The sequence below is a fragment of the Lipophrys pholis genome, assembly GCF_963383615.2.
Source record: "Lipophrys pholis genome assembly, chromosome: 18".
Lineage (NCBI taxonomy): Eukaryota > Metazoa > Chordata > Actinopteri > Blenniiformes > Blenniidae > Lipophrys > Lipophrys pholis.
In genome coordinates, this window is record NC_137646.1 from 17,993,131 (window position 1) to 18,252,634 (window position 259,504).

Below are 259,504 nucleotides of genomic sequence, written 5' to 3' on the forward strand. Positions count from 1 at the left end.
TGGTCACTTCTTTAAAGTATGGCCATCACTTGAATGGCTCTCAGGACTCAGGGCTACCTGCATATGCTGAGATTAAACACTTATAATGTCATGAAGTAATTCGGTGTGATATTGCAGACTGAATTATTTCATTCCTCCCAAAGCCAATAACTGTTATCCCATCCAGGGTCATTTGTCTTGAGTCTATAAAGATAATTATGATTCGTTCCATAGACTCACTCAGCCAAGCTGTTGCTCACATGTATTTTTCAAAACACAAGCCATATGCCTGAATAATACTTTCTTTGCTGATTTTCATTTATGGATTAGTGATTGAGATCTCCTCTCACAATGCTTATTTGTGTATAGGTTCACTTCAGCTATTCAAAATAGATTGTCACGCTTTACAGCTGGAAACTGGCAAGACGTAAATGATTGTACAACCTCGTAAAGTGATCTCAACAGGTGAGCTTCCTGATAACAGGCATTTTCTCTGCGTCTGAGAAAGGTTGGAAAGGATTCAATATGCAGATGTTCTTATCGCTCTCAAACACTTTAGGCAGTAGGCTGAGTGGAGGGGGAAAAAAACCCACACGCACAAAAAATTGCTATGTTTCCTCAATAAAGGCAGCATGAAGGAGAAAATGAACTATACAGTGTCCGGATGCAGCCAACAGCCTCATTTCCATACCCGCAGATGACTGGCAAGTGGCAGTCCTATAATTATGTGTCTATAAGTAAAGGAGCATTCTCGCAGCAGCTAAGGCTTTACAGGTGTTAATCATGTATTCATGGAACAGGCAGAACAGAGAGGATTTTGACTTTTAAAGCAGTTACTGGAAGACATAAGAGTTTTAGATTAGGTGGACAGATAGCAGCAAGAAAATATGATTCATGGAGTACCGTTTGGATTCTACGAGCTACAAGTTAGCAGCTGTTTAATTCTAAGTCAATTGCTTGGCAGAATAAATATATGTACATAAATGTCTTTTTCTGTAATTTTATCTCATCAATTGCATGAGTCATAAATAGAATAGTAGCTGTCAGGTTAAATTATTACACCCTGACGCTCCCCACATTTGTAGGAAAATTTTTCATGGAATTTCTCATCATTTTTATTCTGTTTGACCAAAAGAATGGCCTTATAAACAACATTTTATATCCACTACTTACTATGCCTGGATGTCTCTGTTTCAGTCTGAATGTCTTTGGTTTAAAAACACCCCTCATTTTAATTCAGGTGGTAACCAAAGTGGTGCAATAAAGATATTAGTCAACAGAATCTCAGCAAATGCAAGGGCTATATCTTTTAAATTCGAGTTCTATAAAGCTGTCAGGGTGAGTTTTGTTGAGAACGGCAAACATATTTAGTACTTACAAGTGCAACTCTGCAAGAGAGCAGTCAGACCAAAGGCCATCACTGTGTTTTCAGGAGTTTCAACCTCTGTTAAGCCACGTTGCACACATTTGAACTCGTGGAATATTTCAAGGTTGGGTTGAATATTGTTCATTTATGTATTTATTGCCAATGTGGTTTGTGTTAAGGCTCCTGTTTGTGTGACTCATTGTAACAGTATGAATTGATTCGAACGTTTTTTGACAGGATGAGCTTGCAGCCTTTTCCGTGCAGCTTTTGCATGTTCTCTCTCTGCGTGTACTGTATACCTTGTCTGCTCAGATCGGCTCCCTAAATAGAATAAAAAACACACGCCATAAATAGATTCTGGTGAGGTGATTATAATCTGGAATGTCCAGTCATCATCATTGGGATTTATTTCGAATGCATTTTCTTCTCAAAAAATTATACATGGAGAAGACATTCCTCTGACCTCCGGATGTTTCCTACTGCTACGCCATTTGAGTACCAACAAGGAAACCTTGGCTCACACTTCAGAAATCAGTGCTGTCAGTGCTTGAATAAGATGAGCAATTATGTTTTATTAACATCAGTCCACCAATATATGGGTCTTTTTTCTGAATCCTGGCCTGGAGACATCCGATGGCCTGCCACCTAATGCATCACTGTCAATTGTATTACTATGCAAAACTGCACATGTCGTAATGAATGCAGCCTACACTACCAAAAGCAGCAAGGTAATTCCTGCACCCTTGATAATTTAGCAATAAAACTAAGATGTCTTAAGCTTTTCTCTGTTTGGACGCTGAGAGTCATGCAATCCAGGCTGAAGAGACCATTTGGATGCTGCCCATACCGAGTCAGCCGCTCCCCGTATAGAGTCATGCGCTCTCCATTACTGACTCAAGCTATCCCTGCGCGTCAGCCAGTTAACCACGGCACCCCACGAGGCCTAAAGCTTGTGCAAGGCAAGTGACAGAAGCAGGGGCAGCTCGTCAAAGCTGGCTCTCGGTGACATGCAAGGAGCCAGTGGGCAGCGTGTTAGCTAGTAAAAGGCTTTCTTTGTGATTACTCGCATACTCCATGCTTCAAATATGCTACTTCTTTTTGCAGAGCAAAATCTCTTTCTTTGCCGTGTGACTCATGCCCAGTCAAACATATTGGACACTGGAAAGTACCATTGCATGACATAGAAGTAAATAATCTTTTGTTTTTCTAAACATTTTCTGAAAAACACAAGTAATCAGGCTCTCGTGACAGAGCGGTGGTTTGCGGCATTTGCAGAAGAGTGGGGTTTGGCAGTAGTTAACAATAAATTGCCAGGATTTTGTTAAGATGCGTGTTACAGCATCTTCTTATGTATGCACTACTCCCACAAGAGCTGTTTCAGCCAGGATGGACGTGGACCGCCAAGTTGTCCTTCCAATGGACGAGGATGTCTTATGTGGCGTTGAGACTTCCCTTGAAAATAGGAGAGAAGCTTGGCCTCCACAGTGTCATCTTCCATGCTGAGCAACACAGAGACCCTGGTTTGTTGGAGTACATTGCAGAATGTTGTCTAGACAGCAGCAGAGACGTAGGACTTTGTTGTAGTATTGGATTCTGTCACTGAAGCAATGGTGTGAAGATTGATTTTAAGATTACATAAAACCAGTTTGTTCTTGTTTTATCCTCAGTCGAACCACAAGAGACATTTTTTGACTGTGGATTAACAATAGGCACATGTTACATTTCAAAGTCTGCTGTATATGATTTGGATTTTAAAATACATGGAATACAAAACTTTACCCACAAAAATTGTGTACTATGTGAAAATTTGAAGGCAGCATGATTATGTCATTGTATTTGGGAATTCTTGCACATTGTGGTTTGGCTTGGATTACACAGTATTTAAACATTTTCTGACAAGTCCTATGAGCAGTCTCATCTCATTAAGCCTCTGTTAACAACGCTTGGTCAACTGTGACTTTTGAATGTGCAAATGAACAAGAAATGAACTCGGATGGATAAAGCTTTGTGCTTGTCGGTCCATTGTCAACTGTGAGCTCATATATACGGGGCAACACATCCTCCTAAAGAGCATCAAGTAGCCCTTAATGAGTCAGAGAGACAGAAGGAGAACCGGCAGTGGGAAATACCCCCACAATGTGACAGAAGTCCTTACGTTGGTTATCTAATTGGTGTAGCTATGTGTAGAACCTCCAGCAAAACCTTTGTTTCATTTGCTGTTGAACTGACAGTCTTTCGAATGTCAATATCACTGGGTTCATCATGACTCTTATGCCGGCTGCGAGAACACTGACTGCAGGACAGTGTAAAGGAAAAACGTTTGTCACAGACGCATTACATTGTATACGATGACTGGCTTTAAAATACCAGTCCAATTAGAATCAATCACAGTCCCAAGCCATGCCTTTCGGACCTTTTTGCGTTGGTCTCCTATTACGCTGAGAACCTCCCAGGCTCGACAAGAAATTGATGGCAGAGTCTATAATAGACTCCTCCAATCTCTCTTAAATCACTTCAAATTGAACTTCATTTACCTAAACAAGGCCAAGCTGTCTTGTAAATAGATATCCTAATATTTCGCAGAGAGGCCACTTGACATGAAAAATACTCCTCACTCCAGGATGACGTACCTGATACAGCAGAGAATGGATTGAAGACACAGACTGATTATCGGAGCTGTAACTGCACTGGGTGGTTGTCTTGAAGGCGGTTCAGCAGTGGCGAGCGCACCACGAAGCAGATGTTCAAGCTCAGGGACTCGGCCTTTTGAATGATTTTGTCATTCTGTTCTCCATCTCTTCCAGCGTGAACCTCCAGAGACGTGATCTCTGGTGACGTGAGGAAATTCAGTCTGCTTTAATTGTTTGTGACAGGCGGGTTCGTGCTGGTGCTCGCCCCGCAAACTGAGCTGTCAGCGTAACAATTTTTATTGTTGGAATCAGCACGTTTGTGTAATCAGAGGACAACAAAGAGGGATTTGTGCTGTTGCTGTTGCCTTCAGTACAACCAAATGATCTCAGTTTCTCCAGTCACTCTTTCTTCAGGCAAGGCCAGCATAAGGTTAGCTGTCTAATCTGAAGAGAGCTAATGATAGCATCAGAGTAGTTGCACACTCCCCCTCCTGTTCTTTCCTCAAGTCTCTCAGCTGTACTTCCATCTCATATAGTTGTACCTTACATGAACAAATATCAGAGTTCAGAATAAAATTGAGGCCGACTTCACAGAGGAAGGTAGCACGGTGCAAACAGCCAAATAAATTTTTATTACAAGAAAAATATGCAAATCTGCTTCGTCCTGTAATCCAGCAGTGATCACAAGAGGTACTAAAGAGCAGCATAGTCACGGAACTGCACCTTTTGATACGGGTATGAGCAAGAGAACGCTCCAAATAATTCCGGTCTCCTGGAATAATGCAATGAGTCATAAATATCACCTTCCTCCTGTGAACCAAAGTGAATATCAGATACAAAGCACTGAGCCCAGCTTCACCCACTCAACTTTTATTTATATTGCATACTTGGCAGAATTCCGGCGATATATTTCTTTTGCTCAATCTAATACCGAGTCAAAGCACAACTCCAGCAGAGGAATCCCATTTGTTCATCCTCTGTAGGTTGCTTTAGTGCTTCAGAACTGTGCCTTCAGGGTTTCTTTGTCTATGGTTGTGCGTCTGGTCAAAATGCACAGCATGTTTGGCGCAATAAAGTAGAATGTTTGAAATGTCTCGATACATCAAAAACCCTTATGCCAAAGTATTTGCCGATAAAGACATTTTGAATAGCTTAAGCGAACTGAAGACATTTGCACATTATAAATAAGAGAGCTTTAAATTCAGTGGATGCAAAACCTTTTAGTTTCTTTCTCCTTTGATTCATCCTCTGTGACGCTCACAGCCTGAAGAGCAAACATGTTTCAACGGTCAATCTACAGGTGACACCAGAACTCTCGGGGAAGCTCAGGTAATGAAATGTTCGCAAGTCACGACCCAAACCCAAAAGGTCAAGAGCACTGTTGTAATGCAGCTGTCCCGCATCGAGTGCACAGCCTCGGATGATGGATACAAAGGTTACATTATCTCCTTTTAGCTAAAGGACAACCGAGCGCAGTGACAAGTGATGCCTGCAAATCTCCCAGAATGCCATTTATTGAGAGAACTTTTGCAAAATGTTTCTTAACTGAAACAAACAAACAGAAAAGATAATCCACATTCTGGTATTTAAAGACATGCATTAAGGTAACTAACGTCAATCTGCTTTGTCTGTCACTTGTTTACCATTGGCATCAATAAAGCGGCTTTTGCATGCGCATAAAGGAAACGTGCATATCTATGTACAGAACTAAATGTGGAACAACACTTGATCCGAAGCACATCGACTCCAGACGGAATGATTTTACTGCAGAGCAGTCTGTGTGAGTAAGATGAGGCAAGACAGAGACATAATGTAGTAATACTAAAGTCATTTCAAAGGTGAAAGTCATATGTAACGGTTAGGTTTAAATGGCATTTTTTTGTTGTTGTAGGCACGGCGGCTTTCCAACTCCCAGGAAGCCGACAGCCTGAGAATGGAGTCAAACTGAGTTGTAGACCCAAAGGTAACCTTTAACAAGTCTGAAATCATTCTGTTTACGAAGACAAACAACTGTACGGTCAGTGGTTATGAATACCTCCAAGCATCGGAGAATGACCCTGCATTGAATGAGTTTTACCATATTCATGCATACAGGGCACACCGCCAAGTCACTCAAGGCTACAAAAGCCTTCAAATACCTCATCAGCTTCAGACGTGCAGATCTCAAAGATCACACTGAAAGATTTCATTTTCCACCTCCAAACAAATTGTGGCTAAGTCGGTTAAATATGCCAAATGTTCATTTTAACACCTCCAGAAACTACAAACTTCATGACAGACGGGAAGTGTGTGAGATTGCAAACTTTTCGAAAGCGTTGGGTGTAATGTACCATCAATCAAAGGAGAGACGGAGTGGCGAGGGGGCTGCTGACCCCGCACACCTCAGCCGCGCTCTTGTCACCAAACTGCCACCTCGAAGTCATCGCAGGTCATTTTCCACCTGGACTACATGAAATCCATGCAGCTACTTTCCCGAGCGCGTCCACTTCCATCAGTCTACCGCACAAAAATAAACTCAACAAACTTCACCTCAGAAAAAATAAAGTACGTTACTCCTTGCTTATTGTTGGTTTGCAAACTCATAGGGTTAAAATGACCCGTTTGATGAGCTTTGTTAAGAATGAAAACTTTTGTTACTGTTATTTGGGCTGTAAATAATGTGGGTCCTATGTTAAATTCAGAACAAACCAAGTCACTACAATGCCAGTCCATCTTTTGCCTGTTTTTTTTAAAGTCTTGTCAGAACTCTTTGTTCTGGTGGTATCATCAAAAACTAATCGTCAGACAGATGGTTTCATCACCTGCACTCAAGCTTTGGAAAATCAAAGGATTTAAATACCTCTGCAGCGAGGACCCTCATAATATACAATTTATCATCAGTGCACCCAACACATGAAAAGACTGCACATTTTGTTTTGTGATGGGAAAAACAGCACTCGTAGAGCTTCCACTTTGCTGTCACTTGCCATCTTTAACAATTCTCAATTATAACAGGACACTTGATCAGCTTTAAATTACACTCCACATGTGGAGTCCTAGTCAGGATGACGTTTCACTGCAGGAGAATTCCAAACCAACCTGCAGACTAGTCTGAAAATAATCTTACATTTTGACTGAGGTCCAAACAGCAGCCCATCAGCAGCGTTGTGACTTGGCAGGCTGCAGGATAAGGCGTTGATGGAGAAGCCATGGCTGGTTGTATAAAATTGAACATATAATTATGTACTTTGCAGAAGAGAATCCCACCTGGAATACCAAGCTTTTGCCACTCACCTTCACTTGTTACTGTCACGCCATCGGTTGAGTTTATCTCTTTTATCCCAAACACCATCGGTCTGCTCAATAACTGTAAATAGATGTGTGTGTATTGTATGAATCATATTTTCGTTTATGTATGTTTTACTGCTGCCTGTACACCACAAATTGCCCCTCGGGAATCATAAAGTTTACCTTGACCTCGACCCTTTGGTTCTACAGCGCTTTCCCATCATAGTCCAACACAACGAGAAAGAAAACACATGGATATGTGCTCGACAGTCCACAGTTTCTCTACTCAGAGAAACTGGTTAAATGTGGAGCAAAAAATCATTTCATCTTGCATTTATCAGTCTCCTTTTTGCTCAACTATTCAGAATATACCAAATGTTTTTCATGTTCGAATGGTTTATCTTCCTCAGTCTGTTTTTCTCTATTAAGACATTTGAATTTATATTCCGCCTCCATATTATTTTATGAATTTAACACACTTTGCAATTTTATGTCTACCCTGGCCGAACCTATCAACACTGAACATGCATTCATGCATTTTGAGGATCAGACCTTCCGCTGTCTGCTAAAAGTTGGAGTCAAACTAATGTCCTCTGTGAGTAAAGTCTAAGTCAGCCTGGAATCACAGATATTATTGGATTCCATCACTGACCCAGTTTTTCAAGGCAAAAACGTATCAACACCACTTTCAAAAAACTCCTGCAGCATAATACACCAAACAGAGTCAACGCACAACATAGACATAAGATTAAAATGACCTGAGGTCAGACAGGGCTTCTTTCCACAGATAACATTATGAACAGTTGGAAAAGTATCGCTAACAAGCTTTAACAACGGACAGTACGACAGTGAACAAGTAAACCAGGAGGGTGAAATTGTAAATGAGTCCACTTCAATTTGAAGACATATTTTTCCAATTTTTAAAAAAAGTATTTTGATCATCATTGTTTAAACCAATTTCTACAAAAGCCACTTCGATATTTTTATTCAAAAATATATGAAATATTCAAATATATCTTGACTTTGTTTTCTATACAGTTACTTAAAAGAGGCTACTCATTTTGACGTGTTGATTTAAAAGAAAAAAAAAAAGAGCTAAACACTCATGTTAAACTTGGAAGTTTAAAGACTTGGTTATTCAACAAACATATATTCACTCATTTATCAACATAGTATCTGCATATTCCACAATTTTAAGTCGGTACCGTTTTCATTGCCTTGATACCATTTGCATTTCACACATCTCAGAAATGCCAGACCTTGAACGAAAGTCTCTGACTATCAGTCAGAGTTGAAGTTATTTTGCTTATTTATTGATGTGAATTTATGATTTGGTTTGACACCGATATGACAGAATGAACTCGACTTCACTGTGTGTGAAGTGAACTCGATGTGCTCTAAGGTGCCCTAATACATGTGATGGTCCTGATTGCACGCTTTTTCAAGCAATTTAAATTTAGTTATTAACATACAGAAAGTACTTTGCATGTTGTTTGGGAACATTACATTGATAAGAAACATCAACACTACTTATATGAGGGCAGGCTTCGATCATCTCGTTGCTATCACAACATTGTTGAAATTATTGGTTTCGTACAAACTATACACTTGTAGGACATATCAACACGTAAATATTAACATTTATTTCATGACATGTTTTTGTCATCCTTATGAAGTGTTACTGATGTTTGGTACACAAAGAATGACAGGCATATGGTCATATAGGCATAAAGCAACACCCCTTTATGTAGAACAGTAAATAAAAGTGTGACATTATCATTTTGAGCTTTTCCTTCAGAGTAAAGTAAAATGACCAAAAGTCTTCCAAAATGTACAGTGAAACCTGGTGGAGGACAAATCAAAATTTAATCTTTTGTACTTTAGTCAGTGTAGAGATGCTATAGAAAGACTCAGTTGTGAGTAAAAGTCAATGATCCCAAACGCAGGGTATGTCGTATGTATGTTTCCACCGTCAAATATACATACTTCTGATTAAGAAACAAATAAATAAAAAAATGTTTGTGTGTGTTAGTATTAGAACATTTTAGTCAGTGTTTATTATGAATAAAGTAATAGTATTACCAGCATATGAGAGACAGACAGACTGTGATAGTTTCACTATGCTATCCTCTATTTGTGTTAGTAAATATACAGGATGAATTGAAATTCTTTACCAATAAAGTACTTTATTTTGAGCTTAAAACGGCAGCATGTCGTTTAACGCAAGTGACAAGATATAAAGTGTAAGTATAAGGTAGCCTGAAGCAACAAACAGTCACGTAATAAATACAGTAATTACAATATATACAATTGGTCACAGTTCAGTCTGATTACAGCAGCCTCCGGGCTAATTGATGGGACACCATTTATCCCAGTCGTGGCCCAACATTTCAAGTGAAGCCAAAGAGGAGTAATAATAAGGGGACCACACAACTGCAGTGAAGGCTCATGTGATGGTTGAACGTGAGAAAACAGTTTGTTTTCAGCATGAAGCTGCTCATTAAAGTGGGAAATGTCCCAGTCAGCTGTTCTTCTTGCTGGCCATCAAGCGGCCGGACGTTGAAGTGCAGCTCTTCATCGAAGCATCCTCACCTCCCTCCCTCCCTCCCTCCCTGCCTCTCTCTCTCTCTCTCCCCGTCCGTGCGCGTGTGCGTGCGAGCGCGCGGTGCTGGGATCTGACAGCACGCTGGGGCTGCGTTTCCTGAGAAAAGCTGCGCTCTCTCTGTTTTCTGCCCGTCTTATTGCAGCTCTCATTGTCTTTGTCGACAGTGATAAAGAGAGCAGGTACCATCTGTCCGTTCCGCCAATTTATTACGAGTTGCCTTCTTCTTCTTCTTCTTTTTGTTGTTGTTTTGTTTGCTGATCTTCACAGATGTTATGTCGACACTTTTTTTTGGGTGGTGTGGTGGTGTGGAGGGAGGGAGGGAGGGTAGGGGGGGACGACCAGTTCTAATGGAATTTGTTGTGTCTCTTGGTCTCTTCTCTGTTTCAGTTCAGACAGGGGCCTGTTTTTGGAATAAGAAAAAAAAAAAGCATTGCTGTTTTCTGACTTTGAGAGAAGAAAGAAGAGACTCCTCTGGAATTTCCTAAGGAATTTACTCGGACAGCCCCGGGTGAGTGAATAAAATGAAGCTTGTGGATGCAAACTGCATGCAGCGGTGACCATGCCGAGTTGATTTTTGGTTCATTTTTCCCTCCATTTTTCTATTTTAATTACAGTTACCGGGGCTTTGCATTCCGCGCCTGGGTTTATAGTAAGTAGTACTTTTTTTTTTTTTCTTTTTTTTTTTTTTCTGCTGCACCTTCCGATTCCGTGAACTCGTCATGTTGTCCATGTCTGGATTTAAGTGTGCATTCTGTGTATTGTGTCTTAAGTTGTGTGTCGTGCCGCGATGTGAATAGGTGCATATTTTTGCATATCTCGGAGCGCCGTTGTGGATAACGTCGCGCACAATGTGTGCCGGTCTGCTGCTCGCCGTTTCACTCCAGATGGTGGACAGACATTTACAGATTTTTATTTTATTTTTTTAATTTATTTTTGTTTCGATCGTCACCGTTGATAACAGATACTGTGCGAAAAGAAACCGAGCCATCTTTGCCCCGAACGATGCTCCTCTGCACCGCTTGCATGCGCACGGAGCGCGCACGGTCGCGCGTGGACTGTGCCATGATTTCCTGTGTTGTGTCGGTTTGCGGGACGTGTGGAGAAAGTTTGGTCAAATGTTTGCTCCTTGGGTGACTTGTGAGGAGCGTTTAGGATGGTTTAGCTCTGAATGCACGCGTGCGCATTCATGCGTGCGTGAATGCGTGTGTGCGCGAGGGCTCTTGGCTCAGGTGATGCAGTCGGTGGGTGGGCTGTGAGTCACCCAGTTTACCCATTTTGCTGCTGTTATCTGACAGGCTTTGATGCCAGATTTGACTGGTGATTGACAGCAGCTCATGCGCAATACTGTGTCAGCACATGGTCATGTTTTTCTCCTTCCATCACTGCCTGCTATATTTGGAGGTTCCATAATTTATACAGCCCCTTCCCTGTGTTAAAGACTGTTTGTCAGGGTACTACTGACAAGTGATTCATATATAGCCAATTACCCGTGATTTGCAGTCATACTTTACTGCTTGGGGGGGGGGGGGTGGTGGTGGTGGGGTACTGGGAAGCCTCTAAAAGGCAAGATAATGAAGTGAAAAGTTTGCGTGGCTCAGTATTTTGTAGCAAGCCGAGGCAGGGAGAAGCAATCGCAAATGAGGGCAAGGACAGCTCACACAGCCAGAGAGATGTGTCTTCCCTGGCTCGCGTGGAGTGACAGAAGGCTAAGCGAGCATGACCATCGAGGAGAGGTAATAGCATTACGGTCTGCCAGTCATGAGGCGGTGCAAGAGATAGGCTACTGTTGCATTTCAAAAGGAACTAAATGGGGTAAGCGTCATACAGGACAGGAAGCGGTAACACGACAGCTCTTGGAATTTAACGCTTAGAAGACCCCCATGTAGCCTAGTAACATACTTTGGAGAGTTTTTAAACACACAACTGATTTTGTGGCACAGTCAATTTGTTTTGTGGCTTGTGTTTTGCTGTCGTTGGCCTGCACATTGGGCTTGGACTCGCTAGGATTCACAGACTTTGCTGTAAAACACTTCACTGATGATAAAATACTTTTGAAATACGCTGTTTGTGCTGATGTCTACATGGAATAAGCTCTGGTTAACAATCAATACATTAATCTAATACGGCCAAATTAAACAAGACATCCCAACAAAACTACTACAAACTGGTGGTTTTTTTCGTTTTCACTAATGAAAAGTGTGTTGGCGATTGGCGCTCAGCAGAGTAGATTTAAATCGTTTTTCCTTCACACAGTGAATTTGCTGCAAAGCTTCTGAGGATTAGTCCCAGGTAAGAATCCCTGGCCCAGCAGCATTGCTTCTCATTTCATACACACTGGCCACATACTGCAATGTTCCCTCATCCTCCCTTTGAGTGATACCCTCCCAAACCTGCTGGCTGTAGGCCCACATCAATCACTGTTGGATGGGATTTGAGCTGCATCTGGAAGTGGTAAGCCAGGAGGACAGGTCTGCCTGCTCGCTGCTGCACATGGTCCTCCGCTGTGACCCCGAGGGCCACAGCCTGCAGTTGGCAGTTAGAGAGTTGCGTTCTTACAAATCCGTTTTCTTTCCTCATTAATTATGCCCCAGCGTTCGGCTGCTCCGGTGTGACCGTGTTGACAACACACCCACTTTTCTTCTGCCTGCTGCACCTCCCCGGAGAGATTCAGCAGTAAGCTGTAATTATGGTTTATAAACTTCATCCAGGTGACATAATCGGGGCATGGCTGAGATGGCAAGGGGCTGTCATAACAGCCGCTAATAAATTTGTACCTTCTTTTTCCCCATTGCATTGCAGTTTTCCCAAACTGCCTCGCCGTATAGACACAAGTTTGTGGGATGTTGCACGTTGTGTCCGATTGAAACTACAATCGCCGCATGGACATATATTGTTTTGCAAAGGGAACAGCTGAATGCAAAGTTAAGGGAGTGAAAATACTGCCAAGTTCGGAGCGAAAAAAAAAAAAGAAGGGGCAAACACAGTAGATGTATTGAAAAGTAGTACTTATATTATTCATGTGTTTATTCTGTGGTAACACCTTGATTGCGGTCCAAGGCTCAGCAAGCTGAGTAGCCGGCTCCCAGGGGCCGTTTTATAATGAGGATGCGCTGTCGGATAATTAGATACACCTGGCGCAGGCGTTTTCAGGAAATTTTGATTCATCCAAAAATAAAATGTCTCTGCCTGCCAACATGAAAGCAGGAAGGAAAGAAAAAAAAATAAAGAAAAAAATCCCGCTGTCACATTGCGACTCCGCTCATGGTGGCAATGTGTTATTTATTTATCCACATCTTAATGCTCTGGGATGAGGCGGGCTTCGTTTTGTGCTAGCTGGTGCATTAGCTGCCAATGCGTCTCATGTCTTCGCAGACTGAGCCGCTCACTCAGGAGGTAGTCTCTGTCCCTCGGTGGACGTGGTCTCAACGAAACTGGATGTCCCGATACCGCCAAATTTAACGACTCCCTTGGCTGCACGACACATCTCATTCTGATCCTCAGACAGAGCCTCAACAAAACAAACCCGTCCCGAGTGTGTTTTAAAAACTCACGTCACATAACCTTAAATGTTCTTAGTCATGTGTCTGCAAAAAAAAGAAAAGGAAAAGGGCAGCACAGGTGTGTATCGGAGACGAGCATTTATCTCCTGGCATTGTCTGGTATTGTCCTTTTTGTGCTTCTATGATGATGTTTCAATCCGCAAATGAAATGTTGGAGACATTTAAATTTGACACAGGCAGATGCAACTAATCAGCCATTTCACACGCACATGGCATACAGCAAGCCGTGAATGATGAATTGAATTCACTCCAGCGGCCACACATACGTTTTTACTCGCACGCACAAGCGCACGCAGCTTTAAATATAATGCCTTTCGTTGATTAGAAAACGCTCTGCGAGATGAAACCCTCTCACCTGTGCTGTTTATTTATCAGGCACATGGCTCCACTCATAAATCAGACACTCATTAAACTGTTAAACAACAACTTTTGCCTTCTGCAGGAGACGTCAGTGCTATTAGGCCTGATATATGTGATACAGTAGGAAGGTGAGCCCTATTAAGAGAGGTTTATTGCTCTAGTTTTCACTCTGGACACATTTCAATTAAAAACCCCTTCGTGGACACTGAAGTGAACTTAAAGTAATTATAAAAATATACAAGTTTTGAGAATGTACTGTTGACAGATGACACCAATGACACTGCTAAAATGTTCCTGCCTTTTGAGAGGGAAATATCAGCACGTCATGTCCAATTCAAGCACAATTAGTATTCACTTACACTGGGGTTTGTATTTCATCATTTTGAAGGGGAAAAAAAAAAAAAGCACAGGTGCCAAAGCAAAATGTTCTCAAATAACGAAGTAAGTGCCACTCATGTTTTTTTATGCTCATCGATTTCTCCCATCCCTGTGACATTTGGTTGTTTAATGTGCTGACTTAAGTGTGTTTCTTGCACAGGTGTCTTTTTGTTTTTGACCCAAAAAAATGTGATTAGGCTGCAACATATCTGAAACGTACACTCCGTTGCTACTCTACACAAGTGATATCAGTGGGTTTGCTATAAGTTGGCGCCCCACAAGTGGCAGTGCTTGAGTACGCCTTGGCTTTAAAACAGTATGGTGGGAATTCGGACATAGAGCAAAACAAAGCAAAACAAAATGGCATTTGATCACTCCTCTGGAGCAAAGAAACTACACTTTACGGAAGTGTTTTGATTTCAATCTTGCTCGGGCGATGGATTAGCAGTGCCAGTCTCACCTAGCACAGTTTGACATTGTTTTACCTTGAGACTTTTTATTTACCCTGAATGCAAAGTGGTTGTATTTTGATGGTTTTGGTTTCTTACTTGGTGACAAGTCCTAAGTCCAAATTTTCGCTGAGTTGACAGAGAAGACAGTCACTGGCAAAATCTGATGTGACTTTTGTGCAAATGTACCTGTTCATAAATGTACGGTGGCCTGGAGGTGCAAAACACTACAGAATTCAGAAAACACTTCCAAATCCAAAAAACACTTTCCAATAGAGAAAACACTGGGAAAGGTTTTTTCTATTGGAAAGTGTTTTTTGGATTTGGAAGTGTTTTCTGAAGTTTGCGGTGTTTTGCACTTCCAGGCCACCGTACAAGGGATCTGTTCTAGATTTTTATAGTGTTATTTGTTTGGCTCAAGAAAATAAGATTTTCCTGAATTTCCCAATCAAAACTAGGCCTTGATAAATTCCTATTTTGCAAGTTTATATTGTAATAGGTCTACAATTCTGTCTCCGATGCAGTTGAATTATATTACAAGGTCTGAAAATGTAACACATTTTTTTTGTGTTTCTTTTATTCCCACTAAAATAACATCTTAGATGAAAGTTTTTGAAGGTGTATCTTGATCTATGCATTCCTTGGCCATGCAAGATACAGGAATCAATTCCTCAAAATATAAAGCGTGACTATACGATGTTGGATTTTCTCAAACTTAAACACCAACTTCAATGCAAATATAGCATGGCATGATGTCAAGGTCAGGGAGGTCCTCATCCTATCACATTTTGATTTATTTATTTAATACTTTACACAATTTCACACTTACAATCAGTGATTATGACTTGTGCATGAATATGAGAATACTGTGGAAAAATTGTCAGCCAAAAAAGCTTCAAGCTTATCGTGCAGGGGTCTAATAGTTGATAAATATATTGGAACTGGTGTTCAAACACACTTGCTGAAAATATTAAAGTTAGAGTATGTAATAGGAACATTATGCACCATTATACAGGTGTGATTGCAGCCCAGTTCATATAAAGCTAAAGCGCCATCTTCTCATATCAAAAGGTTACAAAATTCTGCAGTGAACTAGGCCATTAATTTCCTGACAATGCCTCCAAATTCTCAGCCTCAGCTAAACTCCAGTTTGCTGTATTATAGTACAGCAACTAGGAGGTCTGTGACATAAAGGCAAAATGTGTTTCATATCTAATAATATTAAGACGCAATCCAGAAAGCAATGGTGTTATGGCAGTAGAAAAACAGAAACAAACAAAAAATAAATAAACGCAGCTATACTTCACTTCTAGAAAATAATCAGATTAAACAAGGTGCAGGATCCATATTCTATTTCTGACCGATATAAATAAATAAATAAATAAAAAAAAAACTGCCATATTTAGATATCATGAAACTTGAGTGTGTAATATAATGCTGGTGTACTATGCAGAAGTGGTTTGTTGAGTGTTTGGTAGAAAAGCAAAAGGTTGAGCCACTGTTTTTCTGTTCTTTTATTACTACTGAACTTTCATGTGACCTTGGTTTATCAGAAAAGTGCTCTTCACTAATAGTACAATTTTATTGGCTATTACCTAATTTCGCCGGCAGCACTTCGAAGCCACACTTAACGACGCACGCTCTGAATTTCATCTCAGCATTGAAAACTTTGCCCGATTCCTCCTTTCCTCTGCTCAACCGTCGGCTGCATTGTTATTGCCTGAAGAAAATCTGTGTCCCTATTGTGCAGTTGAACTTGAAGAGTTGGCCGTGGTGGTGAGGGGAAGTTGCTTCCTGTCTGCTCTGACATGACATGAACTCACCAAACTGATGCGTACTGACAAAAGACGAAGACAAGAAGAGAATGTTGTAGAAGTGATGCCCTGAGACAAAGTCCCTGCTTGAACTAACCACAAGGTTCACCATCAAGAAAATATGGACAAAACAGTGCAATCCACTCCAACAACGGTGTTAACTCTGGATTAAGTTTTTACAATTAGGTCTTTATTAGCTACAGAAGGGTGGCAGTATTTAGGGCTGCAGAACCGCTACATAGGAGCAGGCCTTATGGGCACCCGTAGTGTATCTTCACCTCTTGTACTTCATATATCACTGTTGGGTCTTTCGATGTGATAGGTGCTAGCCCATATAATGACATGGTGTGCTTTCACAAGAACAAATGTCAGCATAATTTTACATCCTGACCTTTTGTGAGCCACGTGTACAGCAGTGGATGTGGCATCTCCATACGTGGAGCTACTTTGGCATTCTTCAGCTTTCTGGCACCTCGTGAGATTGCAGAGGGCACTGGTAATGTTGAGTATTGGCATTATCGTCTACCGGGATATTGAGGCAAAAGAGAAAGCAGAAAGGAATAATGCAGGCGAGCTGGAGCCAGAGTACTCTGCACAGTTCGATGCTGCTGCCTCTAACCGACATGAACAAGAGAAATCAATTAGACCTACTCGGTTGCCATCCAAGGGACTTCCACCATGGGAAAGGGTAGAGAGAATCAAAGCATTTGGAAATGGAAAAGAAAAAAAAAAAAAAGCAAAGGAAAGGAGCAGAAGAGGAAAGTGAACTCCAGTGGCAGTTTGTTGTATCCTTTGTCAGATCAGCCGCCTCTGACCTCAAGATAACATTCATTTTCTCTGTGTTCATCCCAGGCATGCTTATAATTCCAGACACTATCCCATCTCCTTTTTAACTGTGATGCAAAGCCTTTTCCCTCACTGTCCTTTCAGGTCAGTAATGAGAAAAAAAGAAGGCTGGCAGGAAGGCTCCTTACAGTGGATAACAATAATGAAGCCTCCTTTAGTTTTACCTGCAGACGCACAAGTCTCAGGTGTCTCGGCAGCCTTAGATTCCCTCTATTAGGTGTTTATATGCCTACCTTAAAGCCATTCCTGTCCCGGTCGCTTGGAGGTCACGGTGAACATTTCCTTTCCTCCACACCAAAGTGTTGTTTAGCTGAGACGAAATAAGCAAACAAGTTGAACTGTTAGGGTATAATATAGCTTTGAACACTGCTTTTCAAAAGAGTCTCAATTTGGTTTTCATATAAAGACTCTCTGAGGTCCTTTAAGATAATAACATTTTTTTTATTAAATTAAAAAATAATCAATGTAAATACTCAGTGTTGGGTTTACATCAGTAAGGCTTGTATCCACTTGTGGATACAAGCAGTAGTTTACCAACGTGGTAAACTACTGTCTCTGTGAAATGTTTAATTGTATGCAGTGCCATAGTAAATACAGAGATCCAATGAATTTTGCTTCCAGACTTGATTGAAAAAAGACCTTTAATGTCTATATGAGGATTTCCCAAAGATGATGAGATGATAATTTCACATTGCCGGTGGAGATGATCGGAAGAGATAAGGCAATTGATGCTTTATGCATATTTTATTGAATGAAGCTTCGCCCTGTACTGTAAATACAGAGGTTGAGAGTGCACAGCATGGATTTCACAAGACCCAGAGGCCTCATTGTCTTTGATCAGACTGAAAGAGGACACTTTTTGATCAAGCTCTACCTTGGACATTTAAATCAAACCCGACAGGCTCAGCAGCGCTAAAGCTGCCGAGTGTAATCTCTACACATAGTAGGATATGGAGAACCCTGAACGTGTGCTTGAGTCTATTATATCATACATTTTGAAACCCCCAACCAACTTCACCTTGATGAATATCTGGCACTTGGCGATATTGTAGTTATTCTACAGAGTCGAAATTCAATTTGACAAAGAAGGCCTGTCTCATGGAGTCTTTGAAATGATGATGATCGCATAACGTCGGCAACGTAACAGAGTTGGAAGGATTAATGAATGAGAAACCAGTACAGTCTTTTTTCTTGTATGTGCAGCTGTGAATTAATTTGAGATGGAGGAAGCTTACATGGCCTGAACAAGAGCTCAACGGCATTCATTTCTAAAACTGAAAACGGGAAAATGAACGTGCGCTGACCAAACAATGGACAATTAAACAGGAGCAGCTTGAAAAGTTGTGTTCCATCAATAATCCTGTGTGTACAGTTAGCTTGGTCCCCCGACAGAGCACACATGTAAACACACCACCCCCAACTCCCACTCAGCCCTGCTGTAGGTTTGGCTGTGGGTTTTCGGCAGATCCCTCAACATCATGAGAGAATAACAATGAGGGTTTTGGGAGGGATCAGTTCCCCAGCACAGAGCCATACTGGGTAGGGTTTGTGTAAGACCCTGGCTTCCTGAGCTTGCTGCCAGTTTAAGATGACAAACAAATGGTACCGAAGACGATGGACTTTCTGGGGGGGGGGGGGGGTCATTGAGTATCTTTGCCGCCCTCATTGCTTCATCCTCCCCTCACACCCAAACACACTGGCTTTGGTTCTGTGCGCTATGGCTTGTGATATCAGCTCTCATGTGTTTCCGTGTTGTTCGACATGTGCATTCACTGCCATTTGTTGGCCCCGCAGCACCACATCCCACTTTGAAACCACACCTTCCCTTATGCTTCTCTTCCTCCGCCCTTTGTTTTCCTCTTCACATGTTCCAATAAAAGAAGGCTGAGATCTGTCAAAAGCTATCCTTTCTTCTGTCTGGCTTGTCAACCTTTTTTTTTTTTTTTTTTTTGAGGTGGGCTGCCACGGAAATTCACTCAGCCCCGACACTAGTGGTTCTTAAAATGTCAAAACAGGTTGATGTTGAAGTGTTGTCTTTTTGCATGATACAGCTGATGTGTTTTCATCAGCATTTTCTGTTTCCATGTTTCCGCACCATGATGCAGCATTTCTAAAGACGTGAAAAGCGTCATGGCTCGACTGCAACTTCTTGAGTGTCTTGATTATCCGCCATTAATTATTTAAGTCTTATAAATAGACCTAGAAGTACTTAAACCCATTTTGAATTATTAAAGCAATATAAATAGATCCAAATATTCTTAACCCATTTCAAGTATCTATAGCCATAGCTTTTTTGTGTTTATTTCCACAGACGTGTGCAGTATGCATTAGAGGAAATCATAGCTATCAGATTGATCAGACGTGGGCAGTGCATGGCCCTTGCTTTGTCTTTGATCAATGGAATATTATTTTTTGTCTGGAAACAAGACACATTTGTGTACATAATTTGTCTTGTTTCCAGACAAACAAGACAACAGAGAAACCTGACTTATGAGGAGCAGGAACAGTAGAGTATCAAAACATGTCTGTTCAGTTTTGTTCAATGTGGCACTGATAAGGAATTAACTGCTCACACAAAGTGGGCCTATAGTATTGAATTTTTGTTTACAAAGAAACTTGATTTTTAACCTGGACGACCCTTAAAGGTGCCTGCCTGCTTCAGGTTTAGGTTTGTTGCCAGCTAACTGGAACCAGCTCCAGATAAGATGAAACACAATCCCTGTGGTGCCAGGTGTATTTTTAGCAAAAGTGTCTGGCTCCCTGCATGTGTGCTGTCTAAATCAAACAATCACAGTTTTAATCAGCTTCATCAAGAAAAAAGAAAGTGAATATCTGCGTCAGTAAACTTTTTTCTTCTGGTTAACAGATTGAGACCTGAGACAAGATCCATTTATATCATCAGTGCTTGACCCAGTGTGTTGTAAGTTTACCCACACATCTGTAAATGTCAAAGTGAAGCATTGCATTTAATGTCATTTAAGGTACAAAAGTTAAAGTATCACATGTCAACTTGGCAACCAAAAACTGACAGATTAACTGAAATCAACAGACTCTCAAAAGTGGATTCTGTGAAGTTCTCAGATGTGATATAAAGACGAACACAAAGAAAAAGGACAGTTTTCTCAATCACCTCAATCCCCAGAGATTAAAAGGGAAGATGTATTGCATACGGCATCGTCTGACATGCAGCAGTCAAGAGCAAAGTCAACCTTTAATCCTGCGCCGCATAGAAATACACCACAGATAACATTAGGATCCATTGGGTCGGGACTAAGGGGAAAATCGATGGCAGGTGAAAATTAAATTTGGCCCGAAGAGCCTTTAGGCAAAGTGCAATTTGAAAACACATCTTTTATTTTCCCCTGGGTGTCTGACAGGGGGCTGGCAGGAGATGGACAATGAGTGAAACCACTGCTGAAAAAAGGCAGAGGTATGCTGTGAGCATAAGGGAAACACCCTGATCGCGCTCCTAATGTGCCTTCCCCTCCTTTGATTGTCTAACTCGGTTAGGGATACGCGTCCCTTATCGGATCATATCAAAGGTCAGAGGCGTCCTGTAGACAAATCAATCTCCTCGTCTGAGGAGGCGCGGAGGAGGCACAGATTGAGGGAGAGCTGATCCATCTAGTGGGTCTAAGAATGAAGGTGGGTGAGGAGAAAGAAAAGTGGGGGCAAGAAAAATTATGGCATCTGCTGCTTGGAGAGAAGTGGGCGAGGATGGCGAGATTGAACTGTTGACTTGGGGAATACGAAATGCTCCAAGAGAAAAAGTGCTTACATTATTGCTTGTGAGATAAGTGCAATTATTCGAGAATATCTGGCACATTATGGCTTACCTGATCTAGGAGGGAAGCGATTGATAATGTTTTAACGAGGCCAAACCGAATGTGGGATTTCATTCCAAAACCAATATAGTTTGAGTGCAGGACTTGGAGGGCATTGAAACTTTCTTCGATCTGATGTTTTCATTCATCACCATTGCCTCCTCCGCTATTCCCTTCATCTTCAAATCAGTGTCATGGTAGTCCAGTATATCTTTATGCAGTTTAGTGTGACTGTGATTTAAATGTGTGGATTGATCAGCCGACTGCTACAACAAGTTGGGAATTTGGATCGTTACCAGTCAGGTTGGTGCCATTTGCCAGTTTACATTATGCATATGGCAATAACAAACAGGCAACATGGCTGCGTCCAATAGTGTCGCATTTTTGCTGCTGTCAGAATACAGAAAAGAGATGAATTTGTCATCATTCGGCAAATGAGAGGTGTGAAGCTCAGGAGGTACCATTTATCTTCACATTACATTTATGCGCTTTTGCTCTATAGCCGCTTCTTTGGTTTTTGCATAAATTTCCTGACAATTACAGTGTAGTACATCACAGTTGCTAAGACAGATATGCTCGCAAAAGTTGTTTTGGGGGAAAAAGAAAAAAAAAGGTTTTTGATTCCACAATATTTAATGTCAGAGTTTGAACAAAAGTAGATTGAAAATCACGTACTTCTTAATCTTTATATAACCACAGCCATATTGGGTGACATTAGACCCATTTGTAATCGCCTACAATGAATATGTTCAAATGCATTTTTTCCCTCCTCCCCATTTATTTCTGAGTCGCTCAGGGTTTGCAAAATTGCCTCTTCAGATCAAGGTCTCAACTTGTGCTGATTGGATTTTGGTAATTGACTGCTAAATAATCATTAGGTGAAGCGCCGATTGGTCAGACAGTCAGTAATAAAGTTCTTATTGGGGGCCTAATGACATGTTTTCATGAAAAACATTGCCACAGTTAAACTACTATTTATTATTCTTTTCACTCCTCATGACCCTGAGTATTTTTAACCAACACAGAAGACCTCTCAGTATGCCCATTAACAAATGGTCATAATTAAGCCAACGATGCATAAACACACTAGCGGTTGGCAGCACAAAGTTTATAGGTAAGTATAAATCATCCACAGTTTAATGCAGGCAAGATGTTTCATTTGGTCCCTTTGAGTGTGTAATTAGTTCAATTAGCCCAGATCGTGCACAGAGAGGCACATGCAGAATGGACCCTGGCTGCCCCCTGGTCTCTCTGCATTAAATGGCAACGCTGTTATTTCCTCCTCCTGTAAGATTTAAACTGATGATGTAATAACTCAGCGCAGCCTCCCCTCCAGACACCGTTGCTGCGGTTCAGTGTGAGATAATGTTTGCTCAAGCAACTCTCAATGAGATTCAGCACTCCGGTGACACCATTACTCTAAGCTCATTGCCTAGTCAGGTTAGGTGGGTCTGCCCAGCCACGGAAAGTCGAAGCGCAGAGGCGCCAAGAAGAGAGAGCACCTCTCGAGACAGATTACATGTCTGTGGACAAGCGAATCGGCTTGCTCTTCACCCCTGCCTGAGACAAGCGGGTTATTATCTTTTGGTAGTTTTTTTTTTTTTTTTTTTTTTTCCTCATGCTCTTGCCAGTCATGTAATGCATCTAGGACAAGATGCTTGCCTGGCAGACCAAGCAGGTTGCCGACAAGGCGGCTTACACATTTTTGCTAATAGCAGGCAGTCAGTGAGACGTATCTGAAATGAAGATGATGGCACAAGCCCGCAGAGGAAGTCAAAGCAGCCTAGGCCTGAGCCAAAGTGTTTTAAATGGATTACACCAGTGTGTCATTGCGATTACATGCTCCTCGCAGGGACCGCGACAAGATGAATTGTATTTTATGGCTTTACAGCAGATCTTTTTTCTTCCCTTTCTCCTCCAACTTGAATACATTTCTCCCCTCTACCGTGTACCGTGGTCTGAATGTGGGATTGTTTCTGCCTTTGAACTGCCTCACCAACTGTTCATCCGCTACTTTTGCTTGTGGGGACATTTTCTGTTTATCTTAGTCTTGAGCAGCTGGCTGAGAAGCATGTATATAAATACACTCTCGTGCTTCGCAAATTATAGTTGAGACTTATTTTGACTTGTTTTATTTAAGGCTAAAACACCAGAACTCATTCTCATTGTGCATTTAATGCAAAATACACTCATAGAATTCCAAAACATACTCTTGGCAGCAAAGCTCAAGGAGCTGAAGAAAATGATACATTTGTTTTTCTTCAGTTTTAGAGTGTGGGTTCGATTATTTGGTCTCTGTTTAATGATTATGTCTTATCGCTCCTCTCTGTCAGTATGACACATGACTGCAGCCAAGCCATTTACATGGCAACGCATGTACAGCATAAAAACCTCCTGCCCAGTTTCATCCTTCAATACATGATGGATAGCATGAAGAGGTTCACTGATAATAAGAAAAACTCATTTACCAACAGTGCTTGAGGAGTGTCCTCCAACCTAAAGTTTTTTTATTGCTCAAAATCAGCAGATCTGAAAAAAGTGAGCGAGCAGGAAGGCTTGCAAAACGTTCAGAGTCAGAGAGAGACGGCATAAGAGAGGAAATACCTCCAGGGAGTCCATTAGGAAGGGAAAGGGCCGGGGGTTAAATGCTAAAGAAGTCCAATGTGACCCAGAGGAGCACATGTTCAAACGCAGTCATACACAGATGCACACTAATTTCCTTTTAAAGGCAAGTCACTTATCCACATTACAGGATGAAGACGCTACCTTCTTCAGAAACTGCAAAATATCACAGTGTTTCTACTTGCTCCCACTTTGTGATGCGCACTGTGAGTGAGACTTGTTGAGCTGCACTGCTTTCAGTCAGTGTGATGTGTGGGCGTGTTACATCTGGTGGCCATAACCTCTTGTACAAGCCCAAGCAGAGTCTGCGAGACTATTGTTTCTAGTCAGGAACGTGTTCCTGAGGTGTGAATTTGTACTACATAACCTACATATGGTATTAGGCATCTATTTATTGTATTCAATATTTCCCCTTCATTCATAAGGAGAACCTCAGACACAAGCTCAGAAAATGACAGAAGTCAAGATTATTTAGATTATTATAATGTGATTTGAACTACGATTAGAGGTCTACATAAAGATTTGGAACGTTTGCTTTCACACAATCCACCACAACATTAATCATCGTTCCTAAAAGGTTTTTCGTCCACACGGCCTCGGTGCAGGAAATATCTGCGTCCACATTACACCATGAAAACAAGTCAAAACGATGCGGTTACATGAAACAGCGTTGTCGTGAGGACGCGGTCTGAGACCCAAGCTGAGATATCGGTGATAATGGCATGAAAGCACATGGCTTTGAGACTAATGCAAATCTTCTAGCAATGTCTCTCAGTGTAAGTTTGTGAAAACATGCATAATGCAACATCTATAGGAGTTTTTTGTTTTTTTTTGGGGACATTTCACTGCATTTTTGCACCATAAGATGTAATTAGAATGTGATTTCTGTTGAAATTGTTGAAATTTTCAGTAGTTTTTGTAAAATCATAGACATTTTTACCATGTACACTCTGCACCACAAAAAATCTTTAAAGTTTCAATTTAAAAGGTTATTATACCACTATTTTACCGGTCTGGCCCACTCAAGATGATACTGGGCTGTATGTGGCCCCTGAACAAAATGTGTTTGACACCCCTAGTCTAAAGGCTTGAAAAGATTGAAATTCCATAAGTCCCTTTGAAGGCAGCAACAGAAAAATTATACGAGTACAAACAGTGTCGCAACCCTCCTCTTGGCCATCCACAGGTGTATTTCATCCCCTGTGCCCTCAGCACTGAAACGACCCCTCAGTCTTTCTTTCTCAAGAGCCTACAAGCCTTCGTGCTCCAGCCCGGTTCAGAGAGAATACACTCGCTCCTCAAGGTAATCATAGCACCAGCGCATATGAAATTTGAGCAGTCTTAACAATGACCACTTCACTCTTCTATTGAGAACCATACAAATTAGCCTCTGTGCCGGTGGCCAGTGGGACAATGTATTCTGCAAGCGTTATCACATCTTGCCCCGGCCTACTATTAATCTTGTGGACTGTATGGGATGAATTAATACACCGAGGGATTTGCAAGGCTATGGATATGGATTACATTGTCTAACAGTATATTTGAATTGGTCTCTGAATGTAATTCTGGTGCACCGAGATAAAATTCAGCTGATATGAGCCGGTTGTAACAAACCACACCATTATTGCCCCCGTCAGTCTATTCTGCATGCCAAAACGAAGCCATGCTCTCGTAAGCCTGTTCATCACTGAGAGGTCTGTAGCTCTGATTGAGAAAAGTAGAGCAGTTGCTGGGGATTTGCCCGAAAGTCATTTCCATTGTTGCTTATTATGTCTTGCTCCCTCTCACCTTCTAGCACTGTTTTGCTCTTGGGTTTGATCCAAACTCTGTGCCCTCAGACATTTTTCAGCTGATGTTTGACCATAAACTGTCCAAATGCACTTTTAGTAGCATCGGCTGCTCAGTCTGACCATGAAGAATATAGGAACTAAAGGAAGTTTCCCCTTGAACAGTCAAATAGACTACCCACAGGGGTGTCTAGACCATGGCTGCTCCCTCCGCCCTCTCAGTTTTTCCGTCGCATTACATCAGATTACTGTAATTTCTCTTAATACTCCCTGCACTATAATATCATCACTGCAGTCTTTTTTATCTAATCCTGACCTAAAGTGATTTTTTTTCCCCCCTTCCTTCTCCTTGTAATTGAAAATTATGATCTTAAATGACTCGTTAAAGAGTTGCACATTTTCTCCCACGCTCTGAAAGCATCTTCTTCTGCTTTTTCTGACAGTCACATTGAGTGAAGTTAATGTGTCGTGTTCATTCCAGGCATCTGCACTCAGTGGAGGCAATTTCAAAACAGTCACAGGCTGGAAAAATCTTCACCCTTGGTTGTGCCTCGCAAGCAATGCTCAGACGTCGGCAATAATTTGGTGTCCCTTTTGTTTTTTTCCCCTTTCTAAACGCTGGGATTATTCGCGTTTACCTCACTCACCCACGATGGCACAGCAAGGACAACTGCTCATAGCTCTTTGTGGTTTTTGGCAGGCCAGCATGCGCTACCAGCTATTACGAATTTTGAGCCGGGGAAGATGAGAAAATAAATTTACATTCCGCTCCAGGCTGTGCCACAATCGTGGTGGAGCATCTCCGCAGAGAAACACTAGCAGTCGCATTTAAACTCGCATATTAATAAAGTGTAGTAATGATTCACCAGCGACACTTCCTCCTTCCCTTGTGCTCCATCTGAGGCAACTTGTTTGCTTGAACATGGGACATATGGGTGGTATTGAGCAATGACGGTGGGGGTGGGGGGGTGGGGGGGGGTTCAACATTAAACTCGCTGCTTGCCCCCCAGAGCTAATGAATTTTTTATAAACTATCCCCGGAGGTTCATAAACATTCAGTGAGAGAGTGAGTGAGAAAGATGTGAAGGCGGAGTGGATGTTCGAGGGGGGTCCCGTTTCGGGGTCTTTGCAAGATGTACCATTAAGCATGCACAGACACCTGCTTCGGCTGAACTTACAGAAGGGGTGGCAGCATTTGCAGCTGTCAACAAGTCTGCGTCACTCAGTGTTTTTGTGCGCTCGGCGCTGACCCTGCCTTCCATTTGCCCCCTGCTTTATGATTACCATAAATGCCTGGATTGCCTGCATAAAATTGTGGAGTGGAGACGAGGGCCTCCGCTTCCATTAGTGGCCTCTTTTTACTGGAAGGGCCAAGTATGTCCCCTGGGTAAGGCCAAAACTCTCACTGTCCTCTACAGTCTGTCAAATAGACTCTGTAATCAAGGACTGGGCTAAGTGGATAGCTGTGCTGATGGTGATGTTCATAAAACGATTATTCATAGGGAATACAGTGAGTGTGTGTTAGAGAGGTAATAGGTTTAGGAGTGTCTCTGCACAATAGGATCATCTTAGAAAAATTAAAGCTCCATCAGCGGCAATAATTTCTATTTTGCTAAATGCATGAACGTAATCCATTGTTTAGTTGCCGGGTGCTGGTATGAAATTGATTTCTGGAAGTAATTAAGTGTTTTATGTGGATATCTTGATACACGAAAGAGAAGAAAGTGCTAGCATTTATATTTTGAATTATGGTTTAAACCCTGGGGAATTAATGAATGCAATAACATCAAAGCAAAGGATCTGTCCACTACAGGCACACGGTCCATTGTAATCCATGCCTCATAGATTTTTTAGGTCATTTAATCATTTGGGAGTATGAGTCCAACTCAGTTTTAATATCAGCAATTCCACAGAAATGTCTGGGCGGTGCATTGGGTTGTAAGGACTTGGTGAGACAGTGTGTTCTAATCAAATATACAACTGCTTTGTCTTATTCTGGGATTTGAAATTCAATTTCATCTCATCATGTTTGTTTGGGAAGGGAGAGAGCAAATTTCTCAAGTTAAATCTCAGTAAGGCAGCACTATATTGAAATCTTTACAATAATTCAAAGGTTTCCAACCAAACTGAAAATACATGCAAACAAGCAGTGCAAGCGGCTGTTGTGACTGGCACTGACTATGCGAAAACAGTGCATTTGCTTTTCCTTAAAGTCGAGAGATTAAATTGTGAAAGCAACTCTCATAGGAACACTGAGGAAAAACAGCACAATAATACATGCGGGGAGGGGGGAGGAATCTATTATGAGCATGATGACAAGAGATCAATGTTGTCTCTTATTCCCAGTGACAGTCTGAAACTAATATACTCATTAGCATTAATGCCACCGTGATATAAATTGAACAGGCTTTATTTCTAATAGCCCTGCTGCTGTCTATATGAGGTAAATAGTGACATTCTATGAGTCAAATTTGTCATGTGTCCTTAGGCACTTGTCGCCATCAGTGTGGTATATTGGATTGCTGTTGTAAAAATTACACAGGGATTCAGCACCTTAAAGGTACTTGCATTTGCAGCCGCTCGGACACGTTGTAGAGGGACTGCAAAGTATAAGTGGAGCATTTTACCAAGTACCTCATCTGCTGTGCTCTGGCCGTTTTAACTCTGCCATACTGCATGTAAACACAGAATCAGCAGTTAGGCTTCGCTTCATCACCATATGTGCAGATTATTTCAGTATTTCTTTCTTTTTTTTTTGCACAGCTCAGTCATTAAGCCATTTTATTATTTTATTTTCTTTAAACGGTCAGTGGGCTCATTTGGGGCCAAATAAGTCTCTTGCATTGCAGTATGCTTACTGTGAGGTTTAGTTCAGAGAGATTGGTCTCTTTAAGGAAAGTGCAGTTACTGTATCTATCCCAGCAACTATCAAGCATACAGTAAGCTCAGGAGCTGTGAAGCACATATAGAACATTTAGATTAATTTGAAGCCATTGCACAAACCTACACAACCTGACTTTTGATCAATATCGTTTAGCTGCCTTCCAAGAGATTATAAATAAATAATCTCGACAACACATCTGTTGTTTTCAAAGGATTACTTTCAGAACGATATGATCGCAACTTTTTTTTTTTTTTTTGCACCGTATCACGTGTGCACGTGCAAACAGTTGTTTACTCCGAAATTATCAATCGTGTAATACAGAAAATCAGTCCAGAGGAGGATGAAAACAGCTGGAAGGAGAGACGGCTAAGCTGCTGTGGCTGCAAAGTTGTTGTTTTTCCCCACAGCTGCTGCTGGCTAGCAGCAACAACAAAACCCGAAGCTGGGATTTAGGAAAGTTGGTGGCATGTAGAGCTGACTTCTAATAAATGAATGCAATTTCCTGGCTGTCTTAGATGGGTTTTTGTAATATCATGGTGAGATGTTTGCAACTTGGGGGGGGGGGGTCAATTAGGATACACATCATTAGTAACTTATATATGATACTCTCTTCTTTTCCTCTATAATTCTAGGGATCAGCTCAATCTTTATGTAAATGATATTAATGATATCTAAAGAGATTTTAACTAATACGTCAGACTACATCAACAGAAATAAACAAGTTACAGCTCAATAATGAAACTGCAAATACAGTAAGAATTTTGTAAATCGGGAATCTATTGAGTATTTTTGTTTGATCTCATCGGGTCATTATATATATGAAAACACAACTTGTGTTTAAGCTACCTCAAACCACATGCATTGTACTAAAATATACACTTGATTGTTTAGCATGGTTTATGAAAGAAAGATTTAGCAAAAAAAATAAAAAATAGAATCCCAGCCACAAAAAGACTGTGATTTTGTGATTGAATGTATATAGCACTATATTGAGAATCGCCTCTGACAGAGCAAAAGCAAACAATTGCCCGAACCCGTAACCCTGCAGCTTTGTGTTTTGCCGACCCAAGACAAATAGTCTATAGTCACACCTTCCGACAGAGAAAAAGCATGTCACTGGATTCCACTGCTGGTTCGGTTACACAGCCCGGCTTACAGATCAATACCAACCTGCCAATGACAATGTCTGTGTTAATGCCTCAGGCCGCTGCTGCATTCTCCACCACATTGCCATTTTGGCAAGTCCTCCCCCTGATTACATATGCATTCTTTGTTTTTCGGTCTATGCTCTCTCTGAAACAAGCCTATATATAACAAGGCTGAAATCCTTTCATTTCCTCATTCCAATCAGTGCCTGTGAATCGACAAAATATTCATTCAGTCACGCTGCAAATGCCAAATCTGAGTTTTGAGTGTGACGAGTGCTAACACTGAAATGATGGGGGTTGCGTAATTGTGTGCTTCCTGCTGCATCATAATCATGTGCTCGTGTCTGACTAATCGCAGTTGTGTCCAAGTCAGCCACTTCGTACCTGAGCGTGCGCACATGGACGTGACGAGAGGGTGTGGGGAGGTAGGGAAATTAACAACAAAAGAAAGATGGAAGATGGACGAGGAGCAAAGAACACGGAACAAAGGAGAGACAAGAAAGAGGAAGGAATATATTTATGTGGTTATGAATTATTCAGGTGGCTCGAGAAAGGAGTATGCAACTACATTATTGTTGCTGTTTTCTCTTGGTTCTTCAATGTTGACTTTTTTTTAACTCATAAAATGAGTTTTTATGAACTGGTTTGTTTTGCAGAGCCTGCAGAAGGGCAGATACTTTAACATTTCTGTCAAAGTATGTGTGGACATGAGCCGACGCCATAAAAACATGTGTTGATATATCAAAATGGGGGTTTCCATGAATTACAGCCCTATTTCTTACGTCTGATGTTTGATCGCTTTTGAAAAAATAAAATAAAAATGTCAGCTGGTCTTGTAAAGTGACTGGCAGTTGGAGTCCTTTCACTTTGCCCTTTGATCAGCAGGACAAGGTGCAATACACTCTGGACATCACAGTATAATTGCTGTGCAACAAATGCAAGCGGCTCATGTGTCTGTCTCCTACTGTGTTGGCTACTTTCGATGCAATGTTTTACACATACCCACTGGAAATGCATATAATCATAATTAATCATACAAATGATCTTAGACTTTGTTTTGGGCCTCAGCATTGTATAGGGAGAGACCTTTGCTATTAGGAAAGGATGAACTGGCAGTCAGGTGGATAGATTTTCCAGCAATATTACTTCCGTTTGATTGAGAAGAATGTGTAGATTAGAGTTTCTTCAAAACTCACATTCTTAGAAGTTAGTTTATTCTAAGTTAAAAAGAGACAAATACAAGTACAAAACCATACAACAGGTATGATAGTTGCAGAAAATTTATAAAGACTTACAAACTAACAAGCACAGGGACAAATACTTAATGTTTCTTGGTTAACTCTGGATCTCAACAGTGGTTGAAAATGATATCTGGGTGGTTGTGATCAAATAATCACTGTAGGGGGGCTCGTACAATCACACTGTAAAAACGACGGGCATACGTTGTTCTGCAACGTACAATGGACATTAAAAAGTAAATGACAGCTGGGATTATAGCTGTGTACATCCGAGTGAATATATGTAATGGTAGTAGGTGGTGTGTACTCTCAGCAGATGGGGCTGAGTGGAGGCTTTAATAATGGCCAATCACTTCAGCTCTTGTCGTCAGTGTTAAAAGCAGGAGACAGTTTCCTAATGGGCTGAGAGAGTCCGGGCTGATCTTATCACCAGGCGCGGTGCAAGTACGGGATAGGTGGGCCGAAAGAAGGGAAGGCTTTATCAATTACTGCATCGACATGGACTTAACTGGCAACTATTCCCATGAATTATTAATCAAGTTCTTTGGCAAAAACACAAGAATAACAGGCCTCCGAGCTTTTCACATGTGAGTGACAGCAAGCTGAGTGTCTTTGGGTTTTGGGTTGTTTGTTGGACAAAACTGGCACTGTGACGATGCAACTCTGATCTCTGGAGAACTGCAGCTGCCATTTTCTCTGTTTTCTGACATTATAAATATCAGATAATTAATCAAGTGAGACAATAATGAATAATCAGACTGAAAGGGGGGAAAAAATAACTGCAGGAAAAATGCAAGCCTGCAACACAGCATCATGGATTTGATTTTATATTAGGAGTATTTTGTTTCGCTCTTGACGCGATTCAAGAAATTTCCATCGCTATGTGTATAAAGTTGTAGGTCAGGCTCAGTGTTTGAACAAAATGAATGTTTCGGGTGTGTTGGTTACCTGTAGTAACATCAAATCGTATTCATTGCATATTGATCTGCTCTAGGCAACATTATCTTTTCTATTAAAAATACATATATTCCAACCATCCCAAGGTTCATTTATTTGATGTTTTTTTTTTCCTGTTGGTAAAGGAGCTGTAATCACTAAGCAGGGGAGATGAATTTAATCGTCTTTGCTATAAAAATAATGCAGCAGGAGTTGTGATATGTGGACCAAAAATATTTATATCCTCCATTACAACCTGAAAATCACACCATGTAAAAAAAGAAAAGAAAAAGACGACGAGATAGAAAACTGCAGAACAAAATACAACTGCTCGGTGCATTATGACATGATAAGGTTTAGTTCGGTTAAAAAGAAAAGCACATCAAATGTAAATTTAGGTTTAATCCCAAAGTAAGGAAGTATTTGAGTCCCTTGACCTGAATTATTTCTTTTGATGGATTCATCAATTTGTATCATCAAACCATTTCTAGATAATTTACATGAGTGACGTGCAAATCCTGGATCTTGATCAAGTTTAGTGCCAAACAAAATTTGCATTCAATGTATTTTGGCACCTTTCTTGGAGGAAACATTTAATCCATTAAAATTCTTCATTCATTTATAGGTTGATGTCTGTTTTTCCTCTGACTGCATCCAAGTGTAAATACACTGGCAATGCCATTTTCAGTCAGTCTTTACATGTGAATTAATCCAGGGATGCTGCCGTGACTGCAGCTATAAATAACTGAAGGATAGGTTTATGTCTCTTGCCTGCCACATGCATAATGGCTTATAGGTGTTAGGCTCGTGGAATCTGTATGGACTTCATTAGCGACACAAGGAGCTTTTATCTGGAGAGCTTCTAGTGCTGAGGTCGAAAGAGCGCAGAAATAGCTGATTTCTTACAATCGTTTGGCAAAGCAGAAAGAGTGTGCTGGTGGTTGTAAAAAGACAAGTCGGGAGAAAGACGATAGAAAAAAGGTGCTCTGACACACACACACACAGACACACACACACACACACACACACTGTAGATTTGAATATTGACTACACAAGGCTGAATTAATTTTACAGTTGGACGGCACGTACCTGTACTTCAACATTAATGATTATGTTATGGTGGAGTTTTAGAGACCCCTTAAGATTAAAGACTCTCTTTGTAGCTTTGCAGAATTTGTGTACCACCTGCTGGCAGTCTCTCTGCAAGTTCATTTTTCGGGAGCTTCTCATTAAATTTATGAATGCTTGAAGGAAGCCGGATTTTCTATTCTCTCCATCTGTATTTTGGACCATATGGGACAAAGTGCTGGATAAGTTCTTTTCTCTTGTCTCTCTGTTATTTCTCCTGACGTCACGCCGCTTTTCTGCTTCTCCTCACGCCAGCAGAGTTTGCTGAGGAAGCCCGGTTGTGCGTACGTCAGCTATCTTATCCCGCTCGCATCTAAATTCATCAAAGCAATGACTCACTGTACCAGCCGACCTCGGTGCCAGCTGAAGAGGTGTGAAGCTCAAATTGCTCTTAAACCCCTCCTTTACTCCCTGTCCTCATGCTGCCACCACAGAGTGAGAGCGGAGTTGGAAACATATAAGTCAAGGGTGGCAGGGGGTTGCTGAAAAGGTCAATGGCACACCATTAGCTATGGTGAATGTGGGAGGGAGTGATAAATAAAGAAACAGATAAATAAAAATAGGCCCAGGTAGTTAGCGGCGTATTGAGACAGCTGCACCCATCAGCAATCGATGAGCTCCAGAGACAGTAATCACTACAGCTTCCTTAACAATGTTTTTAATTGGATGTCAGTCATTTACACTGCTGCAACAACCTTCTGAGGCTGGCTCGACGGGCTTGTGCTTGCATGATGAAGACAAAATGATCTTAGTGTGTAAGTGTGTGAATCGGTGCCCATAACTACAGGGGAAGGGGTATAATTACATAATGTGCCCTTTGCATTTGTATATACAAGCATGTGCACTCAGGTGTGTATCAGTGTGTGTGTGTGTGTGTGTGTGCGTGTGTGGCAGCACTCACCAGTCATTAGCATTGATTTTTCCAGGAGGGGCCTCCCCCCCCCCCAATCTCCACCACCACCTCCTCCCATTACTCTGTTGCGTGCAAATAGCTATAATTTTGTTCTCACGGTCTTGGTCACTGTGGGCCTTGCCCTCCTGCGGTGTAAAAGATGGCAGTCATCGATCGGGGCATCCGGACGCCTGCCCTGCCCCCCCCCGGCTGAAGGATCCCTCTGTCGATGGGAATCTCAGGTAAGTTACGAGCACTCCAGCATGGCTTCCAATTAACAGAGCCAGTGCCAGCCAGCCACCACCTGCCTTCCTCCCACCGCATTTGTCAGCAGTTAGCATCGAACTGCACTGGCCTTTTACTTGGCTATCTGGAGCAGATTGGAGTGTTTTCAAGCGTTAAAGCTGCAAGAAGAGAGGGTGGTGGATTTTTTTTTATTTTTTTGTATGTATGTCACAAGTGGAGTGTTTTAAAGTGAGAAGACGCTGCTCAGTGACAGGCTTGAGTTTCCATTTCTCAAAAAAAACCCACCTGTTTCACCTTGAATAGCGATTATCATTCATATCCACCATGACGGTCTAATCATAAAAAAAAAAGAATTATTGTCTGGCCTTTTTTTTGTGGAACACCCACCCGATCATGAATGCACAGGCTATTGCTGTAGACCTGATTGCTCAGGAGTAAACGCTCTCATAACCAGTCTCACCTAGGCAGGGTACCATTTCCTGCAAAGTCACCGGGTAGAAGGAATAATACTAAATGTGATTGTCCCTGCCGAGTACAAATCCCACTTGCTGTTTCTGTGCTTTGTGACAAAGTCATTATTAGATGACTGTGTTGATTAAATATTGAGTGATATAAGAGATGCTGAAATGAATCATGTTCATTGTGTAAGTCACCACCACCGTCTTTGTGCCAGCCAGTGTTTACCGGCCCAAATATGCTACGTACATGCTCTTTATCGTTAACATAGAACTTGCAGGAACAGGTTAATTTTCTCCTGGTTTCCTCCAGCAGTCCTGTTGGTGCGAAGCAGAACGTCTGTGTTTTGCCAGGTGATGTGTTAGCAACCAATCCAAGATGTGCTCTGACTGTCAGCAACAGTCAGCTGGGCTTGGTTGTCACTCCGCTGTGATTCGAATTTGCCCAAAGCAGTTTGAAAGGAGACAGTGGATTGCAGATTATGACTTCTGATTGGAGAAAACGTACAGGAATCATTGTCACAAGCATTTCTACCCAACTTCACTAGTAAGGGGATGGCAATGACAATGGGAATTTGGCACAGTATTCATCGTTGTGCTTGGACATTGCTTGTGGTGTCCCCCAGGGGTCAGTATTGGGCTTAATATGTTGCTTGATATATATTAAAAATGACGTTTACAAAAAATTTTAAGTACTAGAAATAGTTCTCTTTACAAATGGCACAAATATTTATTTTTTTTGTTCAGGGGTGATTTACAAAGCTCCTGGGAATTATCAGTTGTGAAATGTGCAAGCTGAAAAAGTGGTTTAACGTAAATAAATGATCATTAAACTTAAGTAAAACAAATCCATGTTATTTGGCAATGGTGAAAGGGATGCATATGCACAAATACAGGCAGATGGTATGGAAATATAGTGACTTCACGAAAGTAAGTTTCTTGGTGTTATAATTGATAAAATAAACTGGAAATCTCACATAAAATGCGTTCAAAACAAAATACCAAGAAGCATTTCAGTGCTCAATAAAGTAAAACTCATTGACCACAAATCACTCCAAGTTTTATACTGTTCACTGGTTTAACCACATCTAAATTGATGTGCAGAGGTTTGCGGCTATACATATAAACGTTCATTACAGTCACCAACACGACAAAAAGAGCAATAAGGATAATTCATCAAACTGGTTATAGAGATCATACAAATCCACTCTTCTTAAAATAAAACTAAATTCCCTGACCTAGTTAATTTTCAAAGAGCACACATGATGTACAAATCAATAAACAACCAGATTCCTGGAAATATTCTGAACTTGTTTTTGTTTTTTTTAACAGAGATGGGGAATAAATTGAAGGGGGGGGGGCGATTTCAAAGTAAAGCATGGCAGATTTTTCACAACACTGAGGTCATTTCTTATTCCTTTATCTGGAGTGAGGGTATGGCGCAGATTGGAGGTGGGGCTCAGGCAGTGTCCCAGCACAACCCAAATTTAAAAATCTGGACCAAAAGATGGTTTTCACAAAGTACAAGGAAGAGGACAGGCTTTGACACGGACTACATCAGTTAAATTTCAATATTTGTTCATTTATATTATTTATTTACAATTTTCTTTGTAAATATATCTTTTTTTGTAAATATGCATATAACTAACTGTGGGGCAGGGGTACTGAGTGGCTGATTCATTCATTCTTTGCTTGTGTTTATCAGAATGAAACTGGTTGAAGTGGTTTGATGTATAAAGCACAGGACTGCAGACTTTTTTGTATTTCACTTGTGGGTTATTTTTTTCCAAAGTAGTTCAGAGGATGCTGTTCAATGAAATATACAATATATCTACAATGATTTCACGCACATAGGGCCTGGTCTACTAAAAGTATGACTGCATGAATATTCAATTTTGGGCATGTCTTTCAAATGACACAGAATACAAGACGTTTATGCTCTGGGTGTGTCTGTTTTTACCGTGTATGAATAGGTGGTAAAAAATCCGCAGAGATGCTGCTGTTATTCTGATGAGAAACAATTCCTCTGTTGACTCGCCACAACTTTTGTTTACGAACTTGATAACTAAATATCAGCTCAGCGCTGCATTCAATCTGTCCTCGGTGACTCGAAGCAAATCACCACGGAAGTGATTCTATTTCCAGCTGAACTGTGTAAAAGAGCTAAAAGTATGCAAAAAAACCCAACAAATTTAAGTCCAAGTGTTTCCCGCTTTATGCAGGACCTCAGTGAATCAGGCCGATTCAACATGACATCTTTCAAAACAAAAGAACACCATTGTTTATCAATTCAAACCGCATGTCAAGCTCTGTTACTTTAACCAATAATGTCTGATAGGGCTGTGATTACAAACACATCCGTGTTTATCCGCAACACATTTTTTTTTGCGCATCATCGGAAATAGAAATATTTTGCTATATTGATAGAAGCACATGTTGAAAATATTTGTAATGATGCTTATTATCGCTAATAAAACTGAACTGCCTCGTTAGAAATAATGCAGTAGTGAGAAGAACAGAATTAATCGGGCAGCGACAACAAACAGCCGAGCAAGGAAATGGAGAAGAAAAATAATAAAAAGCTTCACAGCTGTGTGCCCACAAAACTGAAAACCCTGGCCGCTCAAGCTGCAATTAATATTCCAAGACCATGGCTCAACTGCCACAGATTATTTCAAGTGCCATTGTTTTTTTTCCCACCACTGAAGAGGCTTAATCATCTTAATGTTTTAGTGAGAAGTAGTGAGAAGCCTGACATTTTCTTCTTTTTATTTTGTTCATTGTAATAGGGCCAGAAATGTTTGCAAGCCCCAGCACATTAGGACCTGATTATTCCAATTTTCTTCCGTCTCCATACCCAATCCTGCTTCCCCCTCCTTCTCTCCCCCCCGCCCCCCCCAAAAATAAACCCGGAGAATCCATCATTTTGCCAGGCAGTTGTTTTTTTTTTGGCGGGTTTTCTTGCTTCATCCTCATTCCTCTGACTTCCACCCCTCCTCGTCTTCCTCTCTCCGGCTGTAAGCCCACTGGGCCCAGTGGGGAAGATCTAGCAATCCGCGTAATGTGAGCATAATAACACCAACAAAACATCTCATTCCACGTCTAATTCGGTGTAGCGGCTGGGCCGCCATGTGTGGGATAGAAGACAATCCTTTCTGCCTTCTCTCGCCACTACATCCTGTGACTGGCTTTTCTTAATAGGTTTTTATGGCAAGAAAATTGGATAGCGGCATGCAGCTACGACTTGGCATTCAAACAAGGTAAACCACACAGTGGTTTTTAATTTTGAATGCCACCCTAATAGTACCGTTTGAGTTTTGTGACCCTTCGTGCAGACATGGTGCCATGAATATAAAATCTACCTGATTTCAGTGGCATTTTAGGTTATTGCATTATGAGAAAAGCCAGTGGCATTGTAATCAAAGGCTTTTATGCCTTCTCTTTCTGAATTCCAGCCCATGGGGTCCCGATTTCATCAGCTATATTACAGCTCTCATTACTTCAGGAAGAAAAAACGAGTGTCCCACATTTTAAGTCACTGGTCTCTTTATGAGCTTCTTTTGCCCTGAGCATTGATATCATCAATTTTTTTTTCTTTTTTTTCTTTCTTTTTTTTATTGCATCTCTATTGTCCATTTCCCTTCCAGTCAGAGTATTTGAATGAAGGATTTTGATTTGGCTGTTTTCGGCTCACAAATGCATGCTTACGACAAACTACTGTACCAATAAAGAGTCTAATGCATTAATGTTTTATTACAGAAAATTAATAATGTATTTTTTTCAGAAAATAAAAATGAATGATTAAATAAAAAATAAAAAAAACCAATATGGCTGATTCCCATGGCCATCGTTAAATGTTATAATTGGCGGTACACTAAATACTACCAATAATATTGCCACTGCTTTAAAGGGTTGCAACTAAATAACATGGTTCATTTGCAAAATCACAATTCTGCATATCTCATTTGATTGCAATTCAAACAAAATCATAAAACAAGATATACTGTGAATGAAATTGTGACCTGAACATTGAATGCTACCCTTTTCTCCAACAAAGTTGAATTTAAGTAAATGAGTTAAAACTTCACATTGTTATTCACTTGTATGATCAAATAAACAAAAAGCTTGTATCTTTGAAGGGGTTAATGCTTTTAAAAAGATTTGTGGTTGTTTGCATCATCACACCCAGAAAGGGAACTGCAGTTTAACAAAGAGTAGCCACCTGCCTGCAGCCAGCATGTCAATCACTCCCACTTATCAGCACAAACTTTGTTGCTGGTGTCACCCGAAGAGCACAAACTTCCAAGGCCCTAATTAAACCTCAATCCAAAATGCTAATTATGCAGAAAAAAAAAAATGTATAACCTTCTCTCAGCTCCCAGCAGGAAACAATCAAATCCCTAAATACACACAAGCAAACGCACAGAAACACAACAGTCCTCCACCACCCGCTTCCCAGGACATCAGGGTGCCCCGGCAAATCATAAGGTGACTGGAGGAGGCATGAGCGCGGCGTGCTCTCTCGGCAGTCAACCGAAAACAAAGCCACTTAACATTATCAGCACAGGTGACAACCGCATGAAAAGATCAGCCACTTAGGGAAGCACCCAGGGGTGGGAAGGAGCTCGGTATAACAGCGCTGCACATTTTGTTGTCACACAGCACTTAGCCAGTGTGGCCCTCCTGCAGAGTTTTGCGATATCCAATATACAAATGTCAAACTGCGATGGCCAAGCTTTTTTAACTCTACAAAGCAAGGATCACAATGCTTTTTTATTTTTATTTTTTTTTTGACTTTGGCCTTTGGCGAAAACTAGGAAACATTAAGACAACAGTTTCAAGTGAAAACGCAAAACTTTCACTGAGTTTGTGGTCAGAGTCAACTAAATAGCAACTTTTTGAAAACGGCTCCCAAGGTGGAAAAACGATACCTGAAAACGATCCCACTCCGTCTCCGTGTTGACGGCAGAATCGCCGCAAATTGTTCTTCTGCACATGCGCGAGTGGATGGACAATAACAATGTCTGCCTCCAGAGTGTGACGACTTCCAGCCCACATCCTCCTGCGACTTGGCAGTTTTATAGTTGAGTCACCGTCATAGTAATCCAAGTTTGTGATCTGTCTGTCCATACGAATATCCACGTACTCGTCATTGTTAATGTTTATAGTGTATTTCTCTGTTTTCACGTGTGCAGTTTCATTCTACAAAGAAACAAACAGCACCCGCTAGTGGCCTAACATGAAAATATTTTTTTCTGTGTTATTGCCATTTTCACATAAATGGGCATTGTTTTCCAATTGTCGCCATGTAAACGCAGAACTTTTCTGACATTAAAATGCAAAAACGATGCGTTTTCACTTGAAATATAGTCATAAATAGAGTCTAACAATTAATATTCGTTCACTTTCACCCCATGTCTGACTTTACATTCATGAGCGCCTGCCTATATTTATTGATCAACAACTCCTTTTTCACTATAATGCCACCTTCAGTTATGACATATTTATTTGACATTGCAAACATTGATTAATAAACCAAAGAATATCTTTTTTTATCATTCCATCATGGTTGTTGCTGCTGTCAATAAGTTTAAAAATGGGAGTCCGCGGCAGAAACGTGAATCAGGTTGACAGGTTGCGGATAATCTGCGTCTCTGCAAAAATCTTATATAGGATGAAGCATGCAGTAATCTTTATTAAATTACTTTCTTTTTTTTTCTTCTTTGGACAAATTCAAGCAAGCTCACTCCAGATTTCACAAGGATAGAAGGATAATTTATTCATCCCACCACATGCTCATGTTCCACATGAATGCAGGAATGAGATGAAATTTCACTCTAAGGTCCAGTTCAAGCCAAGGAATAGAAAAAAGACTTTGTGATTCAATAAATCAATAAATCATGAAAACATGTAACATAAGTGGTCAATGTTTGTAACAACCGATCATCTAAGAATCATCAGTTATGCAATTCCTGCCTGTAATATGATAATCTTGGCCATTTTAAATGTAATAATAATCATCATCATAATAATAATCAATGTTTGAGCTAGTGTTATCAAATTATGCAAATATATTATTGAAGTAGCATTAAAAAAAAACTGTTGAAAATGTAACAACGGAACAAATAATGTAATCAAAACATTCTATCATTGTATCAGTTGGTTAATGGACTATCTTTCTTTGCAGTTTTTGGGCAGTTCGCCCATGAAAAATAAAATGGCAAAAGGTAATGAATAGTGAAATCATCATATTAATTAATTGTCGATACATACGGCAGCATTTTCGTGTGTGTGTGTGTGTGTGTGTGTGTGTGTGTCTGTGTGTGTGTGTGTCTGTGTGTGTGTGTGTGATTTATTTCAAGTTCCTAATAGAGACAAAGGCCGAAACGTACAAAAATAGTTAACTTATGTAAACACGTTTTTCTTACACAATATAATTGATTATGTATTAACAAAAAGAGAGTTCATCGGAGTAAATTAACCCTCTACAATATACCATTAAGGACTAAGCTAAAAACAACCCCCTGTCCTAATAGATAACAGCAGTTGTTCAGCTATTTGTGCCACTTTGGAATATTAATGCTCACATTCATGTATAGTTAATTAGACATTGCCCGTATTTTCTTTTTTTTTTTACTATATGCATGCATATTAGTATGCTTGAGTCTCAGTTTCTGGCAAAATTAACAGCTCGCTACTGTGTTGTGGCATGGGGCACCTGGAAGGAAGTGAGTCCTCAAGAGAAAGGCTTAAAGGGCCCTCTTCAATCGCTGCATACTAATGCACAGTTTTTCCCCTGATTTCTCCACATCTTCCACCTCCTCACATCATGCCTCCTTTTGTTAGCACTCCTTATTCCACACTTATATTTTTGTCTAATTTACTGCTCCCAATGTTTATTTGTTATTTTTAGCCTCTGTCGCATTTTACGATTTGACATGCAGTTGTTGCTCAGTGTGATTCGGTCCTCCTCACGCTGCTATTTCTCCTGATACAATACGCAGCAATCGGAGCCATTCAGAGCAGCTTGAAGCAGTCTCACGGAACGGTAACAATGGCGCTAATGCGGCTGCCGATTTTTATTTTCATAGTTGACCAGTGCACGTTTCATTCAAAACTAATGTTCTCCTTCAGTGGATGCACGCGGTGCAAGCCAACCAAAATGTACCCTGTGCACTGAAAAAGCATCCAACGGCAAACTGGGTCATCTTAATAATTGGCTTAGTGTTGTTATAGTCTACTGTACAATGCTGAATATTCAAGTGACCAAGCAGCCCTTAGGAGGAGAAGTCATCTGATAAAAATGAGACTAAATTAATTATTGCTGATTGCAATGTCTGATTTCTTTCACGTTTGAGAATTTGTGCTGTCCAAGGTCCTGAATTACCCCTCAGTGTGCCCCTGGGCACAGCTTGCCTGAATACACACCGTTTTTTTTGTGGTGGGGGGGGGGTTGCATTTCATTCTCTTTATTCCATCTCTCCTCCATCCTCGTATGACCCAGGAATTGATCTGGGCTATCATCCGACAATTCAATTCACTAATGTGGGCCAAGAGGGCGAGAAGACGTCCCCTAGGAGGACTCGGTGATTGTATTCAGTGTGGGAACTTCCATCTGACTCATGCACCGGTGCAACAGAAATTTATGCAGCTGATGTAATGACAATGATCCTGCTTTACAACTGTCTCCAAAATGGTAATGTTCTGAAAGAATCGGTGTAGATATTCCACGTTGAGAGGTTATTAAAAAGAAATGTCTCTTATCAGAGACTCCAGACACAGTTGTCGTTGTCATTTTGACATTTCTGTTTAGTAAAAGAATCAAATACATTTCAGATATTTTAAACATTATTGCAGAATGGTAGTCACTTATTTGCAGTAAACAAACATAAAATATAACCAGAAGTAAATTTAATAGGCTATTTTTGTAAACCTGCAAAACATAGTCTCCAATAACACTGCTGGTCATCAACAGTCTGTACGAGAGATACAGCCTGATGACACTTTTTCTTCATTTTTATTTTATTTTGAATGCTTATTTTTTAAATGTCATAAAGCTATTTACAGACTGTCAGTTGTCTTCAGTAGTTAAATGGACCAAACCATGATAAAGCAGATGAGGGGGCAGCCTTTGCAGTGGTGAGTACTCGTTACATCAGTCCAGTGTCCTCAAGTTGGAGAGAGTAGCATGGAGGATGGATGGCACTTTATTTTTGTGGATCGTGATTGCAGAATGAATTAGATAGCGTTAACTTTGGTATCTCGATGAGATAATGGAATAATCACTTCCAGTAAATGCATCATTTCTATCACTCTGTTCTAACTGAGGCCATTAACTTAACCTCTACTGTAAAATCGGGTCACTTTATTTGTTCTATAAATGTATTTTTTATTTATTGACGTCGAGACGATCAAACGGCGTCCTTCCGAGTGCAATGCTGTCTGCTTTCAAAGGCGACTGTTTGTTTTTTAATTAATCACTTGTTTTTCTTCCCAATAAAGGTGGCAAAACAATTTTTACATGTTATAAACATTCCCCTTCTTCCTCTAGATTATTAAATTATTAATTTAAAAGTTAAATCAAAAATAGATGAATGCAAATGTAAATTACTTCAAGGGACATGCTTTGCTGTCGCAACAAATTGCCAGAGGCTAAATGCATTTCATCTCCTTTAATTCGCACAGCCCTAAAGCGCTCCATAAAATGCCAACAATATGAAACCTCACAAGGCTGGATAAGCGCTTACAGAGAAAAATGAATTGCCTAAAAAAAAAAATGTATTTGTGTATTTTTACATTTTTCCAAGTATCACTGCTGCCGTCTCTCCTCTCTCACAGACAAAGGTCGCTCTCAAAAAGGATATTTACACAAGCTGGGTAATCATTTCCCCATCTATGAAAGACCGACATAAACCTGAATGGCCACAACAAATATATTTTATCACCAGTACAAACACACCCACTAACCACAACACAGCAGTTTCAAGTGACTTGCAGTAGATAGCGTGCCACTGTGAAGAACCCTCCCGCTCTGTGAGAAGTCGGCGTGAGAGGCCAAGTTGAGGGAGAGCATTCTAAATGCGTCGCTATCCAAGGTGCTGAATCCACAACCTGCTTCCGCCAGACACTGTGATATGATGAGCGCCATCAACAAGCACAAAACACCAGTTTAATGAATTTAAAGTAACAACATGAGCAGCATTTCCAAGTTCTCACATTAACATAATTATAACCAGAGGTAACAGAGGTACTCACATTCTTTACGTAAGTAGCAGACACTATAATACACTTCTGGATAAAAAAATAACAAAAAAAATAAAAAGGTAGACACACTACTTTAACCCCTTTAAACAGGCTTTGAAGTGCAAATTACCCCCCCCCCCCCCCCCCCAACCCCACCCCCGAGACCTGCCTGTACTATTTATTATTTACTATTTAAAACGTCATATAATAATATAGTAATGAGGACAAGTTAATAGTTAGGAAACACACTGTAAATTTGTATTTGTTGTTACATTGAGGGATTATAGCAGAAGTTAGAACAAGTAACGGCACAGTTTTAGACTAGAAAGTGCAGATTCTGTGTGCAAATCTCGGGGGGTTAAAAATAAAAAGTGAAAGTATTCAGCTGGAATACAAAAACCTGAAAAGAAATCTACTTTCATATGCGTAACTCTACACTGAAATAGGATTGAAAATTTTCTTTCACCGTGGTTGTAATATTCTTTAGATTCTGGAAAATACGATGATTTGAGGAGCTTCCTACTCCTACTGGACAAACCTTCAAATTGCAGATTTTCTGTGTCCTCTTGCATGTTTCGGATCAACTCTGAAATGAAAACCCAGTGCACAGCCAGCACACTGCTGAGGTCATAGGTTGTCTCTCATTTTCCGAGTGGACTCCTTCCCCCACCCCGCCCCCACACACCCACGAGATTCCTTTTCCCAGCTCTGACATGTGGACTCGTCCTCAAAGGAGCCCTGTCTCCACCGTTTGACCTCCCTTTCATTACGCCCTGACTCCCAAATGTCTCCCTGTAAGGAGTGCAGGCGTTGGGGCCGGAGATCCACACTCCTGACACGTGACCTCTTCACCCCTTCACTCTGGCTTCGTTAGGGGGTGAGGGGACGACCACTGGAAGTCCGTTATTAGTGCTGTAATATAGCGAACCTACACTCATTAAACTGGATTGAATGGAGCCCATTGTTCGGAGGCATCATCAATCGTACTCTGTTGTGCTGTTGAGGTCTCCAGAGTTTTAACTCGCAGAGATGTGCTGAATGGGCACTGAGCCTAACCCTATAATCCTCTCACACTGCCGCGCACACCGCTTTCTACATTCCTCCATCCCCGCTCATGTATAATATCAAACAGCGCTTTATTTGTGTTGCTGCGTAAGGTGCACCAACAGTCACACACTGCCACAATTCACATTACCCAGCCTACTTATGAGAGGAGAAATATCCACCTTCATTATGCATGGGACTCTTGACAATCCCCTCCTAGGATTAGGAGCGTGTGTGACAGGGTGCAAGCAGGCAGGCACGGCTAAGACGAAAATGGGGAAAGGAGGAAGATATGCAAGGTTAGATATATTCTTTTCCTGCTCTGTTTGTGCTTTCTATAGTAGTGCATCACACATTAAATTGTAAGTAAGAACAGAGCTTAAGTATAGTCCAGTCAGCGATAATAAGAAAGCCAGAGGGATCATTGAAGATCTGCATCACAACTCCACAATGCATTTTATCTCTTGTTTTTTGTTTTTTTTAATCCTTCTTATAACTAATTGTTGTCAAGAATGATTTGATGGAAAACCACAGAACAACAAAACTACATTTGTTCAGATTTTTTGTGTCTTGTGTTTTTGAAAAGAAAAAAAAAAAAGAGCAACACAACCTCACCAGCTGCTTTGAGACCTGAATGCTAAAGGCTGATCCACGCAAGGACATTGCTGTAAAACCAAATTAAGTCAATATGCTAACCTGTGAGCTTAATTTAGCTGAAGTGTTGTAAGAATACACTCGAAAACTGGGAACTTGGATCACATATTTCTTTTTTTTCCTCCATAGATTGAGCAAAATTTCAAGTGAATTATATTTTGAGAGCAACTTAACAAGCCACACAGAAATCTGCCGATCTTTAATTAATTAGGTTCGCGCATTTAAAAAAAAAAAAAATTTCCCTTCGGGAAACGCACATTTCTGACACTCGTTAGATCAGTCTCAGTGAGAGAAAGCAGACCCCTGTAATGGATTTACTTAGCAAAAAGCTGTAGGAACCTTTCATGAAAATGAAGATCATGTATTTTAACACCTTGTGGAGATTTTGCCTATAGATTCACATTTTCTCTCTCATTATCACTGTATAGATGCTGCCTCTCTATCTGTCTTCACAGCTCCGAGCGTGAGAGATTTCATTAAAGTGGCGGCTTAATTATGTAGGTGTTGAAATTTAATTAATGAAAGGGGAGAGCAACTCTATTACTCTGACACATTTTTTGACGTTGGTAGAGACAAAGAAAGAGATATGGCCTCAGTGTCCCTGGGACATATCTGTCTTTCACCGACCTGTAGTAGCGAGCCGATGGAACCCGTCTTTTCAGCCGAAAAGCTCACACCTCGCCATCGATCATCCCGAGTAGTGTCAGAGGAGTTGACAGCAAGATCCTCCTATCCTCGAGCTTTGCCGTCTCCCTCTGCACAGGGAGAAAAAAAAGTCCAGTGACAGATAGAAGAAATCCTTATTTCTGCTAATCTGCACTTCCATATAATGTGTCCCTGGAGATCATTCCCCCTGCTTTTTAATGAGATAAACATTTACCATGGAGGCCAACCTTTCTGTTAAGGTTGCAAATACTTGTTCCTTCTGTCCAGCGCCTGGCTTCACATGCTTTTCACACATTAAATCAGTCCCAACTAGTGGAAAAATGTCAAGTAAAATGTGGTATCTCAGCTCAATTACATTTTCTTTAAAAAAAAAAAAAAAAGACCCAATATATGTCCATCTCCAGAGTCTTTAGTAGTTAGGATTCAGACACATTGGGAGAAGTCATTCCCATCAATGGCAGTAGGTTCGAAAAAAACTTTCATTACGTCACCATTTTGGATCATTCCAGTCTATCTAAAGTGCCAATCTATGCAGCAACCGATCAAACTAGAATGGCAGCTCTGGACCACTGATATTATTCTTTTCAATGCATATCCAAAATCTTCTTCAATTTTTGAAGTAATCCAATTTGCTAATGGTGGGGATATGACATTTTTTAATACTGGCATGCTTTTATTGTTATTCAGTATTTCCTCAGAATGGCAAATACTACAAAAAATGTATTTTCCTCTAAATAAAGGTGGATGTATTGGATTACTGAAAGCGAGACTGGAAATTGTGCAGCAGCCCAGAGGCAAGGAGTTTAAAGGGAATGTCAAAGAGCAAAGTCAAAAATGTTAATAGCATATTTACAATATTTATCCCAAGCCACAGAAGTTGCATGACTATGTATGTTTGTACATTTTTTATAAAACACACATTATTGAAATATTTATTATTTATATGTAATGCAATCTAAATGGCGGATGTTTTGTGCATGCAAAATATGAACCATCTAACTACTGCTGTCAGAAAACCTTTCACGTGTCATTTCCTTGTCATATTTCAGACATTTTCAATCAGTGTGATTTCTTGCTGGGAAACAATTTTGCTCACAGGAATATTCTACAATAATAAAAAAAAACCCATCCACACACACATTCACACAAACCAGAGTCCAACCCCAGGTGCGCTCTCATCTTCCCAGCAGGTGTCTGACTGGCCGAGTGCCCCGGCGCCTGCCCCAGAGAAACACTGTGTCCCTCTCAGTGTACGCAGTGACCTCCCCTTCTTAAGCTCCAAGCGTAGAACAATGTGAGCCACATAGTGACAGAACTTTGACATCATTTTCAAAGGAGAAGTACAACTTCTTCAAAGTTTCCTTCCAAAGAAATGCACGTTTCTCGTACAACACACTCACACACACTTACTTTATATCTAGATCCAGGATTACACAGGTGACTAATTCTCGTGAAAGGGAGAGCCTGGTCATCTCGATAGGCATGTTGAGCCACAAACTCTTTCACACGCAGGCCCTCTAAAGAGTAGATCAGAGAGAGGTGCGGGGAAACGTTGCGGCGCTAGGCTTTGCCTTCATGCCCGTCCCTCAGACGTTAAGGCCGGCAACACCAGCGAGTGGCTCTCACACAATCTGTGGCACCGTGGATCTTTGAGAAATGCAAAACCGAGGCAAAGGGAGCAGATGCACCCTGGTTGTTTGGAGAGCCGGCGCACCGGATGGAAGATGATGAGATGAAACTGAAAGGAACAAAGTTGGTGGCTTTCCAGTTTCACTGTGGGATGTTCTTACAGTATCAGACCGTAGATGGCCATAAGTGCAGCCGCTCCAGCCGGCCGGCCGGCTCAGCTGAAGCCATGTCACAGACTCCCTTTGATGTTGGGTGGGCGGGGACGGGGAGAGGGGATGAAGAGGGAGAGGGTTGGATAGACTGCAGCTGTTTTAGCCTCTTCACTGCCACAGCTGACACAGTGAGAGCTCACAATAATTCTTCTCTGCAGTTCTGCACTACATCCCTCCCTCATCACCCCCCTCCTCACGCGCCCCACCTTCCCCCAACCTACCTCCCCGTCCCTGCAGCGATGGCCGCCTGCCTGCGCGTCTGGAAATTGAATGCACGCACACACATAAATACACAAGCAAGTGAACCACAAGGAGACAAACAGTAGCTGAAAAGGACTGGCTATCTGATTGCAACGCTGCTCTGACTCGGTCTCATACAACTACATACGCTGGCCATGTGCAAATGCAATCACTGAAACGCATTGAAGGAATACAGAGGAAAAACTAGGGGTTAGCTGCACTCCCTCATTCAATTCTATGTAAAGTATTGAATGATTTGTGAGTGCTTAGCCCTGGGAAGGCACTTAGACATTCAGCAACAGCTCTGAAGCGTCCTTGTTAACCGCATGTTGCATCACCTGCAGCTGACATAGCAATGGACTTCACAAGCCAGTTCATCCTTCTAATACCTGTTCCCCAACAGAACACTTGTTGCCAGAGGAAATAATGCTGGAAGTGCCAGCTGATGCCTGCCACTTTCCTCACAATATTTGGTGGCGATTTCTATTCGGTGGCCAGGACTGTGTGAAAAGCCGGTTACTTTAGTCAAGTGACACAAAATCTATATGTTGCCTTGTCCTTGATCCCGAGTTTGAACATATCTTTCTATTGTGAGCGTTGTAGGGAGAGTTATCCAAATTAGTTCTGTGCTGATTACCTGAACTGAAAGCAAATCAATGTTTCTTCCACATTGAAATAAACTGGCTTCACTTAATGGCTGACATAATTGACATGCCGTTCTTTAATAATTTGTACAGTGAGATGATTTCCACAAAGTACCAATTATACACAGATGACCTCAGTTAGCCTCATTTAGCCTTTGGCTTGCCCCGACACGTGAGAGCTTGAAATCAGTCAGTTGTAGTGTCTGATGTTACTCATTGGATGATTCTGAAAGGTCGAGTCTGTAGGTTTCTCTGTTGATCTACTTCTATAGTCATGTTGGTAATAAAGCTTCTGCCCGGAGATGAACTCAGCCACCTCTCGGTGTCAGGACTGGGGTCTTGTGGCTGATGGAATCTGTATGTTGGGATGTGCATGTGACATTGAACTATACAAACAGCTATATAGAGATTTCTGAGCTGTGATTTGGGGAGACATTCATTTTGGCTGCAAAGCATAGTGCCTGAATGATACTTTTGTATATATTTGTTTTTAATTGTAACCAAGACGCCGTTTCAGTCATCATCTGAACATCATCCATATCTGGCAAATTCAACTGTCACGGAATAAAATAGGAAAATGCAACTTGGGATGTTGAACTGATGGTAACCACTAGCCATTTCTACAAATGGTGTTTATCCATCTGGTTGGTTCTTCAGGGGTCATTGGACTTACACTGCAGACTTTGCTGCATTTTACACAGCATGCTGGATGGTACAAGTGGATTTCCCCAAATCGCTGAGTCATTTCTGTTTTAGGACTCATTCCTGCAGAACCCTTCAGTCTAGTCAGAGATGAATACATGCAACTTTAATGGTTTTCTCCATATGCTGAGGCAGTGTGAATGCAGTTATATTGACAGCAACACCTGAGGACAAACACCTGGTTCACTTAAAAAAAAAAAAAAAAAACTCTCTCTCTCTCTATATAAATATCTTATTTAAAGTTTAGTCAGACGATGAAGTATCTACTTTATCTTTTCAGCAGTGATTAACTGTAGGGCGATGTGATCCATTTCTAGAACTCTCCATTACCTGTCTGCAGGAGAACTCTCCAGTTCCAGTGACTCACATGAACCTCACACTATCAGAACACTACACATTTTTTTCTCTCTTTTTGCTAACTGGGTGTCTGATTCATGCCGCTCTGTGTGATTTTCCTTTAATTTAAAGTATATCTTTAAAAACAGGTCATCCTCTTTCAAGTTCATTTTTAGTTGCCCCACGGATTAGTCTCGGTGCTCAGTGGAATAGGTTAAACATGTCCAGATGTGCTGTGAAGAAACTAAATGAACTGGAGACAATTTTCATTGTGATCCATAGATAATTTTCAACTTTTTAATGATGCCCCTTGGCTCCTCTGGCACATGATACACCTACAGGCGGTAGTACACTCACAGCAGAGAGGGGGACGTCATCTTTGTAATAGTGAGTGCTCATTTCCCATGTTGTTCAGCGGTGCCTTTTTTAAAAACAGTATTGAGTTTGGGGTTTTTAGGTCGTCCTGTGTGACTGAGCGTAACCAAAACAATGACAACAGATTTGGAAAAAAAAAAAAAAAAAACATCTTCATACATTCTCAGGAGACCCTTAAATTGTTCCTCATTGTACAGGTTTATGGGACACCTCCACTGTGTTTACATGAGTTTTTTGAAACTTGCATTCACATTTTTAACCCTTCCATGTAGAAGGAAATATAAGCAACTAGCACAATGTTTTTTTTTGGTTTTGGCTTATACGGAATGTCAGTTTGAGGTATTAAAACTGACGGTATTTCACAGAGAAATGCATGCAAGTCAATTTATAGAAATTGTGTTTGTGAATGAGACATCTACTGAACCTGAAGTTGGCCTGCGCACGTCACCTGGTAAAAGAGTCGGCAACAGACAAAAAAAAAACTGTCCTTGAAATACAGTGTTGTGAATACCGTAGCATAAAATACCATGCTACTTTAATGCCATTACTGCTGCCAGGAGAAGGTCACTGATGGATTGCTATAATAAAATTAGCAACAAAGTTACAAATTCCAAAGCTCGAGTGAGCTCATTACACATAGCTTTTCTCATAAATGAAAAAGGGAGCGGCAGACCTGCTGTCTCCCACCTATGCTATAAAACATATTTGGATTTATTTAAAAAAAAATTAACAATAGGCAGGTGGCTTTCAAATTATCCAAAGTTGTGGTTTCTCTATAAATAATTAGCTAGTAACCAGCCAGTTTCTCATCTTAAGATGCACAACATTGTTGATTATGAAGTGGCACATATAGGTAATAATGTGCTGTTGGTGGAAGCTCACCAAAAAAATAAAAAAATAAATCATAAATATGTCATTGAATATGAAAAGACAGTCCACTAATTACCACATATGCCGATTTATACAACTGATTGCAGTGGTGCTGATCAGAGATGACTATGGTTGCAGGCAGCAGACACCCTGGACACACAGAAACACTGGGAGGCACACAATCACACACTTAAATGCACCCCTATAGGCAATTTCATGCAGAACCGAGACACCTTTAACGTGGACTCCAACCAAGAGTATTCTCATTTTGAGGAACTATTGCTAACCACTAAACCAATATGCAGGCCCATTGCATGACGGAAAGTGTAATATTCAATCAATCCTTTAGTGAAGTGAGGAATTATGTCCATTCTTTTCTCCAGTGGTTTAAACCACATTATGAAAAGAAACCCTTAAAGTGCAAATGAAGCTGAACACAATTTTCAGTCTCCCAGGCTTCCTCGGGATAAGGGCGGTTTTGTAACATTTTCAACACTGGGCATGTGCGGCTTTGGTCGCCTCAGCAAACAGCTGTGCAGCATCCGTCAGTGGATTACCTTTAGGTCGATTCTGTCGTCTTTTTAAGGTGATGAGACTCCATCTGAACGGTTCTCTATACAGTGGGTGAGACTGCAATGCTGTGTTGGTATTCCAGCCAAGCATCTCTTTGCCTTTCTGGGAGGAAGTTCATGCATAATGGATTAATTGTTGCTCAAATCCACATGTAAAGGGCCCACAGGTTAGTATTCCTGCAGTCTCACGCCACTCAATAGGTCACCAAAATATCCATGCCCAGCCATATCACCGTAAATCTGTGGAAATAGTTCAATTAAGTCCAAAGCTGCTCTGCAGACTACAGCGGGTGCCTGCTTAAGCAGCTGTAATGGGGAGCTTCTTGAGTGCTCCCCACCCCTGATATGTTCAAAATTGACACGATCACGCTGCGTCTTTCACACAAACACATGCACACACTTCAAGGCCCGGGTCCCAGCGGAGAATGACTTTGTGAATGTCAATGCGATTCAGTGGTGACAGCAAGCCATGTCAGCAGTGAAATGGGCCCGATGTTGAGCGGAATGTAATGACTCACAAGACAATTGGAGCCGAATATGGAATGGCTTCCACTTTGTTGTGACGCGCTGAAGACGGGTGACAGGCCGACTCGCAAGCTGGCGAGCCAAAGCCTTTCAAGGGGGCGCCCTCTCTTCTCCTCTCCACTCGTGTGCGTGCGCGCGCGTGCAGGAATATATATTTCCTCTGCGGCATTTTTATTTATGCCAGCTCCCCTGAGTTGAATGCTCAGGGATATTGGTTCTGTCTGAACCTGAGCGAGAGGTCCAGCTTGGCTTTTCTTGTTGTACCTGTGTTCTGAGCATCTGGCATTTATCTGCGGAAGACTCCGGGCCTCCAAGACAAAGCACCACCTTGTTGTATCTCCAAAGGATGATAGCAGGGTAAAAGCCATGTTCAAACACTGGCGAATCTTTCACATCCAGACAGGCCTGAGGAATTGTTGGAAACTTTTTTTCTTTTTCCTTTTTTTTCCCACAATGATGGAAACTTTTGTTTTTTTGTTTTATTTTTCATACCATCTACTTCAACTACCACTGGCAGCGCAGAGGCATCACTATTTTATGAAATGCAGTTTTGGGATGGAAAACAAAAGAAGTGAAATGAAATATTACTAACGGCTGTGCATCATGTCCCTTTTTTTGACATTTGTAGAAGCAATATTTACCAAGAATGCTATACTGATCAGTTGACACCAAAACAACTTGTTTACATCATGTTGTAGACACACACACCCACACACACATACATATATATATATATATATATATGGGTTCACTTGAATCAAACTGCCATCATACAGCACAGCAGCACAGTATATGACTGTGAATGAGGAAATCACAGTGGTACAATAATCGTTTCCACACAACAGACACTGTTACTCACTGTGTAAATATTTTGCCAAAATACAGCCGACTCATGAATGAATAGGAACACATTGAATACCCCTTCCAAAGCTCCCTCTGAACAGCACGATTAGATGTTGAGCAGTGCGAGTCCTATACAGAGAAACCTCGTCATTTCTCTTTGATCACTTTTGTTGACAAGAGCAACAATTCAGCCTCGGCATTCAAAATAATGAGCAATTATTTATGGGTGTAATGCATCACAGTGACAAAAAAACAAACGCACATTGAGATACGCAACACAGAAGAGAGCGTGCACTGCATTCAGTGCACTAAGTGTTGTAAAGTCTTCTATCGTGAAAAGAGAATGCCAAAGTTCTCGCCGGTTTTCTGATAATGACTGAAACAGTGTCAGGAAATGGCCGGATGGAGAGAAGCGGCAGCCATTTTGTGCCCTAATGAACTAATGATAAACAGCGGCAGGCACATGCGGCCAAGCGGGCCAGCTTGCTGGGAGTCCGGTGGAAAAAGGATGCAATGTGAGAGAAAAAAGAAAAAAGAAAGGAGTGTAAGGGGGGGTAGCCGCAGAGCACAGAGATGAATCACGCAGCCAAATGTTGGAAAAACACAGGGCTACAGAATTAACAAGCTACTTCCAGTCGTTCCACCAAGAGAGCAGCGTGCGGAGATCAAAGATGGTCATTGTTGCTGTCAAGGACATCTTATCACAGCTATCTGTTTTTTGGATCTTTTAATTGCAGAAGTTTTCATGGGAGTGCTGAAACAACAAAAAGTTAACAGGCACAATTAGGGAAATACAAAGGCTGCATCATTTTTTTGTCATTTGCTAACTTTGAAAACTTTGTCCAGTTCACGACTTTTGTTTTAATGTCATGTTTTTTCCCCCACTATTTTAATCTCGTTAGTATTTTGTCAGAAAGGCACAGATTTAAAGCACGAGTAACCATGAGAATAGCAGATTATACACAGTGACCATTGCTACTGCACAAAGGCACCACATACGGTACATGTGAATGCATTTTTAACGAGAGTTGCAAAATAATCTTCAATGGACGTCGGTTCATCATAAACATGTTGACTTGAAGACAGTGAGCCATTTAGCATTAAATAGAAATAAATTGACTGAACCTCTATTTTACCACTTTACATGATCTGTCTGATTTGTCCATTTATGCCACCATTGGGAGCACGTTGGGGTTCGGTGTCCTGTTTAAGGACACTTCGGGCAAGATGAGAGACTGAACCCACAACCTTGTCATCAGAAGCCAACCCCTCCTGCGGCTGAGCCACAGCCGCCCCAAACACTCTGCTGAAATTTTGTCAATTTGCTCCTCCCCACTATTGACTGGCACTTGCAGCTTCACCAGTTGCACCAATGGCAGCTTCAGCTTCAGATAGGGACTTGAACTCTCTTGGATGTGTAACACATAGTTATTTACTGAAAACAGTAAATAAAGCTTCAAATCCATCCATCAAGATGCGATTCATCAGGTCACGACTTACAAGATGTTAGTGGTTTTATAATTAACATCACCTGCACTTGTCTAAAACACCCTGATCGTATTATTATAGTCATCACCGCTTATTGGTTCTGGTGGCGGGTGCTGCTGGAATGTAGTTCAAGAAAATTCTAGATATCATGAACAATTTGGGAGTTGTGGTTGTAAGATGTGTGCATTAAAAAGAAAAATGGCAGTATCAAGGTCAAATCCAATGAAAGTGTAACCACATCATTAAGAGGTAGTAGTTAAACTTTAAGGAAGATTGTTTTGGTATTCTCATTTTGATGTTCCGCTACAAAGAAACAGTAAAAACTTGAGGTTCTTTGAAAAATAAGGCCAAACAAGCAGTAGATTTTCTGATATTTTGCTTTACTTCTAGGACGTTATCGTACTAATATATATTTATAAAGCTTAAAAATAGATCAATGAGTAATTCCTTTTTCTGAAGTTGAAGGCTCAGAAAATGAGGTTAAAGTACAGCGTGGAGAAGAACCTGTTTTAAAATGGAGCATTTTAAAACATGAGTCATTAGTGCCATGCTTATCTTCAAGAGTGTTCATTCATCACACATGCAAACTCAAAGGCAACCCACTGCCAGCAATTCCCTCACCCCTGAAGAGTTACGAATAGAAATGTCTTTTAAGTAGTCAACCCCAGTCAATTACGGTTGACTTACAGTGGAAGACAAATCAATTCCCTCTCTTTCGCTGTGTGTTGTTGACTCCTGCTGAGCCAACACAATAGCTTTTTTTAGGGGCACAAAACAGTTTAAGCGCTCAACTTTTCTTATTTTCAGCGCGGACAATTTACGGCGGCGGAGCAGTCTCAGAATATCAACCGTGTGGGCCAAAACACTGGCTGCATACATCATAAGCGCCGAACTCGGGGAGCCATCTGAAGCTGTATTTGCCTGCCGTTTGAGTGACACCACCGATGGATTTAGCTTTTAGGCTGTCATGTGGCACCTTCGCCTGAGAATGTGACGCCACCGAAGATGTTATATTTTCTTGTCACTGCGGGTATTAGAGAAAGTAAGTCATGATATTGAACTGATAGAGGCGAGACGTCTGCAAATTACACACTGCTCACTTGCCACTGACGGATCTTGTGACGCGCTTCCGCGCGACACATCCATTTCAGTCTATCTCCATAACCGTTCTCTCGCAGAACAATATCTGGATGAAGATGCGGCAAATCACAGAGGTTTAAAATGACATAAATCGCTCTGTGGAATGAATTTGGTGACTTTTTGTATAGAAGATAAATCGCCTGGCTCTAGGTTCATCATTTCTCTTAACGGGTCGTTGAAGAGTATTGGTGACAACATGAAATCTGTGATCATAGTCTGTTCCAGGAGTGACCTGTTTTGGCGTGGCAGTGGGGAGGTCATTTAATAGCTCATACCGTGGTGTGCAGGGAGAGCCACAGGGAGCGACTTGTGCTGGTCAGTGTCACTGGAGCACTTCCTTTGTCTCGCAGATGAGGTGAATATTTCATAAGTTCAGAATACAGAAGGTGGTATTGCACTCTGGGCAACTGACCTGTCAGCTCGCGCTCCCATAATTCTTCTTTCTCAGACCCCTCGTTTCTGCCTTATACCTCAACCTAATAAATTATTGTGCTCGCATATCTACAGATGAGCCACTTGCTGATGCATTAAGACACTCTGATCATACCAGATAAAGATCTATGTGCATTATCTAGAGCAATCAATTGCTTCTATTGTGAATCACCGTTCCCTTGATTTGATATTGTAAACAGCTTAATAATCCGGGAGGGAGGATGTTATAAAAGACATCAGTCGCATTTACTTACAGAGTTATTGATGCACTGGTTATTGGCAAAGTGCTGCTTTGATGGCCTTATCAAACATCCCACTTATCAAGCCTGAGAACAAATTCAGCTTCAGAAGAATAGTTGTGCGTGTGCATTCTTGTTAAGAGTTGGATGGAAATATTGTAGCTGGAGTTATGAGGCAGTTAGCATGGCACCGATTCAAGACTGAAAGAGAGTGGAAACTGTCCAAAGGTAACAAATCCAGTGCAGAATCAATGAGCTATCGCTCCTCACAAATCTACTTCAATACATAAAAGGAGACATTATTAAAAATCATGCAGTGAAAGTTTCTCCTGAAGAAAACAGGCCGGTGGGGGTTTGGTTGCAAGGCAAGTGGTGAATCAATCAATACATCACATCTGCTGAATCATTTTTCTTTTTTTCACACGAGAGGCAGGACTAACCTCTCCCAGTGACGAAAGCTATACGACAACAGTAAACCAGACCTGACAGATTAAGTATTTGTACTTTGAAAGTAAAGCAGTGCTGCCACCCTCCCATGCATTGAGAGTCACGTAAAAGTAGAAGTCTGACATGTCAGTATATACTGTTGGCCTGTTTGAAAACAAATTTAAATTTAAAAAAATTTGCTATTTTAATCACATTGAGATTGAGTTCAATTTCATAAATGTTTGAATAAAACCCCCAATATATATTAGTTTTGAATTTCATTTAGTCCTTTTATTATATGACTTCCTGTTGATCATACCTCCCAAAAGCTGCCTGTAAGCTCGACCGGAATGTTTGTGTCAGCATAGATGGATGATCTACGAAGGACTGTGCACATATATGAAACCATAAAAAAGAATTATTGATAACACTTCATTCATTGGTGGATCCTCGACAGGTCACAATGCTTTCATTTTGTTTCACTGAAAGCATCGAAAATCCACAGAGGACTGAAACATCATCAATAAATCTGATTGTGGCTTTGTGTGTGTGCGTGCGCTTGTCTTTGCGAAAGTTTGATGATTATTTCAGTTAGACTTTCACCTACATGATGTGCACATCGACCCGTATCGATCTGTCAGTGCCCACAGACACGTATATCCATAGACACCCACCATCCACAGGGAGCAACAATGTACACATGCTGGTCAGATCGAGAACGGCCACTAGAGTCAGATGAACAGCAAATCAATATTTGTGACAAAATCAATCAATCACTCAATTTATGATCAATCAAAATCAAAAAAGTGGGGAAAAAGGCAATCATCAAAAAGAATGGAGACCAAAAACTGAAATATAAATAACAACAACTGCAGAAAACAGATATAATTGTGTGTGTGCATACTGTATCTTTTATAATTACAATAACAGTAAAAACTTTTTTTAGATGATTCTAAAAAAAATTAGGACTCTTGTCTTGCAAATGGATACAGGGCCTCATTTTCTGCAGTGTGCCTTATAACAGCAAAACCTGAAAAAAAAAAAAGGAGGCTTCCAACTCCCACTCAACGCTCCCTTCACAGATAAATCCCCCTCCTTCCAGCTAACTGGCAGCATGCTCTCGCTGAATACACAGGAGGCAGCGGGGTGAAGCATCCATACATAGACAGAGACGTTTATTCCTTTGCTTTCTCGCGTGCAATGCACCTTGGGTGTCCCCGGAGCCAATCACGCTGGGGCATCAAGCAAATATAACAAGATCGACACGGTGTTTAATAGGAGGTGGCATTAGGTTGAACAGCGCATTGTGTGTCCGTGTCAGCGCATGACAGTGTACTTGTAACTGTGTTAGCGGAGAACGATCATCCGATGCAGCCCACATCATTTCAGAAGTGAAATTAGAGGAGATGCACATCCAAATTCTCATTAAAATTTAACCTCTGGACTGCTGACAGCACCCAGTAGATACAATACGACTATTTATTGCAGTCATCACGATGGTAGTGGAAAGGGTTTGGAGAGGAATCCAAGTGGGTGTATGAGCATCTGAACCACAAGAGTCTATGGTTTGGATTGTTGTTATTTTTATTTTTTTTTTGTTGACTCAAATTTGAGTAGGATGCTCTTGTGTTGATGTGAAGTCATATTGGCTGGCTTCCCCAACAGGGAACCAGCTCAGTTTCACATGGAAGCACACTTTAAAAGCAGTTGAACTCAAAGTGGCCCTCTCAAACACGATTTACCACAGACACGTTCTCAGTTATTTTACCAGATCACTTGAAAATAGAGTACGGGCACAGCTTTCTAGAACTCTTTTGCGTCACCTACGTCAGTCTATCCATCTTTTCTATTCCTGCTCCACAAAAGGTGGGCTTGAACGCGAACCCCACTTAGAGAAAGAAGGCTGATGAAGTCAAAAGTTCTTCACGGGGCCAACACAGCAAGACAGAAAACCATGAACACATTCACATTTTGGGACAATTTTGTCCCGACGTTTCATTTTTTTGGCCTGTTGAATGCAACATGTAACATGCAAACTCCACACAAAATAGCTCTGGAATCATATTGCTGTAAGACAACAGTGATGACTAAAACACCACAGTAGAGTGCTGCCTGCTATATTGATTAGTTACTGGGTATTAACTTTAACATAATTAACTATTAATTCAGTGCTTTAACTTCAATTCCCCGCATATTTATTTTATTGTTTGTGGTTTGTTTCTTTTATTGTGTTATGACTGATTTGTAAATTAAATGTGTGTGTGTGTTTTTCATTTTTGAAATTAATCTGAGTTTGCTGACATTTACATTTTTTGTCGGCTACATTAGAACATTTTTCAGTCTTTGCATATTTGCTGTTTTGTTGCTGCTCAGATACCTGCGGTGAAAAACAAATGAGATGAATCCATTTGGTATGATCAGCAGTATCATATGCGCACAGATCACTCAGGGAATATTGTTGGATGGATATACAACAACCTCATCGGGTGAATCTGAATGTCTGAAGGACCGCAAAATAAATATTTTCTTTTCAACTACATGTCTGTGTTACTGAGTGCCATTTTAATTCGTAGCTAAACAAAATAATCACAATAGATTGGTAATAATTGTAATTACAACTATCAACCTAAATAAAGACATGAGCAGATTTTAAATGAGTCTCTGTGCAATGCCATCAAAGCCAAGAATCTTCTTTTTTTTTTTTACATAATACCATCACTTTCTGTACTATAAGCTTATATACGAGCGACCCTTCAAGAGTAGTACATGATGTAGCTTTTAGCACCACATTGAAATATTTACTGTGATCCAGATCTGTTTTCCAACAGAGCCAATGAGTGATAATTAGTATAATTCCACACAAAGTAGTTTGATCAGGCACACCGTGTCACTGATAGCGTTAAGGCTCTGAGGTTTGATCGCTCAGATAAAGGACTAATGTGTCGGGAGAAGCAGAGCTGTGAGAAGGGGAGGAAAGAAAAAAAAAAAAAAAAGAAACCCTGTAAAAATTGCAACAGTGCAGCCCTTATTTTCTTCCCGATTGATACTAATTGGCAGCAGAATGCCTTCCTGACAAGTCTCTCGCCCTTAGCACCTCCCGCATGTGAGTGTGATCAAGTGCCAACTCCGGAAATAATCCCAAGTTTAGCTGTGAAGGATCATCGGGGCCTTTAAAAATCTACTGGGACCCTTTTCCTTTCTTGGCATTTTCTCGGGCCTGGCTTTTTTCCTCTGCAGCAAGCGCCATGTGAAAGCTGCTTATTAGCTCTAAACTCAATTACGAGGCAGGGGAAGAAGGCCCCTTTTCCACGAGCAAACAAGCTCGTCCTCGTTTTAACATTCTGTGGAAATATATTAAAGATGTTTGTTTTAATTAGTAAGCGAATTTCAGAGTTTATTATAAAGTGTAAAATAAAAAGCATCTCTCCAGGACTGTGAGAAAAAAAAAAAAAAACAGCCACCCACTGCTCACAGGTAACAGCTCCCAATATTTATTTATCACTGCTTGATCTCTGAAGCTGTTATTTTCTGTGGCTTCACACACTCTATACCAAATATCCCAGAATGCAGAGCTGGAGAATTCTAATTATTCGCCACCACTTATTTGGACATTTGTCATTTTTTCACATGGTTAAAGAAAAAAAATGATTTCGTAGTGAAACATTATTTAAGTCTGTAGAGCTTAGAGGGATCTTTTTTTTTTTTTTCGCTTTTTCACTGGTGTGTGATTTGACACTTGACAAACTGTGGTGGGTTTCCTGGATTATTGAGCGTATCCATCTGGCCTTTGATTTATCCATGTGGTCCAGTGTGCTGGATTTCTCTCACACGAACACCTTTGTCTCCCACAGTCAATACAATGTTGGGCGTTTCATTCGATAAGTGGTCAGAGCTCCAAGGCGTGCAAAAAAAAAATCCCCACCCCGAAAAAAAACCAAAAGAAAATTAATCTGCGAAGATGAAATTTTTAACAAACTATAGATCAATGAGAATATACGAAGATGTGTTTTTGGATTTTGTTTGTGAGAGAGGAGAGCAGTGGAAAAAAACATTTTTATGCCTTTGGATGCACTTGGGAAGGGTCATTAATCGAAGGAGCGCCGTGGCTCGTTCTAGCAGAGGGCAGGATAATGCGCTGATGATAAATTGAGTTTATGCTGAACTGCTAAATTCCATCTCTGGTGGTAAATCTTTCCCTCTTCCTTGCTAACTTCTCTCATCACAGACAGTTCAAGCCGGGGCACCTTTGTGGCCGTGTTGACATTTGAAACAAATCAGCGTTGACAGGTCAGGATCCCTCCAGAATCACGGCCCCCACAGAGAGGTCAATCATGGGATGAATGATTTATGTTTGGGAGAATAAAGTATTTCTTTTCACTTGAAACGAGATTGGCACGGAAAAAGTTTTCTATTGAGTTACATCATCCGCACTGCGAAACATCCACAACAAAGTGGTGCGCGCAGTGCGCACTACGATTATTCAGAAGGTTGTTGTGTTGCAGGCCCTCACTATAAGGTCGCTTTTCTTCCACACTTCACTGACTTTGAACATGAATCCCCACCACTGTGGGTGCAGAGGTCCACCTGAGCACAGATTTAAACCCATGTTGTCTGGAGTTTTGCGGTTCTCCCAGAAGCTCCACAGAGTACACCAGGGGGTTTTAAAGTGTGGGAGGCAGAGGCCTCACACAGCTTGAACCACATCACATGCCCTCAGCAACCTCAAACCTCCATGTTTCAAATGCTTCATCTCATGCCAAGTTGTAATATTTGGTAGACTGCCGGACTTCCTAATATTATTCATATTCTGAAAAAGTATTGTCAACAGCTGCTGGAATCCAAAGCAATAAAAAGCTGAACCCTCCTCCTACTTGTTAGATGTGTTTGGTAACACTCTCTACGATGGTCTATTGTGTGATGCATTATAATGAATTTGGAAAGGTTTATAAAACATACTACAAATGTTCATTATAATTCATGGCAATTTAGAAAGGATTTTAATTGGTAGCTATAATGCACTATCAGTAAATATGAGTAAATAAACCTCGATGGCAAAGAAATAGCAGTCTGATAGGGAGAAATCTGTGTTCTGAAGTTGTGAGTTATTTATCATGCACGGCAATGGTTGTTTGATTTGTGCAATGTGATTACACATACAGTGTCATTTTATTTTATTTCCATGTCAAGCAATTCCTCCCTTTTACAATATGCTACAGCAGTTAAGATTGTTTTTAAAACTGCTTGTTGAAACATGAAATACAGCTTCAGATTCCTTGCAGTAGTTTTAATCTTGGTGGTGGCGGTGTAGTGGTTAGCCCTCTCATTTCATAGCAGTAGTGTTGTGGGTTTGAGTCTGGGCCTTTCTGTGTGGCGTTTGCATGTTCTCCCTGTGTTTCCATCGGTTTTCACTGGAGAATGTGGGTTTTCTTTTCCTGTCCAGGTCACGAGTCAATTTGGGTCAGCTCCAGCACGCCGCCATCCTCACCCGGATAGAATCTTGTAGAATACGGATGGATGACGTCTTTCATAGGAATAATTGTAAAGAAAATCATGCTGAGACATGGCTCCCCGTGATCTACAGATTTCTTCCCGCTGCTTTCCCCACCTGAACCTCTCCGTATCGCCATGGAGAGGCTCACCCCATGCCTTAACAACCAGTAAAGTAAACTCTGCTCCCAAGGCCTCCACAATGTGTCAAACTGCTCTCTGCCTAGAGGAGATAAACTATGTGGCTTTATTCAGCTAATGATGTAAGTCGTCACTTAAGAGCAGTGTATGCAGCTGGATTGGTTGTGACCTGCTCCAGCACTCTATACATCAACAGGTATACTGCAGAGCTATTTAGCAGAGTGTGTGTGTGTGTGTGTGTGTGTGTGTGTGTGTGTGTGTGTGTGTGTGTGTGTGTGTGTGTGTGTGTGTGTGTGTGTGTGTGTGTGTGTGTGTGTGTGTGTGTGTGTGTGTGTGTGTGTGTGTGTGTGTGTGTGTGTGTGTGTGTGTGTGTGTGTGTGTGTGTGTGTGTGTGTGTGTGTGTCAGTCCAATAATATGCTTTTTTTTTTTTTTTAGTTAATTAAGTGATGTTTATTCCTCCGCTGGCTGCAGAATTCTCTCCCGTGCGAGATGATCTCTTCTGCAGTCAGACCAGCCTCGGCATTCTGCTATTATTGAGGTCATGTCCTATTACCATCTGTCTTTAGCTGCATCAGGAGTAATCCTTGAGTCCGCTCCCTTAACCCTATTAGAGAGATCAAGAGCAGCAAGCAACCACTGCAATTTTCATCCGCTTGGACCAACTGCTAATTTTATCATATTGAGGAGTGACATAATAGTAAATCTCACTTTCCAGTCCATCTGCAGTTATAATGGAGTCTTACTTTAATGGGATAAAGCAATCTAATGTCACTGGAATCTCATTAACGTATAGCCACGTGTAAACACATTATCAAAAGAAAGAGAAGCCATTTTTAAGCGCATTTTTCGGGAAAAGCTTAGGTTGGCCATGACTGAATGTGAATCTTCACATTGACATGTGCTGCCCACAAGGTTTTGAAAGGCCAAGGGGTCTCAGCAAAACACAGCGGTGCTGGCCAGTGTCTGTCAGAAACGACGGGGTCAGTAACCTGTTTTCTCATGAAGCTTGGACTTGTGCTATTCCCACTGGTCCAAAATGTGGATAATATTCTGTGCTGACAAACACTGAAATCGGCACAGTTTTCCTCCGGTCAATTGGCCGTCGGTTCAATAATTTCCTTGTGAGTACCATAAACTTTGTGGATCTAATGTGGCCCGATAGGCAGAAAAAACAAGTCTGTGCTCTATTGAATGAAGATCCTTGGACATCCTTGAACTTACTGGATGTGGACCTGACGATCATTATACATTTAGATTTAATTAAAACCAGAAGGCATGATCTGACCTGAAGCAAAGGCTTCCTCTTGTTGGATCTCTGTACAATCTGTATCAGGGGTATTAATCTACCTGTCTGCAGTCAGATATCAAATGTGATGGATGACGGCCAGCCACTGCCAAAGTCAGCTATTTCTCAGAAGCTATCTGGTTCAGACTCAGTCAGGCACAAATCTGAATGTCACAGTTCCGCTCACATCAAAGCGCCTCCTTTGGATTCATTAATTCACAGAGATGGTCCTTCCTATCAATTACAGCCATGATTAAAATGTTTGGGAGTTGCCTTTGTCGGACTTGGAATATTTTCACTTCAGTCAGAGCTTTACATGTGCGACGCTATTCTTCTGAGAAACTCAATCTTCGAGATCTCTTTCTCCTTCTTTGATTTTGGAAATCGACTGGCAAAGATAGACTTTGGCCAGAAATGTAGTGTTGCATACATTTTTAAATAAAAAGAAGATAGTGCAAATAAGCAACCTTCTCACTTGTATTTGAAATCAATTCAGCTGGACTAGACTTTTTAAAGAACGGTTCATTATCGCAAAACATTCAAGAAGAAGCTTGTGATGGTATCACACAAGCGTCATTAGGAGTTAAAGTGGTATTATTTTTGTCCAACATTTTTTTTGGGGGGGAGAAAAAACACATTGTTATCAGCATCAAAGTTGAGATTAAAAGATAGAACGGGCCTGTTTGGCCCTGGAAACAGCAGTTGGTGGGGAAACTCAATATCTGATCTTCATTAGTTTAGAGCAGTGTGGCAAGAATGTTTTACCAACCACTGTTTTCAATGTCAAGAATGAGCTCTGAATATGAAAAGTACTTCAAAAAACTCCAATTGGGATTCCAGATAAAAATGTAGTTGGAAGCGAGTTTCATGTAAGAGAGAAGAAACACGAGTCATTAGCCATTCCTTTGTAAACAGTGAGAGAGTGTGAGGGGATGGAACAGTTTGCAGCTCGACGCGAACACACAAACACAAACACACGCACACGCACCCCCCCCCCCCCCCCCCCCCCCCCCCCCCACACACACACACACACCAAAATGAAACCGCAAATACTTTGCAAATGTAAATAGTGTTTTAGTGCCACTTGTTTAAAGAACTCCCTCCTCTTGTCCTCCCCAGTCGGACTAATTTTCCTCATCTATCCATTTGGCTTGAAAGAGCCTTTGAAGAATCTCTTTGGAGCTGCTTTGTGATGTTTATTTCCGCAGTGCACTGGCTCTGCCTTCACACTTTATTCACTGGGAGTGAAAATGAAATTGATTGATGACAAATTTGGCCGGATTTTGTTGAAGGAGCTGCGATGGTGTTGATTGGTGTTTCTGATTTATTTATTTTTTCATCCTCTTTTATTTCTTCATCGCCGACATAACTGCCTCCATCATCACTTCCAACCGCAACTCAGTAGAGCCATGTGATATAGCTACTGTACGCATAATACTCTTTTTATTCACGTGCGCTGAAAGCCAGGTGTGGGTCCGTTTTCGAAGCACCGCGGTTCTGCTGAGTTCTTTATTTTGTGTGTGTTGTTTAGCATCCGAACCAATTCCAACTAACCTAAATCCAATATCAGGAAGAGCAATTAGCGGTTGCTGCACGCAGGTCTGCAACACACAGCAGTTTCTATCCCAGCAAATGTCAGTTTACCTCCAGAGCCTGAGAGGTGATGCTTGACAAACTGCATCCCTAAAAAAAAAAACAAAAAAAAAAAACAACACACTAAAGTGCATCTGTGCACCGCCGCTGTGCTGCTTTGTTTGTGTTTTTCTTCTTATAGTCCCTGAATCTTGAAACACAAAATGCTTATCCATGGGAATCAGCGATCTGAACGATAACATGGTTTGCCGAGCCAGACAGCGCACGATTGCTCAGTGTTTCACTGGATAGGTAGGCATCCCTCTGACCGTGACGCTCACACACACACTGGGCCTGATTTCATCAAAATGTCTGCATCCCAGGGCGAGACAAAACAACATTTGTTCTGAAGTGCACAGCTTCATGTTCAGAGCCACTGTGAAATAGCATGAGTGCGGACAGTGAGGATGCCATCTTTTATTCTCAACTACAGAGCACTTTCTTTTTTTTCCATACTTGCGGTGTGTGGAATGTCACACTGTACCCAAACTGTCAAAAGACATAGATTGAAGTCTTTTGTTTTCAGAGCACGAGACACCTCAAACCTTATTTTTTGTCAGAGTGCGGCACTGTCTTACTCGTAGTACAATCGCTCTGCACGACGAGGGCAAGACATTCGTTTCATTTGCATATATTTCCAACATTGAGGACTTGTTGTTTTTTTTTTTTCCCTAAGTTCAAATTACATCATCTTGTACATACTGAAATTTCAATTGCAAAAAGAAGAAAAGAGAGTGGGCTGAGCCTTTACTCTCACACACTTTAGTGCCCTTGTGGTTCAGGCAAACCTCAGATTAACATTCCCTCAACCCCAATAACAGGACAGGAGCCATTTCCTCATCCGCCCCGTTCTTCTTTCATGTCCTTACACCAGAAGTGTTCCTGAAGGCGAGCAATCAATACAGCTCTCATGCTGAAAGGCTGTAAACCTGAAATAGTACCCGTGACAAGCCCTTGCAGGTAATAGGTCAGATGTATTGATTGATCTGTTCATAAACACACATTTTAGGACGGCGCCCCGTAAAATGTTATGCCCATGTATAAAGCAAGAAGCTGAAAATTTATGTGATTTATCCATGTGCTGGTAAAGGTTTTTAATGTCTCTCAGGTGCTTATTTTACAGGAAATGTAGCTCTGAGAGGTTTGTTGGCTGAGAGGACATGTGATATAAATCATTTGTGGCAACTTCAAGTTTCTGAAATTATAAAGTGCCCCCTCAGCCAAACTACAGTGCCAGCATTGTGATTCATACATCAGACCACATACTATTGTCTCACCTCTGCTGTCACACTGGAAGCCGGTTTTTTTTTTCTGGGGGGGGGGGGCGCCATCATGAGAGCTGTTAAGGCAACAGTGCAAACTGACATTTACTGCTCACTTAGTTGTGTCATTTCTTTTTGAATGTGGGACATCTGTGCACTCTGGAGAAGCAGACTTTGCACAATAAATAGTATTATAGCCATCTTCCAAAATGGTATCTTAACTACTTCCGGAATGTGCTGCTTATTCATTTCCTTTAAGTATCATCCAAGAACAAAAGGCGGCTAAATTAATTATTTGACTTTCACTTGTGTTTTTGATGATGTATTTGTTCTGCGTTATTCTTTGCACTAATTGTACCTTACTCCAAAGCTGGCTTCTGTTCCCTGGTTGGCCATTCGAATTTACCATTTATTGACAATAACTCCATCTTTTACCTAAAAATATCAAGACAACTTTTCCTAAAAGATCATCAGAAATGGGCTCCGCCAGGCTTACGTTAAGCATAACAAAAGATGACTCGCACCCCATTTACACCTGCTGCTAGGATGTGACGTGCATCTGGACACGCCATCTGTCCGCATGAGAAAAGAACACAACACATGAATGCCAGGTGTAAATGGATGTCGCCCACTGTGACACTGATCACCCGGACTACGTTTTGAGGTGGTTAGGTTCACGTGGCGATGGGATCTCGACCAGGTGCCTCGCCACACCACGGGGACTGGAAAGGTCATCAAACCACCCTCTCTGCTAACTTAAGCACAATGAAATCAGTGAGACAAACAGCCTTCAAACTAATAGTCTTAATACAACACTGGCTTCACAGAGGAGAGGGTTTCGTCTTCTTGATGGTATGTGGGATACCAGATTGAAATCTTGCCGAAAAGTGTCTCATTGAAAAATGTGGAAAGTACACACATTCCTCGCTGTAGTTGAGATGCAGGAAAATAACTGTAAAGGTACATTTATAACTGTAAATATTTTTGTGAATTTTACATTTTACAGGTACAGGAGTGGTGTCACTTTTAGTTTTGGTTAAAGTAGTGAGTCAATGCTGCTTTGAGTTTCAGCAGTTAGTTGTCCATAATAATATGTGCCTTACTCACATTAGGATCCACTGTTAGATGAATTGTGTTCATTTTGTCATTCTAAATACGTGTATTATAAACAGTTTTTTAGCAACAGGTAAAAAAGAGTTGCGCAGAGCTGAGAGAGGCTACAAATGCAGCCGAAACATGTCGGCAGCAAGGTCAAATCTTTCCTGCCGTTAAAAAATAGTTTATAATATAGGATCGACTGTTGTTGCTTCTATTTCATGTTATATTGAGACTCACCTCACCACCTTCTGCTACAACAGGGTATTGCAATACTGATCAAGTTGGAGCTAGCCAGTTAATTTGATAACGTTTGCAAATTTCTTAGCTGTATTGATAAAAATTTGAGTTAGTTTTAATAAGACCATGGAGGGAGGATGTGATGCTGCTCTGAATCTGCTTTGCTATCCATTATCAGTTGTTTTTTTTCCCCCAGTCATAAAGCAATATGATTTTCAGTAGACTTTTATAGTGGTTAGGTTCTTTCTCTCTTTATTACACCTTCTGTGCGATTTGTGTCTGTTTTCACATCTGTCAGACATGGGCATGGCCGATGGTGATGCAAAGTGTTTGCCTTATCAATATGGTTTTGGTGCGGCGGGTGTTATTTACATTTTGTGATATGGTGATATTTTGAATAGAAAAGTATTTTAAAATAAAAAAAGAGGGATAAACAGGGAGGCAATTTTGTACAGTATGTTGCTGGGGAATCCTGAAAGGAGAATCATGATAGGCCCGATTTCCTGATAACTTTCAGTGCATATTATTTTCCTGTTGTATGTTTTGTTGGAAAGCTTTTCTAAGGCTGGATCTGTATGCTCACAGAAAATAATACACCAATGTTACAATCACTTCAATTACAGAGATGATTCCTCGGGCTTGGTGTCACAACAAAAATGCACGCACAGCCTATCTGTAGTCGCGTCGCATTTTCACTGCATGCTTCCCAAGTCTTAAGCGGGCAGACGTGACATAGATTTCTACTCATCCTGAGGAGACACTGTGTCCTTCATCAGACCGAAATTGAGACGATGTGCTCTCCCCTCCCTCCCCTCTCACTCCTTCTCTGTCTTCCCCTTCACTAATAAGCAGCGCTCTCTTCTTCATGCATGAGGGACGAGTTGGCTCCCCTCCCTCCGTCAGAGAGATAGCGGGGGAGATGGATGTGTCAGTCAGTCAGCGTTGTCTCATCTCAGTCAGGTGCCCTGTGTACTTCAGGTTATTTGGAGGGCCGCTGGCTGGTAAACTGCACATGGTTCATTTTTGAAAAGTCTGAAATTTGTCTAGGGAAAGCTGAGCCGAGCTCATTTTGCTTGGTTGTTTTCCAGTAGTTCACAGAGCTCCTCTCGCACTGGCGCTTCTCAGATGTTGGCCTGAATGTAAGTTTCCAATTCAGCACTCAGAAAATAAATAAATTAGGAAAGTGACTTAGATATAAGTGTTGCTCTCGGCATTTTTGGTGGTTGTTTTCTTCGGGACCCTTTCGCGAAGACGTCTCCACCCGCACCAGAAAGAAACTGGAACAGTCAGTTCAGTACATCTCTCCATCTGCCTCTCTGCAGTGTCATGTCAATGAATAACAAGCACCCGGCCACAATCTCCAATTATGCAAATCGCTGCCAGGATCCAGATATAGGGTTGTTTGTGGCAGATCTAAATGCAGATGCACTGATGGCTAAGGGTTCTATCACATTACAGTCAGGGATGAAGGACTTGTCTAAGACCCTCTGCTCAAACACATCTGTAAAATGACAGTACGTATTCAGCACTACAATGATGCTATTCAAGTGCAAAGGACTGAGAGGCTTTTTTTTTTCTGCCTGCAAACCCTATTAATTTCCTCATACATGAGCAATGACAACGTGATACAAATATATCCCCCAAAAGATGGAAGTTGGCACATTTTGCAATTATTCCCTTTCGCACCTAGAAAGTCCTTTTTCAGAGTTAAATCTTTTTAGAGAACCCATCCAATCAGGTTCCCTTTGTTTTGAGTGGTCCCTTGTTGTGTCTTTCTGTCATCTAATGATCAGTAAGTGCTGGTTTAAGAGATTTGACTCATCTGTAGTAGCACTAAGAGCTACGGGCTCATTCTTCAGACTGTATCAGGCTTAAAAGACAGTTATCACTTCAAACTCTTACATTTTATTCAGTGAGACTTGCTTTTCAATGATAATAACATGCAGATAAAGCAGGATATGGAGCATGTGGGGGGAAAAACGCGCGCACACACAACTGGATTCTATTTAATTTGAGGTGCTGACCCGTGATTTGTATGAATTTTTAAAACTTCAGCGATCAAGTTGGTTAAAGATGCAAAACCAAAAGATGAGCAGTTTTCTTTTTTTTTCTTTATCTCAGAATAACCACAGACAACAACAACAACAACAACAAAAATCTCCCCTGAAAACTCCCCCAAAAAACCCTGCAATTTAAAAGCACAAGTTGCCTGGTACCAAGATTTTCTCTGCTTTTCTTTTCTGTCCTGAGGGCCGAATCATTCAAGGACATTCTTGCCAACATTTTCTTAACTCAACCTATGAATCTTTTTTTTTTTTTTTTTTACTTCTGGGACCACAATGGGTTAGTCATCACTTGTGACCTTTCACCCCATCTTCTTAATGCCATCTATTGAAATGAGTCTGCACAGGTATGTTCAACATTTCATCAGGCCCAGTCTCTGTCCTTATGTCGACTCATGGACATCATGGTGAAACACGTTGTTTCATATTTTTCTCAACAAAGAACTTGTCACGCATTGAGATTGAGGTCAGAGGTCTGTTGAGTGATGGCCTGATTTCACTTAATGCAGGCTCGCTTCAGGTGCACCGTGGATCTACTGTACAAAGGATATATGAGTTAGAGCTGCGGTGAACTTGTGGGAAAAATGCGGCATCCACTCCCTAAAAGACCTCCACAATAACATCTGCAGCTCTTTTTTTTTCCTCCTTTATGCATCTGGGTCTCAGTGATGCCATTATCTGTTTTCTTTGTTGTTTAATTGGCTTGTGTTGCATCTCTAAGTGGAATTTTACTCATTATGTAGTTGGCATCTGCTCAAATTACAGCACCCATATTGTGGCACTTCACGTCAGAATCAGGAGAGCGCTTGCCAAAAATCATTTAAACTTGAAATCTTGGTGTTTAAATCGGTTTCGGTAAAGAAAATAAATAAATATAAAAAAACATCCTGGCATATTGAGGTTGATTGCTGATGACCAAATACATAGTGCTATCATAATATAAAAGAGAAACTAGCTTTCCGACTGTGGCAAAAACAGCCTGGTATCGCAGGGTGTACTTTTAATGTGAAAATATATTTCATCATCTCTCAATTTCTATTCTCTGGCCACTTTTTAAGAGAACTCTTCCATCGCCTTCCCCACAGAGGCCTCTCATTTAAACATGCAAACCGCTGGGAGGCCAGCCACAAATGCCTAATTGAAACCCTTTTGAGTTTATGAATAAGAGAACACCCATGTGCCCCGGATGACAGAATGTCTTTAACGGCCTTGCATCATTGCAGATGCAGGGCATGTAGAGCGGCCCTCCGACTGGCCCGTTACATAACCCGCCACTGCAGGTGCAACTCATAGAGAGCGGATATGAATGGCAGGCGGCAGCTTGTAAGTGACCATCAGCCGGTGAGTGGGGGCATTTGGGGGGAAGGGTGCTTCAGAGGAATGACAAGTGAGGAGGGTTCAGGCATTGCAGAGCAGGCAGAATCTAAACGGGACGGAGGAAAAGAATTGTTCAACTACTGTTGCAAAGGTTAGTTTGGGTTTGTCTCAGCGGAATTCAGCTTGGTAAGGAATGAAGTGTTAAAAAAAACCCTTGTAAAAATAAAAATAATGTATAGGTTGACGTAGTAAATCCGTAAATTAATATTGAAGATTTTATCACGCAAAAAATAAATCTTCTGTGCAAAACATATAAAACAAAATTATTAAAAAAAAACAACAACTAATAAATCTAAAACAATGTGTGATCTGTGGTGATTTAATATGATGTCAAAAAAATATCAATACTAATTTGTCTTAGAATTCTCTACAATCTACCAACAGGTTTCAGTTTGGAGGATGTTTGCATCCAAAAAGGCATTTTTCATCCTTCTCTAAATGTTGAATGAGAGTGATGAAGGTAAAACAACGCACTTCTGTTAAAGTAAAACGCCGCATTAAACACGGCGAGCAGATCTTGGTGCCGCTGGATTAGAGGCTGTAAAAGATGGATGTGGTGAGGGTGTGAGCTGCTACACATCCTTGGAGTTGCGAGCAGCTGTTCAGGGTAGGGACTTGGCAGGTACAGATCGCGAGGGAGCTCGCTACCAACTCTCTCCTCCCCTCCTCCTCCCTCAGCTCACGATGGCCTCATTTATCTGTCACCACCCCTCCTACTCCCCCAATCCCCCCCCCTTCCACTCCAGACATCTTTGTCTAACACGCCTTCGCCGTCGAGCCCAAACAACTCCCGTCACTTTTGTTTTTATTCCATCAATTACTTTCTGATCGTCCACTCTGAAAAAGCGGCCTGCTGCCCCGACGGCTTCACATCTCGGCTGCCGCTGGAGTCCTGTCAGTTAATGACTCACCAATAGACGCAACAGAAAAAACGGCATTATTCATATTCCTGTGCGATCCTGTAACATGGCGGCAAAAATACCTGTGGGCTCCCCAAGCATATATTCTTGTTCTCCTCTGAAATATGCCTTCAATTAGAATGTCATCGCGCCGTGCCTCAGTCATGTTCTGCCATTGCAACAAATGATGAGAGCGAACCGGGCATTAGTTCCCCATCTGATGGATGCACACTGTCAGAAACCCTCATTAGTCAAATCCATTTCTCTTCCAACTCACATTGTTGACCACGCATCCTTTGACGTTAACCCACACCCCTCAAATTTAAAGCCCAATTAATTACTATAGAAAGTAGTGGCATAAATATTTTGTGGCAGCAGATGCCAATATTTCATATGGAGCATTTGATCTACAGTCGGCACAATCACAAGCGTGAGCCTGTCTTCCTTTTTATAGCATGTGTTTGTGTGTTTTTTTTTTAATTTTTCAATGGGAGACAGTGATTTAAAAGAAAAATAATTAGCTTGCTGTGATAATTAATTTTAATTTATACACATATGTACAGTGTTGGTTCATACGAGATAGACCGATTAATACTTCAATTATCCCAGAGAAAATTATAATTTTCACCCATCCTTGCAAAACAAACAAAAACCAATAGGTGGGGAACACAGATCTATTAAAAAAATAATCATTACACAGCTAAAAAGTAATACGTGACTACCTGAAATTATTACATTTTAAGACCAACATTGGAGTAATTTGTACAAGAGGAAACCAGTGAATTCTGGTTTCAGAGGAGTGTAAACTTTCTCGAACTCACGTTTAGAACTGATGTTTCTTTAAACACATGTCAGAAGTGAAAATGACACAAATACGATGAAGACAAATTCCGATTACAAAGCGTGAGCTTGTTCTCACTCTTGCTTTTGATCTGTTTGTCCTTACAGTTGTCCCCTCTTTGTATCCTCCCCGTAAATTGCACTCTGAACATATTTGAGAATACATACACACATTACCTCACGCTTTCCCAGATCAACTGAGATTTGTGCATTTGCAGTTGTAACTGTACATATTCAGGAAATGTCTGTTGGACAAAATGTCAAACTGACAACATGAAATGTCCATCCACTCAAAACCTTCTCAGACTGACCTCAATTACCGACTCCGCCTGCTAAATATTACTTGCTGATGAAAAGCAGAGTGCGCCACCATTTGGACAGCCCACACCAATAATGGCGCTTCCATTCTGACAATCGGGCCAAGCAGGTGTTTGGCGTTGTGTCGAGGGAACCGAGCAGCTCAACAGCACATTGGAGGATCAGAGGAGGCTTCGGATGCACCTGGTCACGTGCCAGGGCCTCCCTCCCCACACAATCTGGCCTGTTCTGTTCCTGCTCAGTGGCAGACGCACCTCCGCTGGCAGCTCTGATGGACGCTAAACTCTTCTGGTGACAAATGCAGAGATCATTCGCTCCTACCCACGCAAGCGTTTAATCATGATGCACTGCGACTGCTGCTCACACTCCAGATATTTGATCGCGTGAAGTCTTGTTCCACTCGCATTCTGGGAACCAAAAGGGTTTTCAATGTATAAAAGTCACTGGTGGTTGTCTCATGCTGGGTTTTACCTTGTTAGTTGTGTTCCTGCCTAGGGTTTTTCTTGGCAGCAATCATGTAAAAAAAATAATAATAAAGGTTTATGTTGAGTCCCATTTAAGGGAAAGCGCTGTCTTAGCAAGCTTAAAATTCACGACACGTTTTCGACAATGTGTACGTGTCCTCCACTGCGTATCTAAGAAATGGGAACAGAAATCTCCTGTTAATATGTGAATAATTCTGTGTTGTATATGCAGCCCTTTAGCTGGCAGTCTCCATCCGAATTTCACTCAATAAATGGACTGTTCATAGTTTCAGACTAATATGCTGCAGCATGGTATGTTTATGCATTAAACTGGGGCGGGACAATTTATCTTAACGTTGAATCGCATTTATTTATTCTGTGAGAAATGTGTTTTTCATCGTGCCTCTTCATTACATGCATCTGGGTGAGTGTCTGGCACTTATTAGTGCATTTCTGCTTTCATAATGTTTTTTGTAGCTGCAGTTTTGAAATCTCCCACTGTTTGCCCATAGTACAAATTTATCTCTGGACCCGTGTGCAGGGGAGCCATCAACAATATCAAAGGTAACCTTAGTGATGGGAATGAGAGCGTCCCAGAGGGTCTGCAAGCTGAAATAAGACAGATACAGCTCAGTGAGCCTTGATGGGGGAAAAAAATATATAGAAGGAAACAGGTCAAAGAGATGGGCCTTGGACCCTCGGGAGGCCTGAAGATGAGAGTGAACATGCAGTCTTGTTCACCAAAGCCACGGGTGCTGAGACTGACAATATAGAGAAGGAAGAGACTTTTTAATCAGTTGGATGTCCAAATACAAGTTTTGCACTGAGCCTGTACATTTGTATATCATTTGTAAGTGAAGGACAAATTTACGTGATTTCTTTTGGACGACATTTTGACCTCAATGATGAACCTCACTGCTTTACTGGCAAACAAATAAATTGAACAAGAGTTTCAGATGCAGGCCTATACAACAATATACATACAACATAGTGTAACTTTTTTGCTGTCGAACAGCAACATTGGGGGCACTAGTGGCAATCACACAAGAAAAGGCCTTTTTTAAAAACAAGCTTACGTTCACAATAGAGTATGTTAATGTCTACAGGAAAGCACAAAGTCCAAAAAGACTGGCCATTTACAACCAGAACCCAGTCTGGGCTAATATTGCATCATGTGTGCGTTTATCAAGGTAAAACGGGACCATAGATTCAAAAATAGCAAACATTGTGGAAAGAAAGAAATAATTACTTGGCAGTTATTGGCATTTTTCAGCATTTTGTGCAATACGTTGGCAAGGACTTCAGGCTTTAAATTAATTCATTCATTTTTATTGGACGATCCAATACTATACTTTTAAAACATTTTCATATGTCCAATGTTTGCTTCCAAAACCACACTTAAGTTCCCATTCTGAAATATTCCATACCCCTAAATTGTATCAACAGCTTGTCATGATGAAGGAAAGAACAAATGCTCATGATTTTGTTCGTAGACCTCATTTTACCTTGAGAGGAGCCATGAGGGATATGCTCTTGTGATAGGATGATTTCATGAATATCTCAGTGAATCACAAACTAATTGCTGTTTTATGCTCCTCTAAATGAACTGAGCAATTTGATGTTGCAACACGTTTGCTCAAATGTGCTCCTCCAGCAAGTACATCATTATAATGTTATTCAGTTCTTGATCGGATCACACTCTAATCTTTCTGGTATTACTCTCAGAAGTGAAACTGTGAAGTCTTTCTTTCTTTTCTCATCCATCGGGGATCTTTCTTTTTCTCCCACAACTGCATCCTTTGTGCCCTCTTCACTGTCTTACATAATGTCCAGCCGAGTCCTTGCTGAGTTGATAAAGCTGTGGGACATCAAGGACCATCAAGGTGATACCTGGTTCCTAAAGCCTGGTGTTTCTACAGGGCACAAACCATCACTCATAACAGCACATTGATGGAGGAGGCACTGATTTATGAGAGCTGTAATTATTTCCAGGTTACTGAAGAAAGTCCGAGCCAAAAAAACTGTGGGAATTTACAGAAGGGGTGGCTATTGCATCAGCCACGTTCTCTTTGTGTTCATATTTAGAGCTCTACTTAGTTTTTGTTTTTTTTGCCGCTTTGGCAGTCATTCAATACATTCCACATCCAAGTTTTTTCCTCGAAATCTATTTATGTGCTACTTTTTGGTATTGTTTCCTAAGTTAAAAGTAGATTAAACGGCATGTTTTGTGAACAGCATCCATTGGTGTGTTTTAATGTAGATCGTTTGAAGTTAAACCAGTTTGAGCACCACAAGTCCTCAAACACAAAGTGTTGTATGGGAGCATGAAGCGGCCAGGCTCTTATTAACTTCAAGCCATTGGGGTGTGGGCAATGGCATTGCAGTTCTTGTATCCAACAAATTTAGGTAACTGGTCTGATGTAACATGAAAATAAACATGAATAAACTTACAACTTTATCCACATTGGTAAAGTTTCTGCCTTATTGAATCAGGGTTGACAACTTCTACAGTATACTTTAGTATCCTGTACTTCATCCACATCAGTAATTGATGTAATTAGAGTATAAACAGTTAGCTAACCAAGAAATAAACAGTTGTTGCATTTATGTGCAGAGGAAATAAGTCAACAGGGTTCCACATGATGGGGTGGTGGTTAGTCCTACTATCCAAAAACATGCATTTGAGACAAATGTAGCTTGGTGAAATTGTTTATTTGCCCTGTGGTGTCCTTGTGACTTGCCCAGATGTACCCTGCCTTTGTCTACAGTCAGCTCTCATCAGCTCCAGTGTCCCGCAACACTGAACGTGTGGTTTAAAAGATTGGTGGCTGGATGCAGACAAAAAGTGAACGTTGTGACTCTCAAAGAGTTGCATCAAATACTGTACATCTTTTCTGCTGCATATCTTTTGGGTCTTAATAGCTGTAGCAGTGTCTAGAGGTGGCGGCTATGAATTCTCTGACACCGTCAGAAGATTATCTCAGGTTGTCTGGGGTCACACAACTTCGACAACAAACTCTGTACAAGATAAGGCCACAGATTCTAACCCACGATCAAAGTTATCACTGTGATCACCAGTCATTCATCTGATACAGCCAGTGTATAGATGCCTTAAGGTTATTTAAAAGAAAAATACACAGAGAAAGGCAAACCTCTTTATACAGATCGAGTCCGTTTTGGCAGTTTCGCAAAGTACTGCCATGTAAAATATCTCACCTTTGTCAGAGGGAAGATTCGCTGGAGTTCTGAGGACACGCCGACCAAACTCCGCAGATTTGATTATCATTCTCACAGTGATCTGAACCACAGAGCAATTACTCGTCAGGAACTGTAATCACTCACAGTCTAAGCATGCATTTAATTACAGGAGTATTAACAAAAAATAATCACTCTTGAACACCAGTCACACAGAATGAGATTTGGCGTGGGGACTCCGAGATGATTACTGCCTGTAAATCTCGCCATAAAATTGGGGGCTATTTTGTGTCGTGCTCAAATGCCTTGTTCAACACAACTCTAATCACGCGCATAATTTTACACAGTTCATTACAATAGTTCATTAAGATACCAAAGGTTTTCAGAAGGAAGCCTGGCCTTATATACAAAGGCATAATGTATTCAAATCTTTTTGCCAGCTCAAAATGTTAAAACAATGGAAATTACACAATCAGCGGCATTGCTTAATGATCCTGCTGTAATCATAGTGGACTGGTTCAATAGCAAATTACCGGTTCTATTTTTTGGATGACTCTGCATGTGAATGGCACCCTGACGCCATATGTTGTTGTTAACTTGAACAACCCTGTAAACATCAATTAAAACCATTACATAATTTATGCATCGCCCTCTGCACGTGATGGTTACGACTCCCTTTGTTTGAGCTCCCCCTCCACCCCCTCTGTTGTAGCCGGCTTCACCTTCTCTTAGCAATGATAACACATGACAACGCAGCGCAGGGGAGCGGCACGGCAGGTGGCCGCTGGAAACCTTGCTGTCTCTCAAGCGGCTGGCCTCTGGGTGCCGTTGACCTCATATTAGACGCCCCTACATACTAACCACCCAGTGTGTCAGCCTCGGCAGCGGAGCGACCTGGGGAGCTTGTCCGACATGCTGAGTCGACAACAAGGCGAGCTCAAGTGGCAGGGAGGACAGCAGCCTCGGGGGCCCGTTGCCGGTGCACCTACGTCACTGGACATGCCACATGGTGTTGACACGCCGCACAGATAAAAACACAGAGGGTAGTTCAAACGCACCAGGTATGCTCAGAAGCAAAAACTGCTTAGTAACACTAAATAGACATGCAGGGAAGTGAGGATTGTGTTGTTTGTGAAACTGAGGTCACTGAGGTGTTCAAATGAGTTGAAACACCTTTTCTCGTTGTATTTTGCTATTGACATTGCATATATGGATGGCGTTTAGCAAAATGGTTTAACAATAAAACTGTCTTAACTTAAACCAATAGTATTTGTCTCAGGATACCACTGTCTGATGTGCTGAATCAGGACTCCGCTGAGCATGTTCCGAATGGAACAAGTGAGCAAACTTGTTCCACGAACTAATGAATGGGGAAATTGGAAATGGTTCAAGTGACCCATGTTAGAAAATCCCCCTTGTGTCAAATACTTACATGGCTGCAGGGCCACTTGGTAAGATTTGGCTATTTACATTGCATCCACGTTAAAACAATTCACATTGAATGTCTTGCTCAATTTTCTGAGAGAGATCTCAAACGAGCTCGTGAGTGTGCTCTGACTATAAATACCAGCCACGCAGAAGGAGGAAAAACAAAGGCAAAGCTTCTTCCAGCTACACGAATCAACAATGATAAGTCCACCAGCAGTCGTTTTTCTTCTGTCAAAATCGGTGTTGAAGCCTCCCTCCCGTTCTTATCACACTTGGCAGTTTGTGTTCTGTTTGTATGCAGTTATACAGTGAGTGCCCTTCTCCTTGACAGCTGGGCGGCTCCTAGAGGATGAGGCATATATTTCAAGAAAGGGTGCCCTTCTGTGGCATCACGTGGCTGATGTCACGGGGATGTACGCACTGTAGTAGCTTTTCCTCGGAGATTACCTGAGCTTGGACATGACTGGAATATGGCTGACTATGTGAAAGAAAACCTACACAAAAAGATGGCTCGAGGGGTGCTGGGGTTTCCTCTTTTACATTTTGCATTATTTCTACTGAAAAAAATGCACCCGGATAGCATGCACAAACTAAATGATAAGCTAGAATAAACAAAACAGCTTGGTGCTAGATTTCCTGGGCATATTTGGCTGCACAGTATCCCGTTTATGCTTTAATTTCTCCTACAAGATTGAGACTCCAACAGGTTTTATGCAAATTATGATTGAGCTACACTCACTGCGTTCTCTATTTTTCATTTTTGACAGGACCCTGAAATTTATTCATAAACAAAGTTGATGACAAAGTTGAGCAGAAACAAAGTGACACACAATTCCTAAATGCCTCATATTGCACAATGCCTCTCGACTAAAGCCTGTTTTATAATTCCACTGCACTTCACAACAAATTTAAAACCATGGAACGTCATCAAACCGGGGAACCATTTATGTTTTTGTAAAACTTGGAAGTATGCCTCAATTGTCCTGTCTTTTTGTCACATTCCAGATTGAATTACTCGTTGAAATCGCTCACTTTTCAAGTGGCATACAGCAATCACCATCACTGGGAATTCATGCAAGTGCACAACAAGAAGCCTCGGCACTGTGCAGGACAACACGAACCCAAACAATAGTTCTCATAATTCAAGAATTGCATTTACTTTTCCCATAGCCCACAGCTAACAATGGCTATTATGTGCAATCACTTGTTCATTAAGTAGCGATTGCACTTTGCACAGTGATTACAGGGGTAAAAGCACAATTCGCTCATCTTTTCAGTCATTTCCTGTTCTTAAAAGGCGTTTGCGGGAGTCGGCTGCCCCGAGCACAAGAGCGCAGACACAAGAGGGAGCAGATTGCAATGTAGCCTCCCCCCGTTCCAAAACAGGTTAAATCAATACTTTCTCACCTTCCCTTTGTAGAACAGCACTTTACACAAGCTTCACTTGAGTTCCAAACAATGCACAATAATTAACATTTTACATAAATCAGCAAAAGCTTGAAAAAAACAGGTTCAAAACTCAATAGCCCATCAGTTAGTGCACAATGCTTGTGGTTTCGTCTCCACAGGTCAAGGCAGGGTGGACTCAAAGCGTAGGATAGTATGATTATCTGGTAAAACCTAAAGAATTTTGTAAATTGTGACGAAAGAGAAAAAGAAAAATACATTTCAGGATTTTTTTGACTCAGTGTTTTATGAGAGTGGATGAAGACACACTGCTGTGAGATATCATGGATCTAAGTGTTTGGAGCAAGTGTGTTGATGTTTATTTTGGCTTGGCTTGGTGTCTTTGTTAATCCTTCAGCCTTGGCTTGATCATTTCCAAAGAATCGTCATGCTTTCACACGGTTTTTTTAAAATTTATTTTTATTCCTGTTCCTCTCCCTAAACCACCAATCTGTGAGTGCAGAGCGCCAGGCACCAGCTCGTGAGTATGTTTTTAGGGACCTGCAGGGCTGTTTCCATTCATCTTTTTTGTTCTGTCAGATTTAGTGCTGTTAAATGATACAGCCAGCTCTCGTATAGAAAATCTGAAACATAATGAGGTATAATTAGCTGGTTTGTTTCCCTTGACAATTCAGACCTCACTTGTATTGACAGTGCAGACTTATGAAGTGCGCACGAACTGTAAAACACTGAAGATTTTAAGTGTAATGCAACCCGATAAGTGACCGTAAACAACGGAATCAAAAGATGTGAATAAATACAGACTGCAGTATCGTTTAATGTCTCCTAATTTAGTTGCATTTCAAATACTATCCTCAGTCCTCATGACAGCAGTCACCTTTTTAAAAGAAACACCTACAGTATATCGGCACCACATGCAGAGACGCAGTACAGTGGGCGAGAGGGACGATAATACCCGAGGTGTGATCATACCGTGTTTGTGCCAAGTAAAACTGACAGGAAGAGACAGTAATCCCTGCTCGTCCTGTCGCAGATTTCCACTGTAATCTCAGATTAATGTCCAGGAAATGTCCTTACGAGGTGATTGCACACTGGGGCAGATGTTGCTGCGTGTTAAGTCATGCTTTGCTCTGGCACGAGCACAAAGACGAATGAGCATTCACGTTTCACAGTTTTTTCTCAGTGTGGTCACCTGAGGGAACAGGGTCCTGTCAAGGATGGAAGGCTTTTTCTACTTTCACTAATGACTAACATATTTATTTTTCAAAATCTAATTCCAAAAATCTCTTCAAAGGCAAAAACATCAAGAATCTAGATTCTTATTGTGATCTATGTGGATACCCTCATTTGAGATTTCACTTCCTCCCAAAGCCACGCCTGAACTTTAAGTAGCAGATGTGAGAACGAGTTTTCCCATTTTCTTGAGGTAGATTACTGAAATTTTCTGACAGGAGTCTTAGAGCCAGCCGGTTTATCTTTGGCTTAGCGCCAGGGAAAGCTGGGCTGATTTTCAAGCTTCATAAAAAGAAATATATATATATATATATATATATATACAGGTTAAAATATTATTGTACAACAAAAATACAAGTAACAATATCATATCTTGAAATACAGGGACTATCGCCATCGATCCTTTGAGGACAACAGAAGCCTAATCCTCACTACTGCCACACCAAATTGAAACCAAACAATTTCACCACAAGATTATATAAGAAACATATATAGTCTAATAGCTCTTGGAAAGAGGAGCACCCCTTTAAAACAGAGAGACGGAAACTATCGTGGCAAATCATTGCAACTTCCACCATAGATTTTACAACTGTTTACCCAAGACCTGCACACTGAGTCAAGATTTACTCAATGCAAACTGGTTCCAAGAGAAGAGACCAGGTTATATGCGAATTATGAGTAGAAATGTATACCTCTAAATTATGTTCATCAATTCAATATGAATGAATTCGATTTTTTTCATCTTTATTACATTTAATGAGGAATACTTACAGAGTAGTTGATAACTTGTTCAAAGTTGGATTTTTAGGATCATCTTCGATTATGAAGTCAGTAACGGTCTTCGTCCTACCTATTTATCCAATTTGCTTTTATCTCGCAAACCCTTTCAGGCCCTTAGGTGTTATGGTAGTGGCTTTTTAATCATATCCAAACTTAAGGAAAAAAAAAAAAAAAAAAAAAACCACAGTGAGGAGTAGTTTTACAGCTTCGACCCACATGTGGTATAGCTTTTCCAAAAACCTTAGGGCTGCACAGAGTGTTGATATTATTTAAAGAAAACCTTTTCAGGCTGGCTTTTAATTGAATACCCAGCCTCGGCTGTGAAATGAAGTTTATGGTTTTATGATTTTCTTCCTCATTAATAGTGTGTAGTTATCTATATATCTATACCAATCCACCTTTTTTATTTGATTAATCCAACTTAGGATCATGGGCTACTTGATCTGATCCCAGCTACCAGTGGGTGAAAGCTCAGTACACTGTGGACAAGTTACCATGATGGGGCAAACACAGAGAGAGACAGTAACACACACACACACACACACACACTCACACACACACTCACATCAATATGGATTTTAGAGACCCCAGTTAAACTCAAATGCAAGTTTTAGTACTGTGAAAGAAAACTGGGATTCCTAGAGAAAAACCAATGTGTCCATTGTCTCCCTCCCTCATGCAAACACCACTGAAAGGCGACCAAGAATCAAAAACATGATTTTCTCCCTATGAGGCAAAGAGAAGGCATATTTTTCATTTATCAGCTTGTCTAGATGACATTTTGTTCCCCTTCTACCAATTTATTGCTTTATTTAAATGTGATATTTCCCTATTTTTATTTATTTATTTTTTTTCTTAAATCCCTCGAGTTTCATTGCTTATGAGTGCTTTTATTATTTGAGTTTACAGTTTACAGTGACGGCTGTGGCTCAGTTGACAGAGCAGGTTGTTCAATGTTGTGGGTTTGAACCTCGATCTCCTCCTGTCCGTGTGCCTGTCATGTTCTGAATGTGAGGTGAGAGCGCAAACCACTACGCAACCACTCGTCCATTTCAGCCGTACTATCAACGTGTTCTAATATATGCAAAAGTGCTCACTTTAGATTGCAAGCCAATATTTTTTCACGCGTTTCACATTTCATTGAATAATAGAAATTTGTTTCATAACTACTGAAAAGATAATTCCAGTGTGTTCACATCATGAGAAAACCTTCAGTAAGTGAACTTCTTGTTTCCTGAGAAAGTGGTGAAAGAGTTAAACGCATAGAGCTGGACCGGACAGGAGCAGAGCCTTGAACAGTGACTTAATGCACTCCACTGAGGCTGCTTCACATCCCTCTAATGGATCATTTTTCAACTGGCACCTCAGCTCTCTTAAGATCAACTGAGAGGGATCAGCTCTATCGACCTCTTTCCTCTACACCAATCCGGATCAATACGGATTCCTGCATTAGAAACCCCTGGCCTCATTTCCAGTGCTGCCGCACCTTGTCATGACCTCACTCTTGTCATTTGAAGTCACGTAATGAAATATGTTGATACAACTGCTTTCCTAAATTGATAGTTGTGGAAGGCAGCTGCGCGTCAAAGTGAATTCTCAGCGAAGCCACAGCTTTGAGATGATTTTCTTCCCTTGTTTTCTAATTAAAGAGAAGACTGACTGTAAGAGCCGTGTGATGTCCATCTTTAGCCTCAGCTCCAGCACTTTAAATGACAATTGCTCTTGCGAGTTGTCTTCATCAATGCCCGGATCTATTCCCTGGGTACATATTCTGGCAGATGATTCATTGGCATGTTGGAAAAGCAGTTGGAAGTCGGCGAGATTGTTAAAACCATGCGCTCCATCAGTATGCAATACATCAAAGATGCCTCAATGATGCGCTCACTGGCATGATCAAAACAGCACACTTAAAATGCAAAATCTCACTCTGCAACGGCTGAGATGGAAAGGGAGCACTAATACAAACAGCAATCTTGGGAAGAAAAAAAAACAAAAAAAAAAAACAAAGGAACTAGCTAAACAGTCTGGAGTGGGAAACCTTCAAAGAAAATATGAATATGCCTGAGTGTCATTGTGATAACGACCCCATAGCCTGGATTCCACCTTCAGATATGCACTTACAAACGGAGAAGAAGAAAAAAGACAATCTGTTTCTAGTTTGGCCGGATATCACAACTATAAGATGAAAAAGTAAGCAATTATTTATACAGCTCATTGACACATGCATCAGATACTTGGAGAAGGTGTTTTGGTGTCAGAGCTCTCCAGGTAATGTGGTGGTGTAGGGAGGGGGATATATTCTCTGTTTTACCCGCGGCATTTTCAGTCCTTCATTATGCAGGGCTGTGCTGGGTTAACGGCACAGGGAGGCCTGTACGCCTGCGAGGATTATTGGCAATTCGCTCCCACAAAACAGCTGCGGAAGGCAAATAATTGTCTTAAGGTGAATAACAATACCATGTTATCCTGGCGAACATGGGGGGGTGGGAGGATGGGGAGGATGGGGAGGTGAGGTTAATGCAAACCAAATAGAGTTTATTTCTACAACCTATGTTTCATTTATGAGATGCTCATATGAAGCCTGTTACTCTTGGTTTATATTCATGGCTCATGCGCAGAAATGCAAGGCAGGAAAGGGATTTTCGCTGGAATGCAATAAGAATTGAGCGGGGATGGGGGGGGTTGCGGGGCCATGCCAGCATGCTCGTAACACAGTCGTACAAGCACTCTCCCAGGAGTGAGTTTGGATTTTGTGAATGAAGCCCCTCCTTATCTATTCTGCTTGGGCTGCCGATCAGTAAACGCTGCCCGGGGGCAAAGCCCTCTGCAGCAACGCAAAGACTCAAACACATTTGCAAATGAGCCTGTTTCTCCGGTCTAAATAAGGCGGGATGTGGGGAACCAGAGGTGAAGCATATTAGTATGGCCTCACTTGGTCATTACTTGGTTGGGAGCGTGCGGTATTGCCGTGGGTTAGTGACTGAGCGCTGAGCTGTGACATGGAAACAAAATGCTCAGTTTCGTACCACACCAGGTCATGTTGGGGCTTGTTTGTGAGACATTAAAAGATGCACTGTGCACCCCGGCAATAAGACTGTCGGGGAGGTTGGCTTTGCAAATCTCTGCACGCGGTCAGTCGGGCTTGATTTTGCTGCTTGTGTTGTTACAATTATCTGCGACGATGGTGGTTACACACGAGGTCCCCCGCTACAAAACCAGGTAGTCAGAGGTTCCACTCTGGACCACATGATGAATGATGACTTTACAAAGTCTGAAAAATGACAAAAAAGACATTTACTTTAAATTTGAAATGTGAGTAACTGCTTTTTCTCACTTATTTATTGATTTCATTAAGAGTAGCCAATGTAACGCAACACTGAAACTTGATCCTAGAAATCAGTGATTCACCCATGAAAGCTTGCGTCCTTTTTAGTGAATTAACATCAAATCCTTAGTATTTTATTAACTTGTCCTTGTGAAAGCCTGAAAAACAATCCTTCTGCTGCTATTATCCTCAAGAAAAAACACAGTGCAGGACTGGATTTCTGATATTTTTGTAGATTTCGACAAATTAAGCAACAGTTTTCATTTGTCTTATTTTGTGAATAGAGATTTATTTTAATGTGGCCTTTTTCACTAAAACAACACTTGCAGGTTAACTTACAGGTTATTTTAGTTACTGCTCCCGGTCATGAGGGATCATGTTGTAATGTGTGTGACCCCTGCACTAAAATGAATTTGATTCCCCACATTTGTATGTTTTACTCCAACCAACACTTCTATTCAGAGTCATTGCAGTTTCAGTTTATTATTATGCTTGGTTTTTCTGTGATAAATGTTTTGTTGGCGCCAACAACCCTGCCTTTATCTATAAGTTCTATAGGTATACATATTTTTAAACAATCTGACCTTATATTCAGTTTCATATATTTTACAGGTCTCTTCGGGACTTCACCTCACAGTTTAAGTATGTTTGTGTAAATCCCCTCTCGTTATCAGCCCAGCTCCACATTCAGGTGGATGTGCTATTATTAGCAGCTGAAGAAGATGATATGATTAGTGATTGCACAAATTAGTGGAGCTCTGAATCTGAAATCATGGTTTATACATGATGTTGTTAATCAGGAAATGCTCTTTTATATTTACAGCACTACAAATGGAGATTACCAAGGGGGGAATCGATAGTTCATCTATGAGTCAGGTGCTTTATTGTACCACTTGTTATTATCCAATTAAAAATGACTTTTAAAGGCAAAAGAATAACACACTTTTTTTATTTATTCATTTTTACAAACTTTTTTATTCTAATACGCTTTTTTGTATTTTACTGAATCCTAAATCAGATACTTTTCTTTTAATTCCAGTTTTAAACTGAATTGCTGGGACATTTCAGAAAATTGTCTTAATTTGACTTTAGACAATGTAGCTTGAAGTTAAGAAAAAAGGTTGATGTGCTACTTTCCACTCATATGTGCATACAGTATTCAAAACAAACAATAACTGTTTCTTGTTATAACAAGTGAATGAAAGTAGATTTTTTTCAATTAATTGTTATAACAGATGAAGAAGCAAGTTTGTTTATCAGCGTTCATTTGGTGCATTGACACCTAATCCTGTTTACACATTGAAGAATCACTCCTCCGACAGTTTGATGCTTCCAGTCACATGCTGTAGTTCTGACACCCATCTGCCCAGTGTTTCCCGTTCCCTTTTGCAAAAGCAAAAAAGGGGGTCAATTGCAGAAAATGAAGAAAATTGCAATTTAAATATTCATAAGGCTCTTTGTCTTTTCCCTTCCCATCGGTGTCAGAGTGAGATCATGCTATTCCGCTGTGGATTTTGGCAATTACCTCTCATTGTAACCTCGCCGTGTCCAAAGTCACCCCAGTGCTCTTGAGAGGCAAGAGCAACCTTAACATAATTGTGAGGTTAGAAGAGGATGCCAGCAGATTGGATAGAGCTCAAGCTGACATCATTTCACTGTTGCTGAATAGAGACCCACCCTTGCATTGTCTACTGCGAATTAATCCTAATGCCATGGCTGTGTGGTCTGAAAAAAAGATTACATTGTATAATTGCATGTCTCGGCCTGGCATAATGAGGCACTGTGAATGCCAAACTTAGGGACTAAATGTGTGGACAGAGAGAAAAAAGAAAGTTATCTTTCACCTCACCCCGGTTTACCCCTGATTCTGTTGTCACATGTGTCCTGCTCTCCTACAAAAATGAGCAATTTAATCCTTCAAAAATCCCATGTACCTAACTGCATGTTGTGACAGCAGTGCAAATCAGGGTCCGCACAGCTTAGACAGGATGTTGGCAAAAGGCTTGAGCTAAAGGCCAACTTGCTGCCAGCTCTGTCACACTATCATTTCAGTGTGGGCCGCGGGGAGCCCTCTCCCCAGTGTCTCTGTTCTCCAAGTGCCAATTATGCCAGCCAATTGAATTATGCCCTTGAGTGGTGTTATTAGCAGTTATTGAGGGATCCAAACATTTGTATTCATTAAGGCTTGTTCAGAGGAATGATTGAATGATCACCCCAGTCTAATCACCCTGTGAATAAATACAATGGATAGCTAATGTAGATGTCTATAAGCTCCTTGCATTGTTAGAAATGCCTATTTTGAATCATTTCACTCATTTTTTTCTAAAGAGACTAATCTTAATATCATTGCCTGCTGCACCATTCCTTCTGTCCCCCAAAAAATCTCTCAAGTACCAACCAGGACTCAGCTGGATGCTCGTCCGCACTGAAGAGAATGCAGCTTAATGAGGCTGTAAATCAAAGGGCCACCATCTTCTGGTAAACTGGTGCTGCAGCTAATACCCAGCATTCCCAGTTGTGCATGCTACTGATTCCGAAAATATTCGGGAAATCTGCCCACCGAATGTCACCAAATGTTCAGCGAATGTGTCCACCACAGGCACAGATTGGTTCTGACTTTTGATGTGATTATCACTGATTGCATTGGTGGATTGTCCTGCAACTATGGTCAGTTCCAGTTTACATAAACACTTTGCATGGCATTGGAAATAAACAAACATAAAACACAAAACGTTTTTCCCCCGAACCCATCAATCGAAATTACACTATTGTCCAAGATAGACTGTTATAGCCTTTCAGCTGACCACAGCATTGAAGACATAAATTAATATAAATGACTCCAGAAAAGCTGACGATGTGTACAAATAAAAACATTTGCAAGCGTACCGTTTCCTATGCCCTCATGCAACAGTATAGAAGAGGTCATGGTGAATTTTTTTTTTTTTATAGTGCTATTAAAAACAACTTAAAAACACTGCATGCTGCCATATTGTAACATATTTTAACTGTCAATCTGTGAAAGTTCTCAATGTGTTCAAACTTGGAATTCGGACTTTACGGGGGCAGGTCTACTCAGAAATCCAAGTTCAACTGGAATATACCATTACTGGATTCAGACTAGTTAGCCAACATTCTAGTCAACATTCATCAGACAAAACATAACTGCTGGCCATTACCAAGTTTTAGAGACTTTACTTTTCCTCTTCCTTAATCATAATATTCCACTTTCTGGGTACTTTTTTTTGCTTCCCCCAGCCTCCCATTGTGGCACAGCTGATTGGGCTCCTTGTGTCAGAAAGCCCTCTCAGTGGGAGCGAGAAGCCAGCTGGCAGTCCTTCTTTTTAGTGAAATGCTTTGGGTGCACACCCTGGTTGTTCACCTCTTCTTTCATCCCACTTTCTCCCCGACAGTCACATTTAGAGTACATGTCTATTGCGGGTGTGTCAGACCAGACGCGGACACGATGTGGGCCGTAGCCAGTAGAGCAGCGTGCACCTTTTTTATGTGTGAAGTCAACCCCGCTAGGAAGTTATGCTCTTTTCCGCTCTCGTTCTCTTTGGCAATATTTGCTCTCGGTTTAAAGCCACCAGGGGCTGCAAAGTCAATGCCTTCCTCGTTCCACAAGCGTTCCAGCAACGTCAACCTAAACTGCACACTATTAGGTAAAACTCTCCGAGGGCACATTCACATTAGGTATGATTAATCTGTACCATGCTGGAGTACAACTGTCCTCAAAAGTCCCTCACCAACCATCATTCACATTACTTTAATGTTTCATACTCCAGTATTTTGCAACTCGGGTAGTCTGCAAAAAGTAAAAAAAAAAAAAAAAAAAAGCCACAAGTGCCAGCTAATTCTGCTTTCCTTTTGGGTGTGCAAAGGAAAACCCTTCACACTCTCACCTGGATTATTGCAGCGTGATCAATGATGCAAGCTATATGATGCATGTGAGTGTCTACACGGATTCCTCAAGAGACAGGTATTGCACATAAAACACTAGCTGACATGGTATGCGTCAAGATATCATTTTTGCAGCATTAATACCATGCCAGCGAGATCCATGCCACCTCGGCATAACAGATCTGGGCACTGGTCCTCATACTGTACCCGATGGTCCAGATCATTCACACATACCAACAGTACTGGACTTTGGACTCAAACACATTCAAGTATGTTATGAAATACAGAGTGTGAAAGCACCCCAGATCTTGGCCGACTGCTCGTGTGGTTTTCTTTCTTTTCACATGGACCAGCAGATATTTTACCCTCCTTGCCAAATATGAGAGCTATTTTTGTCCTCATCTTTTGATGTAGAGCACTCTGATCTGATCAGAACGTCACCAAAGTCATTATATATTGTCATACATTGAAACACTCTTCTACATTTAAAACAATATTTTTTTGTCAGACACTAAAAATCTAGGGGAGATAGTTGCAAGAGGAGATCAATCAAGAGCTCCTCTTGTTCCCCTCTCATATTCAACTTAGCACAACTGCTACTTATCCATTTTTAATCCCGAGCCTTATTCCTTCATAACAGTTCTCCTCTTTGCACACACATAATAGCCTATGGTGTCTTATGTCTCAAAAATTGAGTTTAGCAGGCCAATTCAGCTTAATAGCTATACAGATTGAAAAGACATTCTGCTGAGCATTTTGATGCAATTTATTTGATACAACATTACTCATTTTCTTTTCATGAAAAAAAATAATAAAATCCTCCACTGGATTACAGAGTGAATTGTCTATTTCAAAGGCTTCAGCAAAACAGCCAAGATGGTAACCTCGCCTAGATCCAAGTTTACGTTCCACTCGTTCTTGGCTCGGAATTGAATTTACACAAATGTAATCCAGCGTGGGAATTGCAGGTAGCACACAGAGGTTTGATTAAAAATTTAACAATACCATGACAGGGAAATCGAATTAAGAACATGGCTGCCTGAGTCAATCAAGTGCTAGGCTGTGGAAACTCATCACTGTCTTTCTGAGGCTGTTTCAGTTTGGATGTGCTGGTGCGTGCATGTGTACACACATGTACATGACCCTGCCATCTCAGTACACTGGATAATCCACATCCTGGACAAGCACAAACGGCAGTCTTCCAGAACACTGCAGAAGGTAATTACAAATTAGGCCAGCCCTTGGATCATGAGACGGGCGGCATTCTCCAGTGCCTCCTATCACCCTTCCTCTCCCCGGCCAAAACAGGCTTAGGCCAAGTGAACAATGACTCAGACCTCCCCACTGTGACAAAACACAAGCAGGCGTCCTGCACTAAGCCCGCTGGGGACTGTTGTCCTTGGTGAACAGCTTTCTGGTGAATTAGCACCAGAGGTCACCGGGTGGACCGAGGAAAATTCAAAGGAGGTGTCTATTTAAAGTGATGCATAAAACTTTCAAGCCAATCAGTTTGTGCTTAAGAAGGAAACATTCAGTGTAGATATCTGTCGTGTGTGGTTCGTTGCAGTATTCCTCTCAGCACTTTCGAGCATGGGAATAAATGTCTGTCTCCATCCAAAGAGGTTTCTCTCAACACAAGCAGTGGCAGCCTAGTTTTCCCAACACATAGGTAGACATCTCTGACTGTTCCGATGATGATCATCAAGCTTCACACTTGCGTCTCGTCCCCTGACAGAATGTACACGCATGTGTGAGCGGCAAAGAGCTTGTGGCAACTTAGACAGTGAAGCCTGTGATCGCTCTTTTGTGAGGCAGAAAGGGTGTGGGAATGAGAGTGTTTGAGCGAGCGCGGCAAGCTCGATTATTATTTTGAGCGTGCCGGTGGGTGGGTGCACGCGCGCATGCATATGCCGTCCGTCTTCACGGTCGTTGGGGCTGATGATGTGTTCAAGGTGGCACGAGAGCTCGGGAACGGCACATTGAGTGAATGCTAAAGGGAATACCAGCCATCGAGACGTTCCAGTTCATGAAGTGTGCAAATCAGGTGACAGGGGAGGGGGGGGTAGGGACAGAGATTAGAAGGGAATGAAATAGCCAGGCCAGGGCCAGACCACCTCATCTGGGAGGAGAAGGAGGGATGAGGGGATTAGAGGGATAGGGAGGACAAAGAGGCAGTAAGAGACAGGATAAAGTGTGGATATAGAAAAATTCCACAATACTTGAGGAGTGAAAGAATGCAAATTTCGATGGTGAGTTGATCACAGTAAGTACCTCCTCGTATAGTCGCTCTTCATTGGAGCAGACTTTGAGTAAACAGCTCAGCTTTAACCAGCTTCCTCCAAGAGGATCTTATAGAGAACTAGCTACAGTGTGACTTAACAGCCGCACAGTGCAAACACGATACATTATACATTCAGCCTCTCGTTGGATGTGATAAATAAGCGTTTTTCCTCAACTCATCATGCATGTCATTTTGGCCTCGGGGCATCGGAAACTGAGAGAAAATGGCAGTTAAACCATAGAAAGTTTTCCAACGTTAAATAAGATCTTTGTATGTTGACTTCTCCCCATTGCCCTTTTCTTTGTTGCCATGGCAACTGGAGTTTGAGGATTTGGTTGAGGGGGAAAAAAAAAAAAAAAACACCTTTTTAATTGTTGCCAACATTCTCAGACAACTTCTTGGATCCCTTTACACCTGCACTTCCCCGACTCGTCTTTCAACCCTCTTCAAGTTTTTTCCAGCTGTTTCTTGGTGATTCTCAAATAACCAGATTAGTGTGAAGAGCAGCAGGCTATTGAAGCAGCGATGCCACGAGCAGCGCCAACAATAGTACCTGGCAATTTCACTTCTCTGGAAGCTACAAGACATCGGAGCACATTTTAATCTGCTCGTCTGATTCGACTTCCACTCCTCTGTGTGAGCTATAGCAGCTTCACATATGCAAGAGGTTTTTTCAGAGGTTATATCCCACCGGTGTCAAATCATGTACATTTACAACATCAATATAAGATAAAGTAACCACATTCTGTGGTGACATATATGATAATATATCACCAGCTACAAGTTGGTTATGTAACTTGCTATAAATCAATATACTGAGGTGGATTTTTTATGACATGTTATTCATCCTTACAATCTCAAGGCTTGACTGATGCTGTTCATATTTGTGAGTGATGACTGAGTTACTGCTCTTTATTTTGTTAATACGAAAGTGGAAATAAATGGGCATATCAGCTGTATGATTTAGTCAGAGCCAGGGAGCACTGGGCGCATGAGAAAGTGTGTGTGTGTGTGGGGGGGGGTTTGTTGCAATGGCGGTTCTCACTATTAGATCCCATGATGTAATCCATCTTCTAGTAATTAGCAATGAGGGGCTGGAAGAGAGGAGGTAGAGGAGCCGGCGTACATGGTTACAGATGAAGGCTCTGTGTCGTTACTGTGATGGAGAGTGTGTTTAATAGGTGTGTGACATGTTCATGCCTCAAAGCAAATTCAGTGCCCTCCAAAGTATGTGAATACGCTCACATAATGTCTGAACAGATGGGTTTGCCTATCCCCCCCCCCCAAAAAAAATAAATGAATAAATAAAATAAAAAAGTGAAACACCTCCAGACTTCTTGAGAATCCAAGGACAACTGGAAGTGCTTTTAAAACTCTGAAAAAAAGACTGAAAAAAATATTGTTCTGGCTTTTGACGAAACATGCTTAAATCAACAGACTTTTTGCTTTTATAGTGGCAACTGTTCAAAGAATATAGTTATTTGTTTGTCTTTTATGCATTTTTTTTTTTTTTATGTTTGCCTCCCTTTTTACATCATCAATACAAAGTTGACAGGTACATTTGCTTCACTTGAGCTTTGTGCCTCAATCACAAGATGTGCTTTTCTGGTTTAACGAGTAAATAGACTTTAAGTGGGCTTAACTTATATAACACATTTTACAGGTCTATCAGTCACAATGAGATTGAACCCCCAACCTTGAATTAGTGAATTTGGTGACTGACTGACGGCCATCTCATAGGGTGCTTTTAGATACGTTTTGATTGTATATGTGGTTGTGTGCCTCAATCTGATAGAGAGGCAACATATCCAGGGAGAACCTTGTTCTTCTTCCAATGTATTTCACGAGTATCATAAGCTCCCTGTTAACTTGTATAATGTAGGTATTGACAATAGATTTTACTGTATTCCTGCATCCCTCATTTACAGTATTTTATATTCTGCTGAACAAAGGATGTGAAAACAATATTCCAGTAACTGATTATGATACGATGGAAGTTATATTTACTGAGGGCTATCAGGTTCTTATTTGGTTCTGGTTGTCCTGCCCAAGTCCTGAGTCACATGTCATACATTTGTTGTTCTTTCCTAATGTTTTTTATGGAAAATTCAAAGTATTTTTAAGTTCCATATGGTTGGAAACCTAACATACTTAAGAACAAGTGTCCTTCCATGAAGAAACTCCTTAACTTGAATTAACTTCCCCGTCTCTGTCCACATGACAAACATCTTTTCTATTTCAACACACATATCTTGCAAGTGTAAAACACCTTGTAAGATCACATCAATTCTGATAATGGCTTATATGAGGCAGGAAACGTATGCTAGTCACGCAGAGTATGATGGGGACAGTGGTGGTGATATACTGTAGCTTTATACATAGATGCACAAACATTCGGCAGAATAAAGACACAGTAGAGTAATGGTTTAGAATCCATTATACAAAGTGTGGTATAATAAGTTAAGGTAAGGATGAGGTAATGTAACATTTAAGGCGTCTCTGGAGACTTTAGGGATACCATCAAGACTGGAAGTGGACTGAATGTCAATGCAACCCCAGCAGCGCAATTACAGCTTCCCCATTCCATCGTGGGTCCCTTGATTGCTCTACAGGGAGCGCTCTCTCTTCCTGAATCGCAGATTACCTCATGCTCGCTGTGCACCCAAACTGCAAGTACACAGCATCAGCATGGAGGAATCAGATTTATTACGGCAGCCTCAGATTAGATAACAGCACACAGAAATGGTGCTGACCAACGACAAAATAAGACTGCACGGGGGATATGGAGCACGGTGCTTGTTTCACTTTCCCACAAATGCCTCACAACAGGTGCACTTCAGGTCATTTATATTTCATTTGAGCAGCCATCGACGGATGATGAATGTAAACTAGAGTGCCTGTGTCGTCGTCTCCCCCATCAGCATTGGCCAATAAAGTTTGCCTGCCTTCAATTAGGGCTGGGGCCTGGTTCCTTCTTCGAAGCCAGCTCATTAACTTCAACTGCATGACTGCATCTGTGTGTTGTTCAAAATGCTACATGCATGCTTTTGTGTGTCTGCATGCTTTTGTCAGGGTATGCACTTTACGCTCACTCTGGCGAGATGCTCGTCAGGACTCATGGGAAGGGTCAGAGGGAGAGGTCATTAATCAAGACAGGCAGGAGGTGTACACCCTTGCATCCCCGGAATGACGGTGTTGCCGAGAGCCACGAGTCCCACAACCCAGATTCCTCTCTGATCACAGCACCAATTAAGAAGCGTGCTGCTCCACTCCTCAGCAGAGGCAGGGAAGACAAACCTTTTGTTCCCCGGCCTTACATCACGCCGTACGAGATGAGAGCCCAGGAGCATTCTTGTCGAGCTCAGTTTGAAACGGTGCAAAAAAAAGTACACATGTGGTACAGGGCTCATGGTTTGCCTTTTTTGTGAATTGCATCATGATGATTTATGACTTGACAGATTTTGGCTTGATGGAGGAAAAGCAGAGATATCCAAATCAACACAGAAAAATCCAATTACAATTAATATTTTAGAGCAAAGACAGTTTTTGCTGCATTTTTTGAAGGAGGAAGCACTTAAATAGAACCAGAAAAGGCAGTAATTAGATGTCACAGGCAAAAACTAGCAAAGTGTCATCACTGACAATAGAAAGCATCTCTCAGGATCATTCCATACTACCATGCTACTCGTCAAATTGCAGGGCCGCTATTCATCCTTTTTTTTTTTTAATCCCTCAGACAACGTTAATGATCAATTCCATCCCTTTGCATATTTATGCATGAGTGTATTACACCTGGTTCGTCTTTGTTGCCAGTGCATTTCCTCAGGTATTATGTGACGCCTTTCCTCCCACGCTTTTGGTTGAGTTCTCTCCTTATCTTCTCCGCCAAACTTTGTTGAATGTCACACACACACACACACACAATTTCATGTGCATATAGACGGGCATGCAGACTCAGGTTTCTCATCGGATCTGTACTCTTTCATTTATTCCTCAGCTTTACCCCTCATATAATGAGTCGAATTATTTCGAGGGAGAGTGTGAGCTTTTTTGTGTGCCTCTCTTTGCGCGTACACTCTATTGTCTTCTTCTGTGTGTGTATAGCATGGATGAACCTATAAGTATGTGCATGAGCAATTTCTTTGTGAAGAGTTGGAGTAAAACCAGAAATAATGAGGTGCGATCAAGGTACTGAGTGCAAATAATTTCATGTCAAGAAATGTTTAAACCAACGGAACCACTTCACTGACTCACATGGATTTTGTTACAGACTTAACTTAGGTATTTATTCTCTGGACTTTTTAATGCAGTTTATATAATACCCCCTGCCTTCTTGACTATGCATCACTTCTTTATGGAATGAAATGTCATACAAACATATATATATATATATATATATATATATATATATATATATATATATCGGTTGAATGATTTGGGAGAGAGGATGACATGCTTGTGGCCCTAACAAAGACCCCTGTTACCAAGCATTGATGATGTAGGAAATAATTTAATCCCCATGCTTATCCATTATGATGAATGTGTTGATAAAGGTGTATTAAAAGTGGTAATTTTTCCTAATTTCTGCCTAAATATATAGTTTCAGCATATTCTGTAAATATGTTTCTTTGTCTGCGCTGTCTTGTATGCAAATTGACCAGGAGATTAATGAAGTTTTTAGTTGAATTACTCTTTAATTAATTGTTGTTATTTCAGAGAGGTTCCAGAACTGCTTCCTCGTTGAGTGCACAAGTGGCCATTATGAGACATTGAGTTTTCGACAAACATTGCACTCTGTTATGATCACTCATCTGTGCTATCTGCTGGACTGTGTAGTCTGTATCTCATCTCGGAGTCTGTGTGTCCGTGTTTGCTTGACTGTGTGCATGTAAACACTACTGCTGTGTTTGTCTGCCCAATTCATGTATTCTCAAATGCTTCAGCTTGAGTTTTTCTTCGTCTCCCCGACTCCCTCTACCTCCTTGTCTTATCCTTTATTTCTTTCTCACATTTTTTCTTTGCTAGACTGATGCGATGCACCATTTTAGGTCGAGCTCAGTGGTTTGAGTTTCCTCCCTCTGATATGATTAGGTATCATTAGCCAGCTCAGCCTTTCAGGCCAGACCAAGCACTGAGCCAGTATGGGAGGTTCATGGTGTTCCTTGCCCCTCTTCGAATCAAATTGAACCATCCAACTAAGGCTTATGCTGGTCAGTTCAGCTTGAAATGTTAGGGAAGTGGAGCTATATGTTACTATATGCATAAAGGTATTTATCTCTGTGTCCATTCCCACCTATCTCCTTGTCTTTTACCTTGGATGTCCTGCAGCTGTCTCCTCTCTCAGCTGTGTGGTCGCTGAAGAATATGAAGTTTTAGCTGTGGCTGTCTCGCTGGGGAAATATAAGTTGACTCTCTATTGCATTACTGTTTCTAAGCCCCACATCAGGAGGTGATCAGATTCCCTGAGGTAGAAGGAACCGGGGAAATGGAGAAAGGAATGATAGTTGTGTGCCAGTTTGTCTTTCGATATGTGTGCACATTAGTGCTATTACTTTTCACTAAATCACATTTGAACAAGCTCCTGTGTTTGTGTATGTGTTTGTGTCAGGAAGGGATCCGGTTTACTGTTCATACAGAGCAAAACCTCAGCTTTTTATTAGCTGAGCGCTTGTTAACACAAACGCACAGCTCGTCATGTCAGTAAATCGAGTACATGAATACAAATGATAAACAAATATGGGGTGGCTGTGGGTCAGCCAGTAAAAGAAGGTCAGTTGGCAATCATAATGTTGATGATGTGATGTGACTGTGCAATAACACAGTAACACTTTATGAACTGTTTTTTTCTATATAAGGTGAGAAAATACCTTGCGGATGACAATGAAAGGGAAAACACAACGAGACACATGATGTATATGAAAACTATAGATAGACAACACCACTGTCTCTCATTGTCCAAGCTTCTGACAGTTTCTGATGGTTTTTCCCACGTTTACTACAGAGCTAAAATGAAAGACTGGTAAAGCATGCTCTAAATACAAATGAAATGTTGCTACTCATCCAAGGATTTATTCCACATTGTGTCAAAGGAAGTGCATACTGTATTACCAAGATGGTGCAAGTAATATTTCCTTGGCACATATATAGCCCTTCAAAACAAATTGAGGATCGCTGTAAAGCCACAGTGTTCAAGCATTGTTTGCTGACATGCAGCAACCTTTCATGGTCACACACTGTGCTGCCAGCACTATAATGCACACTGTGACAAAGCACTCATCTGAAAATTGTTCTTTGGACAGGGACAAGGCATTGACTTTGGCTAATGCCAGATTTGACAGTTCCCAAACCTCCTAACTTCAGTGGGCATTCTGTAATCCTGAATATGCAGCAGCTACATGACTTTACCAAACTGAAAGAAAGTGAACCTCAGAAGTAAACTGGGCAAATTCTTTAACTGGTCGAAAGACACAGCCTGGAATAAATAAATGATTACTTAATAATCCCTTTGTAATTGAACATATATATCACGAACAATCACCAGTGACATCCTCAACTATTTAGACTCACTAAATCAGGGTAAGCACTTTATCCGGTGGCCTGTAACAGCAAGGGCCGGCGATATTGCCAGTGCCCAGAGCACTGCTTAGATGCTGAGTAGCAGCTTAACAGGCTTATAACGGAGCAGGGGAGCAAGTCAATCAGCTGCTATTGAGTCACTCTGTAATGGCCAGCCTGACCATCACACTCCCCAGAGAGACAGTTTTGTTTTCCATTAAGACTGTCATTACACAGAGAGCCGCGACACAGCCGCCAAGGAAGAGCGCTTTGCCAAACAAAGAAAAAAAAAAAGACAGTTTTTACTTGCAATTATGATTGCCCAAATGGTAATAGTGTTCTTATAGTTCCCTGAATAGCAATACATAGAATGCAAAGAAATCCAACAGTCCTTCAGTTTTCTTGCCTGCCTGTCTAGTCATGTTGATTTCCACCATGCTACAAATGAAAGTAATCTAAATTGACATCTTACGTTCAGAAAGTAAGAAAATCATTGACCCTACTAGAAACTTTCAAACAATAAATACATCTCCAGGATTTTTTCTTCAATTCACAGTGTCCCATACCAGCTTTAGTCCTGATGCTATCACTGTCAGATGGCCCACCAGCCAAAAAGGGAGAGCCATTAGTTTTAATCAAGGCTCACTCTAATTGAGAGGCCTCCCATCTTCATAAAGATAATTACAAGAAATGTCAAAGTCTGTGTCCTGCCCCCTCCCATAGACCCGACCCAAGGGAATAAACCACAGGCACACTGGACATGTGTCTTTATAAGGGGGCAGTGTAATGGCTTCTACTTGACTTGGAACAATTAGTTAACATTAGCCGCAGATGGCCTCCCTAACAGAATCAAATGTTGGTGAGTGATTTCACATCCTCTCTTTTATACCTTTAAAGACCAATCTGTTATGTCACTGAGTAACAGAAGGACACAGAAGACTGAGAAAAATGGCTTCCATATTTTCATTATTGCAAAAAAACTTTCTTTTTTTTCTTATCCCATCAGCAGAAAATCAACATGTTGAATATGCTTCTGTAAAACTTTGAATCAGGCTTCTGTTCAGAATATTATTGTATCAAATATTCTTGCTTGATCTATATCTGTATGCAAAGTGAGTACATGGAGCACGGCCAAGCTTTTATGTGATGGAACCGGGGGGTAATCTGGGTGGGATGTCTTTAGATAGAGAAGACATTAAAATTAATTAGAATATATATTGGTAACGGTAATGGCCAGACAGCATGGCGTGGGTCAGGTGTTATGCAGTCTTTGATATCAGGCATTTTATATTAAATTATGACAAATTTGGCTTCATGCTATTGACGTTAAAATGGCATTCACAAGCATATTTCCTCAAGTACAAAAAATAAAAGGAGAGAGAAAAAGGATATGAACTGAAAGTAAGCCTAAAGTACAGAGTTACCCAAAAGAAATGCAGCTTAAAGTCACAAAAAGATTGGCATGAGGTGTAAGATGTCAATCAAAACTGACTTGCAAAGTTCATAACGCCTGATTTTATTCTGAATAGAACATAGGCAACATGTCTGTTGAAAAAGAAAATGCATTTTTTTCTTGTGGTGGAAAATATTTCCCTGGTTTGCTATTTTTGTGACTATAGTGTATGTGTCAAAAGACTACAGAAATCGATTATTTTCTGGAGCTATGAAAGAACATTGTTGTTCCATTCTTTTCTGATAGAGGACCCGAGCCACTGGACAGTCCCTACGTCTTATTAGCTGGAGCCTTGTCATTATAATGTACCTGATTTTGTGATTGGGAAAGGGTTGGGACTGTAGGCAGGCCAGACCAGAACTCTACCCTGAAGCCACGCTGTTGTGAAGGTTGCAGTCTGGGGTTTTGCTATGAAACGCTGAAATCAGTGCAAGGCCTTTCCTGAAAGAGAGGTTGTCTGGATGGAAGCATTCACATCACCTGCATTCGTGGATTGTGCACCTGCATGTGACGAGGAATTGTTCAACATTGTATATATTGCAGATGAGCAAACGTCCAACAATCTTAACTGCTGTGTGTCCACCACTCTAAAATGCTCTTTAATTACCCAGCTATGGTACTAATGTGTTGCCTTTTTAAGAAATTGGTTGCAAAAGGTTCCTCAGATGTTTTACTTTTGCAGCCTTTTGTTGTGCCTTTGCTTTTTTAAGATGTACTGGCATCAAATATTTTAGCATAAAGGGCATCGTGTTCTTAGTTCAAGAGAACACTATTTACATTCAAAACATTGTCTGCATCATTTTTGGAATTGGGGCTGTATATAGATATATAGAATATGCACACAGACAATATATGGTCAGGGACAGCACATCTAGGTTGTAGCTGCACACAACAGTATCTCAGGATTGAAAAGTCTCATCAGCTCTTTGATGTAACGCCCTGTCTCCTGAACTTTGACTGATGGCTCTCTCTGGGCCGCAGCGCAGTGTCAACAGAATGGATGAGGATGCAGAGAGTGACTGACAGTGAACAGGCAGTAGCTGTTCTCCACCCTGCAGCCCGGTTTTATCTGTAAAAGCCGGCAGTAATTGAATTATAAGTACACTTTAAAATGCAGACATCAGTTTTGTGAAACCTCTCTTATGTACCTTATTTGTCATTTTTTACTCTGCTTTTGCAAGGAAAGCAAATTGTAACTCTTCATTTGAGCTTTTTGTAAAAGTTCGAAGTACACCTCACACCATGCTATGGTCAAGTCATGCATGTTTCTGAACGATATTGTAGACTCGTGTCAGTCATCTGGTCCCAAATTGGTTAAATACTTGACTTTTCCTTGTCTTATACAATCTTACAGCATATCAGCCATATGGCAACAAACAGAAGTGAATTGTTATGGATCTATCATATTCCCCGGTACAAGCGTTAATTTGGACCGACCCACGCACAGGATATCAAGAAATCAATATTGCTTTCCCATGTCTGTGGCGGCGCTAGGTGGGCCTAATTGAAATGTATGAGGGAGCCTGCTAAATGATCTGTGCAGGCAAGGGAGCCAGAGTGATTGCAAACATATGGAACGGTTCCTTAGACAAGAGAAACATTTGTACGACGCTTTCGGAGAAACCGACAGAGGTGCACATGAGCAAGAGAAAGAGCAAAAAAAATAAAAAAGGACTTGTTTATCTAACTTGCTAGGTAGTTTTGAAATGTTCGCGGACCCAGACACAGAGCAGATTTTTCATGGGAGTTTGACAGCTTCTCAGCTGAGCACCCAAGTTAGGTAGTGAGAAACAAAGCTCCCAAGCAGTAGACTGTGAGCTCATTAATAACCTATTACAAACAAATGATGCATGCACGTAGCTATTAGCAGCTATTCTTGTCATATGTGTGCTGGAATGCCAAGAATTACCACGTGACGGTGTCTTGATAATTTCCGAGGGAGACCTTTTATATTCAGGTTTTTATTACTAATGACTCATTCTCACCACCTTTCCTCTCTCCTCATCTTGCTCCCTGCCTCCTCCATCCATCTCGCTTACCATGTCTATCTCTCTCTAATACGCTATTGACATTTTGCTTAGTAATGACTGCAAGACTAATGGGTCTTGTATCGTCCAGAATGAGCAATGAGTAGAAGTGGCATTTTCTAACCAACACAACAGGTAGACGACCCGGTTCACTCAATTCCAATTGGTCAGTGTAATTTGGCTATCTCTTCTGGATCAAGGGAACCATCCCCTGTGCACGGTGTTGGCATTCCACCACTTCACCGCTCCGTGACGCGTCGATTAGTCGGGACAATGTTGCTCTAATGCGTCTAACGTAAGTGAGTCACTTCCATCAGCATCAATGTGTGGAGTATGAGCTGCACAGTAAAACATGTAAAGACGTCAGCGTGGTTCACAATTACAGAAGGACATAATAATGAATTCAATCAAGCCACAAAGCTTCATATCATTAATCTATGAAGCAAGAAGAGAGACTCCTTGGTGGACTGCTTGTTTTATGGATTATAATTCAAACAGCAGTGATGGTGATGGATGATAGATTTTGAGGTGATGCAGTCAAACAGCAGGTCTCACTTCAGCTGTGAACATGGGGAGGTCATCAATAGAAAACATCTATTCACCCCACCCCCAGGTGCCCCCCCCCCCCCCCCCCTCTTGAATGTCCGGCTGCTCAGAGTTCAAACCATTTCACATGAAGCCAGGGAGAGCTCATATTTTTTTTCTGACAGCCAACCGGCAATAATGTGTCCTCACAAACATCGCTTGGGGCCACAAGCAAAGCTCGAGACACGTGCCCACGGCCTAAGTGAGGCTCACGACCAAAGTGTCAAGTGAGTTGAAAAACACTTTGAAAATAAATTTGGATCTACAAGTGCATGTGGTCCATGTTAAACCAGCGAGCTCACACGGACATATTTTCCTCTCTGCATTGTTGTGACAGGCAGGGAGGATTTTGTCCTTTGCGTGATTGAAATTGCTTTCACACAAGCAGAGACCAACACACACTCACAAAAAGAGAAAGTGTTGAGGTCAACTTTCTCTTCTGAAGAACATTTTCCAACTTTCAGTTGCATGTGAGCACCTTGAGCTGAAAAGACGCCTTGACACAAGGATACGACAAAAAGAGCATCTATTATTCATTTAGTCAATGTATTGACATGGACAGCTCTGGTAAGCATCGGGGTAGGGTCAGGATAAAAAGCCTCCAGAAATGAAATCTGGGAACAGCGCAGCCACAGATAACTATGAAAGGTTTGAAGATGAAACATTTCAGGGAACTTCTGCAACTTGGTGGAAATGCATGTTCTGATTTATATGCTTCAGATTTTCTGACCTTCAGTGCAGAAACTGAAAAGCAGGAAATTACATGTCGGGTGAAGTACAAAGTACAAGCAGGCGAAGGAGCTGAGCCACAGTTACAATGAATTATACGGGCACAGGTCTGCTTTATCTCATATGTCCTAATGCACCAGTGTTGTTTCCCAGAATTCCGCCAGTATTTTTCCTCTCATTCACCCTGCCACGACAGACTGGAAGAGTTTTGGAGCAAGCATGATCCAGCTGAGTGTGTACACATGTGGTAATCCATTTGTTTAAACACATCTGACATGTTCATTAAGCTGCTAAGCCACACACCCTCACATTTCCCCCCCTTTCTCTCTCAATCCTCCTACCAAAAGCTGCTTTTTCTTACCGCATTGAGACGGTAATTACCATGCAGTCAAATGAGAGGATGGTAAGCAGAAACACAGCGCTTGTCTGTGGCTGCCTGCCAGCCGAGCGACTTACATTGTGGCGCTCACAGTGCTCCGGCGCTACAGGCCAGAGTCGGGCTGCACAGAACACTGGCTTTGTGAGCTAATAAAGATTATAAACACTGGCTGAATACTTTGAGGGAACATGATATAACACGTTGACAGTCTTTGACAGAAGATGCAGCGAAGATGTAAGTCACGAAAACAATAGAATCCAAATCAAACACAACGGCCATCGAATCGCGCTAAGCAAAATCATGCAACACTTATTTGAGCCCAGACAACGATGTACCAACACTCCTCACCCTGATAAGTCACCAGATCAGCAAGGCTGTGTCACACTGTGCCACTTTCCTCAAATCTGAAAATAAAAATAAAAGCTTCTCCACCATCTTTCCACACTGGGAGCGTTAGAGACTCTCTGCCTGTTTGCCCGCCCGCTTTTCAGGCATGTCGCTGCCAACTTGGCACATTACCCAGGCACTACACTGGTGTCGGCGGTGAGCCATCTCTGCCAGCTCCATGATTGCCATGATCTGGGTCGGCGAGAGTATTACATGGCCACCTGGAAAGAGGCGAACACCTGGACGCAGCTTAACGCCCAGCTCAGCTATAATACAGGACTTTTCTCTGCCAGTTTATACAAATCTCTCTCTCTCTCTCTCTCTCTCTCTCTCTCTCTCTCTCTCTCTCTCTCTCTCTCTCTCTCTCTCTCTCTCTCTCTCTCTCTCTCTCTCTCTCTCTCTCTCTCTCTCTCTCTCTCTCTCTCACACTCACACTCACACACACGGTGCACAGAAGTGATTAGACATTGTGTAGGTCTGCTGTTGGTCTATGGTAGGTAACATTTTGTAAAATCAGACTACATTCAGTGTTCAACCTGTTTGCAGTCCAGCTGAATGTGGTGGCAGCTGCCAGATGATGCATTGTGTGACTTTGTGCCCAACATGGATTTTCTGCATAATTAGTTTAAATTATCAATAGAGCATTGTGAAGCACGTTTGCCTGGAGAGGGGCCTTTTGTTTCGGCGCGTCAGACATGAGTTGCTGCCTCTGGTGTGAAATTCAGGTACTCACTGTGGCTTTGCCACACAGTTCTCAAGAAGAAGGCAAACCCTGATGTATGCAGCAGTCACACCTCTGAAAGATTTTTTTCATTTTCTTTTATTCAACACGTCAAACCCCAAATTAATGTATACAATGTGGCCTTTAAGTCTACAGTAGTGTGCTCAACTCTTTAAAGAATATGAGACACCTCTTGTCTTGTTTTTTTTTTTCCACTATTGAGTTTTCTTTCACACTTTCTCCTCGCATTATAAATCACCCAGGATTTTATTCTGCCCTTAAAGTGCTGTGAAAACCTGTAGAGTCATCGCCAATGAATTTTCGTGACAGCACTGTCATCCCGCCTCGCTCCAAAACAATCCACTTGACCTCCGTCTCTAAATTTTCAACGTCTGTGATGAAATTTGGAATTCATATGCTCCCCGTTTTTATTATTTTCTGCAGAGGATTAACCTGTGTTTTCTTATCGCTGGTGCTTAACTCAGGCCTGGGGGATCCATTTGCTGCATCATCCATATAAATCTCGCCTCCTGTTCTCTGAGATAAGTAACTGGTTAAGTCTCCTCACTATCATGCCACGTGTGCCCTCACTGGATTACAACTGGATACTTTTCCTTGAGGCACAGACATTGCTCACTTGATTTTCACACAAATAAAAGACAAACAAAAATACATATAAAATAGCTCAATATTTTAGTAATGGAATTTTAAGTGGATTTTTATCACAATATGTAATCTTTGGATAAATCATTAATTGAAATGGTTGTATAAGCGTTCTCATACATTTATTGCTTCAAGACAGGACCACACTTTATTTATATCACACATTTCACTTAAAAACAAAAAAACAAGGCAAAAACAAACCCCAACATCAACTATTTGTCTCCTCAAGACAACCGGTATTCATTAAATATGGTTCCCCTTCGGTAAGTTCAAGAGTCCAACTCACAAACAGCAGGGTATAAAAATCAGGCCTTAGAGAGCCCGAAGAAGGAAAACGTCTGACTTTTTGTGATCCTGACAATGGATGTCGCTGGAGGCCGTCAAATCCAGACAGCCCTCACAAAGGTATTGACCAAAGCATCCCAGGTAGTCCACCAAAACCATCTGACGCATTGTGGATATTGATGGAGGGAGGGTGGCGGGAGGGGATGGACAGAGATTTGAACACTGATTGCACACAGATGTCCAAGAGCGATAGTGACCGCCGCAGAGGAAGAGACAGTGCATACAACAACGGGAACAACATACAAAGGTCATGCTAGTGAAGACAAAGAAGAAAAACATGCCGTTGCCCAGCAAATGAGAGGAGAGAAACTATGACTGGTGTTAAACATAGCTCAGATTTTGTGCTAATTACTAGTCCTCTGGGTGGTTGTTAGCAGGCAGTGTCCACTGCTTATGTGTGCTTATATAAGCAATCAATGGCTTTAATTAGACTATTAGGTGGAATTGGGTCCCAGCAGACTACTTCCTAGCCTTAAGCAGCTCTCATTGTTTACCATCCAGATTGCTGAAAAAGCAGCACATGGGGAGGTTGGAGTAATGTAACTATTGATGGCGTGCGGTTAGACTGTACACTCCGGAGCGCAGGCGGCATCAGAGCCAGTTTTGGGTTAGTCATGTCTATTGTGAACATGGCTACCATTTTGTTAAGTGGTTTTTACAGCAATTTCAATGACTCAAGGGAACGCAATACCTCAGCAAATGAAGGCAATATTGTTCAGACTTTCACGGTCAATAAAAATTAATCCTCATGACTTTGGTGAGTCCCTGAATTTTCGTACAGTGTCACATGGAGGTCAAAGCTTTTCTTTTTTCTTCTTTAACCTGACCACCGACATCTCGGCAGATAATAGCAAAGAAAAAAAAAGTAAACGCATTCTTCACACGTGGAAGGACAGATACAGCCCCTATTCTTAGCGCTGACAACATAAAACATTTTTCGTAATGAGGCCATGGGTGTGGAATGTCTTGCTGCCCCAGAACTGCTCCATCATTAATGACACCTGGCTTACTTGTAGCCCTGCAGCTACCCCCTTCTACTGTCATGGACGTTACATTCTCGGTACGACATTTCAATGTGGTTAAGCGTCTCTATTATGTCTGTTCCATTTAATTGTCTATTACAAATGTTTCATTTGTTGGATATGGGATTTACTGCTCGATACGCAACATGAATTTTTTGTTTTTAATGCAATTGTCTTTCCATTTAGTTTGAAATTTGTGAATGTGTTTGAATTGTGTTTACATGGTCACAATTGTTGTCAGTCTGATTGAACTCTTTCTGCTTGAGCGATCATATAGTCCCGTACATATTATCAGTAAGTGAAGTTGTTGAATACAAGTCCAGGGTTATTCAAGAAAAGAATATTATTCAACCAATGGATCAATCTCATAATGCTTTGCACTTTGACATTTTGACATGATCTTAAACCCAGCTTTACTCTGAAGTGTAAAGCTTGGACAAATTGAGGGTGTTGCACCTCTTTTGAAACTGAAACACCGAAAAAAAAACATTCTCCTTTACTCACAGTCTGATCAGAAAGAGATGAAACGTTATCCGGTGAATCACATATCAGACATGCATATGAAGCTCTGACCGTGGGAAGCAATTGAATGTGCCATCGACGTGGACTCTGATCGAATCAATCAAAATTACACCACATCCTCGACTCAGATCATAATGTTAATCGGATAGAGGCCCATCAGATTAAAGTGTTGACATGACATGATTTTAATTGGATTGGCATTTAAGCTGATTGCTTACATTCCGCTAATTTGTGCTGTTGGGGGAAAAAATACAATGATGCAGATAACTTTATAATTTCTTTGAATAGGAAAGCTGTATTGAACAGTGTGAGGCGTACACTGATGTATGAGCAAAATACATGAAAAATTTATATTTTGACCCAAAGATTACAAATGAACCACGAGTTGAGGACTGAAATCACCCAAGATTCTAGAAAGTGTTTTATGTTTTTTTTGTTGACACGTGAGCATTTTGCCAACCTCAAAGCAGGCACAGCCTCGGGCACCTCCTATGATCTTGGATGCTACCCTTAGCCCATAAGGGCCCCAAAGACCATGGGTTGTGAACCACTGTGTTACATCCATTTGAACTTTTCTTTTCTTGCAATGAAATGACTCTTATTGACTCTGATGAGCTCCTATTAGGCTGATGTTTGTGGTTTTCTGTAAAGTGTCTTCCCATCAAACTTTTATGCTCCCCTAAGGATATTTTGCAATAACTTAGGTGCTTCATTCACATCTTCAGTCTCTGCAGCACTTCCTGTTTAGTGCTAATTAGCACTAAATGCTAGTAAACCAACACACCGAGCTTAGTTGGGCAAATATCAGCAAGTAACTGTTGTCACTGCATGTGTGTTTGCATGCGGGCGCACCTAATTAAATCCTCGCAAATTTGCCAGTTTTGCTGTAAACTTGTAGTTCTGTTCTAAGACTACTGTCGTGATGTGATGCGTAAAGCTATATCTCTATTCATATATTCATTTTTGTATTGAGTCTCTCTACTGTTATGTCAGCTTTTTGTTTTTAAGTGGTGAACTTTCTCTGCCTAGTCTCCTGTTCTGCACATTCCTCTCTGTTTATATTCCCCAGGATTTTCACACATTAATTCTCTCCCAATTTCTTCTGGAGGTGCAGCGTGAGGCGCGAGGTGGCCTTTTCCCTGAACTGCGATGGCAGACTTGTAGATCCAATAACACAGCGTTTACTGAGCAAACATGCTGAAAAAACAGTATGGCGCTTCCCTCTCCTTATATTCAATATTCCACATCACGCAGATTCACTGACCTCTCAGAACTGAAACGCTGTGAAATAGGAAACGCTAATGCCGGCATTACTTTCAGTAGCCTTTTATCTTGAAGAGTTGGATTTTTGAGCATGATGACATGAAGATGGGGTTTCATTGCTGGCTTTTATTCAGGAGAGAAACAGACTTATAAAAAGAAAGCAGGACACTGCGGGGGGGGGGGGGGGGGTAGTGAAGAGAGAGAAGATGGAGAGGATAAGGAGGAGGTGGAGAAGGGGGAAAAAAAAAAAACTTGGGCTGAGCTCATGAAGAGACGACCGCGGGAGGTGACAGAAATGGATCCAGGTGAAGGAGCAAATGAGAAAGAGAGAGAGACTGTCAGGGCTGGACGTCGGGAGGGGAGCGCTGTAATAACTTCATGCATGTTTAAGCACAGGAGAAACACGAGTTAAGTGCCCAGAAGATGAAGGTACCCGTGCCCAGCCAGACAAATGACACCAGGTGCAATACGTCTTGCAAATGGGAGAGGGCTGAATGCTAAAATTAGTTCTTAGCATTTACCATTTTTGAGGCACACGGGCTACACTTAGTAATGTCCAGCAGACAGTCGTACCACCAACTGTCCTGCTTGAAATACCGTAACCCAGCAACTGCAGAGCAAAAGGAGCAATGGCACACCCCATCTTCAATTAAGTAGGACATTTTTAAGTGAAATAAGAAAAGCACAGTTTCTAAAATGTTCTCAAATATATTTAAAAAAGAAAAGAAAAAACCTCTGAAGAAAATTTCTAACTGCAGTTTCTGCTTTTCAAGCCTACAACTTCCAACTTTCTGTTTGACATGTGTGCTGCTGCTTCGTCCGCTGTGTTATCTGGTTCACTTTCAGCCACGCTGTTACTGTTTCTCCCCGTCACACACATCACATTCAACAGGAGCCGTTTCACAGCGGTCAAGAGGCTTGACCACAGAGCTGAGCTCTCATGGTGCTCATGTCTTTGTGCATCTGTTTCACCTAGAATGCACAGTGTTTTGCAATTTACTTCAAATTAATCATGATGACAGTTACTTGGAGTTACGTCATAGGTTCTTCGAAAAACTAAAGACTAATTAGTTACTTGGAAAAGTAATTAATGCATTTTTTTTAAATGTCTAATTCAGTTGGACATCAACACTGTGTGGGTCAGTGTAATGACTGATTCTCTCATTAGGCTCAGTTGAGATTAAGACCCCGTTTACATGGCGATTATTTCAGGAGTTTCACATTTATACTGTAATGCTTTGCAAATTATTTACGTTTATATGTAAACTACATAAATGCTGGAAATTATATAGTTTTCATGCTGGGCTACTAGTGGGTGCTTTTGTTTGTTTTGGTAATGAAACCACACAAACATGCACGCAGAAAACAATACACTATAAACATCAACAATGACAAGTAGATGGATATTTGCATGGACAGATGACAGAATATCAGTTTTTAAAGCAGCCTGAAAGTTTTGCATTTTCATGTGACACTATGGTTGTGTAAATGGGGCTAAAGTCATCGGGAGGAAGATGCTCTATCATCTGGTTGTTAGTGCTTAATGAAAAAAGATTTATGAAATGTATGACTGTGTAAAATCACAGACAAAACATTGACATGACATAATTAAGGTAAACTTTATGGATAAAGGCGAATGATAATATTCTTGGCGGTCCAAGATCCTTCACGGCATATAAGGCAGTAGTTCAGAGTTAATCATTTTCTCCTTTGCCAGTAGTAGCACAGTTTGGTGCAATCGTATCATGTGAAAGAACCAATTTGGCGAAGGTTAAGGCTGTTTGTGTCATGAAAATAGAAGTTATTCATGTATTGTACCCAAGATACAAATTTCATGATGCCAATCCAGTGTGTCAATGACAAAACTACAGGCCCTAAGGTAATCCATTACCTCATGCCAGTTATTTGCAGGACTGTTAATAGATAGACAATGTATTATACTAGTATTTCCCATTATTTAGGCTAAAATGTGTTTTGATGTGGCTACACAATGAGAAAAACTACATTTTCATAAATGCAGTCTCTAAAATGTAGATGATCGAAAACAATAAAAGGGCATTTGATCTATAAATCTAGTAGAGAGATGGAACAAAATAAATATTCCAGTTCTGCTCAGTGAATAGTTTTTTTCTAGGTTTTTTTAGTTCTTTCGTTGCGCAAATATTTCTGATTACAAAAGGATGAACCAAATCAATGTCTTTACTTCAGGCACAGTAAGAGAGAGAGAGAGAAAAAAGACAAATATATGTATAGCTGTTTGATAAAGCCTCATCTGAGGTTTCTTGTGCCAACATCAAACATGAACAGGTTTACAACCTTAACTATTAAGGTGTATTTATGGTGATTTATGCTAATAACCACTCTATTGAAATTCCCAATCTCAACAGTGCACGTATAATTGTTTAATCTTGTGAGGTTTTGCCCTTTAGCTAAGCTCCCTTTCACTCTCTGAGGAAGTTGCTTTAAATTTGGAGATCGGCATTTCCCAGAATTTGATCACTAATTTACTACAATGAGCAAACTCGCTCACACTGATGAGGAATAGCTGAATCTAAAGCTGCATCGCTGCCGTTCAATTAGATACCTGGTTGCGCCGTTTAATTGTACAGTGCAGAAAAGATAAAGATATTGGCATCTGTGATCACACACACCTCTGTCCTTCACTATCTCTCATTGTCACATGCACACTCTCACACGCAGACTCCTCTCATCTCACCAGGGAAAATATCCACTGTCAGTGCGAAAAAATGGAGTGGAACAGATGGCATTAGAATGATTGAAACCACCTACAATGGTTTCCGCAACTTCCCTGTCTTTTTTTTTCCCCTCTCTCGCTCTCTCTCTCTCTCTTCTGCATCCGCTGACTACCTCCCTCTCTCTCTCTCTCGTCAACCCCCCCTGTTCCTGCGCGCCTGTCCAGCTATGCCCATCGTCTGGATGCACTTTCCCAGCCGTTTCAATGCCATCCACTCTTGCAGTTCTTGCCAAAGCGGCTCGGGCTCACTGGAAGCCCCACGGCGCTACACAAAGTCAGCCAAGAGGAGAAAGAGAGGAGGGAGGATGGGGAGAAGAAGAAAGGTGGAGGAAAGAGAACACAAAGGCTCCGGTGTTTTTCCCCGTTGCGCCGCTTTCGCCGCCTTATTTTTAGCCCGTCAAAGACATTTAAGCTGTGTCACATGCAGTATTACATAAATATTAATTTGTGCATCCTTCGTACCTTAAGGAAGCCATTGTCTCCTTTCTGGAGCTAGTTTTGCTCTCCACCTTCATTTCTTCCCTCTCACCTCTACCAGCCCCGCCTTACTTCCTCACACCTCCCCAGCACCAGGCCGGTTTTCAGAGCGCCAGTCATGTAAATGAGATAGTTAGCAGATCAAAAGGCATGGAGAGGAATTTTTAATAGCAGAAGAGGTGTTGATTAGTGTCAGAGAAGGAGAGACAAGGCAAAGTGCAGGCAGCCTCTATTACACCTTCATGCTTCCAGGCATATGTTGAAGTGGGTGTGTGTTGACGTGTGTGTGTGTGTGTGTGTGTGTGTGTGTGTGTGTGTGTGTGTGTGTGTGTGTGTGTGTGTGTGTGTGTGTGTGTGTGTGTGTGTGTGTGTGTGTGTGTGTGTGTGTGTGTGTGTGTGTGTGTGTGTGTGTGTGTGTGTGTGTGTGTGTGTGTGTGTGTGTGTGTGTGTGTGTGTGTGTGTGTGTGAGTCGCGATGTCAGGAAAAGACAAAGCAGGAAGATTTGTGTATGTGTGTGTCTAGGTGTGCTTCTTTTTTTCCTCCAGCATGCATCATGCGTCTACACAGCATACCTGCACACGTTCGTCAGTTAGCACATTGCGCGTGTGTGTGTGTGTGTGTGTGTGTGTGCCTTCCCTCTGGGAGATGATCGTTAATGCATAATACATAGCTCCATATTTCTGACTATAACAGCAATAATGATGGCGCACTCAGTTTATGAAGAGGAGATCAGGTGTTGGAGGAAGTGATTACAGGGCATAAACACTGCAACTGATATTGCTTTATTGTGCAAAGTAACTGGCTTTGAGATGACAGTCAGTGAAGACAGTCCGAGCAAGCGTGCCAGCCAAGATGCCAATCAAGCTCTTCGGCAGCGTGACTGCCAGTCGTTATGGAGGAGTCCCATGGATAACGACTTTTTCTGCTGAATGTAATTGAAGCTTAAATCAGGAGGCTAAGTGTTGGACACGCAAGCATAAACATCCCAAACACGAATTAAGTCATTAAATCCCTGTATATGATGATGATCTGGCTTGGCTGTGTTTGTGTGTATGTAATCCACATCAACAGTGGATATTTATGGCTTATAATTGGGAGGCTCTTTTCTCTGGTCGTATACTGTATGCAATTGTGGAGTTAATTACATTTTAGCATGTCACTAAGCAATCTGAGCAGCATTTTTAATTAGACCTCTAAGGAATTGTTTTGTTAGGGGTTTTTTTTTTTTTCCTTCTTCTTTTGATTTCATGGGCGTCACAGTTGCGTAGCACTTGCCATTTGTCTTTCAGATTTCATTCAGGGCAAGATGTGATCCCTGCCAGCAGTCTTTATCTCAGAATCTAAATTTGAATCCAACCTTTAGATAAGGTCTAGGAATAAATAAATAGCAGTTCAAAGCTGGCATATCAGTGGCTCTCCAGTCTGTGTCCGGGGGCTTGCCCGCGCGCTTTTGCCCGTGTCAGAATTTTCATCTTCCCGTTCTCCCCAGCTGCTTCTCTCTCACGCCTCCCACCACTCCCGCTCGCACAGATGGCAGCGGGGTCGAAGGCACTTTAATGAATTTTCAAAGGAGCTGCATTGGCAATATTAAAAGACGCTCCCAAACTTAAACACGCCTGACATCGGAGTCACACGCATGCGCGTCACGACAAGGGAAAAGGCACGCAGAAGTGCGCAAACGTGCACTCCCTCGAACACACACAAATGGATGCCGGCACAAACAGCATGTCGCACGTCAGCGCACGCACGCACGCACACACACACTCACAAACATTAATATTACTCCCCTCACAAACCAATAACATCCACAAACACAGAGGGAAAATACCACATCCTCCACACTGGTGGACAGCCTTAATTAACTCCATTAGAATGGCGGGCACCCGCTGGAGGGTCAGAGGTCAGTTTTAATGATGAGCTTACATATGGCAGCCACCGTGTTGCCTTGCAAGGGAAACGAGCACCACTTCTGCTGATCCATCTGTCCCGTGGTAATGACTGCACCTGGCCTCACATGGGCCAGAGCACACAGGTACCGCAGCTCTCAGAATTTGCTGGGTGCACTGAGACAAACACAATTAAAAAGCAATAAGCATGCTCACATCTTGCGACCACATTGTTTACTCATTATGCCTAATTATCTGTTTGAGTCAGAGATTTAAAGAACTCCTTTGTACAAGCTTTTTAGGCGGTCATCGGGAGCGTTTACTGTGCAATCAGGCCGTAAATGACTGTGATCTTAGACCCGATAAATTTCAATTGGAAATGCAGTCAATTTTCAGGCGTATCCTCGTGACCTATGTTAATGGTTTTCTCGCAGTGCGAGGCCAATGTTTAGGAACCTGATTTGTGAGTTGAGAGTTAAGTGTCAAACATCATTAAATCCTCTGCTTCAGCTCCACCAACTCACAGCAGAGCCTGAAGAAACAACTCGCGTTTAGCCGGCCTTGATCGCGCCAGTCAACATACGACTACCCTCAGGGTTTCCCCCCATCTTCACAAGTAGCTGATATGAAGGGCCAGGCCAGCACTGCTCCGCTCGCGGCATCAAGGCTATTGCCTCTCCCTCTTTTATTTCTTTCTTTCCATTCTGTCCTTCCCTCTACTTCTCCTCAGGCAAGAGAGCCTTTATCCCAGCTCTACGTAGCCGAACTCAGGGTCAGAACTCAGCATAGAGCCCACGGGTCTCTGATCTCCCAACTTCTGATCACTCATCAAGGTCTGCCCGCCTGAGTTCTTAAAAAAAAAAAAAAAGCAGCATTTGAAAAAGTCCCTTAAATCCCCTCAGTGCCCCCCCCCCCCCCCCCCCCCCCCCCTTTAACACGGGGTAGGTAAGACTCCTAGGATGATACATTAGACCATTGCTGCATTTGATTTCACTCTGTTCACTCATTCAGTGCTTTTTTTATTTATTTATTATATATTATACTTTCTTAGCATGGAAAAAGCCCCCCAAAACATATATTTGTAAAATTATATCTAAATTGATTTAAAACATTGGTAAGCATATCAAAATTACAAATGTTTTGGGGAAAAGAAGTGTTCGATTCATAGTCATTAGCTCGTCTGTCATCATCTAATTTGGGTCGAGTTTGACCTAAGGTTTGAAAATAAATGAGGGGATAGTATTAAAAAAAAATGTGCGGATTGAGATGTACAGAGCAGAGCACTTCTGTTCTCAAATGGGAGACAGCTGCAACAGCAACAGAACATCTGCTGCAGTGCGAACATAAGCATAACTGGCTGCCGTACTGTCATGCCTGAGCAGCCTTTAAACCGGACAGCCCAGAGTCTGACAACTGCCTGATGAAGTTTGGAGTTTCTATAACTGCGCTCATCAAGCTGTCACTCACAAAATACTTATTCACACCTCAACTTGAAGAGAGATTAAAAACAAGTGAGCAATGTTTTTTTTTTTCCTTTCCTTTCCACTCCAAGAACAGCCTCAGCTACAGAGCCGATCTGGCTTCTCGTCTGACTCGTGCAAACTTTGAGATACTTCTGCAGTCTGTGTGAGCCCGGGCCATCTGTAGCCTCTGTCATGGCTCTCTGTATTTCTTTGTTGCGGGAGAGAGAGAAGCAATGTTTATTTCAGCTCAGATGGAGGAGTGTGAGCTCTCCCTCTCTTTCTCTCAGTATCAATGATAACATGGCAGCAGCGTTCCCTCTTCAGTGATGTCTGTTTCACACCTCCTCCCGTTTCTGCACCGGGGCCTTTTTGCAGCTTGCTGGAGCCCGGCCAGTCAGAGCCATTTTGTCCCATTATGTGGTACTGTAAAAAAGCAGCTGCTCTTATTCCACACTGGTGAATAGGTTAAATGGCGACACAAGGAACCGAGCCTTTTTTGTCACGGTCTAAATTGACTGACAACAGGCGCTTGAGGTTCCACTGTTCCTTCTCGGCTGCCTTCCAGCTCCATTGCTTTTGATTTCCAATTAGTGGCCACTCAGTCCTGCAGCCATTGTGGAGGATGAATTCTCTTTCTCGCTCTCTCTTGCTTTCTGTTACTCTCTTTTTTACTGTGCATGTGGTTTCCCTTTGCCACTGAATAAAACAAGAAAAATATAGCTATAATTTCACCGACGATCTGAAGTGAATCATGGTGGATGTCTATGGAAATTAAAGAAGCACTGATGGCCACTTTTATGACAAGTTTAAACACCTTCAAATTACAAGTAGCAAGGCTAATTGTACAAATTGCAAAAGTAGTCGGAAAGAATTAGCCTACACAATGTATTCATTTTGTAAGGTATTAAGTCCCAATTTTTTAGTGTATGGGCCGTGGGTCATAAAACATTAGCATTTAATCGTGCATTGAAATATATACACTGAGGCCAAACGATAAATGCCACATTTCACACAGCATTTACCTATTAAAAGAGAGAATACCAAGCAGAACATATTTCAAGATAAGGCTTTAGACAAAAGAGAGTATGAGATACTGATCAAAATCAGAAAGTGAAGGTTTTTTCCATTTAAATGGCCTCAGTGACAAATTTCCCTGCCACAGTGATCACCTTCACTTCCTTATTTCTTAGAAACAGAAAATTGGAAGGGAGGACATGATCAGTCTGAGAGCGAATCAGCACATTGACACTTTGACAGAATTTCCACCTGATATTAACAGCCCGGTTGAACATTAACAGATTTACTGTGGTGATAAAGTAACTTTTTGTGGAACCTCTCTAAAGGCTACGCCAGCAGATGATGAATTATTTCTAACAGTATCACTGGAGTTATTGTGGATGATTTGGAATTGCTGGAAGGAAAATCTACAAATTATGAGCATAGTCTGTATTTATCGCTGTACCAGTCTGATGGCATTTAGACCAAAGTCATCAGTATTATTATTGGCTGTGTTTGCTTGGATCACAGTAAACTGACATCAAGAACAGACTCATTTGAATGTATGAGTGGCTGTTATTGGTTATCAGTGAGAAGAAAAAAAAAAAAAAAAAACACATACTCTTCTCTGATTCTCTAATATAGTGTTGTCCTCATCAAGTCCACTGCACTGCCTGCCATGTGATGAATGAGGAAAGTTAAGACCGGCTGTGTCAAAAAGAATATCCCTCGAGAAAACGGATGTCCTTGTCCAAGAGCGACAAAGTCTCAGAGGACTTATCGTACCGCACCCTAGCCCAAATATCCTACCAAGGGCAAATGATGTCTCTTTAGGTTTAATCCAAATTCTTGAACAAAGGGTAATCTCTGTTGCCATGTTTCTTTTCTGCACACTTAAGCGAAAACGTATTGTGTAGACAAATAGCACAACTTCTAAAACACTAGTGGGAAGACGATAGAAATGTTCCACATTTCCATTTCCAGTTTTTTTTTAATTTAGCATCATTAAATTGCTCGAATGCATCACTTTTGTATGTAATACATTAGGAAATCTTGATTTCAGCACAGCCAAAGCATCAAACCTGCCTTTTATTTTCAAAGCATTGCTTGAATATTTCCTAGGGATCGATAAAAAAGTATCTGTCCATCGTACAATAGTTTGCCCTTACAGTACACAACTTTGGAAAGACTTCATGCAATTGGCAGGACAGATATGGCCGTGTCCTCCACAGCTGTTAAGGATGGTGTTTACCTTGAGTTTATTGTACAAAAGGACAGTGAGAATGATACAAAAGGACAATCTGTGCAGATGACTTCACCTCATGTCTCGCCCAGAGAATTTCTCTTTTTGGTGCTCTTTCTGAGCTCGCTCTAATAGTCTGTGGCTGGCTTTGCTGTATTATTTCAGGAAAGACAATCCATCGAGGAGATTTTTCTGTGATCAATGGGGTCAAAATACCTTGATTTATTTTTTTTTATTCTGTGATGAAATACTGCAGCCTTTTATGCCATTTTTGACAAGAAATTGTGGAAATGGTCAAACGTTGGAGGTCAAAGGGATAATGATTTTTTTGAGTGCTGCCTCTTAAAAATGAGTCACGTAGTGACTTGCCAAAAATATTGGAAATGACTGCATATTGTAAGTAGTTGCAGATGTCCAACCACTCTTCTGCTGCAGTTTTGTTCTTAATTACCTTGGGGGGAAAAAAACTACCAAAAACACATTAAATGTGACTTGAAAAAAACATGTGGGTTCCCTTTTTTTGTGAGTAAAGCTTATTATTAGCTTTACTATTGGATTGGTTGCTGTCCATGTTGGTGGGTGGACATCACCAGAATGTCCAGCTGGAATTTTTGGGAAAATCTAAAGAACTTTCCAAGCGATCCGGATGCTACAATATACTCAAATCTAACTGCATTCTTGCTCATATCTACTGCCCCTACAGTTTCAGTGAGTATCTGGTTGTCCTTATTCAATAGTGCTTTTGTAACAGGTATAGAGGATCTACGGCCTGCGGATGCTTTGTTAATGTCATGTATGGGAAATGTTCCTGTGCTTTCAAGGGCTGATCAGCTTCTGGTTAGGGCGATCACACAATTATTTTGTGTGGAAAAAGGCTGGATGGCAATCAATGCCATCTTATTTTTGTGCAAACCAAAATTTGTTTTTTTGTAGTGTTGTGCTTTCATTAAAAGCAGTGAGTGTTTGTCAGTGGTGTCACTGCATTGAATGTGGACAAATTGAGTTATTGCCCATTTTGCAGCGCTTTGTTGAATTTATCCTGAATTATTGCAAATGTAATATTCTGGGGACAGCGGAAAGATCATAAAGTATGTCCATCTTATCAAAAGCAAGAATGTAAAATTCAACTTTAAGAAGGTGACGGATGACTGGCGAAGTGTTATGGCATAACACAAAAGTAGAGAACCCAATTACTTTGCACAGTGAGCAACAAAGTAGAGCAATGACTATTATGAATATTTGTGTCGTGACTTTTGTGAACTGTGTTGCATTTGTGATGCATTTCATCTGTATTGCACACACAGCTACTTCCTAAATCTTTTTGGAACAAGTGGTGCCGTTTTGAGTTGGGATAATTTAAATGGAAAACTGCCTAATAAAACTGTCACTTCCATTACATGCAAAGAAGAAACCCCCTGAATCTCAAAGAAAAGTTAAAAGGGCTCATGCGGTGAAGCTGCCAATTACTCATCATGCCATAGCCGTTTCAGCCCATTGTAATACTTAGTCGAGGCAAAAGTTGATGAAACTGAGCCCAGACCCCCACTAACACCCATGTTCGAGCAGGAGCATGCTCACTGTGTCACATCACTAAGACTCTTTTGTAATTCCTTCCAGCAGTGACCACTCCAAACATCCCCAAATCCCTCTTGTCAACAGAGAAAAGACAACATGAAGAACAGACTTCTCAGCTTCCGTCCTTTTCTTTGCCTTGTAAAAACTTTCCATATTGTGTTGCGAGTTCTGCACAGCATAACTAAGACCCTGGAAGCAGCTTATCTGCTTAAAACAGGAGGGTAAGAGGGGGTGCAAAAAAGAAAAAGTGTCTCTGTCTTCCATCTATTTCCTGGTTCACAGAGTGGGTTTATTGAAGCCACCCGAGCTTCAGTTTCTCCCTCTAGATTCCCCCTCTACCATCCTCACAAGTCTAATCCACTTAGGCCCACGCTACCTCCGCGGGTTTTGATTGGCCAGGCATCCAAATTTCCACCACAGGACTTGGGGAAAAATCAATAATCTTCACTGCACTGCAAACAGTTCCCCTATTAAAAGCACAAAATGCGATTAGATGGTCAGAAATATGGAACGGTTGAGAGCGTCGAATTTCTTGTTTTTGGCATTAATGGTTCGCTCAGTTGGAGAACATTTCAGCATACCTCTTGAAAAAGCAACAATTTCAGTCCCCCTTGTGGTATGTTCTTCAGCCTGACCTCATATGGTTGTCTCAAGTTTTCAACTCCACCCAATGAGTATCACATTTAAACTTTTACCCCATGCAAATTCATTTTCATTGATTCCTTTCTGTAGTGCCTCTTCGGGTAGCTTGAGCTCTTCTCGACAAAATAACACACATGCTAATGTCATTGAAACCCCAGGTGCTTCTAGTGGCTCTTGAAGTCTGACATCAGTCCTGCCACCCTCCTCCTGTTCCCCTGGGCCCAATTTTCCCCGCGTGAAGCTTCAAGGTCCTCAGCTGAGTTCTCTGTTTAGCAACAACAGCAGCAGTGAGTGTGAATGTGTGTCAGACAGAATGGTAATGAGCATCGCCGAGATTGAACCCCGGTCTTACCCCTTCTTTTCTGCCTGAAAATACATTTGTTCTCACGTGCCAAACAGATATTGCAGTCACATTCTCGCCGTTGATCCTCCTTGGGGGATTTGCTGCATGCCTACCAAAAAAAGGAAATGAATGCAGAGGGGGGGTAAACATCACTGGTGATAAATCATGATACCGGTAAATTCTGCTTAGCAACACAACCACACTGCATCGTAAGCAATGGCAGGTCCGAATTAGTCCAAGGGCCTACTGTTTCCCTTACACAGTTCACTCCATTTCCTTGCTTTATTGCACAATTACAAGATGGTAAAACTGCACTTTAAGAGACTACATTCATAGAGGGACTACTTTCAATGTAAAAAAAAAAAAGATACTGGAATGGAAATCTAGCATTTCTCAGGGTGCCAGAGAGTTGGTGCAAGAAACTGAACTAGGACGTTACTAAATGTTGCACCATTATAGATATGTATATATATATATTTTGTTTTTGCTGGACTGGTCTGGTGTGGGGCACACTCGGGTCTTTTTGGGGCAAACTGAACTGCCATTTTGTTATGCCTTCGGAGCCGTGGATGTCCGCTGTCAAGCTAACAAGCTCAGGGAAATGTAGCAAAGGCCCAGGCACACTGGGTGAAAGATATCGGAGGGCTGCTAAATTACCTCTGAGACATATGGAGAGAGGGGAGCACTTTGGTGTATATTTGTGTGAGCGCATGTGTTTGTTCAGTGGTTGTGTTACTACACCAGTGCAAAATGCAAAATACAAAAAAAAAAAACACTGACTTGTGTTTAATAGATTAAGTTTCTGCTTACATCCTTTCTGCTTCCACCATGGAATTCTTGAAACACTGACAAATATTAATGCAAGTTGTGCAAACTTGGAATCCTCAGGAGAGACTATCCGAGACGTTTCATGTCCCCCGATTAATAAATGATGTGCCCCTCCTGACAGGGACTATTCTTAACCTCAAGTCTGTACAATGCCGGGAGACCATCATTTTTCAGGGGAGCTGGTGACAGCTTCAGCCCGCATTGAAGTTTAGCCCGCCGTACGTTGTAATTTGCTGACGTTTCTTTTTCTCTCTTTCTCCCTCCCTCCCCCCCTCTTTTCACCAATGGCCTGCTTACAGATGTGACCAACTATTCCACACTAGGTAAGATTTATTTATTTTTTTTGTTTGTTTCAACACTGTACCCAGGAGTGACAGTTATGTTTGAGCTGTCATGTGTCTTTGGGAGTGATGTGAATGCATAACTATAGAGGAGGGAGGGAGGGAGGAGTCGGAGTGGCACAAAGATGCTGCTGTTTGCTCAGTAAGGTATGCAATGTTCTGCAATCCTCACCCATTCCGCTTTCCCACATGTGTGCATGAGAATACACAATGGTACTGTTTTTTTTTTTTTTTTTTCCCCTCCTCTTCTTCTGGCGAGCGACTTGTGTGCTCTGTGCCTTCAATTTGAATTTTATTCAAATGAGAATAAAATGGCCCAGATTGTTCAAAGAATACGCCGGCAGTGTTGACTTAAACAAGCATAGAACGGATGGTGTTTGTTTCCACACTGTGGTGAGTGTGTGGAAAATCTCTCACATGTTAAGCTGCGAACCCCTCCGCTGCTTCCCGAGCTCCACGTGTCAACATTAAACCCCTGGAAGTGTGGACTGGGTCCATATGGTGAAGGGACTCTGGATCACCTCACTTTCTTTTCAAGATGTTATGTCTGGTTGTTTTGGGGATAACACGGGATATTTTTTTTTTTTAACTTTCAGAGTTCTCTGTTCTCGTAGCAATTAAAAAAAAAAAGTCACAATATCAGAGGTTTTTTAATGGCCACTTACGTTGACCAACGATGGGGGAAATAAAAGTCTGCATCAGCTACATCATGGTTACTACTTTGAAAACAGGTCATACCTCGCATGTTTTACCTAACTACATTGCTCACATGCAAAACAGTTATGTGTGAAATGTTATATATTACACAAAAAGCTTAACAGTTAAAAACTGAATTTGTTAGTTGGGACCCCCCCCAGTGGCACATTGGATGAAGCCTTGACATTGAGTCACTGTGATATAATATCCATTTATAATGATACATTTCAATTGTTAAATATGAGATATAGTTATATGGTACACTGTAGTAGCAGTTATCAATATAACATGTATAACATGTTGTTTATTTACACTATGGTGGGATCATGTTGAAGGATATAACGTGATGCCAGTCCCTTTTTATCTGTTGCTGTGCTTGCATTATGCTTTCTTAAACTCTCTTATTACCATCCCTTTTATTTGAAATGACTGGTAAAAAACATTCTGACAGATATTTTAATTACTTTGTCATCCAGAATTATAGACAAGACAGTCCAGTGCAGCATTTAAAGTTTACTGCTGTATCAGCAGGAAATAAAGGCTTGTGTGTTTCACAATGTTGCAATCCAACTATACAGATAATTAGATATTTCCACATGTTACTGTCACAGTAACATGGTTCATTACTGCACCACATACCAAAGTAATATGATTACTGTAGGATGCTTCTATGTAATGTATTACACCTACAGTGAAGAGAATCGGTGGATGAGGCATATTTCCAAGCAGCCGACTTCCAGCATTTTATTAAAAATAATTCAACAATTACATATATTTAAATGGATTGCGTTGTAAATGTAAAAGATATATATTCAAATAATGACATAAGCAAGAATCAGCAACCAGCCAATTGGATGCATATATAGATAAAATATATAAACAGAACTGTTTTTCTCCATTGGATCCTGAAAACCTATCACAACAAAATGTTTTGAAGTAAAAAACTTTGGAAAGTAAACCATGTTTTGCAGCTTTGTGTCGATTTACTTTACTTTATTTACAAAATCCCAGCTTTAGTCATATTTTAACTTAGAATCATTTATTGTGGAGTGTTCAGTGTGATGTTGGAGTAGTTTTAGTAAATGTGAAGGGGGGGAGGATTGTTCTTTTGTCAACATAAAAACAAAATAGTTCCTCATACTACCTAATGATTCTGTTTTTAGGTCCGTCATGGTCCCTTTAGTTGTACTTCTGTTATTCTTCTCCAGGATGCAGGTTGTTCCTGAGTTTTGTTGCATTCATAAAATGGCTCTAATGACTCGCCCTTGCGGTGGTGCTAAACAGTTGCACTTTATTGCGGAAGGATTACAAGCGCAAATGGTGGATTGCAACAGCAGTAAACAAGGCTGACAGCAGACCAGCGGGGTGAGCAAACATATAGAAAGATGTGTGAAAACGTCCCTTTGCTGCTGAACGTGAAGACAAGTGTAGCATCCTATGTCTTGTCAGGCTGTTTTTGGAAATGCGCAGCAGGCTGCAGGAGTGTGATAGAGGTCAACTGCATGACTGAATCTGCCATAGCGAGGTGTCGGAGCAGGACAGCAGGACCTTTCAACAGTACCCATGGCTCCAGGCATCTGTTCAGAAGGGAAAAATCAATCATCTCATCTCCAAGGTGGAGCAAGTATATCGAGAGTGGAAAAAAAACAAGAAAAAAAACCCCGGCATGTCTTGATGTCACTCTTTTATGGCCGGTGTTAGGTCTCCCATGCCTGGATTTCCTCAAAGCACTTGACTTTTCATACTTGTCCAGCTTTGGAGAGGTGCCACCTTATTGTGTAATTGAAAACTCAGCGCCGTGCCACTACACCAGCGCAGTTTGGCTACCCGGCAGAGCATCTGCAAGCAGTTCTGGTCCGGCTCTCCACTCTTTGAGGCACGCGCTGGCTGACTGCTCGGAAACAGAAAACCCCTGGCTAGCCGAGAATAATAAGTACCCATGGGAAGCTGCCAGATGGACATTTACTGTGAGCCTAGCTGGAGAGGGAGAAATCTGTCAAACATCACACTAGGCATCTGTGGGGGAGCAGTACAGGTTCACGTCCACTATGTCGGATAAGAGGAGTGCTCTTTGTCGAGACAAAAAGCTGTTAGATTTTTAACACGTTGCGTCTCGCTGATTCATTTACCTTCTTTCAAGGTCAGTGGTTCATATTACATCAAAGCCACTTGTTACTGTCAAAGCTTCAAATGCAGTAGGAAATCTGCTTTTGAGAGGTTTATCTTTAATAATAGCGGTAATTGCAGACACAGTGAATTAGTGCTATAGTCAAGCTTTTCTTTATTCAATTCAAATCTTTCCATTCAGACGGTTTGCGGCCACATTTTTCTGTGCTGATGATGTGAGGAGGAAGATAAAGATGGGCTGGGCTGGTCCGGCTCTCTACTCTTAGAGACATGCGCTCTGTGCCAACTTTTTCCTGCATTCCTTTCCCCACTCTATTTTTAGAACAAAATAAGCAATATTTGAAACATGATTCTGCGTTGCATAATACTCCAAGCTTCGCTTTTTGACCTGGACTAGAAACGTCCAGTGGTTTCTTCTTCTTTTTTTTTTTTTTTTTGCCCCTATCTCCATACACCTTTCAATACAAAGCTATAGGCAAGGAATTACAATTGGCTCATTATGCCCTTGGAAGCTCGAGGGCTTCGGTGCTGGTAAATGGAAGGAGAATGAGAACAAAAGAGCACAAAGAGTTCATTCCGGTATCGTCAGTGGTGAAATAGGACCTGGGTTCTCTTAGACAAGCTGTGCACCCGTTATTATTGCATTATGTCTGGCAGCCCTCCTTTCAGACAGGAACTGAGCCACACTTGATCAGTGATATGACACTGGCAGAGAAGAGACTGATTGCTGGCTGCTCGGTTAAGCAAATACCATTATGCTGTTGAAGTCTAAAAGTAGATCTGTGCTTGGGTAAAAAAAACAAAAACAAAATATAAAAGGCAAACCCGGACATTATCCAAGGTTTTGGAAGACTCCGGTGTGGATTCTTCCTCGTCTTTCTTTACCCCCCCCCCCCCCCATCTCTCAGAGGATGAGAACAATGCTTCTCATGGATTATACAACACTTTGAAGCATCCATCTGTGTTTTGTATGCCCTGCAAAAATATTGTGTTGAAATAAGAGACTTTTAAGTTGATAATGCTATGCATTGGTAATCATTTTTTCTTGGTATGGTGCGTAGGTGTTCTTTCCACTGTGGAACACCTTGATGGTATCTGTAAGGGAATGAGTGTTGTAGCAATCATCGTGAGTTCACAGCTCTAATGGGGCTTCATGTACAGAGAGCATATGAACAGTCATAAACCTGAATCATTAGAGAACAACCATCCAGGTTTCCCGCGGTGGGTCCTAGAGTCTTGATTTCTTTCCTCCTTTTCCTCCACAACAGCTGGGTGAGATGTTAATAAGGAATGTGACTGATAGCTTGTTAGTGTGACTTTGCATACGTTCTCCCTTTAATTAGACTTGATTGACAGATTCAGTAAGTCTTCACTCCTCCAGCCGTCTCCGAGAAATCTGCTTACATTGCACTAACGTTGGCAGAGTGTGTCACTCTTTCCCTTTAATTTTTTCCTCGGCGGCGTTCGGCGTTTTCTTAATCATCAGTCATCATGGCAGATGATTGCACACCCCACTCTCCATACGAAGCACATGCAGATGGCTTGAAGGATATGGTGGAACAATAATTCGGGCGGACACGCACACGCAGATCCGTGCGTACTTGGACGCCTCTATTCTTGCAAGTGAAACAGGGCTGCTGTACCGAACAGATGGCTTATCTTTAACTTCATCAACAACGTCAGTGTCACTAGCAAATGCAATAAGTTACTCCAGTAGCTGGGGAGAGCTGCATCCATCAGTAGCTAACGGCATATGGTGAAGGCATATTAAGGTGTCTGCTCACTCTTTGCCTGCCTTCCTGTTGTATGAGTGGTTCTGACGCCAAGTATCAGATCCTCACTTCACAGGACGAGTGTCTATGTGTTGAGGGGTACTGGGTGCCCAATTTGAGATCCTCTGCTTCCTTTTTGATCTGTTTTTCAAAAGATCCTGAAGTCATTTATTTAATTATTAAATAATTATGCTGCCTGGAGTTAGATTTAACCTGAACCCTCTATCCCGTTATATAATGATCATCGTCGTCTTCTTCTTCTTTTTTTTTTTCTTCTTTATTTCCTTGTTTCTTATAATGCAGATTTGTGGCTTTGAGGACCTTTCAAGAGTTAGGCGTCAGTGCTGCCAGCTTTCAGAAGACATGTTTTTCATCCGCTTGGAAAGAAATCATAAGGCAATATCAGCAACTATGTCCCTGTCAAGAGTGTGTTGTTTTTCTTTCTTTCTCCCACTAATAACAACCTCCACAGCCACCCCAACCTAAGCACTCCAGTAAGGCACTCCATTCCAGCTTTGGAAGGAGAGTGTGTTTACCAGATCCTCCATGTGTTGCTTTCTTGCTTTAAGCTTAATGTCAATCAAAGCCGTTTTGCCTGTGCAAGTGGTGCAATCGTGCATGGGCCAACACGACAGGATGATGCTGGACACAAATGCCCCCCCCCCAAAAAAAAAAGTGTATTCACCTTCTGTGGAACTGTGAACATGGGGTCGTAGTCCCCATGATTAAACGCTTCTCTCCTGAGGCACACACAAACTGTCACATAGTAGTAGGTTTCTGTCATTAACGCACTAGATTAAATTTATTAAGAACATTACAGCTCTCATATCGCTAACCAATCACCCTCTAGTAAAATAAAAAGCCCAATTACGTCAGGACTTGTGATGCTTTGCCTCAAGGTCAGTGCCACTTCTGTACACAGGCGACAGTCATCCGTATTTTAAAGTCATTGTTTTTTCAGGGGGAGGAATTTTTATTGCATAATAATCACCTCCGGTGCTCTTTAAATTCACTTTCCCTTTCTCTCTACTTTTTGGTTTTGACACCCCTTTTTTATTCTAAGTTTCAGCTCATGTATGAAACCTCTGATATGTCACAGCATGCATCCCACACAAAACCCCCCGGCCTTTCTTTTGCTATTGTTATTCCCGTGTTACGTCTCTCTAATAAGTAGCTCTAATTAGCCTGCTCTTCAAAAATATAATTTTCCATTGTGTCTTCAGGGTTTGGTCATTAAACGAACAAAAGCAGTCAAACGTCTGACACAATAGGCTGTGCTGATTAAGTGAGCAGTCATAACAAAACTTGGCGGCAAAACAATCCGGGATTCTGCATCACTCTGTAATCGCATGTTGGCGAGACGGTTTGTGCGAAGAACGCTTAGTGCACCGATGTGTCTGTGTTGTCTCCTCCTCTGTCGATGTGTCGAAACACTTCTGGTTGCATCTGGTTGTCATATTTCACCAGACCTTTGAATTTCAGACAGGTGTAGTCTTTGTGTACGCAAAAGATGGTCCGGAAATACTGCTGATTTTAAAACGCTAAAACAATCGCGCAGTATCTCGCTGACAAATTCCTGTATTATGAAGACAATCTTTCTGGGATATCAGCTGATGTCATATGGTCTCCTTTGAAACAGCATCTGGCCCACGTTGGCGCCGCCGTGGTGCATCCATATTGGCAGAACATTTGAGAGTTATGAAGACCACTGGACAGATTTCATGGCCCCACTTCTCTGAAGGTTGAATGTCAGAGGTCGCTGGGTGGCCAACCCATCTGTCAGTTTGGCACTGCCACATACAGTACAGACTGGATGTTTGTAATCGAGCAGCATGTTTCGTGGGAGTCTAAGGAGAGACATGCTGTGTTCATAGCTTGCTCAGATATATACTCTACATCTACATCATATCAAAAAGTGCCAGTATATTATGTCATTGTCAGTGGTTTGATTGAGTGTTCTGACAGAGTTAAAAGGGAGAAAATAGTTGTTTTTAAGGGGGCTATCATAGTTGAAGTATGACAAAACAAAAGATGTTCACTGAAAGCCCTGAAGAATGTTCTAACATATTTTACTTGCAAGAGAGTGTGTGTCTTTTTGTGAATAGCCGCTGAGGATTCCCATTGATTTGATTTACTATTACATTTTGTAATCAGAATGTCACTTTGAAAATAAGCCTCAAGCATGTGCTGGTGACCATGACAAGGTTAACCTCAAAAGTGCTCACGCTCAACAACATTTTTGGGCAGCAAGGCACTTGGCCGTCTATTTTCCAACCTCTTCTGCAAGAATCAAATCACTTGTATATCTACATCTTTATGTTGTTCACAGCAGGCTATATATGACAAGTTAACAACAAACACATTTATCCAGGGATGCATTACTTATGTACAAGTCAAGCTAAACTTAAGTTGTACTTTTGAGGTGCAGGTGGCCTAGCACAAATCCAAATGACGTTATTTATCAAAATCAAGTTGAATGGAGTCAACGTGGGACATGAGCAGTTCCACGTACAGCAGCAATGAGCACTGCATTGTGTGAAAACAAAGAGAAATACACAATACAAGCAAATTAAGAGAACGGCTTCACTAATTTGACAACGCAGGTGCAGCACTAAGAAAAACAAAAATGCTGCAGTGGGGGAAACGAGTTTCGGATTCAAAGAACACAAGCAAATCATGAAAATTACTCATAGGGGCTTCGAATACAACGGAAATGTTCCAAAGCACAAAATGTGAGACTTGGTATGATGGATGGATGGATGGATGGACAGTTTAGATCAAAAGAATTAATGAAAATACAAATGGAAAAATGAACAGATGGGTGGACTGAAAGAAACTAGCGGATATATGCACAGTAATACAGCCGATTGGATGGATATGAATGGACAGATAGATCCAATGGAGAGAGGAGCAGATGAAATTGATGCATTCTGGGACAGATTAATGGGTGACTTGTTGTCTAAAAACATACAATGCTTTGTGTTGTCATTTTTGTATTGTTTTGAATTACATTTAGCCGTGCGGTGAGCATCACTGCACCATGGTTGGGGGCAGCAAACCACCGATCTGTGGAGGTTTCACCATATTTACCCTGCAGAGCTCTATGTACACAGCCAGGCTGCTTCTCCAACTCCCAGTACAATACTACTCTTGCTTTCTTGACCGGCACCAAAATAGAAACTTCTGTTAATTAGTCCTCCGTGGCCTGCCCAACCCAGAATCCAGGTTTGTAAATACGGGCGCGGATGTGTCCTCAGCTGTCCCCTGTTACAGATTAAGCCCTGAAGCCAGGTGGGGAATTTGAACCAGCCTGTATTATTTAGTTTTCTTTTTTTCCTGTCTTTGACATGTATGCTGACATTCCTCCAGGTCAAAAAGGGAAATTACTGTAGTGTTTGCTCAGGGCCTTCAGCAACTACAGGTAATGCTGAAGGGTTACCCCTTAGGGTGATCAGAATGGGATTATTGTAGTATTTGATTCATGATCCAATAAATACAAGCTGGTTTTTAGAGTAAGATAGCATTGACGATTAGAATAAATCTTTTATGATACAAGTGCTCTCTGCAAATAGGATTCAACAAGCTATAACTAGTCTATAATATACAATAATAATGTCTTATTTGTTTTATGTTTTAATGTCTTACTATAAGTCACACTTTTTTAATTCTTTGGTTCTACATTTGACTAATTTGAAGAAGGGACTTATATACTGAAATATTCCAATACTTGACTGATAGATGACACTTTATGATGAAAAAAATGCTGCTCCAGTACCGCCCAAAACAGTCCATCACTTCCACATTTGATTGACAGCACAAGCTAAATGTCACCGGGAGATAAATATACACAGCAATTTTTAATCTACAAATGTAAATTAAAATGTATACACTGGAAAATGGAAACAAAGCAGGAGGTAGGTTATAAATACTTGGGAATCTGGTGAGGGACTGAAGAAAAAACTGCTACTGTGATGAAGAAAACAAAGATGGCCAATCGTGGGCTACAAACACAATGACCAGAGATGGAGGAACACATTTATACACGAGTTCTATAAAAAGCTTAACGGTGGCAATGGAGTCACAGCTGGGCATGAAAACAGTAATGCGACATATACATCAGCGCAACTCATGGTCCGGAAAGTGCAATATACATGTATGTACCTTGTGGAGTGTCCATGGGTATATGCCATCACAAGCTCTCCCTAGTTAGAATACTGGACATCTTAATACGTCCCTAAATAATTCATGATGAATCACACTGATGTTCATAGACAGATAAATGTACTAGCTGATGTATCGTAGTTTAAGCTTTTACTTTGGATTACAAGGTAAGACTCTATAAATAGTTTGCAACTGTCAGAGGTCTGCTGGGAATGGCTTCCTTGAATATTGACCCTGAAGTTGGTGGCAGTGGCTGCAAATTAAACTGAAGATCCGTGGACACGTGTCTCTGCATGTGCACATATCAGCTCTGTGCACCTGCGGGGGGGGGGGGGAAAGTGTTGATCACACAGCACATAATTTACATGCAGCGTCAAGATGAAGTTCCAATGTCGGAGGAGTGTAGTGAGATGAGAGAGTGCTGTGCAGACAGAATGTGGTGGATGCATGTGAAGTAGGGTGAACTTTCTTTCTGTGTAAACACAATATTTCTCTCAACTTTATCAATCCGATAGATGTTTTCCAACAACATCGGCTGCTAAACATCGATTTTGAAACATGCAGCATGTAAAAAGTTAAGCGTCACCGGTTAGTAACGTCAATTGAAGGTTCAGAGAAACTTTGACAAAACCATGAGAGATGTAGCTTACTCCTAAAAACTCATCAAGTTAAAATGTGAACATGAAGCCATCTCGCCAAACAAGCTCAAACCGCATTTGAGGACCAACTTTCAAAATAACTGTGCTTATACATTTTTTAACAGTCACTGTTGTCGACTAAAGCAGCAAATATGAGGCTGTTGCTTGAGTTTTAAATTGGTTTTTCCTTCAAATAAATCAGTGCATGTGTCCAAAACACATTAAAGCTTAAATGAAAAAAGTCTTTTGCAGAATAGCCACACAGCAGACTGGTGATCAAAACAACCACAAGATTATTATTATTACTAATATGAATGGGTACTGCAGATAATTTGCACTTTTACTGTAAACAAAAAAGTTTGTTTCCTCTCACACTGCGACTGGGGTTGCGGGAGTCTTTCGTAACAACACACAACTCTATTAATTTGAGTTTTTTTGGGAGATGCATTGAGGCTGCTACTTGTGTCACTGCGACATTATACCCTTCATTAATTTGCTGTCTTGTTACTGTACAACCACCTCTCACTTCCTCTATTCCCTGCCTCCCAAACTTCCCTCTTTGACTTGGCACGATAATCACCTCAGTTGAAAGATGGCAGGCAAAGAAAAGAAATCAAGATACTGTATGCAAGAATAACAAGCTGACACTGCACTGTCAACGGCAGTGAATAATCTCTCCCACATTTTATTCCTCCCCCTAGATTTCCAACCTAAACATGGCCCGTTATCTATTTTTATCCTGTTATTTTTTATTTCCTTCTCTGTCAGAATTGCATTTACACTTCAGTTATGTGGGGGGGGGGGGGGGGGGGGGGGGGGGGGGGGGTTGTTTCCAGTTTTCCGGTGGATTTATACATTGTAAGCTCCACTCATACGTACTCAAAGCTGATGTGCACAAAATCACTCATCTCAGTTTTGAGCAGTTTCTTACATCCCTTGAATTTAACCATGTTAGTGCAAAGGTTTGCATAGCCCTTGTTCATCCACACAGCTTGAAATGCTTCCGAAACGCAATAAAGCAGAACAACATAATCACAGCAACAGATTCATTTGTTGCACAAAACAGTGGACCCTCTGAATGGCTCCAGGTGAAACACGTGTCATCATTGTCTGAATTATATTAATTACTGAGGTCTTATAGGTAATTTGTAGGCGGACCTTCAGAGAGGCGAAGTTGAGCTGGGATGCATTATGATTATATTAGCGTAATCCGGTCATGTTAAATTGGATCAGCAATAACATTAAAGCAGGCACAGCTTTCATTCTGTGTCACTAATTCCACTCACTCTCAGTCCTAATGAGAAACAAGGAAGCACTTACGAGCGACGGTACGGCGCGAGTGTACCCACGGCACGGCAGGTAGATTATCTGCCTTGCTCGGTTTCTCTCACACAGTCTTATGTCACATGCGCCATTGCAAAAAAAAAAAAAGAAACATCGCCCCACTCAGAAATGAAGCAAAACTGCACGTACATGAACACGCACACACACACGCGCGCGCGCGCACTTGCCATCTCTATCTTCCTCTGTTCCTACCTCTCTGGAGTGAGTAGTGCTTTGTAATAAAGCCAGGAGGATTTTCAAACGCATCATTATAAGGCTCTTGGGAAACAGTGTGGAGAGAAGACCAGCTGATACTTTGTGATTTGGCACGAAACGGGTGTTTTGAAAATGGCAGCGTTAAAGTCACTCACACATTACAAGTTACCGCGATGGAAATTATAGAAGCAGAGACTACGGAAACCCCCCCAAAAAATTGATTTGGATTAATAACTGAGTGCTACTCCTCAACAATAAGGTGAAAGGGGATCATAAAGTAAAAAAAATAATAAAAAATAAGATTGCTGCCTGTAAATTAAAGTAATACAAGTGACATTCAGACATGTTATTGCCATAACACATAAACTTCACACAGATATGGGCCATTTAAAAACAAAAACCTATTTATACATGTTTGTTGTTTGAAGCTCTTGTTTGCACTACCAGGTATTACATTACAGGTGATTCAACTATAAAATAGCAAGTCCCAGGAGAATACGGACTGGGAGTCATGCCATCCTGGAGGTCGCCATCGTTGTTATTGTCATGCATGTGTGGAAGAATTATTATGATTATGGTGCACATGCGCAGTTGCATCTTTTCTTCCATCTCCAGAGAAACGTTGCCCGAGCCGTTTCGAAAAGTTCCACTTCGGGAGCTGTTTTCAGTTGCGCCGACCAACATCATCACGCCAACAGACACCCAAAGCGCAACAAAACATGCAGCTTGCACTACTGAATGTTTCCCCCTGAACATTTTGCAATAGAAATTAATTCATGAGGTGGAAGAGCGTTTGACAAATGTGTCCCGTTTCCTTGTTTTGTAAACTCTGTCCTCATGGTGACATTTTGTCAAAACACACACCATTTGCATCGATTCATGACAATTATCAGCCCTGTTTAAGAGAGGGGAAAGCTTGACTAAGTCACTGACAGCAGTCTAAAGGGGAACCGTTCACTGTCTTATCAGGCTATCTGACAACAAACAACACTAATTCAGGTGTGAACAGTCACCTCATTTCCATTTTGTAAACCGTCTGCTCTTTCCAAAATATTGAGAATTTGCCCATCGGACACACAAAACAAAAAAAAATAATATTCAGAATGCATTAGGAATGAAATGAGTTAAAAGGGATTTCTCATTATGCACAACAGTAATATGGCAGTCAATACCCTATCGATCACAGTGGAATTTTAATTTACCAGTAACGACACAACATTAAGTGGACCTGATTGATAGTTTTTCCACTTGGGAAGACACAATTATGTTCCACACAGGCAACGCGCGCACGCGCTAATGCGCACACGCGGATTTCCGTGCGCACAAGTCTGCTGCAAATTCACACACTCCCATTCCACAATGTTATTATCTCATTCTCCATGGTCTCATTTTTCACAAAGCCCCGGGGTGTGCGAGGGACAGTCAGGGTTGAGCTCACACAAGCCCCGACTGCACACCCGACTGCCAGTGAAGGTCTGTGTTAGTACCAAGTGCACTGTTGCCAACAGAATCCAAAACTGGAAGAAAAAAAAAATGGAGGGAGCCCAGGCCGTCCTGTGCTACAGTGTGGTGTAGGGACCCCTTTCAAACTGCCAATGGAAGCAGCTGATTGAGTTTGTGGGATGTTTCTGTTTGTCGATTTAAAGCAGAGTCTGCGTACTGAAAAAAAAAACAAAACATGGCTTTTCTGACACATCCTGGAAATTTTTGGGCACCTTTCTATTCCAGTTTGATCCCATCTTCCTGCCTGAACCAAAACACACAGAACCCAAAATGTACCCCAAAAGGCGAACGAGTATGTGCAAAGCACTTTGTGTCAGCGAAGCAACAATTTCCAACATTTTGATCTCTGGACCTTGCCCCCCTATGGATTCCTAAGGATTTCTTCTCAGAAAGATCACAACATAGTCGGACACTAGCACACAAAATAAAGGCTTCAAATTAAATATATAGGCATTTTCTTAAGCTTGCTTTAGTTTCTATAAAGTTCTGATTTTCTTTGACGTGAACCGTTTGAGTTTTGCAACCTTAGTGCAGTCAAAGCCCAGGAAGGTCCTTGGCCTCCTTAGAATAGAAATCATTGGGTGAAAGAAAAACTTGCAAAATAGATGAAGGCCAATTGTCATATCCAACTTTAGTTGCTCATCCACAATGGTTGTCTCCATTCAAACATTTCTTGGATTCGCCCTCTCAACCCATTGGTATTTCAGCACTATTCATTTTCTCTTACTTTGCCAGCCATGCAGACAGAGGAGACCTTTTTGACTTATTGCTGCTTAGATTCCCAATCTTATTTCATATTTGATGTAACAATGTGGCTTTTCTAGTGGAGAGGTGTAACGCAAGAGGGTAACACGGAGGTAGGTGTGTTTGTATCTGGCTGACTTGAGGGGTTGGTTATCAAACTTGAGAAAATCTGATCGATACTTGTCGATGTGAAGAAATCTTTCCGAAGTCACCGTGAAGAGAGCCTGTTCTTTTCATCAAACCTGGCTCCTTGCTGCATGAAATGAAGAGTGAAGGGGGGATTCAATTCACACCAGTGACAAGGAACTGTCCACTTTCCTGGGGTTTTTTTGGGGGGCTGGTTTTTGCAGCTGGATACGACAGTGCTGCTTGGGCCAAGGTGCGCCATTACTTTAACAACCACCTATTCAGTCTCAAGTCACCATCTGATACGTTTGCAGTCGACTAATTACCTTCTTTCATGCTCCTTCCATCCTTCAGCCTTGAGATATCTGCCTACATTTGTGTGACAGTGTATTTAATGCAATATAAAGAGTTCACCTTCGTCTGGCTTGGCCACAGAGGTCATATATTACCTGATACTGCTGGTGACTTCTGGGTGTTGAGTTTTGCCCGCTTATCTGTATGTTGGTTTGTATCACAACATTGGCTTAGTGAAATTTAGTGTGAGGAAAGGCCATAGACCACAGCAAGGAACTGATTACGTTTCAGCCATGTGGGCATTTATCAAGTGTTATGTTCTTACTTATCTGGGAATGCTAGATTGTGAGGCGTGCTTAAAGAAATTCTACACTTAACAATTTCCCATGTGGCATATGTTGTATCTACAAAGTTTATATTTTCTTAAAAAAAAACAGTTTTTTGTTACTTCACGTTTCCAAATATTTATTTTGTGATACCAAATATAATATACCTCCTTATCAAACTACCAAGATTGATAGTAAAGGCACGACAACACTCCCATTATAGATTACACTTAAGTTTTGTTTGTTTAATTTGTTTTAATGGAGAATTAGTTATTACGTATTCAGTATTTAAAGCCGTGGAATGAATAGTCAAGTTTTTAACCAGTTTTATGAATGGCAAGGTTTCCAAAAAGTGTGATCATCCAAGACCAATGTGGGGCAGAGGCCTGAATAAATTTGGGGGTCTTTTCCAAACAATATTTATTCCCTATCATTTCTGAGAATACCGATTTAAAAATAAAAAATTCCTAAAAAGAAAAAAAAAGATTAAGTAAATTATGCATCATTACATAAAATGTTGAAGGTTGAAGAGATGAATTAAAACCATAAAATACGTGTAACAACAGTAGCAAGCAATGTATAGAAACTAACCAGATAATTCAGACTGAAGTAACACAAGTTTTTTTTTATTAATCTCAAAAAATATTTAGCAATTTTGTCTCAAATCTGAGAGGAATCAGTTTGGGATTCTTGGCTGGCATAGACTATGGGATGGATTACTACTAATTTAATTCACAGAAAGGTATGTGTATGCACCAAGCATGTATTTAGATATTTTATCCCAATCATGTCGTCAGACATTACATTTCTTATAATCATGTCTCAGATGCTCTTTGTTCTATAAATATATCTACGAAATTGAAAATCTTCCAGAAACCAAAGAAAAATAGTTTTACATACATATACTAGGCATAATTGACTTAATTAACCAATATGTCACAAAATTGTAAGATAAGACCAGACCTCAACATTTTATTCTTGAAAAACGCTGCTAAACCACTCATTGTACTTTTTTTTTTTTTACAAACTTAGATTCAGAATCTAAATAACTCAAGGATTCCTACTCAGATGAGGTTTAACGGTCAAACTAATTAAAAATGAATCAATTCAAACAGTGCAATACTGACCTAATTTCAAAAGGTCATACATAAATCAGAGAAATATGTTACTCATAAGGGCTATAGCAGCATACAGTAATCTGACATAATCTGCCAACTAATAAAAAATAAATCAGTCATACTGCATGCGATCCGAATAAAACCAATTGCTATGTGTGACATCACCAGTAGTTGCATAGCTCTGTTAACTTTAAAAACAGAATAGCATCAGTTTGATTAGCTTGCTGGCATCATTATTTACCATTTGACTTACTTTTCATTGCTTCAGCTGAGCTGCTGTCATGCATACTCATGCACTGCATTACTGTGTTACATAATAACCAAAAGCCTAGCCTTAAGTTATAGTACAATCAGCCGACATAAAAGTGACATGGTGCTGGAGGCAACTCGATCTGATGAGTGGACTGCAAAACCCCACACACACACACACACACACACACACACACACACACACACACACACACACACACACACACACACACACACACACACACACACACACACACACACACACACACACACACACACACACACACACACACACACACACACACACACACACACACACACACACACACACACACACACACACACACACACACAGAATTAGTGTCAGCTCACTAACATCATCTGATGTGATACCTCAGACAAGGGGCAGCTGTTTCTGCAGGGAGCCAAATTTCCACCATCATTCCTTTGGTCGGGTGCCAGATTTATATTTGCAGGCGAAAGCAGATGAAAGAAGTGAATGAGATCCACATCTCCATGCGTCTTTGTCCCACCAACAGTGCTGTCCATTGCCTGGAGGTGACATCATATACTCCAAACTCACAGAGATGACCATTAGCAAAGGTAGAGGGGCACGGACGGTAACCGAAGCCCACATCAATAACACTGAAGTTAATGTTTGTCCAGTCGGTGCGATAAAAAAAAGATTGCTTACTTTTTTCAGTTTCTACATTAATATCCTAAAAGAGGTCACAGGACTTGTGCGACTATGGCACCTTGCTCTCAGGTTGTTGAGAGATTTGTGCTATCCACTGTTAAGACCTCCACTGTGATTGTGGTGCGCAACGTCGCAAGTGCAGTTAATGCTGTTTCAAGAGTTGTTTCAGAGAAGCGGTTCTGTGAGGAAAAAGCAGATATTACAGCTGTCAACAAAACAACACGAGGTGGGAAATTTGCCGTGGGGAGCACACACACTTATGGTGACAGTGATACACTGAATAATACATTACACATGGGAGGCCAGTACATATAGAAAGCATTACACAACATACCGAAGGAACTTTCCTCTTCCAACTTTTATTGTTAGAAAATACTTTTCTAACACATCCACAAGAATAGCAAAAGGCAACATCTTTAAATTTAGACCGCCGAACGACGCCCCCTGAACGTGTGATGAACACTAATTAACAACCTTTCAGCTTGTGAACGCGCGAGTTTCTTGCCTTTTTGCACGTTTGCATCCCCTTGTTGCCGATGCAGTGCCTGGTGGAGTGAAGTACTGAAGGGGGACTTTTCGTGTGTGTGTGTGTGTGTGTGTGTGTGTGTGTGTGTGTGTGTGTGTGTGTGTGTGTGTGTGTGTGTGTGTGTGTGTGTGTGTGTGTGTGTGTGTGTGTGTGTGTGTGTGTGTGTGTGTGAATAAGAGAATTTCAGCACCTTTTTGAAAGTGTAAACCCCTTCATTTACCCCCACATTTCGGGACGTTTTCACATACGCCATATGCGACCGTCCCACGATTCCTACACGTCTTCTCACAAACTTTGCCAAACAGGATTCTCAAGTTTCGTTCTCACCTATGAAAGTGTCAAACCTTGGCAGATGTGCCTCACTGTGAGGCGCCTCGCCAATTACGCTTTTTTTCACTTGTACAAATGGTTAATTGCTTTAAAAGTGGTGCTCATACTCTGTGAAGTCTGAATAAATTTACAAGAGTTTTGTTTGACGGTGTGGAGTTGATAACAGGAAACTGATGGCTGACTGGAGAATGAGGCGCCTTTGTTCGTCGCTTCCTGTTAAATGTTAAATTTGAGATAAAAAAAAGGATTGATCTTAACCTAATGGGAAAGGTGAGAGTTAGGATATGCTAACAAGTGATCTGTTTTCAGGGAATGAAAGTATAATAGGTTTTTGTTGGAAACCTCGAGGTGTATTTAACTGTAACTGACCATGTCACATTCAGTACCACAGTCAGAAAAGAATGAAATGAGATCCTCCTTTCTCAGTCTGCATGCCCAGGCCTGCCGGGAACGTGGACTTTATTAGCAGCTCGGAGCATGCCTGGAAGAAATCAACATTTCATGTCGTGTTTCCCGTTTCAGATATATACCGTACTTCCCGAGAACTGTATGTGCTGTCAGGTTCCTCGTTTCAGAGGAAAGTATGAACCAGGTAGGCATGTATGAACAGAAGTGTTTGACAGGCAACATTTGTGCAATATTTGTGCAACATCGGAGGAAGAACAAGATGTAGACGCGGGGATGGTTTGCCAGAGGGGGATATGCTGAATTTTCTCCCCCATCTGGTTTGTGTATTCTCCTCTACATTCTGTTGAATTTTGATGGGGACATAATCGATCAGCTCTTCCTTGTAATAAATGCAAATTCACTATCACATTATACAGAACACACGAGTGCATTTCAAAAAGTCAAAGGCTGCGCTTTCAGAAGAGTAACGTTGAGATAATAAATGATTTGCACGGTACATCAGCTCATGTAACCATAGAGGTGCGACTCCAACAAGGTAGTCCATACCTCTGTCTCAAACCAAACACAAAGAGTCCATGACAGTGTAAATGTATACGTTAATAGGAAGTGTTTCTGAGAAAGCCTCTTTCGGGAACCCCACAAGTTGAAGTTCCAAATTCAAGCGCAGTGTCTGTTAATGCTCTCAAACATATTATCATTACTTTTATTGTAAGTGTATTTTGGTAAGTAAAACGTACAAGCTTGGCAGGTAGACTGTTACAATCACTTGTATAACATTTGCTGTTAATGCTCCAGTGTCACGGAGAGCTGAGCTCCAGTTCGAGTCCAGTGAGAGTGTTCCTGTGTGAAGTTTTAAGTTCTCCTTGTATGTGCAATGGGCTTTCTCCAGGTTTCCGTCCATCGTCCAAAAGATTTCTAAGGTTACCTCATCGATTTAAAGGTGAGGTTTAGGGTGCGCATGGTTTCCTGTCTCTGTGTGCTTGCGTGTGTGGAGGTGCCCTGGCCTGCACCCATAGTCAGCTGGGAATTGGAAAAAAGTGATTAGAGGACTGATGGATGGATGAAGGGCGTCTATGGTGCATAATGCCGACTGACAACGTTTCTCTGTCATTGCATTAGGATCACATGAATGCACTCACACCCGGTTCAAAAGGAGGATTCTTAATCACGTAGCGACATGTCTTAATTGATTGAGCCATCTGTTCATCATCTACATTTATCTGGAATAACAACAAGGCTGGGTCATGTCCTTATTTATAAATTAATGTATTATTTTCGGTCCTAAAATCTTAGTAAGAGCCGTCCTTTTAGCTGTAAATACTCATTGGTACCAAATTGCTCCACGTTGGTGCATTTATGTAAAGATATGGTTAAATAGCTTCTTTTTTTTTTAATTTTCCTTTGTATATATGACTTGTGAGACATTTATTTCACATTTAAGTGCAAAATCTACATCCACACCCCTGGTGTTTATTTGACTTCAGTCATCAGGCCTGTGCATATTTGCCCCTAATCTGTCTAATCATGTCTGGTAGAACTTTCCCAGGGCACACACTATGTCAAATTAGTAAAATATACTGTATTATGCATGACTTTATGGAGGCTGCTTAAACTGAATAGCTCTCCACGGCTACAAGTATGATGCTCTGACAAAATCTGAGCAATGCATGCAATTACACCGAGCAAGGTGCCAAAGAACTTTAATCAAAGTCATTATCCCTTCATTAATTGTGTTAACACACTGAGCCAAAGCAAAAGCAAACAACTAGTCGACTTCAGAGCATGAATATCTCCTTAACCACCGTGCGGCGTGGAGTCCCTGCGCTGTATTTCTAAGTCTTGTGAAGATCTAACTGTAGAGTCTCAGAGGTGTATTATTCACTGAGAAATGGGGCTTACGACCATAGCCCTCATCCAACACTCACTTTCAGCAGTGTGTGCTCATGGTGTATCGTTCTCTGATTTTCGTGTTGCTTACTCTATAATACCCCATCTCCCACCCGCTTCCTGTATTCTTGTAATATGGTTTCCACCACTTTCTTACCTCTTTCCAGCAAGATTCCCTGCTTTATCTCGCTGCACATTGATTTTCAGACTCCATGCGTCTCTGTAACGAAATGCCAGCCAATCGTGCCACTATTATTCTCTGATTAAATCCCTGCTTGAAAAAAGAAAAAACACTCAAGTCACTCAAGCTCTATTAATAAGATTGAGTATCCATGTTTAGCACAATCTAATAGCTGTGTGAAATAAGCCCCAGCTATTAATGTTTAATGTATAATTGAATGTTCTACATGGCCAAACTTGTTTACTGGAATAATTGATGTTTCTGATTTCCCATTTGCCCGCAATGCAAAAAGGGACAAAGAGAGTAACGGGAAGAGACAGAGACAAAGAGACCTAACCCCATGGCTCATGCTTCACAGCTAATGGTGGAGGACTCCTCAAGTAAATATAAGTAAACATCGCATTTGATCCTTGGGCTTCTTTGACAAGCTTAAATATTCAAACTCCAAACGACCATCCAAAGAAATGATGACAGCTTTGTATGATCCAATCTGTTAATTCCATAATTACAAAAAAACTGAAAAAGAAAAAAGAAAAAAAAAAAAGCATTCTCTCCTGTGTCTCTCAACCTGCCCGGAGGGCTGCCATGTAGGTGTCTGAAAGGTGCTAGTTTTAGATTGTTGTTTGTGTGAGGCAGGGGTTGTGTGTATCTTTCATTTCATTTTGGGTTGTGTGTTTACCTGAGAAGAACAGCAGGGTGTGACTGAGGTGGAGAGTGCAGTCTTACGGTCCACTGCACATTGGACATAGCCCTGGCTCCAGAGAGAGTCTTCATGCTTTCACTCTTGCAGTCCTTTCTTCAGCTTACTTGAATTGTGGCTATGATTGTATTTGTAATTTTTAATGATTTTTGACAAATAGAGCAATCACAATGACAAAAACAAACAGATGTTGCATTTGTTTTGTATGTTATTACAAAAATAAGCAATACACTTATTTCAATGTCTTTCAAAAATAGACTCATGCTTCTAATTATTCAATAATAGTTAATCAGATATTTGTATCACCATAAAATATGCTTTAAAAAGTAATGTCAGTCTGCAATGAAGTAAGGTCTGATCTAAAAAAAAAAAAAAAAAAAAGTACTGTTAATATTTCACTCTCCACTTGCTTTGACAAAGAAACATGCCACGGGGTAGCGGCACAGCAACGTTGTTTAGTGTGGATAGCAGGTCATAGCTAAAGGTAACGTGTAGTGATAATGCTCTTTTGTATTTTGCGATTTCTTGCTTTATGCTACTATTATGGACAATCTCAGGAAACTGAGATAATGGAAAACAGCGGTCCTTGTCTCTTGCTTTCACATTTTCTTCTTTTTTTCTTTTTTAAATAGTGTTTGGATTTAATTAAAATCATTATTCTAATTAATTAGGTGCTTTGTATTTTCTGAATTGCCACTACTGCACATGCACATCACAGCCATAGTAAAAAGTTCTTCTGCACATGCACCGCGAGTAGATGGACAATGACAACAATGGCGGCCTCCAGCGTGTCATGAGTCCCAGTCCATTTTCTCCTGGGACTTAGTCGTTTTATAGTTGCGAGTCACCTGGAATAGCAATCCAACTCTTTCATTTGGCCATACAAATGGCCATGTTGATGTTTATAGTATATTGTTCTCTGCCTGTGTGTTTAGTGTTTAACACAAAAAACAAAAAAAGCAGCACCCACTAGTGGCCAAACATGAAAACTACATTGTTTCCAGTGGGTTTTTTTCAATTTTATGCAAACTGACATTATTTTCAAGATTTTGTGTGTTAATGCATTAAAGCCACAGCTGCAGATTTTAACAATTTGTTAGACTTAATTCATTAATAATAATAATGATGATGATGATGTTATGGTATATTCTGTGTAATGATTGCCATAAGGTAGGGTCAGTTCTGCATGAGATGTATAAACACCTAACCGGAGTCAGAATATTTGAAGTATGAGCAGGTAAGGTATGTTTTCTTTAAAGGCCATCTCTTAGAATCACCATTAATCCATTGCAACTGGGTACACATGTTCACAGTTGTCGTCATTTTAGTAAATTGGATCAGTGTTTTTGGGCTTAAAAGACATATCAAAAGCGGAAATTTCCACTCTTACCATTTCAATATCTAAAATGCTGTGTTTATGGTCTTTAAGTCATGTCTTTACGTGTATTGTTTCAGGGTGATTGTTTTTTCGTCTCTGCTTCCTCTCACACTTCCCTTCACATTATTCTTAGCGATCAATAATCAATGTGCATCGCTTGCCAAAAGCAAGTCACCTGTAATACTGTTTACAGTGACTGGACAATAGCCAAGCCTTGATCAACCTGCGCAGCGGCACTCTGGATCGTGCCTCTCTCGCCTGCTGGCTTTGCTGAGCTTCACACTTGCGGGACACTTTCCTCTCTCCTGCCACTCTTTTTGCCCTCTTTTCCCACTCTTTCCACCCAGGCTGCTTAACTACGAAGCCTTCCAGTCATTTAGATCTCTCCCAGGTGGTTCAAATTTAGTTTGAACTTACAGGCGGGTTTAAGCTGATGAATAGCTTTTATTGAACATGAATACATTTAGGGATTGAGATTAGTCAGCTCCTTCTCTCTGATGATCTGAGTCCACCAGAGGATGTGCTCAGCATTAAAAGCTGCATTGAAGGAAACAAACAAAAAAAAAAAACAAAAAAAAACGTGCCCATCCACTATTGGAGGAGAAGGAGGAGGGCTGGATCTGTGTGAGTTGCTGGCTGGGGCTCAAGTACACCTGCCTATAAAAACATCAGTGCAGATAAAACTTAATGATAATACCAGAGGATGACTAATGTGTCCAAGAGATTTTAATTACTGTCTGGTTGTAAAGTTAATTTTTTTTTCTCTGAGGTTCACAGACTCTCCAGGGCTCTTAATCCCTTGTACTGGTGTTGTCGTCCCGCTGATATCAATCTACTCCTTCCTTGTCCATAAGCTATCTCTATTATTTAGTCTCTTCAAAATTAAAGCACCTGACACCAGACACCCCCAAAGTGAGTAATATCACAGCCACTGACCTTCCCATCCTTCAAGCAGCCACCAGCCCGCACACTGATCGATCCCGCTGATGGCCTTGGTGCTAATCTTCCAAGGGACCGACAGGAGGTGACGGTATTTCACTGTTCAATCTGATGCAATTACCCTCAAAATAACACATTTTGGATAGCAGCTGACCTTCCAATGAAAGAGGGTACAAGGAGGGTATGTTTGTGTCCTCGTTCACGCCTGTGTGAGTGTTGTTATTTATCAATCAAGCTGCAACATGAACACACCATAACCACGGGAAAAGTGTCAAAGATAAGTAAAGAATAGTAGGTCAAAGCTCCCTTTCTGCTGAAGCCGTTTATTGTCCCACGAGGTTCATCGCCGCTCAATGCAATTTCACCTGCCACCATTTATATCCTAATTAATTTTGTTCTTGCTCTCGGTGAGTACTCTTCAGTGCATTTCACAATAACATTAAGCAATTATGTTATGAAGCAAACATCCTCTCTCAAAGATTACTATAGCGGTTAAACAAGTGATTTGATAGCATTACATGAACAGACGTGAATATGGAAGATTAACAAATTATATTAAAAATGTAATTTCTGTGTGAAGTGAATTACCACAACCTAAAAAAGCCATATGTGACAAGAAGGGTCTCCTGATGTACTGCTGGCAAATAAATAAATAAATAAATAAATCCTACTCGTCCCAACCTGTTTAGTCTTGCAATACATGAGAAACAATTAACAGCAATGGTCTATGGTCAGCAAGGAGTTGTCATTTGTGATCTGCTGACTCAGTCCAACATAACACTAAGTAGGTCACAAGTCGTAATTTAACGTGAAACATTCGCTTTCAGATGCCCAAGCTAATGTTCAGGTTCAGCCTGTGTCATCAAGACATTGCACATGCTCCCTGCAATTTGGAGCACTGCAACTACCAAACAAAAAAAAACAAAAAAACAAAACAACCAAAACTGCCAAAGTCATACTTGGACAAACTTGGGGTGAAAACCCTCACCACTGTCACCCAATGTACTACAATGGTATGGCATGAATTGTGCATAGTGCCACTTTAAAGCAGCAGTAATGAAAGCAGATGGGATTCTTTACCTCCACATTAACAGTGACAGAGGCCTTGTCTTTGCCACAGGGCGAGGCGAATTGACCGGTAAATCTGATGCCTTCGAAGGCCAAGCCAGTCGAGTGTGGCCAGACACCAGCCTTAGTATCCTTTTAAGTAATCCACAATAGATGTTTTACCGATATTAGTTTGAGCAACTTTCTTATGCACCTTCACGAATAGCAGCCCAATAAATGCCTGACAGAACAAAATCAATAGCGAAAAGTAAAGGAGTGGAAATGGATTTTAGTGTATGAAGTTCATGTGGTACCGGAAAGAGTTGCCGGTGCTCTTTAATTCTGATATTTAAGACTCTCAATTCTTTATCTTTGGGATGAAATTGGTTTTGGTTCACTTTACATAAGCATATGAATTTTGAACATTGAACCAAACAATGCAAAGGGACTACATATTGGGTGTTCATTTAACCTAAATTGCCTAACAATTAACCGTTAAGCTAAACTAAATTCAATTGTGGGCTCGTGTTGGAGTAGTTTTTAAAAACGTAAAAGCCCACAAGAATACCTTCGTACACACTATTCACGAGTCATGAGGCAGAAGGCGAGGCTCGGATGCCTGCCACAATCTCTGTTTGTTTAGTTTAGATTTGAGTTCAGCTGCATTCGAACTGCACCAGGCTTCATTTTGCTTGTTCAACCAGTAGAAAGGATCAGAGCAATCGATTTAATATTCTCTTGACTTAAAGAGCGTATGGCCACCAGGGCTTTTATAACAACTTTCATTTTTCAACAAAAAGAAGAACTCTTCGGGGAAACGTAAAGACATGGTAATGTCTTTGACCATGAAAACTCTAGTTTCTTGTGTGTTGAGAGGGATTCACAGTTCAATTCAGTCACTCTCTTGTGATCAAACAGATAAACTACTGTGATTGTGAGCAACGTATGGATTGTATATCTCACAATGGCACATCTGACCTATGACCTTTTACCAATCAAAAAGATTGCCAAGGAATAAAGATGCAGACCTAGTTTATATTCTCTTTCTCCGTCAACCATGGAACCTCATTTTTGTTCCACGAACATCAATACTGCAGGAACAACGGCTCCTTTCTTGGTACGCTTCATTTATTTATCTCCCGAGAGCACCTGCACCATACTTGGTAAATGTATTGCGGTGCGTCATAGCGGATTACATCTCATATTCAGAGTTGGTTGACATTGTGCAGTCCAACTCTTTGCTGCACCCAAGTTTATGGAATCCATGTTGGACACATACTAATCTTAATTTGCTATCAGTCTGTGTGAAGCTTAACAGAACAATCGCGGTGGATTTTGTTAATCAAAATAAGCCTGCAAGTTTGAGAACATCCCAAATCTAAATCAGAACAGCTGATGTCCTGGTTTTTGTTATCCCAAATATAGATTCAGATCCTCAGTTGTCTTTTACTTGATATCATGAAAAAGTTATCCGTGCATTGCTCAAGGACAATTCAGCCAGGCAGAGGCATGCTGACATATGGGCTCAAATCTAGCCGGTCCTGTTGATGGACATTTTCCCAAACCATTATTCCGCCCTGCCACTTTCATGAGGTAGAATTTCTCAAGTGTGTCAGTTGAAGCACAATTGAGTCGCAAACTTTACACCTACTTTCATCAACCTTGGTCTCCGACTCCCCATTTGGGAGTGAATCCAATACACAACTCATTGTGGCAAGATGGGCATCTGCCTGTTCGGATGCACTATAGCAGCCTGCTGTTGGTAAGCTAAAGGGACAGCGACAAGCACTTAGCTAGTCCCTCAGCAACCAGTCCCATTTCCTTCCTCTTATCTAAAGTGACAAGAGGAGTTTTCCAGCCCTCCTATGCCTGAGGCTCATCCTGCATTATCTCCCAGTGTACCAGCACCACCAGCTATCTGGTGTTCCCGATTCCCTCCCTCTGAAAAAAATATGCTAAAAAGGATGATGGCATTGCTAGAAAATCAGAAGTGCGAACAAGATGTGTGCGGTTGGGATGTTTTTCAAACCGCAGATCGTATCGTGGGATGATGGACTCTCAGCAAGTGCGCACGCGGAGTGCATGCAGGGATCAGCGGCGGTCCATTTCTCCGTATCGCATGCCTTGGCGCTGCGGCGCCCTCCTTACCAAACGCCCGTAGTTACCAATGTGACGAAGCATGTGAGGAGAATGCAAAGCGACAAAACATGAACTAAAGCAGACACCCTAATGAGATATTGATTGCCCACACTGATGTTTACACTTTTGCTTGTCTAATACTCTCCGAGTCCACCACAAACACTTGGCCATCTGTTCAAGCACATTCTGAGCTCTGGTGTGCAATTTAGATACATCTGATGTTTGAGTAAGTTCACTAAAAGTTTTGATGCGCAATGCAACTGCAATAGCTCACAGATAATTAATACCTTTTTTTTTTTAACGTACTTTACATAGTGTTCTACACTTCTAGTGCACAAAGTAGACCAAAACAACTTTAAATAACTGAATGAATATGCATCATCTTTACGCAGTGCCGTGCTGAATGTTTCCACCATAGCCGCTCACATAACTACATTTGACACTTCACATAGACAGAATAAACTGCACCCAAACAAAATGCATGAAAATTCATGATTTTCAGCTATTCTGACAATGGAGTAGATTCAAAGCCTGCAAGCACAAAAACACTTTCTCCTTGAGAGACGAGACAAAGAAAACTATAGCAATTACATTGTAGCCCCCCCCCAACTTCTGCTCTTTGTCACTACTTAGCACCAAATGGTCTTTTTTCAATAAAATATGAGGCGATCGTGAAAAAGCTCAAGGAGACCTTATCATTAGAATAGCATTTGTTCGCCACATCTTATACTTTATATATATATATAAATATATATGGATATATACTGTATATGTGTTGTGAAATCCATTCATCACCAGTGAATAGAAAAGAGTGAAATTTCGGTTCCCGACAACAAAGTGGTGTTCACCCCGAGCTTCCTGTTGTTTGTATAATGGACGAGCTGCTGTAAGACAGAACTGAGCACTTCCATACAGCATAATGAACCAAGGAAGCTGGTCTTCGTTCAAAATCAATAGTGACAAGCTCCTTTAAAACTCTCAAGTTTGAGCCTTTGATGCTTGAGAATACATTACTGCTGTTAACTAGGGCTCTCGTCCAGGCAATAAGCATGCAGCTCACTCCGCAGGCTCCATTTGCCCCCATCAGTGCACGGACTTGCACTACAGCTATTACAATTACAGTGTACACCTCAGCAGTAGTCTCCAACTTGCTTTATTTATCACAAGGACCATTTGCACCCAGCAAATTTATGAAATGTTTCAGTTTTATTAAGGGTCATCCGTAAATCTGTGGCCGGGCCGTGACAGTAGCAATGAAATACAAAGCTTTATGTATTTTGAGCAATAGATTCTGGCACAGCACCACCCACAATGTACAGCTTCATACTGTAACATATGACACGCAGCATTCATAAAGCCGTCGGTCCTCCTGTGAAGCAGTTTTTCAGTTTTACAGCGAACGCAATAGTAATCATGCAAGAAAATATACAGTTTGAAGATGCATGCTTCCATCCTGCGTGCATACGAGTGTCTGTATGTAAAGAAAGAGATCAAATTTTACACCTCTGAATGGTTTTGGAACTCAACAAAAGCATCAAGGCGTACTTTAATTAAAACCTACGCCGCTATAAGCCTTTTTTTTTTTTTTTTCACATCTGCATTCACTGTCGCAATGTGTTACATCGCCTGTCAGGTGCAGATGAATTTAACATTTGCTTTTAAGTACTTTTCCACATGTATGGGTGTGTTACAGGGTCTGCATGCGATCCCGTCCGATGCATTACCCGTCACTGTCACGTGCTGGGCCCTAATCGTATGCGGTGGGCTTGTTAAGTACTGTCCCCACTTTTTTTGCAGCTCTGAATTGCAAATGCAATGAATTAAATCCGAAGCAAAAAGTTGGATTCTCGCCTTGCTGCCCGCCATTAGCAAATTGGCAGCATTGTGCGTGCAGTCAAGACCAGGAAAGAAGAAGTAAAAAATAAATAAATAAATAAATAAAACAGTCATCTTCAGAGGGTGCGAGTGAACCAAACTCTGGATGAGACAAGCTGACACTAAAGAGACAATTCCCGTGTGTCTCACTGTAATTTATTGATGCGATGATTTAAATGGTGTACTGAATCCCTTTTATAACAAAGGCATGGTAATTTTAGCAACAAAATGACGTTGACATCTCAGACTGGCATATGCATATTTGATAGTTCACACAAACACAGCGGGAGCATACTTTTGTTTAAGCAAATAATGCGGCTGTAATTTATGCACGCTAAACACCTGCGTCTGTGCATTCATGCACCGGGGCCATGTGAAACTGGAGGTCGAAGGCTTTTATATATTTTAGGGGATGCATGCAGCTCATGGCCTTTTGATTGCCTGAAGGGATGCCTGTCCCCAGCAGTGATATGTGTGAGATTACGTCTGTGCTGCAGAGCCCTTAAGTGTTAGAGTATTATGCGTGTTGGATCTCACGTGGGAGGACACAGGGCCTGAAAGCTATTTATACAGATTATACTTGTGAATAAGGTGAGAGAAAGGATATACTGTATGTAAGATTGAGTGATATGGCATATACATAATAAAAAAAAAAAAATAAATAAATAAAACTTAGTTAAGGTCCTACTAACGTCAAAAATCCATAAATATATCTGATTTTGGATATCTTTGTATATTAGCTGCCTTTTTTTTTTTTTTTTTACACCTTTACATAAATTATGGATTGTTAATTGAAAAGGAACCTGTCATTTCCCAGGTCAAATAAGTGAATGTAATCTATTCAAAGAAAACGTTTGAGCACTGTTATTGAACAATTAAAAACCTTTGTAAACGTTGCTTGGTTTAACATGATATTTATATGAAGAATACAGGAATACCTTTTGCCTCATGTCAGCTTGAAAAGGCTTTTTGTCTTTGTAACGTGAGCACATGGATTAGGAGAAAAAAACTCCCTGTTACCATTATTTAATCACAATGTATCTGCTTTGTCTACTAGCTCCAATATGTTGCTTTTGATTTGTTCATTCAAGTTCACCAGCTTTTCTTTAGTTAGTTAAGCATACAACGTAGCTTTTCCATAACATGTGCATTTAATGCTTTTATTGTGAATCCCCCTGTATGTTTGTAGTGATGAACTGCGGCTGCTGGAACAGCAAAATGTCTTACTCCTCCTGAGTCGAGTCTTCACTCCACCATTCCCTGTATTTCTGAAGACATGATGTGTTTTTAGTGGCTGGATAATTGTAGCCGGTATCAATAGCCCAGTGCTGTTGTGCGTTCTGGAGCCTTGTAGGGAAGCTCTGCCAAGAACTAGAAACACATGTCGTGTGCTGAATGCATTCGCGGGTGACTCCCACTGTGTTTCAGGAAAACAACGCTTATCAAGAGTCACCTTGTGAAATAAAAAATTTGTTGCATGTTGTTCATTTTCCACTGGACTGTTGTTTGAAGTTTGACCCATGCACCCTGTGAAACACCACAGCACATTTGTTAGAACTTGACTACTTAAACTGGCTTTCCTGTGGTTGCTGCTCCATGCTGAAAATGTAGGCCCTTTTTATTAATTTTTTTTTTAATCCATGCTGTTAATCTGGTTTTAACTTAAAATTAGATGCTTTTGCTTCAGTTTATATACCTCAAAGTTAAAGCCAACTCAGATGTGCCCAAAAAAAGAAAATATTCATAGCATTGCATCAATATTGCATGTTGAGGATTAAACAAAGTATTATCATAAAGCTGAGTTTAACTCTTTGAACCGGATTTTTTTCTTTTGGCTTATGCTTAAAAATATATATGCTCATAGAAATTGTCATATTCTGTGGAGTCTGCTTACATTTTTCTTTTTCTTTTTTTTCCCAGACACTCACTGAGCACCTCATTAATTACACCTGCTCATGTACTGCTCATGTCAGAAAGTCAATGTATGTAGACATTTACACATGGTGAAGATGAGCTGCCGAAATGTATATCAAGCATGACAATGGGGATAAAAGATGACATACTGTAAGTGTCTATGAATGTGGCATGGTCATTTGTACAAGATGTGCAGGTCTGAGTACCTCAGAAACTGCTTATCTGCTGGGATTTTCATGCACAACTGTCTCTGGAGTTTACGGTATATGGTCGGAAAATAAGGAAATACTCTGTGAGCAGCAGGTCTAACATGTGAAACGTCAGAGGGGGATGGCCAGACTGGTCTAAGAAGATAAAAAATGATAACAGTAGCTCAAAAAACAAAACCCAAAAAACCCCCCACTTATGACCAAGGTATGCAGGAGATCATTTCTAACTACGTAACACATTGAACTTTATAGCCGACGGGCAGCAGCAGACCACACCGGGTGTCACTGCTGTTAGTGAAGAACAATGGACTGAGGCTCCACTCCACACAGCCTCACCTGAATTGGATAATAGAGGGTTGGAAAAATGTGGCTTTGTCTGAAAAATCTTGATTTGTGCTGCAACACTCTGGTGGTCGGGTCAGAGTTTGGTGTAAACAACACAATGGCTCCATCCTGCCTTGTAAGTGCTGGCGGCGTTATGCTGTGAGGGAGGTTGTCTCGCCATGCTTTGTATCAGTTGAGCATTGTGTCCATCCCTTCGTGACAAGAGGCCACGTCCTATGTTGTGAGGGACATTTCCAGTGGGATAGCTCAGATCATCTTAAACCAGCAACCCTTGTTGAGTCTATGACTCCAAGAAACAGTTCTGAAGGCAAACGTGGTTCCAACCCAGTAAGATGTAGTCAATAAAATGCCTATTTGGTTGGTGTTGGAGTTGTGTTTGGTGCATGTAAACATGGCTTTTATGCCCTTCTTTTTCAACCCCTAACCCTCTGTTTGAGGGTCCCTCATGATTCAGCGGCAAACACTGAATAACTTGTGATTGGAGTTTTTTTCCTTTGGGAGTTTTCCGTTATATCAGAAAATAATGCGAAGAGAAGCTATAAATGTTTCGATGATGGACTAAAATTACCTAAACCCCTGATCTCTTTTTACGCACGGTAAAAACGAATTAGGCCCCTGATCAGATTCCCTCAAAACAAGTCCTCGCGTCAGTGCTGGTTACAGCCATACCTGTCATTTTGTTGATAAACAATGACTTGGCCAAACGGCAATTACAAAATATCACTAATCAAAGTAGAAATTATGTTTGTCACATGCTTTCAAAATGCTGACAATTTTGGAGAAACCTCCCACTTTCTGATGGTGCCAACAGTGGCCTTTCAAGCTGAAACTTTCTCATAGTCGGTGCATTATTCTCCATGTTACCCTCGAGGGTTTAAGTATACTTTAGGGCGGGTGAACAACTTCCAGTGCATGTTTTTAGCTCATGCTTTGTAAAAATTTAATGTCTACACTCCCCGTATTTGTTCGTGTATATGTAGTATAATGCTTCAGTTGAATGTTTGCCTTAAAGAGTACTGCATAGTTGATGAAATCGGCATTTGTTTGTTTGCGTTCTCAAAATAAGTTTTCATGACATGTGCAAATTAAACTCAACACTAAAATCATGACCTGCCAGCACCTAGAAATTAACTGTGAGAATCACATGCAGCACAAACTTTTCAGTCTATTCTCAGTTATTAATGCTATGCCTGTGCAATCATCTCAACATTTAGTTCCCCAACATAGACTTTTTCAATATACTCAAGCAAAAACTTTAACTCATACTTCTTTCTTTTTTTTTTATTCAAGCTGGGCTTGATTACTGCTGACTTTATTGCACAGACGTGAGGGACATATTGAGCTCATCTTTCTCTAAAAGAGACAATGAGCAAATACATCTCATTCTCATATTGATGTTCTTTCCAGACATGGCATTATCTACAGACTTGACTTTAAGCCCTTGATGACACTTGTGTTAACACTCCAGCCATCTTGGAACATGCTGTTCTTTCTTTACCTCAACAGCGTGGGAAGAGACTGTTCTCCGGCAGGAAAAGGGCATTTAGTTCAGTTTGTTGGAGGGCACTTGCCTCCGGGACAAAAATGTAAAGTGTTACGGACAGTCTGCTCTGGTTCAATCCCTGCATATAGCCTTATAACCTGCAACTTTTCAAATTGGAAAAAAAAAAAGAAAGCATAGATCAATATATTGTATTCCAACCTGTTTTTATTTCATGAACATAAACTTTAAATGTATGGAATATAAACAGGATTACTTGAAGATACTCCAAGTGAGGATTTTCCGTATTTCACCCTGCTGGATAACCTCTCTTGGTACTTTCTATTCTCTATTCTGTCAGCATCTGGAGAATGGGAGGGGCGGCCCTTGACCAAATGTAGTGTGTGCACACACGCACCACACGCTACTTGACTGGATGGAAGGAAAAAAAAAACTGAGAAAACAGCACTAGCACAATCAGCAAAGCCATTTTTAATGAGCCTCTTCCTCTCTCCATCTATCAGAAAAGAATTAGGACAGCACTCAACGACTGTGGGGAGGAAAGCTGGGAGAATGGGGGCACATGGCAGAAGGAAAAAAGTCTTCATTAAAGAAGTGTAGGGGATGTAGGAGGAGAAAGTGAGACTGAAATCTATCAGCCCTCTTCTCTCTTCCCCTCGCTCTCTTCTGCCACCTAATCAGGCAGACAAAGTTAGACCGGTCAGAGCGTTTGTTATTCCTGCTAATCCCTCATCACGGTATTTCATCAGGTTTGGCATTTGGCTATCTGCATTAATTAGATGTTCGAATGGACACAGCGTTAATAACTGACGCGCGGCCGATAATGAGAAATTGTCTGCCCAGATGTATCCCCTCAGCATTGCGCTGCCTTTGTCAGCGCTGATACCCGTGCGCTTGAAACGCCGCGTGGTGTTTACCTGCACCGGATTTCATTTATTGATGATTCAGGCTGTTTTTAGTGCCAGTGGCGATAATGTACTGTCTGCACTTTGGGAGATAAGTGTGCTCTGGCGCGGTAGTTTGGACTTGTTCGGAAGGTCTCTCCTTCTGTCTCTTCCTCTATTTTTATCTTTTAGCTTCTTTTTTTTTTCCCCCAAAAATGTTTCTTCTGCTCTCCACTTTTCTTTCATCCCACATTTCTTCTCACTCCCCTCGCTATTCTCTCATTCATTCCATCTCACCTGTCTTTCTCAATTTTTTTCAGAGCCTCCCAGCGGAGAGCAAGAACCCTCTATCTCTCTTTTGCACACTCTCCTCTCTTTTAGACTGTCTCCTCCCTGCCCACCTCCCCACCCCTCCCCTCCCCTCCTTCATCCATATCAACAGCAGGTGAACAGTCCCTCTTCCTAATATTCATTCACGCTGTTTCACCTCTTCTTTCCTGGCTGCTTCTGCTTCTCCGACTGTGTTTCTGTCTCGCTGTACTACTCTCGGGTTACACCCTCCTGCTTTAATATTCTGCTATCCATCCTCGCGCCCTCTCTCTCTCTCTCTCTCTCTCCCTCCCTCCCTCCCTCCCTCCCTCCCTCCCTCCCCCTCCGACACTATTCCCTCTTTAGCATTCTGTCAGTCATTGCCAAGTGCATGGTGATGCGCCTCACTCTGTCACCGGTCTCAGATCGTGGAAGGCATACTGTCCTTGACCTAACCATCTTTTGGGCTGCATCTCAGCCCCAAAACAACCTCGAGTTTGGCTTTACTTCTTGCTTTTCTTCATCCTCTCAGCAATTCACCGTTGTTCCCCTCTCAGTCTCTCCCCGTCTCGCTCGGTGTTGCTCTGTTTCAAGCCTAATCCTTTATCAGACAGGACATGTTGACTAAGAACACATTCTTATTTACAGGAGCAGCCTCAGGGAATAGTCTCACGGAGAGAGCGAGGGTCACACTCATTCACACCTTCGCACCATGGAGCCGCTCTGATGTTTGCCACAGAGCGGCTCCATTTGAACAGCTGGAGTGCCTTGCTAAAGAGCACTTGAAAGTATTCGACTCGCTTGATTTGCCATCTCTCCGTCCCATCTCCTTTCTCAAATAGCTTCTCTATTCCTTCATCCTCCCTCTCCTTTGCGTTTATCCGCCGCCTGTCCCCGAGTGTCACACATCAGGAGTGTGGCAGCTCGAATTCAGAAGATGTCGGCGTGCCGTCTGGTCACTCTGGGTTTTTTTATATTTAACCCTCCTTCATGTATGGGTGTGTCTGTCTCGGTCTCCTTCGATTTCTTTCACTGTCCCCAGCTATTGTAAACAACTGATTATGCCTTTGAGTTATTCAGTATTTTTTTCCCTTCACACAGCCTAATGATTCTTGTCATGGCACCGAGCTGAAAATTGCGGCGCTCACAGATCTCCTGTGTAACCGATCCTTTAGCTTTCAACTTTCAAATCCCAGAAGCTCCTTAAGTCCTCTCTTTGGAGAGTCAGCACCAAAAGCCAAATCTCTCAGTCAATTTACCAGGCGGCCAAGTCGTCATTATTTTGTGCATACTGTCATGATCTTAGTATCATTAAAATTCATTCCTTACGTAACCATCAGGGATGTAGAACCTCTTGCTGAGAAGAAGAGAATACCCTGTGTGTGCACACACAAACACCTGCACGTACACACTGTCATCGTTATTTTTCTGTTTTCATATACATATTTACTTTCCTTTCCCCATTTCAGTGGAAGCAATGATTCAAAAGGAACGGATGCTCATAAGCACAAGCGGTGTGTGAAATATTCAAATGGTGCCCTATTTACAAAGGCTGGAGAGTTTCTCTCCCAGTGCCATCACATGTTTGTTATGTGATATAAAAAGAGAGGGAGCAGCAACTCCTGAGACCTCATCCACAGATATTATGCACCAAGAGGAATATTTTTATAGCTAGTATAAACACATTAGTGAGCTGCAATAAAAACCCCTCCAAATGTTAACAGTTGTCAAAGTCTGGACAAAGGAAGCACCACGTTTTCTGTTACAGTAGATGAAGGATGCCGAGGAGTGTGAGTCTTCTTTCGGGCGAAAGGGAAGGATGTTTGAGGGAGTTCACCAGAGGAGGGTCTGTGTGTGCCAAAGTGAAATCCGGCGTGCTTGCACACCTGCGTGCACGGGGCCACGTCGAGGTCTGCGTGCGTGTTTTCAGCCGAGCTGCCAGACGGCTGCTATCTCCTGGAGTCAGACGGTGGGGAAGCTGGCGAGGAACGTCAATCGTTTGAAGTGCTATTCTCCGCCGGAAGTTCGATCCGCCCGAGGAAATTTGTCATGTTGTTCCACCTTTCTGATTCCCATATGGCGAGGTCGAAGGGAGGAGTATTTGTTCATATTTGCAGCCGACGTCTCAATACACACACGTGCCGCCACATGTAACTAAGAGATTCTGTTGGCCTTGCTGCAGCATTCTCTCTGTCGGCTCCGTTAGTCTCTTCTTAAAATCGACAACCGCCATTCCGTCTTTCTTGCTTTGATCAAAACATTTTCACAAGAGTCCTATTCAGTTACATGTGAAACCTCATATCTATTCTTTTTTTCTTAATGCTCTCTCCATCAAACAATATCTTGTGAAAGTATATCTAGGTGGAATCTCTTGTCATTCTATCAGTGCTGAATACCTTTTCCTGCGCTGGTTAATTAAAGTCTCAATCTCGTCTCTCTCTCTCATTATTAACGCGACTCCTCTGAGATCCATCAAGTCCCCTGGCCAGTAAGTGAAAATGAGGACGAAAGGGGAAAATGGAAAAGGAGTGAATGAGAGAACCAGGCGCCAATATAGAGAAATGAAGAAGGAGAGAGAGCATATTGTGTAGAGACAGAAAACCTCAAGAGTGATTCAGCCATTGTTACTCATCCCCTCCTTTTTGCAAGAGGGCTCATGTCATGAGTATTTTAAGTGCTCTCCATTTCGTTGTTCTCCTTTAATCCTGTTAGATAACTCTTTTCCTCCCTCCTCCTTCTGAGTCTTTCTTTCTATTTCTTTTCTCTCCTCCTCCGCTCCCTGCTGCCCACTCAGCAAACGGCGAGTCTTATGCTCTCTGCCACAAAAAAAAAAAAAAGAAAAAAAAAAGACTGTAGTGTGTCTAAACAAGGTGGAAAAGGGAATAACAGGAGAGGAAGTCAAGGTAGAAGAGAAAATGAGGAAGCATGTGGAAAAGGGGGGAGAAGACCAAGATGTGGCGGTCCTGGTGGGTGTTGGATGAATCTGCTGGCTGGTGCGGCCTCATTTGTTATGAGGAGGGATGAGTGTGGTCGAGAGCCAAGACAGTGGCGAGTGAGTTGTGAATTGGAGACTGCACACAGTTCTTAGTAAAAACAGACTCAAAACAAACAAAGCAAACAAAAAAAAAAGAATGGGCGTTTGTGTGGTTGTGAAATGACACATTTTGAATTTGTAAACTGAATTTCTGAAAAGCTGCCAAGTACAGTGTGGCTCTGAGATTTGAGGCAATACTGTGCATTTTACCCCCCCCCCCCCCCAAAAAAAGCACATTTTGTAACCTCAAAAAATAACTGCCTCATTCCATTTCCGGCTTTTGAAATAGCCCAATACTAAAAGGTTAAATCACACTGCATTCACACTTGGATCCAAACAATATGTGATGCAATGTTTCAAACCTGGTTCGTAACACGACACAAAACTCACAACACTCCATCAACTACACTCAAGCCAGTTGTTCTTAAGGCTCCTCCTAAAAAAAACTCCCATTCCGAGCCCATCTCATCATTTACACAAGGACAATTACAAATGAGAGAGTTGCAGAGGACTGGCACTGTAGTTCCTTTGTCAGGATGAGGTAGACACTTTGCACAGGTGAGGTGGAGCAGCCACATTCCTGCAGCTCCTTGCATGGGGGGGAAAAAAAGAAAATGGGTCAGGAGAGCAGTGAAAGAATTTGCTAGACCAATAGCACAGACTAGTGGTGAAGGCCACACACAGCCTGGAAGCGATCCTGGGAAATTGCTTGGTCTGTCACAGGACTCGAGTCAGATCCAACGATCCGTATTCTACCAATCACCAAAAGGTATATAATTCCTGTGGATGCGTGGTCATTTTATTTAAGCAGTGCCATCACCACCACTTACTTACAAGCCTAACCTTCTCCTTTGCAGTCTGACCACCTCATTTACTTACAGATTCCACTCCCTCCCTCACTGCCAAAAAAAATTTATTCAACACAAAGAGGAGTAAGGAGGGGTAGGCACTTGTGCCGAGAAGAATTTGCATGACCCAAAAATGCCCTGCCTCTTCTCTGACTCCATAAATCAAAGGGATAGAGAGAATCCCCCGACGCCTCTATTCTTTGTCCTCAAAGGTGATAAATTGATCCCTGGTCGGCTAATATGCAGAGGCACAGGGCGGCCCAAGCTTCCCAAAGATTTATGCGGCGACAAGTGGATTTATAGTGGAGGAAATGTGTACGATCTGGAGAGCAAAATCTATTTACTTTATTCTTTCTCTGTGTACTCATGAGATTTGAGATGGGAACTCCTTAGGGAAACCCAGAAGTGAGAGCATCAAAGGAGTAATGCATCAGGACAATGGAAATAGAATATCTGTCACGGAAGCAATGAATGTGATGGAATTACCTGCTTTTGATTGATGAACATGTGCTTCCAATTACCCGGGATCTCAATCCACGTGAATCTGCCCACTGCCCTTGGATGGGGGCAGAACTCGACACTGTTTTGAGCAGATTCCGCTCCCTGACTTTGCCCCCTTTCATTAAATCTGATCTAAAAACAGAAGCGGTTGCTGGAAATCGATGTGACGGACACTTCTTAGGTTTGTCAGCAGTATCGACAAATGAAGGGAGGGAAGGATGTAGAAGGCAATCTAACGGCTTGCAGCCTTTGCCAGACATAGGAGAAACCTTTTAAAGCAACTCAACCAGTCATCCTAATGACGGGAGGTGATACAGTGACAGGAAAAGCGGCCTTTTAAGAAGATGATCAATGCTATCATCTTCGCCAAAGCAGACTGGAAAAGGGGACAGAATATTGTGGCATAGAGTTTCCTGGGAGTGCCAAAGGCAGATGGAGCTACCCCTCTGTCCTTTTTCCCTCCCTCCCACTTTTCTTCATCCAATTCTCCCACTTTAGCCTTAATGGTTTCTTTCCCCCTCTTTGGTTTTACCTTTTTCATTCTCGGATTTATTAACTCCTCTGATCTCTCACCCCGTGGCCTCTTTGTTTCTTCAACCTTCACCATCTCGCTCCCTTTTTTCTGCCATACCTCCTTGAACACACTATCTCACTCACTCCGCTCAGCGCTGACAGCATGCTTATCCTGTTGTGTTGATGAGATATTTGAACGATTAACATTATGCATGCTGAGCAGATTATGATAGCCTTTGGGGAGGAGCAGATTCAGCATGATGGAAAGTTTTCAGAGTGAAAAGAAACTCTGGGTTTCGACTACAGACGGAGGAGAGGTAGTGCGCAAAAGATGTCTGCACTCACCAATTCTTCACTACCACAGCAAATAAGGCCTCCACACTAGTGTTTCTGAAAGAAAGAAGAACAAGAAAAAGAAAAACTTTGGTTTGCATCAAAATCGTGCGGCACTGGCCTGCTGAGAGAGTAGCATAAACATTCGGATGTTTGAAAAAGGATAAGCGATTGCATTAATGAGAGGAAGCAATAAAACACCAACACATGTTGATTTTTTTTTCAGAGCCAAATATGCAAAGTTTTTGCTTCTTAGGTGAATTTTAAAGTGTTTACTTTTTACTTTGGATATGAGCTTTTCTCACTGAGACAGCACACAGAGCAAATGCCCCATCAACATCAGCATGACTAGTGCAAACCTATGCAAATGTGTCTAAAATATCAAACCTCCCTTCAGCTGAAGCACACTTTTCTTTTTTTCTTTTAGAAAGGATGCATGACATCAATTCTAGATAGACATATGAGGCACCATATAACTAATTCTACGAGTGACAGTGATGCTACCCTGTGCCACAGAGGCAACGGTGGGTACAGAGAGAGGTGGAAGCGAGAAGCAGATCACTTCCCAAATGCTCATTTTTAGCTGGCTTGTTTAGGCGCACCGCACCAGAGCTGACGAGCTGAGCACAGAGTTTTTGACACAATGGTGTCAAACCCGGACCTCTGATGTTCAGCTCACACAAGTGCGTAGCATCACACCTGCTGGCTACACACAAAAAAAACAAAACAAAACAAAAAAAAAAAAAGCAGACACAACCAGACTGTTATCAAGTCTCCACCGCAATTAGTGTGTTCGGGAGTGCTGCGAATCCTAATGACTCATTTGCAGTACATTGTTCCATTAAGGAGGCTTTCAGGGACGTGGCATATGGAATCCACTGGAAGTGTTCAAACTGTTTGGAAATGACAGAGTGGCTAAGTTATCAGCTTTAGAAATGCTAACAGTATGGTATGAGAGTGTCTGTCTCTGTCAGGAGTTTCACTTCTTCACTGCTGTTCAGAATTAATTTTTTAACAGATAGGGGACTCGCTGTTTTTCTATCTCATTCTGGGTCAGGGCTGTGTCAAGTCTTTCCTTTTCAATCCCTCACTGTTTCATGAGAATTGTCACAAATCTAACGGATTCAACCATATATATTTTTTGATATATCTCCTCAACTCTGTGTCCAAGTTATTGAAAACGAGTAGCTGATCACAGTTATTTCTGACTTTTTCTTAACCGTAGAGGAATAAATTGTATTTATTTTTTTGTTTCTATTAATTATTTACACTCTTAGCACACATATGTATAATTGTAGTGCTGCTGTAACACATTAACAAAGCCGCCACCACTGCATGGGTCACCACAGGTTTGAATCACCACTCATGAAGCTCAGCTAAAGTTGCATCAGTTCGATGGAGAGAAATAGTCAAACATCTTTGTGATTTCATTTCTGATTCAATGATGGCAGCAAGAAGCAACAAATCAGCCGAATTCTGCTACCAACATGCAGACAGCAGCTGGAAGCTTTTATAAAGGGAAATGAAATAAACATCAAAGTGTAGTTCGGCAACAAGGTCATCCAGGTACACTATAATAGCAAGCATGAGTAGCAACAAATACAAAATAATAACAGTTAAACATATAGAGTAAATATATATGTAAAAAAGACACTAGCATTTGTTTAAGGCTGTCATAATGTCACAAGTACTATGAATAAAGGTTAATGTCACTTACACTCACATGTCTTGTTGCTCAGTACCAGTCTGTATTATTATTATATTTTTTCTTTACATTGGTCAAGTACTAAATGCTGAATCGCCCTCCATACATCAGTTCCTCCCCCGGGCTGTTTGTATATGCAGCAAGACTCCATAATTCCTCTGTCTTGTCAGCAGCAAATATGTCGTGAATTACTGGTCATTTATGAGCGGTTGAGATCTTCCTAACATTCAATCATGGCAATAAAAGTATAAACAAATAAGATGTAGATTTCCTTTCCCCTATTACTCCCATTTGACTGGCATTCCCGGAGTCGTGTATAGATAAGTAATATCCTCACCTCCATCTCGACATTCTGCTGGTTTTATGAGCGGCGCTACTGTCTCTGTTGGTTACCGTTGAGGGGAAGTTCATAAATAGGCGATTTATGGCTGAAGAGCAGCCAGGAATGCTGATGCTACTGTCAGAGTGGAGAGACAGTCTGCTTTCACTCGCTATGAATGGGAACTGTAAACTGGGTGTCCTCGTTCACGCACTTTACACTGTGCGCTCACACAGGGACTGAGTTAAAGACTTCCACAGAATGGCATCGTAAGATAGGCGGGAGATACAGTTGCGCTTTGTGACAATAAAACGAGATTACACACTTGCAGCATCTTGCATCACATTTCAAGTCTAATTCGAGGTCTTAGTGCGTGGAACATACTGCCGGTGCTTAAATGTATCGCCATTGTAAGAAATAAGAACACTTCATTAGCTCTCAGTGCTCCAGTGGTGTCTGCACTTCCAGAGGAGATCATTCAATGTAAACACATGACACACGGTCTTACAATGTGATACGTATAACAAGGTCCATTAACACAACAGCAGTTTCTGTGACGCTACATCGATTACCACACCACCTACTTTTCTCACATCTGTTATCTGGACTTCTAAACCACCATTGTTAAGTTATGGGCATTTTAATTGCTGTAGACAGGGGTCCATTAGCATAGCTTCTTGGGTGGCCATGGCCATGTTTCTCTAAATCATTAAGCTAATTATACAAGCTAATTAATCAGTATGCTTGGAATGGGCTGCATGAGCAGACGCTGCTCTTTGTTGGCTTGCATAATGAAAGGAGTCCATTTTTAGATGTAGAAAATGAAGAAGGGGAGGGAGGAAGAAACTTTGATCTCCAAAGTAAACATATGATTTTTGCATATCAAGTGGGTTCAGCAAAGTAGGGGAAGAAAAAAAGAAGAAGAAAAAAAAAGAAGTAGGATTACAGATGCAAAGAGTCAAGCTAGACGCACATTTGTCGGGCTTTGAAGCCGCAGCGAGTTTCACGGGGGCCAGCTGATAGGAGCGCTTGTGTTGTGCTGCGGTGTCCATCTTCCAATTATCACTTGTCATTTCCCCGGGAAACAAACACAGGAGGGGATCTGTCAGTCACGGGGACCACTGGAACGAGGGTTTTTGGGGGATGTGCCGCGGTACTGAGGACTTTTAAATGTGAAGAACGAGGAGGACCCTTGAAAATGATTCACGGACTCCTGCTGTCCTCTTGTAATTCCAAACAAAGCTGTTAATAAAATCACCCGTGCGCTGTATTCTTTCGGTGGCCCCCCTGTGTGCGTTTGGCGGGAGTATTTGGGTTTTCTTCCGCACAACAAGGGGTGCATGAGGAAGTCACTGTCAGAAATTATTAGCTACAAGCAGACATCTCCAAACATCCTGCTATCCTGTCTCCAGTATAAGGTGGAGACACTGTCAGCATTCACGCAGGAGGCTATTTATAGCGTCTCTCATTATGCACAATGGAAATTCACTTCCTGAAAATGAAGCATGTTTCCAAACCTAATAGGACTGTGCTGATAACAGAGCAAAGAGGCTGAGAGTGTTTGTTAGTTCCTGCTCGTCTCCATTCATCTCAGCGTGCGACTGTGAGCGAATACTCAGCGTTGATCTCCGCCGCTGTGATCTCAGTGTTTGGTGGTGAATGGACAATGATGCGATATACTAAAGCATGCCACATCCTGACCTCTTTATCTCTTTACCTGCAGGGAAATTCTGAGGAGCTCTGTTCTTTCATCACTCGGGTCCGAGGCAGCAATCGCAGGCGATTATTCCAAACGGGTAAGATGCACATCTCAAAATCCAGAAAACACTGTGAAGCACTTTATCGATGACAGTCACCTGTGGCCATATTCCTCTTTTCATTTATCTCGCTGCTCAATATTCAATGCAACCGAATAAAATCAACAGAATTATAATGTCAACCCACAGAAATCAAATTGAGGGTCAAGCAGCAGACGTTGTTATTATAGATTTAGCCATCGAAAGAATACATGTCTAGACATGATCTATTGTCCAGTCACAGTAAAGTGATTTCTTTACTTGTCTGACCTTTATAATTCAATGTGAAACAATACTTCTGCCTGACAAACTTGTTAGGTTTGATTTCTTTCTTTAAAACAGACTGAATGATACACATATTGTTAGAAAAATAGGCTTTTTTACCAGATCAGTTAGAACATTTTAACCACATTTCAAAACGTCCAAACAGGTTACTCACTGACATTTACAGACGACTCCTGGTGAGGCTCTGGTTTGACCACTGTTACTCATATGCTTCTTTAATTACCTAAATGCATTGGCATTGCGCCATACGGCATATTGACAAACATAAAGCATGCTAATGGTGCCCTCTGGAGTCCAGGCGTCTCTACTGCTGCTGCTGCTGCGAGAAGCATAGGTCTGTTCTCACATTAGGATTGTGTAGAGACGATGTACCCACTCAGACTCCTCTCAACGTTCTGATATGGGACTGACAGGTGCTTTTAGCACATTGTGGCAGTACGAGCACTCATGTACGTCTTCAGGGATGGCAGTGTGAGGACTCATAAGAAATATCAACAAGCTTGAAGGTGACTCAAATGTAAACACAGTGAATGATATACTGGATTAAAAAAAAAAAAAGGACTGGTTTAGATTACAACCATTTTCCTTGCTGCTTAAAAAAAGCATAATTTGGCTGCACTGTACAATAATATACCATCACACCTCCAATTAATGCATTACCTTTATTATCACGTGTAATATTTAGTCAAATAAAATGCACAGTTCAGGTCCCGCCTGATAGAAGTCAGGCAAAGTTCCCCTCTATCACAGTGGTGTTGGTCAGATCAATGAGCAGGCTGTGGTTTCCCCCGCAGGACCACTGGGTGCAGCTGTAATTGGAGTGTTTGTGTTGCTGCGAGTTACTGTTCCCCGGGCAAAGGCCAGCACACACCAGAACATTCTCCGTACGCGGCCGTGGGATGTCCAACGAACCTATCAAATACAGTTGCGAGGAATTGTATGTGGGGATCAAATTATGGCTGCTCTGACACGGCCTCCCCCTTATAGAGACACGGCCCGCACTTTTGTTTCTCACTTTTACTAGCAGCCTTAAATATACTCAGATGTGTTTTAACTAAGCAAGTGCAGACGCCAGGAGGAGATGGCGCCTTTCACACAGAGCTTCTCGCACACGCCATATGATGCCTTGTGGCAATTACTGTTAACATTTGTGAGAATTTGTCGGAGGCACAGGTGGCAAAGTGACTCGAATTAAAAATGACAGCGACAAATGTCGCTTCGGTGGAATGGCAAGACAAAAGCAGTTAAGCACAGATAAGTGAGTTAGACTAACTTTGCACCTGAAGTATTGTAAATGACAGCGGCAGAATTGTCGCGACGGCAGAGCCTGTTGGCGGCCATTCGGGTGTCCTGTTCAAGAACCATTAAGGCACTGAATTTAAATGTAATTTGCGGGTTCTTCTCCGAGAGAAAGCCTTAAAGACGCTTGTTAGATGATGTCGTAATGCATTTTACCCAGAATAGCGGGGGCCGCGTAGGTACCGCGCACCTGTCAGATGGAGTTGGATTTATATAAAGCAGAATTCACAGCAGTAGCAGGTGACCTGGATTTGAATAGCAAGGAGTCTGGCAGCACCCCCCCAAAAAAAAGAAAAAAAGTCCAAAGTCTGCTCTCTGAAACTGCTTTATAGATATGTGACTGGTTAACACTGAAAGATTCTAGGTATTTACAAGGAAAATAAGATAATTTATTACTCCTGTGCTGAAATATTGCTCTTGTTGCCAAGATAAAAGTATGTTTTATGAAGTAATCGGATAAATTTCCATTAATTTCCCTCCTCTGCTCTCTGCTAAATGCACAAAAAAAGAGTTCTTTTCGAGCAGGATACAGGTTAAATGTCATGTTCAAGGATATTTCACTGGGTAAGGCCAACACAGCATGGTTAAAAATAAGCCTTCAGCTGCAATATGTGGTTTGACATAGCCGACTACTGGTCCATCCTGCCAGCTCAAAAGGTCAGGCTACCTAATATAATTGTGTTTCCACACTTCTTCAATTTGATATATTCCTTTATTGCGAGCATTGTGTGTGTATCTGAGCGTGAGTCGTGCGGCCAGCTCCGCCCGTGATGATTTATTATACCGCTTGGAGGGATTTGTACTTTCATGAGGTCACATGGGGAACATGTCAGTTAGGCGGAGCGCGCCACTCTCTTCGGCCCTGCCGGTGATCAGGAGGCATGCCAAAAGAACGGCAACAGAGTCCTGCCTCAAGCACATGTTCAGGCACACAGCGAGGCATGCGTTTATTTACATGCACGTACTCGCACGTAAACACACGCGCGTAGGAAACCAAACACTGTAATCCAGCTTAATACAGCTTTATCACCTGCACAGAAAGCAGACGTTCTGCCAATGACATTAGTTATTCCAAAGGCACGTCAGATTTAGGCCTGTCTATAAAATGTCTTTGGGGAGGTTGACTCTATGCAAATACAGCCTTATGAGAGGAAAAAATGCTGGAGGTATTTCATTAAAAACACTAAGGGGATGGCACCAAGATGCAAGGAAGCGGCTTTTGGGTTTGAAGTCGAGGGAAGACCTGATCATTGCACAGCCTGCAGGCCACATGCAACCCCTTTGACTCTCCTATCAACTATATGAAACAACTGCTTTGCTTGTTTTTTTTTCTTATTTGAAGGACACGGTTTCATTTCTGAGTGCATGTAGTCCGTGTGAGTGTACCTTCACCCATCTTCACTGTGTTGAAAGATTACATTTTCCTATTAGTAGACAAAACCTGCAAATAAATACAAAAATTTGACCAATGCAGAACGTACCAGACTGCTTTTCAATAATAGACTCAATCATATTAAACAGCACTGAGGAGAATGTATGGCTCAGCCGATCACATTTGTCCTAGTTTTTCATTTGTCAAATTGCAAAAAAAAAAAAAAAAAAACACTATTTGGCCACGGCTGCCCCGGGGTGATCATTTCAGCCCAAATATTTCAGAACATTAATATAGTTTAAAGTTTGATTTGCAAACATGAATTGTTAATGAAACAAGATGTGGAATGGATTCTTAAAAGACACCATGCATTATTATAAAGTCAAGAAAGAAAAAAAAAAAATCCTTTACTGAACATATTAAAGTCGACATATTTTTTTTTTTTTTCTTCTGCTTCTCCCATAATTCCCCTCTTGGCTGCTGCCTGCCACACTAAATAAATGGCTGCAATGTTGGAAATAGCTTGTGCTAATATTAGAAATACATCCACTGATTTCTTTTTTGCTTTCAAATAATGATGAGCAGATTGCCGAGGATCCTGGATTTTGATGTCATGAATGACATAGCACCAAATGTATACTTGTGTGAAAGAAATAATTCACTTGGCCTGATCCTCCTGACCCCTTGTTAATTTCCCTCTCCGTCCCAGGTTGGGGGCAAAGGGGGCATTGGCTTCACTGGTGTGTCGGCGAGGGAAACCTGCAAGCATTGGGCAGCATGTTGGCACCTGCATGAACCCAGCGCTGGCGCCTCATTTCTTCGGTGAGTTGCACGAATGTTCTTTTAAATGCAGTTCAGGCCTCCATGCACACTCAGACACAGTTTGTCCCCGTTCAGCTCAACCTCTCTGCCTCTAAAAATATACTTTCAGTTTATCTTTATAATTCTTGATTAAAAAAAGGCTTAATTAATACATTTTTTCACTTCCATTTTCAAGGTTTTAGTTTTGTTCAGAGGTAAAACATGTTTTAAAAATATAACAAAATGTACTGTTTTAAAAAGCATTACTTTCTCTTTAACTCAAAATTATATAGCTTTCAAATGTCACAAAAAGAATCATTATTTTGATGTGGTGAATGGCATAATGATTAAAAATAACCCGCTGCAGCAAGCTTTTTTCCTTTAATCTGACATTTCTTTTTTTTTTTTTAAGTGATTCAAAACTCAATTCGTACTATTCTAGTTTAGAATACAAAAGTAGCATTAATCACATGAATCCCAATCAGTCATTTCAGAAACATCTAACAAGAAAATGACCAGCTCTCGGAAATGTGCTTTATCTACTCATTTTAAATGTGCTGAGGTGGTGGTGTAATGCTGACTTTGCACTTCATGGATTTACAATAAGTTAACTGAGATAGGTGAGAAACTTGAGTTGCAGTTTTGTTGAATAATTAATACGGTGATGAGTGTCACTGGACTTCAGAATATTAAAAGAGGGATGTTCATTTTGTTTTTTTAAGTTGCTCTTGCCGCATAAAGTGTAAATGGACATCATATTAAGTTTAACCCGAGATACATTTCAATAACTAGGAGCTCCAAAGACTAAAATAGGCCCCCATTCAAACTGCTGCGTGCAGGTCACTTTGTGCTTAAAATTAATTTCATTTGAAAGATGATCATTATCGACAAAGCTACATGTCGAATGCATAAATGGTTAAAATACGTACATATGGTATGTAAAATATATCCATTTTCTTCATATTTCCATACATTTCCTTGGTTAAACTTGAACTACTGTACAATAATAATAATAAAAAGGACTCAGAACTGATAATACTTATTTAATTTTTATTACATTTTTTTTAACTGTCTTGTTGGAGGCTATTTCAAGACTTTCAAACGAGTGAAACTAACCAAAAACACACATTTTAGAATGTGTCATTTCTGTCAGTTTGCCTAATAAAACACGTTATTTGCATGAAATTAAGACCCCCTCAGTGATATGGAATATTTTGCCTTCAAGTTCCCTCAGACGCCATGTGTAGATCACACTGCTCTGACATTAAATTATGGTTGAGAGGAGTCATGAACTCTGATCTGAATAACAACAGATATTATTCTGGTGGCTTATTGTCTATATAAACGGGTTTGACTGGCACAACGACAGAGATAGGTTGCGGTTCTATTCGGAGCGGGAGTCCTTACTCTCAGTCAGCTGACTTGTGTTTGTATCCTTCGCAATCCTAAATAAAACCTCTTGTGCAGCGTGGAAACCCTCACCCCTCATCTGTGGCTCTGTCGCACAAATTTCCACGGCACTCGGTTTGACAGAATAGATGTATTAGGGATTTGAGTTCAGAACACTGCATCTATTTCAAAAGGAAATGCATCATCCCCGTGCAGTGAAGCATGACCTTAGAGAAACAGATGCTTCGGGCAAAACACAAAAACAAACATATTACATTTATTATTTAAAATATAAAGCAAAACTGTTGTGCATTCTCATGATTTAAGGAAAGAAACTCTCAATGACACCCAAAGGAAAAAAAAAAACAAACCTAATAGTTCTCTCATTTGATGGCCCAGGTAATGACAAATATGGAAAAGTCTTGTCTGAAGTTTATCATCAGTTTTAAACCAGCAGGGTTTAGTGTTCTTAAAATCCCCCCCCCCCCCTTTATGACCACCAACCAGCCACACTTATTTGTTGTTTCTTGGTCAAAATCGTGACGGTCGTCAGAGGGACTTTTTTCCCACAATCAATTACACAAAGAAACAACTTTTGAGGATGCAAAATCCAAAAATATTTTCTTTCATTATTTCTGGTGTTATTGAAGGATCAGGGACTTGTTCTAATTGGCTGGAATTGTTTTGACAAAACATTGGATATTGACGCACAAAACTTTTATCACATTTTAAAAATTCCGAATTGGGTTTTCCGTGCCTGATAATTACCTAACTTAATGTGTTTGTGGCTCCGCAGCAGTTTGCATTTGCACTTCCCATTAAAAGGTTTTCATCTCTTTGAGGAAACGACCATTAAAAACTGTTTGTCAAATGTTGTTGTTTTTTTTCCCCTCCCTTTTTGTGTTCATTAAGCCTCCTCCGCCTTAGCAAATGTTTTTGAAACCCCAGTTTGAAGTATTTACATTTTATGTGAAGCCTCCCCGAGGGAAATAAATTAGTAATGGATTGACACAAACAAAGACTATTAGAATGAAAGGAATTCAAAACAATGATGTGGAAAAGAGTCATCAAGAACCGACAAAAAAATAAATAAATTGATCCAAACTCGACTAAGAGTTCGGAGCGAGCTGGAGGAGGAAATATGACGGGAACAAGGACTCAAACCAGGGACGTCCTCACAGTGGTAACCACTGCAGCACCGTGCAGCCCCCATTAAATGTTACACCGCATAATTACAGAATTATAGTTATGATTAAACTTCTCTCACAGTACTTTAGTTTTAGTGCCAGATTAATAAACCAGATAGTTGAAATTGTAGCTGGGGTTTAAGGAAGCTGGCATTAAAACTTTGGAAAGTGTGTGTGTGTGTGTGTGTGTGTGTGTGTGTGGGGGGGGACTTTTAAAAGAGCCATTGGTGCTGAAGTCACGTACATCATTCCAAGCAGCCCGAATGTGATCAGGGGGTAAATTCGTGGCATTATTTCCCAGATTTAGCAAAGGTCTGTAATGCTAAAACCTGTTCTGAGAAGAGAAAATCCCTGACCCGAGCTTGTGCGGTGATGTAGCAAAAGGAAATACATCCAGCGGGGTATAAATATTGCACAGTGAGTACATGGAGGGCTTTTTTGGCTGATGAATTATTACAGAGTCCGGTGGCTTCGTGCCAGCCCCTGAGTGTATCTCGCTCAGCTTCACCCGGCAATAAGCTGTCGCTGGGGAATTGCGGTTATGGGCACGCCACAAATAACTACCAGTGATACCAGGAATCCATCACACTCGTCCGACATGTTGGGCTGCTTCCCCTTGAGCACACTCGGCAACAGAGAGTTTGCTAAGAAAACAAGTCGAGGGGAAGCAAATGCACAGGAGTACAAATCCCCCCCCCCCTCCAAAACCTGACTTGGGGAGAAAGTTTTCCAACTCATGTTTATGCTAAAATTGAGTAAGGTTATGCAGCAATGTCCAAACACTTTGCACGATTGTAGATAAATGAAAAAAACAAACAAACAAAAGGAAAGAATGTCAACAAAAAGGATGCCAGTGGGCTAATTGATGATTCTTCATTATCCAAGCCAGAAATTCTGTGATTGTCCGTCACTGTGCCTTCACACATTGATCGTGTTCTGTCGGAATAAGCGAGATATAAGAAAGACGCATAGATGGATGGAAGTTTAAAAAAATTATTAAAGTGCCTCGATCCGTGTAGAAATCAGGCATGCGTTTGCTCAACCACGGCTTCACAAAGACACAAAGATTTGTGCCTCACCAGTTTCCATTCCATAAGTAAAGACGTCGATAGTATTTCTTAATTCGCGACAGAATGAAAAGTGAATAAACAGAAGGGATTCAATGTTTGGTGACTTTATACCTTCCAAAGTGTCTTTTTTTTTAATTCTTTCTTTCAGTTTTGATAGTGACTCTGCATGGAACTACCGGCCTTCAGTTTGATATTACTCCACCTTAAAATAGTACTTGATGCCACCTGTTTTGAGTCGATGTTGCTGAATGAATTTGAAGCCTTTCTTCTTTTGTTGAAATAAAAAAAGATAGATATGATGTAACATGTGATGACGGACAGTTTATCGCCAAAGCAACGCTGAACAACACCAGATCTGGAGGAACAGCCGTGATTCTATTTTCTCAACATCAGTAAAACAAGGTTGTGAAAACTAGTCTAAATTCTGCTCTCCCCACCAAATCATTTTTCATTCGCACCAGATAATCATGTAACTCAGCAGAGCATGAAGTTAATAGTTAATACAAACGATTGTCCCAATACAATGAGAAGAAAAGACGATCAAAATAAGCATCTAAATGGGGAAAAAAGAAAAAAGAAAGGACGTTTGCTCGGCGTGCTGCTTTGTCAAAACCAAAGAAATGTCGGGCAGGTTGGGTCTTTTGGTGATTAGAAAAAAAAAAGAAAGAGAGAGAAAAAAAAAACATAATCCCCCCCAGACTGCTGACAGATTTCTTTTGAAAAGGGGGCCTGTCTGAAAAAGACAGATATGCAGAGGAAAATGGATCAAATCTGTTGCATGTCAGATAGGAGCTTGCAGTTTCCCAGGGTGAATCTCTGCTAAACCACAAACAGACAGGATTAAAGATTGAAGTACTGACCATCGTGGATCAGGGAAAAAAACACACACACACACACAATAAAGACAATATTAAATGATTAGTGACAGCGTGCGATAACCTCTAAATTACTGACTTAACTGTAGTACATGTTATCGCGCCGGGTGTTCAGACCCTTTGAATTAGCGAGGCCGTTCAGAGGATGTGTTGAGGGGTTCAGTTGTAAAGCCTCCCGTAATTTGCTGTAATAAAAGAGCTAATTCTTTAACAGTACATTACTGTTGTGATTATGAAGAAACAAGCAGAGAAAATTCATTTTAATTTCCGTTGCAAAGGAGGAATAATTCTGCAGAGGAGCCGAGCCGCTCTGTGTGTGTGCGTGTGTGTGTGTGTGCGCGTGTGTGTGTGTGTTAAATGAAATGCGCGGATTTGTCTCAAGGCACTATGGATGAGGTATTTAAGTCTGGTGCATATTTCATGACCGTTAACTGCTCACCGGCTGCTCATTAGTCCTGTGACAGGTAATAGTAGTGGTGCCTTTTCAGATGTGTTGAGCTCATACTTACAAATATGAGCATGAATAAATGCTCATATAAAAAAGCTACTAATGAAAGAGAAGCAGCTCTGCTCGCTGCTGGAAGACATGACTACATGGCTCATCCTGTTTATTTTTCTGTATCATAATGCACAGATTCGTAGAGAGTGTTTGTATGCGCGCCAGCTTCATCTGTACTAATCAGAAGAAAATACCAAAAGAAGTGTTTATGCACATTTTCATCAGGAATTTTAGGGGAATCCTGCTTTTCCAATTTTCAGCAGATGAAGAACCAATCCTGGTCTCAAACACGATGATTAACTTGAGATATTTATTTTTGGAGTTACAGTGCCATTCATTATTGAGCCTGATTTAACCACAAGATGGTGCTATGCATCATCATTTGAATGTTACGACCCAGCTCAGGGACTTGATCTAAGGTAGCATGATTCACACTAAAATGACTGGCATCAATACAAGTTCTTCTCTTACATTCATCATTTACAAGCAAATATCATTATTCAGCATGATCTCGTCAACACCATTTCCCATATTTATTGTTTTAAAAACAATCTTATTGAATAGATATTGAGATTACATTGGATATATCTTTTAAACGTCCACCTCAAGCTTCCTATTCTAAATAAAATGTCCTTTCAACATGCTGAGATCCCCTCCATACAACTTAATTTGACTTAAATCAAATAGAAAAAACAAAGGTAACACAAGTGTGTAAAATGAATACATCCGTTCGACACTTTCTTCACACAAAACGGTGGCATTACAGGGAAACAAGCAATATTGATAAAGAAGATTCATGCAACTGCTGCGGCAGGCTGATAATAAAATAGTCCATATTGAAATTACTGTTAAATCCAGTAGATGGCAGTCTGTCTATACACAATCTCTCCCTGGGCATCATCTCCAGACCCATGGTGGGTCTAGCAGGTGTGCTTCTCATCCTCGGGAAGGGTCCCTCACTTGCAGTGTCTCCTCTGCGCAGTATGACGAGTGAACGCAAAGTGACAGCGCAAATGAACTTTCATCGCTGCTGTAATGAAGTACACAAGCTATCTGGATGTGGGAAAAAAAATAAGAATAATAAAAAAACACATGGATTAATGACTGCTTGTGAAAGTCACCACTCTCTCTCTCAAACGTGCGCACACACACACACACACACACACACACACACACACACACACACACACACACACACACACACACACACACACACACACACACACACACACACACACACACACACACACACACACACACACACACACACACACACACACACACACACACACCTCTGCAGTGTTCCTCCCTCCTTCATTTTCTCCCCTTATATCTCTCACGCTCCATCTCTCACACTCGCACAAAGCCGAACGGCATCACCACCCACCTCTCGCACTTTCACACACACACGCGCGCGCGCACGCACACACCTCCTCGCCATCTGTCTGTTCAGCGGCCCGTGTCTTTTGCACTGGGAGCAGTTGGGAGCAGGGGAGTGAAAGAGAAAGTGTCTCCTGGCTCTCTACTCCCCCAATCCCGCTTCCTCTCTCCTCCTGCTGTGTTGTTGTCCATCAAACGGTCTCACAACATCACGCCGCCCCGCCGACGGGCTTTCACTCCTGCCGGAACACCTATGGACTTCACACTTACGAAGGCCGTTTGCACGTCTGTGTATTAATGACTACCTCAAATGTTAAAGCGCAACAGGAGGGAAAATAAACAGGCCGGGTTAGTTTATTTCGGAGAAGTTTCAATTTATAGATGACAAAACGATGCCTTTCATTTCACGCAAGGGTGAACTGTTTAGTGAGGCCAAGGAATATCCATATTGTTGGTATTATTTGCCGATTTTTTTTTCCCTCCCATATACAAGGAAGCAGAGTGCATATTTATTGCATGCGGCACACAAACAAATATCAATTTGAATAATTGGGAATACCGTTGATAGGTGTCGTCAACCCCCATCGGACAGGATTGTCTACTGTTTCAGGCCATTATTTATCTCCCTGCAACTTTACAGCAAGCTTTGAAGGCAGCTTAAGTAATTTGAAGAAAAATGCATGGCGTCCTCAGTTTCTCTCTCTTTCTCACTCGCTCTCAGTCTCCTCCATTTAGACAGCAGGCAAAAGTGCCTTCATAACGGCACTATATTCAACTGGAGTGATAAGAAATGGCAGCTATCAGCAAGCGGTCTGGAAGCTGCATATAACTGTTATTGTGTGTGTGTATATAAAAATTGATTTATGTGGCCTATCATTTAGCGGGCGCAATATGTGGATGAATATGGGCTAATATAATATTATGGGATGACTGAGAGGGTTAAGGGAAGGGCCATGTGCTGCCTCAAGGTGAACAAAGTCTGATCAAAGTTCACAAACACACAATTATAGAAAAAACAATGTGTATTTTAACACCCCAGTATATCATTTTAGTAAATCATGTGAATACTGTATAATTATACAAGGTGCAACCTTATATGATTTTCCTCTGATGCTGAATGAACCGTCCCTTTTTTTTTTTGAATAGCAATGTATGATAATCATACAAATTATAAATTACGCAGATAAAATAACAAGGAATTGAGACCGAACGACTTAGTTTTTTTATATAAAATTTTGAAAATATATATTTTTTTGTTGACTTTGTTGACACTTCTTTTTCCCTTTAAATGAAAAGAGGTACTAAATAGTAACTAATTATTGATTGAGGGCTAAGACTATTTTGTGAAACATATCTCTACATTTTAATTTTCCTTAAGCTGCTTGAAATGATTAATTTATCATTTTGTTTGTGAAATAAATACTTTTTTGGTTTAGTTTATTTCAAATAATGCTTTTTTTTTATAAAGCTTAATAGCATTTAAAAGGGTTAAAAACAATATACAGTTCATACTTCATTACTTCTTACAATTTCATTGATTTTGATTGTGGATTACGGGGATAATTATTTTAGTCACCTGGACAAAAACATGGGATAAAATCCTTTTTACAACCGGAAGCTGCTATAAACTGCCAAAACAATGCAGGCTAAAACACCAAAGTCAACGAGAAAAAAAAACCTTCCTGTATGATCATTTGCATTCAACATGTTTTCAAACACAGATGATGAGACCAGTTAAAGGACCTCTTTTTTTCCTGCAATCTTGTCAAAATACAGATCTGAAAAGCCACTTCCCTGTTTTGAATATGTGTCTCGCCTCCCCATTAAATGCAGTGGGGAGAAATAGGCTTGGCTGTATCTAACAGCCTCATGTTTACCCCTTGGCGCCGAGCTGATGCCATGTCCAGACTTGTAAATCAGGCCCATTGAGGTAGCATAATGCCGATGATTATGACAGCCAGTCGCATGGGAGTGATAGAGGGACTTTGAGTTATGGGCATGGGGAGGATGCCCAGAACTGAAGAGTCTCACAAATGGAGAAGCACTTTCACCACAGCACAAGTCCCCAGATGGGGGGCTAATGCTGCAGTTGGCGGCTGCGCCACCCAAATGAGTCCACATTAACTGCTCAAACACCGCAGAATGGCGAGGTTTTGTTTTTTTCTTCTTCTTCTAATTTTACTCTAATACCAATAGGCACTATTTAAAAAACAGACAAGCTGAATAAAAGAGCTGGCCAACGTATTTTAAAAATGTTTTGTGTTGCAGTGGCACGCAATGATCACTTAACTGGATGACTTCAGAGCAGGGGGAGCATATTTCCCTCCACTATATTACTAAAGGATGTACTGTTTGCATTCTGCTTTATTCGTCCGACTCCCCTTTGCGGGTGGACGATCATTCATTCGCATTGATCGTCAGCCATGATAATATAATCAGGCGTAAAGCCTGACAAGCCTGGCCGGTCCGATAGATCAGAGCTGCTGACAGCAGAGCTATGCACAGGTCATAAACCCTCACCTTCCCTGTTTGACCCCACATCAATTTGCCTCTTTCCAATATGAATGCAAATAACGGCGCATTTTGGGTGACATGTTTATGGTTATCTCTGTATCTCCCCTCGCTCCGCCGCCTGCGCCTAAATGTGCTGATGTTTCCGAGCTAATGGGATCAAAAAAGATAACCTCCTGCTCACGAGTGGTCAGCTCGCCTCTAAACGCTCCCCCCCCCCACCCCAATGGGAGCGTCGGCGCACGCTCGTGCCCGCGTGAACACATGCAGATATGTATATACGTATGTGCATACCTACATGTCCTCCACCCCAGTCACTTGTGTATGCATTGAGCTGATAAGTACTGCGGTTCATTTTCCTCATGGCAAAGCACAGTAAAAAACTGGGGAGTAATAATTGCTTTGGGGGTGGGGGCGGAGGGGCAAGACGAGGATGGCTAAATATGCTTGATTGCCTCTTAAGCTTCGGTGCTGTGTAATGAAATATGGCTGCTGCAGACAGGGGCTCCCGTGCGATAGCTTTCTTGTCACTTTTTCACTTGCCTTTTTCTTTCCCCCCACTCCACCCCCACCCCCTCCTCCTCCCGCACCCTTTCGCTCTCATGTTCTGCCATTTTCATCTTTGCTCGCCCGTCACCGTTGTTACAGAATGAAGTCCATCAAAGCATTTGTTGCCATTGAACACTTATCTTAGCTATAATGTAATAATTACCGAGGCCAAATCCAGCCTAATTGAGTATTCCTCACTGCATCAAATATGGCAGGCACCCTAATATTCCTCTGTTCTACAATTTAATTTGTGGATTCATTAGCATGAACGGGGCATATGAGAAAACCCAGATAATGGAGAACTACGCACTATGCAGGTCGTAGGGTCGTGGAACCAGTCTCACCTGGTCGATTAGAGCCCCTCGCACATTGGAACAACACAACTTGGGATTAAATATCAAGGTAGTTTGTTTGCATCTACAGCTGATTTCGCAATAAAAAGCAACAAACGAGCCGATTCACATTCACAAGAAACATTGACTTTACATCAACATGGATGAGAAGTTCTGGGCAACAGAACTACTGTAATCATGACATTCATAATCACCGCTGCTCATCAGCCCATTCGAGTGTCATGCGGTCCTTCAATAATTTTTCAAAAGATAATGACTTGAATTAAAGCTGATTCAGAAATGACAATAATTAATAATTTAAATGTTATCCCCCACTCATTTTTGTCGTAACCAAAACACATTTCTCCCTGTTGGTTAAATAAGTAGCTAATCATTTACCAGAATATTAGTCCACAGGCTTGTATGGGCACAGCAGCATCTGCTAATGCATTTAGCAACAGAATAGCCTGAGACAATCTTCCCAGCACATTAAATAGACTTAAAAAGGCACCCCACCCCACCGCGCACGCGCATGCACACACACGTGCACACACACACGCACACACGCTTTGCTTCCAGAATAACTCACAAGCCTAATTTGTTGTGCTACTTAAAGGAAAATGTAATTACACTTGTTTTCATAATTCACAAAGTCAATCGATAACTGTGGTTAAGTCATTCTTGACTGCACATGCAATCTTCTGTTCCTTCATCTGAAATTTGATTGCAAAACAAGTATTGTGCAGTATTCTGCTATACATTTTGTGCACAAAGGAACTAAATATATGATTTTTGGGGAAAACACTATCCCACACAAAAAAAAAAACGTGTTCTGTGTTTTATTTCCAGCAAGTGTTCAGTAGAATGTTCTCAATGTAAAGAAAATTCAAGTTGATTAAGTTGCTCATCCTCATTCTGTCTTTTCCTGTCTTTCTCATTAATGCAGTTCTCTTTCCTGAGACGTCAACCACAGGATGAGGCCTGCGGCAGGTAGGAAACTGAGAAGAATAACTGATGAGTTGAGGACAAAAATGTTCTGACCTCTGTTTTGCATCATTTCCCATTTGCTTGAGTTTCCTGCGACTCATTAGGGGCTCTCATGTGCTGTGTTTTCTAAAATTCCCTCCGATTCATTATTGAGGAATCTGAGCTGATTGTCCCCTCCGAATACCGACTCGTTTTGTTTATCAAGACAAATTGCCCCTTTTGAATGGTGAGACAGGCCAGAGGATATGTCAAGTGACATCATATGAGGAGCTAAGCTGAACCTCAACTCCGGCTCAATCCAACCCATCTGCTGACCTGCGATGGGCAGACTATATCTGGCAACCTAAACCTTTTTAAAAGTGACTGAGGGAGTGAGGGAGACTGACTGGCACTGATGGGACCCGGCCGGGACTGTGATGCCGTGCTGCACTGCGCCCGGGCTTCACAAGCCTGATTGATAGAGTGTGATGAGACTGTCACTGAGCAAGGAGAGCAGCAGAGAGATACGCTCGATGGAGGGAGGGAAGAGGGCTGACCAGCAGAGAGAGATAGAGAGAAATAAATTTGAGAACATGTGAAGGATGAAGTGGGGGAATGAAGTGGCTGGATGGAATGTGTTTTGGACATATGAGGGATGGGGAGGTGGTGAAGGGCTCGGGGGGGGGGGGGGGGTTCAGTGAGGTGAGTCAGATACTGAAAGGCTGATAACTTTGCTCATATGTAAGTTAGGTTTGGCCGATACACATTCATTCATTTGATACGCTGCCTTTTTTGTCACCTGAGGAAAGACCTAAGAAATTAACTCAATTCAAAGGAACTAATAGAGAGCCTCACGATAAAAGAAAATTACAGCCACACTTCATTACCCAAAATTACTACAACGTGGTTAAAATGTGGCAGTGGTGGACAGGAAATGAAAGCAACATAATTCTGACTGGAAAGTCTGGGTTCACATCCCACTGAGGGGAAACGCAAAATGTGTGCCAAATTGAACATGTGGATCACAATCTGCTGTGGTGACTCTAAAGTAAAGCAGCAAATACATAATTCTAACTACAATGCAGCGCAGCGTTTGCATGTTCTTAACTCGTGTGCTTGGGTTTTTATTATTGTCTTCCTATAGTCCAAAAACATGTGTCTGATTTCATGTTTTGTGATGAATACTTAATCCACACACAAATGCACATATATAAAAAATTTTCTGTCCTGTTTAGTTGAATGTACTTTATATTGATCGATAACTATTTTTGGCTGCCGTATATTTTAATGCGACTGGTTTGCGTAGAAGAAGTTCTTTCACTTAGTGTGTGATGACGATGGAAGGATGAATGGGTGGATGGGGGTTACTTCAGCCACCTTATCTTAAGTGGTTTAAGTAAAAACAATGTTATTGAAACATCTATTGTAACTGTGCCTAAAAACTACATTATAGGTCCCAAATTATGCAAAATTCACTTTGTAATGGTTTTCTAACAGTAAGATGTGTCCCCATAGACTGTGTATGAGGCCCCGGAAGTGAAGAAAGCCTGTCATCTCCCTCACTTGCATGCCTCATTTTTTAGTGGATGAGTGCTCATACAGACGAATCAGAGAATGTCCCATCATGATGTCAACTGTGGAAATAACTACTCCCTCTGATAGGAGATACTTCCCCGTTGACCCTCCTACAGGTAGATGAGCTCTGCCCTCTAAAATTACGAGTGGGTGCCCTTTTATCTCCTGACAAACGGTACTGGAAAACAGACATGGAGTATGTGTAGATAGACGCATATTATTAGCATTTAAAGGTACAGACAGAGAAACCGTGTGTTCTCAGTCGAGCTCACGAGAGGGACTTTTAATACGGCTGAAATTCTGGGGCAAGGCACTTTAAATACAATGCTGTTGGACCTCTGACACCTGGAAAAAACTGTATAAGACATTTAAACAAATCTTGGAATATCCCTTGGACATATTATGATAATAATAAACATTATGCTTACATAACTAATATTCTATTTGTACAATTGGCAATTGTGGCATTTATTTTTATTTTTTTTCTGGCAGCAGCATATTTGTTTGTTTTGTCACCCAAGCCACATCAATTTTTGATGAAAGTAAAAAATGGTCACAGAATGCTTTTCCTACATTTCTCCTATTTCTGATCTCTGCTGTTTAATATTTATCCCAAACACTTGTGAAATGGATACAAGGCATATTAGCAAAGAGATTTAGCTCTGACCCGTCAAGAATGTTAAAAGTAATATATATTTGATAAAGACGTGGGAACGGTGCAGATTATTCAGCCAGAGCTGCTTTGATTCCCAAAGCTTTATTCTTGCCCCGTAATATGCCGTCTCTGGGAACATCACAAATAGTTTCTTGGCATGTTTATCAGCTTATCAGCACCTGCTTTGACCACAATATTGGATCTCGTGGACACATGGTATCCTGGCAGTGAATGGACCACTGGCTGAGTTAAAGCCCTGTTCTGGGAATTCCACAGTTAGTGATTTGAGACTCAATAAAGGCACCATGTTTTACTTTTATCCTTGCCTGAGGAAAGAAGGCTGACTCACCAGAACGCCAAAGTTATTATTAGTGCCTCGCATGTGTGGAGAAAAGCTATGTGTGTGTGTGTGTGTCTCTGTGTGTGCATATCAGTTTGTGAAAGACAGAAAGAGAGGCCGAGTTTTAGCGGCGGTGGTATGAGCATGCAGGAGAAGCATGAGGAGCTCTTATCTGCCGCCTGCCAAGCCCTGACCAGGGCCCTGACTCCTCGTGCTCCCACCACCACCCCCCCCCCCCCCTCCCCTCTCCAGCAGGGCTTCCCGCTAGTCTGCTATAGGCAAGGCGGCCAGGTGAAATGAGCAATTCCCATTCAGGGACAGGAGTGCCGCACAGACTCACCATGTGAAATGGCTGCTCACTTTGGCAGATCAATGCACTCTTTTCCCCTCATGCGCTGCTACTGAGTGATAGCCAGTGTGGGGGGAAAAAAAAGAAGAAGAGGGGGGAAATGGTTATGGGAAGAGAGAGAGGGGGAGGAGAGAGAGGCCGTTTTCTATGTATGTTTGTGCATGTGTGTGTGTGTGTGTTAGCAGGGCATTTAATGATATTTGCCATGGCTGCTCTGAGTGAGTGCTGTTGGAGGAAAATGGGAGATGCTTTGCATAAACTCAAAAGACATGCAATATTGCTGTTCGTCTTTGGAAGAAAGAGTGCCGCTCCCAGTCCCACCGGATATGAGAATATTCACCCGCTCAACTGGAAATTTTGCCAATATGAATGATATTAGCAATAATCATATTAGAATGCTTAGCGGTGCCAAAATGACTTCCACACTTCTGCATTGATGGGATTCATATGTCAGACATTTTATAGCACAAGGTATTCTGGACATAGATTCAAAGCTGTGACATGGCACATGCCTAATGTAGACTCATTTTCAGCCAGATTATCACACCGAGTCAATAACCGGTGGGTCCCCTTTTTTATATATATCTATAGGTTATTTTGCATAATGTGCCTTTGTTCTTAGTTAGTGCTAATTTATCTCCATTATGGCAAAAATGTATTGAAATATGTGTTGGTTTTTTTTGTTTTTAATGGGTGCTGTGAGATTAGAAAAAATAATTGAAGAAAATCATTCATGTCTTATATTTCAAGTGGAAGGAGACCTCTAACATACAATATACAATTTACATTTTATAGGTGAGGCAGAGTGACTGTCAAAGAGCCAAGTTACTCTCCTATAATGTCTACAAAATGTTATTGCCATAAATGTAAATTATTCACAATACATAAAGTGAAACATGTCAGGATATATGATTTCAACAATGGCGCTTGAGATCAATCATTTTATTATTCACCTATTTAAAATTTTAAATATCAGTCACAAATCTCCCATTATGTTTGATTAATACTGCAGCTCTCATTCATCACAAAGTGATATACGAGTTAATGTTATCTAATTCCTCATTTCATAAATGTTTAAAGGGTTGACTTAGTGGTACTTCAGGTTTTGGTGGCTTCTTACTTACTTGTTACCACAAAGTGTCTGTACAGCTTATGGAGTTCTATCTTCTTGACTACTTCAAACTCAGGGTTTTGGGGGGCTGAATCCAGTCCCAGCTGACAAAATTCACGAGTATTTGGGGGGTGACCAGTTCAAATAGTAGACGATTGGCCACACATTTCCTCCTCAGGGTTAATTAGGACGCAGCAATCAGAATCAACTCACTCCCTCCTGTGAATCACATTTATTAGCTACATTAGCATGAGCTTACTGTATCCACACTGGCTCTAAATTAAGTTTTTGTATTTTAAGTGAAGAAAAGAATGGTTTAATGAATCGCCAATGAACGCAGATCACACTTCGAACCGCGTAGCACAAGCACTTGACCTGACTTTTATTCAGTGCCAAATTATAAGAACAACCGTTTTACAGCCGTGTTGTAATTGCAGCCAGAGTCTTAATCATTTGGTCGAACACACTCCAATGTTTTGCAGTTTTACGGTTTGGTTTTACAAGCTCCTCAAACACCCCCTGGTGAATTCAAACAGAATGTTTCTTGACTCATAAGCGGCTGAAAAAAATGAATCGCTCATCTTGACATTTTTCCGCTGCTTCAAACAGAAATATAGACCACGGCTTTAGACGCTAACCTAATATTCAAGGATATATAGTTCAGTGACAAATGCTGCAGAGAAATTGATTGAGCCTTTATTGCTACAGTGCAGGGAGCTCCCTTATTGCTAAACTGTGTGGCTACAATTCAAATTCTTATAAACTGTTTATTTTGCGATTCTATTTGTTTTAAAAGGTAATCTATCATCCGACTGCCTTAGCCCGGTGCTTCTTCTCTTCCTACTGTATCAGGTCTCTCAACATCAATAAAGCCTGAGCTGAAAATATACTCAGGCCTATGCAGACATGACAGCAATAAAGTGCACTTGATTATATGGTTGAAAGTCAGGACGAGGAGACAGCAGAGCGCTGGATAAGAAAATAGAAAAGCACATAGCCTCTCGGCTTTGATCGCAGAGAGCATCTTGAAGTTAGAAAGTCCCTTTTGTGCGCGGGTATTTTGCAGAGGCAGGTGCAGGAAGGTGGAATCTTGGTCATCAGCTGTCAAAGCGGTAATGAACAGTGTTTACTAGTAATACCATGCGCTGCCACAATTCAGGGTGTGAAATGTCAAAGTGTCCATTTTCGCCAAGCTCGTCCGGAGCTCCACTGTCAGGGCTTCGGCTCAAAACAATAGGAAAAGAGAGGCAAGACAGCAACATGGAACTTTCTCCGTTTCGCCCATTACAGTCAGGCAGCGAGCGTGAGGGAGCGGTAGAATGTCAAGCCTGGAAAAATAGAGATGCTCGGAAAGGGGGAGAAAAAGTGGGTTTCAAATGGATTCCATTTGGCAGACACATAATGATAGCTATTAACCAAAACCGAGGGAAGGAGAGCTGGAGAGCCTGGGAGAGACGCACAAAGACAGGGAAAGACAGACAGCGGTTGCAGGACAGACAGGCACAGAGAGACACCTGCTGTTGCATCACCTGCTGTAATAATAGTGTTGACATTCAAATGGAAAGCTACGACAATGGCAGCTCGCTGAGGCAGCACCCGGTATTCAGGCAAAGAGAACACATCAGGAAATATTAGCAAGCGTCAGGACTTTCCATTGCACACACTGAATACCACTTGACCCTTTGCCATCCCACAAGTGCTTATGTATTGCGAGCGACTGTGTGTGTGTGTGTGTGTGTGTGTGCGAAATGAGGAGATTCTCCACCTTAGTCATTTGTATTCCTCACCAACTGAATACTGTATCTTTATTTACACTTTATGCGAGTCCATGTATGTTGTCTACCGGAGGGAATTATCTCCTTTCTGGCTTAAAGACATTAATTAAAAATCCACTGTAATGTATAGGGTTTGTTTTCTTTGATTGGCATTCCAATTCCGCACACACTTTTAGCTTTTTAATTCACACTGTCGTGCTATCTGGAATGCTCAGGTTAAACCTAATTCAAATAACGGAATGGATCATTAGTTGGCAAAATCGGTCTTGACTTTTCTCTTTCATTCACCCCATATTCCCCAAAAGGGCCTATCAATCAACATTTGATTCAACTGGTATTACATTCACCTTTGCACATATTTTATTCCCTTTAAAGTACACAGCGGTCTTTTGTATCCGCGTAGACCTGCGGTGACTGGAGCAGAAACTTTTCATGTTTGAACTCGGTGGGGTTTGAAGGACTGCAGATATCAGCAGATCTTTGCTGACGCGGGGGTCAATACCTATTATGGTAAAAGCAATAGTCAATACAGCGCTCTCACATTACTCGCCTCAGATGTGGTTTCTTTGAAAAGCGACGACCCTTTATACCGCACTGTGATGATGAATCTGATGGTTTAACTGGACTGTAATTGTTTGTTTTCTCAGACACATTTTTTTTTCCCTCCACAGAGTGATAATAGGGATGGCCTTCAAGAGAGGGAAGCTTTCAAAATTGACGATGCATAGAGTTAACTCTGTCATGGCAGCTTATCTGAAGCTCAGATTAACTGGTTATTTGCCACTGAGCTCAGGCCAAACTGCTTAAAAACCCAGAGTCATCACCTTGCTTTTTTCTTCATCTTTCGCTAATTTTGCCCATTTGAATTCACCAACATTGATATTAATGGCCGATACAAATCACTTTGATTGGCCATCAACCTGCACTTTATGAAGCGTTTGAAGAAAGGATTTTCCATAACCGAACTGCTCCTCACTATAAAAGCTGCAAAACATTAACTGTGAAATGTTAGTTGTCACAACTTTCATAATCATTCCATATTCAAGTTAAATTCTAAAGATCTGATATTCTCAACAAAAAAAAAAAATTATACATCATGTAATACAACAAAATCATAACGCAAGTTGTTTTCCAATTTTTTGGTTTATGAGGTTGTCAAACTTGGAAGATCAACTGTTAAAGTAGGCTGTTCAGAGGGACTCTGAGAAGTTAATGTGTCTGTTAAAATTAAACATATTGCAGTTAAAGTAAAGAGGTTGTGTTAGACTCGCCTATGTAGATTGCAAAAGCCGGTACTGCTTTCCCAGTTCACGGCTCTATAAATGCATCATTAGGGCCCATTTCTTACTACTAATGCCTGCTGCTTCACAATGAAGCCAGGGGAGTCTCCAGCCATTATGACCAATAGTGTACTGGATTTATTTTATTTTTTTCCCAGTTTTCACCACAAGCCACATATGTTAACCTTTAAATGATAAAACAGTTCATCAAGCTGTATATTTAAGTTTGAAATACATAAAGAATTACAGCTTATGTTGCATTTGTAGCTATTGTAGCTGTTTTTACAGTTTTAAAGTTTAGATAATAGATTTAGCCATTTGTCATTTTGACCTTTTACCCATTTCTCCTCGTTTTTCCTTTTGACCTTTTCTAGTGGTTCAAGCCATTTTAGTTACGTAAGGCATTTCAAATTCACCTTGTCCAGCTGTTTCTTGCATGTGTAGCTCTTACAGTTGTTTTGTATGCTCTTTAGCTGTTTCTGAGCTTTTCTAAGCAGTTTTAACCTTTTTTGAAGCCATGCTGTAGTCCTGTAGTCCCATGGGTTAGAATAAGTTTGAAAATGATGTGCAATTAAAATGAATACAAGTTAACAATGTATATCTACATAGAATTATTGAAACTCTTCGGAAACCAATAGAGAGGCTAATAAGCAAAGTTGTAGATCCTCGTCCCAACTTAAACCAATTAGTTTCAGTTGTTATTTAAAAGTGACTATAACCATTAGTAGGGGCAGATTATGGACGTAAATGTGTGTTACAGGCCAAAAATACAATAAAAAGTGCTCAAAAAAGTAAAATCTTTGCCATACTTTCAGAAAATGTATATGAAAGATAAGAAGAAAAGAAGATCTGAAACAATTCAGAAGAATAGAGGACGACAGACGAGCATGAGCAACTTTTAAAGAATTCTTCACGGGAAACGAGATTTGGAAAGTGACAGAATTCCTGATATCCTTACACACAGCATTCCGTGTGTATGCAAATGTCCTGTCCAGACCACAAATACACAAAAGAAAAAGTGGGCTAAATAAAATGGAGGAGGAAGCTGTGAAATATAATTCCGACTGCCTATAACGACTACAGTATCAGCCGTCTTGGATCTGTACTTCTTCATTCGGATGTTCTCATTTGTATCCACACCTGTGTCATTCACAGCCTTACGTCTTAACCTAATTTCATGGTCTGCAGGTTTGGATGGATGGCTCTGCTGCAACTTTTGCACTGAGGGGAGGAGAGAGAGTGCTCTCTGTGTGTGTGTGTGTGTGTGTGTGTGTGTGTGTGTGTGTGTGTGTGTGTGTGTGTGTGTGTGTGTGTGTGTGTGTGTGTGTGTGTGTGTGTGTGTGTGTGTGTGTGTGTGTGTGCACTCACAAAATAACAGTTGTGGAAGAGAAAAGAGAGAGAAAGGTGCAGAGGGAGAGAGAGAGAGGGTGATGATGCTCCGCCACAATAGCACAAAGAATTGTGGGCACTGCCAGATATTAACCTTTTAACCTTGTACATTTTCGTTTAACAAAAATACATTAAGCTCCTCTGGGTAGCTGGCAGTGAATTGGGGTTTTAGAGACTTTCACTGAGCATGACTTGAATGATCAGAGGTGAACCGATTTTTGCGGTAATGCACTTCAATTACTGTAAAATCTGCACCAAAAACAGGCCTCACAATGGGTGAAGTGGTTCGCACTCTCACAAGGAGGAAAATCCTCAGTGTGAGTCTGGGCTTGGAGTTTGCATGTTCGACATGTGCTTGCAAAGGTTTTCTGCAGTCACTCCACTTTCCTCTCTCATGCCAAAGCCACGTGTTTGAAGTTGATTGGGTCTGGGTGGCACGGCGGTGTAGTGGTTCGCATTCCCGCCACACAATGAGAAGATTGTTCAAATCTGGATTTGGCAACTTTCTGTCGGCGTGAAGGTGAGTATGTGACTCGTTGTGTTGACCCTGATATCGACCCGTGACCTGTCCAAGGGGTACCGCGCCCTTACCCATAGTCAGCTGGGACCAACTCCTTGAGTTGGATAAAATAGTGTAAACTATGTATGGATGGGAGCGAAAACAATCCAGCAAGTCAGCGGTTTGATTTGAAACATGATCACCTGAAAAGAAATATAAGAGAAAATGCATTCAGGAAAAAAAATAATAACTTCATCGACATTGTAAATCGTGGACATGTTCACCTTAAAATCTCAAATAAAAAAGAGAAAGTTAACATTTGTCATGCAAGTGTAAGTCATTCTTATTAATATGGTGCGCAAATTGTTCTGATGAGCTTCAAAGGCAATAAAAAACTTACGTCACCATAATTGCTGCATATATTCTTAAGCGAAATGTCAGCGATGCCCTTTTAGTTTGCCAGAGCACCGCGTGGTGTGACGGCTTATTTAGCCAAACCAGGCATGACACCAATTACACTGGAAGGAAATCGATTCCAACAAAGCTCTCTGCTGGGACAAACAGTAAACTGATCAAAGTGACTAGATGTTTTGCTCGCGACAAGCGGCGGAATTAGTTTGTGCATTTTTAACCCGAGTAAAAACTCCAAACTCCACTTCTGAAAGCTATTAAGCATACTATCCAGCGCGGTATAAACACATGCATACAAAGATAAATAAGAAATAAAAGAGAAGCAGCAGCTGTGTTTTGCTGCTACAGTACAAGGAGAAGAAAAAAAAAGCCCCGCTCACTGCTCCATTCAAGTCAGCAGAGTTCAACCAAATGCACAAGTCAGGATAATTGCTATTTCAACCATTAATTGGTAAAGCTGGTGACATTTTATTTAAAGAAACGGCAGCTCAAAATGTGGATATGCATCCAAGGTCCGTGGTATTTTCATCAGTCACTGTTTTTTCTCTTGTATTTTCAATGTCAGTGCTCGTCCAAAAAGGAACAAGAAAATGCAACATAAAAAGGATTTAACCTTTTTAACCAAACAGCAGACAAGTAATGCCACTTGTTATCTTATCTCACTAATAACTTTTAATTTTTCCTTTTAAATATTTATTTGAGCGTCCGCCTGCATGAAGTCCTCTCAAAGCATTCCAATATTATCCTTCACAGGCGGACGGTTCTATGTGTGCCACCAAGAGCTGCAACTTCCCCCAACAGTAATTTTGCCCTTTTAAATTCATGTACACACTCTGTGAGAAAAGGAAAAAAAAAAAAAAAGAACTTCAACTTTCATATTAATTAAAAGGTTACCTTTGTCTGGCGACCACCGTGGCTGCTTTTAATCTTCTCTTACCTTGCTTTTTGAGGCTTTTAATTTTCTGTGTTGTCATTAGACACGTGGATTTTGTGAAGTTCAAATGGAATTGGGGGGGGGGGGGGGGGGGGGGGTAAAAGTGAGCAGCACAGTTTGCACTAAGCTCATTTTTAATTACTGTCGTATCTCACTCGTGTTCCATTGGTACAGTCCTCACTGACATGTACAGTACGGCGGAAGATATTAAAATCATAATGAATATGCTAATGATCCTTTTTTTACATTCACAATCCGACAACGGTTTTCTACTCTGATAGTGAAATTGTGAAATTTTATGTAAGCCATAATGAGTACGTGTAATTACAGATATTATAATATGTGCGTTGTGTCATAATACAGTCGTCCATTGTGTTGAATGAAGCCGCAGATCGACAGTATTACTGTAATCAGTAAACCGTAACTTTAACTCCGCGTGCCAAGTGCTGGGGATTGTTGGTGCGCAGTTCACGTTCAGTCCTCTCTTTATCAGTCTTCATTCTCTGATTCTAGTCCCTCAAAGAGCGATCCCTCGAATGTCAGGACCGCGCAGACCATTACCTAGAGTCTGCTGTGACTGTCAAGCTTGGCGTACCGTGAAAGCCATAGGAGGAATGTCCGGGATTTACGTCATCGCACGTCAGCGTGGTCACGTCCATTCCTTGAGGAGACACTACGAACGGCTGCCAATATGTCTGAGTCAGTCGTGGCAATGAACGGAGTCGCAGAACTACAGTATGGGGGGGGGGGGAGAGACGTTGTCCAATCTTCAGGACATTCAGAGTTAAATCACAAAGTGTAAATTTTCAGAATGTGGTCAACAACATTAGAAATTATCAGTTTTTGTTTTTTTTGTTTGTTTTTTTAATTCAATCATTTGAATTTGAGGTAAGAACGGGGCGGAAGCGCGTCTCTCTGGTACAATTACAGAAGTGTACTGCAGTCACTTAGCCTGCTAATACACGGTGTGATATTAATTACTGTTTGTAAACAATGCACTTTGCAGAGATTATTCCATGCACTCGGCGTCCTCCGTTTGTGTTCGGTAATTCTCACAAGTGATTAAGTGGTGCAGCTAGGACAGCTGTTCAAGATGAGTTCATTGGCATGTTTAATTAATTGCACTTGAGATAATTATTCAATCATTACTTTGATTAATTTTCGGCGTCCCAGATAATGCATCAAACGTCTGCTTGATGTCAATAGCTTTTTTCCGAGCCCGCGATGAACGAGGCTAACCATTTTTGGAAGCTTGATTTAGGGGCTTGATTCAGCTTTGAGGAGAAAATAATGCCGGTGTCAGGGAGGCCATGGCGGGGATTCATTATTCTCTCCGCATGGACGATCTGAACAATGCTAATGTTCGCGCCACGAAGTGTCGTCCTAACACCGAACACCTGTCAGGCCTACAATTTCGCATTTTTAAATTTTTTTCCCCCTCTTCTTTGTGTTCTCAAATGCATCGACAACACCCTGCCGCTGTTCGCTTCAACATTCGGAGTCAATCCACTCGGCTTTGTGTTTGAAACATGCTTATTCCTCACCCCCTCAGATATGCAGGGTAGTGGCAACATCCAACTGAAGGAAAGCCAGGCAAATCGTTTGTGAGAGATCTTGTCAAACAGATTAATTCCCACCCCGGGCCTTGGGCTTCTGGACCGTTTTTCTGTCATGCTGCTTTGCCAGGCTCCCTCTTGATAATACCCCAAAGATAAAATTAATTGTGCAGGGAGATGTGGGATGGGGAGTAGCTAAAAGGACCTTGAGCAACACATGAAGCTCTCTTTTTCTCTCCGCTCCTCTGCATGTGAAAACACAGACACAATCAAACCGTCAGAAGCATGACACATTGCACTGATGATCACTAACTTTGTTGGGAAGTTTCTGGAAGTGAGGGGTTCTGAGAAAGATGTGGAGAGACAGAACCAAGCCTCATGAAATATCCCCGTCTGAGAAAGTCTGCGCTCAAATCACCATCAAAGTGCAATCCCTCACTTCATCAGCAGTTTATGAAGGAGGGCAGCGCACCAATGTTTGTCTCATGCAAATCTGGGAACGCACTTCTCTCCGACGCTGACATTCAGACTTCAAACCGAATGTAGGCGACAGTGGTGTGAAACTGCTCGATAAAATAAGTCTGCAGAAGAATTAAAAGACAACAACAATGATGCCATGAGGCTGTGCACAGGTCTGTGAATGGTTTGTGTTCAATAGTAATGTCAGTATTCCTGAAATGCTCACATTTGGGACAGTAATTTCTGCATGTATTCTGTCAAAAACAGTAAATTATTAGGGTGACACCAGCTAAATAGTAAAAGGATCACAAAAAAACTAAATGAAGAATATCCCTTTCACTCCTATCCTGAGGGCACTGTCAGGATTAAGTGTGCCTGCTTTTTGTAACCATAACTCATTGACCATTTGTGAAAGACTCCAAAACTACACAGCAGAGAAATACAGCTTTGTGAGTTTCAGCCAAAAACACACAGTGATATTGAAGAATTGCCCATTATTGTAAGTTGAACTTATCCTGGAAAAGGGGACAGAAGCGGAAAATAATTAACATTAATCATCTCCAAAATCAACCTCACATGGGCCTAAATGCCGACCGAACCGCCCACAAAAATACCTACTGCATCATAGTGCTCCAGAGAAAGTCAGAGGACAGTCAAAGTCATGGCAAATCAATTTGAGCAATTCAGCCAAAATTCATTTAAAAGTCCACTTTGAGCTGCTGAGATACGGTATCCACAGTCAAATCCTGATTGGAATACAGCCACTTTGGCGTTGCTCGACAGGATTGCACCACAATGTAGTCACACTTGAAATGAAGCAGACCTTTCCCACCACCCTCCGTCACAGCACACAGCCCGCAACATTAGTGCACGAGTGCTAATCCCTGCTGTGACAATACGGAGGCACACAGTGTCTCAGTCTTTCATCACCACTGCCCTTCAAATGCTACCAAAAGGCCCATTTAACCAAGAAATATTCCACGGAGGGCAAAGCCAAAGAGCAGGTAGACTGTGGCAGCTTTGGCAACTTTAGTTTGTTCTTCATTTTTTCTTTTTTAAATAGCCCCTTGGCACTTGACTTGCCCCCGTCACCTCGACTGGCAGATGGTGCAAATGAGCCTTTATTTCTGCCACTGCGAGAGAGTGTGGACAGGCAGCCAAAGCGCAATCACTAGAGATTTTCTGTTTGCACGGTTTGATGACTGAAACAAAAGTGTTGCCTTTAGTACTGTCATAGTCGCAGCACATCAGCGATCGCTTCAGAGGTGCTGAATCTGTTACTACGAGTGCTTAAATCAGAGTTTTGTCTGCTGCCAGCTGTTTTTTTTTTTTTTTTTTTTTATCCTGTGACAAATGCAAAAAACTGGAGTGACTTGCAGCTATTTTTAAATATATTTTTTAGTTGCACATACTGCCATGTCGGCGCTGTCAAGAGTTGTAGTACTGTATGAATAAGCGATGAGATCACTGGATTGTTTGTTGAGCGTTCTGTTCTTTTCGTGCAAGAATTTGCTCTGTAGCCCAAGTGAACTCGAAGAATGTGTCTATGCGTACAACAAATACAGTTCTTGTGTTAGGCGCTTCCCGGGACATGCGTTTTGGATCTCATTTTAGGGGAGCGTTTCACACACGCTTACGCGTTCTCGATGCGCGTACAAAGTGGCGCACAAACCCTGCTCCAATGCTCCCAGGCCCCCGAGCAGCCTGCATCCAACAGTTTTGATCTTAAGTAGTCAAACGCTGTCACAGTGTGACATCATCAGCTGGGCTGGCAGTGTCCCAGTGGTGTCCTCCTTCAGAGCCAGAGATATCCTTCAACACAGCTCATTCTGTGACGCCGCAGTGTCACTCAGGGGCCCAGACAGGCAGTGCAGCGGGGATGACAGCCCTCCAAATGAGAACTCTGGAGCAGGTAGAAAGTATCGACAGGAGCCCGGGGAGCAATTATGAGCGAGCCCCCGGGGGGGGGGGGGGTTGCTCCATGGATGCTACGGCTTGTTTAAGTCTATTAAAAACAAAACGCGACCCCTGTTAGGGGATAGCCATGCTTGCTCGTTAGCTAGTCGCAAAAGTTTTAAGCTCAACCGGTGACACATTAATCATGAAAAACTCCAAGGGGTTGTCAAAATGAAGAGTTTAGCTTTGAAGCGACTGGAACCATTTGGATTTTCTGTCAGCAGAATCTTGTCATTCGTCATCTGCGAAACTGTAAATTTGGTGACGCGATTAACAAGCTGACCTTTTGTAAGCTTTTTTTCCCCCACTCTTCAGCACTTGTATTTTTAAGCCCGTAAAATCCAGCAGGAATAAATTCAATAGCTACCTTTGACACTCAGCACATCACTCTCCATAAAATACCTTCAAATAATCAAGGCAGACAGATAATGGCTGGGAATAGGATGCGGCTTGCTGCCCTGTGACAGACATTTCCAATTAAAAAGGGTAAATAACTTGAGATTCATCTATTTCACCCTGTCCTGAGATTTATCAGTCTATCGTGCTTTAAATCCGTTCACCCCTGAAATGGTAATATCGCAGATTTGGATTTCCCAGGCAAAGAAAAATGTCATGTAGTTCCAGTATCCACTGCTATTTAAATGTGCCTACCCTCTCTGCCTCAGAGCTTTCATAGGCCAACTGAAGCATAGGTGGAAGCCGGTGATATAGTACTATATCTGTGTATGAGTATACCAACATCATATTAACAGTATCTTGTGCCGAGCTTGTCAGACTTAGTGATTTGACTGTACATCAGCAAAATGCCATGGCTGACTAACTGTATATTTCTCAAGTGCCTTTTTCAATCAGACCAACTTTTAACCACCGGAGACTTTGCATCATGTTTACCATGAGCTCCAATTATCCACAGGTTAAACAAATAGGCACGTAATATTTCAAATTTTGACCAAGTTACTAAAGATTAGTCATTGAGTACGGCTACGAGTACCTTTAGTTAGAGACTGTGTTGCTGTTTATTTGGGTAATTAACTCTTGTTAATGTCGTTGTCTCGCATGCTACATAGTGTAATAAAATCCGGGCAGGTCTTATTAAGGTAAAACCAATCCTTTTTAGGTATCACAATAATGCATCACAAGTAATGTTTTTTTGTTGTTGTTTTTTTTTTTTTGTTTACCAATATTGAGGCTAAAGTTGGACATCTTTCAAGAGTCACATCCAAGAGAGCAGCTCTGAGGATCTGCTATTGTAAAGAGCCAATTAAAACTTAAGCAACTGTAACTTCCTTTTCTAATTTCACAATATTAATCAGTGACAAATACGATACTGCAAAAAATATAGGTCTGTATATTGAGGTATGGTGTAGATATAACAATTAGCACAGCAACGCAACAATATATTGACATTTTTGATTGCTCCATTCTATTTAAAAAAATATATTTACTGTATATGATTAAGCAGGGCAGCAAAGTTGTGATTATCAGCATTGGCGAATAAACATGTTGTGGTCATGCTCTGCAAATGCTGAAAGATTTTTTGTGGCTGCTTGTTCAAACAGACTGAAGTGATCTACTGCATTATGATGCTTAGTGTCCTCCCATAGTCATTATATCACATTTATTATTATTTTTAAAATACCTACAGAAATGATTTTTTACAAATCCAACTTATGCATGGCCCAAACATGACCTAAATGTGGCACAGCTGGATGCACAGATGAATGCTGTGACTGTGATGAATAGCTCGCCTTTGGCCCAAAGCTTGCCCACGTTCTAATAACAGGAGGTCACTCCCAGGTCCAAATTACCTCGTGTATGCGTCCCAATAACTGAGCCAAAACTGGACCTCTGGTGCCTGAATACAAGCGAGCGACATTTAGCAGTAATCAGCTCAACTTGGCGTGCTACCTGGGTTACCGCAGATTGATTCTAACATCGCCTTTCCCTCGATTAACTTCAGCCAACATTAGCAAAACGACACATCATGACAGTGGGGACCGTCCATGGGAGGGGAAAAAAAAAAGTCACATTTTTGGTAAATAAAGTGACATGACTCATTAATGTGATAAATGGTTGAACAACCCCCCCCCCCCAGTCCTCAGCGTCAAGACACGCCCTCCCCCCCACAGTCTCCCAAGCCCCCCCCCCCGGCGTCCCTCTCGTGGGCCATTCCGGGTGACAGCAGAACACTTAAACGTGTGCCTGTAAGTGCTGAGGCAAGCAGGTCTGCCAGCCAAATGGTTGCTCTTTTCAGCTGTTGAAGCTCCCAAGGACCCATTTCACTGTTAACATCAAACCACTAAATTCACCCCATACGCAGTCAGCGGGAGTATAGGGAGATTGGTGTGTGTGTGTGTGTGTGTGTGTGTGTGTGTGTGTGTGTGTGTGTGTGTGTGTGTGTGTGTGTGTGTGTGTGTGTGTGTGTGTGTGTGTGTGTGTGTGTGTGTGTGTGTGTGTGTGTGTGTGTGTGTGTGTTTATGTGTGTGTGTGTGAGGGCTCCGTTTCAGATACATAGCATATAACTTGCCCATCTTGGTTTTAATTTGATCATTTGAACTAAAAATAGTCATGCCTTTTGAGTTTTTTTGTTGTTTTTTCTTTTTTTTTTTGCAAAAGAAGGGATGTGTAAAAAAAAAAAAAAAGTGGAAAACTTGACCTTCCCATCAGAGCCTGTGATGTTTGCCCAAAGTGAAAATGATGGCATGTGTGTGTTTGAAAGGAATTATAAATGTTCTTCAGGCCATGAAGCAGTCGGTTTTATGTTCTGGTTCCGTGAGCAAAAGGTAATCTTGATGTACACACAAATGTCTTCAGGGTTCAGACTTTGTATTATTCCAGGCCACCTCAAGCAATTACAGTCTTCAGCTGTTTCTTTCACTACACTGCGTACATTTGGTGTTTGAATACAACTCCAGCATCTGATGCATGCCACCTTGGGGTACAGAACTGCTAACTGTCCACAATTATCTTCCATCTTATGCGAGCAAATGGTCCATGATGTCTTACGTGCGTCATATAAAAAAGATTGGAATGCTGCATAACAATTCCCAGACAAATCATGTGTTTGGAATTGCACAATGAAAGTGTGCTCTTTTGTAACTGTTGTGCATGCTTGTGCTTCTGGCTACACTTTTGTGCGGCGCCAAACATTCACAGGTCCCCAAAAAAACAAAAACTTGATACAGAACATAATGTCTAACTATGGCGGCGCCATACTGGGTAGCGCACCACTTAAGTACTAATTACTCACATTTATGTCCGCAGCCGGAGCGTTCCGAAGAATCTATTGTAAGAACTCCACCAAAACTTACAAACGGTTTATCACAATGTGGCTGGACTGGACGGTGAAGTGAGAACACAGCTGCTGCAACTGCTGTTTGTAGAAGCAGTGTTAAGTAAGGACGAAAAAAAACTAATATGGTCTTTAGAAGGAAGATGAATGTGACCAAGAAACCCCCAAAAAAAGGAAATGTCTTTCAATGCTGAAGCTAAGATGTGAGTTCTTGCAGCTGGAGAGAAAATGGCATGGCAGGTACATAGAGGATGTTTGACTTTTCAACTTTCATTACTGCGAGCTCTGTAATCTTGATCTTCAAGGAAAGCAAAGATCGCAGGTGGAGGACATCGTGTTTGAACTTGCTGGGAACAGTATGAACGTACAGCTACACCACCAGCTCTGATTCTCTTGGATGCTGTAACTTTATGAAATTCAAACATACGCATTTGTATGTTTTTCATGCGTCTTTTTGAAATCAATTTTGAAATCAATCTTCCACGTATGAAGCGAGCAGTTTTGTTTTATTAGAGCTTTGTGTTAGGGTGGTCATTGTAAAACAAAAAAAAAATTATGACTGATTTAATGAACTGTGGGTTTTTGAATAGGATACCCGACAAACATTCCGACTGATGACAATATTATGTGAAATGCCGCTGCACTTATTAATAACCAGCATGTGACATTGCATGTGCTGCTTTTTAATTAGTGAATAAAATGAAACACAGGCCCAACCTCTCAATCAGGACACACTTAATTCCACATTGCAAAACCTCATGCAGTTGACTTCTCTACTTTGTTTTTCAACAAAAATGCATGTTTTTATTGGAACCTGTCAATGTGTGTTTGTGTGTCTCTCTTTTTTTTTTGTGGACTCATACCTTAAATGCTGTGAAGTTGAAGAAGAAAAAAAGTTCCAGCACCAGTCAGATGCTTCGCTTGAAGGGCCGGCTGTTTTTTTGGCGAGCACCCTACTCACCCGTGTACACGACATGAATAGAGCTGAAAGCAAATGTGTCCCTCCTTATGGTGGGTCAGACTACAAGGCAGCCCAGATTTCTTCTTCTTTTTTTCTTTTTTTTCTTTCCCCAGAAAGTATATTACATGTCTCCAAATCAAAAGCTGAATTTCAACACAGTGACATATGAAGCCTTTGCCTCAAGGGCCTGATTTCCTCGTTCTCTGGTGTTTTAACAATGAGGCTGTACTTGACAGTCCGACTGAAGCAGTCATGTTTAAGTGGCCCTCGAGTTCGGCCTGTTTTGTGTAACAGAGTTAAAAGCACCACAGAGCATCAGTTCTGGAAAACGGGGATGTGCGCCTCATAAATGACTGTCAGACAGAAGCAGGAACATGAATCAAAGCCTACTTTAGTTAATGTGTCCATCACCCCAGAACAAGATGTAATTAAATATACATTAATGCCTCCTAAAGGCGCACACTACTCTTAGTTTTTTTTTTTTTTTTTTTTCAGATTCACTTAAAGATTTTATAGTATATACTTGCAGCATTGAACTGTAAAACAGGAGCCCCGAACATGTTCAGTTTGAGGCTTCTTTATCCACACTTCTGTCCGCGCACACGTTACAGTATGTTCTGCATTACTTTAAACTTCTGTGTACATGTGGCTTGTTTTTTGGCTTTTGTGTTTATTTGTCATCGCTGGCGTTTTGTGTTTTGTCCATTATATTTGTGTGATGACTTTTGCATTTCTGTTCTGGCTTTGGTATTCATGTGATGGCTCATGTATTGTTGATATGAATGTTGGATTCTTGTTGCAGCTTTTGTATTTGTGTTGTGGCTTTTGTATTTGTGGCTCTTGCATTTGTGGGATAGCATTCGTATTCTTGTTTAAGCTTTTTATTCATCTGATAGCAATAGCTTTTGTGTGACACGTTTGTGTTGTGACTTTGTGTTGCAGCTTCTGTTTTTGTATAGAGATGCCCGCACAACCCTTTTGGGTCACTGCAGGAACAAAAAAAACTATATTTGCAAATGATAAAAGTTGCGTTACTTTTGAGTTGTAGTATGGGATATTATTGTGAATACTTTAAGACTGTTAACTACAATAAGCACATTTTCTATTTCAGTCATTTTACGTGCATTTCTAGCTCTTTAATAATCAATCTGGTCAAAGTCCTAAAGAGAGTGCTGCTTGTTGCACTCTTTAAGTAAAACTCTGAAATCCAGCTCTGGTTTTCTAGCTCCTAGTAAGAGTTTGCCACATCTCAGCTGGTAGCTCAGCTAACTGAAGTGCTTAGGCTCTCAGGTTTGACGGGAGCCTCTTTGCAAATGTGAGCTCTTTTCATCGATGGTCAATTGGATTAAGATGGGGACCCTTAGCATGGCACTTTGGAACAGTCCAATATTTTCGTCTTATGCAGTCTTGAGTGCTTTCAGATTCATATTTTTGGGTCATTATCCTGTTGAATGAGCCCTGACCTGCGACTGAGACGGAGCACTCGACCACTGGACAGCATGTTTCACCCCAGCATACCCTGATAATCTTCTGATTTCATTGTGCCCTGCACGGATTCAAATGTGTCCTGTGCCAAATGCAGCAAAACAACCCCATTGCACTACTAAGCCTCCTCCGTGCTTCACAGTGGGATGGAGTATTTTCTTTTGAAAGGTTACATTTTTTAGCTGTGAACCCAGAGCTGATGTGACTTACCAAAAAGCTCTCATTTTGTGTCATTCTCCCAGAAACATTGTGGCTCGGAGCCCACTTTCACTCACGGAGCAACATATGGTGCAGCCAGACACCATTGTGTCTTCATCTTCAAAGTCAGCATGGATCTGTTTTGAAGTAGTTTCCTTTTTTTTTCCCCCCAGTTGTGGGCCTTTCATTTTTTATTTTTTTTTCTCCTCCGGCCACATCCACCTCTACCTAAAGATGGTGTTGTTGTCTTTACCTTAACCATGTTTGCCAATGATATTCTTCCTTATCTTTTCCGACAAGCCTCTTGTCTGTGTTCAGTGCAGCGCACATGATGATAACAGAGTAATGAATACTCTTAACAAAAGTGCTGAACAGCTGATGATAAGGTTCAAGACACTTGCGATGCTAATTGAAGACAACAGTCTGCTCGAAATGTCACTACAGTTCAATTATTTATCACAACTTCTATGTAATATCAATAATTTCATCCAGGTTTCAAAACAGTAATCCAGATTTTTTTTCTCCACTCTTTTCCTTGTTAAAATCCTTGTGTGCATCACTTGTGCGCTTTTACATTTGGCGTAAATGTATCAACACCTCAAACTACATCTGCATACTATTTATTTTGTATCATTTGTACATGTTATTATCCAGTTTGTGTGTGCTGTTTGATACTTATGATCAACTTGATGCTGTAAATATGCAATATTCAGTTACAGCCAACATGGAACATTTTAATGTCAGTCAGAAAAAAGTGACACCACCCACATGATGATTTTAGCAAACTTTCCTAAGAAAACAACAACAAAACATTTATTTGGTGATCAATTCTGTTGTTAGCTGTGTTGTCCTGTTTATAAAGGCAACCTCCTGACATATCACTGAAATGCACTTTGGATTTATTTTCCAACTAATGCACTTTCTTCTGCCAAAATCATTCTTCTCCATTTTTAAGTGCGGCACATTATCATTTCCTCATAAAACCTTTGGAAATCAAATGTCGATTGGAAATGATCAGAATTATTCTCATTAAGGATTTGACTTGGTAACTCCTTTCTTTAATGGTGCATCGCTGCGTTTCTTTGCTCATTTCATCACCAACTCTTGATTATGTGACGTCACAAGGTAGAAGTGAGCACAGCTCATCCTGTATGCATTAACACACAATATACTAATGGGCTTTCCTCTTTAAAAAAACAACATTGTTGTGAAGAAAGAAGTCACCTTCATATTTATTTCTACATGTGGGGAAAGGGTTGCTTTTGAGACCTTTATGTGTTTACATATTCTTGACAGGATGAGAGTTTGGTTTAAATGATTAAGGAGGTCCGAAAATGAAAGATAAATAAATAAATACAGCTGCATTGGACAAACTCATAATCTAACTTGGAGTAGTTTGCTTAGTTTGGCTTGAACTTGAATTGGATGAAGTCAGTCAGACACCTGCACATCCTGTATTTCTGCCCCTGACAGAAAAAAGCCACCACGGACGGGGATGATCCGCTCAGAGTCTTTGCGATCGGGGACGCTATTCCCACTTCTTACTTTTGTCAATTTGCTCCTGGGAGCCCCTGAGTCCTTGTCTTCATTAAAGGAGTTCCTCATTGATCAATCACTGTCAGAGGAGCTGCTCTGTAATTGCACTGTGGCCTAATCATGACTGACGTCTCATCCCTCCCGCTTTGTCGCAGGTCTCAGGAGAGAGAATGTTCCATGACTTTCACACCTTCGACCTCAAGGTAGGGCCCGGTAATGATTGTACTCCTCTCTGCAGGGTTTATCTTCAAATGTATATGGAATTATAATTAATATTGTATTGCCTGTCCATTTATCACTGAGGACGGGAACAGTTATGTTAATGATGGATGGACATTTCGAATATATAACTGCTGCAATTACTTTTTGGGATACAATGCGAGAAGCAGCTGCATGAAATTCATTGCAGGCGATGAAACGAGCAACATCACTGTTACACACATAGCAAAATTGTAAATGCTTTTGTCACAATAAATCTACCCAAAAAGGAACAGACTTTCAAAATCCATTTGGACTTATATTTAAAAAAAACAAACAAACAAAAAATGTAACTATCATGAAACTATCATCAAAGTGAATATTGGTGTATATCTTGAAGTCTTACAGCAGGTTTTGGAAAGGGGGGGGGGGGGGGGGTCACACAGTTTTAGAAGTGATTTATTTCTATTAAGAGTAATAGATACTAATTAAAATGAGAAATCAAGCTTCAGGGCAAAACCAAAAGTACAACAGTTACATAAGTACATAAGGATTTTTCAGATATTAACCATTTAAAGTATCTAACAAGAACAATCACTACTTGTATTGCCTATGAATCCTAACAGCTATTGACAATAATGTCTTATATTGTCAAAAACAAACAAAAAACAAAGTGCAAACACCTTCAAAATTGTAGATGCTGCTGCGGTAAATGTTTTCTCTCATGTTTTTTGAGACATACTTCGTCTATCTGTTTAACTAAATTGCCTTAAAATAATGTATGGCGTCTTGAACTGTATTTTTAAATGTTATGTTACATTATTAACCCCACGGTTGTCTCATATTGCCAATGTTTTGCTTGGATGTTACGTGCAGGTTGTTGTTGAGCTGCTGTGTCAAGCTGCATGAGTATTACAGTTAAATACACTATATAATCTGCCCGTTGCCCACACCTCTAAAGGTCATGTACAACATCATGAATATGCATATCATGGTGCTTGCCTCTGTTCCCACACATACATATAGAGTAGTTTGTTCAATCCATCAAGTAAAACAAATCATATCAGTTTCCTTTCTCTCCAAAACTTCTGATGATCATCTCTGCTGTGCCACAAATGGTCTTTTACAATTTTCACACTTTATTAAGTTCAGTTGTTGACAAGAACACATCAACCAAACAAGTCTCTCAATCTTGGCCGATTTATGAAGTTATTTATGGAACCTATGTTGATCAGTGACAGCTGTTGTGACCTTCAGCTTGGGAGTGACTGTCAACACTCTCGCTCATATATTTTGTGCTGCCTCTTCATCACAGTGGTGTATATCTATGTATATTGCAAGTTTGGGGTTTGTTTTTCAGGTTTACATTTGAGCATTTCCACCATGCAGTACGTGCCAGAGCGGGTCGGAGCGGGAGGGTACAACACAGCAAAGTGCACCCAGACTCTGTCTTGCGGTCCCAACATAGAAATTACAGTTAAAATGTAGGTGGGGTTGTAAAAGACGCGGGGACGCGTCGGGCGAAGAACGAACGGATGGCAACTCTGCGGCCATCCGAGTCGTTCTCTGCGACACAGCACAAACTTTCGTATTGTGAACAGCAGCGTCCAGCTCCTGCTGAATCTCCTCCTCTCCTGTTACTGAGAGGAGCGTCTGCACCTAATTGAGAGACCGCAATGTTGTGTCACACGCCCACGTTTCAATAAACCCAGTTAACAGAACAACCAGTTAGCTCAAAGCGACATATGTAAACAACAATGGAAGGGTTTTGGACCGATGACATATTTAAATATTGCGGGCAAGTTGAGAGTGACGATTGTCACTACCAATCAGCAGACGGCTGCGTTGCCGCTCCTCCTCACAGACCCGTTCCTCAGTGCTCAGTACCTCAATGGAGGGGTGACGGGAAAAATTTTTTCCAATTTCAAATTGATACCTCTGCCATGAGATTAAGCCCACCAGGATGCTGAAGTTCAGGAAAGATGATGCGATTTTGTAAAAGGATTTGTGAATCTGCCGTTTCTGTCACTGAATGAGGTTTCATATCAGTTTCATAGCACATATTAGTTTCAGTTCTCTCGTGATTTCGCTTTAGCACAAGGTTATTCATGCTCACACTGGTTGGACTGAATGCCTCTGAGCTGTGCAATACACTAGTGCTTAACTCAACAACAACAAAAATGCAGCTTTCAAGACATTTTAAGATGCCCTCGTTTTGATTATTCTGACTTAAAATGGTGGTTTAGAGCTTCTATGTGTGCATGGCTCTATGTGTCATTGAGTAGAGGACAGGGATACCACTGCAAACACCCCCTCCTTGTATGCAAATACCTTATCCAATGCCATATTTCATGCAAATGCCTGTCATCGTATATTTTCAAATGTCATTTATATGACAGTTGTAGCACAAACATCCATAATGTTTTGACTTGGGAGAAGAAAAAAAAAAACGAATAGGGAGGAAAAAAGCACCCGCGATCTCAGTCATTGTGAATTCTGGCCACAGTCGGAATAAGAGAAGGTCAGTGCGACTGAACTCCTGTTCCAACAAAACATGATGGTTTTATTAAACCCGGAATACATGTTTGATGATTAATGTTGCTGTGGAAATACATAAGTAGGAAAATGTAAAACAACGCTTTCCTTGACAAAACAGTGTAGAGTTTGAGGTGGAATAAAAGTCTTGAAGTTAAAATTAAATACAACTGAAGTAAAAAATAAAAGTGAATTCCTCTGCTAGACTGTGAAATTTCTGGGACCTTGGCATTTACCGAGCCCTCAATGTCATTGTCTGCAAAAGTGCTCAGGATGATGTACTAGCAGGAAAGTTTTAAATTTAAAATGTAATCAGCACAATCACCACAAGCAATCAGTTCCTCTTCATTTCACCTGATCGAGCCCCCCGCTAAAGCAAGCCTGTTAAATGGAGCATCTTATCAGGCCTGGATTAAGCTTTGCTCTTGATTAACATCTGTAGTCTGAGTTTAGAATGTCAAAGTTCAAGAATAGGAAACAAATATTATACACAACATCTGTGCAGACTGATGATTAATATGTAGTGTTTAAAAAAGAAAAAAAAAAGAAATCAAAGGAACTGGATGCCCTTGTAGTGTTTTACCAGGATGGATCAATAAAATAGACTCATTTTAAATAAAAGATCTGCATGAAGATAAATACAAATAAGGTTTAGTCGTTGCTTTTGGGAAAGGTGGAACCATATGGAAAACAAACTACTGTACAATCAGATAAAACAGCATGGGAACGTGCACAATTATATAAACATATAGCTTAAATATATAATTTATGTTCATATCAACAGCTACATCCATAAGATTGATCATTTCTGTGCAGTATTAAATTTGTAGCAGCAGTTGGTTTTCCACTGTGATAACGCCTAATATCATATCATCCCTCAGTAACTCAGGCTCTGGTTATACATCGACATTTATAAGTGAAAACGCAAAACTCTCATTGTGTTTTGGAGGCTTGGTTACCCGACAATGGTGCTCGAAGCCAATGTAAATGCAACTTTTTGAGAATGGCTCCCAATGTGAACGTTTTCGAAAACGCCTCGTGTCCATCTCCGTGTAGAAGGCAGAAATCACAACTTTTGCTGCGACCACAGACAAAGTAAGATAGACGGTAACAACAATGCCGGCCTCCACTTGGTCGTCTGTTCATACGAATATCCGCATACTCACCATTGTTAATGTTTACAGAGTATTGTTCTCTGCACACGTGTGTGGTTTCTTACAAAAGCAAACAATAGCACCCACTAGTGGCCCAACATGCTAATGACAATCATCTTCAGTGTTTCTGCCATTTCCATGTGAAAGGACATTACTTTCAAAATGTTGCCATGTAAACACAAATCTTTCTGGAATCACTATAACTGTGTATTTTCACTTGAAACGTATAAACGAGGCCACACATATTGATAAGCAAATCCAGTGACTGGCTGTAATTGCTTCGACTGTCTGAATTCAACCTGCATTCAATTAACCTTTCATTTCAGTCCTGCAACAAGGTTGGAATTACTTTCACAATGATAATTTAAAGCGGTAATAACAATATTACAAATGGCCAGACTGGTGTTCTTCAACAATCAGTTGACTGAGAACCAAGAGGCAGCATACTGCGTCCGGGAGTATCACAATAATGTGTTGAGACTCGGTGCAAACAGAAAAAAGGACATTGCAGCACTGGCTGGTTATTGTAGCTCACTGAGATGCGCAAGGACAATAAAGGGCACTTTTTAATGTGTTGCACCACAGACAATCTTTCAAAAAGACTTTTACAAGTCAAGATGACAAATGTGACCTACACCTTGGTGAAATAACCACAGGTGAAACCAAAAAGAAAAGAACACCTGGAAACAGATTCTGTTATAACATGGACAGACTTGCTTGCTTACATTGGCTGTGATGGAGGTTTGCTCAGGATGGTTAATATGTAGAGAGGAATTTGAAAAAAAGGAATAAAAGGCCTGTAACTATTTGGTGTTAATTTAACTTTTTTTTTTCCCTTTTGATATATGCAGCAAACCATTTATCAGATATTAGAAGGTGTAAAATATCTGAACTTACTCAACATATTTTGCAAAACCCTTTTCCCACATATTGATTACTTCTGTTCTAGGAAGTATTTGAGGGACAGGAAGCTGAGGGAAAATAAAAACACCTTAGGTCCAAGCAGATTTAAAATGAGAAAACAATATTTACGGTCATTAAGCTAAAAGATAGTTCGCTCTCACTAAACATAAACCTATAGAAACATTAATATTACAATTTAAAATTCCACACAGCACTGGATGAAAGGCTGTCAGATATCAGACAAAAAAAAGTCTCAGTCACAACAAGTCTGGGTAAAGTTTGTCTGCTATTATAAAGTTGTCGAAAAAGAAAACGGTTTGGCAATTAAAGGACGCACCCTAAAATTGGAGAGAAATGGCTTCAAGAGACTGCAAAAAATCAGAACTACACAGATGCAATTCCAGGTGATTACCACCTACAGAGAGGTGATGGAGACTAATACAGAAACCCACAGAATAGCAGAGCTGGCGACAACCACAAAAGCAATAGTATTTGTGCTGAATAAGGGTTTTGCAACAGAGACAGACCTTCATGGAAATGAATCCCACATATATATATATTTTTTTTCTTCTTCTTCAAATAAACAGTACCAAAATGCTTTGCAAAATTAAAATAGGCTTTTGTTTGCAGTCAACCCAATTTGATAGCGAAAACCCACAAAAGGCACTGTTGACTGACTCCACTGTGAACATTTGATGAATTTCAATGTCACTGTAGTTGAGTTCATTTGGGAGCAGGCAAACCGAGCACACACGGTCCACATCCAGACAATAAAATGTCGGCCTGTTCACGGAGGCGTGGAGAGGTGAGAACACCTCCCCGGTACATCCTCACACACATCTGCGCCCATGCTCTTAAAATGATGTTTCTTTAGCGGTGGAAATAGGTCAGCTGTGAATACCTGGCTCCCTCCTTCTCAAAAAAAAAAAAATAAATAAATTGCTTTAACACTCTTAATTAGCATTGTAGCTGTGTGGGTCTGAGGAGAGTGAATTCACAAACGTTGACTGTTTTGTTGATCAAAGCCTTTAATGTGTTGTCAGGAAGGGTGCACCATTCATACTTAAAGGACATGTCACTCGCAGGTTTTTAATTACTCCACAAATCTCACATTTTAGAAGCAGCTTTGTGAGAAACTGGGAAGGCACAATAATGCCAACTTGGCCCACATTTAGACACTGCCAACTTGGCACTCATTTAGACACTGAATCATTCAGATTGCACCACTGTGATTGCTTAATTAAATGTTCGGCTGTGTAATGACTTTGCTTGAAAGGGAATTAAATGTCTAAATGCTGCAGAATCCGCGTTGAGCTGAATAGAAATCAATTGAACATAGTGCAGGAACCAAAGGTGTTTTCCGACTTTGTTTAGGGGGAGCGTTCTATATTGATGCCGTCCCTCAGTCACTGAGTCAAAAGCTCATTCCTCTTGGTCCAAAGCATTGATTGCTGGCGTGCAAACAGTGCTTACTTGGTGTTTTCCGCAGGGGTCCAGCAAAGCAGTTCCTTAAATGTTGACATAACACTGTATGTAAACTGCATTTAGATGTTAAATCACTTATACTGCCATCCACCCATCCATCCTCTCTATCTTTTCATTCACGTTCGGGTTGCTATGGCTGGAGCTAATCCCATTGACAACAGTGCAGGGCACACATAGAAGAGGGAGTAGAGACCAAGACTCCACATCTATGCACCTTTGGTCATTTTAGAGTCACCAATTAGCCCGAGGCCCTGTCTACTCAACAGTGTTTCAGTGAAAACATTTGTGTTTTTGTTTCACAAGAGTTTTTACTTTTACATGGCAACATTTTGACAACATTGTCCATCGACACAGGAAGGGCAGAAATGCTGAAAATGATGTAGTAAGCATGCAGAACCAGCAGAGGGTGCAGTAATGAAGTTGATTGCTATTACGAGTAACTCAACTAGAAAACTACCAAAACCCAGGAGAATATTGACTTGTAGTCAAGACACTGTGGAGGCCGCCATAGTTGTTATTGTCCATCTACTCACACATGAAGGACTATTTACTATGCCCATTTTGCAACTGTGTTCTGAGTGTTCTCAAAAGATTCCAACTTGGGAGCGGTTTTCTAAAAGTCTCAAATTCCTTTAATCTAAACGGACACCACAAAATGCAACAAAGGTTTTTGTTGTGTAAACGGAGCCTGAGAAGAGGATTTCCGTATTGCGAGGGGAAACCGCAGCCCCCAAAGAAACATAAACCGACAGAGAACATGCAAAGTGCACACAGAAAGCCGATTGGCCGGGTTCGAACCTCCGTCCTCTCATTGGGAGTGAACTTCTATGCCAGCATTATCCCATGTGCAGTCACAAGAGCTGAAGCGTTTCAAACCAGATGTTTAGCAAAAACGAAGGGAACGCCCTTAAACAGGTCACCAGTGAATCACTGGACTAACGCAGAGATGTATTCCATCACTCAATGACCCGGCAAGTTTGACTTAAAATTTTGGAAGGAAGCGGCTTTACTTGCAGACGTGTTGACACATCACTGTGCTGCCAACTGAAAAAAAATAAAAAAATGAATAAATAACGCAAGCTGCTCTTGTCTTTACGGAGCAAATAAAGAAACTCGACATTTTATACACATTGTCATGTCAAATCCTCAAAGGCCAATTACTTCGCGAACACATTTCACAAATAGTTTGCATTTACAAATCATATCATTCCATTGTTGACTGCTAAATGCAAAAGCATGGACACTTTTTTTTTATTTTTTTCAAAATAACTTTTAGCATCAAAAATCATCAGTCCCACAGCATATTTTCAGAGTGTTGTACCATAAGAGCCTAAAGGCAGACATTAAAACCCAACCCACATGGAAATAGTTCTTGAAAGGAGTGCAGCCAACTAATCTTGCAAACATTTGATTGAACCAAAGACCTTTAGAAACCGCCAAAGCTGGGAAGGGCACACAACTCCTAAAATGACAACCGATTATCAAACTGCCTCTGGCTCGAGACACTGTAATCCCCCAGATGTTGCAGTCTATGAAATATGAGCGTCTGAATTAGATCTCTCAAACAATGTCGGCTTGTCTGCATCCGTAAACCCCCAGCATTTAAGTCACAAAATTAAGTTGACCTCGTTGGGAAGCTTAAGGACATGTAACAAAGCCCCTGGCAGTCTTATTACTTCATCTGCTTTCATCTCATCTCCTCCATGTAATAAGTTTCCACTCTAGCAAGACCACTGGGGCTAATAAGGGTTTTATCTGCTTTTGATATTAGATATTAACACCTCATCAAAGTTAAGCCAGCGGTAGGCTCTCGTCCTTCCTCCAAATTTACATTAGCCGAACAATGTCTCAAAAAGAAATCTTATCAAATTCAAATTAAGGGCGACTTGAATAGCTCGAAGGATACTGCTACCCATCACTCAAGGAACATGTAATTTGGTTTTGCTGGAGAAGAAAAGCACGCTTTGTAAATCACCAAGATCACTTTTGTGTGTGTGTGTGTGTGTGTGTGTGTGTGTGTGTGTGTGTGTGTGTGTGTGTGTGTGTGTGTGTGTGTGTGTGTGTGTGTGTGTGTGTGTGTGTGTGTGTGTGTGTGTGTGTGTGTGTGTGTGCTACACCGTTAATAGTTTGAATTTGCTCCTCATAATCCCGAGTCAAAACAGAGCGCGTCCCCAGCATATGAATGATGAATGTTTTGCCGCTGGCTATGAAAATAATTCTGAGTGACACAATCAGGATTTGCAGTTTTGAAAACTCTATAAATAGCGTCTCCATTCGGGCAGTCTCTGCGATCCTCACCTGAGGGGAAACACATTTGGAGCATGTGTGTTGTTTTCATCAGTTCAGGTTGTAACCTCGGGGTTAGCTGTGGTCACCAATAAATTAAATGCACAACAATACACCTACGAACAGCCGACGATGTGTCTCAAATTATTTTCATAAAGTGGATAGTTAAAAATAAAATACTGGGGAAAAAAGAAAATACCTACTGATGTTTTGAGTCTGTATGTTCTTTTGGGAGCATTATTCCTTCAACAAATTCTCAAAGTAAATCCGGCATCTAGAGTGAGAGTGCAAAGGTTTCAGAATTCTTATCATCCCTCGTGGCATCCTTTGTCAGGTTGTATGAAAAAAAAAAAAAAAAAAAGAAATATTAACTGGAAAATATAGCTTGGAGAGATAGAAAAATAAATTACTTCAACGTGGCAAGGAAAAAGAAGATTGTGAGATTTATCAAGTCAAGATGGAATTGCCGGCTAAGTCTGTGCCCCTACCTTGAAAAATTAAAGAGAAATCAGAAGCCGGGGAGTGCGCGGAACGATTGGGATGTAAAAATGTGTGAGCGGGTGTTTGCGAGAGTCTGAGGAGACACTTGTTCCCTCAGTAATCTGTTGTCGAAATGCTATTTTAGCTCTGGCGGGACGTCTACAAAGTAAAGAAGCCACATGTACGAAAATGTAGACATGGTGTGATAATTATTCCAGCATATTCAACTGCTATAGTCCACAATTAGCTGACCTGTACTCTCCGCTCTTTTAGCACTCAACAGATTTTGTGTGAAACAGCTTGACTGGCAAAATCTATAATTGTACAGATAAGTGAACATGTTAGCTAGATAAAGGTTAAACTATCAGGGATATGTTCTCCATTCGTCTAAAGCCAATTTTACACATTCAGCTCAAGCTATACTCGGTGGGAAAACGAAGGGGGGGGGGGCGCAGGCTGGCAAGTCAATATTGATTGATCTGGAGCTTTAGCAATTACCTCCATGTGCAGAAGACCATGTTAAGGTCAGTATTATCTTAGCTCATTTTATGGGTCAGCGCTCTGGCTTTAGCTGAAATAAATTAATGGGGTAAACACTTTGGCTCACCTTGATGAAATTTACAGCAAGTGTAAAAGCTTTGCATAGGTGGCAGGTACCGTACACCGGATTGACCCTTGGTATTTTTTGCTCAACCCTCATGAATTAGGGTGGTGAAATCCAGTCTATAAATAACACTGACCGTAAGGGGGCAATAATATATGGTGAAGATACAACAAGGCCATTCCATTCGTCTATTTTATAGTATACACACGCTCGTTCGGCTGAATGCTGACACGACTCGCGCAGTAACTCAAAATGAGTCCACAATGATGATGATATTTATGAAGTGCTGAAAACAAATCGATATGTGTAAGAAGTCCATAATTTCATTTATTGTAACTCAAAGTTGTGAAAAACAAAAAGGAACAGCATTTATATCCCGGGCCGAGCAGTGAATGACTCATACGCAGTTTTCTCAGACAAGAAAAATGAAATATAGATACATACAACCTGAAATATAAAGCCTGCACCAGAAGGAACAGAAAGTTAGAATCTGCTGAATATTGACGAACATTTTTTTTAAAAATGTAGACATACAATCAGACATTATGTGAAATAATTCAAAATTTGATAATTGACTCAAGTGATTATTATTTTATTGGACACGGCACCTCAAAAAGAGGTTACCCCTCACGTTTCAAGTAATAAATAAATAATTGGTCTCGATTGTGCTCTCCAACCGAAGTTGATGGTTCAATTCAAGTCATCTGAACTATGTTTCATTCATATAGTGTTAATCATCACATACTGTAGCGATCCAATGATTCCTTACATTTGATTATATTGCAAAAAATAGCCTGTGAATACATTATACTAAATTATGAAAATATCATATTTTGTTGTATATTTGATGATATATTTTAAATGTTAACATATGAGCGAATTTACAGACACTGAAGACTGGGATTGACTACACATCCAATAATTTGTATAGGTGCTACTGTGAGTTAAAAACACGTATTGTATTTGAATATTTTGCAGCATTCTTGGTAAGAAAATATGAGGCATATACAATTGGGCTGTTACTGGACTTTTGACTCCTGCTGTAACAGATCCAGACTCAGATATGTTGGCTTTCTGCACTCGTTGGATTTGAAGAGAGTAAGAGAGAAAATAATAGGACAGAGAGTAACAAACATACAAATAACTTGACATGTACAACTCTGAATTATGAATAAAGACTGAATCAAACTGTGGTCCCAACAATAATATGAAAAAGTGCAATGAACCACGATTTCACTATTTCAAAGTTCCATGTTTGTTACCACTACCACGCAGTTCTGCTTCTAGCTCCTGCCAAGTGCAATAACCCATACATTCCCCATAATGCTATTACACAGCAACGACTACACAGTGTCAACAACTCTCAATGCATTCATACGATGTACACTTCTTCTACGCGGCATTGCGCCCAAGGCTGCTATCATCATTTCAATCTAGGCTGAGAGCGTCAAGTAGCTCACTGTAAAGAACGACCGCGGCACACTGCAGTCAGTAGTAACAGTTGAGTCCTCATGTTGGCCTGTTACGTCCTGACACCTGTGTGTATTCCACTCGAGGGGGCCTATTAGTCACCCAAAACGTTCCATCAGCTCTCCGTGGATCGGAGTTCTTCTGTGGCCTTCAGGCGGCCTCGCAAACAGCTCCGTTATGTTCTTGAGACCAAAATGAATTCAATTTCCAATGCAGTGATCTCCTTAATGAAAAGTCAATGTCCCTCACTCATTGGCTGGCTCCCACGGGGGCAGTCAGAAAGATGAATTCATCACCAGGCTGGGGGAGTGCGCCCTGGGGGACACCGCCCCCTTTGATCAAACCGAATGCTACAAAGTGTGTGCAACCAGTCCTGCGTTATTACCCTGCTCGTGCTCCTAATGCGAGCTGACGAAGTAGGGGCGACAGTATTGATCTGATGAAAGTGCTATTTATATTCTCCCAAATGTTGTAACCAGTGATTACAAAAGCACTCGAAAATTGCAACCAGCCCACTCTCGGTTTAAGTGCAGGGAGCAAGCGTTTGCTTCAAATGAATGCAGTTTTGGCAGCTTTCTTTTTCCCGTGCAACTGTATTCAAATGCCACGTATCGAGGGTCACGCTTGCAAATTAACGTCTGAATATGACTCGGTTTTAATTTGCGTTACGGCGTTGTTCACATGCGCAGTGTAGGTTTTTCTTAGGTGCAGCTTCTGTGGAAATCCCACATTGTTGAGCTGCATAGCCGTGAACAGTTCAGAGGTTTTCTGATTATTAATAACACCATGTCTTGTCAGTAGCATAACCTTCCGATAAGGGGGACCTGAGGTTGTTGTCACGGCATGTGGTTAACAGTACCATAGATAAGCTTTAATCCCCACTAGGCTCAATGTAATGCATAGCAAACGTGATGGAAGCGCAGGACGTACACATGTGTAAACATCAGCCGCCGAAGCAGGAGGCTGCTGGAATTGCACAAAGCGGAGATGAGAGCGTGCGGCAGGCCGCTCGCTCGCTCACTCGTTTACAATGCAGATGTAATTCATGCTCATCACATTCATTATTCCATAAGCGCCACTCTTGTGAAGCTTTCACTCCCATGACCTACAGTAAGAAATCATGTGTAGTTTAACATGCATGAACGTATTCTACCCGTGGCGATGCGCTCATGAATAAAATACTGAAATATGGATCATTATTGACCTCATATGTTTAATGTTGGACCTTCACCCTGCAGAAAATCTGTAGATGTGAACGACACTCAGTGACTTCAGACTCCATACTGCGCTTCCTCGGTTTGAAAAAGAAAAGAAAAAAAATAAAATAAAAAGACGATTTTGAATCATTATGTTCAAGGAGAAAATGCACACTTTCATCTATCTCAACTGTAGATACATTTATACAATCAAAAGTGCAAAGAAGTGTTTACTATTTAGCTGAGTGAGCCTTTTTGTGTACTATGCATAGCTGATTAGCTGTGTCATTACCAGCTAAATGTGACTTAAACGATCTAATTAGAGCTGCAGCAATTTGTAATAATCAATGGCGTTGCAGTAAATTGATTTGTATAGATATGACTGAGTGCCGAGCACCCCACTTTGCACGCTTCCAGTGTCACATACATTTAAGGCTAGCGAAGACACACAATTATTTGTTCCAAAGATAGGATTATTTTTTTAGGTTCATTTAAGGGCACGTAAACAACTGATTAAAACATTTAAGTTAGCTTTTTTTTTTACTTCAATTCATTAATATTTGATTGTTAATGAAATACCTGTCTTATCAAACCAAATAATGAATGAAACATTTTCAATTCGAGCAGAGCACACATGATAGATTATGTACATGTTTATATACAGTGTTTAAGTCAGTTTTACTAATTGAGCACTATATTTTTGTTTCCTCTGTCCTTTATTAGGATTGTTGCTAAGGTTTACTTAATTGGAAAAACAATGCATAAAGATTAATGTTGTCCAAAATTGCATTCAAATTATCAATGATGGAGCTTTAAAATGCCTGTTCTTCTATTCAGGGAATGCTTGAATAATTTGAAAGGCATGATAAATGTATGATATTTATTCATGCATCATTTTGCATATGTAGTGTTTTGATACATTCAGGGTAGTTATATTTCATCATATTGAGATAAAAAAAAATGTTTGTCAATTTCAAATTAAAAGGAACATATGTCATTTTCTTTTAATGTGCTGGACATCAGGAGTTATATTTTAGATTGCCAGAAACAGCATTTTAAGTCCAGGTATTAACAGAAATCACTGACTTTATTTCAAGGTTTAATAAATACATGTAGAGTTACAGTTAGGGTTGTTTCATTAAAAAAAGATTTACAAAGTGAAAGTTTCCTATCCCTGCAGTCGATGGTGTGCTCTTCAGTCTCCACATTGTTTTTTTTTTCGTTAATGGTTGCACATTTTTATGACACAGTTTGTTGCAGATGGCAGAAAACCTTTAATAGGCTGAGCCCGATCATGTTACTGACTGTTAACTGCCAATTACCCTCATAAGTTGTCAAATTCTCCTCAGTGTGTGATGTGTTGCTGCCATCAAATCAAAAATGACCATATACTGTGCCCATTAAATATTAGATTTCAGTTTTTACATGTATGTTATGTATATGCTATTCCCAATATTTTCATATTTTATGTACAAAACTGCATCCCAGCTTTTTATTAATCTGGGTTGTATGTATAAATGTGATGATTAAACATACATGTAGGTCTATACCACCTACTTTATTACATGCACAGTCAAATCATGATGATTTTATATAACAATAAAATATCTGTTCAAGTTCGAATTCAAGCTCAACTGTATTACATTAAGTTATGTTTGTATATTCGACATGCATAGAATGTGGCGGTATATTGCAGTCCTGCTCTGAGCGTTGCATGTCTGCTACCTTCAATCATGAAATTTACCTCACTTGTTGAAGATAGTTATGAGAGTATCTCTGCGTCCGTGGGAAAATGCAGACCATTCATACAAACTGTAATTTATGGGCTCCTCCACAGATAGAGGATCGGTGCTCATCTCCGTCTCCACTGTGCGAGTCTTTCCCTGCCTCTAATGTGGCTGTACTGCCCATAAACAGACATTGAGTGATTAGCGCTGCTCTGCCATTGACATCATTTGCATTTTAATAGACCATAATTACAACTCAGGGAAAATAAATTGCAGTTTGAAGAATGTTTGAATTACTCCAACTCTGTGGCTCTCCTTGTGAGATAGCTGTGAGCATATGCAGCAGCTACTTGGATAGTTAATGTCAGGTTCACAATTGTAGAGCGAAGCAGGACTGGAAATGGGGAAAACGGCACTGGGGAGCTATAATTTGGACAGTGTTAATGCCATTCATAGAGTAAATGATAGATTTTGATATTGGACATTTTCTATTATTAATGTTTGAAACAAAACTTTGAAAATGAAAACTGAACAGGCAATGGAAACTGGAGCTACAAACAGCTGCCGATATCCGTGGAGCGACTAGTTCTGGGCTGAAATATGTGACCTTTCAGATATAGATCGTGACACAAATCACAAAGCCACTCCGACACCCTCCTGTAGTTTTCTTTCTTCCCTTATTTTTCTGATTTCTCATTAATATCTATGATAATTGCTGTTTGTACGTTTAATATCCCCCAGTTGGTCTTATCATCAAACCTCACCTGCTGGGATGTGACACATTCACAGGATTTGCTGAGGGATGTCTAACCCTGGCAGTTAAAGCCCATGTGACCCCGTAAGCAAGAGTGACAACACAATAATACTCCCCCACGTCTAATCTTTCATTGGTGGATTATCAGATTACAGGCCCCAGTTGTTTATGGGCTTGGTGACTATCGAAAAAGTTGATCTGTCAAGTTTATCTTACACTTGTCGTATCAAGTCAGTGTTGGACCATACAGTTGGCTGTGGATGGAAGATAAGGCTGACATCGCTGAATGGAACCTTTGGAAAATGAGAAGCAAGGCTTTTCTTCTTACTCCCGCCACGATGCACTTTATCTGGTTTAAGAAATGGACCCAACCAAAAGTATTACCGCTCCTTTGGATTCACTTGATTTCTTTGACCTCTTTAGTGTGGCCTCTTTTCTTCTCTCGTTTTTTTTTTTTTTTTTTTTCTGAAGTCAATATCAGAAATCATCCACCAGTTTAACACTCGGGTTAGTGGTCTGGAATCACAAGTTCTCAAAGGAGGACGTAATCCACTTTCTTTCAAGCTGCCCCTTTGTGGTGTTTCAAAGACTTGTTCTGGTTTGGGTTTCCGATCATGCGATTGTTTTGGTGAAGTAACAGGCTGGACGGACTCTATTGCTGAACCTTTGGACGAGGTTCACTAATTCAGACAAACGGGTTTCTTTCTTTTCCAAAGCTGTGGCCGTGAAGGTCGCGGCTCCTTCCAACATGACTGTCAGACGTTATATATGGGAATAACAGCAAGGAATAAGATTGCTATCTTTTTAAATCTGGTCTTATCGGATTTGCAAGCTAAGGTGTAAATATTTTGACGTCATCTCTGGAGGTTGGAAAGTTTCCAATTAATTGAGAAAGCTCTACTATGAGAACAGAATCACATTTGAGCGTAAATAATTCATTATATTGCTATAAAAGCTAGAATGTCCATAACTTCCATTTGTAATAAAATGCTTTAAAGTTAACTTCACATATAACACTGAAGGAAAGGTTGGTACTGATTGAGACTTTTTTGTAGTTTTACACATGAGTTTCTTAAATACCTTAAACACTATTGATTACATTCATTCCAGGGAGTCACCTCAACAACTAGATGAATTCTAAGATATGAAGCAGATTGAAGTAGAACATAAATACCCTCTGTACCCATCACCTGATCAAAAGTGTACATTGGTTTTTTTTCGGCCACAACATTTTCCATCAGAGCTCACATGACATATATTATTTCAAGGTTTGTCAGTAATATGTTTTAATTAACCATTAGTGAAAATCTATATTTCCATTCTATGTTATTTTTCTGTGCATGTATATCACTATATTCCATGTTATATTATGCTAAGATTTAACAATAACAAGTGATGATTATCATGTGAAACATGTAAATTACATTTTTCTTGTAAACATCTAAAACAAAACAAACTAAATCTTACAGTACAATTGATACCAAACGAAAAAAGTCAGAATTGCAATGTGTTTCAAAAGAAAAACAGTCTTGGAATTCACATAGAACACTGTATGTGGTGTACACTGTTTCAGTCTTTGTGTAAAAAAAAAAAAGTATATTCACAGGGTATGTGAGTTTCCCAGAACCCTGCATTAGCTAATGTCTGCTTGCCATATCCTCCTCTTGCGGTATTTAGTGAAATATATTCATCAAGCAGAGGCTGACTGTTTGGGAATACATGCCATCATTGCAGTGATTCATTTAAAGGACCTTTGAGTGTTGGGACACCGTGCCAAAGAGTCTTAGTTTGAATTTATATGTATAAGCGCTAGTCTTATATTTTAGACGAGTAACAGCAGAACACCCTCCTAAAGGGAAAATAATAATTCCTCTGTCCCACCCCCATCTTATTTATTGCACGGCACGCACGTTTGTCATTTCCAGCCAGTGTGATTATTCACCTGGCGAGCATATTATTCGAGCAAATACCACAGCTATAACATTTTTTCCTATTTCATTGTAGGGGTTTGATGAGAATGCGCCGGATCCCATTTTCCAAAATACTGAGTATTCTGTGCTACAAGAATATGGCTTCCCTGATTACATTATGCCGTCGAGTTGTGTTTAGCCACATGTGCATGACTTGCAAGTAAAATGTACAAAAGATTTTTGCTCCTGCATCATTTCAAGTGGGGAAAAAAGATGGAAATAGAGTTAAACACACTCACCTTCATCTCATTATTAACATAGGTTAAATCCTCCGTGTCGGATTTTGTCAGTCTTGACTGTCTTATTTAAGCAGGTCCTTAAAATACCAAATGGTCAATAATTATGGTGTTGTGACTCATTACCTGTGGTTATAGGACAACCTGGCAGTGAATCAGTAATACTTTGCTTTTTTTCCTGTCCTGAATTGTACCTGATAACTTTAAAACAGTATTATTTACCTCTAGAATTTTGTTTAAGAATCACGAGTTAAGCAAGGCGTAGGTATCTCAGGTGGCTGCAGCTAATCCAAGCAGGTGATGAGTAAAGGCAGTGTCTACCACGGGCAGGTCAGCAGTTCATCACAGGGCAAACACACGAAAACACACACACACCTCGATCGGTCATATTTCTTTTACTTTTTTTTTTTTTTTAACTGTGAGAGGATACTGGATTATCTGGAGAAAACAATGCATTCACAGGGAGAAAAATGCAAACCCTGCGCACAAAGATCCCTTAAACTTGGACTCAAACTGGGGTATTTTTACTGTGAGGAAAGAGTGCTAACCACTTAACACTATGCAACCCTAATTAAATGTTCTCCCAGTAAACAGAACTGTTCTCATTCCAACAGCTTACAACACACCATTTTCAAGACGAGTATTGTTCTTTGATACTAAAAAGACAAAAAAGGACCTAAGTCACAACTCGAGACAGTCTGTAGCACAGATGTCCGCCACATGGAGTGGACGCAACTCATTTGTTGCACTTTGCAGTTTTTTATTTATTTCCTAGGTCTGATATAGGGAAACATCTGTCACCTTTTGCCTAAGTGCCTGCTTGCATGATACATGGAATGTGTTTCAGAACAAAACACCCCCATATTGTCTGGCTCTCTCCTCCCAAGCTCAGGTGCAGCATCCTGTTAGGCATTTGGAAAGCCCTGCTGTTGCCACAGAGCAGGCAGGACCCAAACACCTGGAGACCTTAGTGTGTGCCACCAGAATTAACAGTCAGTGCCAAACCATCATTGTTTTGTGTCGCTTTTCAGCGACATCACACCTTCCGCTCACTTCAATGAAGGCCTGATATGAAAGTCATGGCACAGTGGTTATAATGCCTGAAGCGTAATATTAAATTAAGTTGAATGGATTTAGGAGATAGCTTCTTATGAGACTGAAAATACACAAATCTATGCATTTTGGATGGTGGCTGTTTGTTCTGTTGAATAAATACAAAAAACTTTAATTTTAAAGCAAATGAATAGAAGCCAGAATTAATTTAGTTATGTTTGCTTGGCCGAGTCTGTAAAACCCTTAATTGCTCCTGTCCCCATCCCATAGTCCTTTTCTGAATGACTGTCAACCCTCTCCCGATGTAAATTAATTAAATTGGCACAGTGCCACACTTGTGAAACAAAATCTGATGCTCATGTCTAAAGTGTCACCCAAGATAATGGATGTAGGAGAGGTTTCCAATTCTCTGAGCCAAGCCACAGAATTCACCAGTAGCCATATGATTTCCCGTTTCTGTGGCACTCACTAAATCAACACACTCGACAGAAGCCCGAGGATACCTCCGCACAATCATGCATGACAACATCAAAGCTTTTCTTTATAGCCTCCCCTCTTCATCACCCCACAAATCCCATACCCCTCTTAACTGCTTTTTAGAACTAAAATCTGTAGTACCATTAGAAATATCTTGTGGTTAGAGCAAGCAAATAAACCTGTCAGTGGTTTCAGTCACAGTTGACAACTTTGTTCAAGGATGCTTTTATCCTTGCATAGGTGTGATTTGCACAAGGATTACTGGGAAGCGTCACTAGTCTGTTATGTGAATCTTAGAAAAATGCTAGAAAAGGTTCCACTTCCACAACCATTTTTACTATTCTGTGCTTTTTTTTTTTTTCTTAATTGCTTGTCTTTGTTCCTGCGTCTACATGTTGACACGCATCAATCTGTAAAATGTCGGATGAGTCAAATCCCCAGATTTCGACGCACAGGATGTTTCAATGATGAGCTGGATCTGTCATTGGGGAGCCACTCAGCACCCACAAACAGATTGAGTAGGCACCCAAGATGGATCTGTCGACACTTCATTCTACATATCTCTATTTAATGATATTATATTTCATTTCCAGAGCAAAGAAAAACACCATTACCCAAAGCAGTGAGTCGTTACAAGCCATTCTGCAACAGATTCCATTCCTCCTTGGTGGTACAGTAATTGAATCACAATGGCATATGACACAAAGTTTTAAAGTGATTGCATTTGTTTCAATTTGTTCTTTCCACGTTACATATGATGCCCAACTTTGCACAGTTAAAACATGCCAAAGCATACATCTGCTAAGCAGGATCTACAGATTTTTATTATTTCAAAGAAATTGCATGGAGCAGAGAAGCTGATCTCATCAACATTGTACATGAAAAAAAAAAAAAATGGCCTGCCAGCAGGAAGGTCACATGAAATTCTCTCCAGGCAATATTTAGGTTGATTTCTCTATGCCCAGGCCCATATTGATAACTAACTTCAATGCATTTCTCTGGGAAGTGTGGTTAAGTGCTTTGAGAGCCATTGGCGTTTTGCAAACGTGTGGCCAGTTGTTTTGACCACAGATTGAAAATCAGTTATCATTTCAATGGGAGCAATATGCTCGCAGGGGTAAGGACAAAGAGGTCACCAGAAGTGGAGTAAGTGCTCCCTCAGGCACAAACACTGGACCATTCAAAAGGCCCCAAAGAGAGACCAGAGGAAATTGATTTCAGCTTTATTCCCGGTCAAATACTTGATGCACTGGTGGGGGCGACCCAATGGCGGACCTGTCCACTCATATTAGGAAACCATTTGGAAGATAGGGCCACATGTGAATGACCAGTCACACTATGAATATTGTGCCACAAAAAACATTATTTCAAACATCAGAACATCTCGAGGTCATCTGGTGCTTCTTTTTTTCTTCTGCCTGATGATCTTTTTGTTGAGACAAACCCATATCAAGTAGATTGCGGTAAGTGCACTGTATGGACTTCATTGGCAAAACTGAGCAGTGACTCTGTAAAATGTTTCTGGGGCGCTGTCATTGGCACAAATTACATAAAGACATAAAAGCTTTTGCTACCGGCTTCCTGCATTTTGACAAATGCAGGAACAGCATGCATTTTTATCCCCCCATTGATAATGGAGAGGGCTTTCAGGTCCCTCCATTATTCCCAAGAGGGGGACATGTACAGTATACCAGCAGTCTGCTTTGGTTTGACACTAGCGCCATTTACAGGTTTTAAATGGATTTATATTTATTTCCTCAACTTTTCAGTTGCAAGCAGAGAGGAAACCATTAATGTCACATTGACTAAATTGTTCCAGTTGCATGTCAATTTGATCTAGTCCATCTGCCCACTTTAAAATAAATATGTGACTGTTTGGAATTTATGTGACACTGAAAGTAAATAAACATGGTACATACTCAATTTCCCATAGAGATCCTTCCAGCAGGACTCATCAAAAACTGTAATCATTACAGGCAACTCTATATGGCTTTCTGAGACATGCTGGATAGCTCTCGAGCCACAAGAGGGAAACTATTGTTTATTTATAACCGTGGCTTCTGTTGGAATTTTCCTCTGTTACTTGAGAAGATAAAATGATCTCAACACGACCAGTGCATTGCCCATTGGCAAACATTTGCAATCCTTTCATTTCCAGTCACTCACCTAATCTCCATCAAGTTCATTGATCATGTCACAGTCAGCGCGGTGCCCTGTGGGGGCTCAAAACCTCAGACTGTGCACATACATGATTTATGTATGTCTTGTTCAGTATCATTTTTCAAATCAAGCTGATTTTCATGCAGAAAAAAAAAAGAAAAGAAAATGCCTTTGATTGATTGATTTATCTTCAACCACAATGCTTATGTATAACGCTACAGTATACGGCGGAAGACAAGTGTATCGGTATAGAAAACATGGCTGTACCAACCATTGCTATGTTGCTTCAACACCACGGACCTTGGGGCTTTGCTGGCTGCCAAGCTGCAGTCACCCACAGAGCTGTGTGCTTATTTTCTCTGCCCTCGTCTTGACCATATGGAGCACGAGGGTCACAGGGACACTGTGTATCACAGATTTTTCTCTGTGTGTGAGCCTACGTATGCACACTTGTGTGTGTGTGTGTGTGTGTGTGTGTGTGTGTGTGTGTACACACTTGCCTTTTTGCAGAACAAGCCAAATCTGCTCGCTGGTGTTTGTAGATTTGGCAGTGGGGGAGCATTGATTTTGTCAGCATTTGCATTTTCCTGCCAGCTAAGAATACTTTTATTAGCTTCCCCAATATAGATGCAGAAAACAGTTTGTAGACTTTATCACATTATGCTGTGTTAGAGCTAACACAATGGCTGCATTGTCCTCTCAGTTTATGTGAGGATTTTTATTTATTTATTTTATTTTTTTGCATTACATTCAAAAGTAAGAAGGGCCAAAGCTGATTGTATCCATGTGGTGGGAAGACCGTTCCATCATATAAAGTGTGGGGCAAACCTGAGATGATAAATGTTAATGCCAAAGGTCAGAGGCAGTCTATAGGTGCTCGATGATGAAGTGTTTCTCACTCCATTGCCAGCTGATATGGGGTCAGCTTGTCATAGATGACATGGTGACATAGTAGGAACCTCTCATTTAATCACCATATTAAGTCACTCACCACAAAGCCCTAATCACACTGCCGCTGGCCGATTAATCTGGGAATTTGATTTAGCAAGTGTCCATTCATCATAAGTGACTGTTTCAGTATGCAATCAATATGGTCCTTTTTGCACCTTGGACACTTAGACCTCAAGAGGTACACAGTCATGGTGTGAGGAGTGTTATGATAAAGTAAATGCTTGCCTAGGCCAAAGGGGGAAAGCATCAATCACAGACCACAGTCAACACTTTTCCTCAGGGTCTTCTGGTGTGTCCCTTTGGACAAGAAGGTAACATGCCTACCATGCTCATTAAAGCACCCATCAACAGTTGATATGAATAAATCACTTCTACGTCACCACTTTGCAAGAATTAGTCTCGACCACATTGAAACCTGGAGAAGATAAACAATTCCCACTCGTACTTGGGAGACATGTACTCATGCAACCTCCTTGTCTCTAGCCCTCTCTTTACTTGTACACAATTGTTTATATGCCTATATCTTGGACTAAGCAGTGTTACTAGTGCACCTTGTCAGTATCCCTTCATACTTTCGCTTGGACACACACTCCCCCCCCATACATACACTCGGCACGAAGCCGCAGGGCCAAGGCAGCTCTGCTCACTCAAGGGGAAAGTGAACAGCTGTGCCTGTGACAGCTGGAGCAGTCATGACATCCCTTCACCAAATATCAGGGATAGCTTTGGACACAATGGTGTATCAGCCGAAAGGGGTCCATTTACAACCTGGACGAGATGCCAGGGCTTTAGCCTGCGAGCTCACTTTTTCTTCCACGCATTTCCAGTGATAATGTGAGAAGTAATGAGTTTCTCCTTGGTCTGCAGCCCATATAATAGTCCCCCATTTGCTTCAAAACAAGCCCAATGGAGCAAATTAGATAATGTTGTGCCTGTGAAAAATGAGCTGAATACTAATGTTTATTTTTTGGAGGTCCGATTTCAATGATTCCTCATCAGATTCTCACCCGAATCGTTCATTGCTTACATTTTCTAATCATATCCTGAACAACATTTTGGTAATTCACTGAAGAGAGGGGGGGGGGGACACACAAAAAATAAAAAAAAAATAAACTCAATGCTTTAAAAAAGAAGTGCAGCACATTTGGAATTCAGCCTGTTTAACTGACACCGGTGGCATGTCAATCATCTCGTCTTACCCTGGAGATACATTAAGAATGCAAAATGTTATCGCTCATAAACATTTTCTCTAATCATCCCAGAGTTTGGGTTTTTGTTTGAAATATTAAAAATGATGGGTGTCTAAAATGTGTTAGAACCAGTCGTAATTGTGGAGGCAGCATAAAAAAAAAGAAATCAGTGTGCTATGCAAATGAGCATAATCACCTTCAGCCCCTTTAGCACCAGACCGATTTTAATTACACCTTAATTTCATGTATAAATACCCCCAATTCAGACGAGCTGCAGCAGTAAGCCCCAGCAGAATAGACTGTGTGGGAGGACTGTATAGGTACAGATAATTACAACTCACTGTTATGGACTCCTGATTATATGAGGTGGTGGCCAACATACTGTCTCACAGTGCCACTGAATGAACTTCATTGGGGTGATGAATTGAAGTATATCACAATTTCTGGCGGTGGTGTCAGGAGCTGAGCAGCTCTTTATATGTTGCCATAAAGCTTCTTTTCCCAGTTTTATCTGGGAAATGCTGTCGTGGCAAGTACTCCTCCCTCATAGGGAAAAGTTCATTGGTTTGAGTCTGGCCTCGTAAACCTTTTTGAGTTTGCTTTGTGCATGTGTGGGTTCTCTCCACGTGACTCTAAAACTACCCACAGGTGTGAATGTCAGCGTGTCTCATTGTTTGTCTCTGTGTTCGCCCTGTGAGTGAATGCAATCTGACTTTTGCCCATAACTAGCATCTAAACAGGATTGAAGACAAATGGAGGGATTTGGGCAGTTCTCTCTACATGACTCCCTTCTTTTTCGTGTTAATGCAAGATAACTTTATAGACAGCAGTTCTGACAGTCACATGGTTTCAGAATCCATAAAGTCAGAGTTAAGTACTTAAAGTAGCAGCTAGTTGCATGACACCATGAGAGGAAGCATGGAAGAACTGTATTTTCCCCTATCAGATGTTTTGAATGTTGGAGCCAAAATCCTTTGTTCACTCACCCTCATGAGGAAGGGGGGGGGGGCGAGGAGGGGGGTGAGCCACGTTTCTTTGAGAACAAAGAAACCATGTGCTCAACCCTGGAAAATTCGCCATTGATCACATGACCCCCCCCTGGGGGGCCCCCGGGTCCCCCCTCCTCTAGCTGCGGCACTGCAGCTCGACGGCAGGGGGACCCAAAATCCCGTCATCACCGGGTCACCGGCCCGGTGACGCGCAAGCCAACCCCGCGTGGATTGGCTGAACCACGGCCAACGCCGCGGGGAGCCCGGAAGACATCATAACGGTATAAATTCAGGCCCGGGAAGAGATCCAGCCTCTTCCAAAACGAAATCGCGTCAACCCAGACGCACCTTTTCGTAAGGAGACAAAGCGCCTCGTGTTAACGCACCTGGACCGGGCCTGAATTTTCTCCACCTCGCTGGACGAGCTCAAGAAAAGCGGGAATTCCCTTTATTTTTGGTTTCCCCTTCTTTTTTTCTTCCTTTTTTTTGTTTGCATCCTCCGGACCCCGAGCGCGCGCTGCAACCGCACGCTCGTCTGCAGACCGACCTGAGCATCGCTTCTTCACTCCCCCCCTCATCGCAAGAAGCTGCTGATCGCCCCTCGGATCACACTACGGGTTTCCCCTCCGTAGTCCACGTCAGGTCTCTATTTTCTGGGACGCCAGAGAACCGCCCGCGGCCACAAATCGACGGATTTCACCTGGCCACGGAAGCACGTTTCCCCCTCGTCCAACCAAGTAAGGCTTAGAGTCTGGGCAGGAATTAGAATAACGTGATATTATTATTGCTGTGTGTTTATTGTTGGTACTTGTAACTTTGGGACGCCGATCCCTGTTTCTGAGTACTTTTGTGTCTACGCGTGGACGGCCATCCACGCGAATCATCGCACGCACGCGCGAGCCTCCTCATCCTCAGCTCACGCTTCTGCTCCCAGAGTCCATATCTGCCTGAACAGCCGTTTTTGGACTCTGTACGTGTAAGCTGAGGCGGTCGCGTCAGTGTACACAGTCAGACACCCCCTCCTCTCTCCTCTCTCTCTCTCCTCTTCTCCTCTGTTTCCCTGTTCACTAACCAGCGCACGGTACGGCCGCCGCTGCCTCCAAGCGCCTCCTTTCAGTGCGTCCCTGGGACCGTGTGTAGTTCACTGCGGCTCGGATTTCTCGGCCACAAGGAATCCGGCGCGCTCCCGACGGCTACGGCCCGTGCGGAGCTCAGTGACGTCACGCTATCCCAGGCAGAGCACGCCGAGCGCCTCTGGTGACCGGGTGGGTAATCACATCGATTTCCTCGCCGGGTCGCCGAGCCGTTTGGCGCCCTCTGGTAGTCGCGTGGGTAATTGCAACCGCTCGTACCGCCATCTGGTGGTTGCATTAAGTCATCACAACTGCCCCGCGCGCCGACGCGCACCTAGTGGCCAGATCGGGTGATTACACCGGACCGCCGACGTCTACCTCCCTCTGGTGGACGTTCGTGGTCATTACCCTCTCACCAAGTCACGCCCCTTTCGCTCCACAAACCCGCACACACACACACACACATCGCTCCCCACACTCGAACACACACACACCCACTCACACACATCGCTCCCCCACAATCGAACACACACACACACACACACACACACTCACACACACACACACACACTTTATTAGCTGGCTTTGTTTTGTATTGTGTTGTTTTATGAGATCTTGCTTGATGTTTATTGATTAGATGTGATTCATAGATTGATGATTTAGGAATAGACGTTTGTTAATAAACACTTAATAGTTGAATTGAACGATTCTTGGTGGTTTTTGTGTGCTTTTCAGCGACAACTGCTGGTTGTAACAGTCAGTGCTCGGATTTACAGCCTTCCTTTCCTGCTTCAGTTAAATTGCGATTATCATTTCAATCAGAAATAATAATTTAAACATTTTAATTGAACTTTTTTTTTTAAGACTGATGTTTCGTTTAAGACCCTAACTTCAGCTGGTGCCCCGACTTTGATTAAGTAACGGTAATATTCAATTGATTAATAGTTTGAATGGTTTAAATCAATTTCAATGATTTTAACGCTTTGGGTAATTTAACACACCTAGGAGGCGTTGGCGAATGAATGCAGGTTTTCCACGGGAATAACCCGCATTGCTTTTAAATAATTTTAAGTGTTTCATCGCATTTTCTGTGGTTAATTACCCGCACTATTATTGATTGATCTGTTACCCAGTTAACCTAATCACAACTTGAATTGTCTCTAAGCTATTGTTCATTTATTTTTGTTGCAGATAGATAATTTGTATGCTTTATTAATTAATAAATTAGTCAATTTATTCAATTAATACTCAAGAGTGTTTTTAATCATTTTTAAGTGGTTTTCGTGCATCTCAGCATCCAATTATCCAGTATTATTAATTCATAAAGCGCAAGTTTATCCAATTAATAATCCTAACTGCATTTAATTCAATTTCAATGGTTTAGCTCATTCAAATAACTCATTGTATTTAATTAGTAAACCCCGACTTTACTTAATTAATTCCAACTCCTCCTTGATTACTCCCGATTGTTATTAGATAAATAACCAAACTTGTTTGATTAACAATCCATTCTAAATTACTTGCAGATCACCTTCGGTGGTCCACTCCACCGAAGTAATTCAGCCTCCCCTCAGTTATTGACTTACAAATCGCAGGTTTGTTTCATTGATAACTTGAATCATAGGTTGCTCTCCGTAATTTAATCATCACTCGTAATCAAGTACCGTTGTTCATTGATAGGTCAATAGCCATTTGTGACGCCTTCGTAGCTTGAGCTTTTCCCCGGTTACTCCAGCGAGTCGCCTCCTGTGGGTCCACAGGCGCTTCGGTAGGTCACGCCACTGACCCGCAGTTGTCAACAAAGGAGTGACCCGTCACGCCTGTTGACCGGTCGTGCCACTGGTGGACCGCCTTCGCGATTGGACCCCGTGGAGGTTCCTCCCGTCAGGCGACCCTTTTTAGCTCAAAGCTGTTGGCCGATAACTGACTATTTACTCCAATCAACCTTTATAGCTTTGCATAACTTACACTTGGTACATTACCTTAGTAATCTATTACTCCAGTAATCCATTACTTTGGTGGCCTACCGCTAGTGATCAGTAATTGTCAACCCGTAAATAACAATTTACTTCTGTTTGGCGATTCGTTTATATGTAAATTACCTCTGACAGGGTAGAACCTTCCGGTAGCCTACCACTAGGGTAATTTGCATATTCTGATCACACGCTGACCCCAACATGAAAATGATTTGGTAAGTGGAATTTTGTTGAGACGCATAAAACCTTTGTTGTTTTTTCACTCTGACTGAGGTTAAGCTAAAACCAAAGACGTCTGGTCGTAGCTGTGGGCATGTCTGTGTTTCCATTAAAGGCAGCCTGACTATGAAGTTTCCAGGCTTTAACTTGATAACATGAAGCGACTTTACAGAAGCAACCACATGTTTGCATTTCCCTCACTCTCTTTTTGATGTAATCCATGGAAATGGCAAGTAAATTATATGTGTATGGTTGGGTTAATACATTATACTGCGGAAACTTCCCAAGACATACCCACTACCTGTGAAATGAGCCCAGACAGAACACAGCAAAGCCACAGTCCATCTTGAGGAACCATTAAAGTTGAATGACTTGGATTTGCTCTATAAATAGAAGCTTTTTTCTCCAGCAAGGGACTGAAGAGCTGTGCATTGTGGAAAACACCGGAGGAGCATATGCTGAGGCACAGCTTGTTGCGGCCTCAGATGTTCCTTAACAGTTGATTTCCTCAAGTTGCGTTTCCTTTTTCACCACGTTATTGTGCTAATTATTTTTCGGCACGTTCCACTTGGGTGGCTCGCTGCTCGGACGGCGCAAACCCGGGCCGTCACAGGAGCTGCTGAATGCGTGCCCAGCTGTGCGACACATTGGCTCCTGAATACGATCGACTGTGCTGAAATGCTTCTGAGGGCTGATGGAGCGTTTTCTTGCGCTCAGCTTTTGTTGCAAAATAAGATTTGTTCAGAGAGAATTTTCTGCAGGGCTGCTCTCACTCTGTTTATATTCAGGTACTTCAGTGTGTGTTTATATATGAAAGAAATCTAATCATTGCCTATATATCCTGTCTGGGGAGCTTCATGTCCCTCTCTTCCCCCGCCTGCCATGCTGCAGGGCTTGAAAAAACAAAAAAAACACATGAAGCAAGCACTTCCATTATTCACAAAGTGCACAGTGATGCCACACGTAATTGCTGTAGATGACAGCACACAGTGACATGCAAGCAGTACAGCAAAGCAGTCAAAACGAAGTGTGTCATTATATTGCTTGTCACGGTGAATTTTTCCGTCTGTATATCCCTCACATTTCCCTCAAACACTAAGACTTGCTGCTTAGAGCCTGTGATATCTGCCGCGATGTGAAACGGGTGTGCATTTTGTGTGCGCACCTGTATACCAATGTTACAGTTGGAATCTGAGCCGCTATTCATTTTGTGCCAGGAGGAACGTCTGCAGTTTGACCTGACTGAGAAAAACCTCACGACTTCAGTGTTCCAGATAGGATCTTTTCTCAAATGTCAGGAGTGGGATTTCACACAGGTTCTGCCATACGCATGTCATCTGTCGGTTTTGTTTCTGTTTTTGCATTTTCATTGAAATTTAAATAAAAAGAGAAAAAAAAAATGGAAGAAAATGCATGTCTTTCCAGAGAAAGGGGAAAAAAATAAAAAAGTGCTCCCGGTTCTATAGTTTCAGCCTTGCCTACCGAGGTCAAGGGTTCCATGCTTGAATGCCCATATTTGCATCTTTGACTCGGTCTGGCCCAGTGAGGAAGAATGAGCTGTTGCGTCTCCTGTGATGTGCAAAAGTGAGAACGTTACAACAGCATTCAGTGAACTACATGCGCTCCACTGATCTCAGTGTGAAACTATTTCACCACAGCAGGGCATGCCTTCCCTCGCAAAAACTACACAAATGCAAAGCCACATGAAAATGGGGCCAGGCTTTAATGGGAGCGCATGAATAACTGCACTGAGACACGGAAAGCAATACAGTCATGCAAAAAATAAAAGTGAAGCCTAATTTTATTTACATCTTAAGTGAGGAGGACACAGCAGTCATACCATGCTTTTTTTCCCTTTCATTTGAATGTCTTTGCATGGCAGTGCTCTCGCTGGTGTTCTTATTGCCAGAGTTTGTCATTCCCAAATTATAATGCAGGATAATAACAACACTCGTAACCGAAGGCATTTGGAGTGTCTGGGCGATATGACCCCGGTTTGTCATGCCACAGCTACGACTCACTCAGTCCGCGTAGGCAAGGTGAAATCTGCATCGGTTTCTCATATTTACATGTGAACTAATGATTCCCCTGTGGGCTTGCTGTGGCCTTCCAAATACTCAACGTGGCGCAGCCAAGGCTGATGTATAGCACTGGTGGGCAACAGGAAACTGGTGACTAACTCAGTATGATACATTGTTTCACGGCGTAATTGCAGCTCCCAGCTGAATGGGACATAAGCCAACAGAGACCTACTGACCTTGGTGGAAGTTAAAAAGAGCCCTGTGTCTCTACATGACCCATTTTGTCACTGAAAAGCTTTGCTCGGCATTAAACAGCTCTGAGGGGCTGTTGTGAATGGCTGTGTTTGGCAGCAGTTATTACATAGGTAGGGATGTCAGGAAAGCAGCTTGTGTGGCACGGAGAAAGTAGTTAACATCCGTCACGTATCTAAAGAGGAGCACTGTGAAGTAGTGCTTTAGTGATGGTTAAATAAGGCAGTATTTCTAAGGCTGGGGCTGTTAAACAGCATCAAACGGTTACTTATGTCTGTGGTAAAAGCCTCTGTACCAACTGTTCAGTTCCCGAATGCAACATAAAACAAGCCACATGTCTGTCAGCATAACTTAACTGAACTGAAACTGGTACACACTGTTGTGTCCAACTGTATTAGACACACATGGAAGAAATGTGTTCTGGTGGTGGTATGCCACACAGAGCTATTGATGAAAAATAACATGCCGTCTTTCAAAGAGCCAGATGCTGCCCTCTTTGTTCTCCATCACCCGTCTTCCTACCCTGTCGAAGTCAACAGCTGTTCGCTCAAACAGCCAAGTAAAGGCAGGAAACTGATAATTGAAAATGTCGATCTCATTAATTATCGCAGTGAAAGTTGAAGAAGCAGCTTCGAACGGGGGAAAAAAGTAGCTCCTTCTCATTCAGGCTTGAGTGCTTTTCAGAGCATAATCACACTATATGGCAAAAGCTATCCCTAATCCTAAAAGTAATGTTAATATCCTAAAGCACAAATAATGGATGATTTAACATCAAATAGCACACGGATAGGAAAGACTGCTTTTAGAAATGTACAGCACTGCTGTTCCTGTTAACATAGCCTGATTACACAGTAATTCCAACTCACTTTATTTTAAGGCGCTCTCACTAAATCAGCATTACTTATCATGTTTCCATAGTTACAAGACAAAACATGTCACGGTGTTCTCAGATGTGTGTTGGTTGGTAGTTTCAGGGGACCGAACATTATGATTAGTCTTCATGTGGCTTGAATTTGCTCTCAAAATGAGAATGGACTTGTTACTAGTGCTGGAAATTCTAATTGATTACAGTTAATAGTTAAAAAAGGGAAGAGCAATTTAACTAAATAATGGAAACACAAATGAATTGGTTATCGAGAAAAGTTACTCTTGCTTTACCGTCAATTTGTTCCTCTTAATTAGGCCTGTCTTGATGTTGTGCACATGGCTGTAATATTGCAGTGCTGCTGGGACACATGAGCTGATCTGTCAGCACTGTGTGGCTCAGAGTAATGACTGATTCAGTTGCTGCACTCCAGAGGAAAAATTAGTGGAAGCTGCAGTTAGTGGGGAAAAAAAAGATTAACTATAACATGAATGCTATCATTTCAATACAAATATGAAGAAAAAGCAATAATGAGACAGCCATGATAAACTGGAAATGTGCATGTCTCCAGATGCCTTCTATTATTTCTTTATTTATTTACATTTCATCACTGGTTGAACAGTTTTAAAGTGGAATTGAAAAACTGCCATTGCATTTTTGATGTCCATTTACAAGTCAATAGTGGTTGGAGCCACTGAAAATGGTTCCCAAGGTGGATTTTGTTTTTTTAAACCCCGTTTCTGTAAAAAAACGGGGGCAAACAATTTTTTTGAAGAAATTCCATCTCTGTGTAAACAGAGGAAACCACTGCGCACGCGCCCCACAGCCCTGGTAAATAGTTCCGCAATTGCGTGAGTAGACGGACAATAAAAACAATGTTTGCCTCCAGACTGTTATGACTCACAGTTCATATTCTCTTGGTACTTGGTAGATTTGAGAGTCTCCTGTAATATTAACCCAACTTTGTCGTCTGTCCATATCAATGGCTGCATACTCGCCATAGTTCATGTTTATAGCGTATTGGTGTTTTTTCACGTGTGTGGTTTCATTACAAAAACAAACAGCACCCACTATTGGCCAAACATGAAAACGACTGCTGTTTCGTGTAAATGGACTTATCCGAAACAAAATTGTGAAATCCTTGTTTTTTCACTCTAAACTTTTTGAACGGGGTGTGCATCTCCTTCCGACGTGAACACTTTGTTCCCTCCTCATATAAGTGGCCACGAGAGGTCACTAAATAGAAAGACACGGGTCATTTCTTTTGGTTACAGGATCAATCTTTGAGAGTGTGTTTTGCCTGACTGGTTTGTGTTTGCAACTAGCAGGTGATAAACACTCACTATTTCACATCCGAAGAGCCATATCTTCCTCTCAAGAAGTGGAGGAAACAAAACAGGGTAAAAGAATTGCTCTCGGAAAAAATAAAATAAGAAAAAAAAAATCAACTCGCATGTCTCAGGTGGCCACAAATACAACTCCAAATCAATGAAAATATTTTCCCGTTACTGCGCTGTGTGTGCTTAGGCAACTGCTTGCCAATATTTTGTTCACAGCCTGTTTCTGCTTGCCCCAGAGGGCCAGAGAAACATTTATTGCGTGCTTAAAGTTCACCACAATAGAATGAAACACTCTGGACAAGTTGCTCCCATCACAGAGCGACCATAGACAAACAAACCCCCACGTTTAACCGTTTCACACAAACCCGGGGAAAAACATGCCAGAGTGGCATGAGAGACGGAGCACGAATAAACATAAACCGGCGTCTCTGCTGTAGTTTAGCCGCAACGTCTGAGATGTTATTGCATCAATGAATAACTTTACTTCATCTTAAAGACAAAAAGGGCCTTTCGGTTGCAGGCATTCTCGGTGTTGTGTACGGCGTCAACTTCTTTGCAATGCTCAAACCGGTAAAACTTTCTAGCAATGTGAAACTACAGTATGAAATCATTCCTCACAGGAGGGGGAGATTTTGGAGAAATCTGGCGACTAAGGGGTGCAGATTACAGCCTCTTGCATGACAGACTTAAGGCTCTTTCCCTGGTCTATTTAGAGAGGTGCCAGCCACTCTTGTACCTGTAACACATACTACAACTCCTAATTGATTTTACAAGGCAGCTTAGGCTCTAATTGCTGATTTGCCTGGGGAGATTCTTGATCCAAATGGCTTAGCAACTTCTTTTGAGGCATGCTGTTCGGAGATTTTGATTCATGGGAGAGTAGATAGGACAGGGATTGAATGAATGCATCAAGAAACAGGTTGTGTGCTGCATTTAGAGTAAACAGATGCATTCCTTGTACCTTGTGTTCATTCCATATCTGGTTTTTAAGTTATCTTTTTCTAGGAGTGGCGAAGCAAACGTTGTTAACATTTGGAGCCCGCTGATGATGACGGTGATAACCAATGACATAATCTCTGACTGCTGGAGCAGATGAGTAAAATTGCATTGTCGGGAGGTGAATACATGTAAAGATTCTCTTGCGGTGTCCAAGGATTCTACAAACTTCTAAGGTCTTCTCCTGAGTAAAAAAGAAAGTCTGTGAATAAATAACTGGATGTGGGTGAATGAGAGACGTGTTACTTTAATGCATTTGATGCACTGCAAGTTGATATCTTAAAGCAAAAAAAAGAAAAAATGCACTAAGTGATTAAAAGACTTTGAATTCCACAGCAATTGATTTGTTTTATTTAATTTAATAAGTAGTGTGTGCACAATTATGCAAACTCACTAGATCAAAATGTATCATCTGCATTTCTTTTTTGATTTTATTGAAGCTTCAACTCAAAAGCACACATCAATAAATTGCCTTAATGGCCATCAGGAAAAGAGCTAGTAAACGTATTAATTTGAATGGCACGGTAGAGCAAAAAAAAAAAAAGAATAAATCTCAAATTGATGTTGTTGAATAGCCATTAAGCTAATGCAGTTCATCCTAATACCGCTGTGCTGAGGCAGCAGGAGCCACAGTGGCCGAGGACAATGCAGCCACGTGGCTCCAAACACTGTAGACACAAAGCTGAGTACTAACTTTGCGAACTGGTGCTTTTTGCCATTTTCCACCTTCACGGTCTATGGACTCTATAAAGGTCCAGAATTGTCAGCTTTCCTGGGAGGGGAAATCTTATTCTAATCTAAGAATAAAACAATTACATAGTATAAAGGTCAGTGTCCCACTCTTGCGTGGGAGCAGCTTCTGATGTTGTGGTTGGATTTCTACGGGTATTCCCCCGGAAAGTTGCCTACATGCAAATTTGAACGGAGTGGTTGGAAATCAAAGGTTACAGAATGTCATTGTGTCTGCAGAAGATTACACTATAACCTCACTGTTTGAGTCAACTGGTTGGTTAGTGTTTAACTTGTGGACCAGCGTGTGTGCGCATACGTGCGTATCTCTGTATGTGTATATGAACTGATATTTGTGTGTTTGTAATGAGATTTTTTCACCTATAAATATCCTGTTTTCTCAGATACAGAAAGAGGGTTTTCTTTGCCCTCAGTAAGAACTTGCAGGTTCACATTTGTGCCACTTAGTGTTATGAAGGTTGTATAGTTCAGAAGGACATTTCAAATCAAAATGGCTGACTAAAGTGTGGCTGGCAGAGTGGATCGCGAGCAAAAGAATCCATGACGGACTCATCTCAATGGCAGAAGAGTAATAAAATCCACTTGTTAAATGAGCCGACTGAGAGGCCCATCTGATGATGATATTGATATTTACAGGCACGAACAAATTCAGTCTGCACACACTGAATATGTTGCACATGCACAGTGTTTTCATATTCAAATCTAAATACGCATTTGCAACTCTAACGAGAGACACACTATCATGACTTAAATCAAGAGACGCGTGTCATTTTTCTTTGTAATAGTCCCATACAAATCAAAATGTACTAATCTATTAATAATTTCATAATGTTATGATAACCAGCCTCAATTTACAGCTTATTTCAGTACAATAAAGTGGGTAGAAAACTATGACATTTGGTTAATATGGCTTTTTATATCTCTTTGGTTGTGTTTTGTTCATGTGGCTCAAACGTAGTGGTGACCTGATGCAAGGTGATCTCCTCATAGCTGAACATAAAAGTTGTTTTGGCCCGTTGACTCTGATTTGTTGCCCTGATACACCCTCTCTACGTGTACATTTTTATTAGCCACCATCTCTCACACAGCTATTTCTATTCACAACGCCGGCTCAGGCTCAGAGTGAATAGAGACATTAAGGTAATTTCCCAGCAAATGAAAATTTCACGTCATCTTTTTCTTTTCTTTTTTTTTTTCTGGTTACAGCCAACGCACTTTTTCAAGAAATTCTTTATTTTATTATTTTTTCACAAGATACTGATGGCAGAAAATAATTTATCCATCCACAATCATATTAATGGTGCATTACAGGCTATTAGCCTAGTGAAGCAAATTATTAAAATAAAGGTCATTTTAATTTGCTCATTGAGACTGATGGTATGCCTTTGAAAATATTATATATATATATATATATATATATATATATATATATATTAAGAAAAAGTACAACTACTAATATGGAGATTAAATGAAAACATACTACCAATGCATCTGTGTTTTCTCTGAGGCAGAACACTGCTGCTTCATAACTATACAGATATTTGTAAGACTAAAAGAAATGTACATTATCATACTTATAAAGCTCAGATGTAAAAACACACCACTGAGATTCTAAACATTATTCCAACTTGATTCATCACATCAGAGGATTTGGGGGGGGACAAAACAGGAAAAAAAACACATGAATTTAACTTTAAGGCTCAAAGGTCCACTGGTAAATCTCAGAGGTGAGGCCTGTCTCTGATCAGCTCGCACACTCGTGTTGTTTTGGCCGTCACATCCAAATCTGCTCCTCAAACAGCCGAGGACTAAACAGTATGGGGATATGATGGGAGTAATCTGACAGAATATATGCAGTTTCATAAGACTAGCCAGGCAGAAAATAGATTGGGGGTTGTGATTTGGGAGAGCAGGGAGGGGAGGCGCGGAGGTTATAACGTGACTTACAGTGCACAAACTGCGTGGCGTGATCCATCGCCACATGATTAAACATTTGGAACTTTTGCCCTCATCTACTTTACTTTTTTTTTTTTTTTCCTAGAAAATACAGGCAGGATGTTACAGGAAGGGAGATCAGTTATTCTTCTCTAAGTATATTTTGTACTGTGATGTTAACTCAGCCTTGCTGTATGCGCCTGCCTTGACAGAAGTTCAGGGTAATTATTGAAACATATGGATGGTTGGCCCCCCTCTTAACCCTCTCACTAATGATGCTTGGCTATTACAGAAGGGCACAGGAAGGACACTTCTATCATTAACTGATGTATACCACCAGAGAGCCATGACTTCTCCTGCACTTGTTGGCTACAGAGAAGCAGAGCATTAAAAAGAAAGCAGACCTGCGTAATATCCTGCAAACAGATATTTCAATAGAATTAGCTCACAATGAGAAGGCCCTTGGTTTGTGTCATGGTTGAGCTAGACGGGGGATAATTTGATGACTCGAAAATTGCCATTAGGTATGAACAGGTGTTGTTGAGTGTCTGTGTTTGCACTGTGTGACATGTATAGAGAGTGGTGGCCTGTATAGAGTGTAGCCTGTCTTAGCCATAGGAGATGGATTGATAGATTAAGATCAAAACTCAAAGAATAACCAGCCTCATTTCACCTTTAGCCATCTATCAGGCAAATTACTATATGTGGAGACTTCCACGTCATGTTTTGGCCCTTGGCTTTGGCATTTTTCCTCCCGGTCAGTACACCTGATTAAAGGGAATACAATCATTACACCATGTTTGATCTTATGCAGACTGTGAAGGGGCAGTTGGGATTATACATCTGGTCTACACATTGCCACTTCACAAGAGGGGTTAAACATATATGTATTGTGAATCAAATTAAAGCAGGACTGCCTATGTTCACATATGGAAAGTGAAACTCATTGCCAAACACACTTTTGCTCACATTAATTGGTAATTTATGGTAATGCTTAAGATTTCTGCATTCTCCGTTAAAAAAAAAATATATATATATATATATATATATATATATATATATATATATATATATATAATCAGCAGGAAACCTGCTCAAACTGTAGAAAGTCATATACGTCTTTATGTTAGGCTCTGCAAGCGTTGAACCTATTTTATTCAGACTTTTAACTTGTACATATTTTTAAACTATTTATTGGACTTGCAAATGAACCACAATACAGGGCGACAGCAGTACTAAGTGAGATTTGGGATCCAAATTAGAGTCTTTAAATGGTTATAATGCAAGTATATTTCCAAGCAATACATTGTGAAGCGTGTGTGATTTTGACAGAACAATATTAACTAAATATATAAGTGATGATGTTCTAAAATATTCTAATATAACTTTCAGGAGTTATCATGTATCATTTCCAAGGATTTCATTGGGTGGCAACACAAAAAAAACAAACCTTAATGAGCACCTTTAGAAAGCTTGCTAAATTAACCAGTAAAGTGTTTGACGACACTGATAAAGGTTTAAACAGTTCGAGTTGCGGAAACTCGGGGTTTGAATATAAAATTCCAACAATTGCTTAATCTCTGCTACATCAAAGCCTCTCCATTGGCAGCAGATTGACTTTAACTCCACACGACCCACTTCAAGTCCATTAACTTTCTTTCCTGAATGGGATCGGGGAAGATGTCTCCCCTAATGTCAGCTCGCTCGGGGCATTTTATTTCAGTGGAAGCCGCAGCACTCAACGATTACCCTCCACTGTCCATGCAAAACATGTATACATCCCCCAGGTACGTCGCAGTGTGACCCAGCCAACTGGAGCTTTTGTTGGTGCGGTCTTGTGACTGTGGGCAAAAGTGATGCTGCTGCACAATGGACTAAAAGCTTTGGCGAACAGCAAGAGCCTGCAACACAATGGCTTCAGTCGTTCCAGAAGAAGCAATTGAAAATAGCTTCCCTCCTTCAGCTACAGTATATGCAGCACCGGCACAATGCAGCTGGAATAGCCTTTTACTAAATAGACCTTGCATGAGCTGGAGGTATTTAGAGAAATGTTAAATATTTACATTTGACCGTGATCAAAACATTTGTGGATATTCCAAACAAGCATAAAGTATATTCTGACTTTAGGGGAAAATAAATCTCTAAATTAAAATTTTGTGTTATCTTGACACAGCCTCACTGCGCTGTGGATTTTCACTCCAGGCACTGCAGACAGAGACGAGCACAAGTCCAGCTGAGTGGGGGAAAGTTAGGAATACGGAGGGCCAGCAAGTGTCATGGATGGATGGATGGCTGGATGGATGGATGGATGGATGGATGGATGGATGGATGGATGGACAGACAAACACATACACCAATGTCTGTAGACTGCCTCAACATATTTTCCAGGCTCACATCTTTCAGTGATCTATAACAGCAGAGCGGGTCTCACATCCATCTCACACAGTTGCTAATTGTGACAGGAGAAAGGATGCAGCCTTCCCATTTTTCCCCTTAAATGACTATTGGAGGCTGGAAACCAGATGGTGTGTTTGCGAATGTCACTAGTGGCCAGTTGCTAGATTTGATGATGGCGTTGGCCGATCTGGCATCTATCAATGCAATTCTTGCCATCTTCAAGAAGGAGCAACTGGAAAAATAGCACTTGGATAGATGTCATCCCTCATTCAGTGCACAGCAAATATTTCTGACAAAGACATATGGAGGAGCGCACAACAGCAGGCTGCCGAGCCTTTAGCCTGAGATGTTTTCACTTGATTGTTTCAGGCAACATGCACATTCAGATGGGAAATGTATGCAGTGTTTGCATGCAGGCAAGCAGACGGACACACAGCTGCAGCTCATGCACACACATACACAGAAGGAAGTGATAAATCTCTGCACAACCACAAACACTATTCTTCTTCCTCCTTACAGAATTTTCCCAGGAGCCTTCTCTATCCCCCCCCCCCCACACCCCCACCCCCCCAAAAGCAGTGTGATGTTTACCAATAAACCTTGACGCACCGCTTCATGCTGATATTCCTAAATCATATCCATCATACAACATGAAGCCAAACTATTTGTCTCCAGACCACAACCCCGCGTGCCAGATGTTGGCTGTAACATGCCAGGGAGGGAAGTAACGGCGCTTCCTCGAATCTCAACCTCTGTCACCCTGTCTTCAGCTGAGCCAAGCTTTGAGAAATAGAGTCTTTCACCTTCAGTCCATTTGGAATTGAGGGAACCAACCCGACGTTCAAAGTTGCTTGCTGAAGCAGAGTCGCTGTCTGGGCTTTGGCAGCTGGACTGATAGCTGGCCCGATGGAATGGCAGCTGTTGAAGGGCTTTTTAAATTGCACCCAGGTTGATGGGTGGCTGTCAGGAGGGCAATGGACGGAGAACTTCGAAAGGGGACAAAGGGGGCGGAAAGATATGGGGAGGATAGGATGGGGGAATAGTGAGCAGGGCTAAAAGGACAGTGACCCTGACATGAAGGTGAAGAGGAAAAGAAATGTCTCAAATCTAGGGAGAAAAAAAAGACAAAAAGATATAGTGATGGAAGGAGAAAAAAGTGCCCTGGGTTTGTGGAATGGGGGAAGGAAACCGGTTATAGGTATTAGCGTAGGAATAAATGGAGCGCTAAGGCCTGTCATCGACTGGGTTATTTAGGTAGGCTACACATCATCACTGAACATCAGATCTGATACTCTCAGACTATGTTTACACACAGCAGGATAATATCACTTTCTAACCTGTCTTAATCACCCGTCACTGATACCAGTGGAAATGTCAAAAGACAGTACTTGGGTATTCCTCTTCTTGCTGGTTTACGGTAGCCCGTGTGGCCATACAATCTCCCAGCTGTATTCACTGCAAAAGCCAAGATGTTTCTAGTGACTGCAAGATAAAATCATTGTGAACATGCAACAGCATTTTACACTAAGTGATGTGGAAATGCTGCATTTTGCCCTTTACCATGCAGTGAAACACTGTGGGTGTCATGTAATGCGACTCTTTCAGCCTCGCTGGCTAATCTTGCCTTGCTGTGGTTGTGCTGTGCAACAGATGGTGTTTTAAGAAGGTTGTCATGTCTCGTCCCTATGTTGCCACTTTCATAATTTGGTAATATTTAGGAAATAATGTTGGAGCAAGGTGTTGTCAGACGGCAACTGAATAAATACATCTTAGACCGTGGGGTCTCAGCGGGATGTTTGAGGACGCTTGGCACCGTCCAACATGCAATTTTAAACTGCATTAATGGCTGCCACAATAGTGAGACAGACATGCGTGCTGTCATTTGTGTCAAATTTGTGTCAAATTTAGACATATTCTGAATCTCCATCTACTCACAATATTCCACATTAAACAAACATTGATTCCATTCCTTTTGTCTTCGCAACCTAGTGGGTCGGCACAATTCTGATAGTACCTGAGTGGCTATATTCAAGGCCAATTATTAGCTATACATCTACCAAGAGCAGCAAAACCTGACAGGTGGCTCTCTCATTGCCTGCTGATTGCTGGAGTGTACCTATTAATCATTTTCTGCATTCCCCACGGGTCAGGAAACCTTTTTAGTGGCGCCGGGACAGATCAGACACAATTGGGCTACCAATTTTCTCTTCCTTAACTCTCCACTGTGTTTTCCTCTCCCATTTGCTTTCTCCCAATTCATGCTTGCATCAGATTTCTCTCCTACTAAGATGTGACTGATGCTGTGCGTCATCTTGAAAAGAGAAGATTAATTGAAAATTGATATATATATATATATATATATATTAATTATGTTATTATTAAGTTGAAGTACATCAGATGTCCAAAATGTAACTTTTATTCAGAATGAGCCGACATCCAGGCCGATATTGAGTTTATGCTAATTGCAGCAGGGCTTCATGCACAGTTTTATATTTCAAAAATGTAAAGGATCTGTCATATCCGAGCGAATGACTTTACATTTTCTCTGCGTTTACTCAACCCAGGCTGAGCATTCATAAGCTTGTGCCTTGCACAGCGCCATGATTATACACCAAAGAAATGGCAGCATACTGTACATCACAGTATCACACCATTTAGTGACTCCATGGTATAGCTTGCATATAAACTAGGAATAAATTCCCCTTCGGCATTTTGACAGCAGCTATTCAGATACTTAGCCCTCATACTTTGCAGTCATATTCCTCTGCCAAAATCAATTGTGCTAGCAACCATTGCCAAGCTTGAATTTTATCTCCCAGCTGAAAAAAAAAAAAAAGAAAGAAAGAAAAAAAAAAAGGGGAGCTGAGCATGGAGATATGCTGTTTATCAGTCACACGACTAATTCTCTCGCACATTTCTCCCGATTCCCCCTTTTGAAAGTGAGCTTGGTAATAATCTACAGGACCTTGAGCGCCTTATGCACACAATCAGCAGCGACTTGCCCAGATTTTCTTTCTTTCTTTTTTTTTTTTCCCCATTTACTCTTTGGTCAATCTTTGACCTTTTGAGTGCCTCCCACATTTTAATTAGTGCCAAACTAAGAAGCTGTTCAGTGGCCCCCAAACTCCCATTTGCCCTTTGTTCTCGTTGCCCTTTTTTGTGCTCCAATGAATTGCATGGGAAACACAGCACATTGAAGCAGTGACTCAATGTATGCGGCGAAGAAGATGGCTTTTGTAACACGTTGGGAAATTGCAAGCTTTTTAGAGTCAGACACATGTGCCTGCCAAATCTAATCAGTGGCTTATAAATGTTTGCCCTTTACACTATTAAAAAAAAAAGCAATGGCAGAGTGACTTAGTGCTCAGCTCAAGGTGGCCGATTATTGCGCTGTTTTAGCTGTGATTAAAACCGCAAAACTTTGTGTTCACCAATTCCATTTGAACCGTCACTCGTTGTTGCATCACCTTCAGCAGAGTTATTGATATTGTGCTCTAACTTGTGGTTTTTCCTTTGTTTTCCTGCAGCTCTTGAACTCTTGGAAAGGTTGCTTGAGTGCTGAAAGGTAAGCGAGCAAAATCTTTTTTTCTGAAACTAATTGCCTATTCTAAAACAAAAATGAGTCCCGGTATTTAAATTGTATTATCCATTTGAGCTCCGACCTGAGATTCACTTCATGCATGTCGCAGCAGAATGGAACGTTGGAGGTTGGAAAGTGGAAATCACATCCTCTTCCCTGCTTAATTAACATGGTCCAACAGACCCGACGTGCCGCTTTAGCAATCGCGAATCCCGCCCAGCCAGTAAGAAACTGTGTTCAGTCGGATCTGTCAGAGATAAATGGCATGCCTCGCCTATCATCTCTGTTAGCAATGCAATAGTGCAATGCAAGACAACAACAGGGAAGCAAGAAATCTAAATGGGCCATTGGATGACAACATAAATCTACGTGAGCGTCTTCGGTGTGTTCTGTGTGGACAGCATGTTTAACGAATGGACCAGATCTGCGCGTGTTTGTATTGCACGCTTGGTTTGACATGGTGGACTCAGTCATTATGTGCACTGTGGAAAATTCTGAGGTAAAATCTTCCTCCTCCTTTTAAACTTAACACCTAAATTACATTGCATCGGAGAAGAGTGGCTCTTATTTGCGAAGTGAGATGCTATTGAGTGTTGCAGGGTGATGTCTGGCCAAGACATGGGGAATGTACAATGATTTTAGTTTAGCTATGAACATGAGCACATCACGATTATGCTCTAGATTATGCAGCTTGATAAGGAAAAACATCCCGGGACTGACTATTTGATTGAGAGAAACCATTTGAAGAGTAAATATGGAGGAAAGAAATAACATATTTGTCCATGTAAATGACAAAATTGTAGGACAGTTTCCAGCAAATGCTCCTCATGCAAATGCTGAATATTGCTTAGTTCCTTTTCACCAAATAACAAAACTTATCCAAACATTGTCAAATAAGTCGACAACCCCCATGCCATCTGTTCACATATGTAAAAATGTTGGTTTTTTTTCCCACATTGGAGAACAATGTGCATGAGTAGTATATCTATTGGCGTACTATTGCGGATATTCAATATCAGCAAAACTGAACAAATGACTAAAAAATGTGAGGCGAGGCTCAGATTACACACAGGAACAGTAAATGACGGCAGCTGAGGGGAAATACATATTTTTTAAATGTTTACTGCTTTTAATAGCCTCTCAGTTAAATCCAACTTCTCCAGGAATCACCTGCAACCCAGTGCTGGCTCGAGCCTGACCTGAGCTCATCTGAATTAACCAAAGCACATTGTCTCGTCCCAAACAAGGAGGTGCACTGTAAGACCTAAGAACCATTCAGGTGATGTGGACCAGTTTTAGATATTTGCCTTTGTCTTCATATACGCTCTGATTCATTTTGTTTAGTATACAAGCTGTTGTAGCCACCATAATCTGAAAAAAACGAAAAAAATATAAAAAAAAAAACCCTAACCCTAACCCTGATGATAGCATGGTAAGACTGGTGTCCTCATATTCTAAATCCCTTATCTTGCACCTTCTGATGACTAACACGCACTTCACTTATAAGATGGTTTCAGCAGTAATTACTGTAGCCTCTTCTGCCATCTCCCGTTTCAGTGGATCATAGAAAGGGAACAGTTTGTTGCAGTGGGGGCATAATTAGTGATAGACCTTGGACATGTCATACTCTGTTAGTCAGACTTGCTTTAATTCCTTTGTCTCCTCTCTGCTCTGAGCATTTATTCGGGTTGTGTGTGTATCTTTAGCGAGCGATTACTGTGCGTGTGCATACTTAATGGCTCTAGTAAAAGTTTGGCTCTTATCATTATATAATCGGGATATAGAAAATATATAGTAACCCAGCTGTAGGCTTGTCTGACGTGCTGATGTTTGTCTTTTCCCTCTGTGTGAGTGTGTATTTGACTGAGAGCTCCTTCCACTTCCTGCAGAACAAAAGAAAAACAAATCATTCAATTTTGGCTCCGTCTTCGCGAGGAGAGTTCAATATTCAGCTGGCTCAAAAGGCTCACTTTGGCTGTAATTAGAGGAAACCTTTTGAGCTTTCTATTTTCCTTTTTAATTAGTTCCCTGTAGCAACAAAATCCTTCTTTTTTTTGAACGATGCCAAAAGGTAGACTGATTTCTGTCAAAGGACTTTTTTTTTTTTTGGCATGATCAGCATGTGTCTATATGTGTAGAGTTTGCAGAGAGGTTCCCCAACCCAGGCTGAAGATGTGAGGGCGGATGAAAGCCGCTTTGAGGAAACAGTATACGGCTGGGAGGGAAAGCTCTTCTTCCACCACCTTCCATTGCTTTTCTCCAAATTATCCTTTGCTTTTCACCCCCCCCCCCCCCCCTCCTCCTTCATTTCCCTCCTTTCTACACTCTCTCATTCTCCTGCCACTCTACCCTTGCTATCTCCTTGTGCCTGCCTTTCCCCTCCCTCTGTTGTTTCCCTATCCAATTTCCCCTATACATCCAGCCCACTCTTTCTCTCGAGCCTCTTTCCTCTGCCATAGCTGTCTTCATGCATGCACTCATCTGTAACTGCTCTGTCCTCCCTCTGTTTTCTCCACGGTTATTTCTGAGTCCACTGCTCTCACAGCATGTTGATTATAAACATTAAAAAAAATCATGGTTTTACAGAGGTATGGTGTCTACTTTTCAGATATTTAATGATTTTTTTGGGAGGGTGGGATATAAAATAAATGTCATACTTAATCAGTGAGTGCACCATTGCTTCAAATTGTCAACTCATTTTAGGCCGTGAAGTGATAAATGTGAAATACGGGGTTCAGGTGTGTGCCCAGAGCTATTTTAGGGAACAGTCCTTCAGCCATAGCACATGGCACCTTCAGAAACAGCAAACCTTGTGCATCTGTTCATCACGCTTTATTTAACTTTTTTGGAAGAAAGAAAGAAAAATTCTTTGAAAATAAACTAATAAGGTCAGATGATATTCAGATTTTACCAGCTCTGCGGAAGCTCCGGTACCTTATTTAGCCATGATAAATATAATAAATAATCAAAGAAATGTACACATTGCAGAGTTGTGCTGCAACAGATATATACATCACATTTTCAAAAGCGGGAATTGCAGTGCCAGCATTTTGAGTGCATTTATCAGAATATTATAGTTCAGCATAAACACAAAATGAGAGTAAACAGGGTTACATTGGGTTGTGCGAATATGAGTCGAGGCCTTTGTCTCTTCCATTACCCGTCCTCAGAAGGCAGGCTTTGGATATGGCTTATTCTGACTAAAGATACACATCAAAGTCCACTGGCTGCACAAAGCTCTCTTGTTGTTGACTATCTTAAGTAGGACTAATTTTCTGTGTATTCGGGGGTAAATTAGGACTGCTTTCAAACTAACAAATATGGCTGACTGAGATAAAGCTCAGTCATTGCTGAAAAAAATGTATTTGCTTTAAGAAACAGTACTAAATACAATTTAAAATGTAATATTTCAAGAAAGCACCAAAGAAATTGTGCTTTTCTTGTCATTTTTCATTGGCTTTCTAACAAGCTGGAAATAAAATAAAAAATGAGGGTCCTTTTTTTTTCTGCTTTTTGTTGATTGTCAGCAAGTTTTCTTAATTATCAACACTAAAAAACAATATGCAACACTTAATTCAAAGATACTTTTACCTCAAAGGTGCAACCTGCATTTGTGTATAACTGAATAACTCTTACTGGGCCATCTGATAGAAATATGAGGACTAACTGTGGTCAGTATAACTGTGATTTAACCTGCATGTGGCCTTTTTCACAGTTACTTTCAATGAACTCAATAGACAATTGAATTTAACCAATGATTCGCCAATAATTCTTCAGAAATGTTCTTTAGAGATTTCCCTCCAATCACATCTCATTCTGCATCTCTCCTATGTGTGCAGTTTTGTCCATACCTCTTTCATCATTTGCCTGATTGTAATTCATAGGCTAGTATTTGAAGAGCCTCGGCCACTGGTTTGCTATTGATTCTATGTATACTGCTTCTATATTTTACTCTGTGCATATCAGAGCAATTGTTTCCAAGTGCATGCATCAATCAATGCTTCCTGGGAACCTGCACCGGCGACTTCATGCAGCTCGATAGAGCCAATTTATGTTTTAATTACGATGATCTACTAAGTGTTGGGAGCCCGGCCCTATTCTCACAACAAGCCAGTACGGCTTTGTTTGTAGTGTGCATCAGATTACCCTGTCAACAAATGCATATTGCTTGGACTAGATTCATCAAATAGTCTTCAGTCGCAGGCGCACTGGTTTGCAGCAGTTGAACTGATTTGGCTTTTGGTGGCATGCGTAATGCAGACACCACATTGAAAGTAACAGACAACATGACACAGTTTCCAAACCAGACTCAGTTTTCAAATGAAATTCAGAAATAAAATTCTAAGTTATTGCTCAGTTGACAATCTGTTATTGTTCGTTGTTAAGACACACCCAGAATATAACAACCACAAATGCTCAGTTCTGACTACACTTGTTTTTCATTGTGGCTCCAGATTGGATTTTAAACCCCCTCTGCATTCGTTCTGTAACTTTTTACTTGGTAGGGCTGTATATCATTTGATCACTTGCCATTAGAAGTGATTGCTTAACTCAGTATGCCATATAAAGGGCTTCTGGCAGGCCTGAAAGCTATAAATTTTATTGACTCCTATAATTAGGAGAGGTCGATAGAAGGCAGTTTCTTTCACTGCTCCCCAGGACTGTATTGGTTGGGGTGCTTTTGTATGACTTGGTTCAGCTGCAATCGCTCAATTTCATGACACAAAACAGTTATAAAATAGTATGGAAAAAAAAAAGTTTATAGTACACTGCATTTTAGAAACACACATATAGCACCTCTACAAAATTTTACAGTGTTAATCTGAGTTTGAGAAATAATACAATGCTGTTTTCAGAGAAAAAGATCACCGGGGTGCATTGTTCCAACTTCTTTTTGTGTTTGTTTCCCTTTTTTATTTTCTTCAGTCATTTGCAGATGCTCTACCAGTAATACCTATTATAATACAGTAGAAATACGGCCCCATAGTGTGCAGCTGTCAAGTCTCTTAAGTTGATAGCTGTGTCTTTGCACACTGCGGGAAGAATCTCTTTCTGTCAAACAACAGCTGGTGAAGACAACATGATGCGGAGGCCACGGACGAGTGAGCCATCAAGCCTCCATCTCTGACAGCATTTTGGCAAACCACATTTCGTCAGAGTCTGTCTCACTCCGTTCTGTTTTTATGGCGCATGAATCAATAATAATTGTGCCGTGTTCTCACTCGAATGGCAGGAGTATCCCCCATGTGGCAACAGTTAAAAATGCGGGACTTTAAAGGGGTGGATCAAGGAATACCCAGAAATTAGCATGTATAAAATGAACCACAGTTCCCCAGGGATTGTGATTCATTAGCTGGAAAATGTTCAGTGACGGAGCCACTGGAAGGAACCAATAAAACTAATATAACTAGCACAATTTAAGAGCAAGCTGCAATGAAAAGCTACAATATACATGACATAGACAGACATGGGTTCAAAGATTTGTGCTAAATAATGAATCCGCAAGCTGCTCGGCTGTTCACCCAATGAGGTGTGAATGACAAAATCCCTGAAGGGACAACTAAAGTTTTTTTTTCTTTCTTTTCTTTTCTTTCTTCTTAATCTCCATGTTTTCTCAGAGCTGCAGAGCATATTCCACGGGCACTGTAGATTTGATCAAACATGCTCCTCACAAGCTTTCAAGCAAACTATGTTATCAATCACAGCCAAACAACCTTATCTTCAGCTCCATCAGGCCCTAATTCCAGTCCAGATCGAGCTCCATTCTCCTTTCCCTTTATCCCCTCTGAAAAGCCCCAGTGATTAGAAGAAGACATAAAGTCAACTCTAGCAAAAACACCCCATCCCACAAACCCACCCATTCCCAACAGGACCTTCTTGAATCACCACAACCTGGGCAGTTTATCAGCATGAGGGGATCAGGCAATCTCTCCCCTCTCTCTTCAAACGGGGAGCCCAGTGCTGTTCTGTGGCCTTTGGTGTAATCTCTTTGGCTGTCGACAGATCGAGCGAGGGGTCAGCTGTGATAACGGGATCACTCAGGTGGAGACAGGGGAGGGAATCGCTGCAGAAAGGGACAGAAGCTGAAAAGAGAGATCGAAAAGCGGGCGAGTGTGAGCTGAGGTCTCAAGGTCTAGTGGGGGCAGAGGGGTTCTGATGAGGAGGGGGGCGTTGGAAGTAGAATGCCCTCACATTGTCACATCTGACAGCATGCTGAAATAATTGGGCCCATGTTTGTACTGTTCTGATTTTATATCCATTTTTTGTTGTTAATGATTGACATGTGTTCAGATATCGGGAAGCAAGCTTTTTGGCTGGTGGTAATTTTCATACATTATACTGCATAAACAATCCATACAATAATTATAATAATAATAATTGACAGCTTAATCATGAGTAAAAAATGCAGCAGCAGAAGGAGCAGCAGGCTTTGGACCCAAATGTGATAATAAAGCTTCTGCTGAAAGAAATACAATTATGTCCAAGCTATTATAGCGGAAATAATAGAAAATCCAATATTTGGTTACAAACTGAGTCCCATTTGACATGGCTGGATGCCTGATAGAGGAGCAAGGCACCAGACAGGGCTATTTTGGCCTGTCTTGCCCAGTAGTCTGACTCTTGCTTCGTCCACTAGCGGTCTGACCTGGCATCTTATTAAAACTCCTATCACACATAGACGGTGGGGAAAAAAAGAACAAAAAACTAAAAGAGCAGCGATTGACATGAATAGTGGAAAAAATGGACGGGGTGAAAGGTCATGTAAAACTGGGAGCTACGTATCAATTTTCCGCTTGGCCATCCAGCTGACATCAAGCAACAAGCACACATAAGCCATTACTCACGCCCTATCACACATGCTTGCTATACGCAAACTTTACAAACATATTTTGTATGCATACAAATGCACTCACATTCATGGACTCCCTTCTTACTCACTCTCTCTCTCTCTTTTTTTTTTTTTGATTCTCTGACACACACGCTGAGAAGCAGCATGGTAGGCAGTGACACAAAGCTAATGCCTTGTCACACAGGCTGTCAGCAGATTAGCCAGTGGATTACACCCCAGCCATTAGATGTGCACAGAGCGAAAGGCCACAAACATGGCAGAGAGAGAGAGAGAGAGAGAGAGAGAGAGAGAGAGAGAGAGAGAGAGAGAGAGAGGAGAGAGAGAGAGAGAAGAGAGAGGAGAGAGGAGAGAGAGAGAGAGAGAGAGAGAGAGAGAGAGAGAGAGAGAGAGAGAGAAAGAGAGAGAGAGAGAGAGGAGAGAGAGAGAGAGAGAGAGAGAGAGAGAGAGAGAGAGAGAGAGAGAGAGAGAGAGAGAGAGAGAGAGAGAGAGAGAGAGAGAGAGAGAGAGAGAGAAAGAAGGAGAGAGAAGAGAGAGAGAGGGTGTGGAACTGGCAGTGAAAGGGCATATCCTGGCATACAACATGGGAAAAGCTAATGGGGAATATGTTAAAACTGAGAAGACAAACAGATGGGAAAGAAAAGGCTGGTTAAATACTGCAAAGCAAGAAGTCAAAGTGACAGAAAGATGTTGCAGGGTGTGATGTGAGGATAAGAAAAAGAGATTTTGTTCCGAGAATTTGGAGCCAGAACAACAGTAACAAGATAACCACAGACAGGGTGGAAAAGGCAACCGTTATGCGAGAAACATGGAGAAACAACAGAGGATATTAGAAAAAAAATAAAGAAATAAAAAAGGGGTGTGTGCGTGAGGAAGAATCCGTAAGAAGTCAAAAGAATCCAGGGAGAAGTTGAGTAGCGTGCAGGTGGAAAAATCTGGAGGTGGGAGGAGTGAAGGTGATGAGAGAGACATGGGAGAGGGAGGAAAGGACGCTTGAAAAACAGAATGAGAAGGGGAGGGAGACCAGAGAGAGGTAGAAATGAAAGGAGCAAGAAGCAGGGATTAGAGGGGGGGGGAGAGTCGGGATGTGAAGCATCAGACGGAAGGGTTGAAAACACTCCGCAGTACATTCAAAACAATATGGCAGCCAGTGGAAAGTAGAAGATGGACATTCGTGTGGAGATCATGTGCTTAATCTATAAAAACAAAGTGGTAAAATCAAATCACTTTCATCGCTGAAGCTGGGCTTGGGTATATGGTGTATACACTAGACAATTTACTGATGTCACCATCTATTATTTCCACAGCCAATCATGTCATTATTTATTTTATTTTTAATTTTTTTTACCAGGGCTTTGTGTCATCTGAGGAAGCCCACATATTTGAAAATGTCAAAAAGTAAGAGCAGTGTCCAAATTAAACATATCCCCCTTTCAACTGGCTGAGTGTGTTTACACATTGTCTTTAATAAACTGTATTCGAAGGCATTTTCCCAGGACACCATGCTCTCATCCATGTACGCTCAGAGGAAACTGGACATAAAACAATGAGTATCAGCAGTGGGGGTTTTTTCAGCAACCTTCAAACTTTTATATTTCGGTGAAAGGTTTCCAGTAATTAATGGGGGCTTGTTTTCTTTATCTTTCTCCCGCACCGTGTCCTCGGAAGTAATCTTTTTTTGATAGACTGGTAGTGTAATATTAGCAGTGGTATAAATAACTATTTTCATAGCATTTTTCATCTTTACTAAGGCACAGTTTTGTGTGCAAAAAAAAAAAAAAAAAAAAAAAGGCCAATTGCTTATTGACGCCTGTGCTACATACAAGCTGTTTAGGTTCAGTAACTGAAGTAATTAAAAGGCTTTGCTTTGAAGTTGTACGATGGTGAAGTTAATGTGTAGCCTGTTTACATTCTGGGGCTTTAGCACTTTACATTTGCATTAAGCGATACCAGTATCCATCCATTTATCCATCCAACCATGTGGCCCAGAAGACGGCACAGAGTAAAAAAAATAATGATAAGAAATAACAACAACGCTGCATGAAAGATAAACATTTCAAGTGTTTGGACTGGAAGGTCGAGGTTTCAGTCTCCCATGAGGCTTGTGATGTGAACAGTATCCAACATACAAGAGTGGATCAAGATATGCTACTGCGGAATGGAGGAGCTGAAGAGTGCGTATTTATTAATTCTGTTTTGCAGCTTGCTGCTGGCAATGCAAATGAGTTAATCAAATATAAACAGGTGGATTTTTATTGTAAATTAATTTTATTTATTTTATTAATTGATAGTTACATGCAACACAGTTTGTTTTTGAAGGTTTTATAATCTGGCCAGTCGGTGGAGCAAAATCATAGTCAGACCGATAGAAACTATAGAATGTGTTGTATTTAGAGTGAGTGAGGCTAACCCAACATTGTTGAATCGTTAGAACCAGATTGCTTCAACTAAGTGGTAGATTTATCAACAGCTAAAGCCACTTCATATGACAATTAAAATACCAAACAAAACTGTGATTTTACTCCATCGTGAAATTACTGACATTGGATAAGTCTTATCTTACTTTCCCAACACGTTTCCAAAAAAGATAGATACAGCTTTTGGGTTGCTTAAAAAACAAATGAAATTCAAATATGAAATATGCATATATTGGACTTTATGCCGTCTGGACACATTATTTGGTTCTAGTACGCGTTAGTCATTTTTCATTCATATTAAAAAAAAAATAATAAATGTCAGTTATAGTGTAATTTCGTCAATCGACTGATGTGAACTCGGCACTCCCCCTCTGATGTGTCGTTGAGTCCATCGTGGAGAGATGTCAGGCCTCCTCAGTTAGCATTTCATTTTACAATAATGCATTTCACTGTCCATACCCCTGCTGCTACCTACAGCCCCTCAGAAACCACTTTGCAGATATAATGGCACATAATTGTCTGCTGGATTTGCCTGTTAGGGGCTTCATTTTGAGCTGGTATTTGTTCAAGAATGGAAGGGGAGATGTCAAGTTAATAAGGGCTAATGTGAAATTCTGATATCTATTCAAGCTGAAAATTGTGCAGAAAATAGCCATGACATACATTTTATCCTGAGCTACAAACAGAATGTATACACTTTGTGCGTAAACAGCTTGAATATTATACATTATTGAGCGCCGAGAAGCATATTCTCTGGCTTTTCTTGGTGATTGAGGTGGGGGGGGGGGGGTCTTTAAATGTGTCTGTGTTTGCATGTATGGAAACATGCGTGTGAGCATTATGCATGTGCATGAATGCATACAGGTGTGCGTCTGTGTATATGTGTGTATCTGACAATAAGGTTGATGTCATTCAGGACACTTTAGCTGGTTGAGTGATCTAAATGTGTGCTGTGGAATGAGATGAATCAGTGCCACTGGGAGAAGCGGGAGGAGGGGGACTAAATGTGTGAATCCCCATCGGATATTAAGACTGCTTATTATGACAAGCCTCAGCGTGCATGAATCCTCCACATAAACATACACAAGTTCAGATTTAAGCTCATGTGCACACATGTAAAGACAGAATCAAAGGGAGCCGTGAAGATGTAGAGACGGAGACAGCGAAGGCGAGAAAGACATGTTATGAGACATGTGATTTACATTAGCACAGTGAAATGCTCACAGTTCACAGCCTGTAAAAACTAATTCCACGCCAGCCTATCCGTAGCCATCTCATGTGGGAGCCATTCCACCTTGAAAACCCCCTCTCACTTAAAGCGGGCCCAGATGTAAGTCAAGGGGCTGCTTTGGATTAGCCAGAGAGAAAAACTCATTTCCTTTGCCATTTTATGAGCATTTAATTTGAAACAATTAAGATATTACAGTGCTGCGGATTCACTACACAGAGTGACAGCTGGGAGCGATCCCATAAACCCCTGAGCCGGTGAATGAGGCACCTTCCTTTTTTTTATTTATTTTTTTGCTCCTCTCCATCCACCTCGTCCTCTTCCTTCTCCTCCGCCTTCTCTTCCATTTACTCTGTTATTTCATTGACGCATTTAGCTTGAGGCTTTGTGAACATCCTACCATTTCCACAGACGAGCTCTCGCCACGGCCGCCACTTACTTTGGCGACTCATAAATGCACCAGTTGGCTGATGACAGGACAGCCTAATTTCCAAGGACTAAAGGAAAGAAGTGAGCACTTCTGCAAAAACCTTTTTTTTTTCCTTCATACCTTCTATGACAATCTTGAATCGATAATGTACAATGCATGACGCGTCTTTAGAGTCAGAGATTGCATAGATACACTTAGCTGCAATAAAACATGTGTCTTTCATAGTTTCCATTCAATATGTTGGGCGTGGGGCACTGTACAAACCTAAACAATGATATTTACCTTCAGTGATCTAAGTTGCCTCTTTTCATATAATTTTATTTATTTATTTAATTTATTTATTATTGTGACACCTTATATCATGGGCCTGTGTTATACCATCTTTAAAGTAGAAAAGCACAACAATATAACAAATTTAATGAAGATGCATTAAAATATATATCAGAACTATCAAGACTTTTAAAAGCCTTACTGACTGGGTTTAGGTTAAATCAGTCATTTTTCGAAAAAGAAAATGCATAAATAGTCCATATGTTTGTGTTCAAATATATGAAGTAAAAGTATAAAGTCAGAATAACAAATGCAGATGAGAAATCTACTTAAGGACGGTAGCATAGTATTTGTACTTCTTACTTCCCACCCCAGGATGGAAGACATATTGGCCCTGTGTCCTAAGCGTGCCCCACTTAAATAATCCGTCCAACTCTCTGACTTTGAATCTGAGCAAGCTTTGTCAGCGTTCACCCATCAATTCACCTGCACCACCTAACTTCTAAGTTGGCATTGAAGGGCATTGGAAGTGTGAAAATGATGAAGGTTTGCTTGTGAAAATGTCAGCGGGGGATCACTGGCCAGAGAAAGTTGAGGGACGAAGAGGGGACGGGGAGGAAAAAAGAGAGCAAAGGTATATTTTGGGGTGAGGGGGATTGTCAGATCAGTGTCGCAGAAGCCCCTTTTCGTGAACACTGAACTGTAAAATAGAGGCCCCAGTGCAAACAATGGCCATGATCAATCGGCCATGGTGAGAGGCTCCTCATAAATGCCCGGTGCCCACATGCACTAGAAGAAAGAAATGGAGAGAATAATGGAGAGAGAGGGGCTGAGTGACAGAAAGAGGCACAGGCAGAAATGAGGTACATGTCACTATTAGGTTGGAGAGTCGGAGAGGTAGAGAGCCGGAGGAAGGGATGTAGACAGCGGGGTGAGAATAGGTAAATAAATGAGCAACAGGAATCAGATGATGGCAGGAGAGGGTAAAAAGCTTTTAGACGAGGGGAAATTTTAATTAATGAGAGGACAATGAATTGGAGTGGAGAGAAATGGGAAGCCAGAGTGTGCACCCCCCCCCCCCCCACCCCCACCCCCACCCCCCACCAAAAAAAAAAAAAAAAGAAAACACACACACCTGTGTGACATCAGGGATGGAAAATAAAAGGATTCTGTCAGGGTGAAATTATCAGCACTTTATTTATCTGACCCTATCTAGTCTGTCCCTCTCTGTCCTTAGTTTAAAATATAATAAACAAATTACAAGTACACATATGATATGTGACTGTATGCAACAACAACCCTTTACTGGTCTAAGATGTGAGTTGTAAAAAGTAAACCATACATGTGTTAGATGTGCTTTTTTTTGTTAATAACCGATGTGTATTAGCATTTATTTTATTTTTTTCCTAAAATAGAAATGTCCTTGTGCGAGTTTCTGAAGTGGATTGACCTGGAACTGCATGACTATAATTCACTAAATAATAGCCAGTATTAATGTGTTTTCAGTTTTGTCACCATCTATAATTGACTTCTACACGGTATGCAGTGGTGAGCACCATCACAGCGAGTTATATGGTTCAAATCCAAGATTCGGGGGCCTTTCTGAGAGGATACATTTAGACCTCTGAATCTGCAATATGTGAGTGTGCACGTGTGTGTGTGTGTGTGTGTGTGTGTGTGTGTGTGTGTGTGTGTGTGTGTGTGTGTGTGTGTGTGTGTGTGTGTGTGTGTGTGTGTGTGTGTGTGTGTGTGTGTGTGTGTGTGTGTGCGCTTTCCTGTAATGGACTGCCAAACTGACTAAAACTCAAGCAGTATAGCGGATGTATGTATGGATGGATGGATGGATGGATGGATGGATGGATGAACCATTCATCATATCTATCCAGTATGTACTGTAAGTGCACACAGAGCACGTGGAGATCATATGCATTGGTTTGAGATGTATTTGTATGAGACCAGCACATCATTTTACTCGAGATCTGAGCTAGGGATGCCTCTATTAGTATCTATGGTGACAGCTATGTACCTCTTGAACAGGGGAGCAAACAGTACTGACAATTTGCCTGCTTGAAACAGCCACATGCGACGTTCAGCTGATAAAAACAGTTGGATCAATGAAGAAAAAAACACTCGTCATACACTTTCACTTTATTTTTTCTACTTTTCCTGAATGCATGGGTTCTATGCATTCCCCTCTGCCTCACACACTCTCAGATTTAAATGTGCACTGTTTCACCAGACAGATGTCCTGAAATGAGTTCCACAGAGCAACTCCGTCAAGCAGGAGTTGACTCAATCTGTCTAAACCTCTTTTCCCCCACTACCTTTATCTCTCTCTTTGTCTATGTGCACCGGCTGCTGCACACCATGGCTGCTCGTGCCATCCCAGTTGATCTCTTAATGGACCTAATTGCTTTTCAGCTCATTGCACCCCGCGCCAACGCTAAACTAAATCAACCCGAGGCCCCATCCGCAAGCCTCGCTGTGAACCTGATTCTGTTTGACATCATAATAAGGTGATATTGACCACTCATGACTCAGCACTTCCAGAAAAGATGAGTGTGCATGCAGCTCTCGTCACGGTGCGCTTCGAGGCAGGCAGAACCATTCGGGTCATGTCAGAGGTCAAGTTGCACTCCTTAGGAGAGCTACCTATTGTGTTCTCATTGTCAATCTGCTGTGACCTTCTCTGTGCCTGCCCGTTTATAATGTGTTGTGATGCGGTGAACTACGCTACACAAAAAAATATCACGCTCGTTAAATAGATGCAGCATTTGACAACACAGTCTGTAGTCATGCCAGCCTGCACGGTCGCACATTAATGTCATGTGGTGAACACTTGAAAACTGATCACAGCTGACAAGTATGAAATGTCGGCTTGAAGTCATCTCCCCTGATCTGACACATTTTCAGACTATGCTCTCACCCCTGTATGCATTGTGACACATCAGCACACTCTGAATATAGTTAATACCTGTTATGAAACACTTGGCAGCACTAACAGTAAGAGATAATATATAACTACAGGAGTGCCTCCAGGTTCAGCAAGCCTGCAGAGCCGCAGTGTTTGAAACATTTGAAGAACCTATTTTTGACAACTTTTTTTTTTTTTTACCCCCCTTCAGAGTGATGTGGCCTTCAATGTCCCACACAAAATTTCATGCCCAAGTTTGAACAGAAGACGTCTATATTTGTGTTGTCAATCAGTGCTTTTCTTACCGGTTTTAAGTGGGCAGGACCCAGCTAAATAAATGTCAATGTCATATATGCCTGTGCAATCGAAGTTGAACAACTTCAGAATCAAGATGTTGCCAGCGGTGTCAATCAAATCTGATCGCCCAACACCCACATAGTCCTGATGAGTTTGTGCAACTTTGGTCTACTCAGAAAGTTCAGTCTGAATTTAAGATCAATTATTGCTCGTTGAGTCATGATAATATTGCATTACAGAGATTATTCAAATTAGCCCAGTAGTTCACTGCAGCTTTCAGATACAGTCTGATTGTGACACATAATTCCTTTTTTAAATTATTTTTTTTTTTTTCTTTTTCATTTACCAGCTTTATTTTCACATTCACTCATTCGACAAGCATCTCACATCCAGGTAACTCTCTAGAGGACTCATTTGAAAACATAAGCAGGGTTAATTTAGTGATCTGGCTTCAGGAGACATCACAGTTTGTTTAAATTGAGCCCAGGGAAATGTGCAGAACAACTGTGCAGTCTCCATGTAGGTTCAGTGAGTAAATTGCACCGGTGTTACCTGTGATTGTGTAAGCTTCGGTATACAGCTCTCTGGCATCTGACCAATAACTTAATCACCTCTTCCTCAATGTGGACATAATTATGGCAGTCAATCTCACTCTCAGGCTTTACAATCATTTAACCAAGTCATAAAGTCGTGTTTTGTCTGTGATGAACTCTGCGACTATTAAGTTCTTCAGTTTCGACTGGATGCTAATTCCTTATGAAAGCATGACTGTATGTTCAATCATCCATCATGTCTGACAGATTCCAACAGGGAGAGAAGTATTAGATGTCTCAGCCAAGGACTTGAGTTGAGTGTTGGCTTACATTTTTCGTGCCCTGGCGATATGTGTAATATCACCTTGGCATTTGTTGCTCTTACACCCCCCCCCCCCACCACCACCACCACCAGCCCACCCTTCTCTCCTTCTCCTGACTGCTTGGGCAGCGGCCATAAACAAGTCAATCTCCATCCGTCTCAACACATTGGATTAGATTTATCCGCTTAAGATAGATTGTTATCCCAAAGAGCGTGAGTCTCGCTTGATGGGGAAATTAATTTTACGATGGCTGGTTTACTTGATCAGGGATGTGGGGGAGGTACAGACTGTAAATGCACCAACCCTGCTGTGTGAGGCGCTGGAAAAAAAAACAAAAAAACAACAACAGCAATCTTTGTTTTTGATTCAGACAAGCTGTCTCTCTTCTCTGCCGCATTATACACGGTTGTTGTCTTTGGGTCACAGAAACTTGAGTAATGACTTGACTGACAGTCATTTGTAAAGTGCCAGCAGCCTGTCACGGGTGAAAAGGCCTGCACCTCAGGCTATACCAAGATTGACAGTGAAAGATTTTGCATCTTCACGTTTGTCCGGCATAAAATGTGAAATCCCCAATTGTGTATGCAAAACTCGAGTTTTTTTTTACAAAATCCCCCCAGTACTGTCAATTTCCAAGTGTGATAGTGATCCCGCAGTTATTAAACTCTGTTACAATGGACTTGACCCACACTTGTTTGAGCTACAAAATCCAGTTTGAGCCCACAGTGGCCCTTAGTTCAAATTTATCTGACACGCATTGCTTGGGACCTCTTAAAGCAGACTAAAAGCAAACCTCTTTTCTTACAACTCAGAAAATCAATCATCTTGTTAGTTTTTTTTTATTTTTCTATCTAGTATGCCTGTTACTAAACCCAAGGGTTTACAGCTGATACACAATAAAAAGAATATGATGAATAAGGTGTAGTTTTATCCCCCGAGGGGGTAAAACATAATAAATAAATTTAAAAAAATAAAACATGGCACGCTGTAAACTGAAGCCATATCAATGAATCAGTTTGCCTTCTCCAGTAATCCTGAGATTTTTCACAAGGTTAACACAGAAATCTTTCACTTAAGGACAAAGCATTGACCAGCCTTATCACCATGACACAAAAGAGCTACCAAGGACTCATACCGTTTGAAAAATCACTTTACATAGTTGAAAAAGAGAGAGAACCTGAATGGCCATGCTTGCATCTCTCAGGGAACTTTTTTTTTTTTTTTACATGCGAGGATACTTACAGCCGATCCCCAAAACATAGACATGTGCAGTCAACATAATGAATGCTTGAGTGCTTTTATACCAACATGCAAGCAAGAATAGAGGGTTGTTTTGAGTACTTGGTTGGTGAGTTAAAAACTGTCAAAGTCAAGTGAAAAAATCCAAAATGAAGGAGCTGCAGGTGTTTTGGGGAGTGAGACCTCAAAATACAAATTAACCATGTGCTTTGGATGCTCACGTGATCATCACAGCGTATGATGCGTTTATCAAACCGAACCCCCAAACAATAAATCAGGTGAGCTGTTGACTTGTGCACTGATAACAAGGTGGATCCCCCGTCTCCTAAATCTGCAAAACAAGACATGGTTCATGGTTTCCAATGTCAGCCTGCCTTTTTATTTTTTCCCCCTTCAGGTCAATGTAGTCTGAGCTTCATTCCAAAGAAGAAGTTTGTTTGCTTGTTTGTTTATCTTTTTCTGTGCATGATGCGAGGAGAATTGCATTCACTGACAACAAATTCATTCAGTGATCCCGAGACAATACAGTGGTGTCTGGTACAGTGTCGGGCTTTGATTCCGTTATGTAATTTAAATGGTGAGAAATCGTTGTATAATCTTTAGATTACAATGCTATGGATTGATGAAGTTCAGCATGACTTTTCTGAAGGGCTCCGTTTGTCGAAATATTCTTGTTACATTTTGTTTGACCTGTTGCCAGTTGGGGTATTGAACACTACGATCCTCCAGTGGTTTTTGTGTGTATTTCTTACTTTTTCTGGGCCTTTAGGACTCTGTCCTAACTTTTAACACGTGTTACTGCCCAAAAAAAACAATGGCAATGTCACACTTTAAAACTTGATATGTTGTTTTGAAGTTGAGCTTGTACAATGTTTACTATATTACCAATATCAGCAAATCCACTCACAAGGAACAATGGAGACGGATTATATTAAATCATGTACACTGACTTGTGAAGTCAGCTTGTTTTGCTTTTTGTTGAAACTTGGAATTTAAATTTGACCTCGACAAAAACATTTCTTAGGAAAATTATTGTGATGAACAAAGACAGATTCATTTTGGATTAAAGCTCATGCTATCTTTGGTATTACAAAAAAGATATATATTAGGGTTTTTTTTATTGGGGAAAATGTGGAACTGCTAACTAAGAATGATCCAAATGAATCCATTCACCTTGTAGGCACCGTGAATGTCTTCGCAAAATTGCAGGCCATTACATCCTATTGTTCCTAAAACATTTATCTCCGGTTTTAAAAGTGTACGGAACTGGAAACAGTACAATATTTAAATGTTCTTAGAAATAACTCGGCTCATCCTTGAGTTTGGCATTTAATTTATTCACCAGCTCACTATTATTTTTTTTCCCCTCCTAAAAAAAAAAATAAAAAAAAATAAAGTAATTTCAAACAATTGTCTAAGTAATGACAGTATTCAGTGCTAATTAGTTTTGTAAACTCTGAATCCCCAAAGATTTACCATGTGGGCAAGTACATGGGAGAACGCATGCATACACCAAAAGGGTTTGCTTCTATTATTCATCCGAAGCGAGCGCACACTGATATAACCTTTAGCGTTGCTGTCAGCATTTGCATTATATTTACATCACAGATGTCAATCATTGGCACAGTTTGAGTGACCACCACACACAAACTGTTGTAAACATGCCTCTGGCTGTAGATCACATACTGTGGACTTACTAACACTAATGTTTCGTCATTGTACTCCAACAAACAAAACATTTTCCAGGCGAGAGTCTTTTTAAAAAGGGACCCTCCCACAGTGTTGAAATTCAATAGGCAACGCTGCAGCGAGTTGTAATGTATTTTCCCAGCGTGGCGAGTTGGTTTTCTCTCTTTTGGATCCTTCCTACTGAAGGACAGTTGGTTTATAGACTTCTGTGAGACAACAAAGTTCAGCCCCGATAGGGCAGCGAGGCAGGCTCTTTGATAAATCTTACCCTCGCCCCCATTTATCAACAAGTGCTGCCGTATTACTGCCATACATGGTGCCAAGAAAATGAAAACGCAAGGTTAGATCCGGAACAGAAAGGCAAATCCAATAACTAGTGTCATCCAAATATAGACAAAGATCAAGAATATGGTGAAAGGATTTGGAGGAAAGAAAATTCTTACATTCATGAATCAGGGGCGGCTGTCATCAGGCCTCGGACAAAAGGCCGGAATCATTACCTCAAAGTAAACCGAGATTTATACATGAAGGCATTCAAGGGTGAAACGATTTTGAACAACTTATCTTCCTCACCACCGAAACTGTTCCAACTTTGTCTCCACACACCTCATTATTGTGAATAATTTCCAAACAATTGCTGCTATTACAGTCGGATAATCAGACATTTGTGATCTAAAGTACGCCGCGTCTCGAGACAAAACAATCCCACTCCCACAGTGCTCTCTCTCATAGCCAGCGTTGGAGGCCAATAGTTCACATAACAGTAATTTCATCGAGTTCCCCCTATTGTTCATTGTCGCAAAAGCAACACTTTATTTTGGCTCCTGAATCTTCATGCAGAGACCGTATCAAGTTCTGCCCTCGGAAAATGGAGCCGGCTATAATTTGCAGGTATAAATCACCATCACAGTTACTCAATCAGACACATGACACGTCTGAGTGCAGGTAAGAAAACAGATCTGGTGACTGCAGCAGTCCGTCTCGCTGTCGTTCAGTGCACCATTGCGGGATGCGCGATGCTTGTGTCTGCAGGGCTAGGTTGTTCATCAGAGGGTTTGGGTTGGTGCCACAGAAGCAACTTTTCTCAAAAACACAATTGGTCATAGTCATCTGTCTCCCCGGGCCGTTGCTGGTATTATTATTATTATTTTTTTCCTTCTGTAGCTCTACATCAGACGAAGGTGCACTTGACTGCGTTATCAGGAGCAGCATTACGCCATTGTTGTGCAACATTTTGTCTGTTCAGTGGCTTGGATGCGAATGGATCACGCCTTGGAATCATTATGTGAAATGTGTAATCATTACACTTGGATTATAGACGCTGCTGCACAACAGGCTGACCTTGAAAGTATGCAATGCAATGTGTGAGGGCAGGTTATGAGAAGGCAATACCTTCAATAAAAAAACAAACCGTGTGTGTATATATATATATATATATATATATATATATATATATATATATATATATATATATATATATATATATATATACGCTCATAGAACACAATGTGTCTTTCTTGATATTGGTGATATCAATGTGTGAAACGGCATTAGTTTCTGGAGTTTGCTCTGGAAATACCTCAAATATTACAAGTCGTCTCATACTGGGGTTTGCACCTTATCTACATGGAGATTGAAAAGAACTAGATTTATAAAATGTA

General features: G+C 41.2%; 1 long non-coding RNA gene across 1 annotated transcript; it reads left to right on the forward strand.

Moving 5' to 3' along the window:
- The first annotated feature begins 9,894 nt into the window (after positions 1 to 9,894).
- LOC308123997 lies at positions 9,895 to 241,030 on the forward strand. The gene is made up of 9 exons (XR_013936268.1): positions 9,895 to 10,026; positions 10,235 to 10,355; positions 10,462 to 10,496; positions 120,506 to 120,529; positions 162,086 to 162,158; positions 165,824 to 165,936; positions 176,654 to 176,697; positions 198,590 to 198,637; positions 239,604 to 241,030. It is a non-coding gene; the product is annotated as an uncharacterized lncRNA (long non-coding RNA).
- The last annotated feature ends 18,474 nt before the right edge of the window (positions 241,031 to 259,504 follow it).